The following is a 214,632-nucleotide window of genomic DNA, read 5'->3' on the forward strand; positions in this document are numbered from 1 at the left end:
AAACATCCCCGCGTTAGGGGATCTGGCAGCCCCTCCCTCCCCGCTCACCCGCAGCACTACGCTTGTCCTGGTGGCGATCTGGAAATATGTGGATTAATTTCGTGGTGTTGGCGTGGCGCACGCTGAGACTGAGCGCAGTCAGGTGGGCTCCCTAGTTGTGCGAGTTTCATGCTAAGCCATTTCTTAAAGAGAAGGCAAAAGGGCTACTGTCTGCATTAAGAACAGTTCTGCAACTGTTCAGGGGGAGGGGTTACCTCACATTACCTTTCTACGCTGCTCTGATTCGCGTCCAGTGCCTCCCCATGGCCTCAGTGATACTGCAAAAGCGATGCAGTGCGTTGAATTTCATCCCTTGAACCGTGCCTTCAGAAAGGCATGCCTTACCCCTTGGTATTCCAGGGTTGCCTGGTTTTGATCCTGAGGGACTGCCACAGGCGGGAAATCCCCAACTGATGATGCTGGTTTAAAGGTGCACATTTGGGCCATGAAGCATACCAACAGTAGGTACAGCCACCTGGCCGATTTTCCTTTTGCATTTCTGATTTCTATTATGGCAGGTCCTGTTCTGCGAGTCACAGGGAGGACTGTTAGATGCTAAAACTTGATAGATGCTTCTGGCCACAAGTGTTCTGTTTTCTATTGTCTTCCCAGCACAGCAATCACAGATGGAGTCGAAACGGTGTTACGTTACAACAGAAGATAAGCGAAAACAGGATCCAAATGCACTGGTCTGTCTTGGCAGAAAATATCTTGTAATTTGTTCTGCGCTTCAATATGCTGGCGACCTGTCCTGGAGCTCATCTTGTTTAGCCTAATAAAGGCTGAAAAGTGGCATTTAAGTGGACTTGTTTGTCCTGAGGCATGTAATCATCCTGCCTGCAGCCTGATGCCAAATAACCTGATGGTTGCACAGCTCTTTGCCTCTCGAGTGACCCAAACTTGCCCATGATGTGACCAAAATGCAAGCAGTCTTCTCTTTTTTTTTTTTTTTTTAGGCTAAGCAAACTCTTGTTCTGTTCAATTTTTGATCATCAGTAGTTTTTTCTAGTTCTCTTCATGTGACCCTACGAGACTGCAATCCCTGACTCCTCCTCAATTTCAGTCCTACATATCTGTTTAAGAAAGCTCTGGAGACAGAAGGCAAGTAGTGATGTCAACATTTCCTCACAGTCTGTTTTTTTTCCTCCTAAACAACCATGGTGAATGAACAAAATTAATGGCAGGTGAAATTTGCAGCCCCTAGGAAAGGAGCACACGCTGCAGGGGAAGATGGATGGATGGTGCTAAAGTGGTGACATCAGCTCAAAAGAGGGATTACAAGGACAGCTGGCTGATAAACTGATTTGTGCAGCTCCATTGAAAAAGAAAAAACAAAATCCAACAAAACCCAAATTTTAGGATGCTTATGGAAAGGAGATGCTGAATTATGAACAATAAAATGTTACTGTAAATGGCACTCGCTGGAAATAACTGTGTGTTGCAGCACCTCAGCTCCAGAGTTTCACAGGATATACAAAGATTGCTGCTAAGGCTGAGTAAACTGAGGCACGGAGAAACTAGGAGGCACGTGAGTAACTGAAGTTCAGACAAGGCAGAACTGGAAATCCCCTCCCAGTCTTGACACTGCTTCTTGCTGGCCAGTCTTTAGAAATCATTCCTGCTTCAGACTAGTGATACGTGATACCATATTTTTTTCCTATTAAGAATACATTTTGCAGAAGGGTCTATAATACTGTGTAGGATTCAGTTGAATTCAGGCTGCAAGACGGGGTCAGTTGCAGTCCTCTGCTTTAAAATATCATTGATAAAAATCTATTTTAAATGTTCTGGTCAGGACTAGTGAAGCTTTTCAATTTTTAAATGTGTTTTGTGTGGAAAATCCCTCTGTTAAACAATTAGCAAGTGCTCTAAGTATTAGTGCATTTTTTTTATTTCAGCTGTCTGGAAAAAAATAGACAGTTCTGTTGCTACAGATTAACCTCAATTTATTTTGTGATACTCTAACTGCTGGAAGAGAGACTTCATAGTTTCTTTCTTTTACATCCGATTATTCAAGGAATGGGGCTGGACAGAAGAACGGTTTAACCACAACTTTTCTTCTACTCCCAGTCCCAGCAGACATTTGAGTTTACAAAGAAAAAATCCGCACAAGCTGAAAATGTGAAAACCAGAGAGTGAGTGGTTCAACACTACAAAGGATTGCAGTGCTGGATCTTATTTTCTTGGCCGGCATTGGCTATGATGGTTTGTTTATTTTACCTTTGACATAGCCTTATTCTACATTTCAGTGTAAATTTTTCTCAGGTGGCAAAAAAAATCATCGCTGCAGCTGCTGTTGCATGAATTAGTCTTAGGTACCAATGGACACTAATTGTGTTTAAAATGAAGAATTTGGCACAAAAAGCTGTTCAGATTTAACCTTTTCCTCACAGAAATGGAGTTACTAATGATTCTTTTTATGGAATGAAGGATAAGATCACCTTTTAATTCATTTTGATGATCAGCTCTTCGTTCCCGAGGCTCTTTGAACAGTAGGTTGTGTCAGAAGTGTGTCCCTGGCTCTGCTGCGGGCAATTCTGTACATCTCGGTGCTGTTAGCAGGCTACATCAGCAGGCCTCGGAAAGCAACACAGAATAGTAACTGTCACATCTGTTTTCTTAGAAAGTTGTTTTGTCCTGTCTTCGAGACAAACTTTGAATTCTGAGATGGTTTTGTATTCCTAGCACTGCAATTGGCAGCACCATTCCTGAAAAATAAAATGCTTCAATCTTCATGTGTGTTGGACCTAATAGCCCTCCTGGCAGTCAGCGGGAGGCTTTAGCATGCCAAAAATGCAGACGTGGGCTCCTCAGCCTGAAGAAATTGCCCTAGATTAGAGAGTATAGACAAATGTTGATTAACCAAATGTGCCTGTAACACACAAAAGTTTATTAGAATATAAGCTTCCAAGTTTTCTCCTCTGGTGTAGCACCAGTAGCTCAGAGCTCTAAGTAGTCCTCTGCTTAATTTCACAGCCGCTCCTTAGGTAGCCGATCCAGTTTGTTTTCTAAGCTATGTTATACAGAAGACCATTACCTGTGCAGACTATCTCTGCATGCACTGGGGCTCAGCTGTATATTTTGCTCACATCAGCTTCTTCCACAGTGTTGCCTGGGTAGTACTTGCAACAAGCATCTTGTGAAGCCTTTAGAAAAGTTTCTTCCAGCTTGCCAGAGACAAACATGTAGGATGCTGGTGACCGTCTGGGATTATAAAGAGGATGGTTGCAGCGATACTCAGTGATCTGTTAACGGCCAGGTCCCTAGTCAGGCCAATGAGAATTGCAGGGAAAAGATCAAGGACTTGAATAAAGCTAATTCTCCATTCTGGCAATCAAACTGGGGAAATGCGTGTTTTCTTGCAGCCCTGCTGAGACTTGCAAAAGCTCTTCCATCTCCAAAATATTGCTGAGACTGATGCCAATGAAAATAACACGCAGAAACATTTTTAACATTTATGCCGCTCATTTGCAATTCGAGTATGGCGAACTCTTGTGTACTGAAGTGCGGGGAGCGGAATAGAACAGACCAATGAAGACTGGAGGGGTTATTTACCATCACTGAGATTTAGAGGATTTTTTAATGTTATTGATCAGTATTTCTAAAATGGTGTTGAATTGTAGCTTTCCTGTTGCGATAAAGCTGTAGGACTAGTATTTTGGTATTTTGTTTGTTAGTAGCTTGGGACCACATACTAAAAGGCAGGGGACAGCAAAGGCGGCTATAAGAATGCGTTCAAAATAGCACAAGGAGGAATTTTATATAGTATTTCCTAGGTACAGTGTTCCTAAGGCAGTGTAAAATTTTACTCTATTCTTTCATGAAACTTATCTATACATATGTAACAAAGTCTGTTTTTTAAGTATTGGCCTGTTTGGGCAACTGCTCTTAGATTTGGGACGAAGTATAGCGTGATGAGATATCATGTCAGTAGGTAATATTAATCTCTCTATAATTTTCCATAAAGGGCAGGGAACTTGAGAGGAATGTCTTTTTACAACCCCATATAATGAAGGGGGAAGCTTGTCAGCTGAATTTCCCAGTATGTGGATCATCTGTGGTTTTAAAAGTTAGCTCTCACATTTCAGTGTTGTCTTCCTTCTCCCCACAATCCCGAAGAACAGCCTGTTCAATAGCTAGCATAAAATTTAAGTCCAGAGATGACTCTTACAGTAAATACCAGCATGACATTTAATATAAATCCTTGCCTAAAATATCTGCAATAAAGCCTAGATCCTATAGGTATGCATATGTATGTATTGGTACTAGAGTATGATCTAGGTGGGGTTTAAGCACCACATTCCAAAAAAGCAAATCCATGTAAACCACTCATCAACTCTTCATCATCTGAGCATATGCAGACACCTACCATCTTTGTGACACTGTTTTAATCCTATGTGGAATGGCTTCATGAAGACAGCTGCATCTTTAGCGTACATGGAGCTTACCAAGTTCAACACAGAGCTATTTCCAGTCAAGAATGCAAACTAGCAGAGATGGTTATTGTCCACCGCTTGCCTAATGGTCAGCCATGAGTGGACTTGCTGAGGAAATCAGACTTTCAGCACCCTCAGACAACAACTCCCACTTACTAGATGAGAGATCTCACCTTAATGGCATGAGTGGAATCATGACACAGCCTCTTCCATGGTTTTCAGAATCTATTTATATTCTCAGCCATGCTTGCATGGGACTGTTTTGCTTTCTATAACCACTTAAAATGCTATATTCCTCTGGTTTCTGTGGAATTCCTGGTTTGGAGTAAGGAAAGGGATAATTTTAACACAAAAACTGTAATTGTGCCCGACTCCTGAGTAGACAGAAAGAGGAAAGTGTCTCTAGTGCTATTTCCTTGTGTCTTTAATTTCCGAGATAAAAAACGTACATCTTCCCTCTGCTACACATACTCTTTACCTCAACTTCTCTTGCATCCTTTGAATAATTGTTCTGTTAAGAGTTGTAAGTCACACAGTGCTTTTCAATTTACACAATTCAGCATGCAGAAGTGCATATCAAATTTATGGGCTGAAATGGAATCATCAGCCATTCACAAGACAACACCTGCAAGAAGGAGCACTCACAGCTTCTTGTCCTGAGCAATACAGAACACCAAGCAGTTACTGGGTTAACTTGTGCTAACAGAGAGCAAAAGCCCCTGGAGTGAATCCAGCATTACTTATCCGTTTAAGAGCTGTGTCCGTGTGTTTGATTGGTGTCTTGTTTTGGTTTTGTTTTTCCAAGGGAATCGTAACTCATTTGCACAAACAATCCCTAGTCCATAATGAATGCACATACCAGTATTTATAACATTAATTAAAGGAGATGTGCTCATGAGACAGCAAAGCATGCAGTAGTAGAAAGGATAAGAAGTACCCTTTTCGCGCTGTCTGAGAAGAATGATCACTTAGAGCAGAATAAAATTTTAATTTCTAAGTTATCCAGATACCCACATCAAAAAAGGAAAACAAAGAGAGAAAACGGGTATTTATGGATACACTGGTGTCACAAGTGCTTTGGTATCCAGCTTTTGTACATTGCATTCAATATCTGATAGGTAACATACAGCACCAAAGTGCACAGCGTTTATAAAGATGCCATGAAAGAATGTGACAGTCTAGGCTCAGGAGAAAGTAAGAAAACACATGGTCCCACTTAATCATTTGCCTGAATCTTACATGACTTTTTTCAGGTTAAGAAAAACAAGGGCTATTAAGTGGAAACTGTGTCTAGTGGCAAGTCAGCTGCTGCTCAGAAAAAGGGGTGAAACTCTGTATGGCGTCCTCAAAAAAATGAGAGCCAGAAGAAGTTGTGATCTGCAGAAAGCTGAGGGTGCATGTTGCTTTTAAATTAACTTAGGTAAATTTAATTTACCAGTAAATCAGCTATGATAAGATGTTGGAAAGAGAACCATGTTGTAGGTGTGGGTGGAAATAATATGCACAGCAAAACAAGCTGGTTGGGTATGTGGAGAAGTGTGTTGCTGGAAAATCTTGTGAGACACTTCATACTAGCTGCAATATCATATATAAACTTGTGTCACATGCTGTTGATCAGGCAGAATTCAAATGCTGAAGAGACTGAGCTGTGGCAGAGTCTCTGGCTTTATGTGATTGCCAAACAGCCCAGTGTGGAACACTTAGTATCATCTTAACTTCTACTTTCTGCTTCTTATGACTACATAGTGCTGTTTTGTGGCAATTTTGAGGTTATTTGAAGGACTCTAGGGAAGGGAGTCTTAATGGCATACAGCATTGGAATGGACACAGCAACAGCTGGAAGATGCAAGAGGATTCATAGGGGAGGAGAAGAGCAGAGGGCAATGGAGAGAAGCAGAAGTGAACAAGCATGAAGTGCAAAGATGGAACAGAAGTGTACCATTATGGTATATTTTAAAACCCTAGCTAGGGATGCTAGGACCTGTGGGAAGCTGAAGAGTGTATCAGTGCAGTTTGCTTAGCATGGCAGACCTGCTTATCTAATTATTTTATCTGCAGTATTTCTAAAATACAAGTAATGTGCAAGCTGTACTGCAACATGGAGACAAGCAATAAAGGCAGTTCAGCTGCTGGGATCTGCAGATGCTGATGCCTGTTGTCCCTCATAATCTGGTATGTGGCTGGCAGGAGGGGAGGAAGCTTAGTAAAAAGGAGGAGAGCCATAGTATAGTTGGTTCTGTGGTTCAAACAGCTATAGCTGTCAAACAACAGCATTTCTTGTTTGGGAGTTAGCTTGGGTTAAAGCTCTTCAGACCTACTTGCCTGTGGCAAGCCTCCAGGCTGGAATGCTGTTAGGAATTTGCAGCTTAAAGCTCTTTGGCAGCAGTTGCCATTTTTCAGCTTTTGTGGCAGCGGAGCTGGTTCCTGGGATTGGGAAGGGAAATCTCAGAGGGTATTTGTAAGACACCTGGGAGATGCATGTAGGGATGGGGAACGAATCTGGGAGAAGCCAGCAGGGTGTCATGGGTCTGTGGCAGACCTGGCGAGGAGGGGAAGGCTGTACTCAGTCTCTTTCCTTTCTCTCAACCTGCCCCATTTCTTCCTCCCCAGAGGTGGCTTTTGACGTTCTTGGAGTTTCCAGCTTGTTTCCAAAGCCCACAACTGTCTCCTTCCCACCTTATAGCTGTCCTCCTCTATCAACTCAATTCTGCCTAGAAAAAACCCTTCTTGTGGCTTTGCTGTAGCCTTTAATTATTCTCTGCTGAGAAGAAGAGGATGCTGGTGTGACTCCTGTTACAAAGCAAAGAGGGGGCAGAAGGTGGGTGAGGATTATTTAGGCCAGAACAGCAGGTTCTGTCTCCCAAGGCGTACGCAAAGTCCCCTGCAGTCTTCAGCTGCCTCTACCTTGTCTTGGCCTACTGAGCTGATGTCACTCGAGTAGTCACGCTGGTGTCGGAGGCCTGCAGTTTGACCTTCATTATGTTGCTATGTAGTTGTTAGGGATGTAACTTTTGTTAGGTAAAGCATGATCAGGCAAGTGTAATGAAGAAAACATAATTGGTAGAAGTAGCAGAACTAACCTAATACAAGAATACTTGCCCAGCAACTCGCTACACCCATCATTGAGCAACACTTTAGAGCGGACCACCAACCAGTAAAGATCAGCCAACCTGGATGGTGCTCTCCACCTCATAAAACTCATCTATCTCAGCCTGAAGGGCAGTAACACAGCCCTACCTTCAGGGACACCTGACCATGGAGGACCTTCAGGAACATCTGGAACGAGCACACTTAACGCTACTCCTCCTGACTACTGACAACCACTGGTCCTGTCAGCAAGAAAAGGGGAAGTAGGGATAACCACTCTTCTGTAACTTGGTAGTGTTCTTTGCATTATTAATCACTCTTTCACAGAGGTAATGAATATCCACACTCCTTCACACATATCCAATTATTGCATAATAATTAATGCGTACATTTAGCCTATCCTGACCTAAACCACAAGATGCCAAAGTCTCTTGAGTCAGTTCAAGCCTGCCTTGTAGGTTGCTAAACCAGGATCAATTAATGGTAGGTATTCTCCAAGCACCTCTCCCAGTTTCTGCCCTTCCCCTTCAAAGTCTGGTTCCTAGTGCAGTGATAGTCAGGAAGGGGTGACTGTTGGATACATCGGGATCATAGCTCAGTGGAAAGAGACCTGATGGGCACAGTAGCCTCTTTTGTCTCTATACCTTTGAGTGTATGTAGAGGTTACATGTATGCAGCTTTGTGTCTAGCTTAAATGAGCAACTGAATTAATGCTAACTGAATGTGCGTGGATTGAGTAAAACATTTTTCTCTTCATTCCAGATCTGTTTTCTATCCAAACTAAAATCTTGGCCAATTGACCTATCCACCTCATTGATAACGTCCTCTGTCTCCTAACATAAATAAAACACAGCTGTATGTGTTTCTTGCAAGCTATCCTGACTTAGATGACTAATCATCTCTTCATTCAGGTGTTGCCTTTGGTCTCCTCAGGGTCCTCAAATCCATGCAGTGTGTAAAACTGGCTGATTCTTCCCCTAAGTTGTCCCTAAAACAGCTCAGTCTTCTTGAACAATTGAAACTTATCCGGACTTTCTTCATCTCATAGCTTTATTAATGAAAGATCAGTTTCAGTGGTCTGAGAAGCCCTTTGTTCTCTCTCCTGGTTTTCAAGGAAGCTGGTTCCTACCTTTGCTCAGCCAATGCTTCCATACTGCTTTGCCTACCTGAGTTTGAACTCACGCTTCAAAACGCTTTCTTCCTCACTAGTCTTGAAGTCTGAGTAGTCCTTTACAAACATGTACGGTAAACCATTTTAAGTGTTATCCTTCTTCCAGTCACTCTCCAAAACATGGCCAGAATCTAGTTGCAGACATGGGATTTACACTCACTATCATAGCCACTCCTTCATAAATACCATCTCTCTCTTTCTGCATCCACCTCTCTTTATCCTGATAATTAGATTACAAAATCTTTGTGACCAAGAATGTCGTCATTTTGCTCTGTATTTAGAGAAACATCTAATACGATTGGCTTATCGTTCATAACTGGAATTCCGAGGTATTACAGAAATAGAGATACTTTTTATTTTATTCATGTATTCATTTAAAAATAGCATGTGATTTTAGGGAGTATTTTAGGAGGTTTTCGTGGAATATGCCTGAGAGAAAATACAAACTGTCAGTGATTCAGGATTCTATCCACAAAACAGTTTCTCCACTGCTCAAATTGCCATGGAGTCCTTCTTCTTACCTTGTTTGTAAAACAAATATTCAGCACTTTTAGTGTTTATCTGGACCCTCACCACAAGACCATAAACTGGATCAACCTTCACTACAGGAATGCTGTGATATTAGGACAGAGCCGTTTCCAAACCTCAGCAACTGTGTATTGTTTTAGATACTTAAAGTAATAGATTTTCTAAGCTGTGTAATCTCACCAGATTCTTAAAGGACACCATCTGGCTGTACCATCACAGAAGTCCAAGTATGCCCTTCCCCTCCCAAAAAATGCAAGATTTTTTTGAAGCATAACTGTTGAATGTATTTTTACAATTAAAGAAATTTAACAATGTATTGGAAGATAAAAGAGGATCAACAAAACTAAGAAAGCAGATTGTGGGACTTTCCCCCTAGAGGAACTTGAAAATCACAGACCTGATGGGAATGCGGAATTTGAGCAATGTTTGTCCTTTGTCTCCCCAGCTCAGGAACACTGTTCTTCCTGCACTAGGGACAAAAATCATAATACAGATCTCTGGATGTACCGTGGGAATAACAGGGCAGGATACAGAAATTAAATATTTACTTCTGAGCAAGTCCCACTCTGTTTAGTGCTTTCCCGAATTAGGACTGTTACTAGCAGTAGATCTGATGATAAAGACGAGCGTTCTCATCAACCTTCTTTCTACTGAACTATGGCTTTCCAGTGTCCTGCAAGCCCACAAGTCACAGCCCAAGTTCTAGCCATGCTGCATCAGGGGCTTGGCTTATACTACCATCCCTAACAGATGAGAAAAGAGCTCAGTGTGTAGAGGAATCTGAGGCTCCATTAAAGCCTTATTGCATGTTACTGCATATTTAAGATGATCTGCAACACCGTCATCTGGATGAAGTATGCTACATCAAACCTGTGTATGGGCTTGTTTTGCCAATGAAAACCCTTTTACTCTTGTGTACTCCCATTATTGTCCATTAAAGAAATTTTGTTAGTATACTCAAAAGTGTTCTTTCTCTGCAAGAATCATTCACACTTCTATGTACATAATTTAAAAGTATAAATGTTTGTATACATGTATTTAAAAGGATAGGTTTACATATAGACACCTGTAAGAAGAGCAAATGAGAGATGAACTGATATTTAGAGATAGTCAATGATCAAAGTGCAGAGCCCCTTTGTAGGCAGGTGGGAAGAGTAGTGTTTCTTCACAGGAATATTAACAAAGTAGAACGAGACTTCTGCTTGAATGCCTATTCTCTGTGTCCGTACAACCCCTGAAAGCTCTGCTAAGTTGAATTTCAGTTCTCATTATGGATTTCAGGAAGAAGCAAAGAAAAAGAATTCCCATTCAAAATGTCTTGTCTGATCCTGCTCGAACTGGTAGTTGAATGGGGAGAGTTCTCACATTTCTCAGCTGTTGGATAAGTGTATTTCTTTTGTACCTGTGATAGCAAAGGGAGACATTCTTTATGTGTGGTGTTGCCGGATGGAGAGGCTTCCCACACTCTCGGAGACCATCACTCCATTTCCTTTCTCAACAGTATCATGAAATCTTATGGTGGCGTGGGTTTCGGTGGAAATCCCTCATGCACATAAATGAGTAAGACTATAATGACAGCAAACTGCCTCAAGCTGAAGTATCAGGATGCAGTTTCACAATTAGCCTAGGCTGCTTTCAGTCGGTTTTGCTGTATGCTTCCCCCATGCCCCACACCTGCCAGCAGCACAAGTGGTCCTAGAGTTACATACTCACGGATCAGCTGCCCGATTCGGCAAAACCAGCTGCTTTTGGAGAGGGGATAGTGTTTATTTTCAGCTTAGTCAGGTCCCTTCCCCAACTGCACAACCCCATGAGAGCCCGTCCCAACACACTGCAAGGAGAAGACTCTGTGAGTGGGGCAGGACGTAAGGTTGTCCATATCTTTAGTAGCAATGCAGATGACTTGCGCTGGTAAAATCTCTCCCTAAAAAAGGTATTAGAACAGATTGATAAAAATGAATTGTGCAAATTGCCAGGACTTGACAGTATCTATTCTTGAATTCCATCATAGCTAAAATATGAAATTGCTGTATTGGGTTTTGTAGTGTGCCACTTGAATTGGCCTGAGTAACAGAAGAATCAAAGGTGGAGGGTTTGGAATTTTTTTAAGGCTCTGCCAGGTGTTTGGTAAGCATAAGCCAGTATGTCTGATTTCTGTACCGAGAAAATAAAGTAAAACTGTAACCAAAACTAGAACTAGTGTATACGGTAAGTGGATAGACTAAGAAGAGTCAATATGGCTTTGTCAAAGGGAAGTTATACTTCAAAAATTTGTTAGAGTTCTTTATGATGAATGAATGAAAGTGAATAAGGAGCTGAGAGGGATCCAGTTAGATTTCCAAAATACTTTTGACCAGGTCTCTCAGTAAAGGCTCATAAAAAAAATGAGTTTCTGATGAGGTAAGAGACAAAATGCTTAAAAGCTATGCAGCAATGGATAAAAATACAAGTTTTGTCACAACAGAGATTTGTTACAATTTCGCTGGGGATCTGTGCTGGTGTTTTATTACTAAGTGATGTCGAAAAGGTGAAGAATACGGTGATGAGGTTTACTGATGATACTAAGTTCTTTAGGATACGAAAATCAAAAGCCAGCTGTAAAGTGTTGCAGAAGGACTCCATGAATAGCTGAAAGCCTCCTTAAAAACAGCTTCCTCTGAACACATATTTCTATTTTACTGAGAAAAGGAAATACAGTATTAGAAATCAATGTTTTTAAAGGGTAATTTAAAGAAATCTAATCTTGGCAGATGCTGAAATATTTTCAATTTAAAACAAATAGTATTTCTGTCATCCAGTCAGCTTTTAAAAATTAGACCATTACTCCTTGATAAGTTAATTACAAAACAGAAAGAGACTCAACCAATCTAAAAAAGCGTATTAATGAAAGTACAGAGCACATGTCTAAAAGCTGCTTTTACTGATTTATTGGTGAAATTTTACTTTTTATATGAAAAACCTTGTCTCTGACGTCTTAAATCATAGGAAAAAATACTCCCATTTTTCACCCAATCACAACTAATTTTTTTTACGTTGGTACACTGATGGACTATTGTTTTTCCAGGCTACGATCCATTATAAAAAATGACAGCATCATAATTGAAATTATTTAAAATATGGTGCATTTAGATAATTCTTTACTTCAGTATAAATATGACTACATAAGAAACGCTGCTACTGGAAATTGCTAGGATGAGCTACTGTTGCTCAGCAGGCCATATTCCTCTGGGAGTAGGAAATGAAAAATATCAGAAATTCTTTTGAAATGCAAAAAGATAAGAGGAACAGAAGGAGCATTTTTTGTTGTGTCTGAGGCCTGGTCATCTTTAGTCAAATCTTTATGCTGCAGGGCAGACACCCAGTATCAAATGCTGCAGAAGTTTCACACTGCACAGTCACTTAGGCTCCATGCGGACATGGGAAAGATGGAATACATTGCAACCATGGGTTGAAATGTCTCCAGGTCCATCACCTGAATCGTGGTCTCACTGAAATCCATGGCAAGTCTTTCAGCCTAGTGAAGTCACAATTTCACCCCAAGTATTTTGGGTAAATGCAAGCAAAACTCACAAAAAATTGCATTGGGTGATTAGCTGTGTAATACCTGCCCATGGATGTCTCTGTAACTGTGCTGCATATCTGTCCTTTGTGCTTCTTACAGCAAGAACCAGCCAAAGTGCCCAGTGGGAATCCTTCCTGGTTAGTGCTGGGGTCTCAGCTGTGCCTGAGCCAAAGTCATGGCAGGTATCAGTCTAACAATTTAACACTATGAATAGTGGCAAGCCAGAATCCAGACTAAATGCCCTGTCCCTGATTAGTTTACCAGTATAGAAATTGTCCCATAGAGCCAACTGGTTTGGCAATCTCTTTGGGAGCCTGTCACTTAGCGGTGTGGGCTGACTGGTAAACCCACTTCAACTAAAACACTCTTGAATAAAATAAACTAAACCAGACTTGAATAAAATATAATGGAAGAAGGAAAGGTTTTAAACCTTAACACAAATATCAATACATATCTTCCTTCCCCCAAAATGCTGCTGTCCTAAAATGGACAGGCAGGTTTAGCCTTTTCAGATACTGTACAGTTTCACAGAAACAACAGCCCCCATAACCCAAATTTGTTATCTCTGCCATTTTTCTGCAGTCCCACACCAGTTGGCACACACAACAGAGGCTGATCGTATCTCCTTACGGCTATTTAATTGCATATATAGTCCCGTAATAGCCCTCTGACAATTCATGGAGAATGATCTTAGCTCAAGTTAGTATTTCATTTTCCTGCCCGTATTTCAGCAAAATGAATTTCAGCCCAATATATTAATCTCTGAGTGCTGCCGTACTACACATCTCTCCCCCTTAACCATAGTCAGAACTAGAACATCATCTACATCAGGTTGCTGATTTTTCTTTCAACACTTGCCATAGCTCAGTTGGCCAAGAGGTGGCCATAGTTTCATGTAGACAAGGTTGTGTGACCCCGACAAGGGCAAACCAAGATCGTGATAATGGCAGCTGCTGCTGCGGCATTGGCTCTGCTTGTGACATCCAACACCAGGTAAAATCGTAAGAAATTTTAAGGAAAGAATGTTGTAGACAATTTTTATACTTCAAATAAAAACAAAAGCATGGGATACAGTAAAAACAAACCTTTCAGTATATATTTTAAGAATCCAGAACTTTTGAAAAAAACAAGTCATTTCTTAATTACATGTGAAGTCTCCGTTATACAAGGTTTTTCGTATTACTCCTCACATCAGTACTATCTTGGAAATAACAACCACCTATAAATTGCAATATTGCTCACCTTCCTAAATGTGGAGCAAAATTTATGTAGACACTAGGCCTTTGGCTGTACCTCCCCTTCCTTTCAATGAACAGCAATACAGGTACCACTGTAAAGTTCATAACTTCATACTGTTAAATGAGAATAAGCAAGGGAAGCAATTACGTCCGTTATCAGGAAGTATACGAGCACAGTGTCCAGCATCATCTCCAGTTGTTTAGCCACATCTCAGTGGACACTGTTAACGGGAGATGTAAGATTGACCTGTCTGACCATTTCTTTAAAAATTGTATAGCAGGTGAACATCTTTTACCATGTATTCCTGCAATAATGCAGGTAATTAAGTAGCACATCCCAGATGAGCCCAAGGAGCCCCTGAAATTAAATCCCTGAGCTTCACAATGTTATTGTAATGAGCTGTCTTTCTTATTAGCTTTTTTTTATTTATTGCATCTGTCCTGTGCGCTAGGGATGACAAACCATAATTTGACACAAAATATTTAGAATGGCTTATTACTAAGATGAGGGCTTATTTTCATTTCCCAGACTACATGCTCTTTCTCTCCTTCGCTTTTAATCACAAATATTCATGGCAGTGAGAGACACAGTAATGATGTTCACCCCTTCTTTTTAGAGGGAAAACCTGTATGGTGATGTTTGTCTTATCTTCATCTTACAAAGTGACACAGTCTAAGTACCCTGAAGGACAGGCATGTTAGCTCTGTTAGTTTTGATTTGGGCTTGTTCCAGGTTAGACTATTTTTCAAACACCACTAATTGCCACTGTGGAACAGTTTGTATTTTGATATAAATGAAATCACTTTCTTTAAGTGCAAACTTCTAATTTTCACAGAGGAAAAACGGAAGTCAGAAGACCTATATGAAAAATAAATATAAGGTGCACTGAAAATTGGACTTTGGATCATTATTCATTAGTTCACATTAACACGCATTAGGGAAGTTACTGTTAGCATGACAGTAGGGGTCTGAGCCCAGGTTCCAGTTCTGTCACTTGCTTGTGGCTTTTCAGTTGGCGTTTTCTGAGTTGCTCCATAGTGGAGCAGTGTGTGAGGTCAAGTGCGGAGTGTCACTGAAGACCTCTGTTAGGGACTGTGCCGGCCTGGGAGAATGTAGTCTCCTAAGGTAAGTCCATCATCAGGGACTGTATTTGACTCTTGTGATATTTATCATAGTTATTAATGCACCAGCTCCAAAGGTCAAGTGACTTGCATGAGATTCTCAGTTTTCATTTGAGGAAAAATATGTCTCTAGCCTTGTACTTCTGGAGAAAAGATGAAAAAATAAATGTACAAAGGCTTAAGAAGTAGAAGGATACTTAAAAAATCATTAAAAGACACAATAAACGTGAAGAATTTTCAATCTGATGCTATGATCTGGGAGACAAATTAATGATTTTTGAATGTCAGGGATAGGAAAGATTAGGACAGACAATAGAAAAAGGGGTGGAGGAATCTTCCAAAATACTGATTATTTAAAGAGCTGTTGCCATGTGTTTAAAACATGAGATGGTATTTTATTGGCTGTTACTTACAAAAAACCCCAAACTATATCAAGCCAAAGCAAGATGAAGAATCCATGCAGTGTTGTAGGCTATAATCTTTCTAGTTGTTATCTCACTTTAGTCAGTCCAAGTTTTACTTAACAAAAACCTGACCCCTGTTGTTGCAAAATAGGTCCACAAAAGCCGCACCTGCTCACCTAGCACAGAATTTCTCTTCCACAAGGGCCGCAAGACCTGCTTCAGGGCTGGTGCCTCCCATCAGTCAGTTAAATATGTTTAATTTTATTTAAAAAATGAAACCAGATTTTACATGAAATATGGTAGGGTTCTGCTGACCACAGTTTGTTGTGGGATGATTAACAATGGCCAGGCCTGAAATACTGTTTCGATTAGTGTTTGTTCAGAGTAGTGAAATGCTGGAACAAAAAGTAAGGTACTTTAGCAAGCTTCCAACTGCTACGAAAGCATAGATATAACAGCGGTAAGATCTAATAGTGAGAAAGAGAAGAGTTTTGGTTGAAGCATTAGACTGAGTGTGAGAACTCTTTGGGGAAGATTTTCACGCTTGCCCTGGCTCCAGCTTTGTGCAATTGCTGAGTCCCTTGCTAGCTGGGGAGAAGTCTTTTGCTGCAAGCATTGCCTGTTCCATCTCCGAGTATGCTGTAAAGGGCTTCACATAGGCTTGCTGTTGGAAGCATGGGGTAGAAATCATGGCATCTTGCACAATGAAGTGGGGGAGGAATGGCTCTCCTGCCTGCATGGTCTGCCATAACCCAGAGGATCTCCATCTGCCAGCCTTTGCTGGAGGAAGGTCTCACTCCTCACATTCCACTGGAATGAAGGTGACACAGTGGGGAATCAAAACTGCTGTGGTGCACCCCACTTCTGGCTTTGAATTATTGTTTTGGCCTCCAAGAGACAGGACACAGAATCTCCTTCTATCTTCTACTATCTGTTCTAACAAATACTTACCATGTGATGATGGCCTCTAAGTGGTTAATTTATTTTCTCAAGTTTCACCGTTGGACTGATTTATAAAACTAATTTAAAGTATGTATAGCAGCTTTCAGTCTTTTAATAGTGCTCTGTAAGAATAAGGGGGGTGCATTTGATTCCTGTGCATTTTTTTTAAGTTAGATTCCACATTTAATTTGCAGTTAAAATTTGCAGCGTGTCCTTTTCTTGGAAACACATGCTCCCAACATTCAGGGATCAGGGTCCCCACAGAATTTCCTGGGACTAGAATAAGTATTTTCTCATTAGCATTTGACATTGCTGCCAGAGCATGAAGAGAGAACTTCTCTATTGAACCTGATGGCTCCAAAATTCCCTTTTGATTAGTTAGCCAGCAATCAAATTTTCAAGAGAAGGGCACAGCTGTTTCAGAAGTGAAGTCTACCAGTTCTTCATAATGTCTTTCCTTTCATATCCCCTGGCATAAGGCAAAACCTCAGTCAGTATCTGAGAAGTTTCCAAGAATTGTCTTCTAAAAATCGTAAAATTAGAAAATGTGCTTTAAGTGACCAATACATTCTTATTTTTCACTTCGAACCAGTTCTCTGTGGCTCAACTTCATTTGTTTGGTTTATCTATCACTTGCAGACTGATAACACCCTGGAGTCCAGTCAATGGCCAGGTCTTCATAATGTGAGATGATGTATAAACACACTAGCAAAATGATGCTCCATCCCAGAGACAACCTAGAATTGTTGTTGAACACAATCCTAAAGATGACCAGACACCTGAGGAAGTAGGAGGATTATTGGTCAATACACTACCATAAAACATGACAGGCTGGCTTTACCTTGGCAGTAATTTATCTTTTGTCACGTGTTTGTAGTCTTCGGGTTGCAGCTGTAAAATAAGAGAACCTTATTTGCTTTTCACATGTATTAATATTATGTTTTTCTGCTGGTATCACAGCTGGAGACTGTTAGAAAGTATTTGGGAGCCTACTGAACAAAACTTCTTGTGTTTTTCCCTTGTGCGGGCTTGCTCCAGGAGCAGTGAGTGGAGAGCTGAAAAGTAGAAAAGAACTGTCTAAGAAAGTGGTGTGATAAAAGAAGACAGCTAAAAGAAATACCGGGGGTTTTAAACCCCTCCCACCTAGCAATGCTGTTTCTTGTACCTTCAGTTTCATCTGCTTCTCACAGTCTATTCTACCAAATGTGCCTACCTTTCAAAATTACCCTGGCTTTGGAATGAAGGTGTCAGCAGCTGCAAGACCCCGTAGGGTGTGATTATCTTATTTCCTGTCTGTCGACTATGTTTAAACATATGCCAAACTGGAAAGGTCATTTTTCTAGCATGACTCTGGAGTACTCTTAATGATAGTCTTGTTACTGACTGACCTCCTGTACGTACAGAGACTAAACATCTTGGACAAATTTTCATTGCTTGAATCTGCGCCAAATCCTTTTAACGCGTGAAGGACTTGATCACTTCTAAACCAGTGGTGTAGAGCAAACAAGGCTCAGTCGTTTGATCCAAGGGGCCTGCTTGATTTTTGCAGTAAAGAAACAGAAATTTATAACCACCATGGGAATAGCAAAAGAAAATGTATCTGCGCAGATCTTTGTTGATAGTCTAATCTGCTTGCTAGGCACGTCCTGCCTGGACCAGGCTAAGTGACGCGGCAGCAGCCAGCAGTACTAGAGCCATGCTACCTTGCATGATGAAAACACATTCCCTGTGTCCAGGGCTTACCATCAGAAGCATAACCTCAGCTTTCAAAATAAGGGATATACTTTTTAAGTATTTACATTGCGGAAATTAAAGTAAATAGACCATGTTATGGTGGTTTTAGCAACTTGCACCTACTCTACTTCCATCATATTTAGTCTTTAAATGTAGCTGAAAAATCTTACTTAATCTAGAATGGGGCTATTTTTAGGACTCTTTTTATGCAACATTGGCTATTAACTTTTCACAGCATCTGGCAATGTTGGCTTTTCTGATTATATTGAACCTTGCTGAACAGGAATTTTTGTATCATTTAAGAGCAATTCTTTGCACTGCCTGTATTCTATATCTTCTCAGAAGCAGGGAATGATGACAGGTGATGTCTCAAAAGAATATCTGATGATTTAAAAAATCCTTAGGACAGATTAAAAGGAAAAAGAAGGGGGAGGGATTCCATCCACCCTTTCAAACTTACTTCCTCTTCTTCTTCATCGTGTTTCCATTTTATTGTTTCTATCCTCAGATAAGCTTTCTGTCACCAAAGTAATTTTGCCATTTTGTATGTCTTTTTTTTCTCTTCTTTACTTTTGCATATTCTAGGTTACACTACCTTATGTGTAGTGTATGTGAGAGAATATTTCTACTTATTTCTAGGCATTTTCTATATTTTTATTATTAATGAGGGCGTACCTATTACACACATATTGCTATTTAAAGGAATATTTAAACCTATTAATCATTAATATGATTGGAACCAAGTTCAGCATCAACCAATGGCTGATTAGCGGTTTTAGTATTTGTGATAAGAATGGGCAGATAACAGTCCAATTTTGAAGGAGCGGGTAACTATTACAAAATTTTGTGCACACCCTGGGCTTTTGTTGATACTTTCAGTAGAAAAAGTAGATGACTGAATGTAACCTAGCTTCTCACCACTAGAAATGGTTTTCCTTACATCGTGACCGAAGACTGCACTGACAGGAGACCACAGAAAATCTTGCAAAACCTGAGCTTGTGGTTTAACATTGACAATAAATCTCCAAGGCAGTTCTCCTGTGCACTAAGACAGGCAGGATGGTCCAGACTGTAGTTTGCTGGGCAAATACGCACAGGGACAAGGACAGAAGGAAAAATAATTCTTTTACCCAATCCTTCCTTTCTGTGCTCAGGAGCAGGTTGTAGAATACAAGAAGTAATGAAAAACAGCAGCTGCAAAAATACAGAGCAGCCCAACTTTTCTTCAGAGGTGGTGCTGAGCAGGCCAGCAGGGTTGCAAAAGTAGGTGGGCTTGGCATAAGTATGAAGAGAGTACATCTACGACAGCCACAAGGTCACACAAATATCACTCAAATATCTATGAATATTTGAGCTGCAGCTGCTGCCAGAAATTAAAGTGTTTTTTTGCCAATGTAATTCTACAGGTAGAATTATATTTTTATATGTAGGATAGTATCTCCCCCCACATGGAGGCTATGTTCCAAAATAACAAAGAATGCCTTTTTCCTTAGTTTATTTATCATGGAATAAAAGTGTCCACGCAGGGAGCTTTACATTCATAAATATGTTGCTAGATTTTTACTGGATCATTTTTCAGTGTAGGCAAGTCCTAAAACTATTACTTGACAAAAAACCTGAAGAAGAACAGGAATAGTATAGATGCTGGGATGTCCTGGGGATGTTACCCTCGTACGCAGAATCCATTGCTGACTCAGGACGAAGCCGGACCATTACACAAAACACTGTCGGCAACGGAGCACCGTGTTTAGCAATTTAAGGAAAGATATGCGAGGCAATAGAAAGGAATCCAAAAAAGCAACAAAGATGGTTAGACACATGGTTGTGCGTTTCACAAGCATTGAGCTCTCTTAAAATAACACGGAAGGAAGAAAGAAAAGCCAGAAAATTATATATCAGCAGTACTATTTCTAAAAATAATGGTTTTCAAACTTTTCCATGAGGCATTAACAGCTCTTTAAGGGATAATCTTTATTGCTTTGTAATGTACAAAGCAATAAACAGCTGCTGAGATTGATTAATAGCCAAAGCAAAGTCGAGGCATGTAATCAATCTAAAAAGCCATTTAGTGTGAGTATACTACAAAGCAATAGAGATTATTGCTGTTGCACAACAAACCATAACAGAGAAAACACACAGACACACACACAGACACAGACACACACACAAAGCAAAAACAGTTGTTTTCTTTTCAAGGCTTGCAGTGCTATACTGCTTTTTTCCTGAGCTTTCAAATGGCAATCTCATTAACTAAGGCAGGCGACTGGCCTTACGGCAAGCGATCTGCTGGAAAAAGTAATGCTCTAAGAACTTCAGTGTTACCTGAAGGAGAAATAATATCTGGGTTTTTAGTTCTGTAACTAGAAATACAAAATTCCGCATGTATTCATCTTGCCCTTGGACCTCGTACTGCTATTCACATTACCAAGAAAAACAAAGAATTGGCTTGCCAATTGAAAAATGATCTAATTCGTGCTAATGCGGAGCTCATTTATAAATGAAGGCTCTTTAGTTTTGCTTTTTTTATGAATGGCTACTAAATCGCTTTAAAGTTTTTCACAGGAATACTGCATGAGACAACTGGGTCTCAGCTGCAGCTATTTCGGGCAGCTACCTCACCCCATTCTTTTTATACAACTTCAATACAGCTGTTAATATAGTTAGGTTTTTACCTCCTCCAGTCTTCCTGGGAAGCTGTTTCAGAATCTTACCTCTCCAGTGGTTTTAAACCTTTTTAAAAATTTCCATTTTGAATTTTCCAGGTCAGATAATGCCCATTTGTTCCTGAATCAACATTGTCTTTTAGCATAAATTGTCCTTTCTCTTCTTTAAAGAGATGATATGGAGAGAGTCTCTCACCCTTCACTTTCGCAGAATAAACAAGCCATGCTGTTGTAGTTTTATGCCATGATAGGCTTGTCTCTTGACCATTCTCGCCACCCTTCTCTGCGCCCATCCCCGTCTCAATCTCTCTCTCCTGCATGCGGATGCTCTGGATGGCACTGAGCTCCAGAGGGGGTCTCAGCACTGCCTCCTCCAGCCACACTCACTCGCACTGTCTCCTGGAAATACCTCGCCCAGTATACCCAAGGATCCAATCTGCCTTTTTCATCTCCCCTTAACATTCAAAGCCGGTGGTTAACTTGCACTTCCAGGCACAACTTGCATATCCTTGTTTCTGAACTGATCTTGCAACTTACGACAGAAATTTGTATTAGTTCACAAGGGCACAGGCTTGCAATTTGCACTATTAAATTTCATTCCATTTCTATTACTCTAGTTCTCAAGGTTATTCAGGTCTTCCTGTATCATATTGCCATCCCCTTCCATATTAATGATGTCTCCCTCTTTTGTGTCATCAGCAAATTTCATTAACAAACTCCATCTTCCTGTTTTAAGGTAATGAATAAAAATACGACTGAAGATGTATCCTTGAGGAACTCTGTTAGTAAAATACCATTCAAAGCCAGGTATCACAACAGTAGGAACTGAATTCTTCAGTTTCACATTTGCAGAAAATACAATTCAGCTCAGTGAAAATTAGATTTCAGATCCTAGTGGATATAAACTTTCCAAACGCTTGTCTTTGAAAATCTGAACTATTTCATACCTGAAATTACCTGAGATTTAATAGAACCTACTTAAAATATTAGAATAAGGATTTTCATAATTCCACGTACACACCTCTTTAGAGCTACAGAAATTTGGAGTATAAGAATTGTACTCATGGTGTAGTGATCACCATGTTTCTATGGTCACTTGTTTCTAAGCATTTGACTCTGGTAGTTAAAATACTTGTTTTAAAGTTATTTTTACTCTAGCAGTCAATTTTACCCTTTAGCCAGTCTTATATTTAATTTCTTTTCACTTTCATACTATTCTAGCAAATGACAGTTTCCCTGGAGAAGATAATCCCATGCGTGAGATCACATTCTCCGTGAATTCCTGTTCTCTGTGGGTTTGAAAGTTCAAATTTCCTCATTTTCCCACTTTGGGCAGCTGTACCATTCTTCTCACAGGAAACACTGGGCCTAGATTCATGCCTTCTTAGCCCTTTCCTACTTTTTATCTTTTTTCCAGTTGGAGAGTTCAGTGTCAGCAAAATCAATGAAAATCTTTCAATAATTATCAGTGGTACTTCTGTTTTTCCTGTTAGTATTTTATTTGCAAAATTATTGTTATTTTGCAGTAAATGATTTTTTGTCAAAAATTTTAAAGAAAAGTTCCATCTACAGCAGCCAAACCGAAGCTCATACCTGTCTCAGCTGCGTCTAATGCTACATTTGTGTTGCTGAGATCTTGTTTTTTCCAGCATAGTGTAGATGGCCTTTTGTTACCATTTAGTAGAGAACGACCTACTGGAAGCTTGGTTTGCTGCATCGGCACAGTACTGCAGAGAGGGGACTGCGGGCGGTACGGAGGCAGTACACCAAAGTAAGATGGACGGTTGCACTGCAGCCTAGTGAGAAGTGCTGCGTAATGCCAGCGTAACTGGACCCATGAAGAAGAAGTCCTCTGCACATTAACTGTTGAATGTCAAGAGTTCACGCTAGCAGAACTTCTGCCAGTAAAACTGCCTTGTTCAAACAAGGCCAGCAACAGGAGCATACAGAAGAGGAGATACAGGTTTCTGGGAACAGACGTTGGCCTGGGTGTTGGCGAGAAGTGCAGCTGGGCTCTCCCCTCGCCTCTTGCGCTGCTGCCACTGTGCAATCAGCCACCAGGATGCCCGCTCGCTAGGCGCCCTGAGGCTGTGCATGCTGCTGTTGCTGCTGCTGCCGCTGGCCTTGTTTGAACCAGAAAGTTTTACTGGCAGAAGTTCTGCTGGTATGTGCTACTGACATAGCTGTTTTGGCAGGATGTCTTCACATTTGACTGTTTTTTAAAGATGCAGTATGTCCTCCGAGCATCAGGCTTTTATCAGCAAAAGTAGTCTGGCGTTATGGGAGGCTGACCCAGAATACCTTGTGCCACATTTGGTAGATTGTCTTCTGGTAATTTTTTGCAGCATACTGTGGAGCTGCCATCGTATACTGTGAGGTACAATGTCACATGACAAAATCTGTGTAAACATTGGGTCAGATTTTCAAAAACTCTTCTATCTTGTGCGATAACCTCTTTTTATATGTGTTGTTTCTCTATATTGCAGGTTTCTCACTGCCAGAAACCCAGACTGTATCAAACAGCAGAGCTCTCTTGTTCATTTAGGGCAGATGAAAGGATTCTTTCATATCTAAAGAGCAGCCTAAAATGTTGGGTACTGTGGACAAGTGGAACGTAGAGACAATGAATGGTAGCTAACTATTTGCAGTAAGTATTTGCTAAACTACAAGAAGAAATTGTAGTTTCGAGTCATACTGTGAACACTGGATGAGAGAAAATTTCAGGGTTGGATATCAAGTTTGTGTTAACCTTATAGCACATTCATCCTGAGTTAAGAGCTTCTTAAAGAGGAGACAGTGGAGAAATAGGTGGTGACAGCTTTCTGGAAAGCTGTGCCGATCTGGGCAGTTTGGCATCATTTGGGGTACTCAGTCTCCAGTGAGCTACACAAAATTAAGTATTTCCTGCTCCACAGTCTTTTCATGCTGGGTAATGTACTGGAAATAAGAGATGAACCTCATACAATGGGCTTTGCTAACTGTGGTGGAACAGTAAATAAGGTTTATGTTCAGTTCGGTCCCATCTTGTTTTGAATTGTCGTGGTTTAACCCCAGCCAGCATCTAAGCTCCACCCAGCCGATCGCTCACTCCCCCCCAGTGGGATGGGGGAGAGAATCGGAAAGGTAACAGTGAGAAAACTTGTGGGTTGACATAAAGACAGTTTAATAGGTAAAGCAAAAGTCATGGGGCGGGGGGAGCAAGCAAGCGGCTCTGTGGTGTTCAACTGCCTGCCGGGTTAAACCATAACACAGGGCTCCATCACGTGTAATGATGACTTGGGAAGAAAAACGCCATCACTCTGAATGTCCGTCCCTTCTTTCTTCTTCCCCCAGCTTTATATGCTGAGCATGATGTCATAGGGTATGGAATATCCCTTTGGTCAGTTGGGGTCAGCTGTCCCAGCTGTGTCCACTCCCAGCTTCTTGTGCACCCCCAGCCTACTCGCTGATGGGGTGGGGTGAGAAGCAGAAAAGGCCTTGACTCTGTGTAAGCACTGCTCAGCAGTAACTAAAACATCCCTGTATTATCAATACTTTTTTCAGCACAAATCCAGAACATAGCCTCACACTAGCTACTATGAAGAAAATTAACTCTGTCCCAGCCAAAACCAACACAATATACATAAAATGAAAGCAGTGCTTCTCCATGGTGATCTCTCTAGACAGTATTTTAAATCAGTGTGGTTTGGGAGAAAGCCCATGCTTGCCTCCCATCTATCCTGTTGTCGTTAATGGAGTTACAAAGCCAACTCTGGCAACAGAGTCCAGGCAGCTCTGGTTGGAAAGATCTAGGTAAAAACAAAACCCCGAAACTGGAAAAAAATAACAGAAATATCCACCAAACAACAAAACTCTAATTTAGCAGTCTCCTGCAAAAACCACAAAGGGGTCTCATAGGGTCCCTTCATTTGTTGAGCGGAGTTTCATCCTGTTTCCCGAATTCAGTACAAAGTCAGCAGCAGTGCTTTGTTTTTTTCCAGGACATTGCCAGATATTAGAGACAAGTGCATTCCTTAGATAGCTATCATACATGTAGAATATGTAGACAGATGGAAAATACATAGAGTTTAGAGACCATGTGCATGCATGGACCCTGCTGGACCTCTGCATAACCACATGTGTAACATGAGTTCCTGAACAATGAGTCTGAGATGTTATGGACATGTGGCACCTGTGGTCTGCAGGCAGCCTGTATACATGCAGCAAGTACAATGTGTTCTGGACACGTCCAGTTTATCACATATTCACAGATATTCTGCATAACACATGCACAGAAGGTCTGGCATGACTGTTTATAAGCTGTGCTGCACACGGACTGAGACTTCTGTCTTAGATTTCCTGGATAGAAATCAGGAAGTCCAAGTTCTATAGAAGATTTATTGAAAATATATACTCACTCATTTGGTTCCACTGTCACTAAAAATCATCTAAAGTAATTTGGGTTTGTTCCAGTGATACTGCATGTTATTGCTTTAAAGCAAGTGTGTTTTGTAAATGATGAACGTGCTCACTCACTGCTTTGCAATAGCTTTGTTTCTGCTCTGTGAACATTTTGGTTTTAACTTTTTGGACTTTTGCCGAACACTGACATTTCAGTACTCTTAATATACTCTTAATATTCCCTCCCACCAGCAGCTGGTAGATACAATTTGACAGGAGAATGTGTTAGGAGGAAAGGCAAGGAATGCTGATGTAGAAACCTTGAGAAAGTAAACAAGATTACTAGGTTAATGCACCAGCCTTATTACAGTGAACTCCCTTCCTCAATTAGCTATGTGGCTTCAGTGAGCTCTCTAAGGGGTTTTGTATCGCAATAGTTTTGACTCTATCCATGTCTCTGTTCCCAAAAATCTCCTCCGATTTAGCGAGTTCTTGGTATCCTTCACTGCAGGCTTATGTGAATGACAAGAGCAGTGTCCCAGCTCAGTATGCTGTCTGTAATGAGTGCACAACCATCATAAGGAGTGCACAACAAACTGCCCATAAAAGGAACACCTTGGACCACTGAACTTACGGCTGTGTCTTGTGAGAAAACAAACTGCCTTTTCTTCTTCTTCATCTGGCGCTGGTTCTTATCTTGGCTTTTAGGCTTTACATTGGATTATGGCCTCCATCATCTTCACGTTTTCCTTCCATATCTGTTTATTCTTGAAAAAAGGCCGTCTCCCCAAGTATCCCTTCCTGCTCTGGCTGTAGAAATTTGGGTCTTTTAAACTGAGTAGCAGCACCAAAGTCATGTGGAGTCCTGTCCATTTAGTCAGGTCAAAAGGCAGACTAGAAGAAAAGCAGGTGTTTCGCTAACACACCAGGAATTTCCAGTCACTGGCAGAGGCAGCAGAATTAACAGGAAATCAATGAAAGCAGTCATTGATGTAGGGACAATTCCATAGTGGGTGTGCGGCTGGTAGATGGCTCACAATGCTTAGTTAGCACAAGAAGTCCTTGCATGCTGTGTGTCAGCAGAAACACACCAACTGAAGAGTATTTCACTTGGGAAGCTAGCATAACTTCACCAGAAAAGCTCAGGTTTTTATTGACAGGACCGAACAGTGAGCATGGAGGGAATCAAGTGCTGGCCAGAGTGAGCATAAGGTGCAGAGATTGCAGGACACTGGCAGTGACCAAATCACACTGAGCTAGAGATTGATGATGGCAATTTCCAAAATCTTAAATTGCAGCCAAATCTGAATAAGATTTTAAGGAAATAAAAAAAAAATCTATCACAGAATATTTAAGGTTGGAAGGGACCTCTAGAGATCATCTAGTCCAACTCCCCCTGCTCAAAGCAGTCAACACGAGCAGGTTACTCAAGGACTTTTTCAATCAGGTTTTGAATATCTCCAAAGATGGAGACCACACAACCTCTCCGAGCAACCTGTTTTAGTGCTTGACCACCCCCACCATAGAAATGTTATTATGTTTAAATGGAGTTTTCTGTATTTCAATTTGTGCCCACTGCCTCTTGTCCTTTCACTGGGCACCACCAAGAAGCCTGACTCCATCTTCTTTGCACCCTCTCTTCAGATATTTATATACATATATATATTTATATACATTTATATATTTATATATATATTTAGATCCCACCCAGAGCCTTCTCTTCTCCAGGCTAAACAGTCCCAGCTCTCTCAGCCTTTCCTCATATGAAAGATGCTCCGGTCCCTTAGTCATCTTAGTAGCCCTTCGCTGGGCTTACTCCAATATGTCCACGTCTCTGTTGTAGTGGGGAGCCCATGACTGGACCCAGCACTCCAGTTGTGCTGGAGCAGTGCTGCACAGAGGAAAAGGATCACCTCCCTCCACCTGCTGGCAATGCTGTTCCTGATGCAGCCCAAGAGGCTGTTGGCCGCTTTTGCAGCAAGGGGACATTGCTGGCTCATGTTTAACTTGGTGTTAACTGGGATCCCCAGGTCCTTTTCTGCCAAGCACCTTTCCAGCTGGTCGGCCCGCATCATGTATTGGTGCATAAGGTTATTCCTCCCCAGGTGCAGGACCTTACATTTCCCTTTTTTTAACTTCTTGAGATCCCTCTCAGCCCATTTCTCCAGCCTATCAAGGCCCCTCTAAACGGCAGCACAACCATCTGGTGTACCAGCTACTCCTCCCAGTTTTGCATCGTCAGCAAACTTGTTGAAGGTGCATGCTGTTGACGACTGGCCTTCAGCTGCATTTTGTGGTGCTGATCTCCAGCCTTTGAGTTCAGCTGTTCAGCCAAATTTCAGTCCAGCTCACTATCCACTTAAACAGCCTGTACTTCATCAGTTTGTCTGTGAGGACATAATGGGAGACAGTGAAAAGCCTTACTTAAGATAAACAACATATACTGCTCTCCCCTTATCCACCAAGTTAATCACCTCATCATATAACCAATGCTCTTTTCCTGTGACAGATTTCCCCGCTGCATATAATGGAGATCTTTACAAACCTGCTTGATTAAAACTTATTAGGCCATCTAGCATAGGGGTTGTTTCTAACTGCTGTAAAATGAACTGCTTCACCTGCCTTTGTAATGAGCTACAAGTGATATGAAACACAGAGCTTATTTAACAGCACATACCAGATGGTCTATGCAAAGTTGAATATGACAGGAAGATTTTTGTCCAGATTGGAAGTGGGACTGTTGTTTTGTTTTGAAAAAAAGAGGAAAGAAATAGGGGGAAATAGGGATTGCATTGCCACTTGTGTTGCTGAAGTTGCAATGAAGACCGCTCTTACAGGTCAGCAACAAGCAGCAGTGAGTATGATCAATGAACACTTGGTAGGCAAAGCGTTCAACACTGTTAACTAATTCTGAATTGCATTGAAATATAGGCCTCATACGCTTGGATATCCAGATAAGTTTCGTTTCTAGATAAATTTAAGTTATACAAACTGAAAATTGACACTGGGTACCAATTGTGCTGGCTACCAGCACAAGATCCCCTTCATGATTTTCAAATCTAAAAAATAAAGTAATTTGAATGAATATGACATAATTGAATAGTTGTATTCAATTACTTGAATATTTGTATTTTTTGGTTAGTTAGGCAGAACTGCTCAAAACACATTGCTTTTACCTCAGCAATCTTTTGAGCAAATACTGGTCTAGACCTAGTCAGTTTACATGTTTTGACGATATTTCCATCCTAAAGCAGTGTTGTTGCAAACAAGGAGATTTAATTAAGTACCTGCATTTAAAATAGATGCTGAGAGAATTCATTCAATAAAAAGCACATGAGAAAGGGGATTTAAGTGAGAAAGTTGAGACATAGCTGAGAGCCATCACAAAAGCAATATTTGCTATAATTGCCAAAGCTCAGAAAATTAATAAAAAATTAACTCTTCAATTTGATGACCTAGAAAATAGAGAGAGGAGAAATAATGTGCATATGAAGAAGATTAAAGAAGAAGCCAAGAAGGAAGGCTTAGTGGGTTTAACTGGGTGGATTTAAAAATTGTTTAAAGAATGATGAGATGATAACAGTAAAAAGAGATTCAAACTGGCTTTACCAGGAAATGGATCTTCATATTTTTTTGTGAAACTTTGCTTGTATTATCTCAATAAAACAAATGTTCAGAAGAAAATAACAGAGAATGAGCTAACTGTGAATGACCTGAAAATAGCGTGCACGCACACGCACACATACATTCTTCTGGCTTTTAAGGAAGAATACACAAAGAAAAGCAAGTACAATACTAACAAGGTTTTCATTACTTCTGAGGTATTGAACTTGACTGCAGAAGAAAGAGGTCTAGATGTCCAATAACTAAAGTAGAAGCTAGCAGAGATAATGGCATGTGTTATGTAAACCGGGTAGGGTTACACATGGAGATCTTTTTACTGCTATCATAATGCCTGTCAGAATCAAAAGAGGAACTGGAAGAGGATGTTTTTCTAGAAGAAAGGGGCATAACAGGCTTACAACAATATTCAGAAAGACAAATTAAATTTAAAATGTCCACAGGGTTCTTGTCTAACAAACATGAGGAAATAAAAGCTATGATGTTAGTAAGCAATTAGTAAGAGGAACTTTAAGTCAGGAAGATGTATATATATATTTACAGATAAATATATATAGACAAGATAAATTTATATGGCAAGTGCTTTCAGATATATCTGAAGTATGTTATAAAGGAATCAAGAAAGAAGCTTGGTCAGATTTTTCTATTATTCACAAAGAGATAATAACCACCCTCCTATACCAGTTTTTAGATAAATTTCAAAACAAAGAATGTCCTTGTCAGTCATGAACAACCCATTTGCCACAACAGGCCTGTCTTTGTTGCTGTTACACGTCTGGAGATTTTCTGAGATGGGCCGTGATCACATTACCCATCCCGGTAGCGGGAGGCATGCGAGGGAGCTGTTCAGCAAGCGCCTGGTGCACCTGGCCGACGGGGTCCCGAAACCTGGAGGTGGATTTACCTTTGTACGGCCTCGCGCAGGAGGCAGCTCGGCGAGGACACTGCCAGTGACCCCCTTGTGCCACTCCAACAAAGCTCTCCAGCCTGTGGGGCTGATTTGCGCGAAGCGCTCCTACGGGCAATCTGGTAACGGCTATCTTTAGGCCTCCCAGAGAACGGGAGGCGAGCAGGAGATGCCATAGCGCTTCTGGCCTGGAAATAAGCCGCCGAGATGAGTGATCCGACCCTGGGTGCCTGACCAGGGTGACCCAGGGAAGGGGTGCTGCAGCTGCCGCTACACCACGCCCCAGTCCCCTGGTTTTGTTTTACTGTGGAAAACTTTCAATGTCGCTGTTTCCAATCTGTAAATCTGAGTTCAGAGAGACAGTATCATAACAGGACACATCCAGCATTTCCAAAACGAGTGACTTTTGTCACCCCTAAGCTGGGCTGTTGCCACTCGTTACTATGCCCTAAACGTGGGCCAGCACAGGCTGGGGGAAGTGCCCGCCACCAGAAAACCACCATTCTACGGGCCACCGCTGCAGCAGGACCCCTCGCTGACCCTCCCTTGAGGTGCAGGGACGTCGGCCCGGACAGGCAGCGGCTACGACCGCCGCAGGACTGCCACAGCTGCAGGACTGCCACAGCTCCAGCGCTACCCCAGCCCCAGCCCCGCGCAGCGCGCCGCCGCTCCCCTCCGCCCGCCCCGGCCTGGGCCGCGCTGCGCATGCGCCTGCAGGAGCCCGCGCAGGCGCCTTGGCGTCTCCGAGTCGACGTCCCCGCACCCCCGCAGGTGCGGCTGAGGGGAGCGCGCGGGGTGTAACGGTATCGGCGCCGTGGCGGGGCCGCGGTCTCCCTCGGCGGAGGTGAGTGAGGGTCCCGCCAGGCGCCGGCGCGCTGCCGGGTCGGCCGCACTTCGCCCGCGGCCCGGCGGCCATGGTGTGTACTGTTGCCATGGGAACAGTGGGCGCCGGTTCCGCCGGGCGCGGGGGCCGCCCGCGGCAGAGAGGGAGAGGGGGACCGGGACCGGCGCCCCGCGGAGGCGGTGGCGGGTCCCGACCCTCCGCCGCTGGGGGGGGCGGGTCGGCGGGGCCGTTAGGAGGCAGAGCGCCTTGGCCAGCGGCCGGTGCCGGCGGCAGCCGTGCCCCGCCTGGCCGTAACGCTCGGCCCCGGGGGCTGCCGCCTCGCTGCGGGGGTGCGGAGGCCTGGGCTGGGGGAAAGGCTGGGGTCTGCGGTAAGTCGGGCTTTGCAAAAGTGGCTGGAGAGGGAGAAATTCCGGTCCGTTTCCCGGCAGCTCGCTGCCCAGCGTGTCCGGGGGAGAGTCTTTTTTGCCGGATTTGGGTTGGTTACGCGGCAAAGCCCGGGTCAGCTTTTACTCCACAGGTGCTTCTTATTTGGGGAGTTCCTCTTGGACATGTTCTCTGACGGCCGCACTGAAAATTTTGCTCTGTTGAGGGTTGCAGGCTCAATTTCTCGTAACTTTGTTCTCATTTCTTTTTGATAGTGATTTCTCTGCTTCAAAATTTCACCAAGCTGAAAGCATATCAGTTGTGACTGATAAGTTGCTGATGTTTAAAATTGTATCTAATAATACCCATTACTAGTTCACTCTTACTAAACCTGTATTTGGGTGCTAACTATTCTAAAGATTTGCTGGGGCAGACAGAACCTGGATTCAGATGTCAGTGAGCAGTGTTCATGGCTTGAGTACAGGGTTTCTGCTCACTGTACTTAGTGATTGCAAGTATACCCGCTCTGTATGCTAGCAATTAAATGACACTGGGTTTGAGATGGGAGATAGGATGGCAGAGTCAGTGTGGTGCCACATGTAGTCAGCCATGCTTCTCTCATGTGCTCGTTGACCCAGGATAAGTGCTGCGAGGGTGCTGCTATCTCGCTTCTGGAGATAGCTAGGACTAATTCGGGGTTCTCTGACCAGCGCTCTGTTGAGCTGGGGTTCTCTGACCCTGTACCACTAGCTGCTGCTTCCAGTTCTTCCTATACAGAGAAGACCAGGCCTCTGGAGTACACAGCTGGGGAAAAAAGACAAGAGCCCAAGTATGGCTTTTCAGACACCAGTGTAATACTCTGCTGCCTTCCAGTAGAGAGTCAGAGAGGGGATCTTCATCTGTGCAAGTTAAAGGCTACCTAGGAAATGGTGACAGCAGTGGGGACAGGATCTGTGCGTACCAGTTATACTGTCCCCATTGACACTGTGACATTTATCTGTCCTCTGCTGGGACTGGGGAGCAAAATGGGAATGCTGCTGGATTTTCAGAATGAAGCACTAACTATTAGAATTATTTCTTATTTGCAACTAAGATACTTTATTTTAAAAAGTGTATAGAGTGGGGTTTGTGAAAAAATAGAAATTCTTACAAATAAATACAAACCCAGACAGAACTAGTCGTGTATAAGGGTAAAATCAGATTGTACGCTGGGCAACCAGTGCAGTCATTCCCCTTCCACGCTTGTGCTGCTCCTTCATCCTATAAATCCACTCTCTGCTTGTTGCATTCATTTGTTGCACCGTATTTTAAGTTAGCCTCTAGCACTGCAATTGAATGATTTAGGTACCTTATTCTCATCAAAGTCAAAAAAGCTTCTCGTGACTGGGAGGGTTTTTCCCTTATGCACGGATCTAGGTATTAGTTTTCTAGGAAGAGAACTGGTGTAATATAGCTGAAAGTGCTTCCTCAAGGCTTCTGGGGTGTGGGACACTGGAGAGCAGATGGAACTTCTTTCTTGAGTGCTGCTGCAGCAGGGCAATTGCTTAAATGTTTCAGCCTTAGGCATTATAAAATGGAGAGTACAAATTGTCTTTATCTGTCTTTTGAGAAAGAGATGGTGGCTGTACTGTGATGGCACAGCAGCCAAACTCATTCAGATAAAGAATTACTCGTGGTTCTTAAATGCTTGCAAGAAAGAGTAAGTTTTCTTATCCCATCATATATATATACATACACACCTCATATTTTAGGACACCGCTTACTCGTTTCTCTGTGTTCTATTACATTTTCTGGCTAATAATTATGGGGTATCAATTAATAATATATTGACATCTTATCACTACCACAATTCTGAATGTGTATAATACTTCCTTACGCCAAAATGAGGACGTGTTAACTCTCTCATCGGGTCAGCGGTAAGTCTGACGTTCTGCTCGCTGCCGCCCCGCCGTGACGGTTCCCGGCTCGCTCCGCTCCCTGCCTCTCGCCGCCGGGGAGCGGGGACGGCCCCCACCGCCCGTGCTGCTCCAGCGGTAGGAAAGGCGGTGCTCTCCCCCTCGCCACTGAAGTAGCAACGCAGCAGTGAGCTCAGTCAAGCATTCCAACGAAGTCATAGGTTCCCTATGCAACGTTAATTATTAAAACTTTGTTTTTAATGGATCGGAAGGGTGACTAAGTGCCCAAATGGTAGGACTTACTAATTAAGTTTATAGTAGAAAAGTTCCTTTGCCAGTTAAAAAGAAATAGGTAAGAGCTGAAAGCTTTGACAAAAAATTATTATAATGCAAGTTTGGTCTCAGATGTGGCAAATGAATGTACTTACAGGATAGAAAATTTGCAGTTGACAGTAGAATTAACAAAAACTTAAGCTGTTTGATCAGAGATGGTGCTGTTCCACAGAAACACATCATATCTCTCAGGTTGCTTCGTAGTTTAACTATGAAGAATATATCCATAAATCCCCATAAAATACACATTTCAATGTCAGAGCACAGAGATTTTAAGAACTAAAGAGAACGATGTCCTTCAGAGATTAAATGTAAGATGTTAGATTACTTGAGAAGATTTATTTTAAAATTTAGCAAGGTGGGTGGAAATATATAGACCAGAAAAGAAGAAATGTGAATTAATTCAAATTTCTGATTTGAATCACGTTGATTATGTTTTAGTATTTGTTCACAGCTATTGTTTCCATGTATGCTGGATAATATCTGTGTCGGACATATGGCCTATGCAGAAGACCATATGGCTGATACAGGTCAAAGGTCAGGTTAAATGTTAAAAGGTCAAAATACAGGTTAAAGGTCAAAACCCTGACTCCCAGTCGCTGGGAGAATAGGGAATGGTAATCTACCTTCCCCATTCAGTGAGGAATGGCTGTATAATTGCTCCAGACTGACTGCTGCAGTGGAATTCCTTACTTAACTCTTTGGAATCATGTTGTAATAGAGGGAAGAGTAGGGAGCACAGAGAGCCAAATTCAGTCACAGTGAAGAAAAGTAATGTATTAATGGTAATTGGAAGGATTAAAAACACTGACAGTCTCAGGCTCCTGAGCTGTTCCTCTGTTTTGTAATTATGCATCTTTTAGTGAAAGAGGTTGGTGCACTGCTCCTTAGCATCCAATTTTATCTTGTATAATTCAGCTGAAGGGGTTGGGTTAAGTATTAGTTAAAGAAACTGTGCCAGAATGTACAGGCTCTGAAAGAACAGAAGAGGCCATTGGAAATGTAAAAATGAAGAACAGGAAGAAGTGAACTAAGAAACTAGAAAAATAGGATTTTTGCTCCATAGTTTAGAAATAACCAAGATGGTGGTGTCTGATCTACTGTTGGTTCATTGTCATAAACTATGTGAGAGAATAGAAGTTACCAGATGGTCTGAGTCAAAGACCATGAAGAAACATATTTTTCTTTTTAGGTAAGTTTGAAAAGCAGAAAAGGAATTTTGGGTGGTTTAAGGCTCATGATGAGTTTGCTGTAAAATGACAAGGATGGTATTTACAGAGAACTGCACCAGGACAGTGATTGATTTTGGGGGGCTTGAGAGATGATGGAGCAAGTCTTTCACTGCCCACTGCATTTGCTGGAAGGTGCAGCAGGACAGAACACTGATTGAAAGTTTGGGTTGATAATTTATCTTATGTTAATATTATCTTTGCATGTGCTTGGCAGTGGGTTGAGGAGGCATTTCTCTCAGAGAAAAGAATGGATTGCCTGTTCTTCCTTGTCTCTGCTTATCAATTACTGATAACTGTGGTTCAGTTACTGATAATAATATCTCTTTGTCTTATTAGGAAGCTGCCCTTGGTAAGATTGATAACTTATATTGAGTATTTCCTAAGTTCATTGGAAAGAAAATATCTTTTTACAGCATATTATTGAATTCCTGTTTTGGTTATGATGTTTTATAAGTAAGCAGGTGTTAAGAAACAGATTTTGTGTAGTATTGGAGAGTACCACGTTTGGCCCAGAAAGCACTGTGGTACTGAGTGTGGTGTATCTTAGCTCCCTCTAAAAAACTAAAGGTCCTCCATGTCAGATGCTTTCTGCTCTTTTTCAGTATTTTCCTACAGAACTGAGAAATTGTGAGGGAAATGCAGCATCAATGAGCTTTATTTCCCACTACTTCACCACTGGCTAGGATTTTGTTATATTATCCTTTTTAACTACATTGCGGTAGCATAAACATTGATGAATTAATAGTTTGTAATTTAAAACTGGCATTCTATTCTGTGACTTCCATTATATTGTACAGTGTTCCTCTTCTGACTACTTTGCAGAGGAATGCAAGCTTCAAAGAATAAAAATACAGAAGAGGCAGAACCATTCTACAGGCTTTCAGTGCCAAAGCAGAAGACCAGTTCTGAGATTATAAATGAAGCCAGAAATGTTCTACGAACAGTAAGAACTCGGAGACCGTTTACACCTACAGAGGATCACAGGAAGCTTTTTGGATCTGGATCCTTACGAGCTCCTCAAAATAGACCTCCTTCAGTTTTTAGGTACTGTGGCTTTAAGATTTTTTAAATATCCTTTAGCAGCAAGAGATTTGATTCTGTAATTATGTTTCTGGTGATTTTTTTCCCTGTGTTAATCTGTATTCCTAATCACATCCTTTGCCTTTTTCTAATGATCCTTACTGTTGGTGTTAATCTATATGTCCAAAAAGTGCCTGTGGATTAGAGCTACCAGAGGCAGTCATTACACTAGTTTTTGTGTGTGGATAATAGTATAGGAAAATGATCTGTAACTCATCTTTTTCTTAAGACAATGTATGCTTTTAACTGAGATAGTCTTCAGCTTTTCCCTAGAAACTCCGAAAGCTTGCTTATTTCCACATAAACTGTATGCTAGATCTTTTTTCAGAGCTTTCTCAGATCTTTTTAAATATAGAATTGTAGGTCTTGGAGTTTGAAATTGTCGTTTTTAAACAAAACTTTTACTTCTTAAAAATTATTTCTGTGCGGAGTTTTGTTACGTAGCATAATTCATAGTGCTCAATAGATCCGTCTCTTGTGACAGAAGAGAAAAAAAATTGTATATTGGGCTTTTTACATCCAGCTTCCCAGTCATTTTTTAGCTCTCCTTATATGCCAATTCTGTAATGACTATAGGGAGAAGATATGAGCTGTATTTGGGTAATGTTAGATGTCAGACATGCCAGAAGGGATGCTGAAACATGTTTGAATGGCCATCCAAATAAGTCAGCGTCCATGCTGTTTTCATGGCAGCATGACTTCAGGCACTCAATGTATCCCATATTCCTTACTGCATAGTGTTGTGCCCTTACGGAAGGCAGGAGCCTGAGAGCGACGTGGCTGTTTGTTGGTGGCCAGGTAATGAGGTCACTCTGGCTAATGTCCATGCTTGTTCTGTCTGAGCTTCTCCTATGTATGGGATGGAGCATGCTCATGCCCGCACAAACCTGGGTTTTCTGCCCCGCACTGTTCAGCAGCTTGTGTCAGTTAGCTTGGTCACTAACCACAGTTGAGTTTGTGCATTAATTTAGGCTTATATTAGAGAACTGTTATAGACGTGTATGAAATAAACTGTATCACGGCAGGTGTGCAGATGATGTAATTATTCTCCCTTGATACTGCTGAATTCCCAGATATCAAAGTTAAACAGCATTCATGAGAGAAGAGTGATGGTGTAAAAGTGCTCTGTCACTCTTCCTTTCTTCCTCCTTTTCCCCATATTCATTGGCAAAGGGAAGAAGTATACAATTAAAAAAACCCCACCAAACTAACCACAAAACACTGGGTCTGCTTTATTCATATTATGTTTAATTTCTTTATGCTAGTCTTCATGCATCCAGTTTTGATTTGGCTGAATCAAGACCAGTGTCTGGTGTTCGTCTTAGCCCACTGGATCATGTGAGTACTCTGGAAATAACTCTGCAATACTGACATAAAAATATGTGTTATCAGTACTGTTAGGAAAAGATATGGTTTAAATAGGTTGAGGAGAAATGGAAGCCTGTCGTAATGTTAGTCTGAGACTTATAGTGTCAGTTTTGTCATTTTTTTCCCCAAAATAAACCTGAAAACAAGTTAAACTATTTAAATATTGCTATATTGTATTATAATTCTAAGTGACATTAACAAGAATCAGAGGACAGATACTTGAGTCAGGCTTTCTTGTGCAAGATTACTAAAATAGAAAAAGGTCATGAGCATCAACATGAGCAAGCAGTGTGCCCTTGCTGCTAAGAAGGTGGCTAATGGTATCCTGGGCTGCATTAGGAGAAGTGTTGCCAACAGGTTGAGGGAAGTGATCCTTCCCCTCTACTCAGCACTGGTAAGGACATACCTGGAGTGCTAGGTCCCATTTTGGGCTCCCCAGTACAAGAGAGACATGGAGCAACTGGAGAGAGTCCAATGAAGGGCCTCAAAGATGAAGGGACTGGAGCATCTCTCCTATGAGGAAAGGCTGAGAGAGCTGGGACTGTTCAGCCTGGAGGAGAGAAGGCTCAGGGGGCAATCTTACCAATGTATATGGATATCTGAAGGGAGGGTGCAAAGAGGACAGTTCCAGGCTCTTTTCAGTGACAGGACCAGAGGCAGTGGGGACAAACTGAAACAGAGGAGGTTCCCTCTGAACTTCAGGAAACACTTTTTTTGTGAGGGTGACGAAGCCCTGGCACAGGTTGTCCAGAGAGGTTGTGGAGTTTCCATCCTTGGAGATCTTCAAAAGCTGCCTGGACATGGTCCTGGGCAACCATCTCTAGGTGGCCCTACTTGAGCAGGGGGCTTGGGCAAGATGACCTCCAGAGGTCCCTGCCAACCTCAACCATTCTGTGGTTCTGTGATCAATAACTTGAAAGTACCTAGGTTGATTGTGCTTCCTATTTGACTTACACATCTATAAAATGTAATGATTGTAGTTTATTTAAAACACAGATAGAGGTACTTGTAAGAACGCCCTTTTCCCCTGGGTGAAAATTTTGAATTGTTTTCAATTTATAAGTGTACTTTCTCTTTCAGGTTTTTTATATTTAATCTTTAAATATAAGATTAAGTCATGATCATTTGTTTAGTACCTGAGAGAACAGAGCATGCTAAAACAGTTAAGTATGCTTGCTGTATATATTGTTTCTTCAAGACAGTAATCTAAATGTAGCATTCTTTAGGAAATTAGGGGGGAAAAAAAATTCCAAGAAATGTTATACTTCAGTAATTTCAATAAGGTAAGGTGTTTATATGAATCAAATTAAAAAATTCTGACCATACTTATATTTAGATTAAATATATCTACAGTTGGATTTAAATACTGGTGTTAAGTTTTCATTATCTTGTGTGTGGGAGTAAAAAAAGACCTAGAGAAAACTACTGTTAAGACCAATGCAAAAACTGCCTTTTCTGCTTTACCAATGGAGGTAAGTTAGTACACTGTAAATGTAGAGCTTGTATTAGTCACGGTGGTTGTGGGGAGTGGGTCTCACCTTTTGGCTATCTTCAGCTAATACCAGGGAGAGCTCTGAAGGATCCGTCTGGAGACTTTCTAATGGATTCTTTGTTGTAAGGAAATTGGAGAGAATCTTGATCTTAGAGAGCAATGCGTTTATGTAGGGCACAAGTGTTTTCTACCAGAGGTTCAGAGGGTTGATCACATCCTCTAAGATGCAAGATACTGACATAAAAAAAACTAGAACTTGCATGTTTCTGGATCTGCATGATTTATCTCAGTGTGATAGGAAGTGGTACATATGATATGAACACATTTGAAGTGTTTTGGAAATACTACTTTAGTGCTCAAAAACAAATCATAAAGAATAGATGTGCCTCTAGAATTGTTAGCGCAAGTCTTTGGCACAACATTTTTTTTTGACAAATAAGCATACTGCAGATGATGTTAATTTAATAATGATGTTAAAGGAGAGAAATAAATAATTCTGAGTTTCAGTTGCTCTACTTGGGCTAATTTTTGTTTGTTTTCTGCACCCCTGAATGTATGCTTTTAAATGGCTTTCTGTGGTGATAACGGTATAGATATCTGGCTTGTTCAGTGGAATGGTGTCATTAGATTCTGGATATGAAAACGAATATTTCTTAGTGAGCAAACCTATGTAACTTTTATCTGTTCTATTCTGAACTTAACGCTTTGTATAAATCATTTGGTTTTCTATTTTTTTAAAAATTTTTGCTTATATGAAAATGAAATTATCTGTGCTTTTATTAAAACGCTTTCTTTATCTTTGTCACAGAAACCAATGCTAGTCACTTTTGCAAAAGATGAAGATTCTTCTGTTTCCCTTCCAAAGCCTCCTGCCGATCCTGCAGAGGTTAGAAAAGTCAGCAGTGCTCGGGCACGCTTATTTAGAAGAACTTCTCAGGGAAATTTCCTTTCTGCTAAAACGGTTCCTCCTGATCAGAGTAAGAATGTTTTGATACATATTATTTCCTAGAAAAATAACTGGGTTTTAATCTCGTTAATTACATGAATTATTTTATTATATTAAAGGACCTGCATGTCCTTTCAGAGTAAATTTAAAAAATATTTAAATGGCTTTAAGGCAGTTTTGAAAATGTGATTTCCAAAAATGATACTGGCTTTGAATTCCGAAAGTGAGTTGAAAGCTACTCAGGTGCCTTTTTTTCCTATAGGTTTCCAAGTAATGGAATTTTTACTGAAAGTTTTCTTCAGTGGGTAAAATTATCTCTTTAAACATTTCAGCATTTAATGTTAATGAGATGGCATCATCTAAGGAGATTCCCTGATGGATTATAGAGCATAAAAGGAGGAGTAAAAAGGAATGATATGTCTTGACAGGCCTCGAATTACATCGTATTTGTTGTTAAGAGTTTCATTAGTGGAGACTTAATAAAGGTCACTAAATATGAGATTTAAAAATAATTTTCTTGCAGATGGGAAATTACTTGACATCTTGGTTTCCTGCACATTGGCTCATAATAAAATGTGCTGGAACTCTGTCTTTAATGAAGACTTACTTGTAATAATGACAATTCTTACATTGCCTGGGATTGTTACTTTACATGATAAACTGAGTATCTCACTTTTTACCTCATTGCAAAATAAGTCTTATACAAAAAGTACTGAACTTTCTTCATTATTATGTACATATTCTATAAATATATATTTACATCATGTACCCCTATATGTAGCTTAATCCATTAGCCTTAATAAGTTGATGTTACTAATTGGAGAAGTTGAGAACCTAATGTAGTTACAGCCTGAGTTTGGCTTTTCTCCCCTTTGAGGATCATGCAAATGTTCACATGAGTTTTTTGCGCAGGTTCTCATCACATGTACATACCAAGGTACAAGATTAACAGCTACCTTTTGCTTGAGTTCCTTCATAATATTCTGATCCTGAAATATAATCACTTCTTTTACAAGGTACAATGCACCTATCTGTAAAAGGGAAATAAAAAAAAATAGATGAAAGGTTGAAATGTTAAAACACAAAACCGAAAGACTTTAAGAAATTATGTTCATAAGAAGACTTTGACTACTTTGCTCTAAATAGTCTTAAGCTTTCTCACCTTTTAAATTCATACAAGCAAATTTTGATAATGTAACATGACAAACAGTAATTCATTTTGAGCTCCATCGCGTGTATTTATTGTGTAAGAACACTTCTACAAAATATATTCTCTTTCAGATGAAGAGAAGCTAGATTCTGAAGAACCAGCTATCATGAGTAATCTTTGCAGAAGTAATGATAACTGCTTAGCAGAGCAAAGGTCATATACACCATTTAATGATGAAAGTAAGCAATTAATTTGTAAGGAGCGTATCAGCAGGTCGGAGAGGGAAGACTTCCTAAAAGGGACAGCAGGAAAATTTTTATTTCACCTGAGAGGAGAAAGGTTGGTATTGCTTGAGTATGGTAATGTGCACCTTCCACACAACCCTATTCCTAGATATTCAATTGTGGAAGTATCAAAATGTTTAAAATTGCTGGAATTTGAAGGTAGCACTATTTATGCATTAAAACAAAACTATTTTTAGATTATTAGGGAAAGAAATCATTACACTTCTGTTCTTGGCAAGTTTCTGTACTCAGAAGACTAATTTGTTGGAAAATTATTGGTAGGAAGTTGCTTGATATGAAATAACTTTAATTTTGTTTGATCATTAACATTTCAAAATTAAGTCTTCTAATAATTGCATATAGAATACTCAAGTTTGAATTCAATGTGCTTGTTTTTACAGTTCAAGCCTCTTGTTTTAAGGTGCTATACATTCTTCCCTTAACTCCACAGATGAGTAGAGCCATGTTTTCGGTTCTGGTATTTGGGAAATACATGTTCATACACAAAAACCAGGCTGAAACTTATTGGTAATAGAGGCAGAATTTTTTTGTGGCTTTGAATTTTTTTAGTTAATTTTTTTTAATGAGACTTGCAGTCTGAACCTAGATTATTACATGCATTCTGTAATTCACAATTAAGTAATTTTTCTTCTTTCGATTCAGATCTGAATTCTTGCACAGAGAGGAATAGTCCATGGCACTATGTTCAGTAGGTGTATCAGTTGCTGCATTAGTAGTTGGACGAACAACCATTTTGTGCTACTAACATTGACACATCTGACAATCTCTACAACAAAGAATGAATAACACTTTATTTTCAAAACACATCCTATAAACACTTGGTCACTCTTAAGTATAAATGTTTGTCAGTAGATACCTTCTTTCTAGCATGTTTTTATGCTTAGGAAGAAATTATTTCCATGGATATTCTTAAGCACCTTTGATGTTAAGGAGTATATTCTTAATTTTATAAAATCAAATGCCTTTCATTTACTAACTTGATGATAGTACTAAATAGTTTAGAGAATCTTGTCCATTGAGATTGTTACAGCAAATGATACGTAGCAAAGCTATTGTAGCACTCTTATATTAAATGGAAAGCAGGATTTAAAAAAAAAAAAGACAGATTCTGAAAGACTGGAGACTTGTGGGAACAAAGAAAAAGTTTCATGAATATGGAAGGAGGGAAAACGAGAAAATAAGCCCGGCAATGGAGAATTATGGGTGAATGAAAGTAAAGCACCAAGGAGAATGCCTCAGTGCAAAATCATCTTCTTCCATTAAAATCAGTGACCCAAAAGACTTTTTAGGTAAAGACTGCATGGATTATCATACTACATAAGTTACTGTAATTTGACTTTTATTTAATAAAGCTGTGGTGTGAAGTACTTTAGTGTTGCAGTTGAAATGGGTAGTCCAAGCGTCTCTAATAAGAAAAGGTTAGTTGATACTTTTACTAATTGGAAAGAATGACCTTCTTTCTAAGTCATAATTTTAAAACCTGCAGGTGTGATTGAACAGTTAACTCATCATACATCCGTGCTATCTGTTCAAAATTATATGCTTATCCTTTATAAGCTTGAGGGCTCTGCAAGTTTTTCAGTTTGAGTTTTTTTTACTGGTGCTTTTTGCAATCATCTGTTCATATGGCGTTGTGTATCATAATCATTGAGTTTTCTGATAATTTTGAGAATGACTGGCTTCTCTATTGAAATATTCTTAAGAACAGGCAAAAAAAGCCTATTACCAAAAAGATTGCTTGTTGCAACATGAAGTCTTATAGGATGTTTTCAGTTCGGTTTCTTAGTGTAAGAGGAGTTTTAGAAAATACAAAAAGTTGAAAGGGGAAAATTACATATTTCAATTTGATAGTCTTCAAATATCATTACGCATATTTGAAGATTAGGTTGTCAAGGTTCATTTTGCATAAGCTCCACTGTCTTAATTTCTTTATGGCCTGTTACTTACTTTTCTGACTCTTAATGTGATAGCTAAGATACTAATGATTCTAACCATAAAAGGTGGAACGTTAATGCATGTAGCTTGTCATATCCATGTTTGAACTAGGGAGAATAACACTAGAGGTAGTTGAATCTCACCCATTGCTTAAATTAGATCTCAAATTACCGGCCTTAAGATAATACAGAAAAATGTTTTCCAATCTTGTTCTGACTAGTTTTGTCCAAAATAGAAGAGTAACATAATATTCCTCCCTCCTTCTGTGTTGAATGCAAGATCTGTATTTTTGAATGGTGCATCTTTACCTTCTCCTGTGGATTGTGCATGCTTTCTGTGTACTTGAGACAGAGATGATTATTGCCAGTGCTGCCTAAGAGATGCTGCCTGTGCTGCTTTATACCCTTCCACCAAGGATCACTAACAACATTTAGGTGCCCCTATGGCTTAGAGTACCAGACATATCTGCAGTGCTGCAATATGCACAAAAATAATACAAAATGCTTTCCCTTTAGTAAAGGACAAAGTTCCCTCATCTATATCAGTCCAAGCAGTTCATGCCATCAGATGATGGAATGGCTTTAGGTAGTCTCAACTGCTGTCATACATTATAACTCATTGCTAGGACTTATGCCAGTAAACCCATTGGTTCAGTATTGCCATCTGATACTACACGAGTCAGGCAGACCTTGATCTATATCCTTTTCTGAGTTCAGAGATGTCATTCTTCATCTGACAAGGCAGTTGAAAGGTATCACAAACCTATCCTTCAATATAGTTCGTTGAGTTTGGTTGTGATAGTTGTATATAAAAGGTTCCAGTACCATAGAGGGGTCATTGCAGTAACAGAGTTTTGGAATTCTTTCTCAATAGAACATGTTTATAGGTACTAGATGATTGCTATGATTAGATTGCATCTGCTTCTATGTCATAAATACTTGAGGCATCTTGTATGAAGTTAAAAGATATTTTCTATTTAAAGTACATTGTATTTAGGAATAATAGGATGAGGGCTTAAAGGAATGTGAAAACTTTTATTACGTGGAGTCCTGTCATTCTCCATGTGAGACAGTTGTGTCAGCTCAATTCTGTATCTCAGTGATTTAAAACCCTTGCAGGAATTAAGCAAGAGGATTAGAGAAATAGTACACTTCATTCAGGACAAGGTGCATGAGACTCCTTACTCCCCTTTCACCACAGTTCCTATATATGTACCAAAATAACTTTGCTGATAAAGCTGTGTTTCTGTTAACGATGAAACTGTAGAGCATGCCAAAATAGCATGGCAGATTCCTACCATTAATGCTATTACATTTATTTCAAAGAGAACAGAAGGGAAGTATTTTATTCCAGTCAGAGACTTGCTCACTTTCCATCTTAAATTCTTTTGTTGTCCCGAGGACTGATGAAAAGAATGAACAGCGCTAACAAAATCACTATTACTTTATAAAGATACTGGGGGAAAAAAGAGAAAAGGACCTTTTGAGGGGAAGAGTTATTTGTCATTTTGTTTGCAATTCTGTTTTTCAAATAACCGTCTAGTTATAATAGAATAGGTATATTAATTGAAGCAGATTGAATTTATTGACATCTTGCCTCAGGAAAGCAAGGAGCAATTTCTGACAATCATAAGGAAGCTAAGTTTTGTTTACATCTTCATCCAGCCATTGTGCCTTGCCATCTATTGTGATTGCTATAGAAATGAAACTTCTAAAATGTTTTCTGCATTCATATATTTCAACAGAAGTGTCAACAGTGATGGCAGATTTGCTGATGAAGAGCAACAGTTTCCCTGGTGAGAAAAGATGAATTTTTTTTTTTTCTCCTCCTCCAATTTCTCAATATTCTGAAAGCTTAGATATCATTTCAGGACTCCTTAGAAACATAGGTGCCTTCAGTGAGGAAAAGCTTGGTGGCAAACAGTTGATTCCCAAGTGGCCTGCTCTACACTTTTTTTAACTACTGATTTCTATAAATAGCTACAGAAGGATTAGAAGGTGCTGTAAAGAAGATATACTGTGCCCTGTTTTCTATCACCATTGCTGTCCTTATTAAATGCCTGTTTGACAGAATCCTTGAGAGGTATTCATCAACTGCTTCCATAAGACTAGTTTCTCTTTCTTGTGCTCTTTAGAGTTTTGGAATGCTTCAATAGAAAATGATAAAAGCAGGGGACAAGTGAATACTGGAAATCACTTCTGTCTGATTGCTTACACTAGCTTCACATCTGCACCCAAAATATTAATTCCTGTTCTCCTCAAAGAAAAGGATTCCCACAGAGGAGATAGATTTCTTTCCTGAAGGGAACACCCATTCTCTTTTGCTCTGGATGAATTTTTTAAAAGAATGGCATGGTGTGGATATTAGTTTGTTGTATGGTTTAGCTGATATTGCTGCAGATTCTCCAGACTTCTTTCAGGATTTGTCTTTTCTCGTTATGTATATTCACAACTTCTGGACTTCTCATAAAGAAACGGAAACACGAAATTAATCTACTCCTAATTAATCTTTCTCATTTTCTGCCTCAGTTCCACTAGCTATTGAGACCACTTAAGAAAGAAACAAACGAGTGGTGGGAAAGCTTTCACAGGTAGAACTTTCTACAGTGTTTTCCAAAGAAAGTATGACAGCTGCTCTTCCAAGAAGGTGCCTGTTTTTGTATAGCACTAGGGAATACTGAGAGAAAATTGGGAATGAAAAATTCTTTTGTCAGAACTTTTTATAGACTTGTGAAGAAAAGAGCAACAGGTAGCTTTTCTCTCTGGTCTCTTCACTTGTGAAAGAGAGAGTGGAGTTTAGGCTCGTTTTTACTGCCTACTCCAAAGGGAATCTTTCCACTTTAGTCTTCAGTTTCTGGATAAGGCCTTTGGTCTCCAAATCTGGGAGATCTAGGTCCTAAGAGTCCTTATTACCAATTGAATGGTAATTCCAGAATGGGAAAGTGTGCCATGCAAGGGGTAAAGGAGGAATGCCAATTCAGTCTAGGTAGGACTATAGTAACAATCGATTTAGATTGAATTTTTGTTTAGAATGGGAATGCTTATGCAAGATTCAAATTAGGAAGATGAAGATGCTGTGGTTTTCAGACTCAAGTATATTTAGGCTAGTATTTTAGGTGTTTTTTATTGTTAGAATTAGGCTATCAGTTGTCTGCTTGCTTAAAGATACCCTGCCACAAACAGATATTCTTAATATTTTCTGTATTAGGCAGAAGATGCAAAGACTGTGAAGAATAAAAAGGGAAAGGATATAGGTTTTTCATCAACCTCTATTATTCTTTTAGGCCATACTATTTAACATGTGCATGAAGTTCTTCATCAACAGCCTGTATAAATAGATTACTATATTCTTTTTATCGCTGGAGCTGTCATAGGTAATGGACTATGCCCGTGATTGCATTTATAGAGGAATTGTTATTTGCTCATCTTTGGGATGACTCAGAGTGTAGTTGGCCTATTTGTCAACATATTTTTGCAAATTACCTTGCCTTTTTACTATTTATCCTTTCTCATATCAGTGGTATCAGTTATAATCTTAGTTATAGTTTTCACTTCCTTCGTTTTTGTCTTTTCTGGTGGTGTTACTTATGATATAATCCTCTACAATTCCCGAAATAATTTCAGGACATATATATTATCAGTTTTTCAATTATTTGCATGCTTTTGAAAATCTTTGTAGCTGAGAAACAGGACTGACTAGAGGTTTGTGTAATTGGTTTAATACTTTAATTTATATTTCTTTTAGCTGTCCACAAGTAATTTACTATGTCTCCGTTATGTTTTCTAAAAGGAAAATAGTTTTTAAAAATTGAGCTGTTATACTAATTCTTTTTTTTGAGGCACACCTATTACTTATTTCCACATTGTATTTGTACCTATCTTGTTTGTCCCTGAGATGACATCATAGAAAGGAAAGTTCAGTAGTAGTTGAGCAAAATAGGGACATACTGTCTTAAGTGGCTCAGTGAAGGTCAATTCTTTGTCTAAAAAGATAGAGTGCCTTTCAGGTGCTAAGTAATGGGTCAGGAAGAAATCACCTGGTTTAAAACAAAACAAAAACCGCAAAAACATATTCCCTACTATTCGGCCAATGAAAGGCAATACAGAAAATTAATTCTGATGTCCTTTTGGCAACGTAAAAGGACGGGATAGTATAATTAAATAGGAATAAATGGATTAATGAAAAATGCAAATGTTAATTGGCATATGGAAAAATTAATTTCTATGAGAGTGAATGATAAAGCAAAATACTAATTTTTTCTCATTTTCCCGAAAGCTAAAACCAATTCCTATTACTTGCTTTGGCAAAAATACTAGGATGTTGTTTACACTTCCTTTCAAAGTCTATATAACAATGTCTTGTTATTAACATCAGTAACTGTTGTTTAGAGTTAGAACTCTTGTTTCCTGATCACTAAACACTTACGGTGGAAGAATCACAGTAGCAGAGGGCTTATGTTCTAAAGCAGTGGCTCCTAAGCATTGTGTAGCTGAACGTTGTCTGACAAAATCAGTCGCAGTCTCTCTCACTTGCTCCAGCTCCACATCTGACTCCCCTTCTCCTTTGCCTTGGGGTTCTTGCACCACCTTATCCCTTGCTGCTGACTCAGGGTCTACTGCATCATTCTTCTTGCCCTGATTCCCAGGATCACCATTAGTTCATTTTAACGTTCCCTGGAGCTGCCATCCTTCTTTTCGAGATGAAGCTGCTGAGTCTGGCTGTGCCCTGATAAACTTGGTCTAGAGCCTTAGGTATCTTTGCACCATGCTCCACAGTGTTCCTGCCAAGAGACCTGATGGGCAGTTCATGAGACCACAGTTCTGAATAATTTAGAAAAATGATAATTGGCAGTCAGTATGTAAGCAACCCATTGGCTGATAGGCCAGATGGTTGTGCAGCCGTCCAGAGGGACCTTGACAGGCTGGAGAAGTGGGTTGACAGGAACCTCGTGCAGCTTAACAAAGGCAAGTCCTGCACACCCTGGGGGAGGAACAACCCCAGGTGCCAGTATATATTGGGGGCCATCCAGCTGGGAGGCAGCTTTGCGGAAAAAGACCTGGGGGTCCTGGTTGACACCAAGTTCATAGAACAGCTCAGGTTGGAAGGGACCTCAAAAGATCATCTGGTCCAATCTTTTGGGGAAAAGGGAGCCTAGATGATATTATCTAGCACCCTGTTCATTCGCGTCTTGAAAACCTCAACCATAGCTGGAGTGCTGGGTCCTGTTCTTGACTCCCCAGTGCAATAGAGATACAGAACAGCTGGAGAGAGTCTAGCTATTAAAATGATGAAGGGAGTCCTTCATATGAGGAAAGGCTGAGAGAGCTGGGACTGTTTAGCCTGGAGAAGAGAAGGCTCGGAAGGGCTCTTATCAATTGTATAAATACCTGAAGGGAAGGGTGCATTGTGGCACCCTCATTGCTTGTGTGACAAGAGCTCTTCCTTCTCCCCTGTGGCAGCAGTCAAAAGAGGAAAAACTAGTTATTTACCTGTGACTGTTCTTTTTAGAGACTTACTGATTGTATGTACTTTCACAATACATCCTTGCAGCTTTTCCCTTTGTAGTCCATATAGAATTTGGGAATCTTTGGTTGAAAGGAAAATACACAACTGGTTAAATAGCCAAATGATCTTTATCAATAGAAGGCATGCCATCCTGGATACTGCTAGCATTAAAAATAAACCCAGATTACAGTGTAGATATAGTCACACTCTGAATATACATGTCAGTAACATCTCAAAGAACAGTCTTTCTAAATGGCATGTCTGTTTTGGGATTACCCACAATCAGGGGGAATGACTTCTGATCTAGTCTGAAAGAACACTTTTGTGCCTAGTAGTCCTTTTGATCCATCTGGCTTGCCTGAGCAGGCCCGCAGGATGTGCTTAGGATTGCTCTAAATCTGTTCTTCTTACCACTTAGTGAAATGTCTTGATTTTTGGCTGTAGATAACGTCGTGTCTGGCTTTCCAATGCACACAACCTATTGTAAAATCAGACATTCAGTGCTTGTATTTATGTATAAACAGTCTGCATCTTTTACTTATTGCAGTGCCTAGACTGTTTCTAGAGCCTTGTGAAAAGTTAAAAATTACTCTCTTAGATGTTTGAAGAGCTGAAAACATCGATATATCAAGGATCCAAAGTAAAATTTGTAAAAATTTGAGTCCCATTTTTGGGTTTTAAATTAACTAGAAGGAGGGAAGTTTGTGGGGACTGAAGGAGGTGGAATGAAGGAAAATACGTGGGGGAGAAATTGAGTGATTATTGGGGGGAAAATGGAAGAAAAAAGAAGAGGGGGGAAATGCATCAGGGTGAAAAACATAAAGGCAGAAACTGAAGGAGAACTGCAGGCAGGGCACCCCACAGCATTTGCTGGAGGCATCTAAGAAGCTTTTTGGTCAGTTAGAAGGTGCTGAGTGTGGTGGACTTTCAGCGTGACCTGTTATGGCTTTTGTATATTTTTGTTACATAAATGGCTAGTGTACTTTTACATTAAGTATGACTAGTTTTGATTATCTTATCAAAATAAAGACAAAAAATAAAAGGGCTCTAAGGACAAACAGTGAAACTATCAGGGGCTTAGACTTGCTTATGAGGAAGGAACTCAGATTAGAATTGTGGTCCTATAGATACAGAAAATGCTCTGCAGATATAGATGTCTGAAGTTGTATGCTCATAATTACAGTTTTCTAACTTAAGAAAAAGGGCATCAAAGAAATAAAAGGAGATTGAGAGGTAATAAACTCAAATGCCTTAGAAATTTATTTAAAAATAAACTGAATCCCACCCCCCAACTAAATATTACTTTAGTTTAGAAAATGCTATTAGAAATGAGGCCAGTGTTTTATCAAGAGCACATGTATGATAAGAGATCTTTCATGTGCTGGCAACACAGACTAAGGCTTCTTACTGGAAAGGAACTTCTGAAAAGTTTTTTCTGAGAGTTTCTGTACTTACCAGTTTTATGTCATCTTCTGATACACTAAAAAGAGATAGTTGAAGACAAGCTTTTGGACTAACTAGACCATGTGCTGTTTCATGTTTTTATAAAATATATGTAAACGTATGGTCTATAAATTTTGGTATTATTGTAGTTTATGCAGGTGACGCCTTCAGAAGGCAGTGTGCTATGTGTTTTTCCAAGCTATCTTCCAAGTTACCTTCTCTGGTTTAAATGTGCTGATGTTTGAGATTTACGATTATTTGGAAAGTTTGTGTGCCCATTGCCAGACAGAGAGAAAATGGTGTTTTGTTAGTCAGTCTCCATAAAGTCCTTGCATGTTAAGCCTAATATTCCTTCTATTTCTGTCAATGGAAACCAGTTCTTCTGATGTCTTCAATCACCCCCCACCCCCGTCCCAAAGAAGTTGCCTTAAGCAGTCATATAGAATTCGCCAACAAAAAATACCTATAAATACAAAGTTAAGGGTGCTCTGCAAAATCTTGTTATCTTCAGGATCACAAAGTTGGTAATTCATTTTCATTTCCTTGTTTAAAAATGGAAAATAAATGTATTTCCAGACACTAGCTAGTGTCTATTGTGTATGGCTTCCTCATAGCATTTACTCAAGGCATGCTATGCACTGTCTGCATGTGAGTAGTTCACCGCCTTTGTAAGACTCTGTTCAGATTCCAGTTTACATGGGATAGTTCCAGTTCCTATCTCTACTTTAAGAGAAAGAGTCCACACGTTCAGTTTACATGGATGCAAGACAAGAGGCTCATAATCTCTGGAGGAGCAAAGTCGTGTGAGTTCTTGGCACTTGCAGGAGCAGATAGTATGGGGCTTATGGCCTTTTCCATACCCACTGCCCTTATCTTTTGCTCATTCCCTGTTATTCCTACTCTTCTCTTTGAAAACTATTCTTCATCCTTTATTGCACTACCTCAGTTACTGTGCTCCTCTGTTCTTCTCCCACTTCCATATTTTCTAGTTTTGTCCCCCGAAGTTGTAAGAATATGTAGGTGTTACAAGAACTTTACCATGAGGAGAGGAGAGGATAGTATCTAGAGGGAATGCCTTCAAGTTCGACAAATCGGAAAAGATGATCATGTTCTCTTTTCTTTCTAGTTAAGCTTTGCTACCTCACTAATCAAAGGTGCTTGTTAGAGACAATTCTGTAGAGAAGCATTAACTTCTTAGCATTAGGCTATGTGTCCCTCTTAACTGGTAACTAAATAATCGGTGAGGCACCAGGGCTACTGTACTAATAATTAATAAAAAATAAAGGAGTTAGTGTCTAGCTTGGTGGCCAACTGCTGTGTCATGGGTTATGTTAATACAACAAAAGTATTTTTAACCCCCTCCCTACCACACACTAAGTATTGGCTGGGAATGTCCCTGCCTCTGCTTGTCTGTGCCCTGTGCCCAGGCATTTGTCAAGGAGAGTGCTACCTTTCTTGGGCCAAAACCATAGCAGGGACCATGCTAAGGGTCTAACTATGGAAAGGTGTGACCCAAAATTCAGGCCCATTGCCAGACTCTGTTTTACAAGTAAAGAGGTAGCAGATTCTCAGATGTTTAAGGCTCTGCAGTATGAGGAAAGAGCCGAAGCACTATTCCTCTATTGGGATTTTACACTCATGTTTGTGAATCAGACCTTGCTGTTGTACCGCAGCTTCTTTGGAGGGACCTAGCCGAATTCTTTGCCTCTGGTATGCAGTTATTAGAAATGTAGTTTTCCCTGGAATACCACTGAAGATGAGAGTTTGCAGATTTACCATTAACAAGAGGCTCATGGCAAGAACAAGCAAGTAAACATCTAAACATGCGGAGTTTCTGAATAAATGCTGCTTTCACTTAATTATGCATTCTTTCACCAGGGAAAAATATGAATACACTCCTGCAGTGCTGCCTCACCTTCCTTTTGGAAGTCCTCATAGTCTGCGTACATTCAAGAAAGCAGTGTTCTTCATAGGGGCTACTATGATGTCCCTTATATGAGAGGGATAGAGATGATCCAGTTGCCAAATTCTTTCTCCTCTGTTAATCATCAGAGCCTCTGTCAGTTGATTTCTTGATGAGTCTCTTATCAGATGATCAGATTTCTGCCAATTGACTTTGTTTCCAAGGCAACCACTGTCTTGACAAGCCAGTTCCCTTCAATAGTAGGTAACTTATTTTTTAGGGTAGGTTGATTACATTTTAACTGCATAGTTCTTAAGATATTGCTGCTTAAGTTTCAGCCCTACATGAAAGTGAAAAGATAACAAAGAAGCAAAAGTCTCTGTAACTAAAATGGAGTTGGCAGCATGGTAAAGATACATAAAGGAATTTTGTAATCTCTCACAAAATTCATAAATTGTACATACTCCCTAAAGATAAGCGTGCCCACCAGTCATTCTCATTTATGTACGTATTCAGTGTATTCTTTTTCTGAAAATAATGAGAATTCCAGTTAAGCTGTTTAACTTATGAGGATGCTTCCCAAACGTACAGATAGTTCTGTGAATACCAGCAGTACAGCAATCTGCTTTCCTACTGCATAGGTCTCTAAACCGGTTGATACTGGTATTTAAGAAATCATAGGTTCCAATCAAATTTTTTTTTTTTACGCAGTTCAGACTTTGACATGGTCTTACCCTCCATTTCGCATATGTGGTGTTTCTATCTGATAAGTGTTGAGGTTACCACATCCTTTGCTTCAGTGTCTTTTCAGCTGCCTTTGTTTTCTACAAAACTTGTAGGATTGTCTTTGTTGAGGTTTCTTGGATTCATCCTGTGGATTTACATTTTAGGGAAAAAGGCACAGACAGGATATAGTTACAAAACTCTTTTTCTGAGTGTCCTGGTTCCAGCTGGGACAGGGTTAACTTTCTTCCCAGTAGCTTGGGGGGTGTGCTGTGTTTTGGGTTTGGTGTGAAAGCAGCGTTGATGGCCCATTGATGCTTTGGCTGTTGCTGGGTGATACTTGCACCGGGGAGGGGGAGCACAGCCAGGGTGGTGGACCCAGCTGGCCAATGGGGTATTCTATACCATGTGACATCATGCTCAGTATAAAAACCAGGTGTGTGGGGCGGCTCACCCCCCAGTTCGTGACAGCCGGTCAGTGAGCAGTTGCATTGTGCATCGTCTGCTTTGTATATTCTGTTATTGTTGTTGTTCTCGTTATTATTACTGTTCTACTTTGTTTTATCTCAATTATTAAACTGTTTTTATCTCAACCCGGGAGTTTTCCTACTTGTGCCCTCCCGATTCTCTCCCCCATCCCACCGGAGTCGGGGGGTGAGCGAGCGGCTGCGTGGGGTTTATTTGCTGGCTGGGGTTAAACCACGACATTGAGGAAAGCAAACTCAAACATCCATATTCATATAGGCAGATAGTATCATCATGCCTACATACAATTCTGAAGATACTGATTTCTGAATATAGTTGGATTAATATTAGGTGACTGAAGTTGTTATTCCCTTGCTTATCCAGTGTCCTTTCAGGTTCTAGTCTTGATTTCAGGGATGGCTGAACCTCATAGAATCATTTCTTAAACTTTAAAAAAAAAAAAAAGTTTGTAGGGCAAGGTATTCATATAAATGGAACCAAATTTTGGTTTCTATTAATACACTGAACTGTATTTAACGTGTGCTGTAGAAACCCTCTTTCTTACAGATGCCAGTCTATTTTAGAGTAGAGATGTAAGCACTCGCTGCTTTTTTTTTTTTTTTTAAAAAGCATTGCTTCCCCAGAGGAGTAGGAATTGCTGTATATGAGCTGAAAAAATTTCAAGATAATTTGTGTAAGCATTTGGATTTTGGAGCATTTAAATCCTCATGCTGTAAAAAGAAAGCATTATTCACTGTTAGCCGTAATGAAGCAAGTGTTCCTCTGTAATGTGATTGCTTGGGAAATTTTTGACTGATCACAGTGAGCTATCCAGTCCCTTTTGTAAGGAAGTGATCTTATAAGAGCTTTGTCTTTTATTCTGTCTCCATCTGTTGATAGGATGACTTACATCTTCTGTCTGGACTGGCAGACAGGATTTAGGCGCCAGTCCAGCAAACCACTTAAACAACAGTTTAGCTTTAAGCCTTATAGCAACTAAATTAACAGGTTTAAAAAAAGTTGAAATAACATTGCTAACGCACTACTGTTATCTTTAGAAGGAAATTTAGGAGATTAGGTTGTATTGGTACATGAACTATAAATGGAATAAGAAGTGTTAAATTAAACATACACTGAGAATAGAAAACATAAATTAAGACCTTCGTCTTTAGTACAGAATTTAAAGGAGGAAAGATTCCTGTTTAATAGCAAAGAGAGTCTATATCTTCTGTATTTCTTTTAGATCAGTGTTGCTTGTGTGTGTAGCTAGGCAAACAGAATAGATATATCACAGATGCATGTAGTAGTTTCCTCTGGCCCAAGAAAGACTAGTCATACAATCAGCAGGAATTATGGCATTACTCACTGTTGCTTTACAAGGAAATGACAAGATATGTGTTTCTTGTACTAACAGAACTAGTGACCACTACGCGGTTAGCAATAGTTCACAGGCAGACCTGGAAATTCTAATCTTTACATTAAAGGTTACTAAAGTGGTTGTTTCTTTGAAAGGTCTTCTCATTAAATCTTTTTAAAGTGTTAATACTATCAGCAGAAATCACTGCCCTTGTGAATGGGTGAACTTACAGTTTTAAGCTAGTTGTGTTTATATTCAGTTAATGAAATGGATGATAAAATAAAAATTGGCTCTTTCTCAGTTTAGTTTGGTTCAACTTTCAGTTTTACTGTACAAGTGGAAATGCTTTAGGTTTTGTGTTCCATAACGGTGACCTCTTGTGGTGTAAGTATGTCAGTATTTCTGAAGGAGTTTCTGTAATACATACTTGAGGAAGTTGTATTTATATGTCACTTTTAATGAGCAGATAACCTACTAACTTAGTAAAATAACTTATAATCTTTTCCAATTAGTTATTAACATGCAGATCTCATACTGAGTGCATGTGAAGAAAGAAGCTTTCGAGCATTGTATTCTGATATACTTTGTGTCTATACTGTATCTTTTAGTGACCAGATGAAAAAGCCTGGCACAAGTTCATCATGGCCAAGGAGTACAGGCTGGAAGAGAAGAGTAACAGGTACTTCATAAGGCATTTCAATCTCCAGTCAAAAAATGTGAAATACAGTCAAATAGAAATAATCTAATGTTTGTGATTTGAAGATCATTATCTTCTTTATTCACTGAACAATATTTTTGGTTTTCTGGATGTATTGGGCTTTTTTACTTTTGTTAGTAAAGAGAAACAATATTCAAGAGATCTTCACTCTCAGAATCTGTTGATATTTTCTCTCTTGTTTTTCCCATATGTAGGCTTAAGAATTTGCCAATCCATTAACACCTTGTTTGCCCATCACTTTTTTGTAAACTGGCATAGTTGCACAGAAACTAATAAAGTTTTGCCAAGCTGTATTAGCTGAAGATACAGATTCTGGATTGCCCTGTAGGGATGCATTTTGCTAATTTTACATAACAGATTTTAATTAATATTTCCCCATAGCTGGCACGTTTCATACATAGCAAGTGCATATTTGAGAGTCTGGTATGGAAACTTGATGTTTCTACTCTGCTATTATTATGCTTTATTACTATTTTTCTAGAACTGAGAAGTTGCATTATTCTGGATCATTCTGGCAAAGTCTGTAATGTGCTCTGTTTTCATTTCCTTCAGAGGAGCCGAGAGTTTTTACCATGTCATGGGAGTTAGTATTCTGTGGGGCTGTATTTTCTTTGTTTATAAGCCTTTTAATTTATTTGCGCTATTTTATTGGTGCTATTGAAAAAATCATGTGTGTTATTAGGATTGTTTCTTTTTATATCTACTTTTTTTAACATTATGTAGCTTCCTTAGTTAGTGCATACTTCATCTTTAATCCAGAATAAACAGTGGGATAGCAGTAGGAATTCTCAGTCATTTCTTCTCTATAGTGGGGTCCTGGGGTGAGTGTTCATTTACAGATTATTTCTGTTTTCTGATATGATTTGTGTTTATACTTCCACATTTTAGAGAGGAGGTAGACTTTTAATATTGATATATTCATAGCCACTCAGTATTCCATGAAAAGGCTAAACATGATAAGCCAGGCAGTACACAGCTTTTGAAAGCTCAGTGTTGCTAAGGCTCTTGTATTTACATACTAAAAACAGCAACCAATAAATGTAGACTGATTAGTGATTTTTTTTTGACCAGAATCCAAAGCTGTGGTTAAGACGTATGAAAAACTGAGACAACGAACTTCAATTTGCTGAATTCTTTTGTTTGAGTATTTTTGTTGTTGAATTGTGATTTGCTCAATTAGAAGGTTCAGAACAGCTTCTGCAATATTTTAAATACAACTAGTGCCATAATTTTTCATCAGCACCTTAAAAATCTCCCAGAACTGAGACACATGCAAGTTTACCATTTATTAATGTTGCTTTTCTTTATAATCATGTATTTCCTGTTCATTCTTATTGCTAGGATTAATGTCGTGTAGTAAAAGCTGATTATCTTTTTTTTTCCTAGTTACAAGAGATATTTGTTTAAAAAAATTATGCCGTTATGACTTTTAGGTTGCTATATTTTTCTGATGAATGTGAGACAACTGCAGCAGAGTGGCACAAAAAAATCAGTTCTTTTGGTTCTGAACTAAAAATTGAATGGCTTTGTTAATTTTTTTTCTTGCGGAAGTTTGTTCATATCTGCAAATACATAAGTGAACTATTTCGTGCTTAATAAAGTTAAGCACGTGCATAATTAAAAAGTCAGTCCCATCTTTCAGTTTAAGAGAGGTAGCTACAAATTGGAAAGAAAAGAAATAATTGAGTCAATATGTGGGTTTTGTGGCAGGAAGGAACAGTGCAAAGTATTGTAGTATTCTCATTTCAGCTGTGCTCTTACATTATCCGGAGCAGAACTTCACTTCATTGCAAATGCTGCGTAGTGTTTTATTAATTAAGCTACTCATCGATCTAAATAAGACTCTTAACTCATTTGATCTAGAAAATAAAAAAGGTCTGCAAAATAAGTAATAATAATATTACTTAATAACATGTACTTATACTAATACGTATATATGCACACACCAACAATATATAGTTATTGTAATAACATACTTGCCAGTGTATTACTTATAAAACAGTAGAATCTGTTGAAATAGATATAATTGATAGATTAATTCTGTGTAAAATATAGGTTGACAGTTAAAGTTAATACAGATACACAAAAAGAGTCTGGATTTCTTTTTAAAGAGTAAGCTTTTAAAATAGTCACAAAGTTTTTAATTGTTTCACTGTTCCAAGTAATGCTCAGAAGATAGCAATTTTGCTAAGGTCTGAGATACTGTTCTCATGATGCAAACCTCTCAATATCAGTGTTCTCATGTAGTACAGTATTTTTTGTGTTTGATAATTATTATGTGAAGAATTTACATTGTCATTTAAATGCAAGAGCTAGTAATGAACAGTAAAAGACACTTTCTGACAAATCTGTCACTTAAAATATATATTCTAGTCTTATTGGCTTTCGTCATGTTATTTAGTGGAGTTGTGTGACTTTTATTTCCCTTTTATTTTATTAAAAAAAAAACCCAAAAACCACCAAAAACAAAACAACAAACCAAGCCCCAACTTTATAACAACAACTTTGGTTGCCTGCAAGATAAGGAGCTTAACCTAATCTTGAACTCCAAAAATATGCCTACATGCACCTTGTAAGCAATTGATAGATCTTTTAAAACTCAAGTTGTGCAGAAACTCTGGCTCTCCAGCTGTAGTGGGCCAATGTTCAAGACCAGAATTCTGTCACTTCATATAGTGCCAGGTGAATGTGAGAAGGTCGTTCAGCAAGTCAGAATAATTCCCAGTGATATTGCATCCATATGAAAGTCAGTCCTGGAATCCATTTTTTAATAAACCGTATTTCACCAACTCCCTTGTCCAATCTGAAAACAGATCCACACTCCCAGTCTTGTGTCCAGAAGAATTCCAGATTTGCTGATTTGTCTACCAATTTTTAACTTGATGTCTGCTGATAGACTTTTTTTTGTCTTTTCGAAGCGAAGTATTAAAAAAGCGGAAATATTTTTTAAAAATTCTCTTTGTGAAGTGGACAAGGTTTCTGATAATGAACAGTAGCTCTTTCTAGTTACTGTGGAGGAAATTGGTTAAGGGTGGCCAAGAAAACTGGGAGTTGGTTGCCTTCAAGTTTTCTGACATGATTATTGGAGGCAAAACATCTTTCAGATATCTGTAGTTTGCTATTCATTTCCCAAGATGCTGTGTGAGAAGTTGTTTAACGTAACAAAGAATAGAAGGGAAACATGCATTTTACAAAAATTTAGTCGAGAATTTCTCAAAACTAGTTGCATGAAGTGGTTAGAATTGCTAACAGGATGTAATAACTAACAAGACTATTTTCCCTAACTAACCAAGGAGTCAGTTAACCAAGTTTAGTGTAATATTGTGCATGTGTACTAGATAAAATTGTACAATCCTAGAGGATTGTCTGTAGTATGGATATTTTTTAACATGGAATAAGCTGTCACATGAACACAGATCTGAAACATAGTAGGACATGTTGATGTAAAAGTAGTCATTACCTTCCAATTCAGTGATCAAATGATACATTAATGTCAGCAAACAAAAACAAATCTGGCTTTACGGTACAGCTTTACATATCAAAACATTTATTCATCTAGTTTTGTTTGAGACTTTTGTTTTTGAGAAAATGTCGATAAAAACAAAAGCTTGAATAAGTAGAATAACCCAGAATATAGCAAAATGTGACATTTTTAGATTTTTTTTTTTTTTCCTGACTGATGAGTAAAGTATTTGTAGCTATTTACTTGTGTAGAAGTTGAAACCTTCACTGAATATGTGCTTTTGTTTTGGATGTATTTTGAAGGCTTGGAGGATGAAACAAGAATAAATGAATCAGAAGAGGAAGAAATCTTTTGGCATATAAAGATTCTACCAATTCTGCATGAACTGGAAAAAGGTGGGTAACACTGTTCTTGAAAGGGTGTATTTTGTGTACTATTTCCTGCAGCAAACATGGGACTCATTTGTGTTTACTACAAAAGAATAACAGTAGTTGGACTATGTAACCTTTTATCCTTTCATATGTTCAGTGACTTTGCAGTGTAAAACTGGCCTGGGCCACTGTCTCTAGGTGGCCCTGCTTGAGCAGGGCGCTTGGACCAGATCACCTCCAGAGGTCCCTTCCAAGCTCAACCATTATGGGATACTGTAAAAAAAATACTGGTTTAGAGATCATCTTGTCTGATTAAATTACTTTATTTTAGACAACATAGCTCTGCCAGCTTAGCAGTCAGTGATAAGGTAAAAATTTTAAGACTGAAGTACTGCACAGATTCACTGTTTTAAGCATAGACTGTATTGAAGGTCTCAATTAATTTTAGAAAACTAAGGAAATCTTAATGAAAATTTCCATTTGTGCTTAAAGTGTTAGATGTCTCAGAAAAGTATGTAATGACCAGAATACGGAAAGAAAATTGAGTAAATTAAGTATGGCTTGAAAGATTGAACTCTGAAATCCATTTTAATGTTTCATTCAAAAGGTTATTTAGTTGCCTTTTATAGACACTATATATTTATTTGAATGGTGGGAATATAGAAAGTATATTTGTTTTTACGGGTGGTTAAAAGTGAGTGTCAAATTAGGGGATTGATTTTGTTTTATGGGATCTTTTGCAGTGTTCATTATAGCATGGTACGGATCAGAAATTTTTTTTTTGCGTAATTTTGGAGATGTTGATGAGTATGAAACACCTTTACAGTACTGAGTGATTCCCAAAATATACCATTATTTTAAAAAGACAGAATTCTCATTCCCACAGATGTCACTGATGTGTAGAAAAACAGTGATCAGGAAATTTGAAAACAGCTATGCAACTTCACATTTTCCTTGCTTAATGCTGAGATTGTCAAATATAAGCCACTGAGTTAGTTTTGCATAGTGAGATGTTCTTTATAGGTAAGCAAAATATTATTTAGAGGTAAAATCTAATCATGTTTTTCCCTTGTCATGAGTGTAACTAAGGAAAATCAATTTTCATGCCCCTTTTCCTCAGTCTTTACTTGATTTGGTTAGTGTGTTGGGGATTTTTTAGCTTTTTTTAAAACTTGATTATGGCTTAGTTTTTCTAATAATAGATGAAATTATCTAGTGATACTTTCTCACCAGTTGATTGAATGTAGTACTACAAAAACCTTAAAGTTAAGAGTTTTGCTGCTTCTTGAATATTCACACAGATTGTAACTGAATTGCATTGTTGCCTCCTGCAGCTGCGTGTTGTATTGCTTTATTTAGGCTGTTTACCGCACAATTGCAGTTTCTCCTATGAAAATTAACATTAGAATTCTGTAATTTTAGTGTTTTGAGTGGGTCTCTTGGTAATTCAATATTTTTTGATTTTGTGTGCAGTCACTTGCTTCATACCTTTCAAGTAATTCCTTGCACATGCATTTAGGTCACATTTAGTTTTTTACACATTAATAGAAAAGCCTTTTTCTTCCCCTTTCTCCCTCAAAAAAAATTTGCAGAAAACTTTCCATTCAAAAACAAATCTGAAGTTTAACCTTAAACTTAATTATTGTCTAAAATCTTATGAATATCATGTGCTTGAGATGATTGTTATATGACAAAAACAAATAGAACCCCAAAATCTCTTTTTCTAGAGGAGCAAATACCTTATTTTGTTACATTCCAGTACTCAAGGGAGGATAAGTATCAAAAATGCCCCATGGGATGAGTCATGAATAATTTTTTTTGTTGTTAATTTTGATGAAATAGAGTGGAGACCTTTTAATTTTGGTTCCTTGCCACTCCTGTTTCACTGCTTACTGGAGCAAAGGGTTTAGAATCATGCTAAATTTTGTTAAATTTTCTGTCATGGTGGAAGTAGAAATGGAATAGTCATTGCTGTTCCTTGAGTATGACGTTTGCAATCTGAGAGGTTCCGGGCACTGTTCAGCATGAGAGGTGGTTTCTTGAGTCTGCCTACAGGTGTGGGGCCTTAGATATAATGTTTTTTGTTGTAATTTCCTTTCCATATATATTTCATCACAAGTGCTTTGCCTCCTTGAATATGACTCTATTTCAGCTATGAAGTACCTCCTGAGAAAATGCAGAGTTTATACAGGCAGTTTAAATGGGTTTATATGGTGCTTTATTAGTGTCACCTTAAAGACAAAAGCAAATGTAAGAAAAGAAAAAAAAAAATCGCTCTTGAATTTTAAAAATAGGCAAGACTTTTCCTTTTCCCTCTAAAGTAAACATGTACATGATTCCATTTTGTTGAGATGTAGATTTTGTAATAATTTACTGGAGGTTTTATTTTTGTATTTTTTAAATAGTGTCTGAGGGACTCAGGTTAGGAGGTAGATGACTTTTTTGTCAATAGGCCAACAGTCCAGTCAGATATATCTTGCACCTCTACTATGCATTGGAGAGTTCTAGCGAGTTTTTACATTCACTTGTTCTTAATCCCAGCAAGGTTTGATATGTTAGGTTATGTATATGGGCAGAAAAATATTCCTTAACTGGCTCTTTTTCACATGTAATGTTTGGTGTAGCTCTTTAAAGAATATATTCAAGTTCACAGTTTCCTGGTAGACATTTGGTCAAGTCTGATTATTAAGCATTAAAGGTGTGTTTCATTTTAGCTTTAGGTATTATTTTGGCTCTGTGATTTCTTGGCTTGAGTCTCTTCTTTTTGAAAGAACAGAATAAAACTGTTTCTGAGGATCGCGTTATCATTTTAAGAGATTTATTGGGTGCCTTATTTTTTTTGTTGTGCAACCCATTCTTTATTTTGTTCTCTTGTGTCTTCGTCTATTGAGATGCTCTGGAAAACATGGCACTGATAATTATTTTTTATTTTTCTCTCCCTTCCCACCCCCTTCAAGTAGAAGACAATATAGAAAATCTTTGTCTGGCTTGCACCAAGCTTTATCAAGCCTTGAATGAAGGAAGTATGCTTGGAAAAAGATGTAAAAGAAGAAGTGTGCTTCTGAAGACATTATATAAACTTGTAGACATTGATTCAGATCCACTTTGCCTGAAGCTGGCAAAGATTATTCTGGCTGTAAGTGTTTTAAAATGCTATTTGGTAGAATGTGAAGCTCAAAATCATGAATTACAACTTGCATTTAATTTTTTATTTCATACTTTTAAACTGTGTCTAAACTAACCTTTTCCTAAGCACAATTTCTTGCCATATGGATACTAGTCTCCCATTCATCCAGATCGGCACTTGTTGGAGCCTATTTTTTGCAGAGAAATTACGTCTGGGAGAGGAAGGAGGGACACAAAATAGAGTAGCTGGTGTATGGTGGCAGGAATATTGCTGAGGCATGGAAAAGTGTCCTAAGCTGGGATACACATGCAGGGATTTAAACAAAACAATAATTTAAGAAATTACATATGGAAATGAAGCTTAGTTTTTGAATAATATCTTGACCTTATTAAACACCTTCATCTGAAAATACCAAAACTTTTTTTTTTTTGGAAAGTGAGTAAATGTAATTGTCTCTTTCTCTAGTATTTCTGGTTAAAACTCTCAATTAAGTTGGTGCTTTTGAACCTATTGGTTCAGCTTCTACTACGTATGTATGGACAGTCACTGGTGGAAGGATACCAGCTAGCATTATGTTGTAGACATTTTAGTAATTTGTGTGTGTGTGTTGGAAGGGAGTTCGTAGCGTGTGTTATTTTAATCAGAAGATATAATTATATATTCAGATACTACATAGATGTTAAGTGGTGCTTATAAAAAAAAAGTTCTGTTACAGACATTTTTCTGTGGAATCTTTTAAAAATCATGAACAAGAGAAGTAATTGCCCTTGAAATGCAGAGGAAAGGAAGAGATTTACCATTGTATTTTTAACACTTTTACTTCCCTTTCATAATCTCTCAATGACCATTAGTACATCATAAGACCTTGTTTTCTGATATTTGAGAGTAACTTCCATTATGACATGTACTTTTGTACTGGAGTTCTTTGTGGTATGGCCATAGATGCCAAACCAGTGAATCCTGTGCAGAATTTCTTTGTAAGAGTGAATTAGAGAGAAAAACGTGCAAGTTATTGGTATACTACCTGCAGAAAATACATACAAAGTTTATATATCATCTGTTATTTTAAAGTCAGTCAGCACAGTTTGCTAAATACAGCTTAAACTAGCTAGGTTTCAGAGTCCTTTAATTCTGCAAACTTTTCAGTTTGGTTCAGTGTACTGTCAGTGTTTCAGCTGGAATTTAATAGTTCTATGAGAATAGAAGTTTGCCATGGTGTCTGAACTTGTAAAATGTTATGGTGCATTTTTATGTGTAGATATTAGTTGTGAGTTTTATGTCTTTTACTTTCTTTGCAGATGAAAGTGGATGGAAAAAATCTTCTCAGTGTTTGCAAGCTTGCATTTAAAATTTGCAGGAATGAAAAAAATGATTCTATCATTCAGAATGATAGATTATTGGGTATGTATTCTGTTTTTGTATATAAGTTAGATGTTGAAATTCAATAGTTAGATTGATCATCTTTCAAGAAACATTCTCAGAGTTAACTTAGTCACACACTAAAAATTGCCTAACGGTCCATCTAGTCCAGTGGCGATAGGGGATGCTGTTTAGGGAGAGCATAGAAGCCTACGTGTTTTCTGTGATCTGTTTCGCCTGTACTACCCCAGCATCCAGAATTGCTACATTCTGTTAGGGACATTAGATGGTGCATCCCTGCCTAATCCTTTTTAGTTTCTGTTTATAGATCATCTGTTCATTAATTTGCCTAATTCCTTTTTGAACTTTCTGATTCTGTCTGCCTCTACAATCTCATAGAGCAACAAGTTCCAGAAGTTCTCTGTATGCTCTTTTAAACCTATCTACTTTTCGTTATGTTCCTGCTTGTAGTTTTGCAGGATTTGTAAGTTTCTACAGTCAGCTTACCATCCACCTTCATGATTTTTTAAACCGCAGTCATATCACATATCTCTGACTTCTCTTCAGACTGAGGCATCTCAGCCTTTTAGCTCTCTGAGAGGATGTTGTGTCATTCTCTCAGTTGTTTTAGTAGCCCTTCTCTTTACTTTCTCCAACTCCAGTAGATCCTTCTTGAGATGTACAGAACAAAACTGTCTATAGAAGTCAAGATGTGTCTGCACCAAACTTTATAGAAGTGAAATAAGTCTGTGTTATCCGCCATCATCAGGAAGGATATTGAGAACAATCATTGGCTTTTTTAGCTGCTGCTGCACATTGAGCCAATGGTTTTGGAGAATTGTCAGCAATGGCTCTAAGATCTCTTTCGTGGTTGTAACTGCATTTGTGTCATCCACACACACCTTGCAAATATGAGAAATATGAAGAAAATGACAGTGTATAAATGATACTCAGTATTGATGGATGGTCATTCCTTTCATTAACACTTCATTATGTTTTATTAACGTAGGCCTGGACCTTGCAAGCATTTATTGCGTGTGCATAAGTTAAAGCATATGTGTATATCTGCTTAAATAGATGAGAGTATTCATGGTCTTAAAGTTTCATATGTGAGTGTTGTCAGAAATAAAGACCAGATAAGCCTTTCCAGTAGTAAGGTCAACAGGAAAGGACTTGGAGAAAAGAGAACAGCTCAGATTGCTCAACTGACTTTGGATATAAAACTACAGTTTTGTAGAGATTAACATCATACAAAAATTTGGACAAATTGAGTGGCTGTGTCTGTGTAAGCATTGTTTTTTTTTCTCTCATTTCCATCTTCACTCACTTTTCTTTCACTTGCTCTTCTTTCCCTGTATTTTAAAAGCTAATGAAGGAAAGAACATTTTTGGTAGGGGTTTGTTTGTTTATTCACTCTTTATCTTTTGGACCTACCGAAGACATGAATCTGGGTTATCATCATAATCACCCAGATGCCTGTTGCAGTCACTGGGTTATAGATTCCATTTCTTTTTCTTGCTCTGGCCCTGTGAACTATTTATGTGCAGTGGAGCAGCTCCAGTAGAAGAAATAAATTAACCGTTCATCCCAAAATAGACAACCACTGTTCAAGAGCCTGTTTGATACTGCGCAGAGCAGGGACCTGAAACTGATTTCTCACATTGCCACAACCCAAGTGATTTAGCTGACCACTAGGCAGTTGGTGAGGGTGAGAGTTTGGGCAAGAGCCTGGAGTGTGTGTACTTCATCCATGTACACCCATATACTTGGAGAGAGTTTCAACTTGAGTTGAGACAGAAAAAACTTTAGAAATCTCTTAAGTTTAATGAGATGGGAAAATGTTTTTATTCAACTGGATGGAACACAGGAAGCAGAAATAAATATCAGTTTCCATCAGTTACTAGAAATTCAAAAGTACAAAAATGGTTAGGATTACTTATTTATTTAAGATACGCCCACCAATTTCAGAATGTCTCAATTTGGCTGTGAAAGATACATTGGGCTTGTGCTAACATTTTAACATTTCACATATCTGACAGTGGTAGCATAAAGCAAAACTTTTACAATAACTTTACCTACATAAAAAGTAAATCTAAAAAGGCTACAAACAGACTTCACATGTGAAATTTGAATTAGGCACCTGGGCTTTTTAGTGCTCCATTTTAGATGCTTTAAGACATTTGATTTTTAAGGAAGTAGTAGGAATGAACCTCTTTAGAATGTCTCAAGTTTAGTACACAAAATTCCGGGCACGCACAATCACTTTTGCAAATCTTGACTGAGCATTTCAATGATTCTGCTATGTGTTTACAACTGGTGCTGGTACTTGAAGCCTGGGAGAACAAAAGTCAGGCCCTTTCTCTTATTCATCAATAATTGTTTCTTGGTTTCAATCCAAATACCCAATTTTTCTAGCCCACTTATTAGAAATGTAAGAGTTCAATGTGAGGTTTTTTCCCCAATTGTTAATCTCTTCAATGACTGACCTGTATCAAATATAAATGTTAATATTGGGCTTTCTGAATAATGATTTTCCTTTTAGATTGTTTGTTGGAGGTCCTGAGAACTGAAGATCTACAAAAAAACAATGAAGCTCTCCTGTATTGCATGGGAGCTATAAAATTCATGTCTGGAAATGCAGTACTCCTTAATGAAATGGTCAACAAAGGAGCTGTTGAAATGCTGCTGCAATTAATGAGGCAGATTAATAATATAAAAGAAAATGACACACATTTCTCCAACTTGGGCCACCTATTAGTCCAGGTTAGCATTCACTTTTATTTCTAAAAGTACACACTTCAACGGCAAATGAAAAATTTAATTAGAGGAGATAAGCTAACCCTGTATGCCACTGACAGAGCTGTACCTATATTTGAATAGACTTCTTTTTAAGAAGTTTACGTGAAGTTGTTCAGGACTTAAATTTAATTATTATAGATATTTTTGTGTAGTCAATTTTAAAGGCTTTAGAAATTCTGAAGTTAATAGAAATATTTTTAGGTACCTAATAAAACCAGTTTCTTATTATTACTTTATGGTGCTGACAATGTTCTGGATATTATAGTAAAGAGATAAGAATGTGTTCCCTGTCTAAATTCTTTAAACTGAAATAAGAAATACAAACCAGTTCTGCAATACTCTAGGAGATTACAAAAAGCTTTTTATTACAAGAATAATGCATTTTAAAAAATGCATAGGAAAATATAGCTATGTTTCTTTGACAAAGTGTTTTTGAAGAACTGTAATTTAAGGAAAAGGTAGTTGTAAAAGCCAACACTTTTTGAATCCTTTTGAAGGCAGCAGGCTCAAAATGATCGTTTCACATATGAAGTACCTTGATGAGTAGTGGCTATGAAAACTAATCCTTTGCCCTAAACCTGTTTAAACCTTAGTGTTTTAGAAAAAATAGTTACGTAACTAAACCTTAAGTTATGCATAGATTGTGGTTTTTTTTGTATTTGTCAAGGATTTGCAGGTAGATTCCTGGCATTTGTCTTGGAAATTATTGATGTAAAGATTAGCGAATGGTGTAACTGTAACCTTTTGGGGACTGCATAGGAAAATATACTGGACAATTTTCTGACATAGTGTTTACACTAAATTTCTCTACTAATTATGCCAGATTTCTTTAATTCTCTACTAACTTACAAACAAGGGATTTTATACTACTTGAAATTATATGAGAAAATGGATAGCTTATATCATAATGTTACTATTACTGATTTTTGTCTGTTTATTTTAGTGCAGCTACAAGGTATGTCTCTCCAGAAAAGTGTGTATAATCTTAATACAAACATAAACAGATTGGGAGATGCTACGAAGCACTGAATGAAATGATGTGGCTTAATACTTACATTTGACTAAGGAAGTCCCAAAGTGGGAAACTGCTAAAGGCTGGGAGAATATATGATGAAACTGGAAATTTTGTGCTTGTCATGTTCCTATTTTCTTTCCTATCTGTTCCTGTCATCATTAAGTTCCTATATGAATCACAAAATTCTCTTTTATACACTTCTATCTTTAGAATTGGGAATGTTAACTTTCTTGTGGCACTGTGAATTCTCCAAACCTAAAATCATCTGTGCCATTTTGTTAATATCATACTTTACATTCTATACAAAAATTGTATATGGGATTTCCAAGCCTTCTTTTTCAAGAGAAGGTGTACAAACTTCAGGTCTGCACGTAATCAAGATTTTAATGACCATATATTTCTTAAATGCTGCTAGTTGGACGTTTTAAGTCCCGATACTACTGCAGTGCTGCCTTAGGCTATCAGTTTAGTTAGAAACTCACATTTGAAAAGTATTGAGGAGGGATTGGAGGTCCAGAATAGATTCTGTTCTCAGTGTAATTTGCAATGTGATAGACAGTGACTGAAAATACCTAAACTATAAGAAAAGTAAGCTTAGATGAAGAAGAGGGTATGATGCCTCACATATGGAAGCTGTGCAGTCATTTCAGTGAATGGAAATTTAGGTTGTAGTTTTGGTAGGCATTTTAAAACCCAAATTAGAGATATGTATCTTGTATCTCTTTTCATGTCTGTATAGTTTAAAAATATTTATCCTTCTGAGAGCAGGAAGGGGATGGTCAAAAGCAAAGCATATTACTTACTGACGTTTGCTGACTGCTGTTGGCATTAATCATATAATATATATAATGGGAATCCTGTTGAGTAGAAAGAGATAGAAATTTATGTTAAATAGATATAAAAAGAAGGTTTTGCCAGTTGGGGCATTTAAAAATAACAAATGATGTCCAAGTAATAAAAGTAATGAATCAGATTATTTTCAGCTGTTTGACTAGCTGTCTCAACTTCCCCACAACTTTGCAGAAATGTTTCTACTTCCATTATTTGTATGTGGATAAATTTAGTTTTTAAATCAAGGGTTTAATTTGCAAATGTGTGAAAGGAAAATGTTATGTTTGACATTTTTTTGGTCATTATAATCTCTGCTGTTTTCAGTATGATTGGAAGTGTAGCAAAACTATTTTGAACAGTTTGAATAGACTGGCTGTTTCTAAGAAGGCCTCGAGTATTTTGTGGAAGAGTCAATACTGACAACTGCCTCTTATTGAGGTTGCTGTTTCACTTGTTTGTATTCTCTTCTGTAGTAGTACAGATACTTAATTTTTCTTCCTCTTGTGAGAAAAGTAGTGATTCCTGCTGCTACGGAATTCCTGTGCGACTTTCTCATATCAGTTTCTTTAACAAATCTACATTAATGTGCACCATTTCTTCCATGTGAGTTATTGTTCAGTCATCATAGACAGATGTAGGAATACTTCTGTTTTCAGGGATATAGTATCGAAGAAAGTTTCTTTGGTGATTCATTGGTCTTCAGAATAAAGGAAGTTTTTGTGGCATACTTTAACTTGCAGCAAAAGATCAAATATCCAGTGACATACAGAAATAACGAATAAATACAAGTCTTCAGGAAAAGAGAGCAAATTGTATTGGAGGAGAAAAACACCTTAAATAGTCACAGTGGCCTCTAAGGGAGGCTCTGCCATTTCTTAATCCTGATAACTGAAGTATCTCAGTTAACTGGGACCAACTCTTCATGTTTTAACCATATAATTGCACAATCACCAGATGGCAGTGTTATACATAATCTTGCCAGGTCCTTTTTGTGGGAATAAAGTCCCTCTCTGATTTCTTCGTTGTTACACAATGGATTTTATGCAGAAGTCCCACAATACAAGAATAAAAATGTTTGTAATAATAATTATTTTTCCTTGATAGAGGACATGAAACCAAGGATCTTTGACTCATTTTACGTTGCTCCATCTAATAGTCTGATCATATTTATATGAAATATGGAAATGCTTATTCAAAAGCCAAGGCTTTTGAAGTGTCACTGACAAGACTTAACAAGTACTCCATGTTCCTTAATTGAAAAACACTTAAATGTCTTCTCCTTTAAAAATAGCATTTGTGTGCTGTTAAATTTTCTGTTTGGCTGAATTTGATCTTTAACATGGCAACATAAGGATTAGGGCTGGTGGGGATTGCTAGAGCCAATTGTTAGACATTTCTCCCTGAATCATGCTGTCTGCTTAAAGCAGTCAGAATATCTCTTGAATTCATCTGCTTTCTGGCTAGCTTCTATTACTTTTTAATTTGTACCCCTCAAATTTCACTTGCATAATTGTTTTTTTGTGGATATGTACTTCTATGAGCTTCTGAATTTCATTGTCTCGCACTTTAAGTGTATACGTTATTTTGCATTGCTTTTCCTTTCCAACCTGTCTTTTTGTGAGGATGCCTCTTGATAGAATTTACTGCTGGAGGATTTTGAATCGTCTGTCTCGGGCAGTGAAAAATTTTACTCTCTTTTTGGAGACCTCTGCACCATTATCTATTGATAAAGATTCTATTTTTTTTCAGCATCTAATATGTAAGTCTCTTTGCTGTAGTGAAAGCCCTGGTCTGAGTTTGAATATTACTTTTAATATGTGGTTTATCCTTCATTTTCTTTATTGTGAAGTTTAGCTAGAGCTCAACAAATATCATCCTAGGCTGACTGTGAACATCTTGTATGTGAGCACTGAATGGATGAATTTTTCCACCAAAACTTTTGAATAGCAAAGTATTTGATCAGAATATTTTTATTTTAAAATATTTCTCCAGTATTATGTTGATTTTTGAAGCGTCATGACTTGTGAAAGAATGCATATCTGGAAATGTTTTTTTTTGCAGTTGTTTAGTTAAAATAACAAAAAACTCCAGGTGTCGTATTAAAATATGAGGTAAAATCAAATGGCTTCCATAGGTTCAGTTTCTGTTTATTCTGAATATAATATACATTTCATGTTTAGTGCTGAAGTTAAATTCATTCACGTATCGCATTCACATTATCATGTAATTTTTTTCCCTGTGTACCTTGCTTCTCCGTTTTGACACATTGTTCCTTCTCCTATTGTTCCATTACAGAACATCTTGAATTTAATTTTGATTCTTTATTCATGTGGTAACTGAAGATATGTACACTTTTGCCAAGTTTGTTCAAGTAGGACAGCAAATTTGAAAGCTGCTGGAGAATGGACGGAGTAGTGCATAGAATCTTATGAGCAAAAGCTCCTCAAACAGAACAACTTAATCTGCTCTGTGTCAGATTTTTCCTTTAAAATTAGCAATTACGTATCATTGGACAAGCAGTCCAATTCAGTGATAAAATACTTAATTTCTAGATTTTTTTTTGTGATTGCAAACAATTTCAACTGATAGTCTTTGTCCCTTGTCAAACTACATTTAAAAACAAATTGAAGTTAAATACCTTACTTTTAGAATAAGGAAAATTTGAACAATTCCCATATTCACATCAGGTTAAATGACTTCATATTCATTTTATAGTACGTTCTGGTTTAGATCAACAGTTAACTTACATGTCATTGCCTATCTGACCTTGACATTTGAATACCCTTATCTTGGAAGAGAACCAGAGCATTTCAAAATATGCAATAGCTGATTCATTTTGCGTATCTACAAGTGATAGACATTTTATGTTTAAAACTCCTTGAAATAGAACAGTATCTTCTGAAAATATTTTGGTTTCTCCAAAATAAACTCGGGGACTTAAGCTTTTCATTTTTATACTGTTCGAATAGTGGCTTACTCTTGATCTTGATTAACTTTTAAATTTTTAATCAAAATACATTTTATTGTCTTTTAAAATAAATTCATCTTAGTTTGCAATTTACAGTTATCAAAATATATATTATATGTCAGTATTAATTTGCAAGACTTATGTAAATTTGCAAAATCAGACATGATGCAAACAATCACTTTAACTATACACAGCATTTCATCTAATTTCCAATTGGTATATGGTTGTATACATGCATACAAGATTTTAAAACATATGAAGGATCATGTTTCCCTCAAAGGAGGAGGTTACATGCAGGCAAAGACCAGCATCAGTCTTTCATTTTCAAACAATTATTTCAATATACACAATTTTGTTACTTACACATTTCCTGTTATAATTTATTGGTAGATACTTACCTGCAGAACGTTAACAGGGCATTCAGACTGCCTTAGACGTTATAAATGAGATCTGAGCTGTATAAAATTTTCAGAACAGCATGCATTCTGTTGTAAAGGGCTGTGATTAATAAATCTTTAAATATTCTATATGCAGCTGACAGCTACTTTGCGAAACTTGGCTGACTTACCTCCGGCAAGACGCCAACTCATTTGCAGTGGTGCAGTCTCTGAGCTCGCTGTGGCGCTAGAGCAGCGTGTGAATGATAAGGATGTATGCACATATATTGTCAGGATATTCAGGTATGTATAGAACACAATGCCATTTCAGCATGCAGTCAAGTCAGTGTTACTGTTTCAAGTGATCTCATAGAGGGAAGGATCAAGATTTACATTGAATTGTTTTTTGAAAAGCTCTGTGTAGTTTTTAATAATTTTGTATTATAATTGTGTCTTCATTAATACTGATAGAATTGTTTGATTGTAGCCATACAAACTTGGATTCATTGTCCCTGTGAAAAATGTTTTGTTGTATCGTGTCATTCTTTGATCCCACAGATTCTGACTGAGATTTTTAAAGTACCATTTCTTATATTCTAAAGCTGCATAAATTATTAAGTATTTGTTAATCCTATTTATGCCATGTTTTAAAAAAATGAATGAGAGAAATTACACAAGCTTAAGATATATTAGGGACTGTGTATTGTAAAATAAAATACAAAAGAGAGAAAATGTGATCAGTGTTCATTGTTTTGAGCTGTCACAGAGTGTTTGAGGAGATTAATCTGTGGGATCAGGACTTGACTGTGCAGATGGAAGCTCTGAAAGAATCTCAGTTTTATGAGCAGCTCAGTGGTTGCTTCCCAAGATGTGCTTTTTAGAGGGAGATCAGTATGAGTGAATCACCCAAAAAGATCCTTTTGTAGTCTGAATAGTTTGTCAGTCAAAAATCTTCCAATTACCAAGCACCAGCTTGCAATATCCAATGCTAAATGGACTTGCAAACAATTTAAGGATTTGAAGAAGCTGTGAAATTAACTGTTGGTAATTTCAGGAGGAGTTGGATTATAAGCACCATTTATGAATGCCATTCTGGATGAAGTCTTTGCCATTGCTGCTTTGTTATTGTATTGAGTCATGTTGAGTGAGTCACGGCTCCATGTTCATTGAGAAGTCATTCTGCTATGGATTTCTCTTCCTGTTCAACCCCTCCAAATTATCCATCACATTCTCCTTGCTAGATGTGATCGGATTGTGCTTTGAAGAGCAGCTACATAAGGGACTGTCATTCCTTCCTCTCCACAGCTAAAACCAGGCAAATCTGGTCCTTTAACATTTGTGCTACATGTGAATTGCTTCCCCAATTCCATGCCACTGTGTCCACATCTGTCTCTCTAATTTTGTTCCTAAAAATGAGTTGAATTCTAGCAATGATTACAGCACTTTGAGCATATTTACTTCTTCTAAGGAGAGAGCATTTCTTTTACTTGGAAAATGCCATGAAAAGTGGGGTAATGGGTTGTAATTAAATGTAATCAATACTTACACTGTAATTCTGACAAGGACATTTACTTGATCTAGAATTCAATATGAAGCAAAAGTAATTTGTCTTATTTAAAGTTTCCTACTGCTTCAGTTTTTTTTCTGAAGTTTAGTGAACTGCATGCTCCGAGGATACAAATTAGCCATAAAATCAATTTAATTAGCTTCCTGGAAATTGCAGTCACAAAAAAAAAATTATATGCTGTACAGAGCACAGATTTGAATTTTGTTTTGTCTTCTAGTAATGCAGAATGATTATTCTTTTCTCTCAGTCAGTAACTTTAGGCAGCTTCTTTGTAGAGAACATGTTCAATCTATTCGGATTATTCATTTCTCTAAGTCTGTAAGTCTTGCTGTAATTGGTTGTAATTGAACATCAACACAGATATTTGCTGGTTTTGACTACGTGGGAAGTAAGAGGTTATCCTAGTTTGTTCTGTTAATGCAGTATTTCTGGTATGACCAAAGCATGTCCAATTCTCTATTTTTGTAATGGTCAAGGTGAGCAGTGTAGGACTGGAGCAACTGTTAGGGAATATGCAGAGATAAAATCGTGACTGCAAGAAGGCGCATTCTCCATATTTGCTGGTGAGAGACGTGTTCTATTAGTGCTGTCACTGGGCTCTACTAGACGTGCATTAGGAAGGGACCCTTCATTTCCTCTCCTATCTGACTTCCCATGTCATCTTGAAATTACAGTTCTCCCATTTAACGCTAAGAAGTGCTAGTGTTAGCATACTGTGCCCATATGGCAAGCAGGTTGGGAAGCTCCTTATGTTCGCTTCTTCCCATAATTCACTGTGGCGAGGATAGCTAGACTTCTGTTGTGCTCTTATTTAACTGCATAAGCCTCTACTAGAAGTCAGAGTATTGGGATTCATTTCCTTTGTTGGAAAATACGGCTCTGAGAGTCAAAAGCAGAGTGATTTTTTTTTTAAAAAATCTTTTGTGGAAAAAAGTACTTTCATTCATTTGTATTTTATTTTTGTACCTTTGTAGCAAACTTTCTTCCTACAATGACTTCTGTGCAGCTTTAGCAGACTGCTCCAGATGTTACATCTTATTTTTAGCCCTACTAAAAAAACACCAGAAGCAGCAGGTCAGTTTTTTCATCTCTTGATTTTTATATATTAATCCTGTGATGTGTCTGTTTATTATTGTGTATAAGCTTGTTTTAAGCGACCTACTTTTATGCATTTACCAAATAAGTCTTAAATGGTTGACAGCATTCCTAAGTAGTAAATAATTGAAATGAAATCATGTAGATTAAAAATTCAAAGCAATACAGAGGACAGATAGTTGATTAACTTGTCTATCCTTTGCATGTGTAGAAAGAGTCCTTTGAGTACTTAATTATTTTCTTAGTTTTAGAAAATACTTTTTAAAGCAAGTAGTTTATTTGAATATTTAATAGTAGGAAATTGTTGGGATTTCTCCTGCCCTCCTCCCCTGCTAAAGAAGTGTGAATTTTCCAGAGTTAAGCGATTTGAAAGCAGAGGAAAATTTGTTCTTTGATAACTGCATAAGGTATCAGAATGTATCTCTCCTCTACCAGAGAAAACCATGTGCCTAGAATACCGCATTTGGAACATTCACCTAGAAATAAGTGTTTCGAGTTTGTCAAAATGCCTCGTATTACAAGGTAAAATTATAAGAGTATACTTGCTAGCAATTTCATTAGAACTTCAAGGGTCAGGTGTTGTTGTATTGTCCTGCTATATCATAGTGATCTTTCCTAAGTTTACTGGAGCACCAGGCTCGGGGAGTTTAGTGCAGGATCACAGTTAAGATTGCCACGTTGGTAAGAGTGGGGTGCCTCATGTGTGGCAAATTACTCAGCTGTATTGCCAGGTAAGATTTAAGAAGAAAATTTTTATGTAAAGCACAGATGTTCAAAGGTGTAACAAGGTTTCAAAACACAGAAGATTAAATCACAGTAAGATTATTCTTAAAAGTAAGGGACTTTCTTGGCTGCTCCAGCATCTAAACTACTTTGAGGACGTTTAGTTATCCTATACAAGTTATCCCAGGGTTAGTAATTCCTGGAGAATTGTTGGAAGGAGGTCTTTTGTGCTGGTATTGTTAAAGGCAGTTAATGAAGGTAACCAGATCGGCTATGCTGAACAATCTATTCTTTCTCTTGCCAAATACAAAAATAATTTCTCCCTTTCCTGTTTACCTGCCTCCCTGTTTTCTGTGATAATACATATGGAAGAGGAACAAAGATTAAGTTGTTTCTCTTCTTCTAAATGTCTGTTGACTAACTTTCTGCAGCATATCTGAGTATTTCTAGGTTCAGCTGCTCTTGCATTGTATAGTCTTCAAACACACTTTAGTAAAACGCTATGTAACTAATATAAGAAATATCAAAGGCATGATATTTTACTAGTTTTGTAGTTATTTTTCCTTGTGAGCACTGTATTAAAAACTCAACAAATGACTGGGAATAAGGAACTTAAATTGAGTAACATCTTCCTCTCAATCTTCATCTGTCATTTTAAGCGGAACTTTTCTAGGCTCCTGAGATAATAGCTTTGTGTCATAATGAATTGTAGGCTCATATATAAATTCAAATTGTTTGTTGTCAGGTAATGTTCACAATTTAGCTTCTCAGTTGTCTACTTTATTAAGTGGTCCTAAAATATATCTTTCTTCACTAGATTAGCATTGCTTTTTGTGTTAAACTGTCACTTGTTTTATCAAAACACAAATTAGTAAAGAAATAGCTTGTGTATTAAAAAAACTTAGTCATTATGTTGTGATGATTATATATGCAGTGTCTTCAGAATAATTATTTCTCACTGCAGTTTTTAAACAAGCATGCAATTGTCAGTTGTCAACTTAGTGAAGCCCTGCAGAAACAAGAAGAGGGACATAGATAATGTCATGCATCACTTTTTCTGTAGTATATAATAAACACTTGAGCTGTGAGGAGTGCAAATGTTTTTCCTGAGGTGTAGTTGGCACTGATAATCTTTCTTTTAAAATGCTGACAGCTAGTGAGTTATAGTGTGAGTTGGTATGTGTTGAAAAGAAAACAAGTAACAGCAGTGTGAGTAAAATTGTCTGCTGTGGGAAGAAGGAAAGAGGAGGATAAATCAGTATTATTAACACAAAGCATTAAAAATCCTCAGGACTAAGAACTAATATGTTAAGAAAGGAAGTGTGTGTGTGTTCTAAATTTTCAGGTTGCAAAGTTTGTGGGATCAGTTTTTTTTTACTGGCAATCATGGAAGCTAGAAACATACTGGGGAAAAAAATAAAAGAAAACCAGCATTAAGACTTTCTCAAGTGCTTTCATAACTGTGACTTTAAAAATAAGCATTAAATATTGTGAAAATGAAAATGTGAGCACTGGAAATAGGATTAATGACTTGCTCCCACACCACACACTGAATTCCACAGCTGCCACCCAAATAGTTTCTGTTCTTCTCACCACACTGCAGTTTCAGCTCTCTTCTTTTTCTTCTCAGCTCGTTTTCTCTCTTGGGTAAAAGAGTCAGAAGGAATGAGAGAGTAGTAATTTAACTCTGTGAGAAAGACTTTTGGGGAAAGTGAGTTGGCAAGACTTGCTAAATTCCATGTGTCATAGTCTTAGGTAAGGAGAGGAGTACAGAAGATTGGAAAAGCTAGATCTGCAAGGTAGGACTGGGGAATTCAGCAGTGCTTTTCTACGCATCTGAGGTACATGTTCTGTTGGACTTCACTTGTGGTTGATTTTGGAGCTTACTTGTGTGGAGTAACAGAAAAATCTTTGGTGGCTGCCACATGCCGTGAAAGCTGTCAGAAGTGTTCTTGTAGAGCCTCTATCTTGCAGGATAAGCTTTTCATGCTTCTGTTTCTAGTCAGCATTATAGACTTTTGCCCATCTCCAGAGATCTTTTAACCAGATGCTGTTCCCCTTTCCCAGATCATTATCATCTCTCAGCTTTTCAGGTAAGCTATATAAAGGATGACTTTCTCAGGCTGTGGTTAATGTCATAAGTCACAAGGAGGCCACACTTTTGGAACAGAGAGATTGCCTAAATAGGGCAGTAGCTTCTGTCAATAAGTCGGACGCTACCTGAGCTTAGGTGGCCTTTTGGGGCCCTGCCAGCTTCCATGTAATCTTTTATTAGTGTACAGTTAGGAGTCTTATTTTCAATCCTAAATGCAGAAACACAGGGTGTGATACTAAATTTTGCATAGAAGAAATCTTGTGCCTGTTGTATGGAAAAGTCCCTTTATACTTTAGTGTAGCCTGCTTTTTTAATTAGGGAACGTTTGTTAAGTATCTGACATCACTGGATGCAGCAATTGCCTATTTAGCAAAAGAATAATCACACTGGGTCACATGAAAGGTTCATCCAGCCTACTATCCATACTTGGCAGTGGTGAAAATCAGATGCCTAGAGAGCAGTAAAAACAGAGCAAGCATATATGCTACTTCCTGTGTATACTTACCAAACCTCCAGCTCTTTCCAGTTTGGAAACTTCCTCAGCCAGCTGTGGTTCTCTGTGTATGAAATAAGCCTCAGTTGACGACTTCTCCATGAAATTCTACAGTCACCCCTCTACCCCACATAAACTTCTAACAATTTAAACATCCATTGGCAAGGAGTTGCCATAGCAACTACCCATTGCACAAATAATTCCTTTTGCTTGTTTTGAATTTGGCCTTTACTATCTTTATTTGATACCCTCTGGTTCTTGTATTGAGAAGAAGGTGAATATTTAATTCCGTCATCCATTTCACACCACCCCTGACTTTCTAGGCCTTTATCATATCCTCTTCGAATTACCTCTTTTACAGGCTGAAGAGTCCTTGCTTACTTAGTCCTTTCTAATATAGAGGCTATTCCATACCACTGTGCATCTGTGTTGCTTTTCTCAGAATGTTTTACAATCCTGATTCCTGTATCTTTTTTTTGAGATGAAGAAACCAGAACATGGCAGTTAAGATGTGGCCATATCATAGATTTGCATGCCTGCGTAAGTTTATTTCCCAGTAATTCCCAATATTTTATTCATTTTGACCTCCTGTGAGCATTAAACCCCCATGAGGAATCTGTCATTAACCCCAAGATTGCTCTCCAGGTGGTTATGGTTGGTTCAAAGGCTGCAATTTTATACATGAAGGTATGTCTGCTCAGTGTGTTTTTTCACATGCATCATTTCATGTTTACCTGCATTTAAATTTCCCCTGCTATTTTATTACCGGTTGACTACAAATCCTTTTTCTGCTCTTCAGTCAGCCTTCATCTTTGCTACTTTGAATATCTTAGTGTCATCAGCAAACTCTCCCACATCACTGCTGTCACGTGCTTTTCCGTGTTGTTTTCGGACAAGTTGAACACAATAGGTCCCAGCACAGAACCCTGTGGAATTCCACTGGTCATCTTCCACCATTGCAGGAAGTGCTAATTTACTCTGTTTTCCATCCTCTAATCGTTTATCTATACCAGGACATTGTCCCTTACAGCATGACTGCTTAGTTTCACTAGGATTTTGGTGAGTGACTTTGTCAAAAGTCTCCTGAAAAGCCACATGGATGATATCAGATGGGTCTTCTTTATGCATGTTTGTTTATCCCCTCAAAGAACTCAAGAATTGGGTAAGTCAGAACTTACGAGTCTTAAAGCTGATTGTGTTTATCTGACTGTCCACTAATTTTATTGTTCTTTTTTATGGTCTCTTCTAATTTATCTGGTACAGACACCAGACTTGAATTTCACTTGGATCCTTTTCGTGTTTGTTACCCTTGCAGTCCTTAGGCATCAAGGCAGTTTTGAGAGGTTGCACATCACTGTTAGTAATTAAGCTATTTAATTAATTAGTTCTTTTAGAACTGTTGGGTGATTATCCAGTCCTGGTGATTTGTTAGTTTGTTTTGTCAGTTTGTTCCTTAAAATTGTTTGCGATCACTTCAGTTTTGGACAGATCCTCTGATGAGTCTTCCCCGGAGAAGGCTGTAGCATTGAGATGTCCCCAGTTGCTTTCACAGTGGGCATGAAACAATGCAAAGAACTCATTTAGCTTCTCTGGAATGACATTTTCTTCTCTGAATGCTCCTGTTTTATCCTGATCATCAATTAGTTCTGCAGATTCTGGCAAACCTCCTGGCCCTGATATGTTTGAAAAGATTTGTTATTATTTTTGCATCTCTTGCGTCAGCTAGTAATTATAATTTGCATGCTGCTTTACCTGTTTGATTTAACAATCAGTTTGTCAGAAACAATTTATTAAATGAGGAATAGACTGATGTTGCCTTGTCATCCTCTCTAAGGAGATGTCCGCATTTATCGCGTTCACTGTGCCTGGATCTGCCCAGCTTTCTTCCCAAATACATCTACCAGGTAGTGGGTCCCAAATCAGTTTATAGTCTTCTGTGAGCAAACAGGCTTCTGCTTGTAAGACTTTTTCTTGTCTCCCTCCAAGAAAAAGACTCATTTCCGGGCTGTTGAATGTCCTTTTTGCTCTTAGAATTACTGCAGCGGGGAAGGTTGTCACAGGTGGGGCCTGTAAATGCAGAGAATTTCTCCACTTCGTTTCTGGCTTTATTTATTAGGCGAAGGCTTATCTGCGTGCAGTGACTGGCCTTCCTGGCTGTTTTTTTGGCTGGCTTATGGAGAATACTGTGACGAGCTCCCAGGAATCCACTATCTGTCTGTTTCAGTCAGTCATGTAACGTAAGTCATGTAATATCCCAAAGCAACCACAGGCTCTTAACAATAGAGTCTAATGCTGCAGCTGTCTTTAGCTCAGATATACATGTTTGCATCTTAAATGCTTTGAGAGTGCTATTGGTACTCTGCTTAGTGGCATCATAGTCTTATGAGATACCAAAGATTTTTTAAATTATTATTTTTATTGGGGGTGGTGGTGTGTTTCTGTATCCATAGCTTGCCTCTGAAGAAATGGTCATCAGTGCTGACATAAGTGTTCTTTGTGTTTCGGTTACTCACTTTTCCCCTCTGGGCCATCCCTCATTTGGCCTGAGGACAGCTGTTTGTGTGACAGTGTGATACATCATGTCACAGAACTCGCCCAGCTTCTAACAGCCTTAAAATTGAAAAAAAAAGAACCCCAATCCTTTGCTGGGTTATCACCTGCATTGGTTTCCAGTCTAATTTGTTGAACAGCCACACAAATAGTTCCTTGTTCACAAACACTGAGGAAACAATAGAGGAGAGGAACCAAACTGTGAATGGAAAGGAGAGCGGGTGCTGTTTATGCCACCACTTCTGCTGAAATGCTTGTGAAGGTAACCCTACAAAGAACTTACATAGATAATGTGGTTCTTTTCTCCTATGTTTACAAATACATATTTTCAGTTGTATTCCTCCTCCCTCTAGCCCAAAATTATAATAGTGCCTTGGACAATTAAAAAAGCTATGAAGGGAATACAGTAATTGACCATTAAAGAACAAAAATATGTGTTTTGTGTCTGCACATGCATATTCATAACTGATCATTCATTCTCTCTGAATTAATATTTTTTTCAGGAAGGAAGTATCCATTTTAGGATAAATATTCTGACAACTCTGAAGGAATTTCCCTGCTGATAAATCTGAATAACCACAGAAGGTCACCCTTTCCCTACAGTATGATTTCTGACAGTATGCTGAGCTGATAGTGTATTTGCATCTTCCTAGTACTTTGGTTGTGATTTTTTTTTCCTTTTTTTTTGTCTGAAAGAAAAGGCAAAAGTGGTAAGGAAAGTGCAGAATATGTGATATGTACTCTGAATCTAAAATGATCAGGAATGTAGAGCTCAAAGTTTGTAGTCAGCCAGCCTTCATTGGCATATATCACGTAGAAACTTGCTGTTCTGGTGTGTCAAAAGATACAAGAGAATGAATGTAAGTACCAAATAGGTAAACATCAGAATATCAAATAAGAATAATAAGAAGATACTACTGCTTGGTGTGACAGACACTGTCACTTAAATATTTTGCTTTAGTTTTTGGTATTAATTTCTACAAAAGATGCTGAAAGCTTGGGAACAGCTCTGAAAAGAGCTAAAAGAATTATTAGAGTTAAAAAAAACCCCCAAGGTGAAACAAATTAATTTACCAATAACAAAGGTCAGACCATTAGTAAGTTGCTTATTAATTAATCTGCACAAGGAAGAAATTTCTGTTAGTAGACCATCCTTTAACCTAGGAAAAAAGAGATAATGAGGAATAGTGGCTGAAGCTGTACAAATTTAAACTAGTAATAAGAATAAAGATTTTAACCAGGGGCATCACTAATCATTGGACCAATACCGTGGGGGATATAGTTTTCAACTTTTTTTTCAATTTGTGATTTCTGAAATGTTTTTGTTAAGAGACTATACACTGCTTTTCATCAAATGTTGTTCTGGTGACAACGTGCTTGCTTTTCTTTGTTACCTTTCCCAGATCTCCAGATGTCCACAAACAAACCTAAGGACATGAGGCCTTCATTGCTAAAAGTCACTAAGTGCAAATGAACCCTTTTCTGAAAAGTTTACATGAACAGATCAGATTTTTGGGTGTAGAAATTATTGGGTAGGGTCCCATGGCATGTGATACACAGAAATATAACTACATTCTTCTAATGGCCTCTCCTTCTCCTCAAATGCATTCATATTTGTGGGGGAAGGAGGTTCCCTCTTTACTGACAAAGTACTCCGTGCTATCACACAAAGCTGCTCCTCTCTGCTTCTTATTTCAGGTCCCTCAATCAAGACCTTCTTAATTTGCTTTTGATACTTCCAGGGTATTCTATCCCCCCCTCCTTTTTTCTTCTTTAAATCGAGTTTCATTTTGGGTCAGTTGTTATTTCTGGGTTTGACCAGGAATTTTCACACCCAGAATGTCACTTCAAGATGAATACTTACTGTGCTTGGAAGAGATTAGCTCCAGGATGGCATAACTACTGTTATTTTGTCTACAAGTAGATTATCAGATCCTGCAAAGAAAACTCTCAAATTTTCTCTTCAAGGTACATAATAAAGCAGAAATAGAAATTTTGAAATGAAGTGTAAGTTAGATTTGAATGAGAAGCAGTTCATACTGCTGGGCAGGTGGTAGAATTTTGACGACCTCCATTGAAGTTTGTGTAACATGGAAAGCACATTTCATTTACAGCTGGAGGTTCAATAGGAACTCAGCTGCTGGCATCTGAACTTTTGTTTCATACTACCCCTCCCCTTCTGAAGGGCCAGACACAAAATAGACTAACAACAGGTACTTGGCCAACGGGTACAAACTCTAGAATGGACTCCCCTCCCTTATTTATCTTGTTTTATTTAGAAATTACTGACCTAATTGGCTTTCCTTTCCTGCTGGTAAGTAAACCTGTAGTATTTGTACCTTTGTTCATCATGCTTTACACTGAAAGGCAGGTACACTTTTAATTGCCAAGATAAACTGCTGTCAAGTTCTGTGACTCAGCGAGTACATTGGGTACCTTTGCTACTAGGCAGTGCAAGAAGTAGATAAGCAAAGAAATCTTTCATATGAGTGATCAAATGTATATGTTCTAGTTGTCAGAAAAGCAAGAGTTAAATGCTGATGGAGTATGTGGTGCCATTACCGCTTTAAAACCAAAAATATCACAGTTTCTTCACAGATCGGAAGCAAAGAAAAAAATCAGTTCTCCTCCTCAAGCTTTTCTTGATATGTTTCTTCAAATTTGTTTGTGTAAGTGAAGCTGTGTGGTCTCATATATAACCTTCCAGTCAGGTTTGGGTATACTCTCTGGACAGCATGTCTCACATGAATGCCTCGGTATAAAAAGATGAAATAACTGAGTGTAACTTCTATCTTTAATCTAATTTGTCTTTAGTGTCATACATGTTAAAACCCCCATATTGTATAAATTAATCTGATAAATGTAATTTTTCTGTAAGTGTGCAAGAATATCTGAAATTCCATATGCAGTTAATAGTCCAAACATTTGGAGATGCGTAATAATCTCATTTATTATACTGATTTTTTTTGTTATGTACAGAAAGGCCCATGGGCCTTGTACAGGTTTGGTCTTGCAAGCAGTTTCAAAATGCCATTCATCTTTACATGTATTTCTTTACACAGCAATTCTAAGATGGTGTTTCTTACTTGTGCAGTGCTTATCCCATAAGCATTTTAAAAAATATAGCCAAAAATAATACAAACCCTTGAGTATTATACTGCTCAGGAGAAGTTGTAGCAGCTTTTCTCTTTGACTCTGCTAGTTAAATTTTCTCTGGAAGATAATGAAGCTTCGGTAATATGCTATTAAAACCGGATGTGCTTAGCTAAAAAGAAGTATTTTGTAAGTTTGTTTTGCTAGCCTGTAGGTGGAAAGCACAGTTGAGATCACACTTCTCAAAATATCAGTTGATTGCTGTACAGTACCTGTTTGTCTGTTTTCTGATTGGGTAGAGCTGTTGCTGGGCTGATACTGTTTTGACCAAAATTAGAAAGTCAATATAAACGAGTCAAACTAGACTGCCTGCTTTTTTCAGTTCTCTCTTCTGATTCATCAGTTGTTTGTTTCAAATTCTTACAGCCTTTGTGAATTGGGGGTTGTGCCAGCAAAGGTGAAAGCTCTTAGTGGTTAGTCAGTAAGAATGTTCATAAATATGTGTCTTGATGACATTTAGATGCTAGCAAAAATATGATGCCTAGTTAAAAAAAAGTGGAAGTGGGTCCTGTGGAGTGATCATATTAAATACATGGATGCGAGAACCTATTCCTCACTTAGGAGACTGCCTGCTTCTCATATTCATATCAAGAAGATAGCATTCATCTTCTTGACCTTAAGAGGATATTATTGCCAATGTCTTGTGGCAGAGGCTTAAGACCTGAAACTTATTGATGAAGGCATGTATGAAAGAAGGATTCACTGCTTACACATCTTTTTTCCTTCAGTATTAGTATGTATACTCTAACAAGTTGGACTGTGCCTGGTTAACTTATGTTATTAATACCAGGGAGGATTAGAATACCTGTGAATATAACTATTATATTTGAAGAAAAACAGCATGTAAATCGTTTAACAAAATTCTAGGTTAGTGCAAGTACAGCAGCTTAGCAGCTAAGGGTAGATGGCTGTGCTGTACTTGAAGAAATGCTGTTACTTTACCTGTACTGTTAAGATGAAGCTATGGACTTTTCTTTTTGGAAATGAGTAGGTTTTGATGCAAGTGACAGAAGCAAATGTTTTAATTAGTTTATACTTGAGTTAGTTCAGACTTTCAGAATTTTTTTTTTCTTCTTCCATAGAAGTGGGTAAGAAAAAGATGGGGATGTTGTTGAATGCCATTCAGTTAAGATCCGCTAGTCTTGCCAATAAAAGGCTATTTCTCAGTTTGTCCAAAATGAAGCAATAAGAGATGTAATTCTATATCCCACTGAAGGGCAGGGATTGAAAGTGCTTTAAGAGAGCAACTTGGTTAAATCATAAGATCTCAAGATACTGTATAAAAATAGAAAGTAGGTCTCATTTAGCAATGATAAGAATAAAAGGGTAGCAAGAACACATAAAATCAAAATCAGAAAACAACAAGGCACAAAATGAGATGCAACTAGAAAGGGACATAAAAAGAAACAAGAAAACTTTCTGTAGTACATTAATAGTGAGAAGATAGTAAGGAAATAATTGCTGCAGTGTTCAGAAGAAGATGAGTATTATTGACAGATGCCACTGTGCATAGTGAAGTGTGGAATGCCTTTTTTTGATTCTTTTTCTGAAAGGGTAAAGTATGATGAAATGATTAATCTCTACTTCAGCCTGAGTTCCTTTATCACTAAAAAATGAGCTGGAGCATATGTAAGTGTGTTCAAACCAGCTAGGCCTGATGAAATTTACCCTTTGGTGCTTACAAAAGGACAGAAAGGGTAATGTCTCTGGGATTCTTGAAAAGTTATGTAGGATTGCAAGGTTGTAGGGCACCTGTCTTTAAAAGGAGAAAAAGGAGGAATTGGGGAATAACAGACCGTTCAGTTTAGATTTCATTTCTGGTAAAAATCTGGAACAAATAATTCAGCTATCTGTAAGCAATTGGACTTAACAAGGAAATGAGCAAGCGCTATCATGGATTTAACAGTAACAAATCAAGGGGAAGTAATTTAACCTCTACCATGGGTAACAGGCCTAGAGAAGAAGAGAAGGTGGTGGTCTTTGGCCATCACAACTGACACTTGCTTATCTGAAAGATTAGTAAGCTGTGGCCCTTATGATTATTCTAATATGAAGTGCTGTTTTGAGATGTTTTAAGATTACTGTAGGCCTGGTAAAAATAGATGACCTATACTAAGTATATCCCATTAGTAATTACCCCAATGCTATACTAGTTCTGTCAGGTGTTTTTGATTTCTTCTGTAAACCAGGTTATGAAAAATAGTAGCATAAAAATTATTTCTAGTTGCTGTATTTGGCATTCCTTCCGTTGTTCTGGACCTGCTATTAACTGAATTGTGAAGCAAATTAAGTATTATCTTCTGTTTAAACAGCTAATAGCTTCTGTTGTTTTCCATGTAATATGGTTTATTTATTTTATTGCAGGATTTGGTTATCCGTATCCTCTTCGTTCTTGGTAATTTAACAGCAAAGAATAACCAGGCCCGTGAGCAATTTTTTAAAGAAAAAGAAAGTGTTAACACCTTGATATCATTATTCCAAACCTACTATGAACTTGATTTGAATGCACAGAAATGGTACCATGAAAGAGGAGGGGAAGGAAAAAACCTCCCAAAGCATCCTTCAGAAGCAGAAGATGTTCTGATAAAACTGATAAGAGTGCTGGCCAATCTCTCCATTCATCCCAGCGTAGGAGCAGCTCTGGCAACTGCCCATTGTGTTGTAGATTTACTTGTTACAGTACTAGGTAATAAAATCTATGTTGTGTTTGTTATCTTTGTTCAGTATGTAAGGAGAGTTTAGGATTTTTCTACTTGACCTTCTTATCTAAGTTGAGCCATAACTAAATCGGTTCCATTGCTAAAATAACAAAAGTCAATCTGCTGATATTCATCAACTTTTATGTAGAAAGCCTGTTTGAGACAGTGGAAGCATTGCTGCTTTGGTACTGACTTTTCAGTGTCTGGGGAAAGATGTTGTAGAAGTGTTTAATTCAGTGATCAGATTTGCAGATATGATCATTAAGGATAAGCAAACAACTTTTATTTTAAATACATCTCACTGAGAGTTCATGTATAAGTGAAGTCTGTTCTTAGCAGGTGCTACGTAGATATGTTTGGTGATTTTTTTTTTTTTTTTTTTTTTTAAGGTTTGCAGTTGCAGGTTTTGTGACTGTTCTGGATTAAGTATTCTTTTTGTTCCCTGCACCCATAACTTTCAACCTCCTCAAAAAATTTCCTCTTATTTTTCCTTCTTTTTCAGATTTCCAATCTTTATCTCTTTCAGGTGGAAGAGAATGTCCCTTTCCCTCCAAACAGAGGCTTAGGACTGCAGTTCCTTTACCACTTACTGATCCCTTTGTAAATCTAATTACAGGCTAGGACTGGGCAGTCTGTTCTTCCCGTAACAGAGTTTAGCAGTGACAGGATATATCTCAAAGAACTCAGTATATTTTAGTGTGTGTGATGAGAACATTAGATATTATGTAAAGACAATCAACTTGATTATATGCTAGTTTACCAGTCTTACCCACCAGCCATGGGGGATTAGAGAAGGCAGACTCAAAACTTCGTCTGTTCTGTCTTAAGCCCTGTAGGAGCTTCCTGGGTTGGAACTGTCTTAAGCATTGTGTAAGCGCTTTTGAGCCTCAAAGCTTCTCTCTGCCACCCTCCCCTCCTATTGAGCACTGTATCGGGTAGTTTACTACAAGATGTTCTCTCTCCCTATGAACTTACTTCTCTTTTATTTCATTCACTCTTGGTTTCTGAGCCAGAAATATCAGATAAATTGGTATACACAACTTTCAGACTTGCTGGTGTAATTTTACACTGGTTAACATTCTGTCAGGAACTCTAAGAGAGAGAATCTTTCAAATATTGTTAAAGAAGTCTTTTTTTTTTTTTTTCTTTCAATTTTTCATGGTACCTGACATTTCAGTATAATAGTCCTTGTTATTTCACACGGGCCTATTTCTGCATGTGGGTTCTCCTCAGTTCCATCTTAAAACAGCAAATAGGATCTGTAAAATGTCTTAACTAACTAGATTTTAAACCATGTTGCCTTAGTCATAATGTTTTCTGTAGATGAAGAGTGGGAAAGAGTGACTTTGTATTGCCATTTTTGGATCAGCTGTTCCTGTTAGTTCTGCCATGTTACTGAAAAACAGAATAGTTGTCTGTAATAGTGGCCATGTAAACTATGATTCAGTTTGCTTCTGAGATATAATTCACTGCTAAGTTAGACTCATGTGCACGTGTGTATCTACATATGCATATGTTTTGTTTTTGTTTTTTTTTACTATCAGAATACAAGTCAGTTGATGACTGTGAGGAGTTGGTCATCAATGCTGCAACAACAATCAACAATTTATCCTTCTACAAAGTGAAGAGTTCTGCTGTTCAAGACAAGAAGCTACACATTGCTGAAAGTAAGGACTTCTAAACTAGTACTTTTCGCATAGCTTTTTGAAAGTGGAAGTTATTCATGGTATATTTTGACACTACAGAAAATAAAGACACAGATAGTGTTTTGTGGTATCATATTGCAGGAATATAAAGTTCATAGGGCTAAGTTCTTCCCATAATGATATCTCATTTTTTTGGAACATAATTCTGTGAGTTATGTGAAAGTAGTTAGGTTGTTGACAAAACCCCTTCTTTTCCTCCCCAAAGGAATTTGCCATATTGTTTTCTGTTTAGCAATTTTTGCTAGACTTGTTCAAAATCCATGTGCCTGAGCCAAAATAATCATGTTGCTTTTTACTTCTAATCAGAGTATGGTAAGAAAGTTTTTTTTCTTCTTAGTACCTTCTAGACCTGCAAAATCTGATTTACATCTGTTTCTGGCTTATATATCCATTGGAGTATACGAGTTGTGTGAGTGTGATTCTCTCCCCTCTGACAGCATGGGCAATAGTCATATTTTAGTGATGTGTAGGAACTGCATCTGTGTTCTGGGACTCATTGTATTAATGTTATACAAAAGGTAGAGAGTCTACGTCTTGCATACCTTTCTCTCTAAATAGACAATACATGGGGGAGGGATGGAGCCTGAAGTTCACACAACAGGTAGAAAGAGGAGTAGGAAAAAATATTCTGGCTGTCAGCCTAGTGCCCTGACTGGTAGACATCATATTCTCTCTAGGTGACACTTCTGCTGTTCTGTCACGAGTCATTTTATCACCCATAAGCCAGCTGTTTCTTATGGCTAGTTGGAGAAATGTGGAAACAAATGACTTCTCTGCTATCCCATTCGCTCTTCCTCTCCTGTTTTTATTGTTAGCATGTGAAACCAGTCCCATCACCTTTCCTCTGCCTGAACTGAGGAGAGAGAAAACCTTTTGATGAAGGACCAGCAGGCTTCCTCCTCCAGGAGACATTTCGAGAATACTTGCTGTTTGATACAAGTGGTGGATCCCAAAGACAAAAAATAATCATTTCAGATGCCTCTTTAAGACAAGTTCAAGGCATGCTCAGTAACATTCAAAGATGGAAGTCATGGGAACGAAGCCAACCTCTTTTCTGTACTTTTTTTCTCTCGCTTTTCTGTGGTAGAAGGGTTAAGGGTTGACTGATTTGAGTCCTTTATATGATGGACTCATTTCAGTGGTGTACTTCATATTCATAGAAGACTGATAAATGTAACTTCTGTAACATTGCTCCTTTGCTGTGCACCAAAAACCTACATGATGATAGCTCTTCCTAGGAAGTGCTGAAGGTCTCATTCTATCTGCTGAAGTTACACGCTAATCACATGTGAAACTGCTAAGCAGGAAAGCAGCAAGCAAGTAAATGCTTCAGACCAGGGGCAGTATTAAGTAACTGCTCAGAGAAAATGTGTTTGCTTGTTGTAGCAGCACTGAGAGAAAATAGAGCTAATGTCAGAAAATAATTTGAGTTTTAGGGGACATCCCACCATAAGACCATCTGTTCAGGATCTAAATCAATTCTCTTGTCTATTACAACATTTTTTTCTTTTTTGTCTTCCTGGACTTTCACGTGAGCTCACTTAAAACTATAGCAAAACTGGCTCCCATTATTACAACTGTGCTTAGGCTATCTTCATAACTCCTCATTGGTTCCTTTGCGTTTAGCCCCATCTTGGAGCTCTTTGTCTCATCTTCGAAGCCCTACACAATTTAGCTCTTGTTCTACCATCAGCTTTCCCCCTTCACTGCAACCAGACAGATAGATAACTCTTCCCATTTATTACATTTATTGCTGTTGCTGTTTGCATTCTGGTATTTATTGATAAAAAGCCAAGCACATGCTTGTGATATACAAATAATTGTTTTCATGTCATTTCTCTGCAAACCAATAGTCCTTTTAAAGCTGTTAATGAGCAACAATATGGATGGAGTTGTGGAGGCTGTCAGAGTCTTTGGCAATCTTTCCCAGTATCATGAGATCTGTGACTTCATCATACAGAAAAAGAGTGAGTTACTTTTGCATTTGTAGGAGTCCTGTTTTTAAATGTCCATAGTTCTAAAAAGGAGAGACTGTTAATAAGCTGTCTCAGTTAAAGGGAGCAATCTTCTCTGATGTTTTGCAAATTAGGCAAATGTTAGAATTCAATAGTAGTCATTATAAGCACCATTTTATTTCAATTTCATTAAAATGGAAATACTGCAGTAGGAAAAATGTGGCATGGTGTGCCTTCACAAGGCAAATACTATAAAAACTCTGTTTTTCCTAAAGATTGTAATTTTGAAATTTCCCTTCACTCCTTCAATTTCTCAAGTCCTACAGGTTGGTAGTGATATGATACGATACGATATAAAATGAAAATCCAACTTAATTCTCATTTAGGTTCATAATCACAAGGTTTTTTACTCCCATGTTCAACAGCTTGTTAGCGCTTTGTAACATGCATTTAAGATGTTTGACTACCTCAATAAAGAGGCCTCCTATTTGCCTCTGGGTGAAGTAGGATACAAGTCTTCTCAAGTCCTTTTGCTTTGGGTGTCTAAGGAGCTTTGGAAAAAACGGCAACTCCTTGCTATCCACAGAAGGTGTGTCATAGGTTTAATTAAACACCAGTTCACTGTGCATTGTTTGTATCTACCTGGCAGTACTCAAAGTGAGGTGATATGCCACAATATACAACCCCTTCTTTCAAGGGTGGACATATCGCCACTTTTGGAGGAGCAGGTATCTGCAAAGGGAGAACTGACACTTAGTAGCTGGTTGCTGATGAGCTGTCTCAAAGACCTGAATTTTCCACCTTGGGGAGACTGTGGTGTCGGTGCGCCGAGCTCAGGAAGAGCTGAGAAGCTGCCTTCCATTAGGCAAGACTGACTCCCTCGCTGCGGTGGCTTTCCACTGTCTACCGACTTCAGCGTCACCAAGTGCTGCCAGGCGCTGCACGTCCAGTGTCTGCTTCTTGCCTGTCTCCCGCAGGAGCCCCAGGCTGCAGCAGTCCCAGCTGGACTTGGTGCAGTCTAGAGCAACCCTGCCACTCATGGGGGTAAAAAATTCCCTCTCTCATGCCAAATGCCAAATCCTAACAGTTTCTGCTGACTGTGCAATTGAAAGGAGGGTGATACTTCTAAGAAACAAGCTGTAGTTCAGTTCGGTGAACTTAACCTTTTCTGACTGGATTTTCACATTACTTTGGTGTATTTTTATAACTAGAATTTTGTATGTGTTGCTTTGAAGAAAGCTGGTATTCAGCGTGATGTAATAATGACTGTTAGTCTGGCTCATATGCCCATTCTACAAATGTCACAGAAACACGCTACAATGTTAAATTTTTGGGTAGGGTATCCTGCATTTGACTGTTTTCTAAGTATAAATGTTTAATAAGTATGTTGTAATGCCACTTATATGGTAAGTTCATCTTCCCAGTAATACTGTTTCCTTTACAATCCAGTATACAAGTTCATGATTGCTTTACTTGATGCCAAGAACCAAGATGTCTGTTTTTCTGCCTGTGGAGTTCTACTCAATCTCACAGTAGATAAGAACAAACGAGCTCTTCTGATGGAAGAAGGAGGAATTGGAAAGTAAGTTCCTGATTATGCTTACGAAAAAGGCAAGTGCCAGGGGTTTGGCCAAAGAGTTTCAATCAGATTCTTTTTTATTGGAGCCAATAATTTGTGGTAAGGATACATACTTAACAGATATTCAGCATCTAACGTTCTTAAAGAAAAAGCCTTTTCTATTCTTTCATATGTTTTTTGCAAAAGCATTACAGTGGTTTAGCCTATGGTAGAGCCAAGAACCGTTGAATAATTTCCCAAAGATCCTCCTGATACATACAGCAGAGGAGAGTACCATACAACAAAGCAACTAAGGCATGGCTTTGCAATAGCTGCTTATGCTTGACTTAACTGGATCCTATGTGGGCTACAGTCAATAGGCACCATTAATGTGTATCTGTTGTAAGTGTGAAGATTGCTTCAAGAACTATGATTCCCCGCATGGTCTCTTGCAGTTTTTTTAACTATTAGTATTGCAGGGCGAACTATCTGATGTAGCTGTGCTCGGCAGAGAATAAATAGCTCCTGAGACTTCTCTCTCCGAGAGTTCAAGTTTAAGGCACTTATACTGTAAGTGGTGTTATATCTTGAAAAACCACTGTGGATGCAACACTTGTGGCTTTGATGTTCAGATAATAGCGGATCCAGCTTAATTGGAGCAACGTGAAAGATCATGTTCCTATGCTTGTAAAGCAGTTGATACAACCCACATTTATGAAACAATATGCCTAACTTTGAAATGCTTTCCTGTTCATACATCATATAATTACTTTTTTATACAATGTAAACAGTGTGTAGTCTGCTTATCCTTCCTTCCCATATTCTAGTTAATGTACAAAATATAAAGCTAAAAAAGAAGAATAAAAATCTTATAGGCAAATTGAATAATAAATGTGAGAGATTTCTATTATATAGAATTTCTATTATATAGAATATAGACTATTCTGTAGAATACAGAATCATACAGAATATAGAATTTTCTATACTCTGTCTGAAAACTTGTGAAGAATGAAGGAAAAACATTAACAGTATGGAATAAATCTAGAGAATTTGGAAGTGATTATTAAGGAGGTCATCCTGACTGCCAAACCAGCTCTGTGGATTTTTGGAAATGAGGTTATTGTACCAATATTTAGTGGCCCTAATAAAACATGGAATTAGTGTCATCAGAGAGTTAAACTTCAAAAAACTAGGGCAAGTTCTTTTGGCTTTTCATTATATGCCTCCTGGTCTTCCACAATGACTGCCTTCAGAGAGGAGAGAAAAAACAAACCTCTTTTTGGTTGCTTTTCAATTACTGCTATTTTCAGCAATACCCGAATGTAACAGTTATCCCATGTTCCCTTTACTAATCACCGGATTATAAATCTCACAGTGAAGTAAGGAAGTGAGGGAAAGAGGGGATCATAGAGTTGGGGAAGAGAACAGCAGTGAAGGATTACTGTTAGAGAGGTCACTAGAGACAGCAGGTGGAAAACAATGTTTACTTCTGCTGCCCCAGGACTTGTGAACAGTGCTGTTCGCAGTTCTGGATAGCTACGGTGTGTAAGCCGGTGCAGGCAGAAAAGTTACAGCTTAATTTCAGAGTCCTGCTTTTCATCTAGCCTGCATTTGGTATCTGCAGGAAGTGAGATTAGAAGAAAGGTCAAGAATCTAATGGTCCTTAATAAAACTGGCATTTCTGAGAGGAGTCCATTGGGAGTGCAGGCTGAGGAAATACAAGAAGGGGCGAGATCTGCAAAATAGTCAGACTTCACTGAATGTAAGAGGTAATTCTGTGAGTCATGGAAGTAGCAAATTCCTTTGGATTTGTCTTCTGGTCAGATCCTCTGATGTGTAATAAGCTGGACGTTCTGACTGAAGCTTTTTCTGCATTCATACCATCTTTTCCAGATGAATTTTGCCTGATAAGGTTTGTCTCGCATTGCAATCTCTGCTCTAGTGGTAGCCACAGATTTGGGACAGTCACAGATTGTCATGACATTCATTGGAATTTTAGTGTCTTTGAGATCGTTGCATTTGTGACGTATGTGATTGAAACTGGTCAGTTGGGTTAAAAAGTTATAGGGGATGGACAGATGCAGGCAGGCATACGCACATATGTGTAGACAAAAGGTGTGTTCCCATCCTTAAGGAACTAGACTAAACGAAAAGGGGGAAGTTACTGAGGAAGAAAGTAGCATCTTAAGTTTATTAGTGTAGAATTTTCCTGCAACTTTCTTGGAGTCTGCATACATTTCTAGACTGCCTAGATTTTGAAGGGCTCAGGAGAAAACCACATGGAGCAAAACACTGTTTTTGTTTGATACTGACAGGTTAGTTGACTGTTTACAAGACTTTGGGCCAGCTGACTGGCAGCTGGCTTGTTTGATATGCAAAACCTTGTGGAACTACAGTGAAAACATCACAAGTGCGGCCTCATGCTTTGGAGAAGATACCGACACATTACTGGTGCTGCTCACATCACTCTTAGGTGAGATTCATAATCTTGGTCTCTTTTCCTTAATAAGAGAAACAGAAGGAGCAAAATCAAAGCAGTATTAGTTTGGGTGGGAAGTCTGTCATGCAGCTTTAAGTGGTTGCCCGGTATAGACTATCCAGCAACATAGGGGCCTATTGCCATTCAGCACATTCCCTCAGATCTTACAGATTGCCAAGGTAGAATTGGCCGCTGTCACTCCCCACTCTAGTTTGTCTAGTTAGCATGCCACTAATGCTTTTCACCAGCTGCCTTTTTGTCTGCTCAAGCCAACTATCCCGTAGACCTTCAGCGCAAGACATCCTTTTCACTGGATGTGGGCCCTTCTGGCATCAAAGGTCATTGCAGGTATTGACAGAAGCGGGGGCTCAGCTGTGATGCCCCTGGCTACTGCACAGCACACACCGGGCAGTCTGGGGAATATGGCTTCTCCACTTAGTCGGAGGGCTCTCTGGTGCAACAGGCTGAGCTTGCTGCTTGTGACAAGAGTCCCTTGGCTGCCCTTCTTTTCTCACCACGATCTCCTTGTGGGCAAGGACAACATCCTGACAATTTCTCGTCTGCTCCCTAAAGCTAGGGAGAGTGTGCTCCTCCAAAAGACAGGCTGGAAGGTGTCGACAAGTGAATGTTAAAACCCTGATTCGCTTACCCAGTTGGATCTTTTCATCTGCACATTTATGCTTGCTTCAAATTTTACAGAGTTTAATTGCTGTGTAATAGTCCTATAGTCACTATATTTAATTATCCTCCTTTATTTTATGACCACTGCTTTGGTTATGATTTTATTTTGGGTAGGTCATTTGCAATTATCTTTTTAAAAACATCTTTAAAACGTAAATTAAATTGAAGCAAACCTTAACTAATTTTGATTTGGTTTTAATTGGAAATTTACTAAAGATACATGCTTGCTGTAGAGAAGGCTGCATGTTAGTCAGACCCAGATAGAAAGTGAGATCCTCGTGGTCTCTTTTGTTTTTAGACAATCAGAACAGTGGGTAGATTTGTGAGGATTTTTTTCCAGTTACAGCAGAATTACTGTTATTCATTGTTGTAATCATTCCTTGCATTACATTCCTTGCTATGATAGAGCATATCTTAATGTGGGCAGTAATTCCATCTATTTATCTGAAAATACTCAGTGTTTCAAGATCATTAGTGCACTTTTTAACATTCTGCAACAGAACTGCAAACTTTACAGCCACAATCATGCTTGAATTTTCTGGCATGCAGCAATGAATATATATATCTTTGTTTTGGAAAATTCTTACTTATTTTTTCCTCTGCATTTAACATTGCTTATTCCAGCAATTAATTTGACTGCAGAGTCCAGACTGGGTAGTAATTGGAACTCTCATGAACTAGTACAGCTTTCGTGAACTGGAATTTCATGTACAATTGCAATTGCAGTTACAATTGCAATTGTAATGCAACTGTAATGACAATTAATTAAAAATAGGTCAGAATTAAATCAGAAGCCTAGTCTTTCTTCACGCTGTAGTCAGAAGAGTAGCTGTAGAAAAAGCACATCCTATTCACTGGATCTGGTTTCTCCGTGTGTTAAGAGCCAACAAATTTTAGTAATAGCAGCTGGTTAATATTGCCCTACATCTTCCTCCTCCCATTGTATCCAGTAACAGCCTTGAACAGTCATTGCTCCGATTCTATCATTCAGGAAGCAGGAGGCAACTGCTGACAGTCAGTGGACTGTACTTAAGCATCAGCACGCCCTCAGGAAGCAGAAAAAGTGGAGCATGGCACAGCAGACACGTCACTTCACCTGCTGTGCTTGGCCTCCTCCCCTTTATTTTTCTTTCCCCTACCTGGCACAAGATGACAGAAGATATGAGGGAGCCAAAAGGGAGTGGAAATAGCCTGAAAAGATGTTGGGCCAGAGAAAGGCTGGACAAAAGGCACCGTTTCTTTCTCTTTTTCCCTGCCTGATCCCAGCAGCCTGAGACGCAGTGGGCCTGCTTTCCCATGGCACTGTCATTTGCCTTCTTTCAGCTGCTCTTGAGTCTCATGTCACTTTATTGGCTCAGAGCTCCTGGAGGCTGGTGTTTCCAGGCCCCTGGCAGCAGCTTTGCCTTGCCCCGGTCCCTCAGGAGTAGCAGTGGAGATGAGCCTCTGTCCTGAGAACATTCTTCTGTTTGGTCCTTCAGTGAAATCTCCTTTCTCTCTTTCTTTTTCCAGACCTTTCTTTGCTCACCTTTACCTCCACTATGAATTTGAGGAGGTTATTTTGAAATCTCAGTACATGTGAACTCTTACGTGGCATGATACTAGCTTCAAGGGCTCCTGGCCCCTGTCTTGTTTGAGTTACAGGAATGGGTAGCCCTTGCAGACTAGAGTCTGTCGTCTAGTTTTCAGCTTCCCCTATAGCATGCAGACCCAGCGTGCTTGTCTTCTTCCTGGGCTTGCAGCCAGTTCATATGCTGTTTGGCCAGTACCCAATTTTGCTAGTTTTGAGAAGGGTCGTGGGAAAATTAAATTATCTGAGGGTGCCCAGCTTGCACGTGGGACGCTGATCCTCACTGATCCCCAGTGTTACTCACATTCTGCTTTGGGAGATTTACTGTTTTGGTTCAACACTTCAGCTTTTGAACTGGTTCTGACCCTTGTTCTTGTAGGCTGGAATTCCCGACCTCAGTGATTCCATAAACATTCAATCAACTTCTAGGGGCCACAGCTGTCTACTAAAAGGGAGAAGTGTCTCTTGCTCTCTGTTAGAAGATAGTTAATTTGGGTAGGAAAATGATTTCAGGAGTAGGCAAAGCAATTCTGCCTGAGAACAAAACCCATAATCCCTTATCTTCCTCTTCAGGGTCTCTCACTTCCCTGCTGCTGAGATTCATTTTTCATATGTTAGGCTACTGTGCCATGGATAGGACAAGAGCTAATGGGCACAAGTTGCAATAAGAAAAATTCCAATTAAGTATTAGGAAAAGAAGTTCCCACCGTGGCAGGGTCAAGCACTGGAACAGGCTGTCCAGAAAGGCTGTGGAATCTCCATCCTCAGAGATGTTCAGTACTCAACAGTACATGGACCAGAGCAACCTGATCTACAGTGGCTCTGTTCCAGAGGTCCTGTCCAACCTAAATTATCCTATGATACCATCAAATACAGATCTAATGTCTGAGGCTGGATTTTATCTCTGATTACGGGGTTTTTTCCTGCAGAGACAGGACATGTCTTCCTTCATGAAAGAATGTTTTTTTTCCTCTTTATTACAGAAAGCCTCTGAAAGTCATCTCTTTATGCAGAACCCCTTTCAGAATCTACCTCACGATCAGCATCTCTTTAATTTTGGTAATTTAGAAACACTGTAGAGACATAGAAGTCAAGTGTTGTTGGCAGCTACTGGTAACTTTCTATGAAATGGAGCCCATCTCCATGCAAGAGTAATGTCATCTCTTCCTTTATAGCTGTTGCGGCTCAGGCCACATGCTCTGCATAGGCATCTTGGCATTCTTTTAAATGGGAATAGCTGCTGTTTGAGCATCCCTTTTCTACACAAAGTTTGACTCAAAATGTGGGTAACTGAAGTTTCTCTTCAGCTCCAAGTTGCCCTTTACCTGCTGTGAATGTGCAGTAAGCTCCCTTACAGAGTTACGTATTTAACAGAGTGTGAATCTGGTGCTCTCTTGTAGTCTAGGGCAAAGATAAGTCACGCTGCCCATGGGGTGCAGGATCGTATCTTCATTTTAGGTCTGCTTATGGCCTTAAAGGCTGTCAAATATCCTTCTGTTAAACTGCATGAAAACATTTGTTCAGCGTTATCAGTTGTGTTTGTAGATTCCCGATTCAGGAGCATGCCTCTGGTTGCAGACTGATTTCTTTTTTCTGTAAGAGTTTGTTTCTTTGCCATATCCAATGCCAGGCAAAATGGAGGGGGAATAACAAGTGATGACTTCCTTTCATTTCGAACATTACTTGTCTCTATTAAGAGTGTCCTATTATTTATGAAGGTTGTGAGGAAGGGAGGGCATTTGTAATATAGTAACCAGTGTGGTTCGTGTTCTTTAAGTATGATAGTAGATACAGTTTGAAAGAGTCTTCATGAACCAGATTAGCAAAGCAATTTGTGACAGGAAAAACAGTTATAGTTAGATGAATATGATTACTTACATTAGCAAACCTGTGCTGTGAGAAATGTTAAAACCTGAGTAGTTTCCAGGCTGACAGTCACAGTAAACGCTTGATCTCAGAGACACAGTTTAACTACACCTGTGAGGTGTAAGAATAATAGAGCCTGCATACCCTTTTTGCTGTTCTACTGACCTTAACATTCTTTATTTTCAATTAAAGCTAAGTCCCTCGGACAGTGATGCTTAGTTAAACATGGAGTTGTTTTTAAGCCACAAACATACACAACGTTTAAGTTGAATGTGCTGTAGTCAAAAAACAGAGGGTTTGGTATATTTTTATTCAGAATTGATGATGATATTTTCCTTGATTACAGATGAAGAGCTAGCGTTGGATTACAGCCTCGACAGAGATTTAAGGGACAACCACAAACTATATTGGGAAAGAGAGTTTAAACCTGTGGCAGAAAAACTGCTTGACAGAATTCAAACCCATCTCTCCTTTCTTCCAACGGTGACCATTACTCCCTTTTAATCAGTCTTTTTTTTTTTTTTTTTTTTTTGTGGTGTAGATTGTACAGCTTTGTATTTCTAATATACCTGTACATTGCCATTGGTAAGCATGTTGGACAGCATGGGAAGTCAATTTTTAAAAAGTCAGTAAAGCCTGGCATTTATATACTGGATACTATCTTTTGAGAAGCTTGTATGAAATTTTTGCACGTGTAATTACTTTTTACAGTATATTTGAGCTGATCAAGCAGCTGTTCAGTGTGATTTGTCTATTAATTGCATAGTTTCTTGGCTGGGAAAATGAAACAAAACTATTTGCTGAACTTTTCATTTTTAAAAGGTAAATTACTACTGAGTACCTGGACCTCTGTGGTACCAAAAATGCTGTGCACTATAAAAGAACGTTACATGACAGGAGCCACCCACATCTTACCGACAGACTTTGACACACTTTCACTTTATATGAAATTCTGCGACAGAGTAACCCGAATGCTATTGGGGCATTCTGCTGTGCTATATCATAGGCTTCACTCTTCAGATGATTGAATGCTGTTAATGGTCAGGGGGAAAGGTGCTCCCCTTTCCTTTGGAGATCCCCCTTTCTTTACCTGATACTGTGTGGCTAGGCTATCCCAGCTCCTGCCTTGGCGCTTGTGGGATATAGGTCTAGCTGTGCTGGAAAGAGGCTTTTCTGAATTGGGACTTCACATCTTAGGGCAAAACACCCATATCCCTGACGTAAGAGAAGATTTTAGCTAGTCTGGTGTGTTCTTTCGGTTGTTCCCACATTGCCAGGAGCCACCTGTGTGCCTGTAATGCTGAGACTGTCTTGGGCCACCATCTCCCCTGGGCTCGTGTTTCCATCCACGGGGCAAAAAAAGGCTCTACATCCTTCACATTCCTTCTGACTGCCGCAGGCTCATTTATTGCTCAGTTTTCATCCTTTCAGTGTATAGAAGTCCCTGCATTTACCCCATGGATTAGCTCAGCAGGTGCATCACTGGCCTCAAGCGTTAACAGTCCAATTAGCCACAGAAAGCTTTACAGACCTGACCCATTTGTCTCTCTTCAGACCTCAGATTACTAAGAATAAAGCGCTGTGCAGGGGCGGCCGGGCTCCTGGCTCTGATCCTGAGGGTCAGCAGCCTCGCGCTGTGCTGTGCGCACCAGGAGAGCAGCCTCCAGCCTAGCAATCCCTGCAGAGAGGCTGGAGGAATTTGGTTTTCTGAGGCAGCAATCCGTGGCACCGCTGTACCTTTGGCAGTGCCCGGCCCTCTGCTTCCAGGTGAGGAGACGAAGCGAGGAGGCTGGGAAGTAGCGCCGTAGTAGAAGGGCAGGGAAACTTTTTTCCTCGTGTAGATCCCTGTTTCTACATTCTTGGGGACTTCTTTACTGCTCATGGGGGGGGGCAGGTTTTGGGAGTGGTGAGGAGGAAACTTCAATGAAGGTAATGAAATTTGCAGCATTCCTTTTGTCCCAGCAGCTCAGGTGTTTCTTGTGACCAGCAAGGCTCAGCCCTGCAGTGAATCGCTTAGGGAGCGCATGTGGCAGCCTCCATCGCCGCAATCTGCAGGAGAGAACTACTCAGCAGCTCAGTATAGTTCGGCTCCAACAACAGCTCTGCTGAGCTCAAAAAGATCTAATCATCATCCCTTCTTTTGCCATTTTAATTTTAGCTGAAGTTGAGGGGGAAGATGTATGTTTCAATGCCCCATTTGTTTCTTGGAAAAAAGAATGGATTTGCTTTTTGGGGGTATTAAAGAAAGGGTAAGCACTCCCCTGTGGGGAGGGAGCTGGAGGCATTTGTTCTTGACATTTGCATCAAGGGAAAAGGCAGGCAAACACCAGGCTGTGTTACGCGGGGCGGGGGTGCAGTGGAAAAGGCCTGGTGTCCAAGTCCTGTCTGATCAGAACTAAGTGCTGAGTATCTGTCAGAAGGCAGCCTGAAACTGGCGTTTCACTCAAGTCAAGGTGGATGTGTAGGCAATTAGGATTTGTTCGAAGAAAATGCTAGTTATGTCAGTCATTACCCATCGAACTGTAAACAAGGGCCTGGAGCGCTGTGTAGTGTGTCTCCGGTAGCACAGGGCAAATTTGGGGATCCCGTAGTGGCGCACAAAGCTGGGGCAGCTGCTGTGCGTGAGGTCTGCCCTCATGTTCAGAGTTTGGCCTGTGACTGCCTCAGGAAGAGGCGCATTAGGAGCTGCGGGGTAGAGCAGAGTGGGCAGCAGAGGCCTCGGAGCAGTGGCTCCCGTGGAGCTGCACAGGCCCATGTCTTTCTCTGAACAAAACTTGTGGGTAACGGGAACAAACCCCAAAATGCTGAATTTGTGATGTATTCTTATGGCTTCTTCTACCATTTGGGTGTCTTTGCCACACACCTCAATGCAGCAGCTCTCTTCTGACTTCAGGAGCCCATTCCTGTTTAGCGACCACGTACTTGGCCTCTGTCATGCTGCTCTTCTCAGCTGGGGCGGGGTGGGGGGTGTGTGCACACGCATGCACAAAGTTTGGAACTGAACCTACGAAGAAGATGGAAAGGCAGAGGCTGCTGGGGAGGGCTGTTCATTGCTGCTCGCGGGGCAGATGGCTCTGCCACGCTCCTCTAAGCACAGACTCTGAAGAAAATCCAGTGTGTTTTTTTTCAATACAGGGCCCACGCAGCAGCCAGCCATTTAGTTCCCTTCACTCGTGCTGGCGCACACCATCTCCTTCCATGCGTTGCCTGGCCTTTTGGACAGGATCCCCCGCCCACATGGTCTTTTGGGGTGAGCGGCCCATACTACTAGTGCCCACAATATCTGAGGTGCGTGAGACGCTGCTGCCGCGCACGCATGACCTGCTGCACTTCGCAGCCACAGGCTGAGGCTCTGCAGGAGCTACTCAGGAGCCGTCAGGGCTTGCAGCCTGCAGCAACGGAGCGCAGCTCAGAGCTGCCCATGACGGAGGCAGTGCTGTGGCGTGTCCCTCATGCCCTGGCATCCTGCACAGCTGCTGCTCTCTGCAGCCATCCCCACTTTCCACTTTCATGGAGCATCTGGTGACTTAACCATTTTCTTGTTTTCAAAGACTAACCCCACCGACCCCTTTGGTTGCCACTGTGCTTAGGAGTCTTGCATGTTCTCTTCTACTTCAAACCACAAATGCCTCGCCATTTTTAATTAAAAAATCCCCCAACATTTTCAGGCCCTTTCTCCAAAGTAAGTAAGTAGCAGTGTGTGTCATCAGGACTGTCTGCATGTTGTGGTTAGTGTTCTGCTTGAAAATGTGACCATATGAATCCACTGACACATACACGCACACACACCTGCAGGTACCTGCCTGAGTCTGGAGCGTGTAGGATGGAAACGGCCAGTTTAGGCTTCTCGGAAAATTTCATGTCTGCCTTTGACCCGCCCCCCAAAAAAGCAGCAGGAGAATCAGGTGCTGCAGAAACTCCATGTACAGACTGGGAAGACACTTTTTCTGTGTCCTTAGGCATAGCTTAGCTTTATGCTTAGACAGGAAAGTTTTGCTCGTTTTGGAACATTAAAAATCCCGTATTTTTAGTTCAGAGGAAACAGCAGATGCTTCCTGTTAGTCACAATTTTTGACAGTTTATTAATCTTTCTCCCCTAGATCTTTTTAGATATTTTACCCTCTTGGACTATAAGCTTAAAACTGTTTGCAGAATGTTCTGTAGTAAGAGAAACCAGTCTGAGCTAACTGAGAACCAGGCCAACAGAAATCTTAATTTAATTCTACCTGTGGGCTTGGGAAAATCAGTTTCTTTCCTGCCTTACAAATAAGGCTCCTTACCTTCCTGTAAGCGGGTAGGAGTTTCGCTTGATATTGTACTATAACCCCAGTTACAGCCAGCAGTAGGAGTGTGTCCAAAAGAGTTTGTCACTCCCTGGTAGCAAATTCCCCTCCCCTGCCGGTGCCTCAGTCTGACTGCACAGACCTGACCATCCTTCTGACGCCCCAGATATCCTTTTGGCACTAGCCTATGAAAATTAGCAGCCTAATATGGAACTAAGTTCACTGCTGAAGGATTTTAAAATCAGTTTAACTCTCAAAATAACATTTAGACCTAGTTATTCAAAATAAGTGATTATATAAACACTCAGTGGGAGTCTCCAATCATATCACAGCCATTACCTGTGAGGAAAGAGAAAACCCTCTACAACAGAGTATACCTGAAGAGGGGATGGAGGACTATGGGAGGTTTTAAATGTTTTCTCCCATCATTTTAGACTCAGTTGAAAAAGTCATGGTTTGTCATTGTAAGTATGTTTGCTCAATTACCGTTTCAAACATTTTAAAATGGTCTTTGAACCAGTAAGGAAACCAGTAAGAACAGAAGCGTAAAGTTAAACCACACAAAAACGCCAAGAGAAAAAGTTGTTACCTTTATTTAAAAAATACCAATAATACTGACAAATTTAAAAAGCAATTCACACTCATACAAAAAGTATTCATGTGTTCTCCAAAACCACTGTATATTAAACATCAGCATTTTAATCATGTTTTGATTTACTAAAAATAGATGGTTTTTAGCCTAGTTATTTAAGCAACTGCAAAAATCAGTAAGACCAGCGTTGGGCATGTAACACAGTAGGACTGTTTGGCAGTCTAGAACAACATTCCCACACCTTGTCCTAGCTCCTGAACGGGTATCGGTTCATCCTTGAAAAACAGGACAAGAAGCTACTCGCCGCTTCACGTAGTTAGATCTCTAAAAAGCTCTGAGGACTCGAGTCCTCCTCTTTCCATAGGAAGACCATTGCACTTGGAGCCCACCAATAATGCTGAACAAATGTCCTGTAGCATTTTAAGGCTAAACTATTTGAGAAAATTGACTGCTATCTTTCAAATTATCAGTGTGGACAGAAGAGGTTTAGTTCTGATTAAAAAAGAAATCTAAATAACAAGGCTTTTTTGAAACCACACACAATAAAGGCTCAGACAATAGCAGTGCTCACTTTCACTTTTAGCTTAACTGGAACAGCCTGTGTCTGTTCACTCCACCAGCACAAATAGCAGCATCAAGATTTTCTAAAATTATTCTCATAGGGAAAGCAAATGTCATCAAGTCCCACTTCTTTTCACGCTCCAACTCCCGTAGTATTTGCCTTAACACAAAATCTATATATCTATCATTTGCTATATTGCCACAAGTTCATAGAGTGTCCCGTGCTGTCTAAAGCCAAAATACCGTGAGCAGGCAGCACTTCTGCACAACCCTGTCAACTGCCAAGCGTTCACTGCCGAGTGGCAGCAGTGATATTCCAAACATGGAAATAGCTGAAACTAAAGGAGTTATGGCACAATGGGCATCTTAACTTATAGCTACCGTTGGTCCTGAGGCTTCGAATCTTCCTCTGCCATACTGCAGCTGCAGAACATTCCAACGTCGACAGGCGGCCGGAGACATCAGGTCATATAGCGAGTAATAGCTCTCAGAGCATAAAGTAGTTCGGCTTGCATCCGAGCTTCTACCAGAAGCAAATTTACATGGACCTTCGGGAAAGAAAAGAAGTTACGCTTCAACGGCGTGCTCACAATAACGTACTCCAGTGAAAGGAAGTCCGTGGGGCTGTGGCTTTCGTGTTAGAGTTTGCAATAGCAGTGGGGAGCACTTTGCGTTTCAGCTACCCAGATAACGAGTTCTATCTGTAAAGCTTGCCGAGGGAGGAAAGAGCGAGCAAGCGCTGCACGTGGAATTGCGGCACAGTGCCGCCATGGTCACAGGGACACTTCAGCAGGGCCAGGAAGGGGTAGTCGCCCTGCAGCAGACCAGCTGGTTTAGCTGGAAGAAACAGACAAGCTTTCAAGCACACAAGCCCTTCTTCAGCAGCAGACTATGCGCAGCTTGAAAATAATTGTTCAAATTTAGCTTAATTAAGTTAATCAATGAAAGGCAAAAGGGTTGTTGGTACCTGCAGCGCAGAGGGGGTTGTTAGCAAAGGAGGAGGTGATAAGGTCGTTTGCCCCTGTGGGACCGAGAGAGAAACACACAGGTAATTATCACCTGAACGACGTGGAGTGGTTAGCTGAGGTGAAGCACAAGAAAAATTGTAACATGCCATCAAACTATCATCTTTATTGAGACAGAGCTGTTCAGTAGCTACCGGAGGTAAGGATTGGAGTTCCCCAGCTCATCTCCTCAATGTCTTTACTGTATTTCTTTGAGGATGAGATCAGCAACCGTGCGGGGGAGGGGGTGAAAAGTATTCTCTCACTGACAGCAGGCTGGCTGCGAGCTTGCTTTGGCATGTAACGGCTGCGTATGGTTTCATTCGCGTGATTTCCATGAGGATGGATGGTGATTGCACTCAGTGACACATACATGTACGATCCTTGGATTTTGATGGCTATGGAGATGCAAAGTTTTGGGCTTTAAAGAAGGATTTGTGTGCTTGAAAAGCTCGTCTCTATCAGTCTAATCAAAACAAACATATGTAGTATTTTGCTTGAACAACCTTAAATCATTGTAGTTACAGTACCCCTATTACAACTGGGTATCTCTAAACTATTTTCACAAGGAGTTTAGCAAGAAATAGAGCCTCTGATGATATGAACACTGGTTACGGCACATTTATGTTTCAGCACTGTATCAGCATTCATTTTAAGTGAGGCCTAGAAATACTTTTCCAAAGAAAAACTGGAGGACTTGATGGAGTTAACAGCAAGAAATATTACTGGGAGGTGCAATTCAGACTATAACGCAGCAGCAGGACTTCAGGCTTTAACACAAAGTAACTGCTTTGGGGCCACTGGCACTAAAAATGACCGTAGGACTGCAAAGACCTTGGGCCAGCAAGCAAGCTGCTCTGGGTCTGAGGCCGAGGGACAGAGGCAGTACCAGCCGACAGCGGAGGAGAGCGCTGCGGTCAACGTGGAGCTGTACCATTTACACGTCTAACCTCCCCAGACGGTTCAGAGCTCGCGCAGCCCATGTCAGCTGTTAGCTAGCAAACATGCAGTAGGAAAAGAAAAATTATTTCGGCCTGGGAAGTACTACACCTCCTAACGAACTTACTCAACGCGAGCAGAGTCCCGGTAACGTCAGCCAAAGCTTAAATGCTAGCTGGGTAGCTGTGGCTGTTAGCGTGGCAAACGGATCTACTGCCCGTGTCCCTCAAGCACGCATGCGAACTGTACCTTCTCAGAGTGTTCAAACTGCCTCCAGAAGCTATCATACATTCTTTTTGTGGTCTTTTCAGGAGTGCAAACCACAGTCTTGATATAAACTTTAAAGCTGCGGTCCAACAACTGATTAATTTCACCATAGTCATAATCATCGTATCTGTTCAGAATTGAAAGAAAAACACTTTCATTTTCAAGAACCAGTTATTTCACTTGTATTGTTTGCGAGTTCCTATGGCAAAATAAATTATTGTGTGATTTGTACCACTACTGGCCCTTCCCCATAAATAAAAACACGTTTAAAAATACGTCCGTGTTTGCGTTGTTAGCCAATGCTAACAAGTCTGATGCATATATAACAAAAGCAGTAAAACTGACCTTATTCCAAACATACAATGGATATAGTTCCAAATAGCTCGTCTTAGCATTGAGGTATCCACATCTTTGTGCATGGCCATTGTGTTGTAAGTCAGATTATAAGCAATATGAAACTTCTCATCAAGTAGTTGTCCCACATCTGGGTAAAGACGATTAACCAAGGAATAGCCATGGTCTTCCCAGGAATAATCCTTAGAAGAAGTGAAAATGCAGAACGGAGCATTTCAGAAATGAACTTGTGAAGGCCTAGTGCTTTAATGCAATTTATCTCAGGGCAGATAATCCAGTGGGGAGGTGGGGGTTGTTCATTTGCTTGCTTTAAGCCTTCTCGTCCACGGGGCAGTAAGTTACAGCACAGCAATTTCCGGGTTTGGTATTTGGCACAACAAACAGATTGCGCTCTAAGCCTCCCGATAGCAGCCCCCATCCTTGTTACCTGAACACGAAAGGTGGGCACGTGCATTCCATGTCTGGAGAAGTCTTTGTAACCATAGCTGGTATCCTCAAAGTGACGAGACACATCTCTTGTTGGTGCCGATTCTTCATCTTCTGTGAATTTCAAACAGAATTTCACACAATTTCAGTAAGAACAAACTGGAAGTGTGCTAGTGGAACTCTTACAGAAGAATGGGAGTCCTGTGCTTTTTAAATAAACACACAGTTTCACTGGACTACCCATATTAAAATTCTTTGGTACAGCTCAGTGTGACTGCAACTATGGTTTTTAGAGGCAACTCCATGAAAACCACTCAGATTCTTTCTTACAGACAAACACTTTTTTCTCCCTTCTTTTATGTACCAGTCTTCACTCTCTCTCCTAAGTCTAGGGGACGTTTTGCTCCTAACCCAAGGAGTCTGTAAAAATGTCAAGGGAAAATCTGCTTTGGAATGGAGAGCTTATTAAAAAAGAGACCTCTAAGACTTCCATGCCAAGTTTGTTTTAGAGGAAACTCTGTTGAAGAGCCCACAACAACCCTAAGCTTGTAACATTAATTATTATCCACAGTCATCTGAAAACTAATGTTTCATACACTTAAATATAGCTAAGTGTGTTAAGGACTTCTTTTTACAATGTCCTGTGAGATGCTTAAATCTCTTGTGAAACTTTAAATCAAGAGAGAGATTCCATTTCTGTTGGAAATTTCTGTTAAGCGTAATATTGGTCAGTGACTGTTATGGTGCGTTTGAGAGAAGCCACAAATCTTGGCACTACTTTTCTTTTAAGTGTTCCTGGAAGCAAACAAGGCACCCCGAATCTTGATCCCTTCAAAGAAATGGTAATGTTTTTGAGACATCTAATACTACCGCAAAAGGAAAAAAGTGTTAAGTATTTCTTCAAGTGATTTGGAAAAGTCTAAATAAATATATATACACAGTACATCTGTTCTACCTGAAGAACACACGAACATGCTTTCTCTCTTCTCTCTTTCAAAACGTGTAGCCATCTCTTCTTGGCTGGCTTCCTCTTCATCTCTACACTCCTGTAGCTGCTTCATTTTCTCCATAAGAGCTTTAACTTCACAGACAGACTCTGTAGACTTGAAAAGGAGAGAAAAACATTTCATTTCCATGTAACAAGAACTGACAATGATGGCAGAAATCATCAAGCCAGAAAATTTAAACGCAAGCTATGTCCTTCATTTACATCTTGAAATACTGATTTTTGGAGGAAAACAGTTCTTGAAAGAAATCTGTACTGACCCAGCAGTTCACATTTAGTCATCCTCTTTTCTCAACTAGATCCCTGGTATTTTTAGCACATTTTAAGAATCACAACTTTTTGGAACAAGTGGTTCTCACACTAAAATTAATTTATCTTACTTAATCTAAATGTTTAACAACTGAAAAACATGGAGCTGTAACAGAAATTCTGATAGAGGAAGTAACCACAATTTACTACCCAACTGTATTTTTCCCCTTCTCTGTTCACAGAGAAGAAACATATTGAAGGAAAAAGGAAGAGTGAGTGTAAATGCAGATTTAACGAAGCCTCCAAGGAAAGCTAGTGCAAGATAATCTGATTTCACGAGAACTGTTTTAACACCACAACACACTATTAATTTAATATCTGGTCTTGTAAAAATCCATCAGCGCAAAGCAAAATAAAGTTATCTTCAATTTATACGGTTCTGCCCCTTTCCTCTCTGCCTTTTACAGTTTGCTCCTTCAGAGAACCAGCAAGCTCCATCAAACAAAATTTAAATGCCACCCACACCATTGCAGTAAAATCTCACAAGCAAGGAACCTGCATTGAAAATACCCTATTATCACTGTTCTTAAACCAACGCCTAGTTCACATCATGCTTTTCACTAAATAGAAGCAAGTACAGATCAGTGAGCGTAACTGCTGCAGCCAGGAAATTCTGTTTTAGAGACAGAGTCAGAAAATTGTGAATGATCTGTTGTGTGATGTATCACAAACACCTCAAGGCAACAAAGTCAAAGACTGGAACCAAAGGAGGAGCCAACTTTCCGCTGCATCCACAAAAAAAAGCATTCCTGGCCACTGCTGCTCAGGACATGTGTCATGAACTAGCTGAGGCCAGGAGTTGTCTCAGTTTGCCTATACGAATGACAAGAGACCAAAAAAAAAGACAACTGAGAGATTGTATTTTTGTCTCTCCCTTCAGTAACCTCCCCCAGCTTACTGGTGTCATTTCAGCTTCTCCTAAATGTACCTTTTCAACTGGTTAGCCCTCATCTGGATTAGGCTAATCAATCCAGCTCTCACTGAACGAAGAGAGACAGGCATCCTCCGTGTATTAAGTTGAGAAAGAAACTACTACTGTTGAAAGAGATTGTTTGTTCAGACAGATACTTACTGGAATACTTCCAGTTGGGCTGGCATGAATTTCATCCGCCCCGTGGTAACCATTTGTAATATCGCATATGCAATAGTTACTGACGGAAGGGGGCCTGAAGGTGTGACCACCTTCACAGTCGATCTCTGGGCTGATTCCACAACCAAACGTGAAGGAAGCAAGGGAGTGGTACTGTGTCAGGAGAACGACTGCGTGGATCAGCTCTGCCAGGGACCAGCTGTTCTCCTCAGTCTTCAAAAGTTGCTTTAAAATTATGCAAGACAAAAGTATTAATTTAAGTCATTCAAATGATCCCGCCTTAGTGCAGTTTATCAACACATTTCTTTACCAGATAAAATTATTTTTCCAAAGTCCATAATTGCTTCCTAACTCTCTGCTGCCATTCGTGTGCTCAGTGTCCTGTTACCAGGTTACCTGCCGGCCACAGACTCATGTGGTTAAGCCACACAGGAGATGACTTCTCCCCCTTCTCTGGCCCTCAGCTATTGAATCAGTTGGGGTTTCTATTTTGCACCATATGGTTTGTATTGAGGCCAGACCAACTTGCACTGAAATTTCACACCTCTGATGAAGATGCAACCACAACAGTCACGTGTTTCTTCAACTGGTCTTTACAGTCTCAGAAAACCCTGGCAACTCCTTGCGGATCAGCTGTGTAAAAACCTGGCATCAGGGCCGGGCTCCCTCCATCTTGTCCCTGTGGGTGGAATGCTCTACATTTGACTCGAAGCTTCAAACCCCAACTTCCCCTTCAGGCAGGAAAGTGTGGGAGGTTTGGGGCCTTCTGGCAGAGCGCGCCCCCTCCCCCACAGCCCAGCGTCCTGCCTCCCAGCAAGACCTGCCACCGCCTCTCCACCTGGCAGACAGCGCCGAGAAAGTCCGGGCACCCACTTCCTCCTCGATAAGGGTGAAGAGAAGAGCAGAGGAGGAGGAGTTGCTTCAGCAACCGCGGTCAGGCCCGGGGCAGGCGTGCCCCTGCCGTGAGAGCTGCCGTCGCTGCACGCACGCTGCACGCAGCCTCGAAGCTGGCTGATCCGGGCAGCCCTCAGAGGAGGGGGCAGCAGAAGCAGACGCTTGGTGCCTTGTTGGTGCCGCAGCCCTGGCTGGCTTGTACCACCACCGCTCCCCTGGGCTGTCCTGCCAGCCTGCTCCCTCCAACCCGGCCTGAAAACTGAGCATCTGAACCAGCAGCAATTGAGACAAACACGTGTGATGGGCGTTCTGCCTAACCTCTGGCCGCACCCCAGAAATGCTCAGGGGGTTCTGGCTACTGAAAGCACACGACTTACGGAAGCACACACCTGAGCACATCGTCATCGCACTAACAGAATTCTGACATGACGACTCTGAAATGTCAGCGTGTTGTAAATTAAATTTGTTAGTCACTTAAGACCAGTTATGACCATGTCAGTTTTACCAGGGCAAAAGTGATATTGTATCGTGCAGTATTCACAGTGATACAACACTGAAATGAAAGTTAGTAAAACAGAACACTTTCACCCTGTCTGGCTCTTAACCCTAACAATCTGTGATTGCATTACTGAAAAGCAAGGGTACATTCACATTACTCCATGAAAGATTTACCTCGATATGTTCCTTGGTGATAAGCCAGGGTCGGTGAGCCAACATTTTGTTCAGTTCTCCTAAATTTTGCAGTTTTTGAGGTGCATTTTCCAGACCATTCAACCATTTAGGATCTCCACCGACATGAAGGAAGTCATTCACATGGAGGTTAACAAGGTAAGAGCACTGATGTCGTGCTGCAGCCTAGAAAGGAAAACACAATTGTGATACAGAAAACAATTACAATAAGTTAGTGCTTTATGACAAATACCATAAGTCATCATTTCCTCAAAATATTCAAGAGTAAGACTTGCAGTGATCAAAGGCTGAACTAAAAAAAATTGAGATTAACACATCAGCCTGTTTTGATTATTGTTCTCACAACATAAATATTCCTCATTCATATACATCACAACCATGCTGGCTACAGGTGCAACATGCCTACATCCAGGGAGAAGTACAGGCATAGATTTGTTGTATGTCCTGAAGCAAGTAATCCATACTGCAAAGTACTCTCCAGTGGGGAAGAAGCAAGGCGGCCTCTATGTGAATTTTTACCAGCAAAAACAAAAGGAGGTTTTAGAATGCATACAGCAAGAGAGACTCAGAGCAACTTTGCAGCAAAGAACAGAGCCAGTATCATTTCTTCAAACAGCAATACCTTCCCCATCAAATTAAGACACAGCCCAAAACTTTAATTCAACTTCAGCAAGCAAAGATCATTGAACTGGCAGATTGGAAATTATGAAATCAACTACTTCTGGCAGAAAACTTGCTTAGAATCCAGAGATTCAGAAACGGATGATGGGACGGACTACTGAGTTAGAGGGAGGTGTATTTGACGGGACACACACACAAACAAGCTTTCCTGAAAAACGGTTTCTGAGATACTAACAAAACCAAAAATAAACAATTGTCTTATTTTCATAACAGATTTTTTCCCTCTCTTTCTCAGAGTCCTACCGAAACTATGAACATAAAGTACTGGTCTTATGAAACAATTTGTAAACCAGACACAAACAAACCTACTCTGTTTTTCCCCTTAGCTCCTGATGAAATGCCTTTCCAACTAGAAACTGCAAAACACAGTAATAACTGCTATTAAACAAGACCAGAGACTGTTGCCAAAGTGGCTGTTTCTGCTTGCAGCTTTACGTTCCAGCATACCATTATCCCGATGTAGTGTCGGTAATGAAGCGGGAGTGGACCATCCATTTGCAGTAGATAGTGCTGAGTTTTTAGAAAGCTTTCAAGATACTGCGGGTGGAAAACCATCACCAAGGTAACATTGTCCAATCGGCCCAGTGTAGCAAAAGAATCTGCAAACAGTGTGTGCATCATGGCGTCTTCGTTTCCCACTTGAATTGTCTGATTGAACAGAAAGAGCAATTAGCAAAATAGTAAATATATTACCACAGCACCCAGAGGCCCCAGTGAAAGGAATTATATTATAAATCTATTAATGGCATTAAATCAATGCACATGAGGCAAGGCACATAAAATCCCTTTAACACCTTTCATTTAGGAAATCACAAGTGGTAATATCAGCAAAAGGAGATTTTTGGCTTTACACTTTTCTCTTGTACAACACTGACTTCTCATTTTTAACTGTCTCACCTTCACTTTCTTGCATGTCCCAAACTGATCTAACCTAGTTTATCATAACAACAAAAAGCTAATTGAATAATCATTTCTAGTAAGGGAAAAAGAGGGAAAGAAGTAAAAAGCTAGCTAAGCTGACAAGAGGGAGAAATAAAAGGAAATTGAAACTTAAGGCTCTAAAATAAACCACAGGCATATTACTAACTTTTCCTCTGCTCCAAATTCTCTTACCAGACGATCAGGAGCGAAGCACCAGAAATGCTCAGCCACAGCACTCTGAAGCTTCTCAGACTATTCAGAACGGTAGAGGCAGCTCAAGAAAAAGCAACCCCAGAGCAGGGGGGCAGGTGCCTTGTGGACCAGTAGGAACTTACATCCGGATGCTCACAAGGAAAGAGACGCTCTTACAGAAAACAGTATTGGGTTTCTCTTATGCTAGATAGCAGTACAGGAGAGGTCATAACTATTCCAAAGGGCTCTCATTGCTTCTGTACACTAGAACTGTGGCCAAAGTCTCACCAGGACTGCATGTAATCACAACTGAAAATGTTTTGCAGCTCAGCAGCTGTCCTGAAACCAAATGTGGGTTACTACTAAAAGGGTGTTCCTTAAAAGCATAAAGTTCACTGTGTACTTGAAAACACTACCACACCTCCTTCTCGGGGATGAATCTGCTTGGTCCGTGTCCCAGTGGTCTAGGAATTCTTATTCCAAGTTCCTAGAAAAGAAAATTACACCATCTCAGCATTTGGTTATAAACAGGTTTTTAGCTGTGGTTGCAACAAAGAAAAGAGTTCTCCATCCAGAGCTGGGCTTATTTGGGTACTCGTGGTACTCTTACACGGGTACTTTTACTAGTACCATTTGTACAAATGCAAATCATTTTTTATACAAGTGCTTTATAATTAGCCACACTTGTTTACAGTGTACTGCCCCACTCCAGCAACAAAAAATTCAACAACAAAGGCCCTGCCAACCGAAGAAAACACACACAAATTTATATGCGTGCACACACTCTACAACCTGGTTCATAGAAAATTCTGCATAAAGCATATTTTGGCAGGGTGTCCAGGACAAGGAGTTCAGTACATAGCTGGCTGCTGTGTGGTTATGCCACTGATACAAAATGAGACTGATGTGTGTGTGTACATCCGCAGTGCGCCAGCAAATAACACTCTGTGCATCTGTCAGGAAATGAAACAGCTGTAACCCTAATCAGATTTCTTTTTCCCCAACCTCAAAGAGCTCTTAAACTGCTGAAAGTACCTGATCTACATTTGCATCTGCTTTCTTTTTAAGAAAGGATAAAAAGCTATTCACGTTGGGAGGGAGGGAGGGGATTTTGCTCAATCAGAGCAGCAGCCGCCACGTCCTTGCACACTTCTGTGGATATGCTGCCTTGCAGGTAAGAGGGAGGCTGGATACCCCTCCAGCAGTTCACTGCTTGCCCTCTCCCTCAGCTAGACGAAGCTTTCAGCCAGGCCTACGGCACCCTGGGCCCTTCGTGCAGCCAAGGAGCAAACTGCATAAAAGACTTGGGTGCATTTGTGTCCTGCCTATTAAACCGTTCCCTTTGGAAGGCTGGGAGCCATGGGTTCAAGTGCAGCTTCTGCGTTTGGCATGGAGCAGCCCTCAGAGAAGGCACAGCAGGATCCACGGGGCATGTACCAAAGCAGGACACGGCCTCCCCTGGCACATTCGCACATGCCCACCTCCCCATCGCTACAGAGGCTCACTCCCCCATGGGTGCAGCACTCGCTGCAAACCAGCTCTCCTGAGGGGATTACTCCCCAGCCAGCAGCATCGCTTCCTCAGGAAAGATGGGAGCCCTGCCACCAGGAGCAGCTCCCAACGGGGCAGCTGATGGCAGGGTGCTCTTACAGATGGAGGCAAACTTGGGGTTAAAGCTGGGGATGGAGCTGAGTGCAAAACACTAGGCTATATATGAACTAATGGTTTGGGCTCCTTATCTGTTCCCTCTCCCCAGTCATCTTTTAAAACACATCCGTTGCCCCCATTCCATAGCCCAAACCACTCATTTTCTGATGATACCAACCCCATCCAGGTTCTCAACTGGGTCTAGATGAATAAATACCATGTATTGAGCCAGTTCAGGCCACACAGAGCAGAGGGGCACCTTCAGCTGGTTTAGGCCTCAAGAGTAAATGAAGCCCCCAAAAGCTGCCTGCCAAATGCAGCTTTTAACTTTGCTACATTTTCCCCACATAGATAAAGGTTGTTATAAACAAGCAATACTGGTCGCGCTCACTTCTGCACTTTTTCTGTCTTTAGCTGAGGTTTCTATTTGCACGAGTTCATTGTACGAGAAGCAATTTTATTAATCAGTTACTGTTCCCTGAACTTTCCCCTAAGATTAAAAACCGGCTTCAGAGAGCTGGAAACAATCAGCACAGGTCTAAGTCGGAACCACCAAAGCCCATCAGACTCTGACAGGCTCCTTAAATCCTAAATCAGATGCCTTCATTTCTCAAGTCTTATTTGGATAAAGTGAGATCAAAGGGCAGCTCTACCACTAGGCTTTTTACATTTTCCCTGGGACAGTAAAGTAGCTTTTTTCGGCTGAGGGTCCCAACATTCACAAACAAATTTTGCCCGTCAGCCAAGTCTCCAGCAATGCCACTTGTAGGATGGAATTTATATCTTAAAAACACCCTCTCTCCTCAAAGCTCTAGCTCTTATCTCGGCTACAACTACGCTAGCAAATTAGAGAAACATCTTACATCCAAATGACAGCAAAAAAAGTCTGTACACATCATTTAACTTAGCAGATGTCTGCAGTTGTCTGCCAACTCAAGCACTCCAAGAGAAATACCTTGAAGTTTAATTCTTGAATAACTATGTTTCAGTCTTCCCTTTTCCCAGAACAGTTACAGGAAGAAAAAAACCCCCAAGATTTAAGAACCTGAGATCAGCAGGCTGCTAACATATTTTGCCTCACAGTCTAAAATACATTAGTATCAATACACTTCACATTTTTTTAACGCATGCAGATGTCAAAATACTATGATTACATTGCATATAACAGTTTACATTACTTAAGTAGCCAAACCCTCTCTGCAAAGTGGCTTAGGGGTTTTTGGAGGATTGAGTAAGTTGCTTTGTTTTCCCTCACGAGAGAAAGCATCCCGCTCAAATCATGGCACCAGCCTAGTACTTGAGAAGCCTGGGTTCACGTCTCTCTTCTGACAGAGACGTTGCAAAGGATTTGTGAAGATGAGCCTCAGTTTCCCACCTGCAAAATGAGGGTAAATATGTTTCTTCCAGAGGATGCTGAGAACAGAAATAAGCTTGTTGTCATAAGGTGCATGTTTGCCCAGTCATAAGAGTTGTATAAATTCTGACCCATTAGAAAGCTTCTGAAAATTGTTATTCTTCAGTTACAAACTATGGCAGACTTTTAAAAAACTATTTCCCCCTCTTTTTCAGAAGCAGCATTTAATCGAGTTCTCCTAGTACTTGAGAAATAGCAGGCATGTCCAGGTGCTCCCAGTATCCCAACATTTCAAATACTATATAGACAATACAGTAATAATTCTCGAAACAGTCCTAGAGTGCCTTCCTTTCGTTTTGAACATATTTCTATGCTCCATGATGCCTTTCACTAAGCCTCCATCTTCCAAATACACTCAACTCAAGGAGACCGCTCTCCAGTTTTCCCTCTGAAAGGCAAGACCTGCATCCTGACCAGCCACACCACCACATCTTTCTCTCGCACCTTCCTCTTAAAGCAGCACCTCCCCTGGAGCACTGACAAGCACTCGGTGAAGCAGCCGGGGCTAGGACGAGCAGCAGTTGCAAGCAATCGATATTTATTTCGGTTATTACAAAAGTAACAAAGCAACTTTCATGCGATTCCAGACCACCGAGTTGCACGCCAAAGTGACTTACTTAGTGCCGTGTTTTCTGCATCAAACTCCTCCTGGCTTCTTTCCTCCTGTTTGTTAATCTTGCCACACCACTTTCACTCAGTCTAGAAACTCTGCAGCTGAATACAGCTCCAAGCTCAGCAGAAAGCCAACCACAACTGAGACTTTAGGTGCTAATACTACATCATAATAATAATAATAATGATGATGATGATGATGATGATGATGCATCAGACGCAGTCCATCTTCAAAGCCAGAACATAAAACCCAGATGGCTGCAAAGCTGAGCACCAAGGGTGGAAGAGATTTCACCTTCAACACCCCGAAGCTCACAGCTAATGGAGGGACGTGGGCCTCGCCAGGTGGCCATCCACTCCTCTGCTCACCTTCCAGACATACCTTGACAGAGAAGCAAGACTTTAGCCATATAAATGCTGTATCGCTATGCTTGGGGAGACAACTCAAAAATCACAGAAAAGCATCCTCTTTCCCTTTCTGTAATGTAACTTGTATTTCTGTACAGCCACTATTATTAGTTCCATGGGAACTACGTTCACCAGATACCTACCATTTCTGAATCTACATGTCCCTCATCACTGCCATATCTGAGCATCTCATCTCATGTATTTAATTCATGCAACATTCCTGTGAGGTAGGACAAGTGTATTATCTCCCATTTAGCAAAAAAACTGAGAAACAAAAAAGCTACATGTCTAACAGAGGCTGCTACAGAAGACTGGCGGCTTGAGCTGAGATCTTTCAAGTCATGGGCTAATGCCCTAACCATCAGACTGTGTGCCTTTTCACAGACTTCTCAGCCAGGACATATGTTTTATGCAAATTTACAAGAAACAGCTCTTCAGAGCTGAGACAGAAGAGTTAATGAGACAAGTCTGCAAACATAATTATATACTTCCCAGTTACCATTCTCTCTCACCAGTTGGGCCCACTTAGTACATCCAACAATGACAACCAGACCAAAAATCTGTACTGCATGTACATATATGCTCAGAGAAGACCACTCTAAAACCGCAAACACGTATAAACTCACTCTACTTACGGCTTTTCTGTATCTTAAGACTCTGTCAATCAAGTCCACTTTTAGGTAACTTTTTTAAGCTTCTTGACAAGAACAGCATTCCTATCAAATTTAAGTAAAAGCCTGCGATGGAAAATTGAACTGCAAATGCTTAGAAGAGGTTTTTTAATACTTCTAGTACAACACGCATCACCTCTGCTAGTAGTAGAACATCATCTGCTTTGGTTCCGAACCTCTTTAAAACATAAGTGAAGAAAACAAAAAGTCACTTCTAAACAGACACCCAATATCAGAAATCCCACCCAGAAACACTGAAGCAGAGTTAAGTTACAAGCCGAGACGCAGGGCCTCTAGAAGAGGAACAGCTATCTAACCTTAGCTACAGCTCTGGCTCCATAGTGTGCCTAAAATGCTTTTTCAGATCCCTGTTCCTCCCCCACTGCTGGTTCCTGGCAGCTAGAGCTCTGCCTCTTATCACAAAACCTCTCCCAAAACTCAATTATAGTTTTGTAGATGAGTATGGGGACTGTTACCAAACTGTTCATTGTCAGTCATTCAGGATTCATGAGCTGAGCACTAGCTATGAACCACAATCTTCAGACTGCTTCCCTGGTGTTAGCAGTGAGTCATTTTGCTCCCCTCAAGTACAGACAGTACCAATATCAAATGTTCTATCTCCCAGAGAGACTTATTTACATACTTACTTAAGCCTCTTCTAAATGGCAAAAAGAACATTTTATCATAGACAAGCCACAGGCAAAGTGAAAATATAATTATCAATTTACTTCACTAAACAACATTTGGATTCACATCTTCATCTGAATCATCTGTGTCCTGATTAAGCACTAAATACTGCTGGATTCAAACAAAATTATATGAAAAAATCACACACTGTAAGGCAATATAAAACAATCTAAAGGAAGGAACCAGAGAAGGGAAATGAGTTTGAGATCACCTTTTTTGGAGGTAACATTTTCCTAGACAACCAGTGATCATTTTACATAATCTAAGTGCATTCCTACCTAAGCTTAGGGTTAAGAAAGGCACAATGAGCTGTGGATTAAAAACTCTTCAACACAATCCCCTCATAAAATTAACCCCCGCAATGTGCCAGTGCTGAAAATTCAGCTTAGTAAACTATGGTATGTATTTGAAGCTGACAATAAAAATAGCCATTCAGAGCTCTATATGCTTATAGGATAAAATGCCCCAAAGCATCCAAGCGTCCAAGAAGCTCGCACTGCATTTCCAAGGGAGACTTTGGCACTTACCAGACTAAGAGGCCTCGTACTGCTGCCGCTTCACTCACTGTGTCTGGTTCCTACTTCCCCTTTAAAGGTCACCGACGGCAAAACCTCACTGGTGGTGACACTGACAGGCTACAAATTTGGAGTTTCCTTGTTTAGGATCTTAATGACAATGACTGGCACAACTGGCCTCACAGGACAAGCTGATACATACTCAGCTTAAAAGCCGCATTTTCAGTTCTGCTAAATGCAGTAGCTACTGTAGTTTCCTTATCAGATGGGTAGCTTTTGGAAATGAAGGGATTAAGAAACAAAAAGTAGGGATTAAATATGATGCTTCTCCTATTAAAAAATCCCACAAATCCTACACCTTTTCTAAATGTGGGGCTAAGCAGAACTGGCAGTTTTTCCTATTTTATTCATTTACCTAATCCAGAAGTAGCTGCAATTGTTGTGGCTTTCTCAAACAAACCATGATTCACGTTAAAATGACAGGAAAATGATCCCAAAAATGCTAATGTACTCTAAATTTTTGCACTCGTTACATTTTCTGGGTATCTCAGACTGTCATTCAACTGAAGCACTAGACATGTCTGCACTTGCATGGATTTAAAGAACTGAGAACGAGTACTCCCCCTCTGCTACAAAGCACTTTGTTCCACAGACCTACCACTCTTCACCGGAATTAGAGCACCACAAACATTGAACTGTTTCTATTTCACAGAGAATATATTATTCTTATATGAATTTAAATACTTAAATTACTTTATTTTAATTTAAGTATCAGTAAGTGAATTTTCTCTGAATGTCTCAAAGCCCTTTGAAATAATAGATTTTAAAAACATCCCCAACTAGTTTATGAGACTTGATTTGAGACAGAAATCAAGGCAAGCGAGTGTCTGCCCAAGGTCACACACCCTGTTCACAACGGCAGGAATAAAAGCAAAGCCCAGAGTCCTCAGTCTCAAGCTCCACCACCTCTTCTCTGGTCATCTTCTAGGAGCCAGCAGTAAGAGCAGGTCCAACTGGAGTAGTCTCAAGGCACCTAAGTGCTACCTATTCTTCCTCAGCAGTAATAGCTCTTCCTGAAGTGGTTTTGTGACACTACTGCCTAGAGACCACAACCCAACTTACTTTTGATATGAGCTCCCTGAAACCAAGAGGCTGCATTTCAATGATTAGTGCCTAGCTTTTCTATATGCCAGTTCTGTAATGCGTACAATGAAACAAAAAGTATTAAAGGGCAAAGGATTTGGAAGGAACTTCTGCGATTTCCATGCTGTAAACACTGTTAAAATACCAATAAATCAGTGACACAGAAGGAAACAAGTTTAAACGTGACAGTTACTGTTTGCATTATGTAGACTGCACTGCTGGATTATGTCAAAGCAAAGCAATTTGTATCCAAGAGGTATTAGATCTGTACAAACCACAAAAATACAAAATAGCTTCTGTGGCAACCTGCAGCAGTTTGAGGATTTAAAAATTTCCTTTAAAAGAAAAATCTTAACGTGGTGACACTAAGAAACTTACAAAAGAGATCCAAAGCAGCATTTTAATTCCTGTCCAAAACAATGCTATTGACTTGCATTTGTTTACAACTACAGCAAGCTCTTTCCTATCAGAAACACAAGACCAGCCTCACCGTTTCAAAAGGATAATCCAAGTCTGTGCAAGAACGAAATAAATACCGGGCAATTCAGCGGCAAAAACTACTTGGATGAGCCTAAAAACCCAGCAGAGACACCCCACCACCACACGCACAAGCGGTACGCAGCCCTCCTGGGACCAGGTGGCGATGGGGAGGCTAACGACAGCATCTGCATCGTCACCGCAGGCAGTACCTGGATATCCCGTAGAAGGGAGCTAGAAAGGACCTGCAAATCCCCAAGAGTTACTCTCCAGTAGCTCTGAACGATGTCTTTACGGGTCGAGCGAGGAGCCCGCAAGGAAGCACTGCTCCTGCCTCCCGGCCCCGCAGCTGAGCCGGGGCTCGCTCGCTGCAGGGGGTCTGCCCGGGCACCCGCCCCACCTTCCGGCAGGGATTTCTCCCCGGCGATGCGCTCGGGGAGCAAGACCGCCGCCCCGGGGGAGGTTCAGCCCTGCGGGTGCCGGACAGTGGGGGCACCCCCCCCGGCCCCAGCCCCAGCCCCTCGCCACCCGCGGGGTACCTGGTGCTGGGGGCCCGGCCGCGCCACTCTCATGCCAGCGCTGCGGGGCTGGGCCTGGCCGCGCTCCCCTGGCAGCCCCGCCGCGGCTCTGCCGCACCGCCCAGCGCCGCCGGGGCGGGCCCTTCCCGCCGCCCGGCCTCCCTCCCTCCCCGCGGGCGGAGCGGCGGGCAGGGCGCTGCCCCGCCGGGGCGGAGCGGCGGCCGGAGACAGCTGCTCGCCGCGGCCCGCCGGTTGCTCCCGCTGCCCGGTGCCTGCCAGCCCCCGGGAATGCCAACTAATGCCCCGGACAGGGGGAGAAGAGGCAGCAGCCGCTGCCGAGGGGGGAAGCCGCTGCCGAGAGGGGAAGCCCCGGCCCGGCGCCGCCCGGCCCGGGGCCAAGAGCCCCCGCAGAGCCCCAGGGCCCCCCACTCCGCCCCGCCCCGCTCCTCCGTGCTGGCCCCGGCCCGGCTGGAGGGGCAAGGGCCCCTCTGCCCCTGAGCCCCGGGCTCCTTTGCCCCGCTTTCCTCCCCCGCACGGAGCAGCTCTTTGGACAACGCTTTTTTCCCCTCTCCTCTGTTCCTTATGCAAGAGTTTCTACCTTCTTTTTAAGCAACAAAGTAATTATGGCTTTTAAACTCAGAAATCGCAGGAGGTTAACATTTTGCAGATATTTGTGCGTCTAAGTATGCTGCTCAGAAATTTGGCCTCCTGCCTATTCCCAAGATCATAACAGTCCTGGGCAAACATATGTTTTGCAATCACATCAGCAAAACACTCAGCCTTTGTTTGCAGCAGGCTGTACTTCTCTCGTTGACCCCCCAGGGCTGTAAACTCTGCCAGATGCCTTACATCTCCCACCTCTTTTGGTTTGGGATTTTATGGCATCGATTATTTCAAAAGAAACAAGTCCCTGAGCTGGCCCACACGATTTTTTTTTTGTCTTCCACATCAATCTAAGATTTATAAAACTGAATTCTGTTAGATCATTTTCCTTCAAATATTTTGAATCAAAATGAAGTATGACAGACCCCAAGAGGAGAACTTCTATTGCAGTTTTGATGAGAGGCAGCCAGGACAGCTTTGAATCCCTAAACATACTCATTTGGTGGAGGAAGGCTTCAGCCTACAATTCAGGCTGCTCAGTTTTGAGTCCTACCAAGCTATCTAACAACCAAGCAGGGAAATTCCATGACATTGAACTTTACACTTCTGTTAAATGTAAAACTGAACACTGAAAAATTGTTCACAGGCTGTTCCTGTTACGCCTATACGAATCTTGTAGCGAAATGCGGAAAACACTGAGGACAGTGCTGTCAGGAGAACATGGCAACATGACTCAAGGCAGCAGTTCTGCACATTCCTAATGCTAAAGCTTTAAAGGCTTCCTTTCCTCTCCACTTTCCAAATACCACCACCTCTCTGGGTTACGCAATTAACTCTGCAGAGCCAAGGGATACTCTACTTCTGAAGGCTTAGCAGCAGTTATAAGGTTAAATTACCTAGAGATGCCCAGGTACCACAGCTCCTTTCTGGGGGCCTTGGCTTTAAGCTGGTAAGTTTCTCCAGAAGAAATGAAGTGTGCTTCGTACCTACTTGCACTTCATAAAATGCTCAACAGAAGCATGGAAAAAGAAGAATGCAATACTGGCAAGGAAGGTTGCATTTTGTGGGCTAATAAAATAAACTAATGAAGAACACTGTTTAATTCCCACTGGCTACTTCCTTACTTCAGGCCAAAACATAACAAAAAGAGAAGAATTGGGCTCCTCTTGCAATAAAGGCAAAGAACTGGCTTGTGCTCAGAAAAACTGTTGAGAGTAATTACCTGAAAGCTGAAATGCAAGAAGATGCCTCACCATAAGAAGTCTTCCTGGATGTCAGATGAAAGGTGATCCCCTTCAATGAATTTGTTAACAGCCTTGGAAGAAAAGGGTGGTGGTGGGGGGAAGGGCAGCACTCCCTCAGTTCCCTAACTGTTTTTCCCCCACTGTGGTCGATTGCCCTGCCTGGATGTTTGTGAGGAAGCCTGTTATGTTAACATTTGTTCCTATACAAAGAACCTTGGCAGATGCAGATTTTTCTCTGACATCGTCCAAGGGAAATTCTCTCATTAGACAACCAACTCAACAGCCGAAGGTAGGAAATTATACCATGTGCTTCGCTTTCTGTATCAGGATAGATGAAGGCAGTGACAGCATGTCAGAAAAAGCATGTACAAAGGGGAAGAGGAAGTTGCACAGCCGTAGCAAACAAATAATAATGGTCTTAAAAGCTCTCCCATATGGCCTGAGCACACAAGCTCTGCTCAGGCCCCAGGTATGTCTCTGCCTTAGCAGAATCTCATCACCCCAGTCTGCTGCAAGCGCTTTCTCCACCCCAGCCCTCACACAAGTATTTCCAAAATGCAACTCCTCCAAATCAAAGAACACACAAAACTGAGCCACATGCTCATCTATAAATCAGTACACAATTGTAGACTGAAATTATTTCCATTTGGAGGCTAGTAAGACAAGCTATGCAAGCAATTTCATGAGGGAATATGGTTTGACACTAGCACAAAGCTCATTTGGGTACTAACGAGTGCAGAACGTAGTGCAGCTAGGGGACACGGGGACAGATCTATGGTACAGTTTGCATAACTTGAGCATTCCCCTCTGGGGAAACACAACAGTATGATTGACCATGTACCGATGCAAGTAAACAGAGACTGAGTGAAATGCTCATAAGGGAAAAAACAACAACAAATGTTTAACATGAAAGTATCGATAGATACCAAGTTTCCTTTCACCCAGAAAGACTGTATGATAGATACACATGAAGTCACCTAAAGCAAACACCACCTAAACCATGGAAACATACTCTTTCATAGCAAGCACTTCCATAAAAACTGCTTGCATAAAAGGATGGCATTTAACATCTGTGCTCTCTAGGTTAAGTCATCAGAAATGCAATTTTTCCTTATTGCTACAGTTAAAGTAATGTCCTGGTAAAGCTAAAAGGAGACCAACCAGTTTTTACCAATGTGAAAAGCCTGATCCTGCAAACACATATGTCTGCACTTAGCCGCTGTAACTTGGAATCGTTCCATTTCAGTCCAATAGGGCGACTTTTCTGAGTGAAGTTCAGCACAAACAGATGACTCTGAAGAACTGGCAAACCAAGATCTTAAATTCTTTCCATAGAAAAGCCATCCAAGCAGAAGCACTCGAAATGCCTGTTACTGCAATGCCCTGGACATCAAATTAATATCTCGGAGGATGATCAGACGATTCTTTCCCAGGAACATTTACAAGTAAAACCAGATAATTCTTCAGGGCTCTGAGCTACCTGATTTGTATTAGTTCTTAGGACTGGATTTCTCTCTCTTGTGGTTTCCTAAGGTAGCGCCAGCTTTGGCAAGATGTAGCAAGCTTAGCAGAATGGATGTAAATACCAGCATTCACCTCCAAGTGTCTTTGAACCCTGTGAGACAGCTATCGGCCGCAGATGCATGGTGTCTCCCATCTGCAGCTACGCCAGCTGAAGAGGTTGCTGCACTAACCCTGGTGTCACTGCCCCCCTGATGGGGACAGGTCTCCCTGCCCTAAGACCTGCCCACCCAGCTGCTGCAAACAGCACTCAGTACTGCATACAGTCAAAGTAAGCGATTGGAGAACTATTTTGGGGTGGGGGGGATGTGTGATTTTTTTTTCAGTTGTTTTAGCTCATTTTGACTGATAGAGGTTAGGCATTACTAACAATGACCAGATCTCAGGGGACGTAACTCCTACTGAAAAGGCAGCAATAAAAGCATGGGGGCAAGAATCTCTTCAACCAGAACAGCTCGGGCAGCTCCACCTAATCTGGCGCCTTAATGAAGTCACCAGGTGTTTGAGCAATGACTAAGCAGTCCCACACCGGCCGCTCTGAACATTTCCCTGTGGATTCCTCTCGTTCCTCGCTGTCCACAGCCACTATCCTTTTCACAACAAATTTCAAATGTATCTCCTAATCTCTTCTATCTCTTTATTATACATTTGTTATTTCTAAAATAGCAAAAATCTTTATCATGATAACAATATGGGGGGCACAGCAATCGAACCATTCATTACAGTGATGAAAGAATTTAAATTAAATAGAAGAATATATCATCCTAGCACGCGAGTCAAGAACAAATAGTCAGCATTTCAAAGTATTCTTCTTGATTTAACCTTAACAATCTGATTTGTCAGCCTTCAAAAAACTTGCTCTATTATTAGAAGTAGTACATAATTCTAGGGAGGAGGATAAACTGTGTTCTTTGAACAATCTAAAATTCTTGCTGTATGTGTCAAAAAGGATCAGCCCTTAGGAATGGCATAGCTTTATAATAATAAAATAGCTGATAGCTTTATAATAATAAAAAAACCAAGCTGTTTGGGAGAATGGAGGGCTGACAATTGGCCACATCAGGAAATCAGTTTAGACCAATATATAGAAGCTTTCCTTTTGTAGTCTTTAGGATTGCAAGACTGACTAAGACTGAACATTTTACAATATTCAGAGATTATATTTATTGTCTGTTCGTCGAACCTTGAAATGCTATTTTTCTATTTCTAGCTCTTTTTTACATGCTGCTTTCTTAATGGCCACATCTTCAGCTTTAATGGGCAAATGACTTGCAAGTAATCAAGAGGTTTTGTGAGTAATTACAAATTGGGTCATTCCTAACCCAGTATATCCCCACCGAAAGACACAGCAACTTTTCTCTCAGAGCTGCAAGAGGCTGTGAGGCTTGGTTCTTACACCTGAGCTGTTGTCACAGTTGACTGACTTGAACTCACAAAGCTCCAGGAACTCCAGTGGCTTTAGCTGTTCCCTGAACTATTTGGTTTGTCACTCAGGACTCTTATTCCCCCAAAACAGTCATTCTTCTGGTAATTTCTGCCTTTAAGATTTCTACAACTCACCCCCACCTCTAAATCACAAGTTGTTTTGTTCTTTCTCTCCCCAAAGGTTGTCCAAATTTAACATTCCCTTCTGCAGTTATTAGGTAGCAGAAATACAAAGTTTAATTTAGGGAGCCACAAGAAGTTGAGATCTTGAGATAATTCACGCTTTGGCAAGGACACAAAAACAGACTTATGGTTTCTAAGACTACTACAAAAAGGTAGATTAAAGATGCATATCTAAAGCTTAGTAGATTGAAAGAATGTCTTACCAGATTATTCTTCCCCCTTTTTATGAGGGTACACAGCTCCTCCTAGGCTGATAAACAGCCACTGAACTATAAAAGTTGTTTGTCTGGTTTGCTGTGAATATCCAGCGTTAGAGAAGTGGGTTCTTCTGATACTGTTCTGAGGTAGCTCCAGGCTCATGCACTACGCAAGAATACTCTGGTTAACAACTGTCCCCAGACCCAGCTCTCCCAAAATTAAAGTCCGTGTTAACTCGTTTCGAAACTGACCTTGATAACTCACAGGTAACTTCTGATCTTTTGGTGGCTAGAGGGTGTGTGGAGAGGGGATCAGTTGTCCAGCTGCAGATTGCCACTCCCTGGGGAACGGAACATCTGCAGGCGACCAGCCACTCTGCAGTCTCTCTTAGTACTAAATAAACATTAAGGTTATCCCCCCCCTCCAAGTTTAACCTTAATAAAAGGGTGTCTTTGGAGTTCAATCAAGAAAAATAAAATTTAACATAGCTCATAGCTGTCTAGAACTGGTTTGGCCTTAAGAGGTTTCCCCTCTTCCCTTCAGTTAGCAAACTGCCGGGTCACACCAATGCCCAAGACATTTTGCACAGCTCCTTGGAGGTGGGATCCATTTTACTCTCTTTTTCTCAGGCCATCTCTCCCCAAGAGGAATACTGAAAAGGGATGAGTATCCTTTCTCAATTGAGTGAAAATTCACCCTTGGGAACTTCCTGCAACTCCTAGTCCTCATAATTGATTCAGTTAAGAGCAATGAGACAATCCAGTACCTTACTTGCTATGCTACCTGGAATGCTGTCTGACCGTGCTTCACCGCTACGTAAAGATGCTGTTGGAAGGCCTGTCCTACACGGATGGAGGTTGCCTTATCACTCTGGGCAATCCACTGCAAACAAAATCTTTTACACAATGCAAATGTGTGCCTTCAAAGCAAGGAAAGGCCAGCTGAATCATCTCTGTGCGAGTTGAAGGCTTCTGGGTTTTTCAAACTGCATTTGACCTCATAAATAGTCTTTATATGAAAAGAGAAGAAAAAACAATGAAACGCGTCTCATTATTAGCTTCTGACAGAAAGCAGAGGCAAGTACATGGGGAAAAAAATGCCTTTAGGAGTACCGGAGTGTTACACCTGGCTTACTGGAATTGGGTGAGACCATGACAGCAAGTGACCCAGAGCTGCATTGCTGTGAGGTTACAGTGAGGATGCAGGAAATGCTGTGCAAGTGTCCTGTGAAGAAGATGCAACTAAAACCTTCTTTCATACTCTGGTACATACAGACATGCAACCCAGAAGCTCTTCTCCTCACCAGAAGCTTTTTGTGGAAACTCAGGTATATTTCTAGAAAATTGCTTGAAACTCTGTCCTGAGGCTCATGCCTGACTTGATTTTGCAGGTACAGCAAACAAAAAGCTTACTTCTGCAGAGCCTTCACCAAGGAACAAACTAGCAATTTATAAAATGCTTTGTTGGACTTCTTCAAGTCAACCCTTAATCTCACATAGACCCACACTACAGACAAGACCTAAGTAATTTTCTTTTTTTTTTTTTTTTTAAATAAATTCAATGTTTTCCCCACGAAAAGACAAGTAAGAAGAATGGAATGCAACAAAAGCGTGTCATTTAATGCACTTCAAGAAAACTCTCAGCTATTTTTCTATAGCTTGATTGTTACAATGAGATAAAATCAAGTGAAATAGTACTAAACAAATATGGAAAGTACTGCTAGAGATTCAGGAACCCTTATATCAGTAACTGCAGTTTGGGGAACTGTTTTGTGGCTTTCTTCTTACACTTGTCACTTTCAGGCACATGCTCAGTGCGCCTCAGAGCAGCAGACAGGAAAAAAAGAAAGAAAAATCTGTTCTTTTATTTTCAGTTTTCACAGTCTAGCTGTGACCCAAATAATATACGTTATTTATCTGAGTTTGTGAGTTTTGGAAAACCACCAAAATTTTTTTATTAGGAAAAAAATCCAAATACCTATAAAGCTGTATTCCCCTTGCATTTTCTGTAATGACCTATCTTGATGGTAAGGTTGCAAGTTCCTCGAGACTGAATCTCTCTCCATATTTGTTTAATATATAGAGCCAACTACAATAATATTATAGGAATTATCAACTGCTTTAGAACATTATCTTGGCAAAAAGTTAAGTACGAAAGTAAGTAACATCATCCTAGAAGAGCAACCCACATTATTGATTTAATGATAGCAGTTAAGAAAACAGATCATCCTCTATGTACTATTCAACACCTGATTGTTATAAGTTAAGGAGAGAATACCAGATCTGCCATTTTCGAATCAAATCTGTTTCTTTTACTTTTATACTCAAAGACAAACCCATGAAGACCTCTGCTTGAGGAGAATAATGAAAAAAAAAAAACCCAGATGAATCATGTATTTCTTGCCATTTTTGGCAGTTACTATTGGTGTTTTGTTTAAATTCAGACAGCACTGTATTCTTCATTCTTCCCTATTTGAGAAGATGACATGGCTAAGACATTTTGACCCAAATCAGTTTGTTGGCCTTTGCTTTCTAAAACAGAAGAACTGAAAAAAGCACTGCTTTCCTGCTGATACAAATCCTAAAATATCTGGTCTGTCTTCTACTCAGCAATCAAGACCATTTCCTACAGTGGGTTTTACTGTTTTGACACGTGCACTAATATGCCATTTCCTTCTCTTACTCTAAGTTAAAAGGACACTGACACCCGCCCACGGGGTACAGCAGGGAGCAGAAGCCCCCCCCCGGCCCATCAGGGTCCACCCCCGCTCTGTGACCAGCGACAGTGACAGCCAACACCCGCTCTGACGAGCCCCAGAGCGGGTGCAGCAAGCTGCAATGCCACTACCAACACGTGCTTCAAGGACATTGTACACATGCCCCTGTTTAACACTGCACAACTTCTGCATCCTCCTAAATCCAGGGTTTCTCTGGAGCTTGGAGAACTCCCTCAAGGCCCCTGGGACAAGCTGGCCTGCCACCAAGCTGCCTGCAGGACCATCTCCTTACCCTCCTACCCCCACTGCCACCTTGGCACTTTTCCACTGGCCACAGAGGCTTTGGGTCCCTGCAGGATAACTGTAAAATCGCAGGGAGATTTCTGCAACTGAGCTGCAGATGATGACCAAACAGTGGAAGTGTTAATACCTTGCCCCACTTACCTTCTCAAATGCATATTTGCTAGGAGAACTAAGTCAAAACAGGCTTGAAACCAATTTTATCACTTTCTGTTCAAATAATGTTAAGTGTCTTTACTTGGCTTTGGTTTTTGTTTTGTTTTGTCTTTAAAAAGTTAACCACAATATTGGAACTTAGCCTTAAATCCAGTGTTTGTTAACAATCATAATTTTAAATCAACCACTTGCTATTGTGAGAGAGGAAAGGCCACCTACCATTGTTGGACCACCCTGACTACTTACTTTACAGCATTTTAAACACATGATACTTCAAAAGTCCTGGGAGATGCCAGCACTGTATGTGTAGCCTCTCAGATTCAAACACGCTGAAACTACACACAAAATACACACAGCAGATGTGCTGCAGAAGACACAATGCTCTCAGATTTCCATAGCACAATCAGTATTTTGCAATCAAGCTAGCAGTAAAGCCTGATTTATAGCAGTTTTCAAATGTAAAGTAAATAACCAAAGTACAAGTAAATAAATAAAAATGCACACATACCATACTAAACACACACAAATTTTACTTAAGACAGTATCAAAATAGGGATAATGTCCTTAAATAAGGATTTTGGTGTTTACAGTTGACATTTGAGGTTATAAATCTGTTTTACTGGCTATGAAGCTATAGCATTCAAACACCTTCTCATTTTGTCAGTAATGCTACAAATCTATACCTGTCCCTCTGTTTCTTACCACCGTGACAACTGCCCTCTAACTGCTCAGCAGGGATTCCAAGTCAGCAAAACAACGCAGCAAATGAAAACTTGGGCAGAACTGGACCACATTTTCACTACCAATGAAGATGCAACAATGATCACTGAAACCTGTAAACTAAACTACTAGCAAAAAACTGGTTCATTTGCTGACATGCCTGTATTACTAACAACAACAGAGAGGATGATTTCTCTTTATCAGGGTGTGTTTGTCATCTTCCTGAGAAGTCCTCTTGAGAGAGACTACCACAAAAATCTATTATTTTTGTAAATGTAAAGATAAATTTCATAAGAGTAACAAATGACTTATAACAATGTGAAATGAAAGAAATTTACATGTACCATCACACTCTTCTGAAGCTGGTAGGGCTGAGGCTAAACCAAGTTTGGACTGTAGCCAATAAGGGCCAGAGACCAACTCCTAGAGCTGGAGTAGCAAATAAGGAATTACTTGGCAAAGCGTAAGTGTGGAGTTGTCAAGGATCACTGCACAATGACTAAAACAAACAAGACTGGGATGAGTCCAGGAGAAATCATTTTGGTGAGCTTAGACCTGGGGCTCACAGAGAAACCAGAGCCAGGATCTGCATTAGGATTTGAACCAGTGAAGACTGGCAGGGCAGAATTCAGGTGTTGGGCTAGGGAAAGAGAGAGGGCTCCGGAGGATCATCCAACTAGATTTATACTTAAGCCCGGTGGGAGTCATTTTGCTAAGGCAAGGTCTTTGCATGTCCACAGCCAGCAGGTGAAGTTTAGAGCTTGCACTAACCAGGATCCAGAAAGGGAGGTTCAGCTGTAGCAAATGAGAGGGGTCCCTGGGCCCCTCTTGTTGTTTCCAAGAGGCTGATTCTCTGCTCTGTGAGAATAAATAAATAAATCCCTGCGTCCCTGAATTCATATTGCAGTATCATCTATATTCTTTCTTTCACGTGCAAGGGCCACATTTTCTACAGTAAATTCATTCTCAGGACTACAGAAGATTAATGCAGCATTACACACACAGGCAGGCACTTTTTTAATAGCTGTCCTGCATTAATTCTTTCGCTGAAATACAAAAAAGACATTGCTGGGAGGGAATGTTTTATACCAGGGCCACTTGAGACTTCAGGTTGTTTCTGGCAGCACATTGCCCTGGCTGAGGGAAATGGTGTTGTACAAGCAATCAAAATTCATCGTCTGACCACGCCTAAGCTGACCTGAACAGGAAAGAAAGATAACCCCCATATAAACTTGTACAGCAAATATGTTAGGAGTGGAGGACTTTGTCCTGTTTCACATGATACAGCAATTGGACAAATTCTCCTAATGGCTCTGAACCCTTCTTAAACATAGCTGCTCCAAGGGGCAGAGGGAAGAAGAAAGTAGCCGGGAGCTGGTTTGGAGGGACAGACTCAATAGAAGAAATCACCTGATAGAGGCCCCACATTTCTGGATAGGAATTTGGGCACAGCCCAGGTGGCCAGCATACATGATGTTAAATCAACAAATTTTGAAAATATAAAAACCATGAAAAGTAATTGCAGTGCATCCAGAACACATCTTGCTCACTGGGCACTTGCCTGTGACCATCCAAGTATTGCTATGTATAATAGGTCTGAATGTGCCTCAAACACATCAGACACCTGGGTATAGGCACGCAGCAGTCATTTTACAGAGGCTATGTAACCAACTACCAGAAGCCCCAAATGACCAAATTCCTTTTTTCCCTTGCCTATACAATCTTTCAGGAGGGGAGGGGAGGGCAGGGCAGGGGTGTAAGGGACAGGAATGTGTGTGGGTGATGACAGCACTATTTATGGTGTCCTAAAACCAGACTAACTCTCTGCATGGGTACTCACTGATGAAAAAAAACAACACAACTGCCTGCTCTGGCTCATAACGAGACAGAAGTTCACACAAAACAAAACATACATTTAGATTTTTGGCTCAATACTTTTGTCTCTGAATTCTTGCTCTACTTATCAACAAATGATCCTTTGTTTTAAAAAAGCCTTACCGGCCACAAGTTTCCCAAGAGAGGGACACCACATCCTCCCGCACTGACAGGCCTGCCTGGTAATAAGCAACCAGCATATATGGGATAGATGGCACAAATCCAGGGCTGAGTATAGAGGAATCACAAGAATACTCTTCAAGAGAGAGGGTAAGTTAAGAAGGCATCTGGACACAAGTATGACAGAAAGGTACTGGCCGCAGTTATCCTACAACCCTGCTATGCTGCCTTGCGTGCCAGCTTGTTGACATTTATGTGGCTATTAAAAAAGAGAGAACAACCACAAACAAGTCACTATGCAAAACTTTTTTCTAAAAGCACAACACTAAGGAACATCGGACGCAGAGGTGTCCAAGCCAGTCTTAAAGCAATCCGCTTCACGTTGAGAGTTACTGGCGAACAATTCTCAGTCAACAGTAGCTGAAAACATGCTCAATCCCAAGCACCTAGAGCATGGGAAGGATGGCAGCCTATTTAGAAGTCAGGAGTATCATCAGGATCTGCAGTGGAAACAGAAGTCTGAACTTGGCAAGTAAATGCCTTTTCTGCTCCTTTTTAGAACAAACTCCCTTGATGGAAGTTGTCTATTTTAAAGTAATTGAATTTTGCATTTGAGTATCCTGCTAAATTCTTAACTGAGCTATGCATGGTTAAAACTTTTTTCTTTTTATGAAATACAAGAATATAATGATAACTGGGTTTTTTTTTATGAACAGTTTGTTGACAGAATAGAGCAACAACACTTTACATTATAGTCTTTAAACAGTAAATAAAAGCTCTAAAAGCAAATTTATTTCATGTTTTCTCTGTCAACTAGCAAAGTATAAACTAAATGTTAATGGCATTTATCCTGCTATTTTGGTCGCCATCAGATTTGAAGGAATACAGCTGCGTCCATTTTTCCCATATGTTTTATACAAGTCTCTCCCTAAATATGTTTTCCTCCTCTCCTCACACAAAACTTCCACCAACTGTTGGAGAAGCTACGCAACTGCATTTGACACTAACATGAACTTCCTGATCAGACCATCTACAATCTTTAGCCCACGTTCCCAGTTGTCTCAGGGGGCAAAGGGAATGGGCAGCTGCTCAGAAAGTTTGTAACTAACAGTACATTGTGAAAGGAACATGAAGGGAACTAGAGTCAACAAATTAGATTTGAAGATTTGAGCAAACTGCCTGGAGAAACAACACATAGTCTGGTAACAACCTCGAACATTACATAAGTGTATTGTGTACATCACCCTGGAAAGCATACAGTTCCTGTGGTGAAAGGGCGCTTAATCTCTATGGTTTGCTGTTTACAAACAACAGTTTACATCAAGCAGAGGATCCCATCTTAGGTGCCCTTAAACCAACTCGAAAACTTATCAAGGCAGTGTTGCAGTTATGTGGAAAGTGGGTAGGGAAAGACCCAGAATGAAAGCTTCCAAGGTTTTCAATTAACTTCTAAGTGACACTTCTTCTAAGAATCAGCACATCTGTTCCATACTGTGAAATTATTTTCCCACTTTTTCCTTTGCCCAGTATTTTTGCAAGCTGACCAGTACAGCCAAACGCAGATAGGAGACTCAGAAGAGTGCACAATGAAAGCAAAACCCTGGGTTCATGACATATTTTATGTAACGGAAATCTGCTTAAATACGAATCAAACGTAGATACCAGAACTCTTTACATTTAGATGGTATTGACCTATGTGTGTATCCCTTAATACACATGTACGAGTAAGGCTTGTACACCAAGTTCTTTCCTGGTAGGAAGCCCCTTCAGCAAATACAGTCACAAAATTCAGAACACACAAGCCAGTTAATGAAGAAGATACCTAAAAGAGATGAGAATCTATAGAACAGCTGGGCTTTAAGATTTAGATCAGTGCACAGTAATCACAGTTCAGTCACAAGCTGGCTTCCCTCTTCTCAGCCTGGGTCCATTTCCCACCTTCCCCGCCATTACTTCTCTACTTAACTTCAAAAAATCAGAAATTATTGTAGAACAAATCTGATTTTCCTTTTCTTACTACCCTGTCTTGAACTACTTACTGTTACCCTGGTTGGGCTGTAATTAACTGAATTGTACACATGCTTGCCTAACTCCAGTCACTGCTACTATAAGCAGCAGTGACTACTTAGGGGTGCCATGTGCAGAACAGAGGATGTTCTCCCTTCAGAGCATATGCTGGTTCCAGTAAGCAGACATGTGCCACTATGTGCCACATACTGGTCACTTGCTCATACAGGCAGAAATCAGGATAACATTTTTCTACTTTTTATTGTTTTCAGTCTCTCTTGCCCACACCGCTTCCCAAACTAGGGCAGCTCAGCTCTTCCATAACAGGAGAACTAGAACTGTAAAAGGGGTTACAGTGATATACTAAAGCTTCAGGACAGCACCCCGCAAGCAAAGCAAGCCCCCAGTACTCTTCTAAACCTTCACCTGCAAAGACTTTCTTTCAAGGTACGCAAGAGTCTGATTTCTGCTATGCTACAGGTTGCTGCTATTTCCAAAAGACCTCTAGCTCTGCAAGAGCAGGTTATTACTTTGCTGATGGCTCATTATCAAAGCCACTCACAGACTGACAATGTCTGAACTGCCCCAAGAAACACAAAGTCTGGCAGAATTTATCTGGGCTTGAGCTTGTTACTATGAACCCGAAACTTGCATGAGATCACTAAATGCAGGCTGAGTTTCAGCTAGTATCACACCACAACTTCCTTCTACCTCAGAAGAACTCAGAAGGTAGAGTTTGAAAACTCTTCCTGTACATCATATACATGTAAATGTAGAAGAAACAGGCTGCACTCCTCCCCAGTGCCCAACAGCTGGATCCACTGGTCATTAAGGACAGGGGAGAGTGCAAAGCCAGAAAAGGCGCTTTCTGGAAATAAAGGATGGCAAGCTTAGGTAGGGAGAGTAAGAAAGAGCATCTGGGGCCAAGGACTCCTAGGGAAAAGCATCCCTCTACTTGTCTGGCTTAGGGACAGCCCCCCTTAGTCACGCAGGACAGCAGCTTCATAAATTGCTGTGTCATCAGCAATGAATGGAAACCACATCTCTCAGACTAAAAGCAGTTTTTGGGGTGTAAGGTTTGGTATGTGATTCCACTTCACTGAAGTTTCAAACAGTAGGAGTTTAAGATAGGGCAAGCACTTCACGGAAAACATGGGTTTACCTGAGTCTGTGACCAAACTGCAACTAAATCGCTCCCCATGGCCTGAGAGCTTCACTGTATAACCTCTGCAGACGGATTCAATTCTTAGAATTGAACTTTATAGTTTTATTACTTAGCAGAGCTGCTAGCAAACAGAAACACACAAATTCGATGTGAAAATAAATGGTAGCCTATCTATTCCTTCCACTGCAGCTACTGTATTTCTTTTCTCTCTTTGGACATACACTCATCCAAGCTTGGGACAATTCCAGCTGGTTACGTCAGTAGTTCATGCAGCAGCGGTTACATACAAAAACTAGTCTTCTGTGTAACTGTATGGACTTTATTACAATTTCCTTCTAAGATCAGCAGCATTATTTAGAGAAAACCTTATATGATATTAAATCTACAGCATCTGAGAAAGAAAATCCCAGATGCCTGCCTTTATTTCTCCTCTTCAGAACAAATACAATAAATCATAGTTACAAAGAGCATCTAATTATCACACAGTTTTTCAGAGACATTGAACTAAACTCGACTTTGCAATTAATACTACAGGCCACTGACAAAAGATGTAGGAGTACCTGTTAACACAATTTAACAAAAACAGTTACGTCCCAAAGTAAAGAGGGACTCAAAGCCTTTCAGTAGGCAAGAAATAGTGGACAGCTGGCAGCACTAAGAGATTTAATGAATACAGCAGCATTCAGCAGCAATTTGAAAACTGTCTGCTTGGGTAAGGCTGAGTTATTAAAAAAATCTCCATTTATAAACAGTGTTGATGGGATTTAAACAGCCTGTGTAAAAAGGATTAAAAGTCAATTGAAAAGTCTGTATAGATAAGAAAGCAAAAAGAAACTGTGCCCTTGAATTCTGTACGTACTGTTTAACCTTATCTCTGTTTCACTCTCCTGGCACACAGCAGGGGTAAAACAGGCTGCCTTATGTATAGCTGGTGAGGTGGGCTCCGTGTTAGGGCTATTTAATGCTTGTACAATGCTTTGAGCTATATTTGAGCTATGTCCCCTCAGTCCCCCCTCTCCCTCTTTTAAAGCTGTATACTAAAAATCATTTACCATCCCCACCAGGTACAGCTAGCAGATACCAAAGAGAGACATAAATTGCAAGAGTCTGTCCAGGCATGCTATAAAGATTAGGCGTTTTCCCTCCTTTATGTAACTGATGATCTTGCTCTTCTCTGTTAGACTTTTATAACTGTACACCTTCAATATAACTAGTGTAAATATTGACATTGGGGAGGCAAGTGGGGATTTCTGGGAGGAGGAGGAGTAGGTGGGAGATGAGAACTACGCTTTAAGGTTTTTTTCCTCTTGCCTCCAAAGTATCCTGTAACATTCTGCTTTACACAAAAGTTATTATGGCTTTTAATTTATGTATCACTTCTTAGAATAAGACAACAGACAGGTACACACAGCTAGCTCTTTTCATTCATTAATCCCTCCCCTATCCTTTCTCATCTTCTCATCTCATCCAAAATCCAGCCTATTCTGGTAACCTAAGTTGCCTATTTCTGATGTGCCTTTTGTAAGACAGCCAAAGCTAAAGAGCATTCAAGGTGAAAATGTACAATACCACATCTTGTCTTGGTTTCCCTAACCTGTAACATAGCCTAACATTTGATGTGCTTCCTTTGGTCTCGTCCAGGGTACAATAAGAGCTTTATGGAAAAGGTCTGTAAGAATCTGGGCCATTGATTTGAACAAGGACTGTTTAACCATGACACACAGCACCAAAGAGAACTGCTCAACAAGCCAGCTCTGGAAGCAGTATTGCTGTTTCAGCAGCGCAGTGCTAGGCAGCAAAGCTGGGCAGCTTGTGGGACCTGAGGTTATCTCTTGGCGCAGCCTTTCACCGCACTGTACCAGCCTGTCAGAGCTAGTTCAGGTATATCTGACACAGCACAACAGAACATCTTGTAAACATATTCTGATTGCTTACCTGTGATGTTTTATCAGCCTATGCTTTTTCCAAGGGATCGCACAAACCATTACATAAACATAACCAGAATATTACTTGCAGAAGGGGACTGCTATTCCACTGGGAAATGAAGTTATATTTAAGAAACAAACAAACAAGCCACAGATATTTGGGAGTACATTGCCTCCATGCAAATTTAGGGCGGAAATGAAGAACATCAATATACAATAGCCCCAGGGAGATTCAAATAGCTAATCAGTTTACTTGCTGTATTTGTGTAAACCACAAAAAACATTCAAATTCTGTAGTAGATATACTTTCCTAACTCTTACAGCTACAAAGTTAATCTCTTAAATGCAGTTTTATTGTAAGTCAGCACAACCCCATTTCCACTGGTCTGCTGGAGTGTGAATCTACCATGATAGCAGCAACCTTCTCACCCTCCCTTACCTTCATGCAGGTGAGGAAGCTAAAGCCCTAGTACAAATATTGTTTGATGAGTGCCTGCTTCAACAGATTTCATCATACAGTTGTTATCTGGTTGCTGTATGCTCTCTGTATTCATGAGTATCACTCCTTGCATTTTCTAAGTATGGTTTTGGATCCTGCAGAGCAAGGCTGATATTGTCATTCAAATCACGTTCGTGACTATTCATTTGGCAGTGTTCATGGTCCAGTCCTTACTCTGGACGACATACCCAGGGAATCCACATCAAGGAGATGGAAATTAACATAGCAAAACCAATCCCTCCTCAATGTTCATCACTCTTTTATGCAGTTCCTACTGCTGAAAGAAGGAGGGTTTATTGGTACTTATTTCTGTTTGGGCTGCAAAGTCAGAATAGATAAGATAGCTGGGTCTCCCTATTTATTAGTGCCCTTACATTTATATGACAACAAAAAGGACTGCCATTCCATATGAAAGATGATGTGAACCTTAAAAACTGAAAGACTACCTTGCATCTGAGTGCATTCAGGCAGCTGCCTCATTGAAACTCCTTAAGAGTGTTGGTCACAGGTAACCTGCTTCAGTGCACGTAGTTAGAGCATTATGATCTAAAAAAGTGCATTTTGGCTCCCTCACTGTAACCTCATGATGTTATTTGGGCATTTATGAATAGCCAGATCTCCATGCAGCAAAGCTGCTAATAGCATGGCATGTACCAATCACACTGCAAAGTAAGTGATCTCACCTAGGCAGCTTGTGTAAACACAGCACAGCCACACAAATATGACGAGCTTCTGAGCGTACTTGAGGTTATTCTGTGAAGAATATTTACTGTGTGGCCTGGAAATACAAAAATAGGGCTTTTGGGGGTTTTCTCCCCCCCCCCAAATTTTCCATAAAGAAAATTTATGGAAAGAACAAGGATTCCCTCAAAGAAGGGGTTTGCTATTGTGGTAATTTAGCATACCATAATCTGAAGAATAACTTTTTCTAAACAGTGTTTCCAAACCCATCAATCTCCCTTTCTGAGTACCCATTTCCACTAGGAAGTATTCTGCTGCTATAGGCAAGAACTTAGGGCACTTCAGAGTGCCCTATTTGAACAAATGTACGCTGCTGGAACAGGACAGATTACCCCCACGAATGCATTTTACAGAAGTACTATTTAAAGCTCCCTGGACATGAGAGTGAAACCGAATTTAAATTCTGAAAGAAAAAAAAGTTCAAACCCTTTGAAAGAAGTTATTAATATTTATATACCTTCTTTCTTAAACCAGTAGATGTTACTTACTTGTTGTCAAACTGACAGGAAAATTAAGCCTTTGGTTATTCACAAGGTCTACCAGAAAGTCACTAAAAACCAAGAAAGGGTAGATCCAACTGTCTATGGGTCTCACAAAGAAACAACTAAGCCCCAGTTCTGCCCAAATTAGAAGAGGGTAAATCCTATTTACCTGCATTTAGTCTTCCCTGTACTATGTCTTTTATTAATAATACTTAGAGTGGAACTCTATTTCATGTGGAGCAGTGTTACAGAACAGAAATCCCATAGGAGTAAATATGAAGATCACTGAATATGAAATTTCTGGTTTGCAAAATATTTACCAAAGAATCCTTTTAGGGTTTATTTTTAAATAATGTATTTCATTAGACCAACTAATGCAGTTGGAAAACTACAGGGGGCAAGCTCTACTTCAGATCAGGCTTAAAAGCTTATCTACTTTTATCAATTGTATGAGCTCGTCTAAGAAAAGCCACTACTTCTCCCCACAAGTCTGATTTGCTGTTATCACAGCTACAACACTATTTTTATTCAAAAAAAAAAAAAAGTACAAGCTTAGAACATTTACTAAAAGTTTTCAGTTGCTTTTTCTCCCCATCAAAATAGCAATTAATTCTTTCCTTAAAGCCTCCACTGCTACAAATACCAGAGCAGGAGAAGAAATACTGGTCAGGCAATTTTAGAGATACACGCTCTGGATTAAGTGGGATTTCAGAGAAAAACTCTGTGCTAGCCAAGTGATACAGAGGTTTAGCCAACAGCTTTGCTATTTTTGATGTAACTTTGTAATGTGAGTGGCTGTTTAGTTTCAATATATAGTTCTTGAACTCTGCCTGGCTTACCTGCTGGGTACAGAAAGGTCTAATAGAAAGTGACAGAAAATTATTACGTATTTTTCAATTATTTCATCTCCATGACCACTAAGAGCAATACATCTGAAAGAAATTTGTACAGCACACCATGCAGAATACTTAGGAAACTGTCACAAGGAAATTACAAAATTATCCCAGCTGTAGAAAAGGGACAAATGGGACCCTTGAAAGCCTATTCAAGACTAACCTCCTGCTTCAGCAGAATCAACTACAGCTTTGTCATCCTGACAGATGCTTGCCTAACATGTTCGAAGGCCTCTAATGACAGACGTGCCATGACTCCCAAGGTAAAGAGTGCTCAAGTATCCTTAATATTAAGATCTATATTTTACCTGGTACCATTAGCTGAATTAATCTGTGAACACAGAATTGACTCTTCAGTGTTATATAAAAAAATTTATATTCTCTTTTTAACTACTGAAGAATTTAATGCACCACCAGTTCTCACAGAATATATTGTTAAGACTTTTATTATTGCTGTTGCTGTGTGTCTACAACTGTCTTTTCATCCAGATATAAAGTGAAACAAATGCAAGTCTAGGAGCAAACAGCATCAAACATAATGCATGACAGAGTACAGCTGACAGCAGTATTTCAACTTAAGCATGGCTCAAAGCATTATTGTTCTGAATTCTTTTATGGCCACAGTAGATTTGTGACAGAGAAACAGGGGAACAAGGATAAAGAAAAGGCTGATTTAAAATTTCTAAAGAACAATTGCTTTGTGCTAAACTTTTCAGAGCAGGGGAACGAAGCTACTAGGAAAAGCAGCAGCACACAATCTTACTGCTCCTGAGAACAATGCTTTGCAAAGGATAAGGGGGGAAAAGAAAAAAACAATTAAGAAGACTGCACTCTTTCTACTCCGTAATGAAATCAGTTGCAGTATTTGCACCACTGGGAAGGGTGCTTCAAAAGGCTCAGATGCCATCTCTATTCACTCCCACCAGCTCCTGCTAATTTTTGAGCATTTCTTGTTCTTCTCCAGCAGCACCACTATTAGTTACTCTAACAGGGAGAGAAGTTACTTCTTCAGAGACAGTTAGGTAATGGCCTCGGACAGCAAGTTAGTTACTTCATCTCTGCCTCAGAGGATGGGGACAAAATGTTCTACCTGTTCTGTGCAACCCTCTGCTACTGAAGAAGAGAACAAGTAGTGGCTAATGTACTGCTGCATCCTGCTGCAGTGAACACTCTCTAAGAGGGAGGAATTACATTCCCCTCACTCTGGCAACACTGGAGGCAGAAAGTCTTCTCCAAGTAATTTTTTCTACATGTCCAGTTCTAGCTGATCCAACAAATCCACAGGTTATCCACTGAAGAATCAGCTCCTAACATTTCATATCTTATTCTCCATTCTCAAGCCAGAGACTAGACCTTTCCACGCCGAAAAGCAGCAGTAAGAAAAGCCTAGTGAGAGGTCCACTGCTGTGCTTCCTTAACAGTAGCTGAAGTTCAGAAGGAACTTTTCACCTATGCTCTCTTCCATTGTTTCTTTTGCTGGCAGTTTACTACAATTGTATCCCTATTCCCTGCTCACACCAACTCTGCAAACAGAAAGCAATCCTGTCCTACATCCTGGAAGGCACATTTTTTTTTTTTTCCCCTCACACAATATTAGTAGCCCTGTCACTACATCAAAGAATAGAGATGATTATCAGCAAGCCTCTCAATGCACACACAAAGGGAAACAAAAATACATAGCTGTTTAATGAAAGTCTTAGAATCATAGAATCATTAAGGTTGGAAAAGACCTCTTAAGATCATTGAGTCCAACCGTCAACCCAACACCACCATGCCCACTAAACCATGTCCCTAAGCGCCTCATCTACACGTCTTTTAAAAACTTCCAGGGATGGAGACTCAACCACTTCCCTGGGCAGCCTGTTCCAAGGCTTGACAACCCTTTCGGTGAAGAAATTTTTCCTAATGTCCAATCTAAACCTCCCTTGGTGCAACTTGAGACCATTTCCTCTCGTCCTATCGCTGGTTACTTGGGAGAAGAGACCAACACCCACCTCACTACAACCTCCTTTCAGGTAGTTGTAGAGCGCGATGAGGTCTCCCCTCAGCCTCCTCTTCTCCAGACTAAACAGTCCCAGTTCCCTCAGCCGCTCCTCATAAGGCTTGTGCTCCAGGCCCTTCACCAGCTTCGTTGCCCTTCTCTGGACATGCTCCAGCACCTCAGTGTCGTTCTTGTAGCGAGGGGCCCAACACCAAACACAGCATTGGAGGTTTGGCCTCACCAGTGCCAAGTACAGGGGGACAATCACTTCCCTAGTCCTGCTGGCCACACTACTTCTGATACAGGCCAGGATGCCGTTGGCCTTCTTGGCCACCTGGGCACACTGTTGGCTCATGTTCAGCCGGCTGTCGACCAACCCCCCCACATCCTTTTTTCCGACAGGCAGCTTTCCAGCCACTCTTCCCATCAAACGTGAATGGATAGGAAGGTGAAGAGGATCCCAACCACCTTCTAGATGAAAAGACAGAAAGAGGAGGATGAGATGGGGAAGGGAAAAAAGGTCTCTAGTTAGAGCTGAGCCAGGTGATTAGATGTAAGCATCTATAAAAGATTGCAAGCACTTGAATTTATGAAAACCAAAGTAGGCACAAAGGGAAAGAGACAAGACACCCAGCTAAGGGAAGGAAACTGAATGTGATTCAACTTGAAAGAAGCAGCACTTCTTGTCAATCAAGACAGCCAGTGTTGCCTTAAAAAGAGCCAGTTTGGGCACAGTCTGATCCAAAGGAAAATAAGAGATGCACACCAAGTTCCCAGAAAGGCCACTAGCTCTCTTTCCTGCAGTTTGTTTCAACATGTGGCTCTACAGAACGTTCTGCTGTGACATTAAGGAAAGACCTTTTTAAATGTCCCATGATAAGTTCAATTTGTTTTAGCTGTTACCTCCAGTCTGTTCCCAAGGAAGGAATACAGATCAGCAGAAACTTGGTACATACCACGGTGGGTACGCTCATTTACATGGATCTTCCAAAATGCCGTGGCTGTCTCAGGAAAGCTAAGTAGGATACCATTCAGCATGTCCATCCATAGAACAGCTACACCTCACATGCTCTCCACCTGCCTACAGTAGCTCAAGGATGCTACTGGTTGCTCGCCTTTGAATGTACATGACAACAAAAATCAATCCCAGAGCAAAAAAAGAAGGAAACAATGCTGAGTGCAGCTCTGACAGACAGTGGTGTAGCTGAGATGAGGACCTTTCCCTCCTCTGAAGCCTTGGACTAATTTGTGAACATTTGCGCCAGAGAGAGGATGTGTGTACAATGGCACAGCAAAGATGGGGAAAGAAGATTGTTGGAAAACTGGAGATCTCTTAACACCCCATGTTACTAGCCCTTTCCTCTCATCCTACAAGTAACTTAGGACTCCCTGCCTCCTTTCAAGAACTCCTTAAATAAAAACATTGTGCCTGCGCTGCTGTAGTCTTGCACATAAGCCCTATTTCCATCTTTATTTGTCAATCAGTGCTAGGTCTTCTCCTCTGTTAAACTGGCTGCTTATTCATCATTATGGCTCAGTTTGAGGCAATGATCAGACACTTAGATCTACGTGGAATAATTTCCCATGCAGACAAACTCTGAAAGACGCTTTTTTTTCCTACTTACAATGTCACTGGAGGGCAGCAAAAAGAAAACATCATTCTACAGCAGTTACCACAGAGGGAACCCAGTCAATGACTACAACTTTTAGGAGCTGCCATAACATAATAACAATAAATGAATACCTAGGGAAAAAGACTGAAATCTGTTGTTTGTCAAATTATATAATGAATTAATATATGAATCCATGAAGGAAAAAAGCCTACATATGTAATCAAATTCAATGTGAAATCCCACTCTACAAATATCTGATAGAGATTTTTTACTATTATTATAGTCCTCTTTAAATATGTTGATCTTATTTATCCAAGCACTATCCTTACCTGAAACTGAAAGCTTACTTTATCATCAAGAGAGGCAATTCTTTTTCCACATTTATGTCTGAAAGAGTTCTTTTACATATGCTTTAAAATGTAGTTGTGTTCAAGCAGCATTGTTTGGTTGCCCTTGCACTATATCTCAGTGATCCCATATGAAATATACTTAGCCCATAAACAAAAGATTTTTAAAAAACATTTTATACAGTTGTACATCTGGGCTTGCAAATTCATCTGGGTCCAAAAGTCTAAAGTGCACGTCTACAGAGTGCAGTCCTACACTTATTGTGCCGGTGCAAGAAGGTGTCTGAACGCAAGCCAGCTTCAGTGCAGAAACCGTATAACCGTGACACTGTTGTCACCAAATGAGAGCTAATAAACCCTGCCTCTTAATGTGAGAAACAGGTCTATGGCTCCTGGAAGACACCTAACCATAAGGAAGGTCAAGTTACATCCCAGATACATACTTGCAATATCACTCTGTTCAGATCATTAACAACCACACAAAACTAGAAATGGTATCAGATTTCAAGCAGCTAAAATGGCTTTGCTGATGCTGCTCAATCCTGGACCACCAGCAGATTCATTCTTACTCTACTAGAGAGTTCACCAAACTAACAGGAGTCAAAAGCAGTGAGCATTCATGCAAGTTGGTATGCTCAGCAGATAACTATACTGTGAGAGGAGACAAGATCCGTTGAGAAAGCAGTCTTTTTATAGCCTTAGCTATATACAGTATTTGTAGTTAAACTGCTACCGATTAGTTAAAACAGGTTTGGTTAAACTGTCACAAACTATGTATGTACCTTTTTAAACACTGTTTACAAATGGCTTAAACAAGAAAGAGATAAAACCAAATCAATAAGAAGCTTTTATAAGCCAGTGTACATTTATTTACATGAGGACTCAAAACACCTTATATATTACTGATGAGCTGGGTTATGTATGGAACAATATTTGCAAAATAGACTACTGACAAAACTATGTAAACATATGCTGTCATTCTTGCAGTACTGTCAAGTCAGCCTGGGAACAGCTACTGCTGTGGTTTCCTTGTGAAAGTGTAAGCACTTTAAGATCTGATAAGAGACACTGTAGGAGTATATTATAATAAAGACAGAAATTCCGTTTCAATTCTTCATCCTAACAAATTCACTAGGATAACAAGTTTACTTGTAATTCAGAATTAGCATACAGTTCTCTGTAACTGCATTCAAATAATTCTGCTGGATTACCGATATCAATTTATTGTTGAAATGCTAATTTCATGAGAGTATAAATAGGGAAGGACAGAAAAGAATCTCAAGACTCACTCACTCAGCCATTACTTGGGCATCCACAAAGTGTGTATGCTGAAGAAACAGCCTCCCTTATTTCTCAAATATGGTAATACACCCTCTAAAACAAAAAACACATTACCTGAACTGTTATAATATGGTTTCAGAGAGATGCATAAGCAAAGCATGAAGGGGAAATGGCTCTCTCTGCTGTGTGTCTTCAGGTACAGTGAGGAAGTTCTAGAATTGATAAATCATAAACTTCAAAACCAAAGAAACTTCCTTGCTATATAGCCTGTTTGATAACAGCTCAAAATAAGGTAAACTTTGGTATATTCTGCAATTAATCTTTGGAAATGCTGTCTATGATAAACACTTGTGTAATACGAATACTTTAATGCATATAATTTTTCAAAACACAAATTAGCAAACAGACATTGGTTATGTTATTCCAAAAACGTATGCTGCATTGCTCAATGAGACTAGCACAAAAGTTTAAACGGCTCTGCAACAGTCTTTATAGTAGTTGAGAAAGCCTGTGTGATATGCTCTTCTTCCCCCTTCAAAAAATGGGAGAGGTAAAGGAAATTTTATTTGCTAAGCTTGGAAATTCAGGTCTTGTCTACCTGAGCCACTAGGGAACTCGTACAGCTGTGCTGCAATTTTAAGCAAGTAAAACTCTGGTCATAAATTACAGTACGTATAGCCAAGCTTGGCATGACTCATTCATTTTGCAACTGTGCTTTAATATCTAAAAGGCCCTGCTGATCATCCTGTTTCCAGGAATACCATCTTTTCTGCACACCTGCCTAATGGTTTACAAGTAGAATTTCAGACTTTTGTTTTCGACAAGGGAAGCCCAAGCTGTAGCACAGGTCCTGCCTCTCAAGACCAGCTCTGTCCAGCCATGATACAGGCATACAAGTACGAGCGTCTCTGGCTTAAGTGGCAGCCTTGGTGACAAGGCACTTTCCTCCAGACTCTTTCGTCTTCTGGTCCAGTCTTAGGCCATATGACTTGACTGCTAGAGAACAATACTCATCTGGGTAAGCACAAGGAGAAAATTACAATGAAGAGTGGCTACAAAAGGATTTTGTTCTGAATGAAAAGGGGATTTACAGAAAATGGAGGAGGAAAGAATCACTGGTAGGCTGCACTTGTCTTCTGTTAAGAAAAGGTATTTTCTTTTTTATTTTATTTAATGAATAGAAATATATTACAAGGATTAGAGGCAAAATATACAGTTATATCTCAAAAAATTCAACGTATTTACAGTTTTATTGAGAGTTTAAATTAGCATGATACAGCCATTCCTTGATAAGGGAACTTTTATACTCACTTTGAACAGGACATTTCTCTTTTCACTTTCAACTTAATCAGACAAAAATTGTCAAAGTCTGTTACCAAGAAAATTTAGGTGTTTTTCAAATTCTAAAACAAAGATTCACCTTTTCAAATATGCCTGCATAAACCAAAAAATCTAAATCTTTAAATATATTGAAAGATTCCTATAATTCATCTGATTGTAAATTACTGGGACTTTGGTAAACAATTCACAGCTAAACATAGGGACTACTGCACTGTTTAAATGCTATTCATAAATCGAGAAGACCTTCTTCCATAAAAATGGCTAAAAAGCTTGTATTTCAGAGATCTGGCTTTAAACTTTTTGCGCTAGTCATAATATAATGTGTGAGTATGTCTGTACACAATATGTATTTTTTAAATAAAAGCATTTTCCTGACAAGGAAACTGATCTCAGCTACAAAAGCCATAGCTGACTTCCTGCTCTTTCATTAGACCTAAATAATAAGTCAAGGAAAATAAAAAAAAGAGTGCACATTGCTGCTTCTCCAGGAAAACATCAGTACAAGCCATCTAACATTCAGTTAAAGAGATCAAGTATCAAGGCCAAGCTAAACTGATATTATCTTAAAAATCCTTGTCTGGATCTTCTGTCCATATTCCAGTTAGAAACAACATTATCCTTGCTTGCTTATTGCGTTTTGGTCTATATTGTTAATGGTCAAAAATAACTTGAATTATTTGCTACAGCTGCTATTTCCACTAATACATGCAATTAGAACCTAACAAGATGTTGTGACATATACAACACATGCATTTATGGCTGTATCATCGAACACACACGTACATAGCCCTAAAAGGTGAAAAGACTGCCAAAACCTCAGAAATTCAGAAGGTCCAGTATTTCAGCATCTATTGTCCTCCTAACCTGGAATTAAAAGCAAAAATTTTGAAATTCAGAGATGAGATAATAAGTGGAACGGAAAATAACAAAAAGGTAACATTACTCATACAAAACCACCTGAATTTCCTTTTTTAACCCTCAGAGCTCAACTTCAATACAAATTGTCAGATTAGAAGACAGAAAGTCAGGCTAGAGAGAATTTAAGTTATTTTTTAAATTGGCTGGGGTTCTTTAATTTCACCTTAAATATACATAAAATTGACTGAAATGGCTAGTGTTGTTCTCAAGAATTTATGGAGGATGGGCGAAGTATCAAAAACCAGAGAAACAAGAAACAGTGCTTTTATTTAAAGAGGGAAATAAAAAAGGAACCAGTTCAGCGAGCTGAATTTCAATTCCTGAAAAAACTGGAACAGAACAAAAAACCAAACAAAAATTCGGCAAAAGAGTTTGTAAGTGCCTAGATGATAATATGCGACTGCGTGAAAGCCAAAAATCAGTTTGACACAGATCCTCAACAAATCTTTCTAACTTGCCTTCCGCAACAGGATAGTAGGTTTGAAGAAGGGAAGATGCTAGTACGTGTTACAATTATGACTTTAAGCTTTCTCAATGAGACTACAACAATATGAACACAAAACTGTCTTATGCTGAAAGAGCAGCCATCAATGGCTCACTATCAGCATGAAAAGACGTAGCACATGGGATTCCATAGCAAATGCCCCCTAAATCTGGTTCTGCGCAGAATCGCGACCTGAATTATGGAATCGAGAGAATGCTTACTGAAAATACAAAGCTTGTAAGGACTGAGGGAACTGAGAGGACAAACTTGAACTTCTAAAGGTTCTTGTCAAATTGGAGAAACAGTACAGAATCATCTAAAAAAGGGACTACAATTCTTAGGGAAGAGATTTAAATTATTACTCTGATAGAAATTACCAACTATACAAAGACAGGAAAGGGAAACAAGATGCTAGAGACACTCTGCTTGAAAAGAGTTAAGGCTATAAAGGATTACGGCATCATGAGGTCAACATGAAAAAAATCAGCAAAATCTTAATGTGATTCATACACAGTAATTTAGCTTGCAAGAGAGAGGAAGCAAACCCCTCTGTTCTGATCAGCAGGAATACCCTGTCGTTTTGGTCAACGCATATCAAAGATGTGAACTGAATGCTGTCCTCTGTATTCTCACCAACAAAAGTGATCAGATGCCTAGAAAAGATGACTGAGAAAGAAAGACTGGGAACAGGGAGTAAAGCCAAAACGCCACAAAGACATTTGACCTGAGGAGGAGGAGACTGAGAAGAGAAAGGAGATTCTGTAGAGTCTTGACTGCTGGTAGTCTTTAAAACAGGCAGATAAACTTTTCATGCACAGCCTAGATATGATAATTGGTTCTTCCCTGGGGCATCTTAATAGATGTAATAGATCTCTTCAGGTCCTTCCCTACTTCCCCTATTCTGTGAAAACACATTTTAATATAGCTAGCTATCCCACACATAAGGACAAAGAAAATAATCAACATGTACACATGGGAAAGTAATTGGAAAGCACTGTCTCCAAAAAGGACATTGGGAACTGCAGATCAGGCTCCACTGTGCATTTACAGTGTGGTTCAGCTGCCTAGAAGGCTAATTTGATCTAAAATGTATAAAAGTAGGAATATCAGGTAGAACAAACAACAACCTTTCCTGTATACAGTATGCTGATCTGACTGTTTAAGAATATGACGACTTTCCTGGTGTCAAAAATTATTTGGAAATACTGGCAGGATTTTCATGGTTCCTGTTTGACTTGATAAAGAAAAGGGAACTTTTAATACACAGCTTTAAAACCTCAGTCTAGCCAAATTATGAAAGAGAAAGTTGGGAGATTATTTGATTTTTTGCATATATACATACACATCCCTAAGACTTGCTAAGATGTCTGAAAAGGAGAAAAAGATTGGAAAAAAAATCAAGATTTTTCAGATTCATAAATTAACTCACAGAAAACTACAATGAATGGAAATTGACATTACTCAAGTGCATCTTGCAGAGATACTATTTCCCAGCAGCAAGAACAATTAAACCCTGAAAGCTCTTACTACAGGAAATGGACACCACTGCTTCAACATTTTAAGCAAGATTAGAGATCTTTCAGAAAGATATATTCAGCTTCTGGGAGAAAAACAAAACTCCATGACCTACATATACAAGAGATCGAATCAGATTATCACAATTCTCTAACCTGGCCTAGCAGCCTAAACACTTCTTTCCCTCAGCTATTCTATTAGATGCTTCCCACTCTATGCATTTTGCAGCAGAAGAGAGCCACAGGGACTGAATACAAGAGTGACCTGATGCAGAAATAGGCAGAAAGAATACTGTTTCAGGAACCTCAAAGGCAATAGTCATATAAAAATCATTCCTTAAATTCCACGAAGCAAGAAAGGAGCTTTAAGACTTGGCAAGTAGAAAACTCAAAGGGCCATAGGGAGAGAAAAGATGCAAGGACAAAAAATGAACATAGCAGGAGGAAGACGCCCGCTATCCATCAAGGAAGAAATGGTGCATTGCCTCTTGAAAAGGCTCTGGGCATGAAATACATGCAAAGAGAAATGAAACTCATCTGCTCCCAAAGACTGGGAAGAAAAAAAGATATTCCACTTTCCCTAAAGGCTGCTTCACATGTTTCACATTAATTGTACCTGAGGCTTTCTGTTGTCCCTCCACAGGCTCAGACTTGCCTGACAAAGCAGTTCCAGAGTCACTCTGCTTTCAGGGACATCACAAAAAACAAGCATCCATTTTATTGTTATTGCTGTACTGATTAATCCTTGTCTAAACCTACCCTGTACATTACATATAGTCAGTGTTTACATTTTAATTACTGTATGACCTGTTCCAAAGAAGTCTTTCCCTTCCCTATGGTAACAACCAGGAGAAAATTTTCCAATAATAGATTATGTTTCCAAGTGTGGTTATTGTCATAACAATTTAACCTTCAGCCCATCCTAACAACTACTGCTAGAACAAATTCTCCCTTTGGCCAGCAATGCATCAAGTTGTACTCCAAAACACTGTCAAGGCTGCTACTGGATGCTCAGCAGAAGACTTCAGCAATGTGACTAATTCATGTAACCTGTCTGCTAAAGAAAATTTAAGATTGCTAGTACAGCTGGATCTTTTCTGTGACAGCAAAATAGCATATTTGACATGCTTATAACTTAGAGCTCCCAGGCGTAAGGTCTCAATATTTTTGTCACAAAAAAATTAGTAATAATGAAATTTCGTACGTCAGAATAAATTATAAAGTGGTTGGAAAACAAAACTTATGTTAAATAGAACTAGTTTTTTTAATTAAGACATTACTTTAGAAAGGATTCCTAAAAACCTAATAATGAGAAAGATTTATTGTGCTGCAAAAGCATATATGACTCCAGAGTAGCTAAGAAAAGATATTTACGCATAATAGAACAGGGGGAACCTTAGGACTTTTTTGCTGTTTTGGAAGATATGTCAGAGTAAGTTAAGTTAAAAGAGAGACAGAATACACTCATACTCTATAGCCTTGAATAAATCTATTAGTGGCATTAGAAGAAATATACACTTAGATTAAATTATAGTTAGATTAGATGCATACTGGAGCTCAGACAGGAACACTCAGAAAGCAGTCCTAAGGGATAATGACCTGGGGACTGGAAAGTCCCCAACAGAAGAACGAAAGGATGTTATATTACAGGGTTATCAAGCTTTCAGAGACTGCTAAGAGGTGCAGGGGAATGCAGGAGGGACACGCAAAGAAAAGCAGCCACAGACAGGGTTAAGTGTGGTACGTTAGACAAGAAACTGGCTATGGAAAGAACTTAATGATTTGGGGCTGAAGTCATGTGCAGGAAAGTAACAGGAGATCCTGAATTTCTTCAGAGTGAAAATGTAATTTCATAATACCAGCTAGGCCTATGTTCTTCTTATATTAATCTCAGTAATAAAATAATTAGGATTTGGAATCTTATGTGTATCTACCATGTATTTCTATAGGAGTGCTCTATGTCCAGGCACCCATGGAACAGAGGGTGATACGGTAAGGTGCCCTTTAAAAAATAGTCCTACAGCAGCTTAATCCTGAAGTCCCATTTCTGCCTGAATGAAATTTTGAGTTCATGGGTCAGAAAGCTAAAACCTTGTTCCATATGTGATATGGAAACAACAGAATGTGGAAGAGTTTAGATATGTGAAGAAATACATATCTATCAGGGATGTGCAGGGAAGAAGAAGAAATTATAATATGGCACACATTACAGACCTGAATAACGAAGAGAAGGAAAATGTCATCAGTGAGGCATACAAGAAAAGAACAAGCTGACTACGTTAAAGCACTTCTGGAGCTAAGCCATCTAACAAACACGGGAAACATTCTGAGAGATAAAACGCTCCACAAAGCATACTAAGACAAAGTGTTTGTTTAGGAGACAGGGGATTTTTCGCAGTATTGTAAAGTAGGTTCTGCTCCTCTTTTCAAATGTTTTGGTTACTTTACAGCCACTTAAACATCTGGCTGTTGATCTTCTAAAACTACAACTATCAAAACCTCTAAAATCGTGATTTTAAATGTTCATAACATTTGAATTGAACTTCACATGTTTTATAAACAGTGCTTCCTCTGCAGAAGAACAATGTGGTATCACTAAAGCAGAAGCCTGAGTGACAGTACAGCCAATGACATTAAACCAGAAGCATCACTTTCTGAAGTATTTTGGAGACTTGCTTTTAATGTAGATATTTAACATTAGCTTATATTTACTGAGTTCCAATTAAATGTTGTAAACATTTTTTTTTTTTTTTAAGCTGGAAGTGAAATTTGAAATTCTTGCTAATTTATTACCCAAGGGATGCATTAGCAGCAATACGTCCTTACTGAGCTAGGACCTACCCATATTACAGGAAAGTATTTGTCAGGCCAACCAGGAGTTGTCTGCTTTGGTCAATACTTAATTTTCACATGGAAGCTAAGAACAACTCTAAACTTTGCAAAACAGTCAGGCTATTGGTTTATTTTTTACCCCAGTATCTGAAAAATAGCAACAGTGCATAGCTAGTTTCCTAGTCAAACTACCTCAACCAGCCAATATAAAATTCCTGGGAGATCAAATACTCAGCCCTCCAGAATCCAGAGCAGATTTGAGTTTTCTACTTAACATCAAATTCATGTTCACCATTACTCTGGGAAGCACGCTGACATTTCCTATCTTTTTTCCTAATTCTGAATCTGTGAACAAAGAAGCACTACCGATAGGCTTGTATTTTAATTGCTGGCGCAAAACCGTTCAGCCTACCATTTATTGATTCATAATGCTCTGACAGTCCTAGGAAAGGTTGTAACATATTTATATTTATGATTTTCATATGTAAATCATATATTAAAATCGGGCTTAATTACAACTTAAATTCCCTCTCCTCCCCCCATGATGAAGAGATACAGTACACAGCTTTCACTGTAGGATACAGCTGATGAAAGTGATTAAAACAGAACTTGCTGTACAGTTGCTCAGAATCACATTCTTGTTTTCTGCAGTTTCAGCATTTCCAGAACTTGCAGGAAAGCATAAATAGACTACAACAATGAAACAGAGCTCCACCAGAGATCTGAGACAATGTACGCAAATACAGGAACTTCCCTTTTTCAACTCTTGATAGTTCCTGATCTATATAATATCCTACATCAAAAAGTTTAGAAGATGTAAGTTGGACACTTGAAAATGCTAAACTTGCCCTTGACTAAAATTTTAGTTTATATTCTCAGAATTTAATCGGACAGTGACTGTGGTGAGGATCACATTTACTATGTAATTGAAGAGAATGTCGATACTCAAGGGGACAGAATTTAGGTTGCATGAATGATTTCAACCACAAACAGCACCTTGCATAAACTCCCACTAAGCTTCAATCCTGGAAACGTTGGTACTGCAGCACAACGCCGCTGCTGGTGCCCCGGGGTACAGGGATAACTTCACTCACAAGTAGAAGTTTCTTTACACATCACAGGCTCTCAGACTCCAGAAATTCCAGCGAACAGCAACATTTATACCCATTTTCCAACTGTAATGTTCTTCCCCCATTTCAGCTCCAGGGGAAAGGAAAATCTACCATGACTATGTGACTAGACTGCCGATCTGTGGACAGAGCCCAGTTTTACGCTCTTACACCTCCACCCTCACAACGGATCTGACAGCTCCCTCCTATTCCTAGGCAATGCCCGCAACTGCTGCAAAGTTTTCAGAGGCATGAAACTGCACAAAGGGAAATCCTTCTTTTTGATACTTATACCCCTGACAAATCTGAGTGGTAGTCATGGAAAAAAGAAAAGGCCTCTTGTGTAGTTCAACTGCTCCTACCAAATATCAAAAGACCTGCTGCAAAAAATGGATAGACTCTCTCAAAGAAAAGGTCGTAACGATCCTTTCCAAGGAAAAGTCAGGGCACATCTATGAAGGTTTTGCACATAATATTGCCTCAGTAATACAAAGCAATACTAATTTAGAAAGAAACACGGGTATAGCTGTAAAACTCCCAAATGAAGACATAGTAATGACAAGACAAAAGTACTTCTATTGCTACAGTTTATAGATAAAGTGGAGAAGAATTTGTAGTGTGGAAATTTTGGACTGACAGAAACATTTCTGAGCAGTAGTATTATAAAATAGAAAAAAGAAAAGCCCTAAAAGGTGCAAAAACATTGAAACTTATCTTGATGCATGGTGATTTTCATGTTCTATTTGATCTATAAGCCAACCAACCAACACAAACTATTGAATCACACACTTCTTCCTCCCAAATCAAACCATATTCAGTGTTTTCTCCAGCTCTGATTTAGTGACCTCAAACATTAGATTAGTCACTTGTAATCTATCTTTTTGTTTCAAGTCTTTCTTTACTCTTAAATACATTTACTTTGGGGGATTTAATTCTTTTCCTTCAGTTTTTCAATACAGAGAGGTTACAGCCACTTGTCTGCATAAGTAAAGACAGAGAGGAGGGAGTTTAAGCTACAGTCCCTAGAACTTTTACAGTGACTGAACAAACTGTTTACATATTTTTGCCTTAGCTTCCACTTGAAGCAGAATGGTATAACTCAGTCCAATCCCTCTGTGTAGGAGGCAATTATTTATCAGCTTCCTTTTGGCAAAGATTTCTTTCACCTCTTATTTTAAGGCATTGAGGGTACCAAGGTGTTTCCTGCTCAGCTATTTATCACAGCAGGCTTATGATTTATTTTAACAAGAAACACAAGATAAAAAGGATATCACAGAAAGTGTAATGCCCCACAGTACAGGGATTATAATTCTAACAGCCACCAAGACAGGGTTCCAACTCTGAATATTCTCCTACCAAAGCAAGTGCTGTTAATGCATGTTTAGCCACAGAATCGTACAGACTGCTGGTATATCCAGGAATTACTGCCCCCTCCCCATTCCCCTCAATTAGACTGTTCACAGTATTATGAACAAGTTACATCTAACTCCACAAAAATAACTGACAGTTTTTTATATATATATATACACACACACATGCACAGGTACAAACGCTCCACTCCATGTTACTGAAACTCTGGATTTCTTCTGTCAGGTCTCACCTTTAACAGGTGTGTACACGCTTGTTCCAAAAACTAGCCTGAAGAAATGAACTCTTACATGACAGCTCCCTTTCTAGATTAAGATTCTTCCTTGTAAGAAACAGCACCAGCTGGTGAAGTTAATACTTTGGTTAAGGTTTGAAATTGGTACTAAGTTCACATTAACTTTGAAGTCACTACAGATTTGATAAAATCCATTTCTTTATTTAGTTTTTAGTTGCTGACACAACAGATATGTTCCTACTTCCTCCAGAAGACATGTAATTAAATTCCAGAATTCATTAAATGTTTGTGCTCTGCCTATTCCCTGGGCTGCATGACGGAAGATCCTAGACAAGTGAGCATAATTGAAGCTAAACATTTCCCTCTTTCAAGGATAAAAGTTTGGCCTCTATCTTCTAAATGAAATCCAAACTTTTTTTAAAAACATCACCTTTTCCTTGAAGATTTGAAAGAAGAAGCTTACACACAAGAGAACTTTGCACTTTTTTCCCTCTTAAATTTATATTTATTATTTGTAAACTACTGCATGCTCTCAGCATAAGGAATTAATCAGTTTTTCTCTGAGCTACCCAACCAATCCACTTTCCATTTTCCCAGACAAACATCTGTACTCGCCCTCCCCCATCTGCTGTGCTTGACGAGTTAGTTTACCATCTCAATCACTGCAACTTCCTTTTCAGTTTCACTAGACAATAGATTGGTGCTTTCCTGAACGAGGATGCCTTCCGTCTTTCCTATCACTCCATCTTTTCCCCTTCACTAAACTGAGGTGATAAGATGAAACACAACAAGCAGAGGCTCATCTCCTCCACTTAGAAAGAGAAATCTCTTTTGTTTAATTCTGGGTAACTCTTACATGCTAGTTTTTCCAACATTAAAACTAAGATATTAAAAAAAAAAAAAAGAAAAATGCAAAGACAAGACAAGAGCAAGGAGTCCAAATATATATAGATATTAAAAAAAGAGAGACATGCTACATTTGCTCTAAAGCAGACTAGAGAGAAGACCATTTACAAGCAACACGAACACATTCCTAGAAACCATTGTAACCATTGTTAAACATTTACTTGTTTTTGCCTGTGTGCAGTGTTACCCAATTGGCCATTTCCATTTTATTTAATAAAGTAAATGTGGTGAGATGCTACAGTACCCAATGTTGTCAATTCATGACATATTTTAGTCATATATCTATTGCCTAGGTTATAAAAGCCTGTAAAGAATCTTAAATGAAAAATAAAACTAATCTGTAGTACATGAATCACAGAATCATAGAATCATTTAGGTTGGAAAAGACCTTTAAGGTCATCAAGTCCAACCGTTAACCTAGCACTGCCACGTCCACCACTAAACCATGACCCTAAGCACCACATCTACATATCTTTAAAATACCTCCAGGGATGGTGACTCAACCACTTCCCTGGACAGCCTGTTCCAATGCTTGACAAGCCTTTTGGTGAAGAAATGTTTCCTAACGTCCAATCTAAGCCTCCCTTGGCACAACTTGAGGCCATTTCCTCTCATCCTATCACTTGTTACTTGGGAGAAGAGACCGACCCCCACCTCGCTACAACCTCTTTTCAGGTAGTTGTAGAGCATGATAAGGTCTCCCCTCAGCCTCCTCTTCTCCAGGCTAAACAAGCCCAGTTCCCTCAGCCGCTCCTCATCAGACTTGTGCTCCAGGTCCTTCACCAGCTTCGTTGCCCTTCTCTGGACACACTCCAGTACCTCCATGTCCTTCTTGTAGTGAGCAGCCTCACCAGTGCCGAGTACAGGGGGATGATCACTGCCCTACTCCTGCTGGCCACACTATTTCTGATACAGGCCAGGGTGCCATTGGCCTTCTTGGCCACCTGGGCACACTGCCGGCTCATGTTCAGTCGGCTGTCAATCAGCACTCCAAGGTCCTTTTCCTCCGGGCAGCTTTCCAGCCACTCTTCCCCAAGCCTGTAGCGTTGCATGGGATTGTTGTGACCCAAGTGCTGAACCCAGCACTTGGCCTTGTTGAGCCTCATACAGTTGGCCCTGGCCCATCGATCCAGCCTGTCCAGGTCCTTCTGCAGAGCCTTCCTACCCTCAAGCAGAACCCTACAGGCTGAAGAACCAGAAGGCAATAAATAAAACCTACAACTTATTTCTGTAAGTCTCACTGTTTTGGGAGGTTGCTGGGAGCCAAGAATGGACTAACAGATCAGACTGAGGAACAAAACTTTCCCCACAGCCAACTCAACAGCTTCAAAACCAAACCACTCTACCATTTATTCACATTGATCTACATTAAAATGTAAGACTTAAAAGAATTTTCTTATACTACAGTAAAACAAATTTAAATAATTCCTGGTTTCCTTACATCTAATGGGCATTGCTAAAATCTGAAGTGTATTTCTTGGGCATTTTTTATTATTATTTGAATGGTGCGTATGCAAATGGAACTATAAAACTCATACCAATGGTTAATTCCAGACTGACCTGACTCAAACAAGGGTGCTAAACCATTTCTACACAGACTTTCAGTTCTGCTTTGTGTAGGATTCTTTTTTGCCATTACCAGCACATCAGTGCCTTACAGCAGTATGCAGAGAGTCATGAAATTTAGCTACTAGTAATCCATATTCCTCTCTAATCCTTCTCCCAGGAAGAGGGCTATATGTGTAATATTTTCTTTTCATGTAACTTTTGATTTATTTTTTAAATTAGAAGCAAGCTTGATGTGTTCTTTTTTACACTTACGGGGGAAAAGAACAGGTGAAAATATCCTTGAACATACTTGTTTCCCTATGGGCATTTAATTCATTATCTAGAAACACTCACCTGCAAAATGAGTAACTCTATGCTTCCAAAGTCCCTCCATGTCTCAGAAATACAGTTTTCAATCACAGTCTTTGGGTTTTGAGCCTTTTGCAATCTAAGGACTCCTTTTACAATGCTAAGCCTTGTGCATCTTCTAAGTATTGGAAATAATTGGTGATCTGACAAAATCCAGGACTGCTCTACAAATCAAAAAGTAAAAAATGATGAAGTTTTGTTGTTAAAGAGGGACAGATGTTACACTGTTTAGATCAAATGTGAGGTGACAGCCTCCCTGAGAGAAAAAAAAAAAACAAACCAACACTAAGCTCTTTCCTATCAGCATCTCTAGATACCTATCACCCACAATTACTAAAACTAACTTCTTCCTTTACCAATTCTTCCAAGAATTGTAAAATATTATTTTAGTAATATATTCGCCTCTGAAGATGAAAACCGGTCCAGGCTTTTTGAGGTTGAGATGGGAACAGAAACCAAATCTCTCAGCAATTCAATTTCTTAAAATCTTACCAAAAGTAAAAAAAAAAAAAACAGACCAAGCAATTTAACACAGCCTTCCATTTCTAGCTTTAAAAATGGCATCATTTCTCTGATATCAAAGTAACGAATTGAGTTGGCTGGAGTTTCGTGGGGCAATTAGGTTGCACTTAGGTCAAATTTAGGGAAACAGCAGCATCTTCAAACAGTAAAACCACAACTGTTTTACTGAGATAACAGTCAACAAACTCTCCAACAAGCACTACTCCTTTCTAGTGGATGATAAGATCCACTAAAGGAAATAAGTTTCAAACTAAAGCATTATCTATCAATATTTTCTTACCCTGTTCCTTTTGCATTTACCTTGTCACTACAGCAGCTACTGCAGCAAACATGAACATACAGTATTTACTCAAGTATACAAGACTGATCTACTTTCTCCATGAGAAACACTACCTAAGTCTTAAATCTCAGTAAGATTTTACATAGGAGAATTAAGGCTTTAACAGTGCTGGTTGCTTTTACTGAGAGCTAATACACAGCATACAAGGCACATGAGCTGGAAAGTCCTCCCCAGAGCTGTGGATACAGGCGAGTTCATGGCTGTTCACTGGGTCCTTTTGCAGAAGGGAGGACACAGTCTCTCATTCATGCCAGAAGCATCAGCTCCTTAAAATATCACCAGTTATTAAAATGAACATAAAAGAAATGAGGTTGCTAGCTCTCCCATTCCTATCCAACAGGAAAAAGGTTTTTTCTACAGCAAAAGCCACCTTTGTTTGTTTTATAGCTCATAGCTAACCAAAAAAAAATTGAGAGATCAACAATACCATTCCCATTCCACTCCCCCATTTGGAGCTGTTGAATTACAATTTTGTTTGTTTGTTTGTTTTAAACCTTCTGAGGAAGGCTTTTCTCAGCCACTTTTCTGGGTTAAGAATTTAAGCAAACAAAATAAAGAGACTTGTGCATCAGACAATTTAAAATATCTTTTGCTAGTAATTCCTCCATAAGTCCAGGTGTTATTTCCACATCACTTCACTCCAAACAGCAAGAAATTTTAATGGGATAATGTGAAAGTTTATAAAACCATCACTGAAAGTGCAAAGATTTAAGAATGGAATGTTTAATGTTGGTTAAGCAACACCAATAATGTAGCAAGGCTAGTCTTTTGAAAATCTTGAAACATTAATTCTATATACATAAGTAAAATATAGGTGCTTAATCAAAAGCTGATTGGCACTTTAAGTATTACCAACTACTGACCTTATCCATATTCAAACATACCAGAAGCAAAAACAATTATTCAGGGGAAAAAAAAGCTGAACTTGGGTTTAAAGAGCTTTCTGGTCGTCAGCTTCTCTTGTCTTTAATCTTCCCCTGATCCATTTCCCTTCTCATTTTCCTGTGTATCTTTGCCTCTTCTTCCTGAAGGCAATAACCCTTATAGTCAATATTCCTGTATTTAGTGCTTGTCAAAACCCTTCTTACTTGATAAAAAAACCACGAGTTCCTGCTTCACAAACTAGCTTTTCACAGCCTTCTGGTTCTGTATGCATATCATTTGAACCACAACAAAAGTAATATATATTTTCCATATAATTTTCTTCCCTTGTTTTTTTTTTTTTTTTTTTTTTTGAGAGGAAGTAGGTTAATGAGTTCTGATGTATTCAGTTATGCCAGATACTTACTCAGCTGGAACATTCACTGCAGCTGATCAAATCTCTCATTCAGTTATGGTCTGAAGTTATTTTACATAGGACTTCACAACATTTTAAGTCCTTAACTTTCCAAAAAAATCCAAGAAAATTCCAGATCTATTTAAATTGATTTAAATGAAAAAAAGAAGCCATAGTTCACTAAAACACAATCAGAAATGGTACGATATTTACAAAAACAATGGAAGACATTATTGCAAGAGTAAACAAAATTTTACAGAGCAGACATAAAAACAGCTTTAACAGAATAACTGCTTTCAATATAAGCTGAAGTCAGTGCATTATAAAATCTGAAAAACAACTTTCAGCTCTAGTTAAGATGCAAGAAAATTCTTCAATATCATATATACCCACCCAGAAAAACACAAACAACAGATCTAGACAACACACAGAGCCCTCATTGTACTCAGGAGACAAAAAAAAAGGGGGGGGGGGGGACCAACTGAATTCATTCCACTCATTTAGCTCAAATATTACAGCCGTTCCAAAGAGGTTAACTGTGTTTGCTCAAGTTTATTTGGATATTAAATGCAAGATAAAAGATCTCTAGACAAAATGTAAAAGATTTTATCTTATTTTTAGGAAATAAACAGATTCCAGAGGTGTGTTCCCCGCCTGGCCAATCCTGAGGCTGTCGTGCAGCTCTGCCACCTCTCCAAGCCCAATTGCAGCTCTGAAGGGAAACTCGTTTTGCTGTTTGTGTTTTGCTGATGATTAATGGCTGCTTCAGGGGAAGAGATCAAGCTGTGTGGTAAATCTTTCTATTTGTTCCATCTGCTTTTCTATTTTAAACAGCTGCAGTGATCAGCCTGGCACCCTATATTAAGTACATGTGAATTTCATAAGAGAAAACATTTATGTAAGTGAAAACATGGCTTAGATTTGTCGTCCCATTCTCAAACTGAACACTGGAACTTCTGCAAGCAGCTGCAGAAATTTACTATTATTTTGTATCTACCTTCCAGAAAAGGTATGGCCTAACATAGCTTGATTTTACAGCTTTCAGAAGGTCAGCTTCACCATCATAGCAGATTTCAACATGATGGCATTCTCCACCTTTCTTCCTCCTGCTAGCCCCACTTCGTAATACAACTTGTAAGATGGCAGGAGACATAATATGCAAGCAGAATATGTTTATTAGAATATGCCCTTCAAATATACAAAGGCCTAACATACAAGCCTTGCTTATCTTGCAATTGCGCTGAGGTTGTGCTAGCATAAGGTATGCCAATCTAGCCTGGCTCCAAAGGTCACATTTTAAAGGAATGCTTTACAATAAAGCCCATTACCGATTTCTAAGTTGAAGAGACTGGCAAACATAGTGAGACAAGCAATGGGGTTTTTTTGTTTTGTTTTCAAACTCCATTCTTAAGTTAAGCCCAAGCTTTCTGGCCAGATCCCACTTTGGCCGAATCCTGCTTTCCCTTATACTTTCAGTATGTTGTTCTTTGTATCCTGACATACTGTGCAGCACTGCTGTGTTCTGCTAAACAGCTTTCTCACTTCTCAAAACTAGTTACATTTTAATGGCCAGCCAAAAAAGCTCAGTGTCTTGATGAGAATATCTACCCTACCCCCAAATTCAAATGTTTTGGGATTCTAAGGAAGGAAAATGCAAGCACGTGTGGATGCAAAGACTGTAAAATGGTTATTTTCACCTCCTTCTATTAGTCATGCTCTATTTCTCTCCCTCAACTTAAATTCAGTTTCTTTGAAAGTTGGAACATGTTTAGCCACTTCCAAATTAAGCAAATTAAAAGTGAAATGGCAATAAAATGAAACAGCAAATAGCAGCACTGTAGGTTGCCTGTTCACAGTATCAAAAGAAGTTATTACATCTCTTAGGTGAGATAATTTCCACCATATTCCATCTATAGATAATTTTCTTCATATTAATATGTTATGCTATAGGAGTTTTCTGAAGTGCAGTAGTGTATAAAAGTTAACTGGAAGTATTGCAACTTCAACTAAACATATCTCTGTAACTTTATCCCAGCAGCTTTTCACATAACTTAAAATTACTGTAAAGTTCCATGAGCATTATTTCCATTTTACAGATAAGCAAACTGAAATGGGCCTATAACTCATCCAAGACCACACAGCAAACTGGAGAGTGGCAAGGCCAGGAAAAGAACTCATCTCTACTCCCAGTCCGAGAACTGTTATGCCCATTTCAATATTACTAAAGAAGCAGAAGGTACATTTTGGGGAGAAATGCCAGAGGAAGATTTCTTAGTAAGGAGTCTTGAGAAGTCAGAGAGAACACTCACATGCCAAGTCCTTGAGAGATCAAAGTCTCGATTATATTTCCATCCCCTCCTTAAAACAAACCAACATATAAAGTACCTTTCAACAGAAGGACACATGAACGTGAATGTAACACCAAGTTGGTAAAGGCTTCAGAAGTTAAGATATGATCTTAAAGGCTACTTACAATAGCTTTGATTAGCAGAATTTGAAGCTGACAAGTTCATAGTTTCACTGTAAAACTTTGCAAATACAATGACTGAACAACAAAATAACCATAATCTCAGTGTTCATCTCTTAAGAAGAAATCAAAATTATTTTATTAGAGAATTGTCTATTTCTACAGTTTAAATTGCTTCGTAAGTTTCATTTTAGAGAAGATTTTAATATTTAAATCAGTTTTAAGATTGTCAGAGAAATATAGCAGCTTTAAGAAGAATTCCAGGACGGGGACTGTCATCTTCTGTGTTCAGACAGACCCAAACTGGAAATTTTGAATAATATTCTAATGGTAACACAATACACAGTTCAGTCATGCTACCAAGGAGTTTTCTTTTGATTCACCAGTAAGCACTGGAAAAATAGAGCAAAAAGCCTCTGCACAAGCATCTTGAAAAAGACATGTCAAAGTAATCTAGAAGGAAAAAAAAAAATTACATACTACTACACTCACCTGCTTTCAGCTTTTAGAGCTGTATCTTAGATTTATGCAGATGCTGCTAAGTGGTCATATACGTCAAGGAGCTGCAACACTAAATTATGACTTCCCACAGGCTGACAGTTTTTCTTTCTTTTGGGATTTCAGAGACTTAAGCATCATTTGCTTTATTTCCTCACCCCCCCCACCCCCATGTCCTGCCTTAGCAGTACCTTCTTCCATTATGCTATCATGCGTCAGAGGGATGCATTACTGCAGCCCCGATTCTGCATGATGCAAGTATGTGCAATCTGGAAGGACTGTTATTGATATAGGCCCAGTATGGTATGTGCTTTATAGGCACACAAAGTTAGACAGATCCTGTCTGTACAGTAAATAGAGAAATCAATAGCTTCATGTAGTAAGTACCAGTGGAACTGAACAGATATTTAAAAAACAATGTGTTGATTTCATGACACATCAGTTGGCAGCATGAGATACTATAGGAAAATAGTAAGATGATGGCAAAGTTACAAGCAAGAACAATGAAGACTTGATGAGAGACTAGGGAAGGGAAAGGCTGAAAGGAGTTCAGTTTAGGATATGCTAACTATGGTAGTCATCAAGTGCAGACATGAAGTCGATCTATGCACAGACAGCTGAGACAGAAAATGGAATCTGCAAATCAGACAAGAGAGATGGTCTACCTCAAAGGAAATTAATAGGGAAAACATTGATGAGTTCGATGGTGTAGAAAAAGTGTAAAAAAAGGCTACAACAATAATACACTGCAAGTTTAATTAACATGGACATAGAAATTTGCACAAAAATGCTACAGTTAAAAACCTGTAGTTAGCCTAGGCATAAAGACATTTATTGAATGGGTTTTACCATTCATGTTGCTTTCATTTCCAGATTCTGCCAGTCTAACATTTGCAGGTTCCACTCTTCCCTTACGATCACTGGCTATAGAGCTTAGTGAAATGATTGATTGCTAACTGCCAAGTATTCTTGTGCCTTAACAGGATATATGCTACTTCATTCCAATAATATGATTTTATTTGGCAGTTAGTACAAAATAGGCATTAGGGTTATGATTCACTACTTGGTTGTCTGAACAATCCAACACTGAATGAACTTCTTTTCTCCCTGCCATTTAGTAATCAGACTATTAAAAGGCTAAAACAGGCAAAAAGGTTTCTTTTCAAGGACAAGAACACGAAACAATCAGCCAGAGGTGCCTAAATTCTAAAGCAACATCTACTACGTTACTCTTAGCTATACTTTTTCCTCATACTTTTCCCTACTGGCCCATATAAACACCCACACAAAGCTCTAACTTACTGAAAAATATTACTTAGTTTTGAATATGTTCTCAAAGCTTTACATTCTCACAAACCTTATGGAATATGGAATTTTCCTTTCCCTAAGTGTACCAGTGAAGGGGAGGTAGCACTTAACATGCTTCAAAAAAAATCTTCCTAACTTCACAAGCTACTGTGTTGATCCCCCTCACCAATGTATACCTCTCTCTTTCCCACTCCAGAAACAGTAACTAGAGTTCATCTCTTGCTTCAGCTCTATCTTCACAGAAGAAAGCAAGTAGCATGCATTACAACCCCTGCTCAGTTCTGAGCACAGCTCCACCAGCACCGCTGGACGAGGTTCTACCTGGCTCCAAACTCACCTGAAGCAGCGAGCCCAAAAGCCTCTGTCCTCCAAGAGGCTGGATCTTGAGCCAGAGGTGCAAACTGCTAGACTGTCATTAACTGAAAACCACATATCAAATTCTTCTACCCTAAGAAGGAAGAAAATAAATGACTAGAAGCAATGGGATTGTTAGAGCTTCAACCATCTCCTCATTCCATGAAAGCCCAATGCCAGAGTTAAGTGTCCATTTTCCCCTTCAGCTTACAACATAATTCTTCTAAAAGTTAAAGCTCACAAACCAGCACTTGGACAATGTAAACTGTAGGAGGCCAAATAGCTTGTTACTCTTTCTTTACATCTCTGCTATTTCCTGGACTCTGATCCAGGTGCAGGTCTAACCATACTCACTCGAGCCTCTATAAATCACCCTTTTCCCAACCAACTGGGTCTAATAACCCAAAAGGCCTGGCTGAGTAAGATCTTAGGCCCACAATGGAACAAGCCACTGTGGGATAGATTAATTTAATATACATACATCGTTTAGGCTGGGGAGATTCCCAGACTTTCAGCAGGGAGAAATCAAACACTAGCAGTGGATCATTACACAAGCACTCTTACTAGATTTCCCTTTGCACAAACTACTGCTTTCCCTGGTTCCACACACTAGGTATAATAATCCACAATAAAGAACTGAATGGAGTCCTCCTTTCAAGGACACCGATAACTTAATCCTAAAAGGAAAGCTAACGGTTTTGTTTTCCTTTGTTTTGGTTGCTTGTTCGTCCATTTGATATTTTGAAGATTAAAACTTCACAGAAGAGGGAAGGAATCACTGCAAAGGAAGCCTGCTAACCTGACAATGAGCCACCGTTCAGTTTTATGCTAGCTATTCCAGAAACAACAAAAAAAAAACCATACCATTTTGAAATTCCATATTTATAACTCTAGGCTTCTGACATTCATAAAAGCTTTTAACAACTAGGAAGTCACTAAACAGTTACCCCAGGAATCGTGTAACTAATTCATGTCACTTGGGGGAGGTGGGGGGAAACTATTAGCCCAGTCTTGTGGGAAAACAGGGAAAGAAGTGGCCATCATCTGCCATCTTCTTTAATCTACTGCCAATAGATTAAACCAATAATTGTCTACAGCACCACTTGATGTTTGGCATTTGCTACATTTCCTTCCTTTTCAAAATCTTTTAAAAAAATTTTTTGAATGTGATGGAATATATGCCTTAGTATGCAGGCATGCTTTAACACAGAAGGCAAAGTAAACATTAATAAGAGCTGTTACCAGAATAAGTTCACACAACTGCAAACAATCAATTTACCAGTGTCTTATTAGTTAAATCTTGTCACTTCAGCCACAGCAACTGACAGTACACTCCCTGCTTGACATGTTTTACGCAGCAAACCAGAGAAGTCAGTTTTTACAGATTGAGCTACTCAGAAGTTCATGGTAATTTAGTTCACATGCAGTCATGTGAAGTTATCCTAAAATCAGAAGGCCTGAGTATGAAGGAAAGTATTGCAGTGTTCCCTGTGAGTTCAGTCACAGAGGAAGACTCAGTTGCTCTTCAGGTTGCAGATTTTCACAGTACTGTTCACAGAACCTCTGGCGTTTCAGGATGCTCGTGGTCATCCCCTATGAACAAGATTCAACTGCACACAGATCTATGTTTGAATGAAGTTCTATTAAACAGAGTTGAAGCACAGTGTCACTAAAGAGGCATGTATTTCATCTCCTATTGTTTGATATAATTAGGGGATGGGGAAACAAAAAGGCCTCTGCACATTTAATATATGCTATTATGTCATCTAGTTGCATGTTTGCTAGAGGCTTACTTCATTTGGCCTGAATATAAACTTGGAAGAACTTCAGGTTCTTTTAATGGTAATGATCTAGTTCCTGTATAGTACAGTCAAGTGAAAAAGCTTGGCATGGGAAAACTTAAAAAGCAACAAAAGAACACCTTTCTCTTCAAGAAGAATTTAAGCTTCACCCTGTATTAAACTCAGCGCAGTGTACAGTACTTGTTGACACTATTTTGCACTTCCTCCAGACTGTCCTGCTGGTTCTGTAACCCTACTTCAGCCACTTAGCTGCAGTAGTGCAGGTTACACACATCTTGCTGCATTTGAGTTTTGAGAGCAACTTGCAAGTCCACCTGAGACCAATTATTTCCTTTCCAGGTGCCAAACTGTACTACAAAGTCTTACACAAACAACATCGATATTTTAAAGAACTGTTCTTTTCCTTTAATGGAAACTTCTAGATCAGAACATTTTTCTCCAAAACTAAAGATGAATATTTTTTGTGAGTTTTCTCTTTATTTAAGAGACACCCAGTTCTGATTCAAACTTCCACTAAGAGCTTGTAGAGCCATTCAAGTATAAAGGAAGAATGCACTTACAGTGCCCTCAAGTGTGAGGGGATATGAAGTGGAAGAAGTCTGGAGATCTACTGGGAAGAGAAAAGCTCTCAGGCCTTCAAAAAGGACCCTCACTGAAGAAAAACATGCTTACTTGTACCAGGGGAAAAAAAGAAAAATTGTCCCTATGCATTATGGACAGACTGCGTACTATAAACAGGTGCAAGAAACAAATGATGAAACATCTCCACTTTCAACTGCCTTTTCAAATGCTTGTGAGCTGGAAGTTTCATGTTCGTTCTCACCACAGGAACACAACAAAGGCAGTTTAGTTATCTAGCGTAGAAGCCTTTAAATGGTATTTAAAGGAAGAAGTATCTTAGTGGAAGGTCAAATTTTACACTGTAGAGACAAGTCCAGTGATACTCAAGACAACACCACTTCCTCAGTGCCTGAATCTCTTAGCAAAGATCACACTTCAGCCTATCAGCAAGGGACACAAAAGTTATATTTATTATAGTTATATAAAAATTGAGGAGGGTAATGCACCTTAACTAGCATTCACAAAAACCTGCAAATCAAGTTGGAAGCCACCTAAATTAGACAACAGGAAGCACCGAAGACAGGAGTGCATCTTCTGTCTCATTTCTCACTGTGCTAGAGCTTTCTGCCCACCACCAAAAGGCACCTGCATCTATTCAAGACCACAACCTCAAGCCCAGAGACTGGCTCTCTCACCTCAGCGGTTAGATCACTTAAACAAGATAGAGGCCAAGGTCAAGTCATTAATAAGCCTGAGGTGATTTCAGCTTCTCCTCCCTAAACAAAAAAGTTAAGCTATTTAATGATGACAACACTGTTCCAACAGCACTAGTCCTGCTTTACATGCAATCCTTAAGGTGTTCACCGGCCCAGAAATGAGAGCAAAAGCTAGGCCAATTCCCTCATCTTGGGAGCCTAGGCACGTAAGAGGCATGACTTTGAATCACCTCAGGCAGAAAAGGTGCTGAACCTAGAGTCCTCACTCTTTGGGAATGCTCTAACCACTAAGCTATTACTCAGGAGTGGGAGGGGTAGCCCTGGTTTGTTTTGTGCAAAGCCCATCTGATAGGTCTTCAATAAACATGCTCCGAGAACACCATGTTCTGTGAGCTCTGAGAGGAGATAGAGAAGGAAACATGTAATCTCTGGATCCAAAGTGAGTTTGCGCATAGGTGTGGAACTATTGCCCACTTTCAAAACTGAAACACTCTTACGCGTGGCTGAACAGCTGATGAGGTTCTGCCTAGCTGCTCACTGACTTTACCTACAGGGTTAGAAGGATCCTGAGTTTTGAAGCTCTGAGTTGGGGCATAAACACAAGCTTTCTGAACTCAGCTACAGTCTTTGGGCTGCACAATTGTCTTTCAGTGACTTAGTGAAAACCAGGACCTTTGTCTTGCTGAATAATTATTATACAGGACAGAGGAATCCCCATGTTGCTGACCATAAGTGCCACAAATCTTAAGATATCCTACTCCATTTTTCAAAAAAAACCCAACCCTGTACTATAAAAACATAAAGTTTGAAAAGCAAAGCATTCTGATGCTAGGAACTACCAAAAGTTGAGTCTACCTAGATGGTTCCAACTTTCAACTTTTAAGTTTACATTCTACTATAGGGAAAACTTTTTCTGTTAGGGTTACCTCTTCCTACAGTGCCATCTTTTGCAGAACCTCACCTCTTTTAATGTTACTGTGAGTTATGTATCACAAACAAAGCAAGGACAAACTGGTCAATGAAAATACTGCATAGTAAGCTCTGTCACAATCATGATCTAAACGTGCACCAAGTGTTTGAATTACCATTCAAATCATCTGTAGGAGGCTATCCAAAGCATACCCAGAGCTCTAAGAAGTAGTACAGTATTGCATATGAAAACACCTCAAAGATATAAGCTGTGTAACTCTTTCAGTTGCATACATATAGTAGGGGAGTTGAAAAAATTTGAAGAGTATTTTCATCTGACTAAGAGGCCACAAGCTCCAACGCTTTTTTTTTTTCCTTCTTCTTCTTTTATTAGAAATACCACCTATGTTCTGATGCATTAGAGCCTGGTAGTAAAATTTTGCGGATACATGCGGTCTGTTGGGTCATTGCTACAGCCAGGGTTGAACTAAGTAGAGCACCCTTCCAGCTGGAGGAGGCCTTGCCATCAAGTCATACAGCAGGAGAGAAGCTAAAATGCAGCACAGCAGCCAGGAAGTTTCACTGTGCAAGGTCCCTTTTAGCATGCCTGAGCAAGTTCTTTGTAACGGACCACGGTCACAGAGCAAATAATCTAGTTTCTTCTAGCAAGCGTGGACTGCCGGTGACAAAGAATTATCTTTTCCACTATCTTTCTTTATAATAGTGGACAATTAACAGTATTTAAATAGATTTTTCCAAAACTCAGCCTAGACAATGCAGTAGTTTTACTGTGCTTGTAACAGGAAGAAAAAAGAAGTAGCAAACAGCAACATTACCATGCAACATAGGATTTTACTTTACAGATAATATAGTTCAGCAGAAAAATTTATTTTAGTCTAGAGATAGCTTAAATACATTAATTGGTTAAGTTTTGTTTAATATGAGCTAAAAAGTCCCAAAACATTAAATGTCAGCCCTCTCCCCCCAACTAGAATATACTCTTTTGTGATCTCTCAACTTAGAAAATTCATTAGCTGCCATATTGGTTTGCGTGGCAAGGTTCTGGTAGTGGGGGGGCTACAGGGGTGGTTTCTGTGAGAAGCTGCTAGAAGCTTCCCCTATATCTGATAGCGCCGATGCCAGCCGGCTCCAAGACGGACCCGCTGCTGGCCAAGGCCCAGCCAGTCAGTGACAGTGGTAGCACCTCTGTGGTAACATATTTAAGAAGGGGAGGGGAAACTGTGCAACAGCAACTGCAGCTGGAGAAAGAAGTGAGATACGAGAGCAACAACTCTGCAGACACCAAGGTCAGTGACGAAGGAGAAGGAGGAGGAGGTGCTCCAGGTGCTGGAGCAGAGATTCCCCTGCAGTCCATGGTGAAGACCATGGTGAGGCAGGCTGACCCCCTGCAGCCCATGGAGGTCCACGGTGGAGCAGATATCCATCTGCAGCCCCTGGAGGACCCCACACCAGAGCAGGTGGATGCCTGAGGGAGGCTGTGATCCTGTGGGAAGCCCGCGCTGGAGCAGGCTCCTAGCAGGACCTGTGAACCCATAGAGAGAGGAGCCCACCTGGAGCAGGTTTGCTGGCAGGACTTGTGACCCCGTGGGGGATCCACGCTGGAGCAGTTCATGAAGAACTGCAGCCCATGGGAAGGACTCACCTTGGAGAAGTTTGTAGAGGACTGTCCCCAGTGGGAGGGACCCCACGCTGGAGCAGGGAAGGAGTGTGAGGAGTCCTCCCCCCTAAGGAGGAAGGAGCAGCAGAGACAACGTGTGATGAACTGACCACAACCCCCATTCCCTGTCCCCCTGCGCCGCTGTGGGGGAGGAGGTAGAGAAAATTGGGAGTAAAGTTAAGCCCAGGAAGAAGGGAGGAGTGGGGGGGAAGGTTTTTAAGATTTGGTTTTATTTCTTATTATCCTACTCTGATTTGATTGGTAATAAACTAATTTCCCCAAGTCTGTTTTGCTCATGACGGTAATTCGTGAGTGATCTCTTCCTGTCCTTATCTCGACCCATGAGCCTTCCGTTATATTTTCTCTCCCCTATCCAGCTGCAGAGAGGAGTGGTAGAGCAGCTTTGGTGAGCACCTGGCAAATTCTTCATTGGTAAGCTCATAATTAAAATTGGGAATTATTCACTAAGTTCTCTGACAATTTCATTTCGCTCTCTTGCTAGATCCTTGAAGAAAAAGGAAACGGACTGATTATGGCTATTATTTTCTGCTAGTACCTATGCTAGTATTTTCTGATTAGATCAGGGAAGGTCTACGCCTTGGCCAGAAGACACCATCATACGTACTCAGAAGACTGATTTCCTTCACAAACTTCAGCTTTTTGACTCCAGCTATTTCAACTATTAAAACATGACTATAGTTGAGTAGGGTTTTTTGTTGTTGTTTTTTTTAATATGTGGGAATGCATATATTTATATTTTTACATATTTTTTTAATATGTGGGAATGTCTCCTGTGTTTAGAAGAGCTGAATTCTTGCTGTATGTGCATTCTTTTGGTTTTGTTTTTTAAAGACATATTGATGCAAAGTCTTGATTAACACTACAGAGATCAAATTTGGGAAGTTTCAGTTGAAGATAAATTCCTTATAAAACTTAGATACTGAAAATCAGGAATTAAAATAGAAATAGGCATGCAACTTGAATATAGTGGTGAGCATTCATAACTAATATATGAAGCGCTACAATGATCTGGTTCACCTACCGTCACAAACTTCTTATTCATGCATGCTTCTTTTTTCCCTTCCCCACAACTGTATCACTCATCATTGCTTTCATATCTAGGTAGAGAAGTCAGTCAGTTACAATTATATCATTTTTAAAGAAAACTGGTAAGATATCATCACTTACAAAAAATATCTAAAAGTATGCCCCATCTCAAGAATCTTTCAGGTTACTATTCTGTAACCAGAAATAGCACAAGACAATAAGTTAAGGGCAAAAGTTTCATTTTTCAAGAGTTTTAGAATAATAGATCTCAAGTCACAGTGATGTTACTTCAAACAAATCAAAACCTGGAAATAAAACATGAGACATGAAGTCTCCCCCAAGTGTTCCTTCAAATTCATTACATCTATCTGCAGCGAGTGCATCAGCTTCAGTTCATTTAGATCACCTACATGTTAAAACAAACCTGTGTAAGAAACAATAGGATATGGATACTATCCAAAGAAAATTGTTTGCTCCAGTACAGCTAGGGATCTAAAAAACTGTTATTCCTGTCTCCAAGAAGCCTGGCAGAGCTAAACTATAGCAGGTTGTCATCTCAAGACAACCTGCTATCAAACACTTTCCACATGGAATTGTGTGAAGCATGCTCAAGTGAGCAAGAGTTTGCTTAAGCTAATTTAACTGTAAGCACTGGCATGGACTTTATCTATTTACTGCTATGGTAACTGGCACACCTGGTAGCCCATAATCAGTGAGCCAATTTGGTCCTGAAAACACTGCAGCTGCATTCATATGACGTTATATTTAACCTCCAAGACTCTGCTAAAAGATACAACACCACACAAATACTGTGCTTCCAGGCTCAATATGGCACATCCAAAACCTCCTTCCTACATCTCTCTACTCACAATGTAACTTCTCAGATTAAGAGATAACAGTGACTGTCAGCTTGGCACAGTGATCACAAACCTAAAACCTGTAAGAGGAAATACACAACTGTTCATAATAAAAGGAAGTACTAATAATGTTTTGAAATGGAATCCTGCAGCAAGGTATCAAGACGCTTTTGGACAAGCCAACCAGCACATAGCCTCAATCCTGCAAACACGTGTGTGCTTCACTTTACCACACATGAGCAGTCCTGTTAATTCAGGGCTGCTCCCAGTAATAACAGTAAGCAGTTGTGAATTTTTTCAGGATAATGTCAAAACTAATTGTTTTACACAACATTTTTAATGAAGTACTTGCCAGTTTAATTTTCATCCATAATTATTGATCATGAGATGGTAATAATGTAACTACCCTCAGTAAACTGTTCCCACTGCAAATGTGACAGTAGGTGGCCAAAATACTACTGCTAAGGCAACAAATACTGCAGTTCAAAATTAAAATCTTCAGAAAAAAAAAACAAAACCCAAAAAGCCATACACAACAATCTTCTAATTAAACGGATTTGTTTTATATCATAATAAGGGACATAGGGATACAAACCTTTCACCTGAATAAAGAAAAAATGCTTTGCCCTTTGAGGTACAAGAAAATTCTGACCTATTTCTGTAGCACAACATAATTTTTTTTTTCCCCTCTCCAAAAAAAGATCCCAATAGCTGAACTTTAAACAAGCCATATAAACATGTACTTCATCCTAGTTTTCTGCAGTTAACATATTTAGAAGTGTTCTAAAAAAGAAACAAGAGATAAATACTGAACATTATGATTGGCAAAATTATTTTAACATGTTTCAGTCTTCACCAAAATCCTTGTTCAGCTCACCTCATTAATCTAAAAACTGTATTACAACTACTTAGTTGGGTAAAATTCTTCACCCCACTTCAGAGGGCCTTAGAAACTTCCTCACTGCTTTGGCTTTAATATAAAGGACTTTTGCACTGAGGCAAATGAATTTAGAATCATAGAATCATTAAGGTTGGAAAAGACCTCTAAGATCATTGAGTCCAACCGTCAACCCAACACCACCATGCCCACTAAACCATGTCCTTAAGTGCTTCATCTACACGTCTTTTAAAAACTTCCAGGGATGGAGACTCAACCACTTCCCTGGGCAGCCTGTTCCAAGGCCTGAGCACTCTTTCAGTAAAGAAATTTCTCCTAATGTCCAGCCTAAACCTTCCCTGGCGCAACTTGAGGCCATTTCCTCTCGTCCTATCGCTGGTTACTTGGGAGAAGAGACCAACACCCACCTCACTACAACCTCCTTTCAGGTAGTTGTAGAGCGCGATGAGGTCTCCCCTCAGCCTCCTCTTCTCCAGGCTAAACAACCCCAGTTCCCTCAGCCGCTCCTCAGAAGGCTTGTGCTCCAGGCCCTTCACCAGCTTCGTTGCCCTTCTCTGGATATGCTCCAGCACCTCCATGTCCTTCTTGTAGTGAGGGGCCCAAAACTGAACACAGGATTCGAGGTGCAGCCTCACCAGTGCCGAGTACAGGGGCACGATCACCTCCCTGCTCCTGCTGGCCACACTATTTCTGATACAGGCCAGGATGCCGTTGGCCGCCTTGGCCACTTGGGCACGCTGCCGGCTCATGTTCAGCCAGCTGCCAACCAGCACCCCCAGGTTCTTTTTCGCCAGGCAGCTTTCCAGCCACTCTTCCCCAAGCCTGATAGAATCTAGCATTGCATGGGGTTGTTGTGGCCGAAATGCAGGACCTGGCACTTGGCCTTGTTGAATAATTCCTACATTACTCTCGTATGATGTAAAAAAGCAAGGCTTGAGGGTTTTTAGACAATGTCAAGATTGAAAGAAGCCTTGAGAAGAAATTGTGACTTTTTTTTACTGTTCAAAAGAATGGAAGTAGTGCCTTAAAGTGTCTTCTAGCAAGAAACTTTCACTTTAGTAAATTATGGGATGTGTCTGATGCCAGTGATGTGAAAAACTACAAAGCGGTGCAGAACAAAATTTCATAGCAGCTGGACAACAGGTATTTTTTCCTAAGTTGAGGAAGTTTTAAGACCTCAGGTACTTATTTGCCTATGTGACATCCTGTCAATAAACAAGACCTCCAGGACCAAGTTAGGTCTCTTATTTGAGATGAGGCAGACCAGGTTTCAAATTCCAGTTCAGTCCAGATCCAAGGCAAATGCTCTAAGATATTTACTGCTTTAAAGAAAAACATGCAATTTCTACTGCTTGAGAAGATCTACTTTGTCTATTCAACTGCCCTCTCAAGCCACTGATCTGAGAGGGGCAAAGCACAGACTGGAATGCGAGACCTTCATGCTCATAGTTTTTGGCTATTCTAAGCCTATTTTTCTTTCTAGTCTTCAAGGGACTTTCACTCGTTACTGAGGAAGCCTTCCCCTGCAAGCACTTTGTCAAAAGCAGTACATTTTCACACAGAGTTTTTATTTTGATATGTCAATCATCTTTGAAACAACCAAGCAAACACTGATATCCCAGTAAATTCTAAACTTCACGCTCTAAAAACACACCAAAGAACTAGTTGAAATGCAGAGCCGGGGCGGGGGGAGGGAATTCATTCTTTATTAAATAACCTGCCCCACACATTTCCTAGACTTATCTCCACTACAAGAGAGAAATAAAAGAGATTGTTGTAAGACATTTCTAGAGCTTTATAATTTGCTTCAATAATGACAGTATCCCCGTTAGGATACTTTCCTACAGATGACTCTGGATTTCCAACATAGAGCATACTCTGTGAAGAGTCATTATCCTATCTAATTAAGTGAAGAAAAGCAACTATCACAAGGTTAGAATAGCTGTTTCTTTTCTATGTTTGCTTATAATAAGCAGATTGTTGCAGCAGAATATTATACAGCATGCTAGTTCAATTCTTTATTCACTCTAACCTTCACAATTGATAAGAATTCCAGTAACTTCTTAGAACAAGCTTCCCCTTGCCATCTCGAAGTCTCAGGGTTCAATGCTTCCCAAACAGAGTTCAATATTCAGAAGCACAAACTACATTAAGAGGTATGACTCATTTTGAAGAGAAAATAGTTTACAGATTCTATTATCCACATTAAGACTGTCTTAATCTCTAAGAGATGGAGTGTTTGATTTCAGTGAGCATTAGAATCTACTGTTGCACCAGATAAAGGAATTGTGTCTCAAATAAGGCTATTAAATTATATTATCCCTGGATTCTATTACTTACAGAAGGAGAAGTTATTTTGCATAATTTTATCCCTAGTAAAATCTCTCCACGCTATTTCAAAATGAAATAAATAATGCGTGGCTTAAGAATTTAGAGTTAGTTCTTTGTTATATTGCCTGCCTCTTACCATATTGTATACACTTAATAACAACTTACTGCACATGCTCTTTCCAATTTGATTTCCATTTACATTTCTTGGAAGTTTTGGACAACAAAGGAACTCAATGCTTTTTACAAGTCCTACCTAGTTGGATTGTCTATCTGTTACTTGTAAACAAATATTCAAGTATTATATAGAGGAAATATTTAAAGATTAGTATTCATTTTTCTGCTGAAGTTCTGATGATGATACACAGATACATCAGAATGTGATGATGTGCATCATCAATGTGTGTCACAGATTTGCATGTTTTGGGGGAGGTACAATTCCTGTATCTTAGATCTTCTGGGGTAGGGTAGCCACGTGGCTCGAAAGTAGTTTCCAGTAGTAATAAATCTTCATGATGATACAGATTTGTATATTTGTTTCTGTTACAGAATCGAGAAGGTATCTCCTTATAGGTGCCTAAACCAACTATGTATAACGAAAAAAATCTGAGTTTTTTTGTAATACAATTCAAATACACAGTCTTTTGGAAAAATGATAGCATACCCAGTTAGTGTTCTAACAGAACTGGCATTAAATGAACTACTTTCACCATCAGCAAATTATTGAGGATCTGTCTCGGTTCCAAATTTGCCCAGCTCTAGACAGCAAGGTAGAGCAAAGGCCACTATGAAACCCTATGCTTGACCCTATATAGTTTCATTCAGTTCAGCACTAGTGCAACCAAGGTGAGACTGTTAGCCCCTTAGATGTAACTCACAGCATATTTACTTGGCAAATCTAGAAAATGTTTTGTAGTAACCCATCCCTCCACAATAACAAGCTACTTAGCAAGTGCACTGAGACACGTGTTAAGCCATTCCAGACAGTGCCAAGTACCAGCTTGACCAGACAGATTTCTGCTTTGCCTGGACTGCTACTTCATGAGAGACTGGGAGAACACAGCGAAGGTCACTCTGTCAGATAACCACTCTGCATCTGGCCCACTTGATCTCCCAACCAAGGCATCTTTCTGCCAACTTCTGTGTGCAAATAGGAAGTAAGAGATGCAAAGTATTGCTACTCAGAATCTCCACATACAGACCAGACTTCATCACAAAGGACAAAACCAGACAGGTTATATTAGCAAAGGATGACCTGGGATAAGTTTGCACCAAAGCCATATCTTCAGCACAAGGTAGTAGACTTTCACGGAAACATACTGCTTTGACCCTCCCACGCCAGCATCCCTGAATAAAGTGCAAACACGGTTACAACTGCCAACTGAAACAGGCCATTACAAACTAGGGTTAAACGGGGCTGGCACTGAAAAGTCAGTTGTCATTGCTGCATTGATGGATTTGCAGCATTAGTCTGGTTTATCAAGAAGAGGTAAGCACTGAGGCATCTAGGTAACCAGCTTAGAATAACAAAGCTCCCAAACAGTTCCCAGATAGCACACCATTTAGTCCTGAAATTAAGATGAAATGTTACAAAGACTTGGGGATATGGCTACATTTTGCCCGTTTACTTCAGAGGAAGCTTCTCAGGTTGTATAATAAGCATTTACAAGGACTCTCAGAATTTTCTGATGAGCTGAACCGAGATGAGCTGTGTGTCTGCACCGACATGAAAAAGCTCAAGTCTTATTCCAGGGGTGTGGAGACTGAACAGTCCACCTCAAAGGCCCATTTTGTCCAAATTCTTCCTCCATAGTCATGCGAGTCTACGGTTAAAGTAAATTTTTCATCTACAGTTAACTATTAAATTTTCTGAGGAAAAAAATTGTATTTTTGACCAGTATTTGACCTTCATGCCATTTTTGTTTATTTAAATAACACTGTTACTGATGTACATACATCACTACAGATCTATTTGGAAGTGTATCAATATTAAAAATTAAAATCCAAGAATCTTTCCCTCCTGACTGAACATACTAACTGGAAGGAAGGACTTCTTGCCTTGCTTCATATGTAAATTATTTCTTAAGACAGAACAATTCCTTCATCTGGTCTGCCCCCTGCATAAAATCTGATCTTATAGCTCAGAAGACGTTTATTCCTGAAGTTGTCTTTAAACAGACAATTTGTGAGTGTACATCTAGGGAAATCCTCAGTTTCCCAATCCCACCAACAACTGGTTTAGAAGATAGTATTAAAATCTGAATTTATTCTTTGTAAAGTGTTTTGGTTTTTTTAACCTCAGGACATCTTCCCAAGTATTTTTTTAGCAACTATTTTTTGAGGGAACAGCAAGTCATTCAGTTTCCACGTGAGATTTTCAGAAGAATCTTCTTAATCATCTTAGCATGTTTTTATGCACATGCATGAAGATTTATTACTACTGGACACTACTTTCGAGCCACGTGGCTACCCTACCCCAGAAGATCTAAGATACAGGAATTGTACCTCCCCCAAAACATGCAAATCTGTGACACACATTGCACTGCTGAACTCTCTAATGAAGACCTCTGGCTCTGAGAGGAGGAACATCGGTGTAAGTCTCAGACATGGGATGCACACCACTATCACTATGTCCTGGTTTCAGCTGGGATAGAGTTAAATTTTTTCCTAGTGCTGTGTTTTGGATTTAGTATGAGAAGAATGTTGATAACACACTGATGTTTTTAGCTGTTGCTAAGTACCCTGGCTAGCAGGGCTAGTCAAGGACATTCAGCTTCCATGCTCCGGAAGAGGCTGGGAGGGAGCATAGCCAGGACAGCTGGCCAACGGGTATTCCATACCATGTGATGTCATGCTCAGTATATGAATGGCAGGCATGATCCAGGAAGTAGCGATCACTACTTGGCTATCGGTCAGTGCAGGTGGTGAGCAATTGCATTGTGCATCACTCAGTTCGTATATTCTATCATTATCATTATTATTATTTTCCCTTTTCTGTTTTATTAAACCGTCTTTATCTCAACCCATGAGTTTTTCTCACTCTTACCCTTCCAATTCTCCCCCCAGCCCACTGCGGGGGCGGGGGGGTAGGGGTGGTGAGCGAGCGGCTGCGTGGTGTTTGGCTGCCTGCCGGGTTAAACCACGACACACATAAAATTAATTTTTGCACTGGAAGCACCATGAAGCAGCCATATTTTCCACTGCCCTTAGCAGTAATGATTTGCACCCTAAATTCAGAGTGTATGAAGACTGTACTTCTCCCAAGTCTCTTTTACCAATGTGAACAAACATACTAGTTAACTCTAAAAAGTAGGAAAAAAACACAAAACATTCTATGCTTCAGTATCAGGTATTCACTTAATGCATAAGCTATAAAGAGTTAACTACTACCTTTAGAATCTAAAATTTCAAGACATTTTACATTGTGCAATACAAAAAGTATCTTCTGCATTAAAAAACAGCTTTCATTCCTAGTGAAACCTCTCCCAAACACTTGAACCCTTTAACAGAAAGACCTGACACTAAGTAATGAAAGAAAGAGAAGCAACATTTGACCTTCCCAATTTACACATACTCTTCTACTGACAGATTCCAGACAACATCAGCCAAGCAGAGTTGCCATGTTCTGAATAGTTAGAAAAGCAGAACACTAGAAGCAAAGATACCAATATGCCTTCTAAAAGCCAGACAAAAACATTTCCATTTGGCTTCTTTTCCTGTGTCCTGGAACCGAACAGTAGCAATAAAAATGGCAGAATTAAGCTTCTCTTACAGAACACTATTTATACATTAATTTCTAGGTAAATATAAGCAACGGTTATAAGCACACCTGTTTAAAAAAAAAAAGTAATCTAGGTAAAGTGACAATGCTTCCAAAACCTTTTCTGTAAGTGGGAAGGACAGAATGGACACATATGAATTCAGGGCAAATATCGAAAACAATCTTGTCCTCATAAGGACTTATCTTCGTAACATGATGAGCTCCAGAAAACGGTAAGTGCATCTGCCAATTATTTAGTACTGTTAGACGGACATAAGTCTGAGCTCAGCATTGACTGGAAATTCAGGGCAATAGTTTAAGAAAAGCTTTTTCCTCTCTTCAGTCTTCCTTCTACATGGAAATCAGTGCAAATCTAGATTAGAACTAAAATTTAAATAAATGGGAAGTCCAAATAAACAGTTTAATCTGAGTGGAATGTGCTGTTGGCAAACAGGCTGCATTTTAAAGCTAAAAGTTTTGTTGCACCAAAACACCAGAAACAGTGGAGGCTCAGCAACAAGCTGCAATGGAAAAAAATCTTTCAGAAAAGAGGTTCCCCTCCTCCTTCAAAAAAAACAAAAAGCACACAGGAAAGGCTTTAGACCTTTAAACAAGTTTCCATTTTCAAGTTTGTTCCTCCTTTGAACAAATACCATATTATTCCATGTTTACTCTCTAGGAGTTAAGGAATCTTTAATTAAAATACCTATTTCATAAGAACAACTCTTTAAAAACAATTCAATAGCAAGCAAGAATATCCCAGGGAGGAAAATTTAGCTAAGAGGTTGTTACACCTTGAGTCTCAAAACTTAGGCTCACAAAGCCAGTCAGATATTTAGGTAGACAAAGGACTTGCCAGGAAACACCTGCAACTGAGAAAATCTTATTGCTGACTCCAGAAAGCATAGAAAAGTGAAGAAAAGTTACAGTTAATTAATTTACAGTAAAAAACAACCACATGTTTTCAGAAGCACTGTGCTTTCCTTTAGCACAATGCCTGGATTGAAAGTAAGTTCTTGTAGTTACACAGAAGGAAGACTTACATCTGATTACATGACATATGTAGCAGTATGCGTTCTAGCATCACCTCTATTTTTAAAATACCAGCCCAATGTATTTTGCAGTAATATTCAGGCACTAGTACACAACACTGGTTGATACTTTTGACCCAAACTGACTTGAAAGAACAAGTTTGGTTTCTACATAAAGCTGGAGTAAGGAAAATGGTTAATTGTTTACCAGGTTTAGCTAGAACTAAACCAGTTCACCTTCCCAACCCAACTTTTGGCAGCAAACTAACCTAAGCTTTCCAGAAGAAAACACAAAGAAAAAAAAATAAAGCAAAAGTCATTGGAAACATCAAGAAAGTGGTAAACAAGAGAAAAACCACCACTTAACTTTTTGGATTTTATTCATGTATGTAGGTCCAAGTGAAGATTTCCATGTTTCACTTGATTTCTGGAGAGAGTGCTAAGCTTTCCCCCCCCCGCCCTGCCCCTTAAACTGTAAACAACTTACTGGAATAGAAAACCATACTGACAGCAAAGCATATTTTTGGAAATCTAAACACTCAGTATCCACAGGAAAATATACTCAAGCTTTCAAAACTATTTTTCTGTCCCACAATGGTATATTCAGTACTTTTCCACTATGGTTACTTTAAAAGGAGAAACACTGACCTGAAGAAAAAGTCAAGAGTAAGATGGCAAAACAGCAAGTATTTCTTCAATGCTCACTTTGCACTTGTTACAGAGAGACAATGTAATTTTCTTTTAAACAATGTACTTTGGTCAAGCTAATGGAAGATGTATTCTTTTACATAACCTAGAAGTCCATATATTTTTTTTTACTTAATACTGTGATATCATGCGCTAAATTTCTAAACCTTTCCAAATTCTTAGTGCTTTTCTCTTTGATTGAACATCTCAAGATGCATTAAATTTCTCCATATGTGAGCAAAAAGGATCCAAATACATGCCAACACCTCAAAAGGAAGACAGTTATTTACATACCAAATGGGGAAAACAAATTATAAGTTGGGTTTTTTTTAAATAGAAAAAAGTTGGCTTTTTGGCAACTTAAAGCAGAGCAGAACTTTTAGCAAAATCAATACAGAGAGGGGAAGGATCACTGCTACCCTTACACCATTAGTATCAGTGAGAAAAATAATTTAAGATAAAGGACTAAGCTGACGCTAAAATACATGAGTGTAGACTGGAAAGGATTATCTCCAGCTATGAGGTTAAAAGAACAGCCAATTTCTAGAATTACCTCTCAAAAGAGAAGCAGAAGCAAAAAAAAAAAATTCTAAAACAGAGCTCGTGTGACTTAGCAACTGCTAGATCAGGAGAACAGATGCTGTTATTTACAAAATGCATTCAAGCTGAAGCACTTCTGGTTTCTACAGATCTCTAGATATTAGCTCCTATGAAAAAAAAAATCAGGAAACAAACCTTTTTTATGTAAGCCACTAATGGACACCCTACAGTTGCTTACCTCATTAGTAAATAATAAGAGATGAGGAAATGTTTGTATTCGATTTCTTCAGTTTAAAGCATTTCAATGCAGTCAAAAAATAAAAGTCAACCAAGCCAATATCATCAAACGTGTGCTTCACTCTTCACTTCTTTTGAAAATAAAAATTCTAGTTATGATGTCCTGAAAAATCAATTCAGCAGATCACGTAAACCCATACATTTACAGATCAAGTTATCCCAAACAATTATAAGAAAAAGTTGACTAAGCAAAACCCATTTCTGTACAAGAGGAATGGCATACAGCTAGCATGGAAAATTATGGAAAGGCTCCAAGAACAGAAACAGCATTTGAAGTGACACAGATATCCTACTTTACATCACTTTGAGAACTTCCACTGTTTTCAAGCAACGCTTTATTCCAACCAAAGACGTTCTCAGGGTCAGGCAATTCTGCAGCTGACAAGCTCGACAAAAGAAAATTTCCCTTCGTCTCTCTCAGCAAACAGACTGAAGCCTTCAGAAAGGAGGCGAGCAGGCTGAAGGAGGGAGGAGTCAGACAAGGCAATCTAAGGACTATTGACAATTTAAGTTTTTAAAAAAATATGTTCACACCCCTGCTCAGAACATTCCCTGACATGTCAAGATTAAGTCTTCCCCCTTAACTTCTCCAGCCAGCCTCACCACACACATATGATACAGACCCATCATCAGAACATGTTTACAATAAATACTGTGGAGGTACAGTTCTTTTTGTAGGCTAGCAGAAACTGTAAATAAGACTAATCATTTAAGTGCATCATGTCATTACTTCAGTATCTCTCCCAATATTGAGAGGAGCAAGAGTATCTGAACACCACAAAAAAAACCCTAACAGACAAATGTTTTCTAAACTAGCAATCTGGCAGAGTGACATGTGGCTTTTGAAGGGAGCACCCTACAATACATAATTAAACCCATTCCACCTGGAAGAGTGGGAATGGATGTTGTGTCTCTTCCAATGGCTGGAAGAGACACAACATACTTTTGCTCTGAAGTGAACTCTCAAAAAAAGGATGTTTTCATTCACTTTATGTAAGAGTACTATGGGAAACAGAAACCGATTTGGGTATTGGCATTCCACAAGGAGACTAGTCAGCTTCCAGATGGATCAGATTCACCACCACCAATGAGGATACTGTATTTAAATTTGTAGGCTTGAACAGACCATAAATTTCATCTGAGACACCTTTCCATGGTGACTGATCAACAGTAAGCATCACAGGGGAACATCATTATCATGCACAGTCAAATTAACTAGGACAAAAAAAAAAAAAAATCCCACAACCTAACAGATCTGCCTAGCTACAGATTTCAAAGTTCACTAAAGAAAGTTACTTCCGTTGTGCAGAAAGGCTAAAAAGACCGAAGACAAAGTTATGAAGTAATTTATCAAAGATTACACCAAAAGCAGATTAAAGTTTTGGAAAGTTAGCCAGTCTCCTGTAATACCAGAGTCATCAGGATAAGCCATTTGAGAGCAAGGAGCACATCTGAGTTTCACTCTTACTCCTCTTAACAAGCATGCACCACAGAGCTCAGACATGGTGCATACACAAAGCAAAGAGATAGTGAACTCTATTGTGAGAAAAATCTAGCAATGAAACAAAAAGTAACTCCTATTTTATCCTTTATGGACATACACAGGGGAACTACTACCTCCTCTCCTGGCAGAGGCTTTGTTTGTCACACACATTGTGGCGGAGAAAGAGGACAGGATGCCTGCTCTCGCTGTGACTAGAAGCCTTCCCATCCTTTCTGGATGCTCATTTAATTTAAATCCATACAAGTATTTTGCCGGGATTTGGAAAGGTAAGGGTATTCCATTCCATGTCCCCTGCCAAGCAAACCTAGGTCACAGGCAGTGCCCAAAGGTTATAATACAAGGGGATATATATTTGGCTGCTGACATGACCCCTCTCGTTACGTGCCATACAGCCCTCTGTGCAAACTATGAGATTCTGTTACATTTATCCACTAGAGCTGTAGGCCTAAGAAAACAAGGAGGTACTTAAAGTCCTCCCAAGCCCACCTGCTGCTTTTCAGTAAGAAACAGAGGTTCCAGACCACAAGTTCCAGTGCTACATATCTGATAAATATGGTCTTTAAGATCAAAGGGAAAGCAGTTGGAGGGTGCATCCCTCCAAGCAGTTACCAACACAAAACACAGAAAAAGAGGCTAGAAGGAAAAATCATCCAGTTAGCAATGTTCTGCCTTTCCCAGGGAGAGGTCAAGTAAGCATGTCACTCCTACCTGATGTTTAAGAACAGTTTAGACAAAGAGTTCTAGTGATGAACATCACTGGATAGTCTATGCCATTGCTTTACTATCCTAATCCTTGAAATTTTCTCCCAATGACTAACCAAAGTCTTGCTGGAATTTAGATCAACCGATCATTTGTTCTAGCTCATGTTTCCCTCCTCTTTGCAGCAGTCTTTTCATCCCCTCTGTCCCCCATTTATTTGGGTACATATTGTCTTAGCCTCCTTTTTAGCTGACTGTACCACCACCAATTTCTTCAAACTTTCTTCACAAAAAAAGCAGAGGTCTAGAAGATATAATACAAGCTCTCACTAACTATTAACATAATTTAAAATTCTATGGCTGCTCTCCAGTATTTTTACTCTCCCTCCCAGCTCGTAATCTGCAATTCAACAAGTGCAAAACTTTGTTAATCAAGATCGTGCTGGACAGGACCTTGTAGAATCTGTACCGAGCACTTGCTACCTGACCTTGCTTACCTTCTGGAGATGTTTTTCCAGCTAATTTTACTCACTGCACAGTAGTTTCTAGATCATAATTCCCTAGCTTGTTAACGAGAATATCATGTGAATATTGAGGACTCCAATATAGCAACATATTAACATTATAGCATCTCTCTGCACCACAAGGCCCTCCATCACAGAAGAAGTAGAAATGCTGGATTTAAAATAATTTATCCTGGATAAGTCTGTTTTGGCTGTTGCTCAACTTCTTTTTCTAGGCACTAAAAATGTGGTTTGTCACTGCTCCAGTATTTTTTCTTTGAGCTAAAGTTAAAAATCCATCAGTTTCCTCTTCATCCCATCCCACTTAGCCCATACTGAAGAGGTATGGACCATTATTCTTTTTGAGTCTACTACTTCCCTCCACTATCAGGTCTGACATTATTTCAGCTAGGTGTGGGTTTTTTTTTTTTTTTAAGTACCTCAGAATGAATTTCATCAGGCCCTACCAAATTGAAAATCTACTGCTTATCCAAGCAACCTATAGGTTTTTTTCCCCCCTAGTCTAAGACAAGTACTATTTAGGCTTTTATCATGGTTATTAACTACACTGTCTGGATTAACCATTTCAGAGAACATTTCGATCACCTCAGCATTATCTGTTAATCCATTAATCTGTAGGTCTTTTATTTCTTGCTTTCTTCCAATATCCCTTTTAGCTACACCTCATTATGTATTTGACTGTCACCAGTTTTGTTCATGCATCTTCGTGCACTTCATGTGCATCTTCAGCAACATAGTTTCCCTTTTTCTGTTTGTTTCTTGTGTTTACATCAAATGAAAAGATTAATAGGGAGTAAAGTTCTTTTTTCATTATTAATTTTCCCCTTCAGTGAAAGTGTTTGGTACTATTACATTTCTGCTCAAAGAGGTTCAGACCATTTTCTTTCTCCCTTATATTTGCCCCCCAATCAAGCTTTACATGCCAAATTCAAAGCTTTTTGACATTTGTGAGTTTTATTCTGCTGTTCTGTAGTCTTTTATCCTATGTAGGCTAACATCTTGTGGTCACTCCTGCAGAACCTGCCTCCCATCTAGGCATTCTCTTTGTTAATCTAAAAGACTATTTTTGTGCATTTACCTACCTCAGCAGAGCAGTATGTTCTGCTCAGTCTTTTCCAAAAGACATTGGATAGTTATGAGAGATTTTAATTAGCAAATCTCATACTTTTGATGATTCTTCTCCGGCTACTGATGTACACCTTATATTTATATTCCAGTCACTTACATCTAATTGATCTGATAGAGGCTGGGCAGAATACTTAATGATCATGTGTTAAGACCTTCCATTGCTGTTCATTCCCCATATATTTGTGTTGGTGTGCAGACACCTAGCATACTAGGTGGAATGACCCGCTATTTTGCAAGGTCATAAGCAATATGCTATAAATATGTGCAAAATACTGCATATGCAAGAAGTTATCAAAAAGCTATGATATATTTGGGGTTTTATCTCAAAAACCACTCATCAAATCTTTTCACAAACATTCAAACTCTTTTCACAAACATTCAAATTCTTTTCACTTGGTTAAAGAATTGCAGTTGAAATATCTTTAAAATATTTAAATATATATATATATTTGGTCAAAGTGACTTTAGTGACCTTGCTTTCATTAATAAAAGCAAGAAAGTCTTAATTAGAAAAAAGAGAGCTAGTTTGCTGATACTCTCTTTGTAATAATTCTTACAAAAAAAACTTGTCTAATCTAAATGAGAAATTAGATATATTCTCTTAGGCTAAGAAATATATATTATTACATATATAAAAATATATATTGCCTACAATAAGAAACTCATTATCCTGAATATAAGTCAAATCAACAGGAATTTACATTAAGCAATAATTTATTTTTATAGATCCTGATACAGGCAATACTATTTACTTATAATAGCATTAATAATGCTATTTATTAATAGCAAAGAAGAAAGTTGCACACTTAGGATTCCACCATATTTCAGAGGAATTTTTCTCCAGGAAAAAAAAAAGACAATAACAAAGGCAGGCTCAGAGGGATGCCATGCTGACACAGGCTGCTGCCAAGCCTGCAGCTTACACCAGCCATATAATGCAATCTACCAACTTCTTCCAGACACAAAGCTGTAAAAACACCAGCAGCATAGTTGCTCATGCCTAAATATTTGTTGATTACCCCAGCAGGCAAGAGGGTACTAGCCCCAGAAAGAAATAGCTATCAGACCACATGGAAAATTCAAATCTTTGATTTTCTCAGTGACTATCCTGGATGCAGGGCAGAAAGATGAAGAAAGCACATTTTACAATTCTCCATTTCATGAAAAAAAAAAGGGGGGGGGGGGAGGCGGAAATCAGTCCAGGCTCAGACTACTAGTCTGAGTTGGACCATCCCACAGGAGAGAGGAGGGCAGCACCAGTTCCCAGGAGAACCTTTGGGTTCAAAGTTGCCTCTTCCTGCCCTGGGCTCCATGTCCTTCAATACCTTGGCAGAGAATAAGGTTTAGACAGCATAATGGTATGTACTGCTGTGGACTAAAAGAAAGATAGTTTCATATCCCAAAACAGGGATATAAAGTAATACAAGTGAGTCCTTTAAGTACTGATACTGTTCTGAATAGGATTTCACATTTTTATAATGTTACTAAGCCACTCACGTTTAGAATCACTGCTGAAAGCCATGAGTTCTATGGGATAATTATATTTAATTTAATAGTTTGCTTTATCTGCCATCTTCATTGCAGAAATTTGAATAAAATTCTTCTTGGTGATGAAATCAACAGAAAACCGTTTCACACTTGACAGCAGTCCACAGAATCCAAAATGGAATACTTGGATTGGATTATTTCTTCCACAAATGCGGATCCAAAGATTACAACGAAAATTTTCATTTATGAGTACAGTCATAAGAACTAAGACTTGCCACTCTCTATTCTTAAAATATAGAATAGTTCTCTCTTAGATCTACTCACTAAGAAGAAAAGTTACAAAAGCAGCTTTTAAAGATTTTCTTAAAATAATGTTGTATTTGATTTTATTTCGCTTAACTTGTTATCAAACCTTTACTGCAGCTTGTGTGTATACAATTGGTTTCATATCTATTATATCTTTCACACCTATTTTTATTAATCAGTTCAGCTACGACCATGGGATTTGAACTTGCACTTGCTGTATCAAGATGGGAGGCATTTTCTGCTAGAATTTTTGGCTTATTTAAAAAAGTAACAAAGTTGCTAAACAAGACTAATAGTTGAACACGCCAGTAATTTAATACATAAAAACCTAAAAGGGAGTCATCAGATCATGTAGTCTGACCTCCTCCAAGACTTAGGTGAGAGATCACCACCTGTTTGGCCTTTGAATAGACTCAGATAACTTTTGCCTGATAAAAGCAAGTCTTCCCTTCGCAGTCTATTCCAGTGACTCATCATTCTCACTGGTAACGGGCCCACTTCTCGTTTGAATCTTTAACAGGGAAGATGCTGATGCAAAAGTGCCAGATTAAGTTTTCAACTTAATATTCAAGTTGGGTTTTTTTTTGTTGTTTTGTTTCGTTGGTTTGTGTTTTTTAAAAAAAAGCAGTATAGCTGTCAAGTATAGCTTTCACATAGACCATATGTTGTATTTATAGTGTCTGCTGGCAAAATCTGCTTTGAGAAAAATGCCCCATGCAGCCTAAACTGTATAAAATAAATTAAATTATACTGTATTTATCACATTGCAGACTACTGAGAAGTTAGACAAAATAAACAGAGCCTCTCTCAGCTTCAATAATCCAAATACAGAATTTCTCTGAACCACTTCAAAGTAGGACAGAGCAAAATGGATCTATATACAAGTTCCTTTAAAATACATATATATGTGTATTTTTATATATAATATATAATGTTTCTATATAATACATATAGGCGTATTGTATATATTATAATACATATACAATGTTTTTTATATATAAAAAAATATATTTTATATATATTCCCCCAGATTCCCCTAAACTGAACCTGTTAATGTTCAGGGAGAAAAAGCACAATAGTGGGAATCAGGCACCTAACTCCAAGCACAGCTCTATGTATTCACTTGTGATTAAAATACCTGAATTTCCTTTTCCTACTCTGCAGCAAGTAGTATTTTTAGCAGTGCTGCTGGACCCGTTGATACAAGCCCTGCATCAGAATTTCAAGACCTGCGCAAAAACTTTAGGTGAGCAAGAGAATTGCAATGCAAGTAACTATAATTAGACTGTAACAGTGGAAGAGTACGAAGTAACATTTATTTTTGTTAGCATAAAAGGTCAGTAAATGCAATCCTGCATTGGCTAGACCGCCTACAAGCCATAAAAAAGAGTTTGGATCTTACCGATGCCAGTGGAGAAACTATTTACCAATAAACAAAAAGGGAATTTTGACAGGCTGTGCTTTAATAGTCTTGAAGCTCATGCAGCTTTTAAAAGCTCAAAAACTTCCCATAACGATTTATATTTTTAATTGGCAGCCCTGACTGTTTATACCCAAATCTTTCCTGCTTTTGTATTAAAGCAAACTGGTAATATCACAGTACTGGTCATACAGACCAAAACTAGAGCATTAAAGTTGTCATTTTAGCAATTCCTTCGGGATGCCCCAACGATCAGCTACTTTCCAGCCATTCATCGCTAAATCCTCTCCCCGGATCGCACTCAAAAACTTGACGCTTTTTTCCCTGCCTTTTTAATAACGCAGTTCCAATATCGCGAAGAGGGAGGGAGCATTTAGCATATATTAGTGCACGAATAAATATGACCGGCCGGGGTCAAATGCCCACCCCGTTACACAGCTGAAAGTCGAGGGTGCCCTGCATGGGACGGGGCCGGGAGCTCTCCCGGCCCCGTCCCACGGCGGAGGTGGGGTCTGCCGGGCTTACCTGCACCCCGCTGAGGATCGCCTCGCTCTTCTCCCTCACGTCGGGGAAGGGGCAGCGCTTGGAGAGCATGAGCAGGCGGGCCAGCACCTCGCTCAGCCCGTCGCGGGCGGCGGGAACCAGGAGCCCGTCGGCGGCCCGGGTAGGCGGCACCGCCGCCACGGGAGCGATGGTCTCGCTACGGCGGAGCACGGCTTGCCCGATGGTCTCCAAGGCGGCGGCGCGGGTGGCAGCGTCGCGGCTGCACAGCCCCTCCCAGCGCACCTCGCCTTCCCGCTCCTCCATGGGGCCGTCCAGCTGCCTCCCCACGGCCGCCTCAGCAACCCCGACGCGGCCGCCCCATGGCGGGCTCCCGACAGCCGCCAACCCGCCCACAAAGACGACAAACGCGGCGGCGAGCGGAGAGACCGCTGCCTGCGCCGCATGGGGGGCAGGGCGGGCGGGAGCTCCCTCAGCCCCGGCGGGCGACCCCGCCGACCGCCGCCCACCGCCGCCGGGGCTGCCGAGCGAGCAGCGCCGCTGGGGCTTCGCCTCTCCCGGCGGGGAGCGGGGCAGCCACCACCCCGCGGCTCCTCCTCCGCGCCCCAGGCATGGAGCGAAAGGGACGGCCCCGGCCCTGCCTCTCCGCCGCGGCGCGGGGCGGCCCCCTCAGCCCTCCCCGCCGGGGCCGGGCAGAGCGGGGCCGGGCCGCCACAGACCCCCCGACGGACCCCCTCAGCCCGGGGAGGAGGGGGCAGAGAAGGGCAGGAACTAGCCCCGCCCAACACGGGGAGCCCACCTGACGGACGCGCCCACCAGCCAATCGCCTTTCAGCGCTCGCTGCCGGCAGCCCAATCGAGACGGGGCGCGGCAGAGCCAGGAGGGGATGTTGGGATGTGTAGTCCGGCCGAAGGGCGGCCCCGCGCCCGCGAAGGGGAACTACGTGTCCCGGCAAGCAGCGCGCGGCACGGCGGGGGGCGCTGGGCGGGGCCGCGCCGCGCTCGCGCGTAGCTGCCGCCCGCGGGCGTTGCCGGCTGGCTCCCGGGGGTGCCTGCGGCTGAAGCCCCGCCTGCCGCCTGCCGCCGGCAGCGCGCGCGGGCCCCGCGCCCCTCCGCGGGACGCTGCCGGCGAGGGGTGGGAGAGCGCCTCCGCTGCCGGTCCTGCGCGGGTTTTTCCCTTAATGTCGTTTTTTTTGTGTTCCGCCGCAACAGGTTATCAAAAGCAGATGGCTGGGAACAGCCAGGAATAAAGCAATTCCGGTAGTGGGTTTGCTTCAGAAATTTGCATTGGCAATAAATTGGCACACACGTGTTCTAAGCAACTGCAAAGGCTTGTCAGAGAGGCGCTTCAGCAGAAGCCTTTGATGTAGCCTGAGTAAACACATCAGCAGAAAGGAAAAAAAACGGTCCGTGCAAGCGAAATACAGCACCTTCAACACTTGAAAATGAAAGGGGGGGGGGGGGGGGAAATCCCTGGAATATTCTAATTGGGCAACAGTTCTGCAGTCTTTTAATCCAAGTTAATCCAAGGTTTTTTTAATCCAAATTATACCGGGACTGATGAGCCAGATATATAAATACCTAGAGGGAGGGTGCAAGGAGGACGGAGCCAGACTCTTCTCAGTGGTGCCCAGTGACAGGACCAGAGGCAGTGGGCACAAACTGAAACACAGGAGGTTCCCTCTGAACATCAGGAAACATTTTTTTACTGCAAGCGTGACCAAGCACTGGCACAGGTTGTCCAGGGAGGTTGTGGAGTCTCCATCCTTGAAGATATTCAGAAGCCATCTGGACATAGTCCTGGACAACTGGCTCTAGGTGGCCCTGCTTGAGCAGAGGGTTTGGACCAGATACCTCCAGAGGTTCCTGGCAACCTCAACCATTCTGTGATTAAGTGCAGGCTGCCACCAAATGGACTGGTATTGCTGTTTCCCTAGCCATGCAGTCTCCTTCCTTCCTTTTTGCAGGGAAAAAAAAAGGCATTTTTTTTATAAAGTTAATTTCAGTCACGTCACTTCCTTGATCCAATTCACCTCTTGGCAGAGAAGAGGAGAGGGAAACATAGACAAAGGCAGAATCACCCATTTGCAGCTGTCACATTAAAGCAATCATAAAACTACAATTTTGAGTATACTGAAAGGCAAAAGAACGCTTGTAAATTGAAACAGGGCATTGGGCCTAAAGGGTCTTGCATAACTATTTTACGTTTCTCATGTACACATTTCCCACTCTAAAATTCAAACCTCAAAACTGAAGTTAAGTGCAGAACAAGCTACTCGCATACCACAGAAAGACACAGAAACCGCTTCTGAGTCCAGGAACAGAGCTTAGGCTGGCTCACCAACATCAGCCATCAACAGCTCTTTTATTTGTAAAGAATCTGGTTTCTTCATCTGACATTCCTTTTGTTTTCTGGCATGGTTTCTCTAAAGCTTGCAAAATAAGTGTCATTCTGTCATTACCTGTACCTTTCAAGGAAGACCAATCTCTTTTTCCCATAAAATCCTTTCTACAAGGAGTCTGTAAACCATTGTTTGGCAGCGTGGACAGGCCTGGACTGCTTCGTGCAGCTGCTTCCTCTAGGCCTTTGGCACCCTTGTGAACAATATATCTACTGAAATCATCACTACCTGGAATAAATGTGAGTCTTGACTTCCCTAAGCACTCAAGGCCACCACCCATCATAACTGATGGGTTCAAAAAAATAATTCTGCCAAGTGCCTTTTATGTTTTCTTTTTTTTCTTTTTTTTTTTTTTACATTAACTACCACTTCAGCTTCCCGTCCTGTTCTGTTGTCACTCGTTATGGTCTCCCAGTTTTCCTGTGAATAGGCACGTCATGTATGCTTGCTTTATTTCTATCTAAATTTTGATCTTCAGAAGTTGGGTAGATCTCATTTTTCCCATGAAAAGTTTGCGCTTGCTGGGTGTCTCTAACAATGGCTACATACATCCGAGATCAATAAAGTGAACCAGAATCAGAACTGAAACGTTGGTGTTAGACTTTAGTACGGCTATATTCCCACACTAAATGCTGAGATTGATTGAAAGTCACAGCACTGCCTTTTATCTTTTAGAAGTTGTTTTTTCCACTGACTGCAAATGAACTCTGGCTACAGGAAACAGATTGTGAAACTGGCTCCAAGGCCTAAACTTCAGATTTTCAGCCCTTTGTTTTATAGATTTTAATGTAGCACTTTGGTAATGGAGATGAAGGTGGCCTTATTTTTTCCAACCCAAATCTCCGCAGTTTTCCGATACCAGGTCAAGCTTCTGTATGTACTGCAAGACATTGGGGAAATCAAGGTCAAAGGCTACCAGTGGAATTAATCAGAGCCTGAAGTTAGGGGAATGTGTTTGTCTGATTTGTGTGTTCACTGAAAAAAGTTAATACGCTTGCTTTTGATCCCTAAAGAATGGATAAGAGAAAGGCAGAATTATGAAGGAAACAATCTGGCAACTCATCCAGAATTACAGCATTTGAGTTTTTAAAATGATAAGCTGTGGCTTTTTTGTGGCTGTTTTAAACCTCAGTATTTCCTTCCTTGATGATTTATCAACTTCCCTCTTTTTTTAACTAGATAAGAACTTCTATAGCCATATGCAAATGATACCCAAATGCAGAAGTATTTTTTGAAAATACAATATAAAGTAGTTGTATTCATGTCCTTTCTAAGATATAAGATCTAAATTGTGTTTACTTTTAAAAGTGTTTTCCAGTTTCTGTATGTCACAAAAGAGCACTTCACTGCAGAGCTCACTTAGTTGATTTCTGGAGAACTAGTAATAACACAGTAAAACTTGTGCAACTTAGAAGGAACTGCTTTTTAAAATTAGATTCCTTCAACTGCTTTTATTCACACCTGGTTTTGTTGAGGCTTATTTCATTCCAACTAGTAAATACCTAGGGTGGGATCACTCTCTTCTAAAAGTTCACCCTCCCCTTCTACATCTGGATTTTGGCATGTTGCCACAATATCTGGGCACTCCATAGTATTTAATGAGTTTTTCTTCACAGCAGCCCTCTGAGGAAGCAAAGCTCTCTGACTCCTGTTTTGCAGAGAGACACCAGAAAGCCAGAGGCTACTCCTCTACTGTCTTTGAACCGAGGCCCAAGCTTAATGTCAAGCCCAGACTCGTGCATCATCCCAACAGACTGTCCTCAATGATTGAGCAAGCTACAGCCTAAGATGTGGGAGAAAATGTGACCTTGTTTTATTTCTGAGCACGTGTTTGTACATCTACCGTGTGTTCTGGCCTACTGTGGGTTGCCTGTGTACCTTTGCACCAAACTCTGGCATCCTGTCTCCCAAGAGGTCACAAATGCAGCAAGGATGGGTAAGTTAGCCACTGGCTTCTTCTTAGGGGACCATATCTTTCTGGCAGAAAGACTATGGAATAGTTTTACACTGAAGCATGCTTTGAGAAGAGCTGGGCTATGACATACCAGAACTACAAGCCACTTAAAGTCCTGCTGTGCTTTGCCAACTCTGACTATACTCCATTTAACTGTATAAATGTAGCCTGAAAGACTAAGGGCTAGACCCTGGAAAAGAGCATGGGTAAACTAAAAATTCATATCCAAAAAACTCCACTGAGCAGCCACCTGAACTCTGTTAGTCTGTTTCTGGATAGAAATGTCCAGAATTGCCCCAAGCTGGGCATCTTGGCACCTCTCTCCCCTTTGTGCCCACTTGTGGACTAGGAAGTAGGTAGAGCAGCTCCAAGAGAGGTTCAGCTGAGAGGAACCTCTCCGAGCCCAACAAGTCAGGTTCTTCTGTTACAGCCACAGCTGGCTTCAGTGCCTGGCCACATTTGGTAGAGTGCTCACCTTCAGTGCAGCAACCCAGTGATGAGAGAATTGGCTTTTAGCTCAAAGGGATTTATATCAACATCTTGGAACTCCCAGAAGAGTGTTCAGAAGGACTGCAAAATGGAAGAGAAGCATTCATCACCTCACCTGTTGAAGTTGTGTCCCTATTGCAAAGGATGGCAAACGTGTGGCACTCGTCTGAACTAGAAGGAAGGAGACACAGGGAGCTGTAGGCACTTACTCCTGATTTCTGGTAGCTGTTCCCAAGCCAGTGCTGTTTTTTGTCCAGGGACTATTTGCTACAAAAATGCGTAAATAACACCCAGGACTCTCTTCCAACAATTAAACTAGATGAGAGAGACACATCCTTATTTTACTCTGTCTTTTGCCTCAGCTGCCTTCTCCTTGTCGTAGACTCTTACACACTTGTCTGAACAGGGTCATAACTTCAAACGAAAAGGTGGTGACTCCCTGTTTCCTTCCTGCTCTTCCTCCTCCCAGTCTAGCATGGTGGTCAGGGATGTGGCATGAATGCTCCCCAGGAACTCCCACTTCCCGGCCAATGCTGTAACCACTGGGTAACAGCATAGAGAAGATGGACACTATTTCCTCCAGCTACACTTTAAAAGAAAATGGACACTGCTTATTGGGAATTTTTTATCTGCTGACAGCCCAAGAGGCCTTTTAAACACCTTTGGCAGGCTGTCTGTTAACACAGACCTTGGTGTTTTCCAGTAATAACACAAAGAAAAATGCTGTGGCCAGCAGCCATATGAAATGAAGTCACAGACCAGAGAAGCTACAGGGACTCTTTATTCATTGTTTTAAAGAACAGATTTTGGCACTCACCACCAGAAGAGGACTCCAAATTCTGAGTCCCAAGAGAACAAAGGTGCCAAGCGCCAGGGTGGGACTTCACACACATCTATGTTCATAGTTTCCCCGCACACAGCTTTTGTTAGCTCTTCACTGAGCATGCTGCTTGTTTTGGCCATATACCTGCACTTCTTTTACATGCAGGGAATGTAAGCCTATCATTACCAAACTCAGGATTCAGCCCTGAGGCTGGAAGGCTCATTGTATCCTGGAACATCAGTCCCTTATCAGTCCCATCCCTCTGTGATTTATTAAGGTCACAGGGAATAGCAAGAATTTAAGTCAAGTCCCTAGAGATCCACTAAATACCTTGCAGTCAGAAACTGTGCATTTAGTTAATAGGGGAGAAATTACTCTTAAATAATTTATAGTCAACAATTGGTTAGTTTTATATATGCAACATTGTGCAGGATTTCATAGCATCTTACTCAGATTTTTCCTGCATCTCTGAAGTCATGCAAGTTTAAATATACAGATTGTATGAAACAAGTATTCTGTTGCATGGCTTTGAATGTTAAGTTTTCCCAGACAACTCAGGCCAGAAGTAGTGATAGACCATTTTTGCATTTTTGAGTACTCATTATGCTGTATGATATACAAACTGTTTGGCATTAATACTTGGGATACTGTGCCTGTTCATGATGGGGAATGTGGATGTGTTGGAGTTGGTATGAATATTCTGAGTCATGTAAACAGATGATATTATTTAAAATTATTCTTCAATAAAAATAGGTCTCCAAAATAAGATTGAGGAGTTGCTCTGACTCAAATCTGCTTGCAGTTTTTCTGCATCTTTAAAGACAAGTGTTGCTGACAAAGGATGACTTTGAGAATCATTTCTTGCCAGGAGTGAAACTTACCTTTTCCTTGTTAGTATTTTTTTTTTATCGTTCTTTTTCTTAGGTTGCCTGATGTACAAATGCAGAATGGAGTTCTTGTTCTCTGCCAGGTGCCTAGTTATCAGCAGCACAGGAATATATGAAAAAAAAATCTATTGGTGGTAGTAGGTAAAAGGAGACAAATCCTAGGAACAATTAGCCTCTTTGTGTTTCTCTGCTCGTCCATGTCACGGTTTTCTATTTATCTGGCTAGAAATCTACCTCCTACTCCATCTCCATGCTAGGTTAAAGGATGTTGGATGAAGAGACTGACACTTTACCTGATAAAGTATTGGTAAAAACAGAAGTTTACTTACCAAGGCAATGGTGGGGACACAATCTGTGTGTTTCATCTGCCTAGAGGGCAAATTGCAACGTTCAGAACCATCTTTCAAGGATCCCATTAGGTATTTGAGACATAAAAGGTGAAAATTATCATGCAGTAAAAGTGTTTACTGTGAATGAGTCAGTACCTGCAATAACTATCCCCTACCTTATATTTCTTTTTGTCATTTCAACCCACTCTTACATTTGCCCCACCTTACCCTAATATGTCTTTTCCTTTTTGCATTTGCCCTTCTAATCTCTAATTATTCTGCCAGTGCACAAATACACAGTCTTCTATACTGGAGACAGCTGCCCTTGGAAACCTTCCCTTTCCACAACAGCAAAGTCTTCCTCTTTTTAATCAAGGGTCAATAGCCAGAGCCAGTAATTTCCTCCTGCCTTCCCATCTGTTGGGACACATGTAGTCTGCTTTGCTCTCTAGAAAGCTGTGAGAGCTGTTTCCAATCTAATGAGCAAAAGCAGATTTTTTGAGGGTGAAGAGAAGGTAAGCAAACCACATACGGAAGACAGTGTGATGGCATCATCGGCAGAAAATAACAGTGGGGAGAAAATGTAACTTTTTGGAGAGTACAGAGGAGAGCACCTTCAATGTCCGCGTCAGTCAGTGTACTCAGAGCAGACAGCATCTGTTGGAACTGGATCCCAACTATGAAGGGAAGAAACTTTATAGTTATTCTTGTGTGGGAAAAATGGCTCTTTTTACTTTACAAAAAACCCTAACTTTTTATGCTAGAGGAGGGAGTGGGAGAAAAATAAGACTGAAGGAAGAAGAGCAAGGAACAAAGCTATAGGATGATGTAAATACAAGGAAAAGAGAGGACACGAGGAAGGAAAAGCAACTATAAAGTGGGGGAGGATGAAAGGAGAAGATAAGAAGAACAGAACTACGAGGGAAGCAAGGAAGTGTATTAGTGACCATTTATAGTATTTGGTTTTATGTTTGATGCTTATTACAAAAAGGTTATATTTAATTACTTTAGTCTGATTAAAGACTTAGAAATGTAATTATTTTGATAACACTCTATTCCAGGCCAGATGCTTTCATGCTAACGTAGCGTCTAGTTACTAGATAGGAATTTGCAGTCTTGCTCCTCTGAATGCTAAGTTATCATCTGCTCATACAGATTAAAGCAGGTTGCACCAATTCGATTTCCCTACGAAGGATTGAATATGATTTTATCCTGCACTTATGAACAAAGGCCCAATTTAATGAGGAATTGGGTCTGCTGTACTCATTGAAGGAAACAGCAAAACTCTATTGACGTTATGACCCAAGATTGCTTGATACACTGCCAGGTTAGAACCCCTTCCTAAAAAAGTTGTCTTTAAAAAAATCTCTGTTTTTTCCCCACCTGGTTATTTCTTTGCCTGGTTCCCAAAGTACTTGTGTAACTCATTCCATTTTCTTTCTTCCTCTTTTTTGTTCTCTTTTATCTCTAGCAAACAGGAACTAGAGAAATATCAGTATGAATGCTTAGAAGGTCTGACACAATGAAAATAAAAGGCTTAGGAGTTTTTTTTTTCATTAAAATTCCAGGTTTTATCATACTTTACAGTACACACAGTGTCATGAGAAAAGACAGAATGTAATTTCTTTTCCTTTTCTTCAAAGACTGAAAAAAAAAGATTGTATGAAAGTTCTGCATAAGACTCGAAATTCAGGAATGAATAGGTTTTGCTACAGTAGTATCAAAGAAGAAACCAGGCACTTAACCTTGATATATCCAGTTCTGAGACTGTCAGTTTGTATCTCGCAGTTTGTACAACAAACTAACTCCCATGGATTTGCCTGTGTCAGTTTTTCAAAAAACTCCCAAGTTCCTTAATTGCTCTAACAAATTTTAGTCATTTGTTCTAAACTCATTTAAAGTGAGACTCGACAGAACTTAAAAACATGTTGAAATGCTCTATTGATTCAGTGAGGTTTCACTTCCTATTACTTTTGCAGCTGTCACCATTTCATTTCTAACCCACTTAGATTAAAGAAGGCACAAGAGTACCAGTTACTTAGATATGTCCTGAGCAAGGTCACATGTTTCAAGCTGATTAAAGCGGTTGTGTCGGGATGCTAGAGACTGGGTGTTCCCAAAACAACAACGCAGTTTGCCTACAACATTATTTATTTCTTTTTGTCTGTGGAAGGGCTGTTCTTTGTCTGTTGGGAATAAGGCTGAAAGAGCGTTGCAGCACAGCTAGTACAGCTGACCAAGCTTTTCCCTGGTTCTCAAAGGAAAGTGAAAGGGGAAAAAATAGACCAATTTGGATTGTGTCACGAAAATGGCCTCTCACGTAACCTTTCGCCAGCAAGGCTTGGCTCAAATAGACAAGGCGGCAGCCAGCATTCTGAGAGTTTCTTGGTAGAGCCTGTGTTGGGGCAATTCTTTAAAATTTCTCTTACAATATGTCAGATAAGCAGTGAATCATTCCTTGATTCATTTCAGTTATGAAAAAAAAAACATTATAAATTGTGCATGCCCAATAGGTCAGGTCAGAAGATAGATATCTTTGTATTTCTTTCTGAAAAATGCTTTGATCCGTTTTTCTTTTTCCTCTTTGAAGGTGTTCTGACAGCATCTTTTTCTTTGGTTCTAAAAGGTTGCCCTCACAGTGATTTGAATGAACCAGGATCTCTGTAAGATAACAAACATTGGAGAACTTAGTGGAAGCATTGCTTACATTATCACATTATTCCCTTAGTGTACCTCTTTTGGGAAACTGGTAAACCAGCATTATTCCCTGAATCTGCTGTAGTTCACATGTGGGAAAACGCTTTTCCACATTGCTGCTTTACAGTAAGGGGACGTAATTGTATATGTGGCAAAACATTTTTGGACTTTTAACTTCAAAATAATTTTTTTTGAAACTTTTTTAATGATGTGGCTAGCAATGGAGGGGAGGAACAGGATGGAGGAGGATGAGGAAGTCATAAACGGTCTTTCTGTAGCATTTAGGATTTCAGTGGTGTTCAATAACTCCCTACTATTGACATGCTTATTTGTGATAGGCAGCAGTAATTAAAATTTCAATTATTTTTACGGCAGCCCAATCCAGTACTCTGGCACTCAATGCAGGCCATATTCAGCAAAAATAAATATAAATAGTGTAAAAGTAAATCACATTAGTACTTACATGACCATGATGAAATGGGAAATTCTCTGTTTGTCTTAAGGTACCAACCTCCAGCTTGCTTGCTCTCCTGTGAGGCATGAAAGTCACATATACAGGTATGGACCTGAGGATGGGATTGCTTCCCAACAGCCTTTGTGCCAGCTGGCTCCCAGCCCGCATGTGGCGGTGAGCCAACAGGCAGAAGTGGTCCTGCTGAAGGGACCAGCTCTGCTCATCCTCGCACCCAAAGGGTGAGCACACAGGCTGCAGCAAGGTAGGAGGCAGGCAGTGTAATTGCACTAGTGCAGTGCTGTCACAGAGCTAATTTGCTATGCCTGGCATCATGCACCGTGCGCAGGGTTGCAGCCGTGTGGCACTGCATTCCGGGAGCCTCCTGGCTCAGGCTTGGAGACAACATAGGTGGCTAGGCCAGGCTGACGGTTAACGGCAGGCCCATAGGCAGCACTGAATTGCCCCATGCTTGATGCAGGGTATGTATGAATCGGCTACTTTGTGTTTTTCTGTGTAAAATAACACTGGGCATCTGACCATCACCCTGCGTCCACCAACGCAGGTTGGGTCAGTTCTGGTTAAAACACCCAAAGGGCCGACGGTGACTCCAGATGTGACCTGCACAACGCAAGTGCTTCGCCCGGCTGCCCCGCTGCCGTGCAGGCTGCTGGGGTGGGAGTGGGGCATTTCTTTCTTCTTCCTCCCCTGCCCTCCCCTCCGCCTGTAACCAGGGTATTTTGTCAGCCTCTGTTTAATACACATACTTCTCCCTTGGCTGTTCCCCAAACTCGAACGAGTGCACTAATTTCCTCAACCAAGGGCTTGTCTAAACAACGGTGTTTTGCTTGCTTTAACGAGTGTTGTTCAAGTGCTAAATCCCCCTAAGCCTCATGGAGTTACATTAGTACAAACACGGCCATTCCGGATGCAATATCTGCTTTAAAGCACCTCTCAAGGGCTGTGTACCAGCATCCAGGGTAGCATGGAATTAAAGAGCAGTAGGTTAAGCCTGCAGTGGTTGTGGGACGTGTAACCCGTTTTAAAAAGCAAACCAGTCTGTGGTGGTTTTATAGAAACTTAAATACTTGGGGGAGAAAAAGTTGGTGGTAGGATAGTTGACATCCAAACATACGTCAAGCTACTTAATTATTTCCTGACAGATTTCTTGTCCTAGTGGGCTGAACGTGGTCAGGATGTTTGGTGACGTCTTGCTGGTGTAGAGTGACTTGGTCCTTCTCCTGGCCCATGTCCTTTCCTGAGGCCTGCAGTGTTGTAGAGATTGCTCCTGTGCAGGATGGTTATTATAAACTATATTTACCTGCTAAGATATTAAAGGACTTGTCTACACCAGAGCACCTCTACTGGAGTAATTATGTTGGTAGAGCCTCCAAGTGCTATAGCAACCGTTCCCTCAGCCTACTTCACACAGCCTCTGCGTCTGAGGAAGCTGTGGCAAAGCAAGGTGTCCGTAACTATGTCCACAGCAGGGGTTCTGCAAACACAAGTGTCTCGGTCGTGCAGTGTTCTGTTCCCTCACACCTCTTGCTGAGCCTGTGCTCTTAGGAGTGGCTTGGGGAGCTCCCCCCTCCAGCCCCAGGGAGCTGGCAAAATTGTGGGTCTGCACAAGATTTCTGGTGCTTTATTCCCTCCCTCTCTTATTCATTATTTGCTTCGGATCAGCGCCCTCCTTACAACTGTCCACAGAGTCATCTCCTTGGAAACGGCAGAACTTGTTTATGTGACAGTAATAAGGAAACTAATTGATGCGTAGCAGCTGCAGGCATGCGAGGGAGCCATGTTCCACCAGAGGACGTCGGAAAAGCGAGTCTCCGCTTATGCTGACTGACGAAAGGTTAGATGGCGTGAGCAAAAGCCACCTTCTTCCTCTTGGATTTCCAAAGTTGCCTTCCCCTGTTCACAGCAGCGGTAGGAAGCTTGTTGCCTGCGCATATATGTATTTTCATACACTTTGTTAGTCTTTTTTATCACCAACCTGTAGAGGTTGAGAAGCGATGGGAAAATTGGTAAGTCTGGCTTATTTCTTGTTTTGTGGAATACTGTGCTGGTGCACTGTGCCATGCCAGGCCCATCTCCTCTCCTGTCTTGGCCCTGACCCTGCCTATGGCCACAGGACTCTCTTGTCCATATATTGAGACTTCTGCTGCTCCCTGCTGCGTGCCCTTCGCTGCCCTGCCACTGCCCCTTGTGCTGTTGGAAATGGCCGATACGCCTGTCTGGCCTAGCCGGCTGTTATGGTCGGTGGGGTGTCCCTGCGCGGTGTTTCATGGTCCTCCAGGACGGAGCTGTGGAGGCCGATAAATGGCTTGTGTGGCCATAAACATGGCAGGGTCACCAGGCGGGACCTCTCGCCAGAGAAGGCGGCATGCCTGGCTGCCTGCAGCTGCCGGCCCAGCGCCGAGAGCTTGTGGCCTGGGCTCGGGCAGGATGGCAGCAGGGCCCCATGGGGAATTCTCCGGAAAAGGCCTGTGGTGCACGGGTAGCCTGGGCGGCCCCCCTCTTGCGGGTCTGGGGGGCCATGCCAGTGCCGGGGGGGCCGCCCTGAACTGTGGGATCTGCCCCGGGGGTGTTAGCACACAAAACCAGGGGTGTCTGGGAGGCCCCAAGCCAGGCAAGCCCTGGCAAGGAGATGCTCATGTCGATGTCTCCGTGATGACAACTTGGAGGAGGAAGGACGTATTTCCCTGTACCTTTGGCTTAGTGTGTATCTTGAAGAGGCGGTGTGGATGGATGATGATTTTTCTATTTTATACGGCCTCTGAAACAGTGCTGGAAGAGCTGTTCCTGGAAACTTTTTGCCTTATTGAAAACTTTCTTCCCCGCCCAGCCGGTATGAATGGCTTTTCCTGGGGTGTGCTTCATCAGCAGGTTCCAGTCTTGGTTTGGGTTTCTTCCTCCTGTTACTAGATAACCTCCTTTCCGTGACTTGGGAACCAGCATCTGTAAATAGCCTTGCCCAAGTGGGAAGCCTGTTCCAGTTGCACGCCCTGTATGTTAAACTCGAGTGATACCATAGTTGTTATATCATTGAACCTTCAAATAAGGTGTTTTTCTATCATCTGAAGCTGTATATACTCTTCATTTCTTACACCGTATCAAGTGAAATGCTTGGTACTGCTTTGCTAGGTAGCTGCGGTGTGATTTAAAACTTGCTTTGACTTCCTAGAGCCTGTACTCGACTAAAGCACTTTCTGCAAGTTTCACTGTCCATGTCTTGAGTATCACGGAAAATCACTATTTGGCAGGGTGTAAGCTCTCTTCAAATGTGCTTCTGATAAAATAAAGAATGTGAAAGGGTGGAACAGAAAAGGAGTGGAGAAACAGGACCTAATACATACGCTTAATAATGGGGAGAATGCTGGGGATGTTGCATGTTAAATATCCTTCTGTTATCACAACACTAAATGTGGAGAACTATGACTATTATCTAATAAAGCCATATGTGAAAAGATAGGCATTAGAGCACTAAGGAGGCTGCAAATGAAATTGGTCTGTAAAACTTGGAATGCTTGCTCTGCAGGGAGCACTGAGAGGTAGACATGGAAGTCTGTAAAATAGGTAATAGAAAATGTTGTTAATCCTTAACTTTTAAAAGGACAAAAATCAGCATAAGTTATTAGAAAGCACCAAGAGAAACCTTAGAAAAATTTGGGTGGTCAAGGAGAGCTATGTTTAGTGTTATGAAAGGCATTGTTTTGGAATTGCATTAAAATACAGGATTCATCTAGGAGTGTGGGGTTTTTTTTTTAAATTATTATTTTGGTGCACATGATCTGGTTTGATATAAACAGAGCCAGGGACAGCCCAGTGACATACTTTGAAAAGTTACATAGTCCGTTAAAGAGCTAATGGCTTTAAATAGCTCTCTTTTTACAGGCAATGGATTCTGAATCGAAGAATAGTTTCATAGGAAGCTTTCTTCAGCCACCAGATAAGATGCTTCCTGCAGCCTTTGCTTATATAGAATCAAAGAAGTTGGCAGCTGTTGGCGGTGACAGGCCTTCTATCCCCAATAACCAAGGTAAAACCAAAATATGTCCTTAAAGTGGTCTTTTTAATTGTTCCATGTGAAATCTCATGAGCAAACTCCCCGTTCTGTTTTACTCAGTTCAATGACTTGCTGTGATTGTCGGACTGACATTGAGACAGGATGTATATGTGTCCCGAGGGAGTAGTCTCCCTGAAGTCATGCGTCTGGAATGGAAACTGCTGCAAGTCTTCTAACATCCTTATAAACTTCGGCTTTGAAAATTGTTTAACTTGTCGTCAGACTTCCTCTAAAAGCGAAGAAGAATGCTTCAAACTCAGCAGAAGCAATTCATGACTTTAAATACAGCAAAAAAAGATCATTAGTATGATATACTGACTTGAAACTGGCTTTGCGTAGTGTTATTCGACTCCCTCCAGCTTAAAATCGCTTCTAAGGTTTTTTGTGTGGTATGATTCCTTGGGAGAACTTTTGAACAACGCAGACTCTTGGGAAGGTTAGCAGCATGAAAGTTAGTCTGTATGAAATATAGGTCCACTGTGACTGTCCTGTGCCTTAATTGATGATTACTCCTTGGAGCTCACAGGACAAATGCTTGGTGGCTTAGCATATCTGGAGAGCTAAGTGAATCACAAGGATAGCATACTCGGATTTGCTATCATGGACAACTTCGCAATATTGCACAGGCATAGCCTATGTGTGTGTGTGTGATCATTGTTCTTCCATTTAAAGAATCTGTGACTTCTGTAGTAATCTTTTGTCGTACAGAGTCTTCTGTAGTAATCTTTCGTCCTTCAGAGTTTGGGCTTTTGGGGTTAAAATGTTCGGATTAATGTTATGCAGCTAAGTGTTTAAGTAAGGAAATGTTTGGCATGCCAATAGAAAGATGGAAGAAGTGGTCCCAGTTCATCTTTCTGCTCTCTGGTATATGCTTTTTGCCTTTTTTTTTTTTTTTAAAGTTTTATTCTAATGGGGCTATGATAAGCTGATCAGAGTTGTTATAGAGCTAGCAATATTTGCTGGGTATTCCTCTACTGAGAGAATTGGTATAGGGAAGCTATCAAGGCTTATAAAATGTCAGAAAAGAAGCTTGACTTGTTACAGAACATGTCTTAAACTTCCACAGGTGTGTATAGTTTTTGGAGAGCTAGTAGACTTTTCCTTGTAGTTGAAATAGCAACTTTTATTTTTGGCATAATTTTGACATATACTGATTTGAGGCTAAAAGCAAAATCTTGCAGACTTGTTTCTATGGTTTAAAGAATCATCAAATACAAGAAACTAGGCATTGAGTCATTACCTTTTGAAACAATAAAGTTTTTGAAGTGCATCCTCTACTAAAATGTCCCTTTGTATCTGATTTTCCCCCTGTCCTGAGTCCGTTTTTTTTTTCTTTTAATCTGTCCACACCGGTTGCGTTACACCAAAACTTGTGACATAACTTGGATACCTGTGTCCCCTGCTTCTGTGTAAACAGAAGTCCCAGGGTTTCTTATTTGCCACGATTTCTTTGTGTTTGCTACCATTTGGAGTGAAAATAGTTTTGCTCATAGGATCTGTGCTTTATACCTCAGTTATGCCGTAAACGTGTCCATTTTCTCCCAGATATGTTCTGCGTGTGTTAGTGTACTGCTGGGGAATATAATTCATTGTAGGAGTGATCCTAGGAAGAAAATCTAGGTAGTATTTTGCTTTTGAAGTGTTTTGTAAAAATAATAATAATAATAGGAACTGTTACTTAAGGTGTAACTGTTGCATTATTTGCTAGCTGTGGTGGCAGCCCTGAAAACTCTTCAAGAAAAGATCCGCCGTCTAGAGTTGGAGAAGGCACAGGCTGAAGATAATCTGTGCAGCCTCTCCATAGCAGCTGCTCAGTATAAGAAAGCCTTAGAGCACGAATCCTACAAAAAGGACACAGCACATCAAGAATTGATGCAACAGAGGAAAGGTATTTCTCTTGAATGATAAGGTGTAGCCACAGCAACTCCAAGACTGCATAATCCAGGGAGTGTTTGGTTTTTTTGACAAACTGCTAATTAATGCACCCCCCTTTCTTTTTTGCTTCAGAATTGGGGAGGGGCAGGAGCTTGATAATTGTGGATCAAGTTGAGATCTTTTTTTAAATATATTAACCAAGTTTGCATAACCCATAAAGCTATTTTAAAGAATAAGCAGATTTCAGGTGGTGTGTTTAACTCCTACAATAAGCAAGCAGCTGCTTACATGGATAACACTGCTAACTTGAAAAAAGTGAGGAGAAGGGAAGAAACCAGATTCTGGTTAGATATCTGCTGATATAAATCAAAGTAACTGCAGTGCTCACACCTTTGGAATTCAAATTAAGGACTAGCTCTGGAAAAACATTTTGATTCTCATGTCTTATATATATAAAATACATTTTAACCACATGATTTGTTCAGACTAACAAAACTTCTCGTGTACATTTCGAAGACAGAGAATTCCTCAATGAGATGACAGACTGGCTAAGTGTGTAACTCCCATTGCTGTACTGAATGTCTTTGTTTCTCTCTGTAGATGTAAGTGTGCAGTTAAATGCAGCACAATCCCGATGCTCCCTGCTGGAGAAACAGCTGGATTACATGAGGAAAATGGTTTCCAGTGCAGAACTGGAAAAGAAAATGGTTTTAGAACAACAGGTGAAGCCCTTTAGCATACTAACAAAGTAGTGATATAGCTAAAAAGTATAGAAATGTGTAAGTTCTGAACTTTTTTATGGCCATCATTTTTCCTCACCTCTGCTCAGGGTGGTAGCAAGTGGAAGCAATTTACTGTCAGACTGGCTGATGACAACCGTTCAACGAATTGTATGAAAAGACTCCCTAGGTGGAACTCCTAATGAGCAAAACCATGCTAATACTTGCACATGTGGTAGACAAAAAGGCTGCTGGAAACTTAAGTCTTCTTTATCTGCCTGGTGTTTTTCATCACTTTGCAATTTAAAAAATATGAAATTTAAACTAGTGTTTGGTTTTTTGCTGTCTGAAACAATTTCAGTCAGCTGCAACTCCATTCTTGCTTACTTTTTTCCAGGCCCAGCTTCAGAAAGAGGAAGATCAGAACCGGTTGGCACTGCATGCAAAACTTGAAAAGCTTGAAATGCTAGAAAAAGAGTGTCTTAAACTAGCTGCTACTCAGAGAATTGCAGAAGTAAGCATGCATGGAATGATAGTCTGAAAGTTATTCATTTGATATAATTTGTGTGGCATACTGTTAATGGTACTAAGTTTTGCAAAAGTTACCTCTGTTAAAGCTAAGATCATAAAGCATACCTGACTGAATACCACCTTGGCTTCATTTGCATAAGTCTTTTTTTCAGTCTGAGCTTTAAAAATTCCTACAGTCCTGTTTTATCCCAGATTACAATTGCAAGCTACTTCAGACCTCTGATTCAGCATGGCAAATTGAAGTGTGACTAATCATTCTTGCCTTCAAATTCAGGACAAGATCAAACACTTAGAAGAAAAGCTTTGTAAAGAAGAGCATCAGCGAAAGCTAATACAAGACAAAACTGCTCAGGTAGACTGAAAAGATTTTATTTAGCTTATTTTTTATGAGTGAAGAAAGCTATTCTCTCTGTCCAAAATACCCTTTCTTTTATTACATTTAAACTCCACATGTTTATTACCCAGGGAGAACTCCTGGAATACTACCTAGATCAGTTATAAACTACAAGAAAGCTTGCCAGGTGTGTTGCATATCTCAATCAAGGAAGATTCTACTCGGTTTTGTATTAATGATACAGTTGATCAGCCTCAAAGCTGCTATAAATGATCTGGGTAGAAAATTAATTTCTAGAGAATCTGCAACTAAATCAGATAACCTTAACTTACAGTAACTAGAATGTGGTCATGTAAGAAACGTTATAACCCCAAGTTATTCTGTTTGTTTTCCTCTTTTTGTCAAGATCTGCTGAGATCTAATACATTGGACTATACTTGGAAAAGTCTTTAATCAGTGATACTGTTACATTGCTCATTGAGTGAGAGCTTGAATAATTCATTATTCTGTGAAGCCATAATCAGTTTATTGGGCCACCATCCATCTGAGGAGTGAGAGAGGAATATTTGCCAAAGAGAGCAAAATCAAAGAAACCTTTTGTTAAAGGGGCAAAGTAGCTTCAGGTATTCCAAACCTCACTTTGCTGAGAAGTAGCAGCCATTTCAAAAGAGAGCAGTTGTGGTGGCATTCCCTTGGGGTGAGGTGGGGGGATGCAGAGCTGAAGAATGATATTGAAAGAACCTAGCCATAAGCGAAGCTGACAGCTTTAATTAATTCATCACTGCTGTCGGTTTTTATACCTCATCCAAGGAATTTCATCAATCCAGGAAGCTTGAAATAACATGCAGATTGTAGCCCAGTTATCTGACCACCTCCAGAATCTGGCAGAATGACACAGTTGAAAACTTGCAGGTTTTGGGGTTTCTTGCTTAAGCTGCTTGCTGCTGCTGAGCAGAAGGCCTAGTATGGAGATTCTATCTTCTGAGAAACATAATAAGAATGACTTTCCCAGGGCAGATAGTCTGACTTTAGCAGTAGTATAAACATTTGCTCAAGAAAGGACTTAGATGTAGTAAACTGAGTCCTAAACTAGTATTAGTACATCTTAGTTCACTGCAGGATCGATTTAGGTCTGTTAGATCTGGGCTGGGAAACACAGGGTGCGGGGTGGTTCACTTCCTTTTGATGACAGAAAAGCCAGAATAATCTCACTTTTGTGATGGACCTCCAGCATTGTTTAGCCGGAACTGTTACACATGCCAAAACAAAGTCCTTGTCCTATGTTTAATTAGGAATGGCTACTATCCTGTTTATCATGGGCTTTTATATCAACTTTGAACTACAGAGCAATGTGAGGATTGTCCAGCAGGTTTGACCTCAATGTTACAGAGACGGGCTCAGTTCTCTCAGATTGTAAAATCCAAATGTTCATATTCTTTGGATTTTATGATCAGATCCCTAGCATGCAGCAGGATTGGCTTATCTCACTTGCTGGTTGCCACAGTGGAAAAATACAGCTGCTGCAGCTGAATATGAAAATGAGGACTTCTAAGACAGAACTGCAAGATCTGCCTGATACCCTGCCATCCTAGTAATCTGTTCAGTTTTTAAGTGTAGTTTATGCCTTCCAAGCAGGACAGTTAATAGTGCCCTTAATTGGTTCTCATCCATGGATGAAAGAAGGAATTAATTAGACCATGTGATTTCATACATCTAATATTACATTAAATGGTTGTTTTCTTTTTTTGCTTATTCCTACAGCTTCGAACAGGATTTGAGATAAACAGAATTTTGATGTCTTCAGTAACATCTCAAAGTGAACCTAAAAAGGAAAATGGGAAGAAGAAAAAAAATAAGAAGGTAACATGAAAGTTTTTGTTAGCATACTGTTGCTGATAGCATCTGACTCGCACAGAGATAGGAATTTGTGAAAAACGGTGATGTAAGAGGCACTTGATTTGTCTGCTGCACTTTGTTCCATTTCCAAAGTGAAGAACAGTGCTGAATACCTCTTTTTTTTTTTTTCTTTTGTAATTAAAACTGGGTTAGGGCTGGTAGCACCTCACTGGATAGCTTTCCCTTACCAGCGTGAAAATAACCCCTCTTACAGTCTTACTACCATCCCTCATGTCCTGTCTTAGCTGCCTTTCAGTTTATCTGGCAAAATTAGTTTCCAAAGCAATTTTAACTAGGCATCTTAAGATAGTGTGTTTTGGGGGGATTGCTGAAATCAAGAGAATTCATTTTGCAACACATGTTACAGGTCAGTCAAAATTTTGCAACTGTGGTTTTGCAAACTTAAGTAAGCAATGTTCAATTTCTTTAATGTCAACCTATTTGTCAAACTATCTGCTAAATGCATCTGGAATGAAATTTACTTGTCGCAGCTGTTGGAGAGTCCTACTTCTTCCACATACAGGAGGGAAATTATTCTTTTTAAACCAGAGGGAAACTGAAATGATACGTTTCACTGCTTGTTTATTTGAATTTTACTTATTTAAAAAAAAAAAAAGTTTAAGATTGTGCTGTTGGGTCAGCAGATTGAAATTTCTTGTCTTACATTTCCTGTCTATCTTATGGCAGCAGAATTCTACAATGAAGAAAATGCACCTTTCACAATTACATGTAAAGGCTGGTGAACTACCTTTTGTGGCTGGGAAGGTAAGTGAAACCAAATGTTTTGGCTAAATTGTCATCTAGAGTTTGAATAAGTCTCGTTACTGTAATTGTTAATCAATTCTGTAAACCACTTATTAATTCTACTTTAAGTCTGTCAGTTCCAGCCATTCTGTTAGTGCAAATGTACAAAGTGTGTTGCATATTATGAAGCATCGCAATCCACGTATCTCGTCACGAAGCCAAGGAGGAGCTACATCTGGGATTTCAGGACGCAGTGCACTTTCAAAATCTGTATCCTCTTGTTCCACATCACCTACTGCCACCAGAAGTCTTTCAGACCTTCTGTTGGCCATACAAGATGAGCTGGGCCGAATGAGCTTGTGAGTACTCATCCCTGGTGTTATGAGTGAAAGTGACTTCAGTGGTGGCCCTATGAAGCTACAGGTGTGCTATAGTCGAACCTAGCTTGTTTAAGTGTAGGACTACTCGTTGACAGAATGGCCTGAGCAGGCCTGACTAGTAGGACTTTTCTCATTCAAAAAATTCTTTCTATCCTGGTGTTTAACTGATCTTGTGAGCAAGCAACATGCTCTTCAGCTGGGTTTTTCTGCTTCCACATCCTGTACTTAACCGAGCTGCTATTGAAGTAACAGCTGCAGCAAATGAAAGATCTTTCAGGTCTGTGCTTTTTAGAAATTTTAAACATATTCCGAGATCTACAGAATAGACCAAGAACGTTCTCCTGGAGAAGGCTGCAAACATAGTGTTAATGTTCAGTAGGCTGGCAGCATGCAGTCAGTCTGGGTGGTAGAATAGGTTTGTACAGCTGTGACAGGAATAGTCCTGTCACAACATCACAACATGGCTATTACTTTGTCCTCACACTTTCTGTGTTCTCTACGTACATGCGTACCTGATGGGTCTTTGTGCTGAGACAGTCTGGGGTTCATTCCCATTCCTTTTTGATAGCAGGAGAACTTGCCAATCCTGGCAGGGGGTTGTGAAAGAGGGACAGTCTGCTGCCAGAAAATGGGCAGGGTGTGGAAGAAGCTAACACATTCGATGGGAGTGTATGTATCTTTCTAGCCATGCAAGTAAACGTGGATTATAACTTGTGGTGTTCTTAGGCATCTTCCCATTAATGCAAGCTTGTAGAATTGTCGGCCAAAGCTATGCAGCTGGTCATAGTAAACATGTCAACATGATAAGCTGTGGTTTGAACAGAGAGGGTTTGTTGGTTAAACCAGTTAGGGTGTTGGTTAAACCAGTTAGAATGTTGACACTGGTTTGAAATCCTTGATGTGGCAAAATTTAACCTGGCAACCAATCTCTTCTTCAAAAAGCTTTGGCTTACTCATGGCAATTCAAGGACGGGGTTTTTTTGTTTTTTTTTTATAGCAACAACCAGTTGCTTCAATTAAACTGTCAAGGAGCAGCAGTTAGTCAGAAGTCAGAAAAGAAACCGTGACCTTTGTAAAGAGATTATTTGTCTAAGAAAGGGTCTCTGGTTTTGACTAGTTCAGATATCTAGGTATCAAGTAGATATACACAATTTCTTTTAATTAAGCTGGTTAATTTAATTAACCAGCACACCTCACTGCAAATCTTTTTGAGTATTTTAATTTGAATTATCTGCCAGAAAAACTATAACTTAATTGTACTAGTTTAAACTAGTGTATTACACTAAGCTTTCAAAGTCTGCACTAAATTGGGCAGGAAGTGAAAATACCGTACTGCATAGCTGCCGTTCACTTTCCAAATTCTCATTTTGCACACTATTACACATGTAATTGTTATGACTGTGGCAAGGGGGAGGAATAAGATGCACATCAGCTACAAATTTAGAGTGAGAAAATCAGACCCACTGGAAAACTTTTTCTTTTCTACTGTGAATGTATTCCAGATTACTGTGTATTGTGTGAGGGGGTAAATAATGTTAAATTGCTGTACTCTGACAAAACATCTAGCAACTCCTGCAATACACTGAAAGTACTGGAAGAAATCCTGGAGACTATATCATGAACACTTAGTGTGCCATTGTTGTCTTTAATAGTAAGCATCAAGAACTTCTGAAGCAGATACAGGAGACTCAAGACTCCAAAGTTTGTGAAGACCTAGAACAGGAGCTGGATTGCCTTGTAAAACAAATGGAGATTAAAGGAGAACAAATATCCAAGCTGAAGAAGCATCAGGCTACTGTAAGAATAAGATGTAAACTCTCTAGCTAGTAACACTCTAGTTGAAAGGCTGCCACAACTCTGCCTCCTATTGTCATTAACTAGAATGTCACTGGAATGCTTAAGCCAGGATGTTCCAATATGAGTGATTATAATTAGGCTGCTAGCTCGGTGTTCTTGTACCTCCAATTCCTTCTTTTGATCAAGAAAAAGCGCTTACAGCTGGCAGCTAGGCATGTATGCTAGTGTGAAAACTTCCTTCCCTGTGGCAGTTCTGCAATACAGAGCTGGGTTGCTTAGTCTGTCACTTCTGCTCACGGTGTTAAGGCAAACTGTTGAGATTTCATTCCTTGTGTCCTGTCCCTCTGGGGAATGAGAAAGAAGCTATAATTCCTGTATAGACTGGATTAAATGTTTTTTATATTACTGAAATACTGAAGCTTTTTATTAACCAAATAGTCTGTTGACCACAGCTTCTCCAAAGTCATAGCCAGTCAAGCCTTTCAGTTTTGTTTAACCTCTAACCTGTACACATTCTGTCAGTATTTGTTTTAGAGCCATAGATAACAGCTTTTCATACATGCCCATATAAAATCACTCTTCTGTAGATGAATAGCTTAACCCTTTTGTAGCAATTTGGTTTGGAACATATGATAAAACATGCAATCCATACTTCTGTCTGGTAATTTTCTATTCTTCATCTTATGTTTCTATTCTTCATCTTAGACTCACCTAAGAACTTCGCTTATACAGGAAAAAAAACAAAACTCCGTGTGAGACCTTAGAAAGGGGGAGGTGATAGTTAACTTAAATCTGACCAATTTTATTCATGTTCATTCTTTGATAGATTTTACTCACTCAAACCTGTTATTGTCCATGTAATTGCAAGCACAAAGGTGCTCATGTCAAAGTAGAATTCTCAGAGTTGCGTGTTAGCAATATGGAAAAAGGACATCGACTGTTGAGTCCTCACTGCCTCTCTTGGCAATGTCAACTGTTTTTTGGATAAATCTCTTAAGTTCTTGAGGAGCTAACAATTATGGTGTTATTCCTTGCCTCAGAATCTTGCTGACTTCATCCTCCAGGAACCTTGGACAATGGACAACAACTGCACCTTTGTTTCTTCCTTTTGCATATCTTTATGGCTACAGTCTGCCTTCATTTTGGGATGATGAGAAGAGGAATAGCAATGTAGTGCAACCTTGTTGTCATCCTTGCCTATTATCAGGGTGCAGATCTGCTGGCAAGTCATTCCTGCTCTGGTACAGCCTTATCAGAGCACACGCCTTAGGGTCATGATGTAAATAGCACATGTCCATCATGCCCTGGTTATCAATACATGCCACTCCTGTAACCCTTGGCCTATATTGTTTTTTCTGGTGCTTTTGCACACAGACATTTCTATTTGTATTTTGTACAGACCAATCTTAATATTTCTGATGCATATTTCTGCTTTTAGAACCTGTCATGCTAAAAATGCTGTAGTCATCTCTGTGTTTCACAGTTAATAATATGTTCTAGAATGCAATTAAAGTTAATTATTTTTAGAAATGGACTTTAAAGCCTAAATTGGCACATGGAATGCTTCCAGCCTAATTTTATCTTTGGGAGTGACCTTTCCATGCCAAGTGCAAGTCAAGACTTCTTATTTGACATTTAAAAAAACATTCTTTAGCAATCAAACCTATTTATTCTGTTTTCCAATTTTGTTATGAGGCTTCAAAGTAAACTGCTGAGATACAGTAAGCAATAAACAGTACACATTCTATAGATTTGTTGGGTTTTTTTTTTTTTTTAGGGCAGTACAAGCTGAAATGGAGAAAGACCGTTGTAAATATAAATTGGTAACAGATGATATTCCGTCTCTCTCAAGCAAGCATTTTTACCTTAGGGAGTGATGGGGTTCAACAACCTATTGAGTGTGGGTGAGGTCAGTTTTCTGTAATGCTTTCTGTGTGGGCAAGGTCAGTTTTCTGTAGTGCTTTCTGTTACAGTGAGACAACTGTATGCAAGAGTAGTAGGTTTTAACTTTTTTTTAATGTCCCTTAGACATCTTTAGTTTGGAGTTTGGTAGAAGTCCAGTAAGCTGTACAGCTGTAGGTCTTCCGAGTATGTAACATTCTAATTAGTAATCTTTCTTCCTAGGTGCAGAAACTAAAGAGAAAAACTCAGAAACTGAAGCAAGGGGCAGCTCATGTCAAATTAAAGTGTGATGACCAAAAGGAAGCAAAGGAGATCGCAGTCACTGTGAGGGAAAGTATGTCTAAGTCTGGTCCTGGGCAGAAAAGCAGAAGCTCTCTTCAGCTGCTAAAAAATGTGCAGAAACTTCAGTCAACACTGAAAAAAGATGATGTCATGTGGGAACAACAGTTATGAAGTTTACTGTGTTAGAAGTTTTTGAAGCTGTCTGACAGCTAGTAAGTTTTTAATTGCACAAAAAACCTTTTAAAAATAAAATAAATATAGCATTTTACATTCTAAACTGTCTACTCACTACTAAGTCAGTTTGTTCACCTCAGAATTAACTTTCATGTCCGGTAGCTATAATTCAACTACACTGACTTGTAATAAAGTGTTTTCATGGATTAATGAAATGCTTACTTGTTAACTTGTCAAATAAATTTTTCTACCTTTTTTACACTTAAAATAATATGCTATCTTTGGTGTCCTGTTGCCCCTGCTGCCAAGGAGTTACTTAGAGCTTGCTTTTCCAGAATGACTTGGGCTAGTGCTTCTGTTCAAACAAAAACAGTTGTTTTCCTTTTCTCTAATAACTGAAGATTCAGATCATTGCAACTGGGGCAGAAGAAGAGGTACTGTCTGTTATTTATCTACTTTTTCATTATTATTATTATTACTCTATAAGCTTTATTGACAGTCTTAGTATTAGGGACAGCTAGGGATTGGAAGCACAACCCATGACTTGGTTAAACCACAACAATGTGAGAGTGTTCTTGATCGTGCGGGGAAGGGGCCAGTACCAAAAGCTTGGATGCTTGTCTTCTCATCAACAGAACCGTCTTCTACCACAGTATAAAATAATTGAGCTGTTATAGAGGAGACCTTGAACTGCGTACCAGTACATGTTGTGGAATCTGTGTGCTCATAAAATGCAAGATGGGTCTTTATGCTAATGCTGAGTCTGCTCTTTTCCATCCCCCACTATGTATGTATGGTAAAAGATATAACAGTGACTTTGAATCAACACTGGTTATTTAGTTGCAATAAATTCTTGTCTTGAGGTTACTGACTGATACTGATTTTCCTGGATGTTTGCATATGTCAGGAAAAAAATACCTTCCTCGGGAGGTGTCAGTGGAGTTCTGCTGTAGATCTCTGGTATAAAGAGAATGTAGTGGTCTTCTCAAGCCCCTGTGCAGGTATGGATAAAAATTGGAGGCATGCTCTGTTGCCAAGGGTTTTGAATAAAGGCTAGTAACGATGTATGGTCCTAATGGAAATCTGGGTCTTTGGATCATTAAGTTTTGCTCTGGCACCCTTCAAGAGAAAGGATTAGGAAAATTTTCAGATAATTAATTTAAGTTTAGAATAAACTGTTACAATCTTTGACAGGGGTTGCACGTGTAAGCTTTTGGGGGTGAGAGGGAGAGTTTATATGTACTAAACATCTTTGTCAGGACTATGGAAGATCAGGTTGTTCAACTGATATTTGGCCGTGGGTTTCCTACACTCTCTTAAATTGTATAGACATCCTTCTTATGGATTATCTCTGGCTTAGAAAAGCATGTTGTATGCTTAAAAACACTTAAACACGGTTCTCAACATGGTATTTTCCTGGTATAGATAGCGTTTCTGAGGTAGGTTTATGCATTTCTGGACACTGGAATCACTGATACTGGAGACAAAAGAAAAGTAAGCATTTCTGCTCTTAACGTTTTCAGATTGTAGGTATTCTGCTGCCATGAGAGAAGCCTTTGCCATTCCTAGGGGTAGTTAAATAATCTCTAAAGCTCTGTACCCGTGTGTGACAGAGCAAGTGAGAAGGGCCTTACCAAGCTCTATGGAGCCTAAAGCATTATATTTCATCCGGAGGTCCAGCCCTAGACAAAAACCATCAGGCATTGGACTGGGAGAGAAAAATTGCCAGCGATTTGCCCCAAATGCATAAAAACAGGTGGAAAGGCTTTGCCTGGTGGCAGCCATGGGAGTGAGAGCAATCACCCGCTCCCTCTGTGCCTTGACCTGGTATTTTTGTTGACTGTAGAAACCCAGGGAGAGGGGGGCATTTTGGTGCTGGAGCTGGAGAAGGAGGGCCCCGGCTCCTCTCTCGGACGAGGGGCTGCGGTGGAGGACAGCAGCTTTGGGTTGGTCAACCAGGTAGTGGATGGGGCAGTGCTTAAACGATGGAAGCATTGAACAGTCAGTCTTCAAAATGTGTGTGCCAACAGGGGCTGTCCAGTCCCCGAACAAAACTGCTCTCTCTGCCTTTCTGTGGGCGAGTGGCTGGAGGGAAGGGGAAAACTGCTGAACCCGGTCCTGTCGGCAGCTGGGCATTTCGCATC

The 214,632-nt window shown here is 40.0% G+C and overlaps 3 protein-coding genes across 15 annotated transcripts; 2 read left to right on the forward strand and 1 right to left on the reverse strand.

The window, feature by feature from the left end:
- Positions 1 to 30,585: 30,585 nt before the first annotated feature.
- ARMC2 (armadillo repeat containing 2) lies at positions 30,586 to 98,115 on the forward strand. The gene is made up of 19 exons (XM_075145632.1): positions 30,586 to 30,678; positions 35,324 to 35,545; positions 36,847 to 36,919; positions 39,250 to 39,418; positions 40,669 to 40,876; positions 44,522 to 44,572; positions 54,782 to 54,852; positions 58,657 to 58,749; positions 61,686 to 61,861; positions 63,151 to 63,253; positions 65,754 to 65,974; positions 71,359 to 71,504; positions 73,743 to 73,842; positions 85,242 to 85,563; positions 87,121 to 87,243; positions 89,136 to 89,249; positions 90,687 to 90,819; positions 93,111 to 93,268; positions 97,735 to 98,115. Exons 2-19 carry the CDS (start codon positions 35,328 to 35,330, stop codon positions 97,890 to 97,892), a joined length of 2,637 nt encoding a protein of 878 aa, XP_075001733.1. The 5' UTR covers positions 30,586 to 30,678; positions 35,324 to 35,327; the 3' UTR covers positions 97,893 to 98,115.
- A 4,124-nt stretch (positions 98,116 to 102,239) lies between these two features.
- Positions 102,240 to 188,523, reverse strand: SESN1 (sestrin 1). Of its 9 annotated transcripts, XM_075145638.1 has the most exons (12): positions 125,115 to 125,230; positions 124,869 to 125,028; positions 112,019 to 112,084; positions 110,932 to 111,132; positions 109,786 to 109,968; positions 108,202 to 108,444; positions 106,770 to 106,917; positions 105,816 to 105,928; positions 105,380 to 105,570; positions 105,017 to 105,161; positions 103,792 to 103,845; positions 102,240 to 103,372 (listed from the first exon to the last, which is right to left on the reverse strand). In XM_075145638.1, exons 4-12 carry the CDS (start codon positions 111,103 to 111,105, stop codon positions 103,286 to 103,288), a joined length of 1,338 nt encoding a protein of 445 aa, XP_075001739.1. In that variant the 5' UTR covers positions 111,106 to 111,132; positions 112,019 to 112,084; positions 124,869 to 125,028; positions 125,115 to 125,230; the 3' UTR covers positions 102,240 to 103,285. The 9 variants fall into 9 exon arrangements, 8 of the variants coding, with proteins under 8 accessions (XP_075001739.1, XP_075001734.1, XP_075001741.1 ...); XM_075145633.1 differs by lacking the exons at positions 124,869 to 125,028; positions 125,115 to 125,230 and adding an exon at positions 187,779 to 188,523; XM_075145640.1 differs by lacking the exons at positions 124,869 to 125,028; positions 125,115 to 125,230 and adding an exon at positions 145,809 to 145,830.
- Positions 188,524 to 188,798: 275 nt separating this feature from the next.
- CEP57L1 (centrosomal protein 57 like 1) lies at positions 188,799 to 213,362 on the forward strand. Of its 5 annotated transcripts, none has more exons than XM_075145645.1 (11): positions 188,799 to 188,888; positions 201,683 to 201,827; positions 203,563 to 203,742; positions 204,330 to 204,451; positions 204,846 to 204,962; positions 205,254 to 205,331; positions 207,075 to 207,173; positions 207,897 to 207,974; positions 208,083 to 208,312; positions 209,986 to 210,130; positions 212,255 to 213,362. In XM_075145645.1, the coding sequence occupies exons 2-11, from the start codon at positions 201,686 to 201,688 to the stop codon at positions 212,483 to 212,485; spliced, it is 1,422 nt and encodes a 473-aa protein (XP_075001746.1). In that variant the 5' UTR covers positions 188,799 to 188,888; positions 201,683 to 201,685; the 3' UTR covers positions 212,486 to 213,362. The 5 variants fall into 5 exon arrangements, with proteins under 5 accessions (XP_075001746.1, XP_075001743.1, XP_075001744.1 ...); XM_075145642.1 differs by lacking the exon at positions 188,799 to 188,888 and adding an exon at positions 191,503 to 192,091; XM_075145643.1 differs by lacking the exon at positions 188,799 to 188,888 and adding an exon at positions 191,503 to 192,091 and having other exon boundaries at positions 207,900 to 207,974.
- Positions 213,363 to 214,632: the final 1,270 nt, after the last annotated feature.

This window comes from Calonectris borealis, chromosome 3 (genome assembly GCF_964195595.1).
Source record: "Calonectris borealis chromosome 3, bCalBor7.hap1.2, whole genome shotgun sequence".
In the NCBI taxonomy this organism is placed as follows: domain Eukaryota; kingdom Metazoa; phylum Chordata; class Aves; order Procellariiformes; family Procellariidae; genus Calonectris; species Calonectris borealis.

Bases quoted from the DNA above. Each gene is read 5' to 3' on its own strand.
- ARMC2 (XM_075145632.1), top strand. From the start codon at position 35,328: ATGCAAGCTTCAAAGAATAAAAATACAGAAGAGGCAGAACCATTCTAC. The intron at 54,853-58,656 runs GTACTTCATAAG...TGTATTTTGAAG, and splicing joins CTGGAAGAGAAGAGTAACAG to GCTTGGAGGATGAAACAAGA. The intron at 87,244-89,135 runs GTAAGGACTTCT...GCAAACCAATAG, and splicing joins GAAGCTACACATTGCTGAAA to TCCTTTTAAAGCTGTTAATG.
- CEP57L1 (XM_075145642.1), top strand. The intron at 203,743-204,329 runs GTATTTCTCTTG...TTCTCTCTGTAG, and splicing joins ATTGATGCAACAGAGGAAAG to ATGTAAGTGTGCAGTTAAAT. The intron at 207,174-207,896 runs GTAACATGAAAG...ATCTTATGGCAG, and splicing joins AGAAGAAAAAAAATAAGAAG to CAGAATTCTACAATGAAGAA.
- SESN1 (XM_075145633.1), bottom strand. From the start codon at position 188,060: ATGGAGGAGCGGGAAGGCGAGGTGCGCTGGGAGGGGCTGTGCAGCCGC. The intron at 108,445-109,785 runs GTAAATCTTTCA...ATAATTTTAAAG, and splicing joins TCACCAAGGAACATATCGAG to CAACTTTTGAAGACTGAGGA. The intron at 105,162-105,379 runs GTCAGTTTTACT...AATTCTGAACAG, and splicing joins CATTGTATGTTTGGAATAAG to ATACGATGATTATGACTATG.